We start from the raw sequence: 215,155 nt of genomic DNA, 5'->3' as shown, positions 1-215,155 counted from the left end.
CAGGCATCCTGGTAATGCAGAGTTCTGCCAACAGGCCTGGAGCCAGCTCCCCGTAGAGCACGTCCATGGGGATCCTGCCATCTTCGATCCTGTGGATATCTACGGCACAGTCAGAAAATGGTGTGCTTGTATGTGTGGAATTATCCCAACAGGAGAATCACAGAATCCTAGAGTTGGAAGAGACCACAAGGGCCATCCAGTCCAACCCCCTGCCAAGCAGGAAACACCATCAAAGCATTCCTGTCAAGCCTCTGCTTAAAGACCTCCAAAGAAGGAGACTCCACCACACTCCTTGGCAACAATTGCCACTGCCGAACAGCTCTCACTGTCAGGAAGTTCTTCCTAAAGTTTAGGTGGAATCTTCTTTCTTGTAGTTTGAATCCATTGCCCCGTGTCCGCTTCTCTGGAGCAGCAGAAAACAACCTTTCTCCCTCCTCCATATGACATCCTTTTATATATTTGAGCATGGCTATCGTATCACCCCTTAACCTTCTCTTCTCCAGGCTAAGCATACCCAGCTCCCTAAGCCGTTCCTCATAAGGCATCGTTTGCAGGCCTTGGACCATTTTGGTTGCCCTCCTCTGAACTGCAAAGTCCTGTTCTGATAATGCCGATTGCAGTCTCAAGTGCAGCTCTCGCTGAGCCATGCCGGCTCCTGCACCCCCTGCCACATGGGAAATCAACACTTAAGACCTGTTGCCCCTGCCCAGTGAATTGCAGAGGTTAATCAGGCGCCCCAGGGACCAGACTCTCCAGCTGCTGTGCATCAAATCCTTCCCTTCCCCACATCAACTCTTCCCATGCTGCGGGCAAACTGGAGGATGGTGACGGAGCTAGGTGTCACTGGGCACAGCTGGCGTGCCAAGAGTGAGAGAGAGAGAGGCCACTACTGCCAGCTCGGGGTTTCCTCGAGAGCTGAGTGACACATGCAGACTCAACAGTTGTCACACTTGATATGACCATGAAGCCTGACGGGGCTGAAGAAGAAGAGTAGAAGAAGAGTTTGGATTTGATATCCCACTTTGTCACTACCCGAAGGAGTCTCCAAGCGGCTAACATTCTCCTTTCCCTTCCTCCCCCACAACAAACACTCTGTGAGGTGAGTGGGGCTGAGAGACTTCAGAGAAGTGCGACTAGCCTAAGGTCACCCAACAGCTGCATGTGGAGGAGCGGAGACACAAACCCGGTTCACCAGATTACAAGTCTACCGCTCTTAACCACTACACCACACTGCAACTAACTCTCCAACTAAACTAAACTAAATGTAAAATGCAGGAGCAGTCAAACACAACATTGGAAGAAGAAGAAGAAGAAGAAGAAGAAGAAGAGGAGGAGGAGTTGGAGGAGTTTGGATTTGATATCCCGCTTTATCACTACCCGAAGGAGTCTCCAAGCGGCTCACATTCTCCTTTCCCTTCCTCCCCCACAACAAACACTCTGTGAGGTGAGTGGGGCTGAGAGACTTCAGAGAAGTGTGACTAGCCCAAGGTCACCCAGCAGCTGCATGTGGAAGAGGGGAGACGCGAACCCGGTTCACCAGATTACGAGTCTACCGCTCTTAACCTCTACACTACACTGGCTTTCGAAGACGCATCAGAGGCACCTGACGCAGAATTACAATTCATTAGACAGAGAGATAGAAATCACACAGGCAATGGGCAAATTGCTCCCCAGTGAAGGCAAAGAAGCACCTCCCGATTCATTAAAAACTCGTTTTCTTGGTTCCAGCTATATATCTGTACTGGGTCTCCCACGCTTCTGGCCATTTGCTCTTGATGTGGAGAGCAGGAGTCTGTAGCTTCTGAAGTTCACACCAGATCCTTTGCCCAGTTCTCGTTTGCGGCTTAAACCTCCGCTATTTTTGCATTAAAACAAACAAACGAAAGCCCTTGAAAGGCATGGGCGGAAGGAGGTCTTAGGGTGCTATCCTGTATTCAAAATATGCTGGCTAAGGTGCTATTGCAAACTTCCCCAAAGCTACAAACTTTTTGTGGCACAGTTCCCACCTGCTCAGGACCTTTGCTGTTGAGCTTTTTCCCACCTGAGCGATAGCTTTAAAAAAAGATTAGACAAATTCATGAAGGAAAAAGGCTATTGATGGCTACCAGGGTGGATTAGATTTGCATCACAATTTAAATCACTAGTCAGTAAGACTTGATTTAAATCATTTTTTTTAAACAGAAAGTCATTCCTGCTGGTATAATCTTAATATTTACAACCAGATGAAGGTTTCAATTTTGGAATAATAAATTTTCAGAGTATTTTTTACAGTTATAACAATAATTTCTGATTTAGTTATACTATAAGAAATGCATAGACAGATGATTATGAAATTATTGTGAGGTTTAATAAATTAACTGTTTATGTTTGGACAACTTTCTGCTGTACTTTATTGGAAGGAGAAAAATAATAATTTCCTTAATAACAATTTAAACAATTTATTTAACTAAAACAATAACATTATAGCATATGTATCCATATTTGTTAACTGATGTGGTTAAACATTTTTTTAAAAAAACAGACTGATTTTCAGCACACATGAAAAACATAAAACAAATCCTTATTTCCTGATGGCCTTTGGACTATAATGTAACTTAAATAGAAAACTATATTTAGAAAGATATTTTCCTCCAAAATAATTTTGTTTTAAAAATCCAAATTAAACAAAAAAGATCGATTTAAATCAAAAGATCAATTTAAATCAAAAAAATTTTTAAAAATTATTTAAAAATAATAATCCAATTTTTAAAATATTTTTTTAAAAAGATCACTGATTTTTATCCACCCTGATGGCTACTAGCCAGGATGGCTGTGCTCTGCCTCCACAGCAGGAGACAGAAATGCCTCCGGGTATCAGTTAGAGAGCCAGAGAGCCAGTGTGGTGTAGTGGTTAAGAGCGGGAAAACTCGTAATCTGGTGAACCGGGTTCGCGTCCCCACTCCTCCACATGCAGCTGCTGGGTGACCTTGGGCTAGTCACACTTCTCTGAAGTCTCTCAGCCCCACTCACCTCACAGAGTGTTTGTTGTGGAGGAGGAAGGGAAAGGAGAATGTTAGCCGCTTGGAGACTCCTTCGGGTAGTGATAAAGCGGGATAGCAAATCCAAACTCTTCTTAGAATCCTAGAGTTGGAAGAGACCACAAGGGCCATCCAGTCCAACCCCCTGCCAAGCAGGAAACACCATCAAAGCATTCCTGACAGATGGCTGTCAAGCCTCCGCTTAAAGATCTCCAAAGAAGGAGACTCCACCACACTCCTTGGCAGCAAATTCCACTGTCCAACAGCTCTTACTGTCAGGAAGTTCTTCCTAATGTTTAGGTGGAATCTTCTTTCTTGGAGTTTGAATCCATTGCCCCGTGTCCGCTTCTCTGGAGCAGCAGAAAATAACCTTTCTCCCTCCTCTATATGACATCCTTTGATATATTTCAGCATGGCTATCATATCACCCCTCAACCTTCTCTTCTCCAGGCTAAACATACCCAGCTCCATAAGCCATTCCTCATAAGGCATCGTTTCCAGGCCTTTGACCATTTTGGTTGCCCTCCTCTGGACATGTTCCAGCTTGTCAGTATCCTTCTTGAACTGGGGTGCCCAGAACTGGACACAGTGTTCCAGGTGAGGTCTGACCAGAGCGGAATACAGTGGTACTATTACTTCCCTTGATTACTTCTTCAGTTGCTGGAAATCACAGGAGGGTAGGTTGCTCTCGTGCTCAGATCCTGCTTGCGAGTTTCTCATTGGAGCATCTGGTTAGCCAGTGTGAGAACAGGATGCTGGACTAGGTGGGCCATTGGCCTGATCCAGCCAGCTCTCCTTATGTCCTTACGGCCAATGGCCACACTAGCTGTGGATGATGGGAGTTGGAGTCCAACAGTCCATGGTTGTCGGTAACTTTACCATCCCTGACTCGCAGCTTTGCACCTGCTCAGTAGTAGAACAAGAACAGAGTAGAACTCTCCCCTGGAAGTTCTGTCTTCCAGGTCTTCTGCAGGCATAGCAAATGTCATTTCATAATCATGGTGAGAGCTAGGGACTCCCCTCTTCCCCAAATTAAAGCTAAGACTCCCCAGATGTATTTCCTTGTGCCATATTCCAAATTTAGGTGTTATCCCCCTGTTCTGAGAACTTGCAGAATACATTCACAAGCTGCTGGAAGAGGGGCAGAGACTGGAACCTATGCTTATGAGAAGATATCAGTGGTGTATCCTTTTGCAATATGACAATATCTTTACCAAAACCCTTGATAAAAGCTTCTGGGAAAGATGGGGGGGGGGGAGAGAGAATATGCCCATCCCTTCCTTTGTCCACCCTAGCCCCCTCCTCAAGCAACAGCATTGGAGATTATCTGAGCTCATTAGGAATAGATTCCATTGAGGCCAGATTGAACCATCTTTAATAACACTTAATCTGAGATTAAAGTATTGGGGGAGGAAGAATCAGGGTGGGGAGGTAGGGGGCTTAAGAGGTCTCAAGGCTTTTTCTCCAGTGGGAATTCCACAAAGAAAAGCAAGAGCTACGGAACCTTCCGAAATTAATACTTCAAAAGGCTTCTCTCCTGCTCCCCATCTCTAGATAAGAAATGGAGTCAACCATTGTTGCTGCCAGTAATGGGATTTTCGGATTTTCGCCCCTTCCTCTTGGCAGAAAACTGGGCCGTGCGCATGGAGAGAACACGATCGCCAGCGGTAGCAAGATGTGAGAAATTCCTGGGAAGTCATTTGAGACAAGTCATTCCTTCGGACGCTCTTCCCCTGTACACAAGCAACCAATGGTTAGAGGTTCAGGGGTTTAACCCTTTGAAGCCACAAACCATCTCTTTTGAAAGCCGAACCCCCAATTGCTGTCATTAAGGGTCCTGGCCCTATAAGCTCTGCCCTGGAAAATATAAGCTCCACTGTGCACATGTTCTCCCTCTGAAGTGGCAATGGGGGTGGTCTCAGGACTGGATGGTCTGCCATTAATAATAATAATAATTTATTTATTTATTTATTTATTTATTTATTTATTTATTATTTATACCCCGCCCATCTGGATGGGTTTCCCCAGCCACTCTTGCTGGCTTCCAACAATTCCCTCCAAAAGATTCAGAACAGACAAAAGAAAGCACTTGTTTGCACAGTTCATCGTTAAACCGTGGAACTCCCTGCCACAGGAGGCAGTGGTGGCCACCAACCTGGATTGCTTTAAAAGATGATTGGACAAATTCATGGAGGAGGAGAGGGCTATCGATGGCTGTTAGCCACCACAATGGCTATGCTGTGCTTCCACGGTCAGGGGCAGAAATGTTTCTAAATACTAGTTGTTGGAGACCGCCGGAGTGGAGAGGGCTCTTGTGTTCGATTCCCACTTGAGGGTTTCCCACAGGCATCTGGTTGGCCACTGTGAGAACATGATGCTGCAGCTGGACAAGATGGGCCATTGGCCTGACCCTGCATGGCTTATCGGGTGTTCCGACTTGCTAACTTCCACTTCTTGCTAAGTTCCACAGTGGCAGGCGGGTTCACAAACACCTGTGGATATCATAGTTGCCGAGTGCCCCGGGAAAGAAAGGACATCCTGTTTTTTCACGTGGTCATTTTGTTGTCGTTGTTTAGTCATTTAGTTGTGTCCGACTCTTCGTGACCTCATGGACCAGAGCACGCTAGGCACTCCTGTCTTTCACTGCCTCCCGCAGTTTGGTCAAACTCATGTTGGTAGCTTCAAAAACACTGTCCAACCATCTCATCCTCTGTCGTCCCCTTCTCCTTGTGCCCTCCATCTTTCTCAACATCAGGGTCTGTTCCAGGGAGTCTTCTCTTCTCATGAGGTGGTCAAAGTCTTGGAGCCTCAGCTTCAGGATCTGTCCTTCCAGTGAACACTCAGGGCTGATTTCCTTAAGAATGGATAGGTTGGATCTTCTTGCACTCCATGGGACTTCCATGGACAGCACCCAAAATGATCCATGGTCATTTTGGGTGCTGCGATTTTGCTCTCTCTCCCAGCCCCAAAAAAGCCTTTTCTGGGGGTGAGTGAGGTCACGTGAGGTCATGTGACTCAATAAGGAGTGCGTCCCGGAAGACATGCGTCCCGCTTTTGGTTCTGAAAAAGTTGGACAGTATTAGAGCTGGATGATGATCCAACTGCAGCTGCTCTCTTGCGTATCGACCTGCGTAACACTGCTTCCCACTGTGGAAGCTGACAGCCACCAAGAGCCCTTTCCACACTCTCACAGACCCTTCCTGATTCCCTCCATTTCGGTCAGTCTTGTCTGACCCAAACAAACTCTGCATGGAGCCTTGGACACTCCTTGCTTGGGTTTTCCCCTGCTCCAGAGGGAAGGCACAAACCGATGGCTTCAAGTTGCAAGAAAGGAGATTCTGACTAAACATCAGGAAGAGCTTTCTCACAGTAAGAGCTGCTTGACAGTGGAACAGTCTCCCTCGAGCCAGTGTGGTGTAGTGGTTAAGAGTGGTATACTCGTAATCTGGGGAACCGGGTTCGTGTCTCCGCTCCTCCACATGCAGCTGCTGGGTGACTTTGGGCTAGTCACACTTCTCTGAAGTCTCTCAGCCCCACTCACCTCTCAGAGCGTTTGTTGTGGGGGAGGAAGGGAAAGGAGAATGTGAGCCGCTTGGAGACTCCTTCGGGTAGTGATAAAGCGGGATATCAAATCCAAACCCTTCTTCTTCTTCTTCTTCTTCTTCTTCTTCTTCTTCTTCTTGGGAAGTGGTGGACTCTCCTTCCTTGGAGGTTTTTAAGCAGAGGTCGGATGGCCATGTGTCCTGGATGCTCTAGCTGAGATTCCTGCATTGCAGGGGGACAGACTACATGACTTTTGGGGGTCCCTCTCCAATTCTATGAGTTCCACCTGTTATGTGGTCTGTGTTTGCCTGAGCTTGAGTCTGGACTAAGGATTCTGAGTTCCTGATTCGATACACGATGTCCAATCAAAGAACATTTCAGGACTGCCATTGGCCCTTGAACTCTGAGTTGTGATTCGCAGCTTGGAAGTTTAGACAGCCAATCACGCTGGGAGTGGGAGTGGCCCAGGCTTTCAGGAACGTATATAAGCAGTTGCTTTGCCCCTGTTGTCCAGTTACGTCATTCAAGAAAGGTTCTTGCTGTTATTGCTGTGTCTTGCCTCGTCCACCCCCCCCCTTGCTTTTTTTGCCCCAGACTTCTGGAGCTCCCCACTTCCTGGGCTTCCTGTTTTGGGGACTCTTGTCCAGGCTGGCAAGGCCCTCCTGCCCGCTTTTCACTGGCTGTCTGTGACGGAGGTGCTGAGGAATTCGGGTGAGCCCTGGGACAGGAGGGGGCGGGCGGCTGAAGCCACCTCCTCACCCTCCTCCTGGCACACACCAGCTGTCTTTGTGGCGGCAAGAATGGCTCCTTTGACAGACGGGCGGGCTCTCTCTGGGCTCCATTGTGCAGAGCTAATAAGATGCGCCTCCCAGCTTATCGGGCAGCACAGAGAGCTGGCTTGGCCAAAACATGCTGCCCTGTGCCCTGACATTTCCAGTCGGAATAATGTCCTCCTTGAAGAGAAGAGAAAAGGCCTTTTCTCCCGGCGGCTGGGCAAAGGTCAAGACCCTTAGCTGGCATCAGTGGACTCCTTTGAGGAACGCCCCCCTCTCCAAGAAAATCAGGTGTTTCGGACAAAGTTTGGCAGGGTGACAGGAAAGCAAGGTGACTCCTGCCTGCATTCCCACAGCCGGCACTTGATCCTAAGAGCTGGATTTTGTTGCATTATATTCCCCACTTTGCAGAGACGTTCCAGGGGCAGACTGTGTGGTTCAGTGGTTAGGGAAGCCATCCGTCCCCAACCTGGTACAACTGGTGTCAATGGAAACATCAGCGGCAAAGTCTTTTGGAAGCTCAAAGACTGACATATGTATTACGGCCTGAGCTTTTATGGACTCCAGACTATTTCATCGGCTGCAGGAAATGTGATTCTGAATTTACAGGTGCACAAATGTATACATGGTTCTGTAAACAGTAAGGTCAGAAGGAAATGGAAATGGAAATGCCAGGAAATCCCTCTTGCCCGCTCATCAGGCAATCTCGGCAGATCAACCTGCTCAGTTATTTGATGAGGAAGGAGTTAATATCGGCATCTGTTTGCCTAGTGTGACCCTCCCCTGGGCAGGAGTCCTGGACAGCCTGAGCTGCTCCAACTGAGTAAATTACCTGCAGTGAAGGCCTGTCAATACACTTTGTGCTGCCCAGTCAGCTTTAAACACTCGTCCAGGGGGTGAAGTCCCCTGTGCTGTGCCGAGTGCGAATCACAGCAAGTGAGAAGGCCCACATCTTGGATCTGGCATGTTGGGGGTGGGTTCGGGGAAGAAATCGGTGGTCGCTGGAATTGTAGGACAGGGAAGAATAGAAAATGCGTTTTCACGCATCCCATAGTTTTTTTTTTTAAAATTATTTTTATTAAGGATTTTCAAAGGTAGTACAATGTCTCTCTCAAGTTTTTCCATATAACATTTTTATAAGTCAGTGTTGGTGAGACATTAGAAGAGAAAGGGGGGGAAGGGGGAAAGAGGTGGGTGGGGCAGGAGGTAGGTGGGGTGGGGTGACTGTGTTTCTTTTTTACTTGATATGAGTAGGGTTTGGTGTCAGCATTGTTTATGTAGGTTCTCTGTTGTTTGCTTGTGCTCGTTTGGCGGTGAGAGAGGTCGGAGTTGGCTTGGGATGTGGTTGTTCGTTTGTGGTTGGCTGTGGTGATCTTCGGTTTCCTGTGCGAGTGGGGTTGGTGGGTATTTTGGGTCAGGTTAGCCATATTGATTTGTATGCTGCACGCATCCCATAGTTAAACTGTGGAACTCGCTGCCACAAGAGGCAGTGGTGGCCACCAACATAGATGTCTTTAAAAGAAGATTAGACAAATTCATGGAGGACAGGGGGTATCCACAGCTACTAGTCATGATGGCTCTGCTCTTCCTCCACAGCTGGAGGCAGCAATGCTTCTGAATATCATTTGTTGGAAACCACAGGAGCGGAGAGGGCCCTTGTGTTCGAATCCTGCTTGCTGGTTTCTCATAATGGGCATCTGGTTGGCCACTGTGCAAACAGGTTTTCTGGACTAGATAGGCTATTGGCATGATTCAGCAGGCTATTCTTATGAACTACAATAAAATGTAGCAGTTCAGCATCACAGCAGTGCTCCTGTTCAGAGTTCTAGCCGGCCAGTCGGCTGGCTATACCCTCTTCCATAATCCTCCATCCTACGTTTTCCCCCATTCATTTCATTTCTTACTGACACTCAATATTCCATGCCGACAAAGCATTATTAGTGCTAAAAACACTTTTTGTGGGGCTCAACCCAGGCTATGAGCAATGGAGGGGCACAGCTGGGGACTCAAGTGGCATGGTGGTTGCCTCACTCTGCCTAATGGTAGAGCCGGCCCTGCCCCAACAGCAGCATTGGGCAGAGAGTTGGGGGTTGGACTAGATGGCCACCGGGGGTCCCTTCCGACTCCACAATTCTACGATTCTATGACCCAAGAATTACACACACCGACTCCAGGATTGTCCTGCATGATGGGGTTAAGCAGACTTCCTGTTCTCTCTTGTCTCCAAAGTCTGTCTTGAATTAAAACACACACACACACACAGAGAGAGAGAGAGAGAGAGAGAGAGAGAAGTGCTTTAGATGCATTAAATAATCCCGAAAAGGCTTCCTCGGTGCTCCAGACAAGAGGAAATAATTGGAGATTGATTGACAGCCCAGAGAGGGAAGAAAGGAAGCGGTGAGATGCTTCTGGTCTGCCAGACGTTGTTTTCGCAGAAGGACCAGACGGCTGGATGTCTGCCTTGGCTGATGTTGCTCACCCCGTCTTTCCCAGCTGAAGAAACACAAGTTTGAAACCACGTACCGGTAGATCTGCAACAGGACTTCCTCTGTAATTACAGCGCCTCGTAATGGCCACGTGCCTACAAGACTTCCACAGCACCATGCAATCACGGCCATTAGGCCTAAGAAGATTAGGGTGCTCCCAGACTGCTGCTTTCGCCCCGTCATGTTGTCGCTTTTCTCCAAGTAACAGAAGTGCTGACACAGCAGTCACATCACAAGGGAGTTGCGCCGATCTCTGCGCCGAAGGCCCCCCCTCAGCCAGCCTTGCAAGATCAGCAAATAATGCAGCACTCTTATTAATTTCAATTATCGTTAATTGCATTTGTAGCCCACTTTTTTTTAACCTCCAAGGTTAAAAAACAACCCTGCAAGGAAGGCCGAGAGGCAGTAACGGGCCCAAGGTCAGCCAGTGAGCTTCATGGCCAAGTGGGGATTCGAAACCTGGTCTCCTGGGTCTTGGTCCGACACTCTAACTCCTAGGCCACGCTGCCAGGGTGAGACCATCTACTGTGCATGCCAAACCAGGGGTCCCCTCTTCTTTGAGGTTCCTCCTCAAAGGTGGCGAAGGGCAATATCTGGCCTTCAATTTTGCGATATATCACCAGTTAAACATTGCGATATACTGAGAAACAGTTTCTATCCAAAAGCGATTTTGGTTTTAAACGCAGTGTAAGGCAGTCTCTGTTTGTATTTAGTTGAGAAGCATCAGAGTTTTTAGGGGGCTAACCAGGTAGGCTAACCAGTTTAGGAGGGACAGGAGGCGGGCAGGTGTGGAGGACTCCCAGGTCCTGAATGGGTTAACTGTGCCCCTAAAGGAGCAGGTGTGCAGCCTGGGAGTCATTTTGGACTCACAGCTGTCCATGGAGGCGCAGGTTAATTCTGTGTCTAGGGCGGCTGTCTACCAGCTCCATCTGGTACGCAGGATGAGACCCTACCTGCCCGCGGACTGTCTCGCCAGAGTGGTGCATGCTCTGGTTATCTCTCACTTGGACTACTGCAATGCGCTCTCCGTGGGGCTACCTTTGAAGGTGAGCCGGAAACTACAACTAATCCAGAATGCAGCAGCTAGACTGGTGACTGGGAGCAGCCACCAAGACCACATAACACCGGTCTTGAAAGACCTACATTGGCTCCCAGTACGTTTCCGAGCACAATTCAAAGTGTTGGTGCTGCCCTTTAAAGCCCTAAACAGCCTTGGTCCAGTATACCTGAAGGAGCGTCTCCACCCCCATCAATCTACCCGGACACTGAGGTCCAGCTCCAAGGGCCTTCTGGCGGTTCCCTCGCTGCGAGAAGCAAAGCTACAGGGAACCAGGCAGAGGGCCTTCTCGGTAGTGGCGCCCGCCCTGTGGAACGCCCTCCCATCAGATGTCAAAGAGGAAACAAACTACCAGACTTTTAGGACACATCTGAAAGCAGCCCTGTTTAGGGAAGCTTTTAATGTTTAATAGATTATTGTATTTTAACATTCTGTTGGAAGCCGCCCAGAGTGGCTGGGGAAACCCAGCCAGATGGGCAGGGTATAAATAAATTATTATTATTATTATTATTATTATTATTATTATTATTATTATTAGGCATAGGCGGGATGGGGAATGAGTCGACAGGCATTTTCAGGATAGTATTGTTGCTTTTTGCAGGTCTGATGTACATTTTTCAGTTTCGTTGTTCTGTATGGGACAATGACAATAATTATTATTCATATGACTGCGTTGCCTCAGCCACTCGGGGCATTTCCAACTGCAAACGTTAAAAAGTCAGCAATATGTTTACTACCTTGATATCTGATGGGAGGACGTTCCACAGGGTGGGTGCGACTACCGAGAAGGCCCTCTGCCTGGTTCCCTGCAACCTTACTTCTCACAGTGAGGGAACTGCCAGAAGGCCCCTATAGATAAAGATTATCGTATTGTATATATCATGATGTTTGAAATAAGAATGGAGCCATGTCGAGTCACTGGCTGGCTTCACAGTTTTCCCCGCATCGTGATTTCCGCATAACACACACACACACAAACATCATGAATTGCAATATATTGCCAGGTCAAAAACTATGAAACTGATATCACAATATGCACATCAAACAGGTTTTGGACGATATATGGATATATTGGCCAGCCCTAGTCCCTGCTTCCTTGCGTCTCTGCAACCACTAAAGATTCAGGAGCTCTGATCTCTTTGCCATCTGGCAACCCCATGAATGGATCACGCTCCCCCTTTCATGCCATAACGCTTAAGATCTCTTTGAAATCCCTCGTCCTTCTTGGAGCATGAGCTCAGGCGCCGGATGTCCGCCTTAGCATCTGTGCGCAGTTAAGTGGAAGAGTCTTTTCCTGCTTCTGTGCAATATAAAACTATCATCGCCTTCTCTTTGATTTCGTTCTCTCACCCACCCGGGGATGCTTCAAGATCCTCTTGCAGGGGAATGGTCTGGGACGCAGGTGAGGGAAATGGAAAAGTCTCTGGTCTCCGCTCTCTGGGACTTTCGGTGCAACATTTATTATGAAGGGTAGAGAACCCCTTGAAAGATACTCGGAGTCGAGTGTGAATTTCATGCTCTTTATTCAGCTCATAGTAGTGAGGAATGCAGTTCCCCCAAAACGTTTGCTTTATATACACTATTTACACAATGGGCCCCACGTGATTGGCTAATTCCGGGATACTCCTGTATGCCAATCGGAATGCGGATTCACTTCCACCTGGAGCTGGATTGGGTGGCTTCTGCAGACCAATCAGACTGCTGCAATCTCAATCCTATTGTTCTGGGACCAGTCAGACTGCTGCCGTTTGGATCCTATTCAACTCAGTACATAACACCCCTTGACGGACAGCTGGAGCCCCGATTCCCAGGGAAAGCTTTTGCACATTTGGGATCAGGTGCCTTTGGGAGCTTGTGTAACTCCAGAAATGCCTCCTCCCTCCTATGGATCTGTCATTTTCAGTTTCTCAATCTCCACCTCCAAGTTGGAAGAAAGGAGATTCAGACTATACATCAGGAAGCGCCTTCTGAGAGTTTCTACTTTGGTGATCCCTCGTAGCCGAGTAAGATTGTCTTCCATGAACACGGTCTTAACAGTGAGTCCGTAAGTGACTGTGGAGGCCAATTCTGGATCCACAGTGAGGACATAGGTTCCCGGGCGGGAGTTGATCACGTGAGGGTTTGCAAAGCGTGCCTTCCTCTTAGCACATTTCTCCCTTTCTTCCTGAGTTTGAGCGTCTTCAAAGTCCAAGACACCTTTGGTGAAGGCTGTTCTCCAACTGGAGCGCTCACAGGCAAGTGTTTCCCATTTGTTGGTGTTTATACTACATTTTTTTTTTTATATTTGCCTTGAGAGAGACTTTGAACCTCTTTTGCTGACCCCCAGAATTACGCTTTCAATTTTTAAGTTTGGAATAGAGTAGTTGCTTTGGAAAACGATAATCAGGCATCCGCACAACATGACCAGTCCAACGAAGTTGATGTTGAAGAATCATTGCTTTGACACGGGTGATCTTTGCTTCTTCCAGTACACTGGCATTAGTTTGCCTGTCTTCCTGAGTAACGTGTTAAATAAGAGCAACTGGTGGTGGACTCTCCTTCTTGGAGGTTTCCAAGCAGAGATTGGATGGCCGTCTGCCATGGATGCACTAGCTGAGATTCCTGCATAGCAGGGGGTTGGACTAGATGACTTTTGGGGGTCCCTTTCAACTCTACGATTCTATGACCCAATTTGCTGCCTGAGATAAAGGCCAAGGTGACGCCATCCTTTCCCATGTGCAGAATCTGACCGGATGGGCTGTTATTCCAGCGCTGTTGACGGACAGTGGGCTGTAGTGGTTAAGAGCGGTAGACTCGTAATCTGGGGAACCGGGTTCGCGTCTCCGCTCCTCCACATGCAGCTGCTGGGTGACCTTGGGCTAGTCACACTTTCATGAAGTCTCTCAGCCCCACTCACCTCCCAGAGTGTTTGTTGTGGGGGAGGAAGGGAAAGGAGATTGTTAGCCGCTTTGAGACTCCTTCGGGTAGTGAAAAGCGGGATATCAAATCCAAACGCTGCTGCTGCTTCTATCTTAGGAAGGGCAGAGCAGGCTAAGCTTATGGGACTCCGAAGCAATGCCACCCCACAGCACCTGCCGTCTGATGCATCTGCCTCAGTCTGCCTTATGACAGGGCCGGCCTTGTCCCTCTCCAACCATTCCCATCAGGAGGCTTTTATTTGTGGGCGTCTCTTTCCGTGACTTGGGATCCTTCTCCCGAGATGCCGTCTCTCAGCCATATCATTAGACGTAGGTGGTGAGCCAGATTCTTTCCATTCCGTCAGGACCTTCGATCCAAACACGGTTTTGATTGATTCCCCCCCCCCCTGATGTCGAAGTTATGATACTTTCCTTCACTGCTGTTTTATGGTTGTTTTTATCACTAACAGCGCTTTTATATCTGTCTGCCGTTTTTTATTTTATTTTTATGGCCCGGTTCTGCTGAGCACTTAATGCGCCCGATTGTTGGAAATGTGGCCTATAAATTGATTTCGCCCAACGAACCTCGTAAATAACGACTGCCTCCCCTCCCGCATGGGCCCTGTTCCTCCCTGCAGAAGACACCCTCTTACTGACATCATCTGTCAGCCAGGCTTAGACAGCAGCGACAAGAAGAGAGTTTTCTCAAATGCTGCCTTAAGGAATCCTCTCCAACAGAAGATCCTCCAGAGTCCAAGCCTGAGCATCTTCAGGAGAAGCAATTCTTTAAAAAAATCTTTTAAAATTATTTCAACACATAACCAGCATCGTACAGATAAATAATTAAATGTCCCATCTCACCCAGGAGCTGGTGTTTAGGCAATGCGTGCAAAATAGCAACTAAATAACATAAAGCAATGAGAGCCCTTAACCTCAGTTTCGTGGGTTCGAGCTCCACGTTGGGCAAAAGATTCCTGCCTTGCAGCGGGTTGGACTAGATGACCCTTGGGTCCCTTTCCAATTCTACAGTGCTATGATTGACTGTATCGGGGTGTGGAATAGAGGCAAAAGCATAATAATAAAAAATATATTTCATAAGATTTATTCACTGCTTGATTGTAAAAAAAGAAACCTCAAAGCAGTGTACCAAAAAAAAAAAAGGTTTTTCGAAAACCAATAAGAAAAAGTAGCAACAGCAATTTGAAACTTAAAAAAAAATTAAAATAACATTAGACTAAAAGCAGATTAAAAGCAGATATTCTTCAGGTCTGGGTAGGCTTGTCCAAACAAAAATGTAAATCAAGAATAAATCAAAGGCGCCTGCTTGATATCATGAGGCAGGGAGTTCCAGAGACCAATTTCTTACAAGTGCATAACGGGTAATATGTGGCACTGGTAACAGTGCTAGTTCTGCTGCTCAAAGTGGTTGAGTACACATGGGGAAAGGTGATCTCACAGATAAACTGGTCCCAAGTTGTTAATATTAACCTTGAACTTGGCCCTGTGGCAAATCGGCAACCAGTGCGGATCTCGGCACACAGGCATTGTAATGTCTCAACGCCTCACCCCTTTCAGCAATTGTGTTGCAGTGTTACACACACACACACACACACACACACACATACACACACACACACTCGTCACCCGAAGCGCCTCGGAAGCTCTGCATGTTTGACAACAGAATCTAAGCTCATGTTTTTTTATAGGAGAAAGAAGTCGCAGAGATGCTGTCCAGAGAGCCCGGCTCCTTCCTTCTATAAATCACCCTGCTGCAGCTCCTGCTCTGCGAAGAACAGGATGACATGCCCACTACACAGTATAATAATACTTTTGCTGTACAGTGGGAAGCTCAGAAAATGCTGGGCGCAGACTCAAGTAACTTCGGCTGGGATGCACCAGATCGGAAGCTCAGAGCACCCCTCTCTTCCCATGACGGCCCCAACCATAGCAATGTGTTACTTATTGTCACAGAAACAAATCAAGGTTATAGGGGACCCCCTGCACCCCAAAGAATTAGAGCAATGGTTCCCAAAGTGGGGGGGGTACTGTCCCTGGTGGTGATGGTGCTGGAGATGTAAATGACTCTCTGACTTTGAGAAGCTGGTATCACAGGAACAATATTTGTTGAATCAATTAAACTAAATAATTTTAATTGGATTGGGGTTTTTTTTAAAGGCACAATTAATTGTGACTGTTTTGAATTTCATTGCTTTATTACCTTTTTCTAGGGTGTTGAAAAGGTTCGGGAAGTGTGGTCTTAGAAAAAGGGAGAGGCTGAATATCTTGGTGCAATTGACTGCCAAAGCTAAAGGTGTATTCAAAGAAAATGAGCAGAGGTTTGCAACCACAGGTGTCACCTCTCCTTCTTTTGTCCTATGGTGATGCTTTTGAATTTTTGTGTGTGAATTGCACCCCCCTTCACGTTGCAAAGACCCCCAAGGGCAGGGACTGCAAGTTAAGTTTCTTAAGAGAGGAGTAGCAGGTGGCACTGTGGGTTAAACCACAGAGCCTAGGGCTTGCTGATCAGAAGGTCGGCAGCTGATTAGAAGGTCGGCGGTTCAAATCCCTGCGACGGGGTGAGCTCCCGTTGCTCGGTCCCTGCTCCTGCCCACCTAGCAGTTCGAAAGCACAAAGTGCAAGTAGATAAATAGGAATTGCTCTGGCAGGAAGGTAAACGGTGTTTCCATGCGCTGCTCTGGTTCACCAGAAGCGCCTTAGTCATGCCAGCCACATGACCCGGAAGCTGTACGCCGGCTCCCTCGGCCAGTAACACGAGATGAGCGCCGCAACCCCAGAGTTGGACACGACTGGACCTAATGGTCAGGGGTCCCTTTACCTTTACCAAGCTACACGATGGATGCATTGCAGGAGGCTGGACTAGATAATACTTGAGGGTCCTTTCCTACACTACAATCCTTTGATATTTATTCCAGGGCACAGGAATGTTGTTGTTGTTGTTGTTCAGTCGTTCATTCGTGTCCGACTCTTCGTGACCCCATGGACCAGAGCACGCCAGGCACGCCTATCCTTCACTGCCTCTCGCAGTTTGGCCAAACTCATGTTAGCAGCTTCGAGAACACTGTCCAACCATCTCATCCTCTGTCGTCCCCTTCTCCTTGTGCCCTCCATCTTTCCCAACATCAGGGTCTTTTCCAGGGAGTCTTTCCTTCTCATGAGGTGGCCAAAGTACTGGAGCCTCAACTTCAGGATCTGTTGAGGCTCCAGTACTTGAACAGTACAGGAATGTAAATTGGCACAATTTCAGTTAAGGCCAGTGCTCAAACTGGGGTGTGATGGCATGCCTTCCTACTTCTTCCTTGGATGTTTCAGAGGCGAGGTTAGATAGCCATCTGTCAGGGATGCTGTAGCTGCGATTCCTGCATTGTAGGGGGGTTGGAATAAATGACCCTCAGGGTCCCTTCCAACTCTGTGATTCTTTTTTTAGTATGGTGCAGTGGCTAGAGTGTTGGTCTAGGACCAGGGAGACCAGGGTTTGATTCCCCACTTGGCCATGAAACTCACTGGATGACCTTGGGCCAGTCTCAACCTAGCCTACTTCACAGGGTTGTTGTGAGGATAAAGTGGGGGGGGGGAAGGAGAGGTATGTCAACCACCTTGAGCTCCTTGGAGGAAAGGTGGGATACAAATATAATCATAATCATAACAGGTTTGCTTCCTGCCACTCCAGGGAGAAAAATTGGATCTAGGGTGGCTTCACTTAAGAGAGCAGATTTCTGTTCAACAAGAGAAGAAGCTCCTTGATGGCACAAGAGCTGTTTGGCAGCAGGAACCATTGCTTACCCTCCAACATTTTTTTTTTTATGAAAATAGGGACGTCCTATTCAACAACAACAACAGCAACAACATTTATACCCTTCCCATCTGACTGGGTTGCCCCAGCACAATACAACATTAAACATTAAAAAAAAACTTCCCTATACAGGGCTGCCTTCAGATGTCTTCTAAAGGTTGTAGAGTTACAGGTGAAAATCTAAAAATTAGAATATCGTGGAAAGGTTCATTTCTTTCAGTAATTCAACTTAAAAGGTGAAACTAATATATGAGATAGACTCATGACATACAAAGCGAGATATGTCAAGCCTTTTACAGGTGGGTAGCCGTGTTGGTCTGCCATAGTCAAAACAAAATCAAAAATTCTTTCCAGTAGCACCTTAGAGACCAACTGAGTTTGTTCCTGGTATGAGCTTTCGTGTGCATGCACACTTCTTCAGATACAAGCCTTTATTTGTTATAACTGTGATGGTTATGGCGTACAGCTGATGAGAACCCCAAATTAACCACCTCAACTTTGGGGTTTTCATCAGCTGAACACCAAAATCATCACAATTATAACAAACAAAGGCTTGACATATCTCGCTTTGCATGTCATGAGTCTATCTCATATATTAAACTCCAGTAGCTAATGAAAACAATTGCTTGCATAAATGGACTTTTCCACGATATTCTAATTTTTCGAGTTTCACCTGTATATCCTTGGCTTGGGGGGTTGGGTAACTCCATACCCTCCAACATTTCTCCGATGAAAATAGGGACATCCTAAGGAAAAGCGGGACATTTCGAGATCAAATCAGAAACTGAACTGGCTTCTGTAAATCTGGGACTGTCCCTGGAAAATAGGGACACTTGGAGGGTCTGCCGTTGTCTGGAAAAATGGTGGGCTCCCCCTGGCTGGGGGTTTTCATGCAGAGGCGGGACAAGCCATCTCTTGGGAGTACTCAAGCTCTGGAGATCTTGCGTGTTTGCACCTGACGGCGAAAAACGCAATCTCTGCTTCCGACATCATGATTAAGTTCCCACCCTGCTCAGTGTTTTTCTCGCCTCCTTCGTTTGTAGACCGAGCCTGGCTTTCTGCGTCTGGCATGGCACCTTATCATTACCCACTCAGCGAGGCTTCCGGAGGGATGTTTACTCGGAAGTAGGTGGCCCCACTGATTTTAGCGAGACCCGCCTTTCTCCCTTAAGTGTGCTTGTTGCTCCTTCCTTCTACTTTTAGATGCATTTTAAGCTAGGGCCTGGCTGCATCCCCCAGACTTGCCCTCTGGTAACTCTGATGCAGATCTGTGACTAATGTGAGATGCCAGCATCGCTTTTTGCCTACAGACACCGGGGTGTCACTGTTGCTATGGAAACAGGCTCTTGCATGGGGGGGGGCTGGGGAGGGGGGAGCTTGGTTAGCGTGTCTCCTCCTCACCCCTTTTTAGTTGCTGAATAAAGGTTTGATCACCTTTTGAGGAGAAAGGACAGGGCCTTCTCTCTGGGTAGGTGGCGGGACCACAAGAAGCATCCTGTGTGTAAAACTTATATGCTGAGTGCTCCCCTTTGGACATCTTGCAGCATCCAAGCATCGTCATCACGGCCTCTGCCTCTCGTCTATTTATTAATTAAATGTGTACACACCATCCTTCATCTGTAGATCTCGTAAACACAAGGTAAAAACACAAAATGCATAATAAAACAACAACACAGGCGTAAATGAAACTGGCCTACCCTACAGGGTTCTTGTAGGGATCAAGCTAATAATGTTGTGAGGATAAAATGGGGCGTCGAGGGACATGAGATGCATGCATGGCAGAGAGAAATAATGTACTAAATCAATACATAAAGCTGACGTCTGCTAGGAGATACAGAAGAGTTTGGATTCCAGAGTTTAGTATTGCCTGTCTACACTACCTGCTCCTTTTCGGTGCTTGTGGGTCCCATTGCCTTCAGCCTTTGGCCGAGGTGCCATTTCTGCATATCCTATTTATGAAGGACGCCTTATTTCTTCCTCACAGGTTAGAGAAAGATGAAAGCGACTCATAATTCCTTCTCTGCAGGCACCTGAGGAAAGGCAGCACGGGCCCAGAGAGTTTCGGTGAGAAAATATTATTTGTATAAAATTGCGATAATTTATCTTCTGTACGTCACCTTGAGCCATCTTTCTGTTTCTCTCTCTCTCTCTCTCTCTCTTAATTGGAAAAGCGGCTAGCAAGACTTCTGCATAAATAAGATATTATAAATACTTCAAGAGGCCGTTTTCAGAGGGAAAGCTGCATGCACAAAGCACAGAAGATTTGGGAACAGAGCTGCTGCAGGAAGGCTTTCAGCCGGCTTCAGCAACGTTATATCTATGCGCACACACAGATATATATATATATAAACGGCTGTTTGCAACCTTCAGAATCCATGTCAGGAGACTGTGAAGGTGCAAAACTGGAGGGGGGGGCAGTGAAGGTTAGGAGAAGGCGGAGGCTCCATACACTTGCAGGGAAATAACAGGACTGAAAGAAAGCCCCACAAACCAGCCCACACAATAGTGGCGCCTATGCGCTTCCCTCATGCCTCTGGGAAAAGGAGAGTACGAGGAGTCATGACAGAAGCAGTGCTATTTTTCCCAGAAAAAGAGGTGCTGAAATTCACCATGAACACCTCCCTTGCTCTCCTGTAATGGTGATGGTGTCCACCTGCGAGGTGACGGATCTCAGGTCCGGGGAGTTCCGGCTGGGGAAAAAGCCCTGGATAGAAGTTTATAAAATGATACCTGGGATGGAGAAAGTGGATACAGAAAATAATTATGCTTCTCTCAAAGCACTAGAACGCAGGACCACACATCGAGAAGCTGAATGCATACCCTCCGTTTCTCTAGTGAATTCAGGGGCATCCTAAGGAAAAGCAGGGCATTTTGGGTTCAAATCAGAAACTGGGACGGCTTCTGTAAATCCAGGAGTGTCCCTGGAAAATAGGGACACTTGGAGTTGTTGGAAGATTCAGGACGGAAAAATGGGACTTCTTCACACAGCACATAGATAAACTGTGGAACTCACTGCCACAGGATAATAATAATAATAATAATAATAATAATAATTTGTATCCCACCCACCTGACTGGGTTGCCCCAGCCACTCTGGGCAGCTTCCAGCATATATAAAAACATAGCAAAACCTGATCAAAACAGAAACTGGGACGACTTCTCTAAATCAGGGACATCCGAGAAAATAGGGACACTTGGGGGGTCTGAGAATGTGGTGCAGATAACGCCAAGGTCGCAGGTTCAATCCCCGTATGGGAGAGCAGCATATTACTGCATTGCAGGTGGTTGTGTTGCATCACTGCTACAGTTGGATTAGATGATCCTCAGGGTCCCTCCCTACTCTTTGACTCTATGATTCTAGGACATGGCACCCTTGAACATGTGCAGAGTGCTTCCCCCCCCTTCTCACTGCCTTTTCCCCTTTCCCGTGGCTGAACAGAGAGAGAGAGAGAGAGGCATTTCATAACAGCGTTTTTTTTTTTTTTTTTTAAGCGGGAACATTTTCTCCAACATTGCCAAGGGCCGACTGGATGCCCTTGAGAGGCTTTCTCTCTTAGGCCCAAACATGGCTGCCGCCGCCTCAGGTGAGAGGACGGCAAAAACTACATTTCCCGTGAGCCCTTGAGGCGGAAGGCGGGGCTGGAGGGCTGGGCGGAGCCGAGGCCGCCTTGGCCCCTCCCTTCGGCGAGCGCGATTGGCCGAGGGCCGTTGTCGGTGGTGACGGCGGGACGCGGCGGCGGCGGCATCGTCTCCTCCTGGCCGGCGCTGGCAGCCCGTCCGTCCGTCCGTCGCTCCGTCGCTCGCTCCGTCAGCGGCCAGGAGGAGGAGGCGGCGGCGGGCGAGGAGCCGCAGCGCTGCCGGGGCCATGGGCTGCCGGGCGGGGGCCGCCGCCGCCCCTCGCCGCGCCCGGTGACGACCCCGCCGGCTCGGGGGAGAAGATGGCGGAGAGGTAGGAGGGGGAGCGGGAGACCCCCCCCCCACGCACGACCCCCAAATCCTTGGGGGGAGGGGAGAGGAGGAAGAGGAGAGACCTCTCCACTGGGCGGTGGGGAGGCAGGAAGAGACCCCCCTCCCCATGCACGACCCCGCTCCTGACCCACGGCACGAACTGGGGGGGGCGGTGGAGCCCCAAAGCCCCCCAACCCACTGGGGGTGAGGAGGAGACCCCGCCCCCACAGCAAAAAAGCGCACCCTTCCTTCACCAGACGGGAGCCCCCCCCCCAACCCAATTCCAGGTCCCCATCCCCAAAATCTGACATCCTGGGGTTTTTTTGCGGGGTGTTTTCTCCGCACCCAAATCAGCTGTTTTACAGCGCAAGGATAGGCGCACCCCCCACCCGCCAAGCCCCCTCCCCAAAATCTGTCCCTCCACCTCCACCCCAGGTGGAGATTCTCGCATCTGTAGCGTGCCCACCTCCCCCTAAAACCTTTCCCTCACGAATCCTCTGTATTTTTATTTCCTCCTTCAGCCAAGCCGGCGCCCCCCCCCCCCTGCACAAAATCCCCCATCTGGTCGAATCAACCCCACCCATCTCCTTGCAGAGCCCCCTTTATTTTTCCCTTTGGAAAATATCGAGGAAGGGGCACTTTCTCTCTCCCACACTCCCCTCAACCCACTTTCAGACCCCTTTTGCTCAACCTGACCCTCGCCCATTTCATCCATTTGGGGCTACCCCCCCCCATATTTCCTGCAGCTCCCCTCCTCCTCCCTCTACCTTGATTTACGGACACCCCCCCCCTTGCAACAGTACTGTCTCCTTACAATCCGCCTCTCTTTCTTTTCCCTTCCTGGAGGGGGTGGTGGCATTCATACCCCTTCCTCAGTGTAGGAAGACCCCTCCATAGATCCTGCACCCCTCCCTGTTTTCCCTAATTCACCTTCTTCCTTGCTGGAGAGCTCGTCTCTGTAGGGGAACCCCCCCCCTTGTGAACACCTCCACAGTAGCAGCATGCCCCACCTGCTATAGGGAGGGCACCTTGGTACATCCAGTGCACTCAGGGGGTCACCCCCACCCCAAATTCTCCTCTCCTTACACAGTGCTTGGGTAGTAGATCACCCTCTTTTCTGACCCCTGGAAGGCTCTGTGTGTTGCCTTCCTCCACTTCCTGGGAGGCCTTTCCCTCTCCAGCCTGGGACAGACCCCCTTCCCCCCCACCCCCCTCCTTCCCAGTAAGCCTGGACCGCTCCAGGGACACCCCCCCCCTCCATTCACCTTGACATATTTCCCCCCACCCCTGATCCTGTGGCTCTTTTTAAAGACTGCCTCCCTCCCTAACACCCACCCCGTTTTCTCCAGTCTCTCCCCCCCCCCTAGCTGTGCAGTGATGGGACCTTACTGAGGAAGGAAGCCTGAGTTGCCCCTTCAAACTGATCCGACCCCGACCCCCCCCCCCAACCTCCTCACATATTGCAGGGATTGGTTGAGAGGGGATCAGTGCCATCCATCGGCCCCGGAGCCTTCCCACTCCTGGGGGAGGAATATGCCATTCCAGACAGACCTTAAAGCTGGGGGTCCTGCTTTCTTTCCCCACGTGGTGGTGGGGTTTAGGTGGACGTCCAGTCCGCTCCCCCCCCCCCCCCGCTGCATGGCACCTGCCCATGCTCTTCCCTCTGCAGGCAGGTGACTTTCTGTCTTTCCTCCTGCTGCGATTTTGAGTCCCGGTTGTGGATAATTTGGTGCCACCGCCGCTTCACCAGTTGCCCCAACCTGCCCTGTGCCTCTGGGTTTAAGGCTGCCCCAATGCCCCATTCCTCTCTGCTGGGGTCAACGGCCTCCCCCTTCCTTACCCCGAGCTGGGGTGTGTGTGTGCGTGTATGCACATGAGATCGAAATCTCTTCCCACCCTGAATAACATCTATTTTATATTATTTTTCCCCTGCCTCTCGTGCATAGGGGTACGTTAGCTTGGATTGGGGTGGGGTGGGGGGCAGGAGGGCAGGCGGGAGCCGTTGGTGCAGAATGTGGCTTGGTGTTGGGGGGGGGCAAGGGCTTTATTCTTTTTTATTGGAGGGATGGGCTCTTTAAGTTGGAGGCGAGCCAAGTGAACCGGGCTAAGGGGCGTGTTTGGTGGGCGATCGCCGCCTCCGGCACCGGAGCATGTTGCAAGCATGGAGGACTGCAGGTTTGGCCGAGTGCATGTGGCGGGGGGGGGGGGGGAGAGGCTTCGGGGGGGGTGGAAATGGCTTGGGTGCTTATTTACATCAACACGAGGCATACCGACGGACGAGGGGTCGCGCCGTCTCAGGCCGTGAAGCGGAGCTGGGTGGGTGGGAGAAATGCTGCGTGGTTCCCCCCCCCCCGTTTGAACTGAGTGCGGAGAGAGATGCAGCTTGAGGTTTGGAAGTGGCGCTTGCAGCTGTGGGTGCATCTGTGCCCAGCTGGGTGTTGCAATGATTGGGATGCTCTGCTGGGGCCCCCCACTGGTGCAGTGGGAGGGGTTGGGGGCTGGGGGGGGGAAGATCGGCTTTTGGGTGGAGCGCAGCCGGGATGCAGCGGCAGGCGCTGGCTCAGAGCATCCAGAGCTTGAGGACTGGCAGTATGCGGTCGAGGGTGGATGCCTGCTTCTCCCACCACTGCGATAGCTTCCGGGGCTGCATGCCGCCAGCTGCTTGCTAACCTACTGCAAGCAAGGCGGGGAAATTATTAATTCCCTCCCCCCACCCCCCGCTGTGCGTGCAATACCGTTTGAATTAACCCTTGGATGGTGACCTTGGTTGGCGGTCTTTTCTACAAATGGGTGTGAGAATTATGGCTGCGTGGACAGGCAGCAGGCGACTCCGGCTGAGTCCTGTGCGTGGCTGTGTTTGTCCCCTGACCATTAGGAGACGATGTGAGGCTGTGGTTTGGTCCACCCCGCCAGCGATGGACCCTGCCAGGCGGACGGTTGTGCCCCCCCTGAATTGGTGGCTTCGATATTTTGCATGCGTGGTGGGTCCTTGGGCTGGATGCTGATGAAAGTGTCACGGTTGAGTTTGGTGCGGACGCAGAAGGGAGGGAAGCTGCCTTCTTCGTTTTTGCATCTCAGCTGCCAAGCGCCGATTGTGTGGGTCTGGTGGTGGAATAAACCAGCGTGCCTGCATTTTGCGTAACACGGCATGAAAGCAGCAAGAGTGAGCTGATTTCAGTTTCTACAGAGTGGCAGGGACCACAATGCAACGTTCTCTTGCTTAAGGCATGGGAGGCGGCCGAGTGAGTCTGCTCCCCGAATCCTAGAGAAGTCTGGTTTTAAGCTAAAGTTAAAGGTAGGCATCAGAAGAAAAATAATAACGCAGAGGCCTTATTAAGGCAGAACATTCACCAGGCCAGCCAAAACGTTGCAAAATAGTGTGTGACCTCTTGAGTTCCCCAGAGCTCTTCATCTGGCAAATGTTAAAAATAATTATTTAAGGGGAGGAAGGGATTCTGTGGGTGTTCAAGCCATCCATCCATGTCTGATTCTGCTAACAGTCTTAAGATGGAGTATGAGAGGAGTTTGAAGACATTCAGAGAACACCCTGTTTTTAAACTATCTGTATGTTACTCACATTACTGCACATTGTGTTGGAATTTTAAGGCCAGAATTTTGTTAGGTACCCAGGGGAAGGGTCTGTCCAATGAGAGGTATGAACCTAATACGGATTTCTGTTGAGAAAAGAGTGCTTTTTTGGGGTGGGGGGGTGGCACTGATGCTAGGTTTTAGCATCTCACAGATTGTTGGAAGGTGGCAAACCGTGTCTTGCTATTGTTGCAGCTTCCAGGTGGTGATGGAGAAGGGAATTCTGGAACCACTTGACCAAGAAGAACCCAGGGTTTCTTAGCTTCGGGTCAAGTGAATGTCATAGTAGGTAGATGATCTTACGGGTTCAAGAGCTTTTCCGCAGGGACCCTGAGTGAGAACAGACAGCGAGGTTTTAAGGAACTGCCTAACAAACAACTGCCTTGTGTGGAATTAGATTCTTGGCCTGCTTGGGGATCTGCAAGGTCTTGAGGCTTCGGAGGTCTTAGGATTGCCAGTTTTCCCTGGAATATCTTGCATGCAAAGTGTGAACTCCACCACTAAGTGTGGTTGAGTTAATTCCTTTGGGTTGGGTTAATTTGGTGATAACATCAAACACTGTGGAAGATGATCCTCCAAACCACAGTTTAGGTAATCCACATCAAACTGTGGACTTACATGAACCCCCCCACCCCCCTTGTGTCTCCAGTGCTCTGTTTGCACTGTTTTAAGACCAGCCATAGTTGGCCATGTTTCCTGAACTGGCAAGGTATGGTTAGTGGTTGCCCCTCCAAATCAGAATGTGAAGAAACTATGGCTTGGAGGGCTGATGCTAAACATAGTTAGTAGTTTAGCACCAGCCGTGGTTCGACATACATGTGGGGCGGAGAAAGAATATTGTCCCCATCAGTCCTTCAAGTCGTAGTTTGGAGGCTCCTCTGAAGTTGACACTCTTGATTTACACAGGGTTATGTTACGGGACAGCACGAGCCAAAATTGCGTATAGTCAAAAAACGTTGGGTTCAATGGCTGGTGGGATCTCCAGAGTTTTAACCCCCGCCCAGACACCCACCCCCTTTGATTTATTTATATTTTCCTTTGCCAAGCTCATAAAGCTGAATGTGCTCAAGTTAAATAGGGCTGCCATATTCCATAAAGTGAATATCTGGACACTAGTGTTGAGGCTCTTTTTTTTTTTTTTGCAAAGTTGCTGAGCTGCTGCTGCTTCTTTTTTGCAAAATCTAACAAAAAAGTAGTTTTTGAACTATTTTTAACGAAATTCATCAAAAATCTACACTTCTGACACGGGTCACCATACACCCAGATTTTCCCGGGCATTGCAACAATTTTCGGACATATGGCAAGCCCTAAGTTAAATGTGCATAAGTTGCTAGTTACCAGTATTAAAAATGGGCAATTGTGGCTTTAATGTGGAAGAATGACAAGGTTGAGGAATCGAGAGTTCATCTCTTATACTTTGGAAGGTTAAAACAAAATAAAAAATAAAAAAATTCCTTCCATAGCACCTTAGAGACTAACTAAGTTTGTTCTTGGTATGAGCTTTTGTGTGCATGCACACTTCTTCAGATACCATTCTTGAGTAAGACTTCACGTTTTGATTCCCACTGGGTAGCCAACCTGTGGACCCTTGCGCCAAGGCACTGTTGGAGGTTGGTTTGCCTTAATTTTGCAGAACAGCCTGTGATTCGCATTTTGGAATCCCCGGGTTCAATACTTGGCATTTCCAGTGAAGGGATCCCCCAGCGGGTGACGAGAAAGACCTCTTTCTGCCTGAGATTCTGGAAATGGGCTGCCTGTTGGCAGAAACATGGCTAAGTTACACGGACAAATAGCCTTTTCTGTTCACGTAGCTTCCTCTGTTGCTGGCTATATTTTTAATTATGAGGGCAGAGGGAGGCTGATGGTGTGCCGTTAAGCAATTTGTGTCCGAGTAACTATGAAGTCAGTGCCCGTTGTACTAAGTTCACAACAGCGCTCCGGTTAAATTTGTTGCCATCTGAGAGACTTGAAATGTAAAACCTTGAGGTTTGCTTCTTCTTCAAGTAGACTTAACACAGGAAGGGGCCAGTAATAATAAGACCCTGCACAGTGGAAGCTCATGAGCTGAGCCTTAGTCTTTACCATGTGGTACAGCTGAAAACAAGACACAGTGACTCTGATTTCTCCATTGCTATTTTGTTGTTGTTGTTCTCAGGAATATTCTGTCTCCTTCCAGCTTTCATCTCCTCGCCCTTCCACTTTTTTTTGGGCGCTGACAGTTCTCTGCCTGCCTCGATGTGCTTCCATCAACCCATTTAGCACTGAGCTCTGCCTGAATGTAAATTACTTCTGTGGGCGCTGGGTATGGAAATCCACCTTCCCTGCCACTGGCTAAAAGCACTACTAACCCCCTGAGCCAAAGACCCATTATCATAGATGCATTGATTTTACTCTGCTGCCTCCTACGGGCCTAACTCTTTCAGGGCTTACAGCCGGGTTGGGTTCGTAGGCATGCCAGCAACCCAAATGCAGCCACCTCTGGGGTGGGATGTGCTAGACAGGACTATAGGTGTGAGTCTTCCGCCTTTTCATTTTTTCCATACTTTACGACCATTAAAGGTTAGTCCTTTGGGGATCGTAACTCCCTTGTCTACTTCATTTGCGGTGTACAGTGGCTGCTTACAGCCCTGAGTAGACAGTAGAAGAATACACACACACACTTCTTGCAAAAGTGGAACAGCAGCACTGCAAATAATTTACCAGACCTCAGATTATTTTAGACTGGTAAGTTACTGGCCAACAGCTTATTTGAGACTTATGTTTAGCCTGGAGAAGAGAAGGTGAAGGGGTGATATGATAGCCATGCTCAAATATATAAAAGGATGTCATCTAGAGGAGGGAGAAAGGTTGTTTTCTGCTGCTCCAGAGAAGCGGACACGGGGCAATGGATTCAAACTACAAGAAAGAAGATTCCACCTAAACATTAGGAAGAACTTCCTGACAGTAAGAGCTGTTGGACAGTGGAATTTGCTGCCAAGGAGTGTGGTGGAGTCTCCTTCTTTGGAGGTCTTTAAGCGGAGGCTTGACAGCCATCTGTCAGGAATGCTTTGATGGTGTTTCCTGCTTGTCAGGGGGTTGGACTGGATGGCCCTTGTGGTCTCCTCCAACTCTAGGATTCTGTGATTCTATGAGACCATCTGCTCACCCCCATACAGTATATCCATGCTGATCATGGTGGGAGTAAAGGAACGCATATTCCTGATTTGCAGATGCTTCCACCTGCATGCCAACCGTGAACATAAAGACCCACAACACTCTAGGTAGGGTCGAAAGATGTGTATCTTTCTAGAGTCCATGCCTAGAAGCCATTTTTAATCATGCTGGTGATGAACGAGACCCAACTGGCTCAACATTCGCCTTGTAGTGCCTTATAAGGATTGGCCAGGGGCTGCTCATGGGCTAAATGTACCCATGGATGGCTGACAACTGGTGACTGGGAGTGGCCGCCGAGACCACATAACACAGGTCCTGAAAGACCTACATTGGCTCCCAGTACGTTTCCGAGCACAATTCAAAGTGTTGGTGCTGACCTTTAAAGCCCTAAACAGCCTTGGCCCAGTATACCTGAAGGGGCGTCTCCATCCCCATTGTTCAGTCCAGACACTGAAATCCAGCTCCAAGGGCCTTCTGGTGGTTCCCTCCCTGCAAGAAGTGAGGTTACAGGGAAGCAGGCAGGGGGCCTTCTCGGTGGTGGCGCCTGCCCTGTGGAATGTCCTCTTATCAGATGTCAAGGAAATAAACAACTATCTGACTTTTAGAAGACATCTGAAGGCAGCCCTGTTTAGGGAAGTTTTTAATGTTTGATGTTTTATTGTATTTTTAGTATTTTGTTGGAAGCCACCCAGAGTGGCTGAGGAAACCCAGCCAGATTGGGCTGTGTATAAATAAATTATTATTATTATTATTATTATTATTATTATTATTATTATTAATTGACTTTATGGGTTCTGTGTCATGTATTGCTCCTACCATTGCATTAGCAGCCTCTGTTAGCAGCCTCATCTAGGGAGGATAAAAATAGCAGAACCACATGGGTGGTTGGCTGGTCACCTGGAATGGGAATGCAAAGAAGGATCGGGGCACGAAAACCGCCATTTCTGCGTGCATTCTTTTAATCTTTTCTTCCCGCATCGTAAAGTGCGAGTTCATATGAAGAGACTGTAGGAATGTGCACATCTTTCCTTGTCACAGCAGAGTGACGTAGGTTTTTGTGGTCCTCAAAATCCAATGGGGCCTTGGCACTTAGGATCATAGGGATGGAAGGGCTCTCAAAAGTTTCCCTACCCAAACCAGGAACCCTGCAGCAACATCAGGAAATCTCGGGACGTCTGCGCAAATGTTTTCTCTAAGTCCCCCTGGCAATCTGAACCATTCGGTTTGCCATCTATAAGTTTTATGCAGCTCTCCCCATCCTCGCCCCCTCACCCCAACTGGTTGGAGTCCTGTCCTGCAGCACCTTGGGGCCCAATCTTGCACGTGTTTGCACGGAAGCGAGCCCCACTAAATTCGATGGGGCTTATTCCCAAGTAAGTGGGCCGGGGATTGCAGCTTTTGTGGACTGAAACCTGCCTTCTGCGATCAATGAAATGCTACACCTCCTTACCAAACCCAGATGGCCAGTTCAGGGTAAAAGCCTCTGAAGTTCTAATCCATTTGATTACCACTTTGGTCATAATTTCTAGGCACAATGGAAGCTGAGAAAGGTTTCAGTACGAGAGAAACACCAGGCAGAAAATCAATATGTGATGCATCCGACCCTGCAGAGGGACTTGTAGCCGGCCTGTGTAAATATGCTTTTCTGCTCTTCTCCGTCAGAACTTTATGGGTTTTGAGGTGCCGTGTGTACGGAGGGGGTGCACTTTAGCTGTAATAACCAGGGGGGGTGGGATTCCTTGCTGTTGTCTCTGATGGAATTAGGCTGCCTCTGAATTTTTTCCTGCTGCCCTAGCTTCATGTTCTCTTGCGAGCTGAGCGGCTTGGGCGTTTGGTGTCTGAACTAAGGAGGAATTCTGGCAGGTTGTCCAAATTCCTTGACCCCGAGCCACGTACGGTCACCTTTCCATAAAGCCACGAGGCACTGGACACAACATTAGTTCTGTTTCGAGGCCTCCGGCTTGCTTCTTTGTGCTTGCAAAATTTCGCCCCTTGTTATGTAAAAGCCATAATGTCAGGAGAGGCGGCCACATATATCATTCGTAGGAAAGGTTAGGCTGTGGGGGAGTGCCAAAAAAGTTAAGAATGTGGTTTTAGGTGCAGAGTTTCGTCTCAAATTGCTTTTGGTTCCTTAAAGCAGGTTCTCCTAGAACTCGGTGCAAATATATGTTTCAGTGTTTGGCACCCATGTCTGCTGAGGACACACAAAAAAATTTGTGTTTCTGATTTCCTGTAGTTGTTCCACTTTCGAGTGTAATAATAATAATAATAGGAATAGGAATAATTTATTATTGGCCATGTACATTTTCCAACATACTTGGAATTTGTTTCGGCTACATTGCAATGTAAACATACAGACACTGTTCCTCTCACAATACAAAGAAGCAAAGAAACCCCACCCATATTTTACCTCCCCTTCAGCTATACAACTATGAATTTAACAATTTAATGGCACAAGGGAAAAAACTATTCTTGTGCCTGGCCGATTTTGTATATGAAGTCCTGTAGCGACGTCCATATGGAAGTAAATCAAGCAGATGATGACCGGGATGTAAAGGATCTGCTACAATTCTCTCTGCTCTCTTCCTAACTCGGGTAGCATAAATTGTCTCTATTGAAGGCAAGCTAACACCAATTACCCTTTCTGCAATTCTTACAGCTCGTTGGAGCCTTTTAATAATAATTAATAATTTTAATTAATTAATAATGTTGATCTTCCTGCTCCTTCTGACGGCTGCATCATTCCTCCCTTGCAGCCCCTTCTGATTGTAACTGGCTTTCAGGACATGTGCATGTGATGCGCCTGTCTTACTTTCTCCAAATCCCACCTTAAAAATCTACCTTTACTGTGAAGACTTTGATTCAAGCCAGTGACTCAAGCCAGTGTGATGCAGTGGTTAAGCGTGTTAGTCCTGTAATCTGGTGAACCGGGTTCACTTCCCTGCTCCTCCACATGCAGCTGCTGGGTGACCTTGGGCTATTCACACTTTTCTGAAGTCTCTGAGCCCCACTCACCTCCTAGAGTTTTTGTTGTGGGGGAGGAAGGGAAAGGAGATTGTGAGGTGCTTTGAGACTCCTTCGAGTAGTGAAAAACGGGATATAAAATCCAAACTTTTCTTCTTCCAAACTCTTCTTCTTTCCATGGCCTACAGCAGCTTTCACCAACCTGGTGCCCTCCAAAATTAATGCAGAAATAAAACAAGAATAGAGTGGTACCAATCTGTTAGGGCAATGAAGCTTCTAATTGTGGCAGTATGTGTTGTAGCAAAGCCAACCGCTGTGACTTTGTGGTGACTCTGGTTTGATTCAGACATGTATATTTTTCATGGACCCAGGCCCAGTGGTATCTGTAATTTGTTTTTGAGTAGGTGCGGATGGAAGGGAAAAAATAACATATTTATCTTCTGTTATCATTTATCTTCTAAGGTATAATTGGTGCCCATTTCACGGAAATTGCGGGTGTCCAATCTGGCCATGTCTCACGGTCAACAGAACAAAAAGTGATTTTGGTGGAGGGGTGGGAGGGAGGGAATTTGGTGGATTGTTGTTTCCTCTTTGTTGTTGTTAAAATAATGGTCATACCTGCTGTGCTAATAATGTCTTTCCCCTTCACCTGCTCCAGAGAAACTTGTTGAAGGCGACTGCGACTGTTGTTTTGCCAATGGTTCACCTGATTTATGGTCCGGTGTCCTTGGGGCTGTGTTCAAATGGTGGCCGGGGCATGTAAAAAGCTTGCGCACGCTCTTCAGAGAGCAGGGAAAGGAAAAGCAATTCCGCTTAGCTGAGAAATGGGAGGCTTTAAAACAAATTGAATGAAGTGGCTTTTGAGCAGTGCAATGGGGAGCTCGATACTCCGACCAACAGCAGGCTCAGTTTGCCGGCCTTCTCCATATTCAGGGCCCACATCCTTGGCCTCAGCTCTCCCAGGAAAATCCCGAATTCTACATATTGGAGACAGTGGATAGAGGAAAGTTCTCCTCCCTCTGTCAAACAGGCTCCCTGCCACAGACACAGGGCCCTTCTCTAGGTCCCAAACATTCGTGTTTCCTGATGAACATTTCGCTCCATACCCAACACTTATTTACTGAGATCCAGCGTGGCGACGTGTGATAGCATTTGGACCAGGACTTGAGAGAGCTGAGTTCCAATCCCCACTCAGCCATGAAGCTGAGCAGAGCGCCCTTGGGAAAACAGATTGATAGATGGTGGCTGGCAAGGATAAAAAGTTATAGTGGATGCTCGGGTTGCAAACGCGATCCGTGCGGGAGGCATGTTTGCAACCCACAGCGCCGCTTCTGCGCACGCGCGGGTCACGATTCGGCGCTTGTGTGCATGCACAAAATGCGATTTAGTGTTTCTGTGTATGCGCGAGCGCTGAAACCTGGAAGTAACCTGTTCCGGTACTTCTGGGTTCGGCGCGGTGCGCAACCTGAAGCAGCCGTAACCCGAGGTATGGCTGTACTGTGTTTTGCTGCTTGTGAACGCCTCAAAGGAGAGACACAATGCAAATGGAAGAGATTTAACAACACCATACGTTTACAGCAGTTGAGATTGTAGATCTGGGTAGTGCAGCCTTGTAAAATAAATCCCACTTGCCTACAAATATATACTGTATATTAGCCTACTGGGGACTGGCCGAGAATGGATGGGGGATTCTATCCCTCTTGGATAAGCCCTTTGGATGTGGAGGAGAGGTCCATGTGTCTATTCTAGGCATAGGGGATTGATGGAGTGGCCTGTGCCCCCTCATCCAACCCACGCTAACTTGCGAGGAATTCTGCCCCCTTGTTGCATGCGCTTCCTTGTCACCTGCTAGTACTTCAATGGGATAGTGTTGGCAACAGGAAGCTGCGGCAATCATGTTTGTGTAGAATGGGCAAAATGCATGCAAACAGGGTAATATACTTTATTGTTTCTCTGCTGGAGACGGCTGCCTTGTAAGACATGAGAATATATTTAGGAACGGGATGCATTGTATTAAAAGTTGTTCTCACGTCAACCCAGCCACACGCTATTTGTCGGGCTGTGATTCTCCCACACCCCTAGAAACCACAAGTGAATTAAGTTAGCTCTGTTGGTATGTATGAACTTAATACTCTGCCAATAAGCCTGCAGCTTGCAGCTCTCTTGTACTTCTGTTTGCAAAGGGTTCGACAAGCTGCTTGCCCAGAAGCAATTGTTCCTTGTTCCAAGGATGTGGGCAGTTTGCCCTTCCAAATGCTGCTTTCACTTGGGGAAGGGCTGTGGTTCAGTGCTTTTCATTTTTATTTATTACATTCCTCCATGGAGCTCAAGGTGGCTTGCAGGGTCCCCCCCCCCCACATTTTATCCCCAAATAAACCTTGTGATATAGGTTTGGCTGAGAGTCAGCGGCTGGCCCAAGGTCGCCCAGTGAGCTTTACGGCCGAGCGGAGATTCGAACCCTGGCCCCCCAGGTCCGAGTCAGGAACTGGTCAGTGTTCGAAACTAACCAGGCACGTTTTGCGACAGGCAACCAGCCTTTGGTGTGCAAGTCACCACGATTGGCGACTAACATCTCCGGCTAGCTGGCTGGCTGGCACTGCTGCCATGCTGTGCCAGTCAGCTGGTTTGTGGGGCGGCACAGCACCCAAAGATGTGCGTCTTTTGGTGCCGCATCGCAGTGCCGATCGGCTGATCTACGGGGCGCCTGGGCATTCCATTGTGGTGAGGTTTATGGGGCCTTTTGGTTCCTAGGTTTTATATCTCGGTTTCTATCACTGACCCTGGTGGAGCGAAGCCTCTGCTTTGCATGCCATGGCCCTCAGTTCAATCCCTGGCATCTCCTGGTAAGGCTTGCATAATAATAATAATAATAATAATAATAATAATAATAATAATAATGATAATACTGTATTTTCCGGTGTATAAGACGACGGGGTGTATAAGACGACCCCCAACTTTCCCAGTTAAAATATAGAGTCTGAGATATACTCGACCGCAGATTCTCCACCCGGCGTATAAGACGACCCCCGACTTTTGAGAAGATTTTCCTGGATTAAAAAGTAGTCTTATATGCCAGAATATACAACAACAACAACAACAACAACAACAACAACAACAACAACATATATTTATTTATTTATACCCCGCCCATGTATAAACAGGACTGCCTTCAGATGTCTTCTAAAAGCAAGATAGTTGTTTATTTCCTTGACATCTGATGGGAGGGCGTTCCACAGGGCGGGCGCCACCACTGAGAAGGCCCTCTGCTTGGTTCCCTGTAACCTCACTTCTCGCAGGGAGGGAAGAAGAAGACGACTTTGGATTTGATATCCCACTTTACCACTACCCGAAGGAGTTTCAAAGCGGCTCACATTCTCCTTTCCCTTCCTCCCCCACAACAAACACTCTGTGAGGTGAGTGGGACTGAGAGACTTCAGAGAAGTGTGATTAGCCCAAGGTCACCCAGCAGCTGCATGTGGAGGAGTGGAGACGCGAACCCAGTTCCCCAGATTACAAGTCTACTGTTCTTAACCACTACACCACACTGGGAACTGCCAGAAGGCCCTTGGAGCTGGACCTCAGTGTCCGGGCTGAACAATGCGGGTGGAGATTCTCCTTCAGGTCTACTGGGCCAAGGATGTTAAGGCTTTCAAGGTCAGCACCAACACTTTGAATTGTGCTCAGAAACGTACTGGGAGCCAATGAAGGCCTTTCAAGACCGGTGTTATGTGGTCTCGGCGGCCGCTCCCAGTCCCCAGTCTAGCTGCCGCATTCTGGATTAGTTGTAGTTTCCGGCTCACCTTCAAAGGTAGCCCCACGTAGAGCGCGTTGCCTGAAGTCCTGGAGAGCTCCTGTCGAGCTGGTCTGGCCCTGCATAAGGCAATGTGTCCTGTCTTCCTAACTACCCTTCCGCAAGTATTTTGTGGAGATGGGAAAACCCTTGGGGAACTTAGGCAGCCCCTCGCTTGCCCGATGGCACCCACCTGGTCTCCTCTCAGGTGTTTTGGCCTTGCGGGCACCATAACATGAGAGCCATTACTGCAGCTGAGCTCGTGCCACCTGTCCGTGGGCCAGCCCATGTTTTTCCCCATGCGCTGATTCCACCCTGCCGTCCCGCAGTTCTTTCACCGACAAATGTTTGCCTTCTGCAAGGCCCTGGCTGCTTTGCATTCTGTAGTAAGAAGGCAGAAAAATGCTACCTTAGCTCCCTCTGCCCCTCTGGGCTTGCAGGAGTGCTCTCGGTGTGGGCGTTCTAATGGCATCAGTGACATATTTTAAGAAGTGTAAGATTGCCCTGGAATGCATGCATTTCTCCAGCGGCTGAAGGTAATTGGTTTTTAAGCCTTGTACCTCAGATGGCAGAAAGGCACGGTTTGTCATCTCTTACTGCTTATTGGCGTGTTTTTTAATGGGGGTGAATCTCTGGCAAAAACTTCTCGAAATGAAAGCAGGCCTCATTGGCGGCATCGCGTATGCGTGCAGCGTTGCTGAAGCCATGCAGTCAGTGGCACATAAGTATATTTTTTTTTAGCGTGTTCCAAAAATATAGTGGTAAAGTTAAAACAAATGCCGAATCCCAGGGTCCTGCTATTAGCGCCTTTAGTTAGCTGTGAATCTGGTGTCAGTAAACATAGGATTTCTAACCCCTGTTGTTGTTGTTCAGTCGTTCAGTCGTGTCCGACTCTTCGTGACCCCATGGACCAGAGCACGCCAGGCACGCCTATCCTTCACTGCCTCTCGCAGTTTGGCCAAAGTCATGTTAGTAGCTTCGAGAACACTGTCCAACCATCTCATCCTCTGTCGTCCCCTTCTCCTTGTGCCCTCCATCTTTCCCAACATCAGGGTCTTTTCCAGGGAGTCTTGTTCAACCCCCCCCAACAATGCAGGAATCTTTTGCCCAACGTGAGGCTTGAACCCACAACCCTGACATTAAGAGGCTTGCCGTTTCCTTGCAAGAGCAGAGTCCCGGGGGGTGGGTGGGTAGTGCATGTTACTTTCTACAGAACCAGGATGAGGATTCCCCAGTGCATGTCCAGGTATTCTAAGGACAGGTGTCTGCATTTCCCATTTGTGCTGCAGAGGGCAGGGATTGACTGTTGAACCACTCTGGGAATTGTAGCTCTGGGAGGGGGATCAGGGGTCTCCTAACAACACTCAGCACCCTTAACAAACCACAGCTACCAGAACTCTTTGGGGGGAGCCATAACCCTTTAAAGTGGTATAAAAAGGTAAAGGACCCCTGACAGCTAAGTCCAGTCGCTGACGACTTTGGGGTTGCAGCGCTCATTTCGCTTTACTGGCCAAGGGAGCCGGCGTTTGTCTGCAGACAGCTTCCGGGTCATGTGGCCAGCATGACTGAGCCGCTTCTGGCGAACCAGAGCAGCGCACGGAAACGCTGTTTACCTTCCCGCCAGAGCGGTACCTATTTATCTACTTGCACTTTTTGGCATGCTTTCGAACTGCTAGGTTGGCAGGAGCTGGGACCGAGCAACGAGAGCTCACCCCATCACGGGGATTTGAACCGCCGACCTTCTGATCGGCAAGCCCAAGATGCTCAGTGCTTTAGACCACAGCGGCACCCGTATCCCTTTAAAGTGGTATGCTAGTATTTTAAATGTATGGTAATGGAAGCGGCTTTTCTATATTGGATGGAACGAGTATTTTGAAGACAGCAGTTGATAGGGAGATGCAGGAATCTTAATAGCCATATAATCAGCTGAATTTGTGCTGCTGCTTTAACCCATCGGACCTGAGACTCGCATGAGCAATGCGCAGAACAAGATGGCTACTCCATCGCTCCCTGAATCTTTTGCCCCACCAGCCCTGAGCAGCAATGAAGCTGCAGTCCGACAAGCAGCAAATCTTGATTCCGTTGGCATTCCTGGCGTGTTTGTTTGTATCTGGATTTTGCCCTGTGAAAAGCACAAACGCCATCCCCCTGCCTTCGTCCCACGGGGTGCTCATAGCTATTACGGCTTGTTGGAAGACTCCCCGTGCCGACTTTTGTCACCCGAAGTTCCTGGCGGGCAGCGACAGCGAGAAAACATTGGGAGGAGTAATGTTGGAAACATTAAATGTTTCATGAGCCTCCGTCTGGGGAAATTTTTCTTCTGTTCCTGTAATATGGCTGTTCGCCCCCAAAGCTCTCCCTTATTGATTTGTCATTATGAGCTCTTGTGTTTGCTGTCCGTTTGTGGAAGGGGGAGAAGCAGGCAGATGTTCGGAAGCCATCCGAATAACGGCAAGTTGCCTATCTGCTGCTATGCAGCTGTAGGGTAGATGCAAAAACAGCTGCTAACTCCACCCTCTTCATCTGAAGGAAGAGAAGTGGTCGGGGTGGACTAGAATTCAGAGTTCTCTGCCTAGCTAATCCAAATTCCGTGGCCTGTATAAATCATTCAAAATGAGGACATTTTGCATAATTTCCCTTATTTTGGGACCACTTCATTTTACGACACTTGCTGCTTTGCATAATTCATCTTGCTAGTCATAATGAGAGAAGGGAAAGGACACCGAAGAACTCTCCCTGGCTGCTAGGATTCATAGTCAGCCCCACCACCTCGTTGCTGAGATTTTGGAAAGGATTGCCTCAATGCTTCGAACCATATCTTTGCAGCCATAAGGGATAGGAGTGTGTGTGTGTGTGTGTGTGTGTGTGTGTGTGTTTTATAGGGCCCACCCCAGTTGGAGGATGGATGGCGGATAACAGATTGAGGTTGAATCCTGACAAGACAGAAGTACTGTTTTTGGGGGACAGGAGGTTGGCGGGTGTAGAGGACTCCTTGGTCCTGAATGGGATAACTGTGCCCCTGAAGGACCAGGTGCACAGCCTGGGAGTCATTTTGGACTCGCGGCTGTCCATGGAGGCGCAGGTTAATTCTGTGTCCAGGGCGGCTGTCTACCAGCTCCATCTGGTACGCAGGCTGAGACCCTCCCTGCCCGCAGACTGTCTCGCCAGAGTGCATGCTCTAGTTATCTCCTGCTTGGACTACTGCAATGCGCTCTACATGGGGCTAGCTTTGAAGGTGAGCTGGAAACTACAACTAATCCAGAATGCGGCAGCTAGACTGGTGTCTGGGAGCAGCCGCCAAGACCACATAACACCGGTCTTGAAAGATCAACATTGGCTCCGAGCACAATTCAACGTGTTGGTGCTGACCTTTAAAGCCCTAAACGGCCTCGGTCCAGTATATCTGAAGGAGCGTCTCCACCCCCATCAATCTACCTGGACACTGAGGTCCAGCGCCGAGGGCCTTCTGGCGGTTCCCTCACTGCAAGAAGCAAAGCTACAGGGAACCAGGCAGAGGGTCTTCTTGGTAGTGGCGCCTGCCTTGTGGAACGCCCTCCCACCAGATGTCAAAGAGAACAACAACTACCAGACTTTTAGAAGACATCTGAAGGCAGCTCTGTTTAGGGAAGCTTTTAATGTCTGATGAATTATTGTATTTTAATATTCTGCTGGAAGCCGCCCAGAGTGGCTGGGGTGGCCCAGCCAGATGGGCGGGGTATAAATAAATTATTATTATTATTATTATTATTATTATTATTATTATTATTATTATTATTATTATTATTTTATTATTATTATTACTACTGTTGATGCTGCTTCAAAAGTGTTCCCGCAATTGCAGCATGCTGGCAGACCAGAATACTTTGAGCTTTGTGCTGTGAATGCATGGGGCTGCATCACTTCCTGGACCTAGAGGAGGTCTGCTGGAGATAGTGCTGGATTAAGGGACATTTGGGCTGCCTCCAAACAAGTCAGCAGTGTGATATAGCAGCAAAAAAGGCTAACGCTATTCTAGGCTGCATCAACAGAAGTGTAGTGTCCAGATCAAGGGAAGTAGGAAGTAGTAGTACCATTCTGTTCTGCCTTGGTCAGACCACACCTGGAATACTGTGTCCAATTCTGGGCACCACAATTTAAGAAGGGTGTTGACAAGGTGGAACTTGTGCCGAGGAGTGCAACCAAGGGTCTGGAAACCAAGCCTGATGAGGAACGGAGCTGGGTATGTTCAGCCTGGGAAAGAGGAGACTGAGAGGAGATATGATAGCCATCTTCAAATATCTCAAGGGATGTCCCATGGAAGAGGGAGCAAGCTTGTTTTCTCCTGTTCTGGAGGGTTGGGCGCGAACCAGTGGATCCAAGTTAACAAGAAAGGAGATTCCAAATAAACATCAGGAAGAGCTGTTTGACCGTGGGGTGGAAGGTTGTGGACTTTCCTTCCTTGGAGGTTTATAAGCAGAGGTTGGATGACCACCTGTCATGGATGCTTTAGTTGAGATTCCTGCATTGCAGGGGGTTGGACTAGATGACCCCTGGGGTCCTTTCCAACTCTGTGGTTCTAAGCTTCCATAAGATCTGTTGCAGAAGTTCCCTTTCTCAAGAAGGCGTTGAAGCAGGGCTCAGCCCTAGATGTTGGGAGGCTCCTCTTGCTCAAGGCCTTGTGTGATGCTCTCTCCTTAAGATCAGCACGATGGACTTTGTGCTTTGAATGCCTCCAAGATTTCTTCAGCACCTTAACCTCCCTCTATGCTTGGCCTCGCTGTCTCTCTTGAGGTCACGGTCTGGTCTCCTCTGATTTCACAGACAGTAAGTGCATGGCAAATCGGTGGGCACATGGTTCTTTAGCCAGAAGCCCTGGTGTCCCAGAGAGACAGATCGATACAGGGCTGGTGAGATAAGCCCCAAAGGGTACATGGGAGGAAATTTTGTGCCCTAGTTGGGTTAAGTATATTCACTTCACCTTGGATTTTTGAGTGGTGCTTTGTCAAGCAGGCCGATTGGTTTTGCATCCTGAAAGTGAAAATAGTTGGTTTTCTAGGTGGGTGCTTGCCATCTCATTTTCTCATGTTCAGCTGCAAACTTGTGTGGGCTGTAAGTTGTCTCTGTGTACTTAATCAAAATAAGCTTTGCCATTTAAAAAAGATTGCTTTAGTGTTCCAAGTACTTCCTAGCAACTCTACTCGTTTGCTACATTCATAACCCACCTTTCCTCCAAGGCGTATGTAGTTCTGCTCCTCTCCATTTTACCCCCACAACAACATCATGAGGTAGGTTAGAGCTTCACGGCCGAGTGGGGATTTGAACCCTGCTCTCCCAGATCCTGGTCCGACACTCACAAACACTGAACCACACGGACTCTCTTAATCTTTACCTGCCCACTCTCCCTTAAGAGGGACAGTACTATTCCTAATTCACAGGAGATGGGGAGCCTGTGGCTGTCCAGATGTGGTTGGACTCTCCCAACTGCTATGAGCTCCAGTCAGCATGGCTGGGTCCCATCAGGGATGATGGGATTTGTAGTCCAGTAAAATTTGGAGGCCCACAGGTTCCCTATCTTTGGCACATGGTGGGTTTGATTGTCAGTTAGGGGGGGCAGACTTGTCTACAGTCACCTGATGAGATAGGCCAACATTTGACTGGTATGTTGATCAATATTTACTTTTATTGACTAATAATAATAATAATAATAATAATAATAATAATAATTTTATTATTTATACCCCACCCATTTGGCTTGGTTTCCCCAACCACTCTAGGGGACTCCCAACACCACCATCACCACCATCAAGTGATAAAACACCAAACATTAAAAACTTCGCTAAACAGGGCTGCCTTCAGATGTCTTCCAAAAGTCAGATAGTTGTTTATTTCCTTGACATCTGATGGGAGGGCGTTCCACAGGGAGGGCACCACCACCGAGAAGGCCCTCTGCCTCACTTTCAAGGTCAGCACCAACACTTTTAGTGTGCCACTTTTAACCATTTTTTTTTTTTAAAAAGTGCATGCTTTTGAGTACAGCTTCTGTGTCAGAGCTTAGTAAACTGCTGGAAGCTTGCCATGGATAAGAAACCTGCCATTTTGGAGTTTTATCTCCAATCTGAATTAGTGAGAAGTCAACCCATCAGCCTTATTTTCCTGTCAGTTGTGTGGCTTATAGGGAAGCCTCGATTACGCTCGAGAAAGCAAGAGTCGCTGAGGGTTTCTTTCTGTACAGTGCAACACTTGAGCAGGATCGATATGGCCTTGCAGCAGAGACAGCATTGTTATAACGCCAAGCTGCTCTCCGACAGAAACATAACGGAGACTTTTTTAAAAAATAATAATAATCCCCAGTGTCTTTGCATAATCTTGTGGGGCTAAATTAATCTCCCTTTCTAATGTTGGTGTAAACAAAAGTTAGTGCAGGCTTTATTTAATGACTTGGATGGAGAAACGGAGCGTGCTCTCAGCATCCTGCCTGCATGGTGGGGAAGGGATTTCAGACACTCCGGAGGCGAGGATTAGGGGGACAAAATGATGGCAATACACTGGCAAAACTGGACTATAAATAGCAGAATAATTCAACAAAGACAAATGGAAAAGAATTGTTCTTCAAAGGAGGAGAAAAACTAGATGCCCATGTCCCCAAAACCCTGTAAGCGTTTCTAGTTTGGGCTGGTTTCTGGTGGCTGGAAGTTCTGGGCAAGGAGAAAGGGTGGGCTGGGTTTGTTAAATATCTGTGGTTATGTTGGGACAGGGAGTTGAGGCATTTGGATTTCTAGTGTGGTGTTGACCACCATAAAATCATTGTTGTCAAGAGTTCATAGAATCGTAGGGTTGGAAGGGACCCGAGGGTCATCTAGTCCAACCCCCTGCAATGCAGGAATCTCAGCTAAAGCGACCATGACAGATGCTTAAAAAACCTCCAGGGAAGGAGGGTCCACCACTTCTTTTGTGAGTCCGTTCCACTGCCATAAACAGCTCTTACTGTCAGAAAGTTCTTCCTGATATTGAGTCAGAATCTCCTCTGTTGTCATTCGAATCCATTGGTTTGGGACTTACCCTCTGAAGGGTAAGCTTGATCCATCTTCCATTTGAGAGCCCATCAGGTATTGGACAATCACTCTCATATCTTAGTCTTCTCTCCTCCAGGCTGAACATTCCCAACTCCCTCCATTGTTCCTCACAGGACTTGTTTTCCAGACCCTTGATCATCTTGGTCACCTCCTCTGTGCACGTTCTAGCTTGTCAATATCCTGTGATGTTCATGGGCACAGCATTCCAGGTGGGGTCTGACCAAGACAGATTAACCCCCTTTCCACCAGGGTCCTGATCCAACCAACCAGGAACAGAGGAACGTCCTCCCCCACACCTCCCCCCCCAAAAAAATGCCATGCATGCTATTGCTGCTTGTTTGAATGGTGCTCCGTCTCGCTTGTTCCTTAGTTACCCAGTTTTCCCGGTTTGATTAAATCTGCCTGAATTTGCATATGAATAAGACAACGTTTTTTGGAGAAAGAAAGAAAATCAAGGTTTTGTTTAGATGCTCCCTTGCGTCAAGAGTACGTCTCATCCTAGAAGAGATTCAGGATGGTATCTATTCTATGGAGCACTTGTATGTTCTTTGGACGATCGTAGTTGATTGAACCTGTAAGCTAGCTGAACATTTCACCCCTAAGCCTTAGCATTTCCTTATTTCTTTGTTCTAATGATGTTTCAATCCAGTCCTTTGGAATGCCGCATGCCGTACGCCTAACACGAGGAGCTGGCAGGATAATAGCGCTTCTTCAGAAGAAGCTGAAGGTTGTAGTTTATATGAAATGGGAGAGGTATTAGGATGGAATTGAAATGCACTGGAGATGGGAACACAGATTGAAAATGTTCTCCCTGTAATAGCCTGGCTGTAGTAGATGGGAATTGTGGTGCTGGAGGAGACTCTTGAGAGTCCCATGGACTGCAAGAAGATCAAACCTTTCCATCCGTAAAGAAATCAGCCCTGAGTGCTCACTGGAAGGACAGATCCTGAAGCTGAGGCTCCAGTACTTTGGCCACCTCATGAGAAGAGAAGACTCCCTGGGAAAGACCCCGATGTTGGGAAAGATGGAGGGCACAAGGAGAAGGGGACGACAGAGGATGAGATGGATGGACAGTGTTCTCGAAGCTACCAACTTGAGTCTGACCAAACTGCGGGAGGCAGTGGGAGACAGGAGTGCCTGGCGTGCTCTGGTCCATGGGGTCACGAAGAGCCGGACACAACTAAATGACTAAACAACAACAACAACAACAACAACAACAACAACAACAAGGCTATCAATGACTGTTAGCTATGATGGCTCTGCCCTGCCTCCACCGATGGAGGCAGCAATGCTTCTGAAGACCAGTCGCTAGAGACCGCAGGAGAGGAGAGGGCTCTTGTGTTCGAATCCTGCTTGCTGGTTTTCCATTGGGGCACCTGGCTGGCCAATGTGAGAACAGGATGCTGGACTGAATGGGTCCCCTTTTACCTGATCCTGCAGTCCTTAAAGGTTGCATAGGTTGATCCAGCATATCTGGGAACATGAGCTGTGTCGGGTTTTTTATTTTGGTTATTCCTTGTTTGTCCCGGACTTGCCTTTCAGATATACAGTATTGTCCTTTCATTGCTGGCTGGTGGCAGAGATATCTTTCATTGTGCTATTGTCTATTCCTAGCAGCTTTTTTTTTTTAAAGGTGTGCTTGAGAGAGGGAAGGGACTGTGATACACCCAGAAATAAGACAAGAGTTCTCTGTTTCCGTGCCATCGCTTGCCGAGCTAAATATGCATGAACAACTGTGACAAGGGGGGGGGGGGGGAGAGTGAGAACAAAATTGTCCCTTAATCTCTTTAGCAAAAGGACAACTTCTGGCTTCCATTCCGCAGCTTTCTGAAAAGATTTACTGCAGAACAAGAGCATGTGAAGTTGCATGTGGGTGTATGCTTTTAATTTTCAATTTTCGGTGGGGTGGTGGTGCTCCAGCTGGTGTCTTTGTGTGTGTGTGGGGGGGGGGGTGTGCATGTCAGGATAGCATATGGCCTGCACACTGCATGCATTTCCCCAAAGCTCAGGGCCTAGAAACTCAAAAGCAGGTTCTCTTCAACCCTGCCTTGCTATCTCCTCTCTCCCACCCGGACGGTTTCATTGGTATAAATCTGATCAGATCTGCCTTATATTATAACCGAGTGTTGCCTAGTTGTGCCTGACGGCGTGTTAGTGCAAACGTGCAGCCACTTCCTTGCAGCTGGGCAACACACCCACCTGCGCCCTCACGTTTTAATTAAGAGGATTGACTTGTGATGCTGCACCTTAGCGGTTTAACATTTATGATTATGGCACAAAAGCCGATGAACTGGTTCCCTCTCGCTTGGATGCAAGTTTCCCTCGTCCCCCTTGGCCGGTGTGGGAAAGGGTGGCGAAGGCTTTCATTGCCAGTATGGGCACGGGGTGCCCAAATTTCTCCTGCCCACATAGCGGTTTATGCGTTGTGGCTCTGACGGACGGGCCCCGCAGCAGGAACCATTTGTGAGCAGAGAGTCCCTTTCATGCCTTCTTCTTCTGGCTGATGCTGCCGCTGGCCCATCAAAGGAGATTCGGAGCTGAGATGTGCCTTCTCAGAGAGGGTAGCTGCAGGGTTTTCGAGCCTCGCCTTAGGAATACGCAGGAGGAAAGATCTTGGCCCCGACATCAGTCGAGTCTTGCTCCTTGCCGCAGCACGGTTGCCATAGAAACGCTACCAAATCAAGTGGGCAACCGAAATTGAGCTGTAATCAATTTAAATTTTGTGTCTGTGATATGAGAGGCTGCTACAGAGCTGCTCCCCCCCCCCACGCTTTACTTGCTGAGGGACCACCTAACCTGACTGTAAACAGGTCTGTCTTGACGCTGACGCACGTTGAGCGTACCTGAGATGACCTTTGTCGTGCAACGAACACGCCTTGCTTGTGATCCAGTGTGTTCTTACTGATCGGGTGCTTTGATTTGGAAGCGGTTCAAAAGGCACCATTCTTTTGTCCGAGGCTGATGACAACCAGGCAGGCGGATTCGCTCAAGAACCCCTTTAGGTCAAGATGTAAGTGGGTTAGTGTTAGCGGATAAATCATGTGATCCTGCCTTCAGTAGCTGCTTACGGTTCCCTCCATCTCCTAGTTCCAGACTTGGTGGTTAAAATCCTGTTTTGATATCGGAACAGAGCAGACATCTGAGTCCTTAAACCAGGGTTACAGTCGCCAAAACGGAATGCCTGGTTGCCATTTTGGGGGCCAGGCGGCTCAAAACTAGCTTTTTTCAACAGGCCTTTTGGGTTCCTGAAATTCATTGTGATCGTGCAGATGAAATATAATGGATGGAGTTCCACAGGATGCGTTGCTAGTGTGTGAAAACAGGCAAGATCCACGGATCCCCAGGCATGCACCTCCAGGTGGTGGAGGTGTCAGGCACCACCCTGGCACCCGGGGATCTTTGCATGTGGCTGATACACAGCTGCAGAATGTGCCTGGCACCAGGGGCGTAGCAAGGGGGGGGGCGAGGGGGCGGGGCAACCTGGGTTCCATAATGAAGGGGGTGACAAATTATCAAGGAACAATTTTTTTTTGAAAAAAAAAATTGAATTTTTTTAAAATGCCTGCTCCAAAGGTCTTATCTTACTATACTAGGGATTATATAGCTATATATGAAATTTCATGCATATCGGTTAATATCTTGACCCTCCTCCAACAAAATAGCTGTTCACTTGGCTGTTTTCCTATGTCGCGAAGGCTGAAATTTCAGTTCAGTGGAGCACTTCCTGTTCCCAACCCTAACCCTGTGGAAAGCCATCTAATTAGACTTTAATTTGATTTTGAGATGTTTTTAGGAGGTAATTTAACTATTGTTTGATTTTATACCAATGTTATGTATCTGATGTTAGCCACCGTGAGCCCGACTTTGGCCGGGGAGGGCGGGATATAAATAAAAGTTTTTATTATTATTACTTGTTATTATTCCTTTGTAAGAAAATATGAAATAACGTAAAACAATTTTTGTGTGGGGGGGAAATCAATGGGGGGGTTGACAATAAATTTTCTGCACCGGGTACCACCTGACCTTCCCATGCCTGGGGGTGTGTGTGACAAAAAATGTTTTGCCCCCGGCTACCAATTTACCTTGCTACGCACCTGCCTGGCACCTGGCGAATTATGAACGCTGCAACATATGTGGCTGCCATATACCAAGTCAGACCCTTGGTCTAACCAGCTCAATATTGTCTACAATTCAGGGGTCAGCAAACTTTTTCTGCAGGGGGCCGGACTATATTTTGAAAAAAAAATATGAACGAATTCCTACACCGCACAAATAACCCAGAGATGCATTTTAAATAAAAGGACACATTCTACTCATGTAAAAGCACGCTGATTCCTGGACCGTTCGTGGGCTGGATTTAGAAGGCGATTGGGCCGGATCCAGCCTCCAGGCCTTAGTTTGCCTGCCCATGGTCTACGTGGACCAGCAACAAAAGAGGGCATTCGCAGCCCTGCCTGGAGGTGCCATCGGGGATTGAACTGGGGATCTTCTGCATGGAGATGGGTTGCCGTGCCACTGAGCTGTGACTCTTCCATCGCATTTATGATGTTCACATCTTGAACATAAATATACAACATCAGCCACGGGATGCCAGTGGGGACCGCTGTTGCCAAATCGAAGCAATAAGAGGAGAAGAGGCCAGAAGGACTTCTTGCTTTTCCGGCTACAGGAAGAAATTGGGGTGAAGCTCCTGCCTCTTACCCTCCTCTCATAGAGCTAACTGCTGGATCTCTTCCATGAGCACCGAAAGCCACCTTGGCCTGAGCTCCAAGCCGGATGCCTTCCCCCTTTTTCAAAGGCTCGAGTTACCTTGACATTGTGTTGATTCTAGACGGGGCTATGGTATTGGTTAGCTCGGCTTAATTTTCTGCTCTGATGAGCCGTGTGGGGACCGTGCCATGACCTCTCTGAAATCTATTTTGAGCTCCAAAGAGATGAAGCACTATTTACATACCCCAATTGGAGTGGCTGCTGCTGCTGCTGCTGCCTCTGCGAGTCTCCGGGTGACCCAAAGCGCTGTCGTGACGCTGCGGTGGCCATCACAGCTGGCTGCCTCTGCTTGCTGGCGACGTGACTCCATCCTTTTCCCCTGCCCTTGTTCCAAGAACTCGCCTCCCACTTGGCTTGCCACTTTTTGCGCTGTGGGAGGTCTTCTGTTCAACATGGGGAGGGCGGGGGACGGGATACACGGATGGCTCAGGAAGGAGTGCATATCGCCATTGCTCTGCAGTTGAGCCGGCAAGAGTTGATGGCCACAGTGGCACCCAGAACCCTGTCTCAGTCTGATCAAGCAAATACCTGCCCCCATCATTCGGCCCAGACACCGAGGTCCATCTCCGAGGACCTTCTGGCGGTTCCCTCACTGCTCAAAAGGCTGGACACTGGTCTGGCGGAAGGCTGTTCTAGGACGTATGCAGCAGCTGAGCTTTTTGCAGTATGTGCATATGCAAAAGGCCGCTTTACCAGGAAGCAGATCATTGATTCATCTTGTTTAATGTTGTCTGGCAGTAACTCTCCAAGGTCTTGGGTGATGCTGAAGATTCAGCCTGGGACTTTGTGTAAACTGAGCCTGTGCTATGCCACCGAGATTTGGGCTTTCCCCATGGTTCTCTGGCCTCTCGTTGCCTTTTCTTTCTCTGGGCCCTTATGCCAGCCAGTTTCAGGTTTGAAGTGAAGGGCCTTTCCGGTGGTGGCTCCCCACCTGCGGAACTCTTGCCGCAGAGAGCCTTGCCTTCTGCCACGCCTTAAGTGAATACAACACATTATTGTGAAGCTTCAGTGTAATATTTTTAAACTAAGGAACAGAATCCTATTTTTAAATTAATATTTTTAAATCTAGGACACATCCGTGAATCCGTGTCCTAGAAGCGGACACGGAGCAATGGATTCAAACTACAAGAAAGAAGATTCCACCTAAACATTAGGAAGAACTTCCTGACAGTAAGAGCTGTTTGGCAGTGGAATTTGCTGCCAAGGAGTGTGGTGGAGTCTCCTTCTTTGGAGGTCTTGAAGCGGAGGCTTGACAGCCATCTGTCAGGAATGCTTTGATGGTGTTTCCTGCTTGGCAGGGGGTTGGACTGGATGGCCCTTGTGGTCTTTTCCAACTCTAGGATTCTAGGATTCAGACAAAGAAGAAATTACATGGACTGAAGCTGTATTGCAGTGCTAACTAACACGATGCCCTTGAGATGTTCCTTCACATTTTCCATCATCTCTGACCATTGGCCATGTTGGTTGGGGCTTGACTGTCAAATTCAGGGTGGTTTTTTGTGGGGAGTAGTGTTGTTCGGGTCCCCTTGTTGTTGTATCTTACAGTCTTAAAAGGGTCACGTCAACCCCCCCCCGGTTTCCCAGAGTCTGGAATTGAAAAACAGAAATGCTTGTGGGTAATGAATGTCGCTTCTGGCAGACTCTTAGCCATTCCAGTTTGAAGGAGGGATTAATAAAGGGGCCTTTAGCATTTGGCCTTGCCCTGGCAGAGCCCAGATTTCTCATGATCCATTGCGGCAACATCTGACCCCATGCCCCTGGTCCACAGGCACTTAAGTGGAATTAAGAACGGGCGCTGAGCTACATTTGGCAGGCTGCCATTAAACACCCTGCTAACGATGATGAAATTTCTCGTTATTTTAATAGCAATTGCAGGGGGACGGTTCTGCAGCACCCCTTCAGACCCGAGCTGTTTTACGAGCTTTCTTCAAATAGAGTTTTTATATTTTATATTTTTAAACAGCTGCGTATCTAGAGCCGAGACAGATTTTCTTCCGGCTTCATCTGCTTGATCAGTCTGATGGGGACCCACGTCCATGTTGTTATGTGGTACGTTTAATTTGATTCTTTTTTGTTGTCGTTGTTCCTCCTGCCATTTTAGCCTCCGCTGCGAGGATGCGCTGTAGTGAATATCGTTTCAGTTAGATGCGTCTTAACGCCACCCAAAGCAAGCAGTGTTTGCAAAGGCGCTGCAGGAGTGCGTAGTGTCGTTGGGAAGTAAAATTTCAAAAGGCGAGCCGTGCGGTGCGTGAAGTCCTTCCTGTCTTGGGATCTGGGAGGCGTGTCCCGCCAAGGAATGCTTTCAATTTAAAACACTATTCCCCAATCACACCTGTTCCCGTAGCCCAGCAAGCCCTTGCCTCCTAGACGTAAGGATGGAGACGCACTGTGTAAGAAAAGCTGTGGCCTTTTGCCCCGTGGCTTAAGACAAGAAGCCATGATGGCCTGCCAACTTGGATGGTTTAAAAGAGGATGAGGCCAATGGGGGGGGGGAGAGGGCTGGGAATGGCTCCTAGCCAGGATGGCAGAGTTGTCCCTCCGTTGTCAGAAGCTGTGTATGGCTGGTTTCAATGGCAGTTACTTGGAATTGCAAGCAGCGACAGGGGCTGTTGTTTTAGACCAGGGGTGGCCAACTCCCCAGAGACTGGGATCTACTCAGAGAGTTAAAAACTGGCAGTGATCTATTTTTGAGCTTTTTTAAGGGAGCAGGAAAGCCCATTTGGGGGGGGGTGCAGGGCTTTTTTTAGGGGAGCCAAAGTTGTTTAGCTTCTTTGGGGGAGCCAGTGATCTACCACAGACGCCCAGTGATCTACTGGTAGATCCCGATCTACCTGTTGGACGTGCCTGTTTTAGACCATGGCTTCAGGTTGTTGGTACTGTTATTATTTATTGAATTTACCATATTTTTCTGTGTATAAGACTAGGTTCCCCCCTAAAAAATAATGTCCAAAATTTGGGGGTATTTTATACATGGATAGATCTTCCCCCATTTTCTTAAATCAGAGGCACCAAAAATAGGGGGCGTCTTATACACGGAAAAATACGGTATATACCGCCCTATACCTGGAGCTCTCGGGGCGGTTCACAGAATAAAGTCAAGATATAAAACCACAAAATATGTAATCAAAATAAAAAGAACAACCCGATAACCGCCCCCCCAAAACGCCACATTTTAAAAGGGCACAGGATGTCAATCAAATCAACCCAAGGCCTGATTAAAAAGGGATGTTTTTGCCTGGTGCCTAAAGGTGTATAATGAAGGCGCCACGCAAACTTCCCCGGGGAGAGCATTCCACAGACAGGGAGCCACTGCAGAGAAGGCCCTGTTCTCATGTTGCCACCCTCCTGACCTCTCAAGGAGGAGGCACATGAAGAAAGGCCTCAGAAGATGATTTCAGGGTCTGGGTCAGTTCATACAGAAAGAGGCGGTCCTTGAGGTGTTACGGTTCTGAGCCATTTAAGGCTTTGTATGTCAAAACCAGCACTTTGAATTGGGCCGGGAAACTAATTGGCAGCCAGTGCAGTCGGACCAGGATCGGTGAGAGATGCTCAAGCCGTCTTCCTCCGGTGAGCAACCTGGCCGTTGAATTCTGCACCAGCTGAGGTTTCTGAACCGTCTTCAGAGGCAGCCCTGTGCATTGCAGTAATATTGTATTTTAAAATTTTGTTGGAAGCCGCCAAGAGTGGCTGGGGAAACCCAGCCAGATGGGCGGGGTATAAATAATAAATTATTATTATTATTATTATTATATAATTCCAGTTACAGGTGGGTAGCCGTGTTGGTCTGCCATAGTCAAAACAAAATAAAAAATTCTTTCCAGTAGCACCTTAGAGACCAACTAAGTTTGTTCTTGGTATGAGCTTTCGTGTGCATGCACACATCTTCAGATACACAGTGGGGAGGGAGTCCCACAGTTTAACTATGCGCCGCATGGAGAACGACCTCCTTTTATCTATCCTGATTTTTCCAACCTTCAGCTTTAGGGCAAAGTGGACCCAGGGGTGCTGGAGAATTTCAAACAAAGTACTGTATCTGAAGAAGTGTGCATGCACACGAAAGCTCATACCAAGAACAAACTTAGTTGGTCTCTAAGGTGCTACTGGAAAGAATTTTTTATTTTAGTATTATATAATTTAACCTTGTGGTTACCAGAGCACAGACAACAGTAGCTAGGCTATCCCTGTCCAGATAGGGGCATAGCTGGGCCACCAGCAAAAGCTGATGGAAGGCACTCCGGGCCACAGACTCTTATTGCATGTCAATAAGAACATAAGAAGCTCCTGCTAGATCAGGCCAATGTTAGAACCACCCCCCCCCCCCAAAAAAAACCAGCAGGCACGTTTTGCGACTGGTGTGATTCCAATTGCGACCACTTGGAGATCTCTGGGTGCCAGGTTGGCGACTGAGATCTCTACCTGGCTAGCCCATTTCAGCTTTCTTAAACAGGTGAGCAGAAGAGCTTATTCGCTGCATTTATCTCTCACTGCATTTTTCTCCAAGAAGCACATGTTCACCCTCCTCCTCAGTTAATCCCTACAACGACCCTGCGAGGTAGGTGAAGAGGGTGTGACTGACTCCAAGGTCCCCCAGTGAGCTTCATGGCTGGCTGAGTGGGGATTTGAAACCTGATCTCCCAGGGCCTCGTCCGGCCCTCTAACCACTACACCCCACTGGCTTCTTAGAGTGCTTCTGCTATGGGGTAGCTCTATAAATTAAGTAGGCAGATGAAAAGGGGGAGAGCCAAGTGTCCATTAGAGAGTTCTAGTTACAGGTAGGTAGCCGTGTTGGTCTGCCATAGTCGAAACAAAATTTAAAAATTCCTTCCAGTAGCACCTTAGAGACCAACTAAGTTTGTTATTGGTATGAGCTTTCGTGTGCGAGACAAGCGGAAATATGGGAAGAACATGGGGAGCTGCGTTTAATATAGAGTCGGACTATTTGGTCCATCTAGTAGTGCCTACACTGATTGGCAGCACCGTTCCAGGATTTCAGATGGGAATAGTCCCAGCTCTAGACCTTGGCCTTTCTGCATGCAAACAGAGTGTTCTGTCTGTGAGCTACCGACTCTTCCCTAACAGAGAATTTCCCCCTCTCTGATTACAGGCAGGTAGCTGTGTTGGTCTTCCGTAGTCGAAACAAAATAAAAAATAAAAAAAATTCCTTCCAGTACTAAGGTGCTACTGGAAGGAATTTTTTTAAAATTTTGTCCCTTAGAGAAGGACTTGAAATATTTTCCTTGAAGCTTGAGTTTTGTTTTATTCTGGATTCCTTTATTTAACGCTCTCTTTCTGCCATTTGCAGCATCCCAGAGCAAAGCCATTATGTCTCGTAGCCATGGATCTCCCTGAATTTGTCTAATCCTCTCTCAAACCCATCAAGATTGGCAGCCATTCCTGCCTCCCGTGGGGAGGGAGTCCCACAGTTTAACTATGCGCCGCATGGAGAATGACTTCCTTTTATCTATCCTGATTCTTCCAACCTTCAGCTTTAGGGCAAAGTGGACCCAGGGGTGCTGGAGAATTTCAAACGAAGATGACGATGATGAGAGCACTCACATTTTTAACACCCGGTACACGTGGAATTGTTGTTGTTGTTGTTCAGTCGTTCAGTCGTGTCCGACTCTTCGTGACCCCATGGACCAGAGCACACCAGGCACGCCTATCCTCCACTGCCTCTCGCAGTTTGGCCAGACTCACGCCAGTCACTTCGAGAACACTGTCCAACCATCTCATCCTCTGTCGTCCCCTTCTCCTTGTGCCCTCCATCTTTCCCAACACCAGGGTCTTTTCCAGGGAGTCTTCTCTTCTCATGAGGTGGCCGAAGTACTGGAGCCTCAGCTTCAGGATCTGTCCTTCCAGTGAGCACTCAGGGCTGATTTCTTTAAGGATGGATAGGTTTGATCTTCTTGCAGTCCATGGGACTCTCAAGAGTCTCCTCCAGCACCAGAATTCAAAAGCATCAATTCTTTGGCGATCAGCCTTCTTGATGGTTCAGCTCTCACTTCCGTACATTACTACTGGGAAAACCATAGCTTTAACTATACGGACCTTTGTCGGCAAGGTGATGTCTTTGCTTTTTAAGATGCTGTCTAGGTGTGTCATTGCTTGGAATTGCAAAGTATAAATTCCTCTCCCGGAGAGGGGCCCACCCTTGAGACAAGCACACCCGCTATTCTGCGTGGGGAGTGCTTTAGCAAAGCAGGTATTCAGATCTCTGCTGTCAGTTTTGCAAACAGGGCTCAGCGAGGGGGGTTTTCTGGCTGCCATAGCGACCAGGAGACAGCCAACGTTTGAAGACCTGGCGTTCAGTTTCATGCCAGTCGCCTGTAGAGCATGAGGCTCTCAATCCTCAAGGTCGTGGGTTCAGGCCTCACATTGGGCAACAGATTCTTGCAATGCAAGGGGTTGGGCCTGGATGACCCTCGAGGTCCCTTCCACCCCTATGATTCTAAGAGTTGTTTGCCTTTGCAGTACACTGGGGCAGCACACCAGGCAAGCCTCGTGTGTGCCATGGCATAAATTTTGTGTACAGGCTGTCTGCTAGGATTGTGCGATCTGTGCACCTCATTTAAATGGAGCTGGTACTATGGACACAGCAGGTGACGCTGTGGGTTAAACCACAGAGCCTAGGGCTTGCCGATCTGAAGGTTGGCGGTTCGAATCCCCGTGACTGGGTGAGCTCCCGTTGCTCGGTCCTTGCTGCTGCCCACCTAGCAGTTTGAAAGCACGTCAAAGTGCAAGTAGCTAAATAGGTACCGCTCCGGCGGGAAGGTAAATGGCATTTCCGTGCGCTGCTCTGGTTCGCCAGAAGCGGCTTAGTCATGCTGGCCACATGACCGGGAAGCTGTACGCCAGCTCCCTCGGCCAGTAAAGCGAGATGAGCGCCGCAACCCCAGAGTCGTTTGAGACTGGACCTAACGGTCAGGGGTCCCTTTACCTTTACCTTTTAGTACTATGAATGGTCACCCAGGCCTTCAGAATGGGCTCGGGGAGCCTGGTTTCTCCCTCCCACCCCATGTTTACCAGTAATGTGCATTTATTTATTTAATTTATTTATATATTGCATTTATATGCCGCTTTTTTCCCTGCCAAGGAGCTCAAGATAGTATACATGGCCCTCTCCTCTTTATTTAATCACCACAACAACACATACTGAGCTTCATGATGGTCAAATGGGGATTTGAACCCAGGCCTGCCAGGTCCTAGTCTGCCACCTTAAGCACTAGGCCCCACCAGATCCTGACTTGGGCGAGGGCCGGGTCCCATCCCCACTCGGCCCTCTCCCGAACACCCAATAGCACAGCTAAGCAGAGTTTTAGGCATGACATTCTCTAGGCGTTCCTCCTCCTGGGATGCCTGGGGCTTACGAAGAAAGGAAGCTGGGCGGTTTCTTGCACAGGGCAGGGAACCGCATGGGAGGGAAGGAGCAGGAAACATTGGAAGAGCTTGGCTGGTGGGTCAGGCCAAAGAGGGCCCAGCTGTTAGGGCGCCAACAAGTTGGTGTGCTGAAGCATAGCAGTCAGAGTCAGGTAAGCCGAGGTCAAACTGTCCAGGTCTGGAAGCCAGACGAAGTCAGGTATCAGATCCGTGGTCAAGAGAAGCCGAAGTCAGGAACAGTCCAAGTCAGGAACAAGCCAAGTCAGGAACAAGCCAGGAGTCAGGAACACAGGAACAGGACGAGCAAGAACAACCATGCACTCCGCACAGCAGTTGCAGGTGCTAGGGAAGGGAGCAGCTGGCCTTCCTTAAGTAGCTGGCCCGTAATCACGTCTCTTACGACCTGCAGCTGCCTCTAATTGTTCCCTGTGTCTATGCTCTACAGTTGAGAAGGGAGGAGGGGAGGGGCACCGCTGCTTTCTCTCCTAACAAGGGCCTGATTCTGGCTCGACTTCTTCCTCCTCCTGTTCTGGTCTTTCCCCCTCTCCATCTGATTCTTCCTCTTCCGAGGAGTGCTGCCACCAGTCTTCTCCAGGTATGAACTCCTCCATTTCCCCAGATTCTTCCGTGGGTGCAGCCTCGCCAAGGGGGAGCTTGCCACCACTCCTCCTCCTCGTTTAGCTCAACCCTGACACCAGCATCCTTGTCTCACTGGGGCCAACCAGATGCCTCTGGGAAGCCCACAAAGCAGAACCTGAGTGCAACAGCAACACCCTCCCCACCTAGGAGTTTTATTATCACATTTTTTTTTGTATTGCATTAGATTGTACATTCTTTGTTAATTCAGTTTGTAAACCGCCTTGAATATTGTAACATAGAAAGGCGGAATGCAAATTAAAAGTGATGATGATGATGGTTCTTCCCAGCAAGTGGTGTTCAGAGGCATTCAGCTCTTGACGGCGGAGGTACAACATAGGCATCATGACTAGTAGCCAGCGGCACATATGCAGGGGGGCCAGCGGAGCTGTAGGGCTCTAGGAGCGATTCTGGGATTGGGAGGAATCCAGTCTGCGATGCTCATTTTCTGCCTTTAAACAGCTGGATGTTCCCTCGGCGCGGTGTTTGGGGTGTTGGACTGAGACCTGGGAGACCAGGGTTCGAATCCTCCACTCGGCCGTGAAGCTCATGGGGTGTGACCTTTGGGGCCAGCTCCTGCCTCCCAGCCTAACCTACCTGTCAGCATTGCTGTGGTGGTTCAATGAGGAAAGGGAGGCAGTGCATGAAACCTTTGAGCTTCTTGTAGAACAGGTGGGACATAAATGCGATAAGCAGAAATTGCATAGGGATTTGGCCGTCTGCCATGGATGCTTTAGCTGAGATTCCTGCACGGCGGGGGGTTGGACTAGATGACCCACAGGGTCCCTTCCAATTCTGCAGTTCTGTGAATTGTGCAGCCTTCCCCCAGCCTGGTGCCCTACAGTTTTTTTCGGACTCCAGTTCCCATCATCCAGCGCAGCTGTGCCGATGGAAATTGTCGTCCAAGGCATTTGGAGGGCATGAGGTTGATGGAGGGCTGGGAGAGAGCGTTGCGCAGGGCTCACGGCTTCTCGTCCAATCCTTGCAGCCCCTGTGAAGGCTGGTTCTTTCCAGGACATCCATCTCGCCAAATACTTCTCTCCTGTCCCCCTTCAGCAAAACTGGTTTCCCTTTTATTTCTCTCCAAGAGTAACGCGTACGTCGCTGGAGACGGCACCAGTCTCCTCCCTGCCGCCCAAAATAGAGATCTTTTTCTCTCCTGCAATCCATCAAAGCCGAGGGCTTCTTCCGAGTCTGCTGGCGTCTCTTGCAGTTTGCGTGCGTGTGTCAAGACTCTGTAAAAAGTCCACGTTCCCCAGTGTGTTCTTGGAGATTTCAGAATGGGGCTGCATGCTTCGCGTAGCTGTCGGCCGGCAAAGTCTCGCTATCAAATTGCCTATTCCAGGGGGAGAAGAGAGAGTAATTTAATTCAGTCGAGTCCGGGAAGTGGGCAATGAATTTTAAAAAGCTGCGTGATAAGATAGCAATGTGTTTGCAGATCTAGCCGCTCTCTGCTGTGCTTTTGAATCGAATGCAATCTCTCTTGTCTTCTTGGGGCCCTCTGAGACAAAAGAGAGGGAGAAAGAGGGGGGGAGCTTTTATGGGGGAGCATTTGCTTCAGTTTGGCCTCCCGTAAGTTTATTTACTTTCTTCGGGATTTATATCCCACCTTTCGGGATACGAATCCATCCTAAGTGGCTTGCAAGCCACATTTAATCAAGTATTTCAGAACAGGCCTTGTCTGTAGTGGCTCCAGGGCTATGCAATTCTCTCCCCAGGAAGACCCGCCTGTTGCCCATTTTGTCACGGTTTTGGCACTAATCAAAGGTCCATATAGTTAAAGCCATGGTTTTCCCAGTAGTAATGTACGGAAGTGAGATCTGAACCATCAAGAAGGCTTTTGAATTATGGTGCTGCAGGAGACTCTTGAGAGTCCCATGGACTGCAAGAAGATCAAACCTATCCATTCTCAAAGAAATCAGCCCTGAGTGCTCACTAGAAGGACAGATCCTGAAGTTGAGGCTCCAGTACTTTGGCCACCTCATGAGAAGAGAGGACTCCCTAGGAAAGACCCTGATGTTGGGAAAGATGGAGGGCACAAGGAGAAGGGGACGACAGAGGATGAGATGGTTGGACAGTGTTCTTGAAGCTACTAACATGAGTCTGGCCAAACTGCGAGAGGCAGTGAAGGATAGGCATGCCTGGCGTGCTCTGGTGCATGGGGTCACGAAGAGTCGGACACGACTGAACGACTGAACAACAACAACAAAGTTAAGGCCTGTCTTTAGGGGAATGACAGGAGATTCTGAAGGGCGGTGGAGTCCCCGATCTTGAGAATGGGTAACTGCTGCGTCTGCAGGCTGTTTGCTGCTGTCAAGTGCACCAAGAATGGCCATCGAAATAGTGAAAGCTTAAGTTCTTTGGATGCTGGGTCCTGAGCCACAAAACCACATGATATAAACATGTGGAATTTTGGTTGTGCCTAAAGTTGTTTGCTGCCTGCTGGGTAAAGTGCATTTCTGCAGGGAAATAGCCTCCCTGAAAAACTTCATTGGAATAAATATTGCACCAGGTGCTCCCAGTCTGCCTCGACTTCAGAAAATTTCCTCCTAACTTTCGTCTTGGTCAGTTCCTTAAGTATTATCATTGTTATGCTCCCGTCGCTCGGTCCCAGCTCCTGCCAACCTAGCAGTTCGAAAGCACACCAGTGCAAGTAGATAAATAGGTACTGCTGTGGCAGGAAGGTAAACGGTGTTTCCAGGCGATCTGGTTTCCGTCACAGTGTTCTGTTGCACCAGAAGTGGTTTAGTTATTAGTTATGCTGACCACATGACCTGGAAAGTTGTCTGTGGACAAACGCCGGCTCCCTTGGCCTGAAAACGAGAAGAGCGCCGCAACCCCATAGTCGCCTTTGACTGGACTTAACAGTCCAAGGGTCTTTTACCCCCTTTTTTTTAAACCTTTGTGCATGGTGTTTTGTGGAGTGTAAGAGAAAAGGTTGCTGCCCCAAGAAGCATACAGTAAATAAGAAGAAGCACAAAAACTGAGCACAGGAGGAATGGAGGAAGGGGGGTGGGACAATGTTGGCAGGGAAGCAATATAAAGTACAGCAGTACCTCGGTTTTCGAACGTGCCTCGGAAGTCGAACATGTTACACGGCTTCTGCTGGGTGCAAGATCCGGTGGCCTAGCTGTCAGCTATTGAGTTTTTGGTTTTTGAACGTTTCGGAACTCGAACGGTCTTCCGGAACGGATTACGTTTGAAAACCGAGGTACCACTGTAGTTCCAATTGTGGGTGTCTAGGCTTAGTTAGGCACTTGGAGAGTTTCATCCGGGGAATTTGCCCTGTTTGAGCAAGGACTTTTGCTTGTGCAATGGAAGATGCCTTACTCTCCTCTCCCTCCGTGCCCCCTTACATTGACTCTAGGCCAGGTGTAGGCAAACTCGGCCCTCCAGCTGTTTTGGGACTACAACTCCCATCATCCCTAGCTAACAGGTCAAGGATGATGGGAATTGTAGTCCCAAAACAGCTGGAGGGCCAAGTTTGCCTACGCCTGCTCTAGGCAGATTTGCGGTGTGCACTGGGAGAGGAGCACAAGCAGAAATCCTCGTGCAAGCAGGACCATTTCAGTGAATGCAACCCCAAGTTTCAGTGGGGCACGGGGACCCGTGTCTTAAAGGAGAACTCTGTGTTCTCCTGCTGAGTCTTAGCAGGCCACACCTGATGACGACTGATCAGAGGCATTTTGCTTTGCAAATCTCCAGCTCCCTGACTCAATGGGAGGCACAGTTCTGCAGTAATTACACGAGGCAAAGCATAAACTGCTTTGGGGCGGCGTATAGAATCATAGAATCATAGAGTTGGAAGAGACCACAAGGGCCATCCAGTCCAACCCCTGCCAAGCAGGAAACACCATCAAAGGATTCCTGACAGATGGCTGTCAAGCCTCTGCTTAAAGACCTCCAAAGAAGGAGACTCCACCACACTCCTTGGCAGCAAATTCCACTGTCGGACAGCTCTTATTGTCAGGAAGTTCTTCCTAATGTTTAGGTGGAATCTTCTTTCTTGTAGTTTGAATCCATTGCCCCGTGTCCGCTTCTCTGGAGCAGCAGAAAACAACCTTTCTCCCTCCTCTATATGACATCCTTTTATATATTTGAACATGGCTATCATATCCCCCCTTAACCTCCTCTTCTCCAGGCTAAACATACCCAGCTCCCTAAGCCGTTCCTCATAAGGCATCGTTTCCAGGCCTTGGACCATTTTGGTTGCCCTCTTCTGGACACGTTCCAGCTTGTCAGTATCCTTCTTGAACTGTGGTGCCCAGAACTGGACACAGTATTCCAGGTGAGGTCTGACCAGAGCAGAATACAGTGGTACTATTATTACTTCCCTTGAAGTAATAGTACCACTGTATTCTGTTCTATATATAGAACTGACAGGTGGCGTGGGACCCAAATGGGAATTGGAAACCGTTCTGGAGCTCGCTGCTTCTGCTTCTTCCTCTTCTTCAGGTTGGAAGGTTAGGATCTGCAGCTCAGGTGCTTAGCTTCAAATCACTGATGCGCCCTTGCAAATTGCACTCCCCCAGAGGAGCATGGACAGACCACGGTCATTTTTTTTAAACATTTCATGTCCTTGGTGCCCTGCTTCTCAATATACAGTGCTGCCACAGCGCGGAGCGTCCTGGAAGCAGAGACCTCCAGACCCCAGGGCCTTGGCATCGCTTGGGTGTAATTGCATCTCAACCAGCTTCTTTGGGGCTCATTCAAGCACCCTGCGACGAGCAGAACAAGGAGATAATTGAAAGGAGCTACAGGCTGGGCCAGATGTTTTTTGGAGCCTTGCAGATTAAAAGGCCCATTGATGGGAGTACTTACTGCGCTACTGTTTCGGAGAAATGCTTGATAAATGCGCTGGGAATGGGAAGGCGTGGGGTGGGTTGAAAGGCGTTTTCCACTGCAGCTTGCGAGTGTCTCAAGAGCCCAGAGTTCTTTCCTCTGCCTGTGGGAGTTGTGCTTTTATTTCAATTTCCAACCTGCCCCATCCCCAGTGCCTTAGGGGCGGGTCCCAGTTGAAAATTCCTTCCTTCGGATCTCTCCTCAAAGCTGCCTCATTGTGAAATCTCTGGCTCCAGCCCCTTAATCCTCATCTCTAATTGTGACCCAAATGAAAGGAGGCTTATCTGCATTTGTTCCTTCTCGTCTCCCCCCCACTTTTTGAGGATGCTGTTTTTTGGGGGTGGGATTCAATTGCATACTGGCAATTACAGGCTGCACTGTTACGGTTTGCTGGAAGGTCTTATTTCGTTCTTTCTTTTATCTCTTCTAACATTTATACACGGCTCGATTGTAGAAGGCGCCCTCAAAAGCGGTTTACCAAAAGAGAGAGACAACAATAAAAAAACCCATTAGGAAAAAGTAACGAAAGCTTTTTTGAAAAGTTTAAATTCCAACAGACTAAAAACAGTCGCATCAACTTTCTAAGCCTCTGGGTCGGCTTGTCTCAACAGAAGCCTTTTTAGCAGGTGCTGAAAAGAGTCCAGTACCATGAAGATGCCTGCCTGATATCAATAGGCAGGGAGTTCCAAAGGGCAGGTGCTGTCACACTGAAATTTTGAGTTTTCACAAATTCAGAAACAGGTGTTATGAGCTGCTTTGTGGCCATGCCAGTTCTGCTGATTGAAGTGGGCAGGTTGGTGCATAAGGGGTAAAGGCGACGTTGCAGGGGAATAATAATAATAATAATAATTAATAATAATAATAATAATAATTTATTTATACCCCGCCCATCTGACTGGGTTTCCCCAGCCACTCTGGGCGGCTTCCAACAAAATATTAAAAATACATTAAAACATCAGTCATTAAAAACTTCCCTAAACAGGACTGCCTTCAGATGTCTTCTAAAAGTCAGGTAGTTGTTTATTTCTCTGACATTTGATGGGAGGGCGTTCCACAGGGAGGGTGCCACCACTGAAAAGGCCCTCTGCCTGGTTCCCTGTAACTTCGCTTCTCTTAGTGAGGGAACCGCCAGAAGGCCCTCGGCGCTGGACCTCAGTGTCTGGGCTGAACGATGGGGGTGGAGACGCTCCTTCAGGTATACGGGACCGAGGCCGTTTAGGGCTTTCAAGGTCAGCACCAACACTTTGAATTGTGCTCAGAAACGTACTGGGAGCCAATGAAGGCCGGAATGTAAAGCACCGGATAATTTCCCATACCCAAACCACGGTGGGCAATCCAGCTCTGTTTCAACAGTCTCCCCTCAATTCTGCCGTTCTGATCCAGCTATCCATGGCTTCTCAAAAAGAGGAAAATACCGGTACTTCTGGATATCTAATGAATGCCCCCTCCCACTGCAAAACATGTAGTTTGTACATCATCTTGTAAGCTCCTTGAAGGCAGGGACCTTTTCCCTCTAAAGGGCTTTGTGCACCCACGACAATGTCTGTGCAGTAATAAAACCTTAACACAGGCTTCCTCAAACTCGGCCCTCCAGATGTTTTGAGGCTACAATTCCCACCATCCCTGACCACTGGTCCTGCTGGCTAGGGATCATGGGAGTTGTAGGCTAAAAACATCTGGAGGGCAAAATTTGAGGAAGCCTGCCTTAACACATCCAGCAGAGTTGGGCCAAACGGCATGGAGCTTCCGGGGAAGGCAGGGATTTCCTTCCTCTTCCCTCTGGTTCGTGCTGAGATGTGTCTCAACAGCTGAAAAGGTGTGAGCTGCCAGAGAGACTCTGTACTTGGGGCTGTGTGGGCACCTGGGGATCCTGCACAAGGTGGCCTTGATGGCGGAATGCAAAGCCATGAGAATCTCAGCTTGTCTTAATTCCGAAACAAGGAAAGCCCCTTCTGGCTGTGAGGTCAGCAGTGTTGGAAACTCAGATGTATACGTATATCGCCAAATGGAACCTTAACCTACAGCATATTTATTTACTTATTTAATGGAGTTGCCCAATAGCAGAAGTACTCTAGGAAGCCATTGTGGTGTAGCGGTTAGAGCAGGGGTAGGCAACCTAAGGCCCATGGGGTGGATGCGGCCCAATCGCCTTCTAAATCCGGCCCGCGAATGGTCCGGGAATCAGTGTGTTTTTACATTAGTAGAATGTGTCCTTTTATGTAAAATGGATCTCTGGGTTATTTGTGGGGCTTGCCTGGTGTTTTTACATGAGTAGAATGTGTGCTTTTATTTAAAATGCATCTCTGGGTTATTTGTGGGGCATAGGAAATTGTTCATTTTTTTTTTCTTTTCAAAATATAGTCCGGCCCCCGACAAGGTCTGAGGGACAGTGGACCGGCCCCCTGCTGAAAAAGGTTGCTGACCCCTGGGTTAGAGTGTCGGACCAGGACCTGGAAGATCAGGGTTCAAATCCCCACTCAGCCAGCCATGAAGCTCACTGGGGGACCTTGGAGTCAGTCACACCCTCTTCACCTACCTCGCAGGGTCGTTGTAGGGATTAACTGAGGAGGAGGGTGAACATGTGCTTCTTGGAGAAAAATGCAGTGAGAGATAAATGCAGCGAATAAGCTCTTCTGCTCACCTGTTTAAGAAAGCTGAAATGGGCTAGCCAGGTAGAGATCTCAGTCGCCAACCTGGCACCCAGAGATCTCCAAGTGGTTGCAATTGGACCTGTGCCAGTCGCAAAACGTGCCTGGGGAATTTTGAACGCTGGACGTCAGTAATGGTGAAATCTTAGAATCTGGGGGAAGTTGCTGGTTTAAAACTTTGGGCATAAGAGGTGGGATTTTATTTGCTGCTGGATCCTCCTTTTAACTGGAACAGTAGGAGAATAAATTATGCAGATGTTTCATTCGTGTGATTTGTCATCCAACATTTTGATTTTCCTTTACATAATCTTTTGCTTTACTCATTTCATAAAGTTGATACGCTGCTTTGATTGTGTGAAAAAAAGGGGGGGGGGAAGAAACACCCTCAAAGCAGGTTACAAAAAGAATAAAATTATTACTAAAAATAATGTAAGCATTCAAATATATTTAAACCACCAATGAACTAAAAACACATCAGCATTCTGGATATCTGGGTGGTAATGGTAATGGGACCCCTGACCATTAGGTCCAGTCGTGTCCGACTTTGTGGTTGCGGTGCTCATCTCGCGTTACTGGCCGAGGGAGCCGGTGTACAGCTTCCGGGTCATGTGGCCAGCAAGACTAAGCCATTTCTGGTGAACCAGAGCAGCGCACGAAAATGCCATTTACCTTCCCACTGGAGCAGTACCTATTTATCTATTTGCACTTTGACGTGCTTTCGAACTGCTAGGTTGGCAGGAGCAGGGACCAGGCAATGGGAGCTCACCCCGTCACGGGGATTCAAACCACCGACTTTCTGATCAGCAAGCCCTAGGCTCTGTTGTTTAACCCACAGCACCACCCGTATCCTGGATATCTGGGTAGACTTGTCTTAAAAAATGGTTTTCAGCAGGTGCCGCAAAGTGTACAGTGAAAACCCTTTCCTGATCATCTTGATTTGTGGTTCTTCTCTAAGCTGCTACCAGCTCTTCCTTCGGTACCAACAAATGGTTGACGGCAGACAACTTGTATGTGGCCAGGGGGCATTGTCAAGTATTCCCTAGAATGGAGTGAGCATCAAAGTTTTGATCCCGGTGGCATGGCTTCCTTTGATTTCTGAGTGTTCAAAGTGCTTTGAGAAATTCCTTAGCCCTTCCTAGGAAAGTCTCTGTTGCCTCCATATTGCAGATTTCTTGGGTGGGGGTGGAGGAGAAGGTGACGGCAAAGACTGAGACGAGTGGCTTCTCTCAGGCTCCCCATGTGTGTTCATGGCTGCGGTGAGGATGGGTGATTTCTCTGCTCATGCTCTGAGAAAATAAGAAGAGCCTCCAGGATCAGGCCAGTGGCCCATCTTGTGCAACATCCTGTTCTCCCAGTGGCCCAGATGCCTCTGTTGGAAAACCTGAAAGCAGGATTCAAGCACAAGGAGCCCTCTGCCCTCCCGTGGTTTTGAGCCACTGGCATTCAGAACCGTTGCTGCCTGCAACCATGGAGGGAGACCTGAGTCATCCTGGCTAGTGGCCACTGATAGACCTCTCCTCTGTGAATGTGTTGAATCCTGTTTTCAAAGTCATCCAAGTTGACTGTTTGGTTCTCTTCCCACTCTACGGTCCTGTGTTTCTCTGATTCTTATGGAGCTTCCTGGATAATCCTTTAAAAAAGTTTAGAATTCCCTGGAAAAACACGCCCTGCAAATCACTTCTCTTGCAGCCCAGGGGGTTTATTTGTGCGCAGCGTAAGCCTGACCAAAGCATTGGCTTAGCTTCCCTGGGAATAGGGCTCCGAGCTCCAGGAATGTGAGTTGCACAATAGCCCTGTCCTGGGGAGGTGACCTCTTGGTCATTCCGGGCCACTGCTTGCCTTTCTCCTTCTGTTCACCAGGTCAGTTGAAATGGCCCCCTGACACTTGCTTTTCCAATTAACCTCTTGTTGAAGTGAGGGGTGGGGGGTGGCCACAACAGAATGCAAAAAGTCCTGCTTCTCCTTCTGTCTTTGCTGAACCTCTGAAGACAAGGAAGATGGAGCAAGCTTGTTTTCTGCTGCTCCAGAGGGTTGTTGTTGTTGTTTAGTCGTGTCCGACTCTTTGTGACCCCATGGACCAGAGCACGCCAGGCACTCCTGTCTTCCACTGCCTCCTGCAGTTTGGTCAGACTCATGTTAGTAGCTTCGAGAACCCTGTCCAACCATCTCGTCCTCTGTCGTCCCCTTCTGCTTGTGCCCTCCATCTTTCCCAACATCAGGGTCTTTTCCAGGGAGTCTTCTCTTCTCATGAAGTGGCCAAAGTACTGGAGCCTCAACTTCAGGATCTGCCCTTCCAGTGAGCACTCAGGGCTGATTTCCTTCAGAAGGAAACAAAACAAAACAAAACAAAACAAAACAAAACAAAACAAAACAAAACAAAACAAAACAAAACAAAACAAAACAACCAAGGGTCTTTCCTTGGAGCTGGTGGCAAGGCTGGGCATTTGCCAGAGATCCATAGACTGGCATGCGGCCCACTGCCCAATCAGTGCTGTCACTTCTGCTTTGCACAACATACGGAAGAAGGTTATTCCTTCATTACAGGGGGTTGGACTAGATGACCCTTGGGTCCCTCCCAGCTCTACAGCTCTACGACTCAATGGCTGCTACTAAGCATTGTGCACAATTCAAAGCGGTTACCTCCTGAATACCATTTGCTTGAATTCACCAGTAGGAAGACGGAGCTGTTGTGCTCAGGTCCTCTCCCTGGTTTCCCACAGGCAGCTGGTTATCATAGAAACATAGAATTGTAGAGTTGGAAAGGAACCCAAGCGTCATCTAGTCCAACCCCTGCAGTGCAGGAATTTGCAGGATACTGGACTTGATCAGCCCTTGGCCTGATCCAGCAGGACTCTTCATGGCTCTTGTGTTCTCTTAACTTTGTGAAGAACTGCTTCCTCCGAATGCACTTGAAGCCAAGAAAACCCACTTTTCCAGGCCTGCTCTTTTTGAGAAACCTTCACTGCAACCAGTGATAAATGGCGGGTCGTTATCATCCTAATTCTCATTCGCTTTGATAATGCTCCTTCGATGCTATCTGGCTAAAAGCAGCGTGAATATAGTTTGCTCTTATTTTACATTGAAGTAAGCAGCACACTAGCAAAAGCCGACTTCCATGAAGCTCAAAAGTGAAATAATTCTTGTAAGCTGGGTGAAAGCATTTCGCAGGCTGCCCATGAGAATTCAGTGCTGCAGTATGCAGAGTGGGCCATGCTTATAATATTTCCACCCACGTCTCAAAAGATCAACGTGATTCCTTTGTCCTCTCAACGCACCAGTAAACTCTTGAGTTGCTTACAGAGTTCCACATGGGAGGTTTCTGTTAACCGTTTGGGTTTGCCAAAGCTGGCAAAGATGATTTGGATTCAGGCGGGGACTTACTGATGGGGTTGAAAGTTTGGCTTGCGGGAAGCTTGAAATATGAATTCCCTCACTTGACCGTTTGAATCACAGAATCGTAGAGTTGGAAGGGACACCAAGGGTCATCTAGTCCAACCCCTGCAATGCAGGAAGCACAGCTAAAGAATCTTGACAGATGACCATCAAATCTCTGAAACCCTCCCAATGAGGGAGAGTCTACCACCTACCGAAGGAGGCTGTTCCGCTGTTGAACAGCTTTTACCCCCAGAAAGCTCTTTTCTAATTAGGGTTGCCATACGTCTGGAATTTCCTGGACATAGCCAGGATTTGTCCGTTAGGATTTTGCGCCTGGGCGGAAATCACTGAAATGTCCAGGAAAATCTGGACGTACAGCAACACATGTTGGAAGTGTAGATTAAGATTTTGCAAAAGCTCAACAACTTTTGTGTCCGGGTTTGTTTCCACTTTTCAAAATATGGCAACTCTATTCCTAACGTTTAGCAGGAATCTCCTTTCTTGCAATCTGAATCCATCGGCTCAAGTCTTGCCCTCTGGAGCAGGAGAAAACAAGCTTGTGCCCTTTAGATGGGTGAAGATGGCTCTCAGATCGCCTCTCAGTCTTTTCTTCTCCCGGATAAAGATACCCAATTCCCTCAACCATCCCTCATAAGGCTTGGTTCCCAGACCCTCGATCATCTCGTTCGCCCTCCTCTGCATATGTTCCAGCTTGTCCATATCCTCCTTAAATCGTGCTGCCCAGAACTGGACACAGTATTCCAGCTGGGATCTGACTGGTTTGCCTCATGTTGGGTTTGCATCCCCTTACTGCTGCTATCAAAGCCCTTCTTCCCTCCACACTTCTTCTCCCAAAGTTATTTGGAGGTGAGGTAGTAACCTATTTGAAGCTTGAATTTTTTATTTTTATTTTCCTTGAGGCTTGAATCTGCTATCACTGTTGTCAGTTTGAGCTGTGTGTGTAACAAAAGGGAACCATACCAGGGTGAAGGTATCCTCATGTCAGTTCTAGTTTGTTGGTTAACTTTTCTAACAAGACCGTTTCCCAATATAGTTTGTTCCCAGTGGTCCATGCTCACTCCGGACAAGTCTCTCCAGTGTCTAACTATGATGTTTCTGGCCGCTGAGAGTAGGTGGGTTATAAACTCTTTATGGTGCAAGTGAGCATTATTGTCTAGGAAAATATTTAATAGGGCCAACTCTGGAGTAGGTTCCAATACCTGCTTAGTTATGCTGCAAATCTTTTGTAGGACTGCTGCCTCAAAGGGTTGGATTTGAGGACATTCCCACTACATGTGGAGGTATGTGCCTGTAGAGGTACAGCCTATCCAGCATTTTGGTCAGGTTCCTGGATGCATTAACGCCAATTTCCTCTGTGTCAGATGCCATTGCTTGAATTTGTTTTATTCTGGATTGTTTTACTTGATGTTTCAATGCGTTGTGAGCCACTTTCAGGTTTCCCCCCCTTTAAAATATAAAATGGTAGAGAAATGAAATGAATAACAACAAATTCCTTTTTAAAGATGCCTAGACATTTTGTTGTGGTGACCACCGCCTAGGTTTAAGGCAGGCAGGGGGGTCCAAACTTTTTTCAAAGAGGGCCAGATTTGATGAAGTTAACATGCATGAGGGCCTTTTTTTAGGATTGAAGTTGTTCGACTTTCTTTTAGGATTTTACCCCAGGAAATATTCTGCCACGGGGGCTGGATTAAACCAAATAATAATAATAATAATAATAATAATAATTTATTTATTTATTTATACCCCGCCCATCTAGCAGGGTTTCCTCAGCCACTCTAGGCGGCTTCCAACAGAATATTAAAACCAACTGGCGGGCCAGATTAGGCTCCTGGGCCGGACTTTGGACGTGCCTGGTTTAAGGTGTCATTTGGCAATGAGCTTATACAGTGGACGCTCGGGTTGTGAATGCGTTCTGTGCAGGAGGCGTGTTCGCAACTTGCGCCATTGCGTCTGCGCATGGGCGTGACGCAATTCGGCGCTTCTGTGCATGCGCAAAGCACAAATTAGTGTCTCTGCGCGAGCGCCGAAACCCGGAAGTAACCCGTTCTGGTACTTCTGGGATTGGCGTGTTCGTATCCTGAAAACGTGTAACCTGCAGCAAAGCGCAACCCAAGGTATGACTGTATATCTGAGTTTGCGTCCCTGCTGGGGTCAGTAGCAGGCTGTTTGGAGGCCGTAGCCAGTTTGCATGTGTGCTCCTTCCGTGAAGCACATGCTTCCGTTTGCGAACTGTTTGCTCGCCCGGTAGTGCTGCAGACATCCATTGGACGCTTTCTTAGAAAACCCTAACACGGCTGGTCAATATATGTTTGGCAGCAGTGCCCAGATATGTGGCATGGTGCCTGCATTGATGCCTCGCATTATGACCCAAATCGGCTGACACACATTTGTGATGGATCTCCTGACAAGCTAAACAGGACCTGTCTGCACCCAATCAAGATATGGGGCAGGGGAGTGAGTGAGTGGTTTTTGGCCAAAGTTGGGGGGGGGCAGGCGGGAGAGAAGACAAAAGGGATGAAACCATCTTCGGATGCCAAATTTAAACCAGGAGTTCCAGTTACAGGTGGGTAGCCGTGTTGGTCTGCCATACTCGAAACAAAATAGAAAAATCTTTCCAGTAGCACCTTAGAGACCAACTGAGTTTGTTCTTGGTATGAGCTTTCGTGTGCATGTTGGTCTCTAAGGTGCTACTGGAAAGAATTTTCTATTTTGTTTAAACCAGGAGGTTTATGAGGGAAAGAGATGGGCACAGGGTTTTTATTCATTTAATTTTTTTTTTAATTTAAGGGACTGGTCTCTCTCTCTCTCTCTATGGCTGCAGATGTTAGCAAGCCCCATGCAATTCCTACAGTGTTTTTATATTTGACACTTTCCCTGCTTCGCTTTGCTAGTTGGGGAGACCTGTGATTTTAAATTAATTTTGAAGTGTACAGTTTAACCCAAACTCTGCAATGAATGAAGATGGTGATCAGCCTTAAAAGTAAATCTGATTTTATGCACCATTTCACGTTTTTATTGAAAGGAAGGCGTGACCTTCTTGCACGCAGAAGCGAGATGTGAGTGTGCAAAAATCCACGGCTCTCCTTGTCGTTCCCGCATAGACCTCCGCAGGCTGGGGGGAAGAAACCTCTGAACTCTGAGGAGCCTCATGTAGTAACGGAAGTGCCCTATACATTTTTGTTGTTGTTTAGTCGTGTCTGACTCTTTGTGACCCCATGGACCAGAGCACCGTGGCTGGGGAGACCCGGCCAGATGGGCGGGGTATAAATAATAAATTGTTATTATTATTATTATAGCACACATTTTTGGAGTTGTCTAAATTGCACATGACACCTCTATAAAACAGGGTGCTGCTTGCAGTAAATGATTCCTACCCTACTTTTGATGTTATTTTTGTTCCCATGCACCCAAAGATATTCAGTTTTCCTTCAGTCTTTGCCTGTGGGGTGAAGAGGATAAGGAGCACTGATGGGACAGAGTCTGAATTTATATAGGAAACATGATCCAAAACCCAGCTTTCTAGGTGGAAGAGAGAAAAACTTCTCTAATGTCTGGTTCGATGCAAAACACTGAATTATTGGATGCTGAAGAATCTCCCTTGCACACACTGGACCTTTCCGAAACAGCAGTGCCACCCTTTGCGTTGCAGCGTACAATTTCGCAGCGCTGGAAAGAGATTTCAGATTCCTGGGTGTGAGCGTCAGCTTTTTAAGTGCCTTCTGGCTAAGTGCCTGGGACTTTTCTGCCCCACGATGCTGCTATTCCACGCCCCCCCCCCCCCCGGCCCCGCGACCTCTTGCAGTAGGTTAGGGTGGGCTATAAATCAAAAAAGAAGAACCACCTAATTGTTCTGTGCCTGGCGGTTGATTAATCGGGGCAAAGTTAAGAGGTTTACAGTGCGCTAAACGACAGATTGGAGTGAAATGTGTCTCAGAACGCGCCCATCCGTCGATCCGTCCTGCGCTCTCAAGACAGCTGAAAGAGCCTCCGTTATTGGCATGCTCCATCAAACGGCAAACTTATGGGTGCTTGGACGGCACGCAGCCCCAGGGTCAAGGATAGTTCATTTCCAAGAGAATAATGCTAAATAGTGATGCGTCATGCATGCTACAGTTCCGGGTAAATTTAGCCCTCCTTGTCAAAGCCTGTAAATCAGCCCTCTCGGCCTATTAAACAGATTCTGTTCTATTTAGGACTGGTTATCTGAGGAAAATCTCCTTCCCATGTGTTCGGGCAAACTCCCCTCTGCAATGCAAGATGATGATTCTTGGATGTTTCTCAGTAGCAAGTGAGGCAAGGGGCAGGAACGAAAATTTGAAATGGAAGGGTGGTGGGGCCTTCTATTATTATTATTATTATTATTATTATTATTATTATTATTATTATTATTATTATTATTATTATTATTATTATATTTGTATACTTCCCTATCCCAATTAATAATAATAATAATAATAATAATAATAATAATAATAATAACAACAGAATATTAAAATACAACAATGTATTAAACATTAAAAGCTTCCCTAAACAGGGCTGCCTTCAGATGTCTCCTAAAAGTCTGGTAGTTGTTTTTCTCTTTGACATCTGGTGGGAGGGTGTTCCACAGGGCGGGTGCCACTACCGAGAAGGCCCTCTGCCTGGTTCCCTGTAACTTGGCTTCTCGCAGGGGGGGAACTACCAGAATCATAGAATCATAGAATCCTAGAGTTGGAAGAGACCACAAGGGCCATCCAGTCCAACCCCCTGCCAAGCAGGAAACACCATCAAAGCATTCCTGACAGATGGCTGTCAAGCCTCCGCTTAAAGACCTCCAAAGAAGGAGACTCCACCACACTCCTTGGCAGCAAATTCCTCTGTCCAACAGCTCTTACTGTCAGGAAGTTCTTCCTAATGTTTAGGTGGAATCTTCTTTCTTGTAGTTTGAATCCATTGCCCTGTGTCCGCTTCTCTGGAGCAGCAGAAACCAACCTTTCTCCCTCCACTATATGACATCCTTTGATATATTTGAACATGGCTATCATATCACCCCTTAACCTTCTCTTCTCCAGGCTAAACATACCCAGCTCTCTAAGCCGTTCCTCCTAAGGCATCGTTTCCAGGCCTTTGACCATTTTGGTTGCCCTCCTCTGGACACGTTCCAGCTTGTCAGTATCCTTCTTGAACTGTGGTGCCCAGAACTGGACACAGTATTCCAGGTGAGGTCTGACCAGAGCGGAATACAGTGGTACTATTACTTCCCTTGATCTAGATGCTATACTCCTATTGATGCAGCCCAGAATTGCATTGGCTTTTTTAGCTGCTGCATCACACTGTTGACTCATGTCAAGTTTGTGGTCTACCAAGACTCCTAGATCCTTTTCACATGCACTGCTCTCAAGCCAGGTGTCACCCATCCTGTATTTGTCCCTTTCATTTCTTTTGCCCAAGTGTAGTACTCTGCATTTCTCCCTGTTGAAATTCATCTTGTTTGCTTTGGCCCAGTTCTCTAATCTGTTAAGGTCATTTTGAAGTGTGATCCTGTCCTCTGGGGTATTAGCCACCCCTCCCAATTTGGTGTCATCTGCAAACTTGATCAGGATGCCCTCAAGCCCATCATCCAACTGGCTGAGAAGAATCTCTGCAAGGACGATCCTGACTCAAAAGAACATCCCGGCTTCAAAAGCCTGTTGCGGAAGGATCTTGGCTGTCGCTTTTGCTCTCCGGAGCCATTCCTGTCGGTATTTTGCACGCGTTCGATATGCCTCTGTCCGACACTCTGCTGTCAAATTCGCTTACGCCTCTTGCCATTCAGACCATGCGACACTCTTCCGTTCCTAATCCACATTCAGCAAGAACCTCTTTGGGTATGGAGGAAGCTGTCTTATGCAGAATCAGACCCTGGCTGCATCCGTCTGTCTCAGGAGACAATGCAGGAGTGCGCCTTCGGGAGTGAAGTTGGAGAGTTACAGCGCCCTGCTGTGGCTGTAGAGACCGATACGGGAGAGACAGGTCTTCTTGCAGCTGGGGAAGATGACGGTGTCTGGTTTTGCTGATGCAGGTGTACCTTGCTGCCATACATGGTTCTTCCCATTTAATCCTCACAATAACCCTGTGAGGAAGGTTCCTCCAAGAGGCAGTGACTGTTGTGAACCCCCCTCCCACAGTGAGCTTCAAGGCCGAGTGGGGATGTGAACTTCGGTCTCCCAGGTCCTAGTCCGCCACTAACCCAGGCTTTTCCAAACTTAGGTCTCCCACTGTTTTTGGACTTCAGTTCCCATCATGCCTGATCATTGACCCTGCTCGCTAGGGATGATGGGAGTTGTAGTCCAAAAAAAACCCCAGCTAGAGACCCAAGTTAGGGAAACCCTGCTCTGATAACTCCACCACACTGACTCTTTTAGATGAGTTCTGCCTGAAACCTGGGTCTCCGGCGGTTGTCGGATTTAGAATCCTAGCATTGGAAGGGACCCTGAAGATCAAACTACAAGAAAGAAGATTCCACCTAAACATTAGGAAGAACTTCATGACAGTGAGAGCTGTTGGACAGTGGAATTTGCTGCCAAGGAGTGTGGTGGAGTCTCCTTCTTTGGAGGTCTTTAAGCAGAGGCATGACAGCCATCTGTCAGGAATGCTTTGATGGTGTTTCCTGCTTGGCAGGGGGTTGGACTGGATGGCCCTTGGGGTCTCTTCCAACTCTAGGATTCTACCAACATAGTCCTGGACTACGCAGCTTCCCGTTACGGGGACCAAACCTGCAACCTTGGCATTATCAGCACCATGCTGTAACCAACTGAGCTATCCAGCTTCTCAGGACAACTCCCATCATCCCTAGCAAGTGGGACCAGCGGTCGGGGATGATGGGAATTGTAGTCCAACGACCGCTGGAGACCAAAGTTTGAGAAACACTGTCCCAGAGGTTACCAGGTGGGTGAAGGCTGGTCTCTACACTGACAAGCAGTGGGCTCTCCAGCTTAGGGGACGTTCCCCTTCCTACCTGTAGAGGCTGGGTTTTCTGGTTGCTGGACACGTGCTCTGCCACAGATCTTAGGCTTTTCTCCTTTATCTCTTTTTAGCCCCCGAACCTCTTTGCTCCACCCTTCTCCTCTCATATCCCAGGGGGCTCTTCCTGCAACCACCACCCAAAGACTCCCCCCCTCACTGCCTGCTCATGCCCTCTTGGGAACGCTCTGCGTGGAAGAGGGTGGGGTGTGGTTTTTTTAAAGGGTGGGGGAGGAGGGAAAGAGAGGTAGCCCACCCAAGGGTCCTGGGTGGGAATCAGGGGCAGAAGCGCCAGAGATAACTGCAGGAAATCAGAGCAAGTTGGGCAGCGGAAATACAGGGCGCGGTTGCCCGGCGTTGGCGAATCTGCCGCCAGAGCTAATTGTGCAGAATGCGGCCGGTCGGACGGCCTTCCTAAAGAGGGCCGTTTTCAAAAGCCGGCCATTAATACCGGGAGGCATTATGGTAACAGTGTGCCATTAGGAAAAATTAGTTCTATCATTGCACGCAGCTCGCTTTTAGAGCCTGATGATGAGAAATTCCGTAGCTAATGGCTTTTGAGAGGGCCAAATGCCCGCAGCGGGCATCGTGCCATATTGCCATGAATACAAGCAGCCCTCAAACAGCCCCTCCTTCCCTGCGATAGAAAGATGAAACCTGTGCTGCCCGATAACACAAACAATACAAACAATTATAACCTAGATGATGTACATTGTTTATCAAATTTATAAGACAAAGACAAAACCTGACACAGTGCCTCAGAAATTAACGAATTGCCCCTACTAAGGAGATCAATTTTTTTTTACGCTTAAGCCAAGTATTTAGATCTTCAAGGTAATAGATCATCAATACAGGCAACAAGAATATATCACTGAAGAAGCCCGAAATTGCCAAGGGGGTGCCCTGTCCACAAGCCCCAATAAACGGGCCCCAGTGTGAGAACAGGATTCTGGACTAGATGGGCCTGATCCAGCAGGCTCTTCTTCTGCTCATTAAAATGCCATATGTATGTATCTCCAAATAGCTTCCTTGGTAATTATTGCTGCTTCAATAATCTGAATTCTGTACCAGGAAAAGTAAAAATGCATGGGTCAAACAAGCCCACAGGTTACTAGTCCACAGATATGATAGTAGTTTATCACTGCACTTTCTCTCTCTCTCTCTTTTTCTCTCTCTATCTCTCTGTGTGTGTTTGTTTGTTTGTGCATGCTCGCAGTATCCATAGGGAGAGGCTTGAGCAGGGGTCGGCAAACTAAGTCCCGTGGGCCGGATCAGGCCCAATTGCCTTCAGGATCCGGCCCACGGACTGTCCATGGATCGGCTTGGGGATTCTGTTTGTTCGGGCTGCGCCATTTCCCCCGCACCATTCCATTCCCCCCCCTCTCTCAAACACACCGTGGTGGCGCCTCCTCCTCCCTCCCTCCTCCTGGCTTCTCCCCGCCCTGCCTAGAGGAGGAAGGGGGCTGGGCTGAGCTGGCTGAGCACCATTTTAAGCAGCCCCTCTCCGGAGACAGCCCTTTCGTGCCGCTCATCTTCCCTCCGCCGCCCCTGCCCTGTTGCTCCTGTGGGACAGAGAGCAGAGCGGACAAGCTCCCTCTGCCTACCCACGAGAAGCAGCAGTGGCGGCGGCAGCGGTGGCAGCCCCTGGGAAGGCAAGCCCAGCGGCTGGGGCTGGGGGGTGGGGAGGAGGACTACTTGCCCCTCTTACCTCTTCTTCCAGCTCCCCCCCTCCCATGCTGCTTCTCCGGCCCGCCACAACGTCTGAGGGACAGTGGACCGGCCCGCGGCTAATTTTTTTTTGCCAACCCTTGAGGTTCCTTGCCCTACGAAAATCCCGAGAATGTTGTCTTATTGTCCTGCTCCACCTCCTCCGTTCTTGCATCTGCTGTAGCATGGAGAGTTGGCAACAGACCCTGTTCCTTGGCCACGGTTACGTGGCACTAACATTCTCAGCAGCGCTGGATCCGATCAGCACTCGTTGGAGGGGGCGGGAAGCTGGAGACCCTGAATAGCATCAGTCCTGACGCGCAGAGGCTCTGCTCTTTTTTGTTTTAGCAGCGGATGAGCAACGGGCATCTTTGTTTCTTTCCCGAGCTTATAGAATTGGGGTGGGAGGGGGAGAGGGGGAAAAAAACCCACCCCAGAGGCATATCATTTGGAGAGCAGCGTGCGGCCATTGACAAGCGCGCGCATGCAATGCTCAGGTAATTGCACAGCCCACCTTTGGATGCCGGGAAGGTCTTAATTGCAGACTAGGACTTGGCACGTCGAGGAAAATAGCAGTGCAGGTTTTCCAGGGAAAGAAGGGCGGGCGCCGTTCTGCTGTCAGGATTGTCAGAATGGTGGAGGAGAGCTTCTCTGTGGATTCACGGCCCGCCCAGGAGGGGCGTAGCAAGGGGGGGTGTATGGGGCGGACCACCCCAGGTTCCATAATGGAGGGGGTGACAAATTATCAAGGAACAATTATTGCCCTACTAGGGCAGTTCATAAAAAAACTTTTTTTTAATGCCTGCTCCAAAGGTCTTATTTTACTATACCAAGGATCATATAGCTATATATGAAATTTCATGCATATCGGTTAATATCTTGACCCTCCTCCACCAAAATAGCTGTTCACTTGGCTGTTTTCCTATGTCGCGAAGGCTGAAATTTCAGTTCAATGGAGCACTTACTGTTCCCAACCCTAACCCTGTGGAAAGCCATCTAATTAGACTTTAATTTGATTTTGAGATGTTTTCAGGAGGTAATTTAATTATTGTTTGATTTTATACCAACGTTATGTATCTGATGTTAGCCACCCTGAGCCCGACTTTGGCCAGGGAGGGCGGGATATAAATAAAAGTTTTTAAATTATTATTACTTGTTATTATTCCTTTGTAAGAAAATATGAAATAACGTAAAACCATTTTTGCGGGGGGGGGGGGAATCAATGGGGGGGGACAAGAAATTTTCCGCACCAGGTACCACCTGACCTTCTTATGCCTCTGCTGCCCAGGTGCTCGGATGCAAGAACAGCAAAATCCAGGACTGGCAAGGGAAAGCAGGCCAGGTGACCCTCCCGGCTTTGCGCTTCTTGCCAGGCAAAGAACTCTTGACGAGGAAAGTTTCGTTTCGTTTGGATGCACGGATGCAAGCAGCGTGGTCTGCTGCCTGCAGATTTGTGCATGCTGCACGCTCCGCGATCTGGTATTTTGTGATGAATTTAGTTGGTTTGCTCTTTAAGGAAAACCCACCCCAAGATCCTGAGAGGTCGGGGCAGGGGACCGTGCCAAGGTTGGCCCAATACATTTTCCTGCCTGCGATGGGTGAGGAGACATTTGGGACTCCCCACCCAACTGGGCTGCCATTTGAATCTTGCTTCAATTGGCGACCCCCCTACCAACCTCCATGGGGCAGCAGGCTAGCTTAGGGGCCACAGGTCTGGGCCCAATCTTCATGCTTGCCGCACTTTCCAGTCTTAAGGTTCGTAGCTAAAGAGGAAAGAAGACCGCTCTGCTTTCAGAGTTGGAGAGATGATGCACAGTAATTGGATAAATGCAAATGTATGGAATTTGCATAATTCTGAGAGCGGAATCCCTATGCACACACACACACACACACAGCCACATTGAGAGGATTTTAGAGGGACGCTTTTAAGTGTGGAAAAGGGTTACGAGTGCCGAAGCAAAATCCCGGAGCTGCGCGGCGCAATCTGCTTTCTCCCATTTTAATCAAGCTGACAGATTGAGTGACAGACTCTGCTCCCAACTGTCCCCTGCTATTGGGTTCTTTGCCCGGGCAAGAGGCACGCGCATGGAAGTGTTTTTTTGCAATCACAGAGCATATGGGCAGCCTGGGCTGTGGAGTGCAGGTGCTCCCAGCAGCAGAGCCCAGTCTTCTGCTGAAATCCGCAGCAGAGGAGGAGAGGTTTTTTTCCTTTTTTGCTTCCTTTACATCCAGCCACCTGTTCCGGCGGACGAGGGCTGCCAATCTCCCTCCAGCAGAGACCGAGCTGCAATCTGTAACAAGATCCCTCCCGCAATCCTAAAAAGCCGGAAGTCCTCTCTGCGGTGGTTTCTGGACCCTTTACCTTCCGAGTTCGAGTTCCGGGCGTGTCTCGCAATGTCATTGAGGGGCCATCTCTCCCTCCCAAAATTGCTTTCGCACTTCAAACAAAAAAACCCAATTTGGAAATGCAATGCATGAATAGAAATAGGCAGCACTTGAAAATATAAAATAAACCTCAAGCCGCCTGCCCTGAAGCACGAAGGCGGAGTCAGGTTCACAACTGTGTGTGTCTTGACAATCCGCTTGCAAATCCAGCGGGAAATTGGGCTCTCTCAAGGCTGAGCTACTTTGCGGACGTTCTACTTTAACGTCGTGCCTTTGTTTGCTTTGAATCTGCCCCAGGCCAGATGGCTGAGGCAATGCACAGTTGCAGGCCGTGGAAACTTATTATTTTTATTTTATTTATTTGTTAAATTTATATTCCGCCCTTCACCTGAGCACCACAGGGTGGTATACAGTATAAAAACACAAAAATACATAACAGAATAACAAAGAAAGCAACACACACACACACACACACACACACACACACACACACACCAGTTTAAAAGGCCATAGGTGGTTTATTTAGCCCAGGGGTGTCCAACTACCAAGAGACTACGATCTATTCGCAGAGTTAAAAACTGGCAGTGATCTACCCCCCTTTTTTGGACTCAGGTCAAAGTTTTTAGGAAGGAGGAAGGCCCATTTTTTGGGGGGGGGGGTCACCGTTTTTTCAGGGAGGAGGTAAATCGTTGAGCTTTTTTTAGAGGGAGCCACAGTTGTTCAGCTTCTTTGGGGGGAGCCAATGATCTGGCAGTGATCTACCGCAGACGTCCACTGATCTACCTGTTGGACATGCCTGATTTAGCCAAAGGCCTGGGAGAAGAGGAATGCTTTTGCTTGCCACAGAAAAGTCTCGTTCTCGTGTTGCCACCCTTTGGACGTCTCGTGGAGGAAGCACATGAAGAAGGGCCTCAGATGAGGGTTGCAGGGGCTGGGGAAAAGCAGTCCTTGGGGTGTTGTGGTCCTGAGCTTTCCTCTTTGTGTGTGACAGATAGCCCTCTCCTTTTTCAAATGCACATCAGTGGGAGCCCGTCTTATTTCCTGATCTCAGAGGCTCACAAGTTTTTTGAAGACGGAAGCCATGGCTTAAACCCGATTGTCCCAGCCTAGTGTGCTGTGCGCATGCTTTGAACCACAACTCCCATCAGTCCCAGCCAGCACTGCAGTGTAGTCCAAAACATATTGATGGCCACCCCTTTGGGGAAGTCATGGTGTCCATATGTGTGTGACCTTCATCACTGGCACAATACAGGGATGTTGGGTGTGACTCTGTCTATCGGGGTACTTGGGTATCTGCATCAGGGCTCGAAACCATGTACAGGTGAAACTCAAAAAATTTGAATATCGTGGAAAGGTTCATTTCTTTCAGTAATTCAACATAAAAGGTGAAACTAATATATGCGACAGACTCATGACATGCAAAGCGAGATATGTCAAGCCTTTATTTGTTTATAATTGTGATGATTATGGCGTACAGCTGATGAGAACCCCAAATTAACAATTTCAACTTTGGGGTTTTCATCAGCTGTGTGCCATAATCATCACAATTATAACAAGCAAAGGCTTGACATATCTCGCTTTGCATGTCTATCTCATATATTAAACTCCATTGGCTAATGAAAACAATTGCTTACCTAAATGGACTTTCCCACGATATTCTGATTTTTCGAGTTTCACCTGTATTAGAAGCAGCTCTCTACGATGCAGCTGTTTCCGAATCTAGTTTCGGCCAAGGTTTTCCAACTCAAAATAAGAGAGAGAAAGAAAGAAAGAGAGCGCCTTTTTGTGGAGTCAGGGTAAATGGATTTGACTTCACACTCGGGGTTTAACTGATCCAACATGTCACTTGAGTTGGAGCTGCTCTGTGATCTATTTCTCCCTGCATTGTGGCTGGTTCCTGCAGGGGTTGAACAGCACAGAAAGTGTCGTCCTGTGTTACCTTCAAGACCCAGCCCCTTCCAAATGCCTGCTTTGCGGCAGAGCACTCTGCAAAAGACCTGGCTCGTTTAATGCTGGGATGCCGGCTGTCCGGTGAGTTGTTGAACAGACAGGTGACGTGCTCCTTGCCTGCCGTGTACCAGGGTGCATGTGTCTTCCCCTGCCCCCCAAAAAATTCTGTGGACAATAAATACCCACATATGGATGAATTATTATATATATGGAACGCCTCTTAGTTCCTCTTTTTCGCATCTCAGTCTTGCCCACGTCTACTTGGAAATAAGCCCTATTGAGTCCGGCTAAGTGGGCATGGCACTGCAGCCTCTGTGACTAGGACACTGCCGTCGTTTGTCGTGGGTTTGATTCCTGCCGAGATTTGGATTCCGGCCTGGCCCATCGAGGTTTAGTCGGGGGTCACAAATTCCAACAAGAAACGCCATTCCTCTCGCTTGAGTGCTCCAGGACAATTGCGGCAGGTGGATGAACAGCCTCTGAGCCCCATACATCCAGATCCCAGCCCCAACCCTCTCTGGAGGCAGGGCTGCGGGCACGGGAGGAGGACACACGGGGTCAGAGCAGCTGCCGGAAGCCCCCGGAAGGCGGCAGGACCAGGCTGCCCCTCTCGTGACAGGTGCTAGAGACCTCACTGGGTGGATTGTGCAAGTCTGGTCACCCAGCCTGAGCCTTTGGGATGGGGGGGGGGTCGACCAGATGCCAGACCAAAGCTGCCTCTACGTTCTCTTGTGATCAAACACGTGTAAATAACAACGACAACGATATATGCACAGAGCCAGTGTGGTGTAGTGGTTAAGAGCGGTAGTCTCGTAATCTGGGGAACCGGGTTCGCGTCTCCCCTCCTCCACATGCAGCTGCTGGGTGACCTTGGGCTAGTCACACTTCTTTGAAGTCTCTCAGCCCCACTCACCTCACAGAGTGTTTGTTGTGGGGGAGGAAGGGAAAGGAGAATGTTAGCCGCTTTGAGACTCCTTCAGGTAGTGATAAAGCGGGATATCAAATCCAAACTCTTCTTCTTCTTCTCTTCTTCTTCTCCATCTGACTGGGTTGCCCCAGCCACTCTGGGCAGCTTCCAACAAAACATTAAAAACACAATAGAACCTCAGACATTAAAAACTTCCCAGTACAGGGCTGCCTTCAGACATCTACAGAAGGTCATATAATTATTTATCTCCTTGACGTCTGCCGGGAGGGCGTTTCACACGGAGGGTGCCACCACCGAGAAGTCCCTCTGCCTGGTTCCCTGTAACTTTGCTTCTCGCAATGAGGGAACCGCCAGAAGGCCCTTGAAGGTGGACCTCGGCGTCCAGTCTTATATTAGTTTTATAAATGACTGCTTGCCCCTGAAGGAGAGGGAAATCAATGACCACTAGCTGTTGAGGGCTATCCTCTGCCTTCACAGTTGGAGGCAGCGATGGTTCCAAATGCCAGTTTCTGGAAACCACAGGATTGGAGTGTTGCTCTTGTGCTCGGATCCTGCTTACAGGATTCCCACAGGCACCTGGTTGGCCACTGTGAGAAGAGGATGATGGACTAGACGGACCGTTGGCCTGATCCAGCAAGACTCTTATGTTTATATGCCCTCAGGAGAACAGAGAAGGGAATCTCTTAAATGAGAAGGCAGTTTTTGCTCTTTCCAGATGGTCAATGTACCAAAAAAAAAAAAAAAAAAAAAAAATTGGCACTGAGGTAACGCAGCGGAAGTCCGCGAAATGAAATGGCCAGAAAGGACGGCAAGCTGAGAAGGTCAGCTTGCCTGTCTCTTGCACAACTTCAGGAAGGACTCTGCAGATACCCCTCCCTTGGATTTGCCAGTGGATATTGATCTGTTTCATGACAGCCTGGGCTCCTCATTTGTCCAATTCCCCAGCCTGTGCGGAAGTCCTGGCAGCCCTGTATCTCCTTCCCCGCCCCGCCCCGTGTTCGAGCAGCTTGTTAGTTTGCCTTTGGACTCGGCTTGTCACTTCCCTTCTGCTCACGCTGATTTTCTGGGTCACAGCCTGTTCAGAGGAGATTGGCACGAGGCTCCGAGTTCGGAACATTCCACGCTAGATTGATGGCTGCTGCCTGGGAGTCTTCACCCCTCTGTACTGCAAACGAGATCCGGGTTCGGGTCAACCGCGGAGGCTGTTCCGGCCGTGCCTGCGGCTTGTGCGGCAAGCAATCCTCCACCTTGCCGCATTTGAAACTAACATTTGAAAGCTTTGTGTGCAGGGAGTCAGCCTTGCCTGCTTAGGGTTCTGCCATATCCTCAAAGGTTTGGGGGCAAGGAATGAAAACGGAATGAGACTTCAGTGCAGGGTTCTGGAGAATAAAAAGCCGGCACTTTAGGAACCCTGTTCTTATGCCCCTTTGGTGAATAGAGAAGAAGAAGAAGAAGAGTTTGGATTTGATATCCCACTTTTCACTACCCGAAGGAGTCTCAAAGCGGCTCACATTCTCCTTTCCCTTCCTCCCCCACAACAAACACTCTGTGAGGTGAGTGAGGCTGAGAAACTTCAGAGAAGTGTGACTAGCCCAAGGTCACCCAGCAGCTGCATGTGGAGGAGCGGAGGTGCGAACCCGGTTCACCAGATTACGAGTCTACCACTCTTAACCACTACACCACACTGGCTCTTTGCCGCTTTTATATGAATAGCTGGTGGTAAGCCACCTCAAGGGAGCCAATGGTAGCATAGTGGTTAGAGTGCTGGGTTGGGGCCGGGGAGACCAGGGTTCGAATCCCCACTCAGTCATGAAACTTGGTTGGTTATCTTGGGCCAGTCACTCACTCTCAGCCTAGCCTACCTCACAGGGTTGTTGCGAGGATAAAACGGGGAGGAGGAGAACTATCTGCCCCACCTTGAGCTCCTTGGAGAAAAGGTGGGAAGCAAATTCAATTAGTAGTAGTAATAGTAGTAGTAGTAGTAATGGTGGCTCCTTTGGCACCAAGAAGCAGGTTAGAAACTTTCATAGCCTAATGGAAGCTTGCGCTTTGGAGAAAACGGTTTGCAAGTTCCGGAGGAGCCACCAAGAAGACCTGCCAGCATCCCTCTTGCTGCCCTGACTTAGCATCATGGACTTGTAGCAATGGCAGGGACCCCCCAGTGTCATCTAGTCCAACCCCCTGCAATGTAGGAATCATCCATGGCAGATGACCATCCAACCTCTGCTTAAAAAAAGGATTTGAGGCCTTTCTTACCCCAAAGTGATACTGGTGTCGGGGAAGGGGGAACTCTGCATCAGGTTTTGCAAAGCACCCCTTTCCCTGGGGAGTTGTCTCCCCTTCTCCTTCCCAGGCCATGGGTGGGTTCCAGATTCCTAATTCACTTTCTCAGGTGGATGATAGTCGTGGTGGCGACGGCCAAATCTCTTTTGCAGACTGCTTTTTCCAGGTTGCCACTGGTTGTCGTGGCCGAGCATTGCAGGAGATCCCTATTTTTGTTTTGTTTTTTTGGCCATGCTGACACCTGTCTGAGAGCCACAGCGCACACAGCTGCTCCCCAACACGTGTGAAATCGGGGGCAGCCGTGACAGCTAAACCAGTCTTCAGATCATCTTTAAAGTGCCTGCTGGTTGCTGCCAAGTCCTTTTTGCTGCGTTAAATTAGCTGGGAAGACTTGCTGCCTAGCCCAGAATTTGTCTAGCTAATTAGTTTGGCAGAGAAGTAGGTTTGAAGAGCGAAACATTCTTGCTCAGACTCTCCCTCTTCCTCCTCAAACCCCCATTGAAGCCCTTTTATTTTCCAGGATTGAAATGTTCTCTCTCTCTCTCTCTCAATCTCACTTTTTAAAATTTATTTATAAAGACTGCCTATGAAGCCTTACAGAGATAAATGAACCTACTTTAAAATCTGAAATCGGATTAAGAAGCAGCGGCCAGATAGGTGCCTCTCCTAACTTATTTCTCGACGGGCAGAAACGGGCACCACCCTTTTTGGAAAGATGTGCATGTATATATTTTGCTGTTCCCTGCTTCTGGAGTTGGCTATGCAGAGCTTATTGCTAGGAATCCATCTCTCAGCCCACCTCCAGCGCAGGCCAGGAGGTCGCCCTTGCAAATTACAGCTGTGAAATTCCACTTCAACTTGCCTGTTTGTGCATTATCAGCCTTGTGGTGCTCTCTTGAGTGTGAAGGAGATAAACCCGCAGTTTGAAAGGGGTGGCCTGCGACGATTTGGGTTTTGGCCATGCTAGGCCCCTTTCCCAAAAGGCAACTGCAATCAAGGAAGCCCTGATAAGGGGCAGGAAATTGGATATGCTCCTTCCTCTTGCCGGGGGGGGGGGGCTGTTCCTTTTTGAAGTGTGCCTCCCCCCCCTTTCTGAAGTCGCAAAGTGACTGATCCGAGTGTGCTTCTGCGGTGGCGCAAGGAGTGAGTGAGCGGCAAACGCAGCTGCGGTTTGAGGAACAGTTGTTCGAAATCCTCAGCAAACAGCTTTGCCAATTGACCTCTCTGCAGAGAATTTGGGCGTGCATTTTTGCAAGAGGCTTGAACTTCAAGGTTGGAAGGATAAACCCCCGCCTTCCATTGCTCAGCGGTCTGAAGGTCTTGCTGCCCTTTCTGCATTTGCATACACCTCTTAACACAGTGGGGACGTGGGTGGCGCTGTGGGTTAAACCACAGAGCCTAGGGCTTGCCGATCAGAAGGTCGGCGGTTCGAATCCCCGCGACGGGGTGAGCTCCCGTTGCTCGGTCCCTGCTCCTGCCAACCTAGCAGTTTGAAAGCATGTCAAAGTGCAAGTAGATAAATAGGTACCACTCCGGCGGGAAGGTAAACGGCGTTTCCATGCACTGCTCTGGTTCACCAGAAGCGGCTTAGTCATGCTGGCCACATGACCCAGAAGCTGTACGCCGGCTCCCTCGGCCAATAAAGCGAGATGAGCGCCGCAGCCCTAGAGTCGTCCACAACTGGACCTAATGTTCAGGGGTCCCTTTACCCTTTACCTTAACGCAGTGCTAGAAACTCAGATATGTGAGCTAGGCTCCAAATGGCAACTTAAACAGAGGTTATGGTCGCCACAATGGAATATCTGTTCGCCAGGGGGGTCCCTTCCAACGCTACAATTCCAGCTACATTGCTTCCCTGTACTTGTACCAGAATGCAAGGCAGAGAAACACACACAGTGGAAATGGATGTGGTATTAACTGTGAACCAAGGCGGAGGTTTTTAAGCTGTGGTCTGAGAGTTCCATTTGGGTGACCCGTGGGAAAGGCCGCCGCACAGTCAGATATCTCTGTACTCAGCCCTGCACTTACTTTCCTGATGCTGGAGGACTAAGATGCCCAGCAAGGGCTCCAGGATTCGTGCGGCTGCATAATATGTGTGTCTTTTGCTGCACGCAAGTCAGCTGGCTCGATGGAGATGTCACTTGCCAGCCTGGCGCCCAGAAATCCCCACGTAGTGGCAAGTGGACCCGTGCTAGTAGCAAAACACACCTGGGGGATTTCGAACAGTCTTACAATCCCCAATCTTGTTTGGATAGCTGTTTGGACACAGGGACTGCTTCTGGAAATTAGGATGGATGGATTCTTTTTCATTGCTAATGGCAGTGGATGATGTTTCTTTGTTCTTCCCTTTTTCTTCGCTATAGTTGCATTAAAATAATTTCAAGACAATGAATCACACAGGATTCGGGGGCACCTTCTTTTACTTTTGCTTCCTGTAAAATGGGAATGTTGGCAATGGTCTGCCTTGCAGGGTTGTTGTGAAAACGAAAGGATTGCAGAATTTCGTAACAAAATTTGCTCAGCATGTTGACTTACACACGATGGATTGTTTGAAAAGCGATAACTTGACGAGAGAGAACAAAATATTACACAGTATTTATAAAGCTTAACTGACAAATATTTCTCTCTCCCTCCCCCCACACTTCCTCTGTGCTGTCCTTTGTCCCGTTTTTCAAGGCTGAGGCTTGTTTTTAATACCCTGCGATGCTCTGATCCGCATCTTCACCTCTGCTAACTGTTGAAGCTTTGGGGCCTGAACGAAACTCTGTGTGGTGTAGTGCTTAAGAGCGGTAGACTCGTAATCTGGGGAACCGGGTTCGTGTCTGCACTCCTCCACATGCAGCTGCTGGGTGACCTTGGGCTTGTCACCCTTCTCTGAAGTCTCTCAGCCCCACTCACCTCACAGAGTGTTTGTTGTGGGGGAGGAAGGGAAAGGAGAATGTGAGCCGCTTTGAGACTCCTTTGGGTAGTGAAAAGCGGGATATCAAATCCAAACTCTTCTGCTTCTTCTTCTTCTTCTTCTTCTTCTTCTTCTTCTTCTTCTTCTTCTTCTTCTTCTTCTTCGCTTGGCCCCAGACGGGAGCCCGAAGGGGGCAAGTGGTCAAGTGTGCAGCAGCCCATAGGAGCTGTTTGAGGATGTGGTGACTAAGCGTGGGTGTGTGACCCCCGTAATGGGAATGAAATCTCCTTCTCCAGATCCTGCTGGCTGGCTTTATTGTCTCTTGAAGTGTCTGGAAACAATCAACCGGGAGCTCTTTGGCTCTCTGTTCCCCTGTGATGGATACTGCTGGCTCTAAGCCTCAGTCTGCATGGGAAATGTGCACTGAGACAGCCTCATAAAATGCTCTCTCTCTCTGTGAGTGTCGGTTGGGTTGGACCAGCCTTCTCCAAGCAGGTGCGCTCCAGGTGTTTAGGATTGCAACTCCCATCACCAACCAGAACATCCCAGGGGCCATAAGCCGTTTCATTGATTCTCTTGGAAGTATTCGGGTAACCCAGGCGAAGAATGCTTACTGTACCCTAAGCTTAAGGTTAAGGGGTGATATGATAGCCATGTTCAAATATATCAAATGATGTCATATAGAGGAGGGAGAAAGGTTGTTTTCTGCTGCTCCAGAGAAGCGGACATGGGGCAATGGATTCAAACTACAAGAAAGAAGATTCCACCTAAACATTAGGAAGAACTTCCTGACAGTGAGAGCTGTTCGGCAGTGGAATTTGCTACCAAGGAGTGTGGTGGAGTCTCCTTCTTTGGAGGTCTTTAAGCAGAGGCTTGACAGCCATCTGTCAGGAATGCTTTGATGGTGTTTCCTGCTTGGCAGGGGGTTGGACTGGATGGCCCTTGGGGTCTCTTCCAACTCTAGGATTCTAGGATTCTATGCTCTAAGAGCTGTGTGCAAACATCAGGCAACTTGGGTTCAAGATCCAAATGACATGACACAAAAGGAAAGGGGCTCGGAAAGTGCCGTACACAGTAAACACAATCTATTCTACCTTGGTCAGACACCACCTGGATTCCGGGGTCCAGTTCTGGCCATCACAGTTTGAGAAGGATATGGAGAAGCTGGAAGCTATGCAGAGGAGGGCAACCAAGATGATCCAGAAACCAGGCCTGATGAGGAATGGTTGAGGGAGCTGGGTATGTTTAGCCTGGAAAAGAGGAGACTGAGAGGAGATATGATAGCCATCTTGAAATGTCTCCAGAGCTGTCCCATGGAAGAGGGAACAACCTTGTTTTCTCCTGCTCTGGAGTGTAGGACTCAAACCATTGGCTTCAAGTTATAAAAAAGGAGATTCCAAATAAACATCAGGAAGTGCTGTTTGACTGTGGGAATGTGGGATGGAAGGTTGTGGACTCTCCTTCCTTGGAGGTTCTCAAGCAGAGGTTGGATGACCACCTGTCATGGATGCTTTAGTTGAGATTCCTGCATTGCAGGGGGTTGGACTAGATGACCCTTGGGGTCCTTTCCAACTCTGTAATTCTAAGGTTCCATAAGATCTGTTGCAGAACTTCCCTTTCTCAAGAAGACCTTGAAGCAGGGCTCAGCCCTAGATGCTGGGAGGTTCTTCTTGCTCTCTCCTTGCCTTGGCTGGCCTCCATCCCCTTGAGATCAGCACGATGGACTTTGTGCTTTGAATGCCTCCAAGATTTCTTCAGCCTCTGACCTCTTCCTGCTTGGCCTCGCTGTCTGTCTTGAGGTGACGGTCTGGTCTCCTCTTCAAATAGCTAAAGGGTGGTCACATGGAGGATGGAGCAAGCTTGTTCTCTGGAACGGGGGACCCAAAGCAGTGCATTCAAGTTACAAGAACATGACTAGGCATCAGGGAGAACTTTCTGAGGGTAAAAGCTGTTTGGCAGCGGCACGGACTCCCTCGGAACATGGTGGACTCTCCCTCCTTGGAGGTTTTTGAGCAGTGGTTGGCTGGCCATCTGTCAGAGACACTTTGGCTGTGCTTCCTGAACTGTAGAGGGGTTGGACTAGAGGACCTTCAGGATTCCTTCCAACTACAGTTTTGTGATTCTGTGGGAGCAGGTGGCACTGGTACTGCTGCCAGGAGTGGGAGATGGGGTCTCTGGCTAGACAAGCGATTGACATGAAAGGGGCAAGAACTAACTCTCTCTCTCTCTCTCTCTCTCTCTCTCTCTCTCTCTTTCTGCACATCTTGCTGGTTGGAGAGGTTTCTCCACTTGCATTTCCTCCTGTTCCAGCTGCACCGTGGGTTTTCCGCCTGGGCTGCTTGGATGTTAGCTTATTAGCTCTGCTGTTTCCCCCCCTTGAATTAACTCTTGTTCTTGGCAGGTGTCTTTAACAAAGCTTTTTTTTTTTTTTTAAATGCTTCTTTTTTTCTTTTAGAAAATGAAAAATGTTGCCACCCAAGTTGAGGGCTGGCCAAACCGTGATCCTCTGCAATTAGCACAATATTAAATAAAAACATGACAGAAACAAGGAGGGGGGAGGAACTGGGTGGCATTGTTATTGCTATTCATTGAACTTCAGGGTTGGAAGGGAACCCAAGAGTCATCTAGTCCAATCCCCTACTACAATACAGAAATCACAGCTTCTCCCCCCACCCCACCCCTGGTTACCATAAGGTTCCAGGACAAGTTATGTCTAAAAAACCACAATGCAATAATTCAACCCCACCCCAGAATACCATACAAACATATCAGCAAACCAAATGGTATATAAGGTAACACTAATTACAATTATTTTATTATTTGTGCCCCCGCCCATCTGACCGGGTTGCCCCAGCCACTCTGGACGGCTTCTACAGGTCCCCCACCTCTGCTTAAGCTTAACCTCTTTGCCCAGGCCTCATCCTGCTCTCTTCCCAGTTGCACCCAGCCCTTGCTCTCCTGGGCTCTTCCTCGTGATTTTTATCCATCGCACCCACTGCCCATGCAGACGGAAGCCTCCCTGTTCAGCCTTCCTTAGAAATTCATTTCACCTTGGGAACAAAAATGGGAAGAAAAGAAGGGTCGGGAAGATTGAATGATTGATTGATTGATTGCATATATATATATATATATATATATATATATATATATCCCACCTGTTTTCTCCAGGGAGCTCAATGTATGGTACATGGCTCCCCCGTTCCTCATTTAATAACCCCCATAACAACCCTGTGAGGTAGGCTACGCTGAGAGAGACTCCCCCAGTGAGCTTTGTGGCCGAATGGGATCTTGAACCCTGGTCTCTCTAAGTCCCAGTCTGGCACTCCAACCACTAGACCAGGGGTCTGCAACCTTTTTCAGCCGTGGGCCAGTCCACCGTCCCTCAGACCATGTGGTGGGCCGGACTATATTTGGGGGGGGGGAATGAACGAATTCCTATGCCCCACAAATAACCCAGAGATGCATTTTAAATAAAAGCACACATTCTACTCATGTAAAAACACAATGATTCCCAGACCGTCTGCGGGCCAGATTTAGAAGGGGATTGGGCAGGATCCGGCCCCTGGGCCTTAGGTTGCCGACCCCTGCACTAGACCATGCTACCAAACCACTACACTACCAATGCACCAAAGGATGAATCTCGTCTTCTAACTTTAAGGGGGAGAGGGAGGGGCGACATTTAATTAATTGGCAATTCCCCCCCCCCCGCTTCATTTATTTACTCTCTAAAAATACCTGCGGATGGTTGAGGGCTTTCCCCAACATCTTCTAGCAATTTTCCTGCTTATGTCACTTAATCCTCTTGTTGCTCTCAGACCTTGTAAACTACTGTAATTGGCCGTAATTCAAAGCAGCAGGATGAGCCCTGCCGATGGGTACGTTAGTGGGAAGCCACCTTTTCGTTGGGGAGAAGAGGAGAGCCCATGAATATTGGCACTCGGTGGGGGCAGGCCTTTCTGTCCCTGGACTTTGCAGAAAGCTTTTTCTAGAGGTGTCTCCCCTCCCCCCACCTTCCTATAATTTATTTCCCTTTGTTTGTTTGGCTTTATGAAATGGCTGTTCCTGGACACCCACCTCCGAAAAGGACAGTGCAAGTTTCAAAGTGTGAGTGCAAGTTTCAGTGTGTGGCTAGGGTGGATCAAGGGTCGGTCGGTTGAATAAAAGAGCTGTAGAGCTGGAAGGGTTCCCTAAAGGTCATCCAGTCCAACCCCCCTGCAATGCAGGATCAGGAGTACGAATGGCAGGAGCATAGCGCAGGTCATTTCTGTAGGGCCTTCTGTGCCCTCTCTGATAGCCCTCAGCATTGGGAACATGTGATGGTGCTTTGGCCTGAGTCAGAACATTAACCCACTGATCTCTGAGTTGTCGACACTGACTGTTAGCAGCTCTCCATGGTAGGGGGTTGAACCCAACCCTACCTGCCGGGTGTCGAACCCGAGACCTTCTGTATGCAAGCAGAGACTTTACCACTGAGCTGTGGCAGAGGATGCTAGCCCTGTTTCCTGCAGTGGCCAGCCAATGAAATCAAACCGTCCAGAAACCAGAGCAAAGGAATTGATTGGCCAGTTCCCAGGAAGTCACACACCCAGGAAACATGGAGATCATGGCTCCATAGTGTTTGAGCTTATGGAGAAAGCTTCTTTTCTGCTGCTCCAGAGAGCAGGACCCAGACCAATGGATGACAGGAAAGGAGATTCCAGCAAAACATCAGGAAGAACTTTGTGAATGGACTCCTTCGGAAGGTGGTGGACTCAATCAGAGGTGGGTTGGCCGTCAGTCAGGGATTCCTTAGCTGTAGTTCCTGTGGACCAGATAACCCTTGGGATCCCTCCCGGCTCTACAATTCTATGATTCAGTGACGTCTGTCTCCTCCTCTCTTTGGAGACCAACCATCAGGAGCTGCATCTCTCCCTTATCGCCAGCCAACGCCTTCCTGGGCTGTGTTAATTCTGCACAGAGGCGCGCACCCCCCCCCCCGCCCTTTGATGGTGACAGGATTTGACGGGCTGCCTTGCAATGTCAGCTGAAGGTTGCTAGGGCTTGTGCTGCCGAGGAAGATTACGAGTTATGCAATGATCTCGGCTCAAGACGACTCGGCTACGTCTCGGGTTAAGGGCCTAGAAGGTGCCTATAATCCGAACGGGACACTGCGTGTTGCGGAGTCATCGAAACGCCTTCTGTGTGGTGTTGTGGCTTCAACAGGAGTGAAGGGCCTGCCATGGTCTGAGGGGGGTCATTCCAGAGAAGCGGACACGGGGCAAAGGATTCAAACTACAAGAAAGAAGATTCCACCTAAACATTAGGAAGAACTTCCTGACAGTAAGAGCTGTTGGACAGTGGAATTTGCTGCCAAGGAGTGTGGTGGAGTCTCCTTCTTTGAAGGTCTTTAAGCGGAGGCTTGACAGCCATCTGTCAGGAATGCTTTGATGGTGTTTCCTGCTTGGCAGGGGGTTGGACTGGATGGCCCTTGGGGTCTCTTCCAACTCTATGATTCTATGATTGAAAGCAGTGTTAGAAACTGGGATAGGAAAGCTAGGAGCCAAATGGTTGCGGGCACCAAAACAGAACGTCTAGTCGCCAATGGGGGGGGGGGGGGTCAGCAACACTTTTTATTTCTTAATTGATAAGCATGAATTAATACGCAATTCACATCAGTGACACATTGTTAATATCACATTTTTAGCAGAAATTGTCAATGCGTTTCTTATTTTGCATTGACAATAAAAATATTAGTACCTTACTTCAGTTTTCAAAACTACTCTTTTTGTGAGTAGAATAATTTTGTGGCTACTGAACATTCTCCGTCTTCATCGAGCTGTGTGTTTTGTTTTGCTTCGCTCCCCCCCCTTTGGATTTTCTTTCCTAAAGAAAATGGGGAAGGGGCATTAGCTCAGTGGCAGAACATCTGCTTTGCCTGCGTGTTTTACATGTTATTAAAATGACACGGAAGCCATTCCCATTGCAAGTGAATTTGCATTGAACTCTCCACACCATAAACAGGCGGCCATTCTGACTTTGGAATGGCTTTTTAACTTTTGGTTCCACCAGTATTTTGCTTGCAGCCCGTGGCTTAGGTTTCGATTTCCTTCCGTGGCGCAGCTCCTTGGCTTTTGGAGTCCAGATCTTGGGATAACCCTAACTCAGGAGGTCCCAGGTTGAGCTGGGAGAAAAACTGTTCTTGAAATCCCGGAGAGCTTCTGCCAGCCAGAGTGGGCAATACTGAGCCAACTGCTCCAACTAAGGCAGCTTTCTGAATTCCTATGTTGTCTTGGGCAATTTCATTTTTTGGAAAGGTGGTGATGTATAAAACCAAGGCTCAGTGGAGGAGACTGGCCCAGCAGTACAGGAATTTATAAGTAAAAACTGGCTGTTGGAGTCCCCAACCGTCAGTGTTTACACCACCACGTTCTCCCTACTTGCCGCTGTAAGAGATAAATGCATGTGAAGGTGTATATATATATATATTTGTGTGGGGGAAGATTGAAGGGCTTCTTGAGATGATAGGGGATCAGCAGCAAAGAGGGTTGTTTCCAGGGAGACGCATCCCTGCCTGGCAACCGATGCCGTGACAATTAAATCGGGCGCAGGGAGTTTGCTTTTGGCTGCGGTGACTCGAGATGTGGCTCTGCAGGGCCTCTGATGCTGAGAGCCCTCCCGGATCCCAGAGGCACGCCTGCCTGCCACAAGGCTGTTTCTACAGCAACGAAACAGAGCCGGCCCTCATGTTCCTCCTGATGTATTCCTAGGACTGTCTTATTCTGTGCAGAGGAAGCGGGAACAGATCACATTCCCATGGAATAGCTTATTGTTGCCGACAGCCCGGCCGGTGAATTATGCGATCCGTTTCTGGCTTGTTCCTTTATGCATTGCTTTTCTCCTCAAGTTCAAAATATGAATGATGCAGAAGCAGTTTGAAGGGTTGTCTCACCCCCCCCCCCACAGTTTCTTTGCATGATGGCTTCTGAATGCCAGGTGCTGGAAACAACAAGAGAGGAGAGGCTTGAATCCTGCTTGCAGGTTTCCCCACAGAGGCATCTGCTTGGCCCCTGTGAAAACAGGATGCTGGACTAGATGGGCCATTGGCCTGATCCTGCAGGCGCTGCTTATCTTTTTCATGAGCAATGCTTAAAATAGAAGAGAGGTTTTGATTTGGGGGTATCCGGCTGGGGCACAGTGGGGCTTGCCCTTTTATTTCCTTCCAACAAGGCTAGCAAGCACTGAAGGCCTTGAGGGTTTTGCTCTTGACCAGGGCTGGCCGATAACTGGTTTTCCACATCGTGATATATCGCTGGCTAAACATCGCGATATATCATGACATCTGAAATAAGGAAGGAACTACGCAGAGGCGAACAGGACAATGTCCTGGCAACTGCTACTACTTAAGGCAGAGGTCTCCTAACTACGGCCCAAGGGACTCATTTATCTGGCCCCCGGCGACCCCTGCCACCTGCTGCCGCCGCCCGCTCATACTGGTGCAGCGCGGCGCAGCTGCCAACTTCCGAGTTGGAGGAGCACCGAAAATAGCTTGTACACATGCGCAAGCGTTGTTTCCGGTGCACATCCGGGTCGGAGGAGGCCCGTGCACATGCGCACAAACGATTTCCGGTGCTCCTCCGACACAGAAGTGCGCCGGAAATAGCGTGTGCGCACGTGTATGGGTGTGCGCTCCCCTGCCCTCCGGCCCGTCGCACGATCGGCGCTGGAGACACTTGCCCGAGTCGCAGTAAGTTTGCTGACCCCTGACTTAAGGGTCTAAAACGGAGGCAGCGGCGGCAGCAGCCTGGCGGTGGCAGAATAAACAACGGTGGGGGGGGGGTGAGAACAGAAGCAGTGGCAGTCTGGCAGCAGTGGCACAATAATCAGCAGCCTGCGAAACCTCGCCACGGCAGTGGGCGCTGGGGATAGAAGCGGTGGCAGCCTGAGAGGCCTTGTCACGGCGGTGGCAGTAGTGGCGGCCTGAGAGGCCTTGCAGGGCAGCAGGAGACGGCGGCAGAAGCAGAGGTGGCCTGCAAGGCCTTGCTGAGTCAGGCTGCTACAGCTTCTGCCACCACCTCCCATTACCAATAGGAGGACTTGCAGGCCGCTGCCACAGTGAGGCCTCGCAAGACCCACAGCTTGTGTCACCACAAGGCCTTGTAGGCTACCACTACTGTGCAGGAAACCTAGCCAGATAGGCGGGGTACTAATAATAAATTATTATTGTTATTATTATTACTATGGCTGCCGTCTCCCATCGCCACCACAAGGCCTTACAGTCTGCTGCCACTGCCGTCAGTCCCTGTCACCAACGCGAAGCCTTGCAGGCTGCCACTGCTACTGCCGCCAGATCCCGTCACCGCCATGAGGCCTCACAAGTTGCCACTGCTTGTTCTACCGCTACAAGGCCTTGCAGGTTGTCGCCGCTAGTGCTGCCACGTACCGCAGTCTTGGCAAGCTGTTTCTGCCACTGCTGCTTCTGCCTCCTAGCATACCTGCTGGCAGTCTGGAAGTCCCAGAAGGTTTGTATTGTTTGTATTCACAATGACTCATCGCCGTACTTTGGTTTGTCCTGAACACCACCATTTGGTAGTCGAGCCCAAAACCAAAAATCCTGTTGGGATGCGTTTTGGCTTGCCTGCTAATGAAACTGAGTGTGTGATGATTGATAATATTGCCATTTATTCATTTTAGACCCCTAAGTAGTAGCAGTTGCCAGGACATTGTCCCGTTCGCCTCTGTATTGTTCCATCCATATTTCAGACATTGTGGCAGATTGCAATGTTTAGCTGGTGATATTGTGAGTTTTTGCTGGTGATGTTGCAACGTTTAGCTGGTGATATTGTGTGCTTTAGCTGGTGATAACATTGCAGTGTTCAGCTGGTGAGTTATTGCGATGTTTAGCTGGTGAGTTATCTCGATGTTGAAAACCAGATATCTCCTAGCCCTTACACACATTGTGATTTGTGATATATCGCCAGCTCAGATATTATGAAACCATTATCACAATGTGGTTTTGGGTGATATATCAGTATATCACCCTGCCGTGCTCTTTACATCTCCCTTTGAGGAAGAGCTCTTTTGTCATGCCCCCAGCCTAGGACACCTTGGAGGCATTGTCTTCTGAGATGAAGATGGAGCTACTCCCTGGTCCATCCTTTGTGGAGCTATGGGCAGCAGACTCCCTCTCCTTAGCCCCTGAAGAGATGCCTGAGCCACTGGCTGGCCAGTCCACAGACACAAGAGGGTCCTGAGCAGAGATTCCTGCAGCTAGAGCCCCCATTACACCAAAATGCCCTTCAACTGGCAGCACTCAGGCTGGTGGGACCTCCAGCAAGTGGCTCACTGTCCTTCCTGCAAAACTCACCTGGTCGCTCTGGTGCTTTGCTGAGACAACATGGATGTGTGGCCTCTGCTGCAGGAGTGCTGTCCATGGTCCTGAATCCAGCACCTTGATTCCCCTCCAAGGTGCTGACTTTCGCCTCACTGTCCTGCCTTCCTCTCTGCTTAGGGAATTGGGAACTTCTGATCTCCACTTTCTCAGGCCACCACCTCTTCTTGGTGGTGGGCATCCCTGCGGACCCTGGACACCCTTGTCATCTAGACCTTCTTGTCGGCCTTCCGGATGCATCTAGCAGGCTACTGTGTGGAAACACGATCCAGCCTGCGAGAAGCTCAGTGGCAGAGGACACATTTTGTATCCAGAGGGTTCTTGGAGTGTGGAGTTTGCCCAGCTGTTGTAGAGCCACATTCGGCCTCTTCCACCCTAAACATTAAGGCGCCACCAGCCCTCACTTCACCCCGACTCTTGAGCAAGTGGAACTATTAAGAGTTGTGGGTCCACTTTCAGCCTGGGAGGGGGCAGCTAGCAGCTCCCTGCCTCTGGAGTCAGGTCAAAATGTGCGTAGCATGGAAGCCTAGGTTGGCACATGGGGGAGGGTGCACGTTTGCGCGGAACAGATGGTTTTAATTTTTCAAAAGCAGTGTGTTTGCTTTTAAATCATTATAATTGTTTTTACATATGTAGCTGCAGTGGCTTCTATTGCTTAAATGCTTTTATTACAAAATTGCTTTGAGATGTTTTATGGGAAGTGATTCACTAATGGAAGTAAACAAACAAACAAACAAACAGGTAGGTAGGTAGGTAGCATTAAAAAAGGGAGGAGAATGTGCTCTTGTGCCCTAATCCTGCTTGTGGGTTTCTCTTTAGGGCATCTGGCCGGTCACTGCGAGAACAGGATGCTTTGGCTAGATGGGCCATTGGCCTGATCCAGCGGCCTCTTCTTTTGCTCTTAGATGGACAAATACTCCGACAGCTTCCTTTGTTGTTCTAGAAAGACCCTCATTCAGCAGGGCGTTGCTTTACGTTAATGCAGAAAGCTCTGGAATTTGCCAGCCTGGCACCCTCTGGTCTGCTGCTCCCTGCAGCTCCGGCCAGCACAGCCGTAGGGGATTGCAGCCTCAAACACCTGCAGGGTGGCAGCTTACTGAAGCCTGCCGTAGGGCCCTCTAGATCTGCACCAGCAGCACCCTGAGGCAGCTGGCGGACCAGTGCAGCTGCCACAGCAGAAGCTGCATGCATGCTCTGCGCGATGCTGCGTGGCCCAGTGTCATGTGGCTCCCTCCGTAGCAGCTGTGACTCCCCGCTGACCTTGGCAAGCGGATCTGTGTGGAGTTTATTGGAATGGCCTAATCAGACATGGTTGGGGAAGGGAGATGGGTTCACCTGTTTCCCCCCTCCTTTGCCCACTTCATCTTTGGTCCCTGGTGCTGCTCCCTAAGCCTTGAATAACACTCCTCTTCTATTTGAATCAAGCGCAGCGAGGCTTCCTCTTAGTCCCCTTCCTGGAAAACCCTTCCCCAGACCATCTTCCTTCTGCCCTCCTCAGTGATCTGCCATTTGGTACCCCTCCCAGCATCGCTTGCAAACCCTTGGCTGTTCCCACATGTAGACCGTGTTAGAAACTCAAGATATATAAGCTAATCACCAAATTGCACATTAAACCTAGGCTATGGTCCCCACAATGGAATAATAATAATAATAATAATAATAATAATAATAATAATAATAATGATAATAATAATAAGTATACCACCCTATACCTTCTGGTCTCAGGGCAGTTCACAAGATATAAACCACAAGATAAAAACACAAAATGCATAATCAAAACAAAAGCAGAAACAACCCAATAATCCCCAGTAATTCAATTTACGTTGAGTTTCTCCAACATGTGCAGCTGTTGGGAGAACTTAGAATCATAGAATCATAGAGTTGGAAGAGACCCCAAGGGCCATCCAGTCCAACCCCCTGCCAAGCAGGAAACACCATCAAAGCATTCCTGACAGATGGCTGTCATGCCCCCACTTAAAGACCTCCAAAGAAGGAGACTCCACCACACTCCTTGGCAGCAAATTCCACTGTCGAACAGCTCTTACTGTCAGGATGTTCTTCCTAGTGTTCAGGTGGAATCTTCTTTCTTGTACTTTGAATCCATTGCCCCGTGTCCGCTTCTCTGGAGCAGCAGAAAACAACCTTTCTCCCTCCTCTAGATGACATCCTTTGATATATTTGAACATGGCTATCATATCACCCCTTAACCTTCTCTTCTCCAGGCTAAACATACCCAGCTCCCTAAGCCGTTCCTCATAAGGCATTGTTTCCAGGCCAAGTGTAGTACTTTACATTTCTCCCTGTTAAAATTCATCTTGTTTGCTTTGGCCCAGTTGTCTAATCTGTTAAGGTCATTTTGAAGTGTGATCCTGTCCTCTGGGGTATTAGCCACCCCTCCCAATTTGGTGTCATCTGCAAACTTGATCAGGATGCCCTCAAGCCCATCATCCAAGTCATTGATGAAGATGTTGAATAAGACTGGGCCCAAGACAGAACCCTGTGGCACCCCACTAGTCTTCTTCCCCCTACAGAGAATATAGCAGTTTGCTTGCACCTTGCTGGTTGAAAGCACATTAATTTTGGGGGGGGGGGGTTTCTTGTGTTGAGGTGGGGGGGCGTATACAGGCACTGATGTCGCTGGTGGTTGTGAATGCCTTCATACTAAGATCCCTGCTTGCGGAAAGCTAGCAGTAGTGATGGGGGGGGGTGTAATTTGGACATGGCTTAAATGCCTGCTGTCTTGCCCTTGATCCATCATAGAAGTAAGACACTGCCTCCCCTGAGCAGCAGTGCGCAGCATTTTTTCAGAGTGTTTTCTGAGCAAGCATCCAAAAGAGAACTGCCCCCCTCCCCAAGACAACCTGGCTGCTTTCCCTGCTTCTTAGTTTTCACCATCAAAGGCAATCAGCTCAGCATGCTGTCCATAATCGATAGAAGGACAAAGAAGGAAAGGGGGGGGGGGTAAAAGCCATTCGGGTTTAAGGCTTTCATTTTCCTCCTTCCCTGTTGCTCTAAACACTTGACAGAATTCCCGAAGCAAAAGCTTGCCTTCGTAGGAAGGTTCATTCCTCCACCGCTGTCCCGCTGCACCCCCAGTGAAAAGCAGGGGGGGTGTCTCTGTGTCCTCCAGGAACTGCCTTGCCCTTACTTGGCTTCACAGCCATGGAAATATTTGACCCCCTTGAAGCTGGCGGCTGGAGTCAGATGCTCGCTGGGCTTTGATATGCCGCTGGGTGGGGTTTCCCCCTTCCTCCTTGTCACAACCGGTTACGCTAAAGCAAACAGCCAGAGCGAATGCACCTTGCCCATTGACCGGGTTGCGTTCCCGGAGCAAGCCATCTGAGCTGTACGGAGACCCACCAATAATGTTTGGTAAATTGAAAGGAGTCGTGGAAAGTGGGCGATGCACTTCCCATCTAAGTTGTTGTCAGAACGGGCACGGTGAAGGGTCTCCTTACTGCAGAATATATGTTGGAATAGAGCGGGTCATGACAAATGCTCTCGGTCGCCTGAGCATCACAAATGCAAGACCATTGATCAAAAAGGATCTTCTCACGCTGTCCCTGAAGATAGGCAGTTTGGCAGCTCGGTGCAAAAAAGGGCAAAATATGCTTGATTGTGAAAGTATCTCTTCCGAATGTGCTTTGGATTTTCTTTCTTTCTTTTTGGATGAAACAAAGATGTGGGTTTTCGCTTCGAATAGTGGTTTAGCCTGGCATAAGCCTCTGGTTTTCTTTTGATTTTTGAGGATGGAGAGCCTTCTGTTGGGGGACCAATTGTGGCCCTCCAAACCACTCTGTGTGGCCAGTGGGTCTCCCGTCGTCCCTTCCCTCCTGTGGCCACACCCCTTTCCACCCTCAGGTGCTTTTGTTTGGCTAGAAGGTGCCCTTGAAGCTGTCATAATCCATCTTGCTAACTGGATGTTTGTGTGTGTTACACCTCTAACCGTTGCATGGCCGTGTCAGAAACTGACATATAAAATCTAGGAGCCAAATGGCACCTTAAATCTAGGTCATGGTTGCCATAATGATATGTGTGTTGTTGTTTACTCGTTCAGTCGTGTCCTACTCTTCGTGACCCCATGGACCAGAGCATGCCAGGCACTCCTGTCTTCCACTGCCTCCCGCAGTTTGGTCAGACTCATGTTGGTAGCTTCGAGAACACTGTCCAACCATCTCGTCCTCTGTCATCCCCTTCTCCTTGTGCCCTCCATCTTTCCCAACATCAGGGTCTTTTCCAGGGAGTCTTCTCTTCTCATGAGGTGGCCCAAGTCTTGGAGCCTCAGCTTCAGGATCTGTCCTTCCAGTGAAAACTCAGGGCTGATTTCCTTCAGAATGGATAGGTTTGATCTTCTTGCAGTCCATGGGACTCTCAAGAGTCTCCTCCAGCACCATAATTCAAAGGCATCAATTCTTTGGCGATCAGCCTTCTTTATGGTCCAGCTCTCACTTCCATACATCACTACTGATATGTCTAGGTACATTAAAAAAAAACAAAAACAAGATTACAAAGCATGTGTGTCTTTTGTTCCCAGGCTGCTGTGTGAATTACCTGCTGCGCTGCCCTGCAGGCCAGCTGAGTGGCGTGGCACCACAGGCATGCCAGCCAGCCAGATGGAGATGTTAGGTGCCAAACCTTGCGACCAGACATCTTCACTTCCTCGCAAAAGTCCGATTGCCGGTTGCAAAACGCACCTGGCACCCAGCTAATTTCGAACATGCTCCCCCTGCCCCAACTGGTAGGTTGCCTCTGATAGGATGTGGTCTTTGGACTGAAGAGGGTCCCCACTAACCCACTTGCTGAGCTCGATGGTCCGACTTGTTCTGAGCCATTTTCAGTCTAAATTTTGACCGAGACCAAGCGTTGAGGTTGAGAAGGAAGCATGGATGCAAAAGTCACGGGGACAGAATGTGTCTGGATGGAATTGACATTGGCATCCGGAGCTCTAATGCATTAGCCGGAAGCTCAAGCTGTGCATTACAATTCCCGCTTGGAGGAGCACGTTTTGCCCTTGGATGCAATCGCACTGAGACTTTTGAGTATGGAAAACGAGAAAGCTAAGTTTATTATAGGACATAGATGTTGGATACGAAAGATCCCAGTTCTGGGCAGCTTGAGGTGGAGAAGCAACGAGCCATTCTTGCTCTTTCATCTCTGCAGGAGAGAGGCAAAGGAGAGATGTCTCACTTCCCAAGGTGGGATGAAGAAGGAAATAATTAGTGACGTCATCAACCCTCAGAGCATCAGTCTAGCTCGCACTTGAGGGAAGGTCAACACAAAGGCAGACTAGGGATTTTGGATCGCTGTATTCTGGGGTTTAGCAGATTGCTCTTATTGAAGCGGGTGGCGCTGTGGGTTAAACCACAGAGCCTAGGGCTTGCCGATCAGAAGGTCGGCGGTTCAAATCCCCGCAACGGGGTGAGCTCCCGTTGCTTGGTCCCTGCTCCTGCCAACCTAGCAGTTCGAAAGCACGTCTAAGTGCAAGTAGATAAATAGGTACCACTCTGGCGGGAAGGTAAATGGCGTTTCCGTGCTCTGATCTGGTTCGCCAGAAGCGGCTTAGTCATGCTGGCCACATGACCCAGAAGCTGTATGCTGTCTCCCTCGGCCAGTAATGCGAGATGAGCACCACAACCCCAGAATCGGACACGACTGGACCTAACGGTCAGGGGTCCCTTTACCTTATTGAAACATTACCTTATAAATCAAAAGAGCTCAAATAACCAGGTCCCCCCCCCGGCATGAATTTATTTCTTATACAAATATTGAGGTACGTGGTTGCTGAGTGCCACAAGTATATGCAGGTGTCAGCCCATCTAAGACTTCATAGAACCATTATCCTCAATAATGATGAAACTCACAGGTGGAGAATACTTCTATTTTTACACATCTTTGTTAGTCACAAATGGAATCTTTGTATGAGTCAATGCTTTATTATCCTTTTGGAACCGTGCCGTACTTTTGTCTTTCCAGGCTGTGACGCTCTGTGGTCTACACTTTTGAATCTTCCTTTCATTTCTTTTTGCGGGGTTTGCACTTTTAAACAAAATGAATAATCATGAGAAAACAACGAAGGAAGAAAGATGGTCCAGGAAGTATGGAGGTTCACCTCTCTTGTCTGCTTTCTCCCTGTGCGAACTCTCAGTCTTTCATACAAGCTGACTTGCATCCCAAGTCTTCCAGCAGTTTATGGATTGTTTATTTAAAAAAAATACCTGTATACCACAATTTCAACATATATACAGACAGTAAAAATGGCATGAAAATTTCAGACAGGTCATCTGCTGAATATTGCTGAAAATGAAGTTATGCACACACTTAGTTTCACTATACATTTAAAGCATATTAAACCCATAATTAAAGCACACAACTTTTTCCCCAAAGAACCCTGGGAACTGTAGTTTGTTAATGTGCTGGAAATGGTAGCTGTGAGTGGAAACTACAGTTCCCGCGATTCTTTGGCGGGGGGAGTCTCGTGCTTTAAATGTGCACTGGATATGCTTTAAACATATAGTGCAGATCTGCCCTCATGTGGATTTGGGCTTTTAGCCCCACACTTTGCAGAGGAGCTTTGAGGTTGTGAGAAGGGACTTGAAGGGAACAGGGAGCAAGAGGTGCCACCGCACCCTCTTTCTGGACGGGGGTCTCAGTCCTTTTCCAGTGGTTCCACCCTTCTGAGTAATACCCCTCCCCACTCCCTCACTATATTTAAGGATCTGGTGACTTCTGTTTCAGTGTATCTGAAGAAGTGGGCATGCACACGAAAGCTCATACCAAGAACAAACTCAGTTGGTCTCTAAGGTGCTACTGGAAAGAATTTTCTATTTTGTTCTTCCAGTGGTGGCGCTCAGGTCTTCCGAACCTTTGGGCTAGAGCTGGAGCCAGATTCCACTTCTTGGTCCTTGCTCCGTATCTGGTTGTGGTCAGGGGCCAAGCTGAACTGGCCTTGTGGCTTCCTTGGGGCAGAGAGCAGGAGATGTGCATATGCCACAGATGTGTATCTCACCCTGCTATAGATTCAGGACTGGCAAGGGTCCCACAGCCTGAAAACCCATAACTGTATTTTACTGCAGTGTGTGTGTATGTAATTCTATAATGTACAGTGGTACCTTGGTTCTCAAACGCCTTGGTACTCAAACAACTTGGAACCCAAACACTGCAAACCCGGAAGTAAGTGTTCCGGTTTGCAAACTTTTTTCCAGAAGCCGAATGTGCCCCATTTTGAGTGTTACGCTGAGGTCTGTCTGTTTTTGCTATTTATTTTGCGTTTTTGCAGCTCTTTTTGTTTTGATTTTGTAACTGTGTGGAACCCAGTTCAGCTACTGATTGATTGATTGATTGACTGACTGTGTGACTGCAGTACATTGTTCATTGCTTTCATTTTATGGATCAATGGTCTTGTTAGATAGTAAAATTCATACCAAGCTCATACCAAGAACAAACTTAGTTGGTCTCTAAGGTGCTACTGGAAGGAATTTTTTATTTTTTTATTTTGTAGTAAAATTCATGTTAAACTGCTGTTTTAGGGGTTGCGTTTAAAAGTCTGGAACTGATTAATCTGTTTTGCATTACTTTCTATGGGAAAGCGTGCCTTGGTTTTGGAACGCTTTGGTTTTGGAAGGGACTTCCGGAACGGATTAAGTTTGAGAACAAAGGGACCACTGTACATAGCCCTGGCAATCAACCCGAGTGGGTAAAAGCTCATGCCCTTTTAAAAAGAAATTTGTGATGTAATGTCTGGCTAAAACATATGGAGAGCACCAGGTTGGGGAACACAGATCTAGACTGTGTGTGAATTTCCTTTCCATGCAATGTGTGTGTTTAGGAAGGGAACCTGTTCCACCCAATAAATACCAACCTCTGCGTCTTGCAAATTCTGGGCACTTGGTGTATATTATTGAGGGAACGGGAGAGAAACTCTTCCCTTTGCACTTGCTTATCTAAACAGATGCAAACTCTGTGGTGCAGAAGGGAAGGGTGCTGCATTAGCCAAAGGCACGAGATTGTGCTCCCGGGTAGCATAAAGTCTCTGTTTAGCTGCAAACAAAGGTTTTTGTTATAGCAACCACCAGCGAGTCCGCATGCTCCTTTGAAAGCAAAACAAAACACGAATTGCAAACTTGGACGGTTCATTTCAACAAATGGCTCAAACCAAACCCTGTGCGATATTTAAATCATGGTTTCATAATCGCCTCGATTTCAGATCAAGCAGCTCTTGATTCCGTAGGCAGCCAAGTCAGTCGAGACGGAGTTCGAGAGCAGTGCCTCCTTCGCCTTGCGAGCGATCCAGAGGGGCATTGGCCGAGCTAAGCTTTCTCTTCCAGAACCTGCAGCTGCTGTTGCCCAACAGTGTTGCATGGAGGCTGGAGTGGCATCGTAGCCACACACACACACACACCGGCTTGCAAATGTCAAGCGTGGTCGATCTGGCATGGCGGTCGCTGGCTGGCGGTGCGTGCTGGAATCAAACCTTGTTTTGAGAGCGCAGGTGGGAGAGCTTGGACTGGCAAAACCCTGAACTAGAGCGGAACGGTGGGGGGGACGGACGGACGGACGGACAGATTGCAATGCATGAATTGTTGGGGGGAGAGAGATGTGGAGCCGGATGTGGCAGGGCTCAGAAGAAGGGATTATCCTGAGAAGCTGAATGCAAAATGTGCCCCTGGCAGAGCAGCAGCTTCAGGAGATGCCACCTGGACACATGTAAAAGGAACATGCAATGAAGTACGCTAAGAGAAATACCAAGTAAACTACAAAATGTGAGTGCTGTCTCTGAGATTCCTGTCTCTGAGACTTGGTTTCCTGCCTATGCAGTTTCAGATACTGTAGTACCGTTTTGGCCCCAATATGAGCCGCACCTGAATATAAGCCACACCTTTAAAATTAAGGGGGGGGGAGAGAGAATACCTGAATATAAGCCGCTCCCTTAAAATTCCAGGGCACTCACACCCGTTCCATTTTTCCGCATGTCTGTTTCAGCAGCAATATCGTAAAAGCCAATTTTTGTAAGGTAGCGAATTTAAGCCGCACTTTGACTTTTCACGGTCGGAATTTGGGGAAAAAAGCGAGGCTTATATTCAGGCCAATACGGTAATATTGACGCAACTCATAGAATTTTTGACATGTGGATCAATTGGCGCATCTCGCAGGCTTTAACACACACACAGCCCCGGAACACAAGAGTCTAAGAATGAGGTCATTACGCTTTCAGAGGGCAGGGTGCGAAGAAAGCCGAAGGAAGGACGATCTAGGCTTAAATAGGAACTTTGCCTCTTCCCTAGGAAAAGTTGCCTGCTCTTAAGTTCTCCTCGGAAGCTAGATGGAGATTATGAAACCAGCATTGTATGGGCATACAGGATAAACTCAAGACATGCAAAAAAAAAAAAGAGAGATAGAAAGAACAAGTTGGATAAATATGTTTGTAATAAATTTTTAAGTGTTTGAGTAAAGGATGCATGAGCTGCATGGCTAGGGCAGACGCGTTTTGAAAAGTAAATTAATTAAACATTTCTTATTGATTGATTGATTTATTTTATTTTTGCTTATAATATTCAGTTATATACATTTCAATAAACCACTTCCGTTCTTTTATAAAAAGAAAGTTTGTTATCTTGATTTCTCATTATTGCGGTAAGTTTCGCCATATCCGCGTATTCCGTAAATTTTTGTATCCATTCTTATTTTGCGGGGACTCCTGCTTCTTTCCATTTTGGGGCAAATCACATTCTTGCCGCCGTAGTCGCATACACGAATAAATTTCTGTACAGTTTGGGTAGTTCTGCACCTATAATTCCCAAAAGGAATCCCTTTTGGAAATTAATTAAACATTTCGACCCCCGCAGCTGAAGCCTGGGCAAGCCGAGAGCACTGATTGAGGAGCGCCGCGGCGCACGCTCTAGATATGCGCAGAACTTGCGCCTCTCCGGTGCTGAACGTTCAGAAAGCTCCCCGGGTAAAGAAATAGAAAAATCCACGTTTCACCCATTCATTTTTAAAGCACTGCCCTATATATGGTGAAGGCAGTTAAATGATTCAAACGAGGCTGTTCAGATGGGCCAGCTCTGCCATAATGAATAATGGAGAATATTTTGCAATTAGATAGCACTCTCAAATGTTCAAAGCGATTCTGGAGCGTTATCTTAGGAAACTACACAAGCAGAGCCCTCTGAGGCGAGGCGTTAAATTTAAATTTAAATCTGAGCAAAATACAGTATAGGGCACCCTCCCTGCTCCCTAGGAGAACGTCCCACCTGCAGATGCTGCTCTTGCTGTCTTCCCCACAATGGCAGCCCTCGTCACAATTCTTTCCCCCTCCTTGGCCCCAATTCTTTTTGTGTGTGTGTGTGTGTGTATTTTACATAACAAATTTAAATTCAAACACATCATTCCCCTCTTCATTTAGGATTCTCTGAATCCTTTGACTTCCCTCCACCCTTCCATGGTTACCATAATCAATCCTCCACCCCACCCCCAGTTTATCTTATTTTCTCTGTAATTTGTTTTTTTAAAAAAATAATCAATTTTCCCATAGTTTTTCATACATTACAAGCATTAGTCAATTCCTGCCAAAGTTTTTAGATGTTTACAGTGTTCTCTTAAATACTGTATTTTTTCCGTGTATAAGACACACCCTTGTATACGACGCCCCCTACTTTTGCGGACCCCAAAGCTGTGCTGTCGCAAGGGCAGTCCGGGGGACGATAACTCAGTGTTATCCCCATATTGCAGGTGGAAGGAGTGAGGTGGACTGGTGGCAGGGGGGGTGCTTGATCTCAGCACCTCCCAGCTCAAATTTCAGTCTTTTAGCTGCTACCCTAATTCTGCGTAGTGTCTCGCAAGTGAGTGTTATGCTTCCGATTTGAGTGCCACACTGAGTGTTTTGAGTGTTATGCTGAGGTCTGTCCATTTTGTGATTTTTGTTTTTTGCGGATCTTTTTGTTTGTTTTTGTGACTGTGTGGAACCCAGCTCAGCCACTGATGGGCTGATTGTGTGACTGCAGTACATTGTTTATTGCAGTGGTTTCGTTTGATATTAAAATTCATGTTAAATTGCTGTTTTAGGTACAGGTGGGTAGCCGTGTTGGTCTGCCATAGTCGAAACAAAATAGAAAATTCCTTCCAGTAGCACCTTAGAAACCAACTGAGTTTGTTCTTGGTATGAGCTTTCGTGTGCATGCACACTTCTTCAGATACACTGAAACGGAAGTCATTAGACCCATATATATTGTGAGGGAGTGGGGAGGGGTATTACTCAGAAGGGTGGTGGGAATGGGGGATCAGCTGATAGGTGTGGAAATCATGTAGACTACTGTTAACGACTGGTGACTTCCATTTCAGTGTATCTGAAGAAGTGTGCATGCACACGAAAGCTCATACCAAGAACAAACTCAGTTGGTCTCTAAGGTGCTACTGGAACGAATTTTCTATTTTGCTGTTTTAGGGGTTGCTTTTAAAAGTCTGGAACGGATTAATCCACTTTCTGTGGGAAAGCGGGCCTTGGTTTTGGAACGCTTTGGTTTTGGAACGGACTTCCGGAACGGATTAAGTTTGAGAACCAAGGTGCCACTGTATCTGTTTCCTGAGCACCTCGCTGGGGTGTGAGATGCTGTCATTTGGACTGTGTAGACTGGTCACAGGGTGTGTGTGACCTGCCTTGTTTTGGGGCGCCTGGTGAGTTGGGTGCTGGTTTCCTACCCTTCCATTTCTGTGATCCGAGCTTCTCCAGCCCTGAGCCAAAGAGCAGAACCCACGCCAAGCTTCTGAAAGTCCCTTTGCAGCGTTCGTCCCCATCTGCATAGCAGCTGTCCTGGATGAAGGCTTTATTTCCTGCTTCTGTTCAGCGACGGCATACCATGCTGATGAGCACTATACTTTTGGGAAAAGTTTAGGTTTTCATTTTTAAATGTGTCTTCTGCAATTTCCTGAGTCCCCTTTTCACCACATTGGGAGAGCAGCTTCTATTTCTTTGTAAGGGGGTGGGGAATCCTATATATATCTATATATATTTAATGGAAAAACCCAGGGCAATAGGGATTGCTTATGTCTTAGACTGCATTAGTTCACAGGGTCAGGATAATGTGGTTGTGGCAACTTGACGTTCCTGTTTTCTGAAACCGGGGCATTAAAAGAACCCAAGGAGCACCGTAGAATGGAAACCCTATATACAGGCGAAACTTGAAAAATTAGAATATCGTGGGAAAGTCCATTTATGTAAGCAATTGTTTTCATTAGCTACTGGAGTTTAATATATGAGATAGACTCATGACATGCAAAGCGAGATAGGTCAAGCCTTTGTTTGTTATAATAGTGATGATTATGGCGTACAGCTGATGAGAACCCCAAAGTTGAGATTGTTAATTTGGGGTTCTCGTCAGCTGTACGCCATAATCATCACAATTATAACAAATAAAGGCTTGACGTATCTCGCTTTGCATGTCATGAGTCTGTCGCATATATTAGTTTCACCTTTTAAGTTGAATTACTGAAAGAAATGAACCTTTCCACAATATTCTAATTTTTCGAGTTTCACCTGTAGTTTTTGTAAAATATACAGGGATTTTATGATTCGCAAAATGAACCATGGAAAGAGAAGAAGGGAAGCCATTGATATCTTAAGGATGTAACAATGAGTACTTTAAATTGTAAAACAGAAAATTTAATAAAATAACACGCATCTCCGGGTCTGGGCCAATGCCTAGACAAGAGGTCACCTGGGGACGCCCAGGGCTGCAATCACAACACTGATCGCAACCAGCTTCTAAATGCCTTCCTGTGATTCTTTTTCTCTTCCCCAGGCTGGAATGGGTGGAAATCATAGAGCCTCGGACGCGGGAGCGCATGTACGCCAACCTGATCACGGGGGAGTGCGTCTGGGACCCCCCCGCCGGCGTCCGCATCAAGCGCACCAACGAGAACCAGTGGTGGGAGCTCTTTGACCCCAACACCTCACGCTTCTACTACTACAATGCCTCCACCCAGCGGACCGTGTGGCACCGGCCCCAGAACTGCGACATCATCCCCCTGGCCAAGCTCCAGACCTTGAAGCAGAACACCGAGTCCCCCCGGGCATCCACCGAGAACAGCCCCGGGCGCAGCAGCAATGTCAGCCGCGAGGGCAGCACCAGCTCCTCCCAGGAGCAGGAGCCGGAGGGCGGCGGGGAGAAAGTGCAGGAGCAGAGCCGGACCCACCGGCAGCCCTCCCAGTTCGCCACCGTCAAGGAAGAAACGGAAAGGTAACCTTGTGCGGCGGGGCTTTTGAAACCTGTGGCGTCATGTGACATCACAGGTCTCTGGTTTCCGGGGCTTGGCTGTTAGAGATTTCAGAGTTGCCTACGTGCAGAAATGCAGCTGTCTATCTCCAAGCAATTAACTAGTTGGCAGAAAGCCCAGATCTGCTCTCTCTCAGACCCTTAGCAACAACCTGTGATTGGTCAATGAGTTCCTAAAGACTGAGCTCTGTGTGAGAGCTTGGTGGTTAGTGTGGTTAGTGTGTGGTGCAGGTGTTGGTGTGAGAAAGTGGTCAGGAGAGAGAGAGAGAGACAGAGAGGAAAAGATTTTATGTTTTGTTTCTTTTATTTTGTAAAGTCTGTAAATAGTAACTTATGGATACTAGTTGCTTCAACAAATACTGTATATAGTTATCCAGTGAGTTGCTGAGTTCCTGCGTTGTGCTGTCCAGTCAATTACACAACAGCCAGAAGCTTCCAGAAAAGTCTGCGTCTAACTCTGCGGTGTCCAGGAATACGTTATACTCCTGACACTAAATCTTAAAATTGGCAGCGCGGCCTAGTGGTCGGAGCTGTCTGAGCAGAGGCCGGCCTTGCTCTGAGCTCTGCCTAAGGACCCTGTGGAGCAGGGAGGGATATGAGCTTTGGCTGGTGGCATTAGGTGTTTTAAAATTTCCTTTTCTTGTTTTTGCACACTCCTCCACGAAGGGCGGTTTGCTTGTGGCCGCTCTGCAGTTTGTTTGCGGGGGCAAGATGCTGCGATTGCCCTGCCAGCCTCAGGATGGCACAGATGGGGAATTTGTGTCTTGGCGGAAGTTGTTGGACTGCAACTGCCACCAGCCTCAGCCAGCAGGGCCAGCAGTCGGGGTGATGGCAGTTGTGGTCCAGCAAATGTCTGGATCAGGCATAGGCAAACTCGGCCCTCCAGATGTTTTGGGACTACAACTCCCATGTTCCCCAGCTAACAGGACCAGTGGTCAGGGGTGATGGGAATTGTAGTCCCAAAACATCTGGAGGGCAGAGTTTGCCTATGCCTGGTCTGGATGGTCCTTGCCTTAGAGACTGCTAGCTAGCCACAATGAACCAAGAGGGTCTGACTCTGTATCCATAGGCTTCAGCCTGCCTTGCCTGTTTCTCTTGCTCCCTTTCTTTGTATCTTCCTTCCCTTGTGAGCTTTTGAGCCTCCCCAAAACTTTCCTAGTCTTTGCTACTCCCCCCGCCCCCCATCCTGTCCTTCCTGGAATCTCCATCCTGCGAGGATTTTCACCTGCATCTCTCTAGTGGGATAGTACCGAATCGGTGGCACATGCCCTTCTGACTTGCACTCTTTATAAAGACTTGAGGAATGAGGTTATCACCCCTATTTTTATTGTCCATTCGTGGTCACCCAACCACTGCCACGGTGTCCTTTCTCTTGGCAGATGAAGATGAGCAGGTGACAGCAAAGTTTGCAAGGTTTTTTAGCAGGGGCAATCACAGTAAGATCCACTTTGTGGATCTTATTGATTCAAAACTCTAAAACGTGTTTTATAAAATTGACTTTTTATTTCTATTATTTGTATATTGTATTGTTGTTTTATTGCTATGGCCGATGGCTGGCGCAAATAAAGATTCATTCATTTATTCATTCATTCATTCCTTCATTCATTCATTCATTCTCTAGTGGGATGCAAGATGCCAGGGTCCCCTGCTTTGCAAAAGCAGGCCGTTTCTCTGGGGCAGTGCAAAGCTAACTGGAATGCAAGCAGAAGACTCTAATCTGCTGCGCAGGTGGACCTAGTCCCTCCCCGCATTGCCCCCCACCCCCTTTTGCAGGCTGCAGCAGTTTCCTGAAATGCACAAGGAAGAGTTGCTGGTTGTTTCCCTGTTCTCAGTTGATGCCCATCATGGCTGGTGTATCACAGCTCTGCCTGCTTCAGGTACCCGCCTTGTTTGCAGATGGCTTGTGAGCCAATAATCCTGCCCAGGCAAGGAGAGCCTCCTCTGAGCAGGCTGCGGTGAGGGAGAAAAGCTGGAGTGGGTTTCTGGAGGTGACTCCCTCCCTCTTGAGAAAGAATGGCTGGCAAAAACTCTGGTCGCTGCAGCCTCAGAGCCACAGCGATCCGGATACGGAAGGAGGACTTCCTTGTCGCTAATTTGAGCCGGAGTTCGGCATCTGAGCCCCGCAATCCACTTGAGAACGGCGCACAGTGATCATTAATATAATTAATAATAGCAATTAGCCCGATCAGTGTCAGTAGTAATTAAAGATCAGCTGGGAGGCGGCAACAGGTGGCTTTCCGCGGGGGTCTTCCCCTGTGCCCGGCGGGGTTGCCGTGTTTGCTTAATTACATCTGAAGAAGTGTGTATTGCGCCCCAGGCGGGAGCAAAGTTGATCTTGCAGGGCAGGGGGAAAGGGGTGCACTCGGGTGCAAGCACAGCGCTGGCAGAGAATCGGGTCTAACTGTGTGCCAAATGGTTGGGATGTGAAGGAGCAGAGGACACCAGCCTGGGGGCAGCTGCAGGGTGCTGCTGGTCAGGCCAACCCACAAAAAACCAGGAAGCAGCAAAGGAGGAGGGGTTTGCGGGAGTGCAGCCCCTCTGTAAAATCCCCACTGCGTAATAGTTCCTGCTGAGTTGCCTCTGAAATGGCCTCCTTTCTCTTTCTAAGGCGCATCTTGGGATTTGACTGGGAGGATCCCACTTCATGCGATGGGTGGTACTTGATTCATTTCATAAAATTTCTACGCTGCTTGGTTGTAGAAAAAAAAACCCTCAAAGTACTTTACAAAGAAACAAAAACAAAGCAACAGTAATAAGAAAAATGACAACAATAATTTGACGAAGGGTTGAAATAGCAAGGGGATAAAAACAGGTTGGACATGGGACATGGGTGGCCTTGTGGTCTAAACCACAGAGCCTAGGGCTTGCCGATCAGAAGGTCGGCGGTTCGAATCCCTGCGACAGGGTGAGCTGTTGCTCGGTCCCTGCTCCTGCAGTTCGAAAGCACGTCAAAGTGCAAGTAGATAAATAGGTACCACTCCGGCGGGAAGGTAAATGGTGTTTCTGTGCGCTGCTCTGGTTCTCCAGAAGTGGCTTAGTCATGCTGGCCACATGACCCAGAAGCTGTACGTCGGCTCCTTCGGCCAGTAAAGCGAGATGAGCGCCACAACCCCAAAGTCGTCTGCGACTGGACCTAACGGTCAGGGGTTCCTTTACCTTTACCTAAAAACAGATTGAAATTCACCCCAATATTCTAAAAACCTGGGTAGGCTTGCCTGAACAAAAAAATCGCTTTTAGCAGGGGCTGAGAAGAATACAGTGAAGGAACCTGCGTGATCTCCATAGGCAGGGAGTTCCAAAGTGTAGGGACTGCCACACTAAAAGATGAATCTCCTATAAATGCGGAACGGATATTATGAGGCACGTGTAACGCTGCCAGTTCCCCTTCTCATAGCTTCTGTGGGGTCAGACCATCTCCTAAATAGTTTTCTTATAGGGCTTTTCCTCCAGACTGCCTCTTTGTGCTGCATTCACAACCGAATTGTTTCCAGAAAACTTAAGGAGGAGGTTAGACTATGTCTGGTCTTCATTGCACATTTGTTCCGTTTTGCTTGCTGGGTGGTTATATGACCGTGACTTGTTTGCTATATGTTCACAGGTCTTTCCAGTGACCCACTCTTTCACCCCGCACTTGGCAATACATGTCCCCATCTCCTTCCTCACTGCAAAAACACATTCCCACCCCCCCCCAAGGAAGTTGGATGTGTTGGGGCAACAAAGCATTTTAATTATTTCTGATGGGCTCTTGAATCACTTCCACAAATCGTGATGGTTCGGAGGGACAAGGTGCTCTTGGTGGAGGAAATGCCCTCAGCTGCTGGCCGTCCTGTGGAGCCGGGGGGGGGGGGATAAGCCAAAGGATGTGGCAGCTGCAAATTGAAAATTGATTTTTGATAGCCATGATAGTGTCTTGATGAGCGGATCGGCCGCAGAGACCTTCTCTTTTGATGCCTCCCCTTCCAGTTCCAGGAGGTGTGTTTGCAGCGCTGGTCTGCCTTTTAATTTGGCTGTCGGATTATTACGTTTATGAGAGTGTTTAGCGCAGCCTGCAGCTGCACCTGCACCTACTCAACGCGGAGGAAAATAAGCATTATAATTTCATCACGTATCATTTGTCTGCCTAAGCTTTTGTTTCTGAGTGCCAGAGAACATTCTCCGTGGTTTCTGGAACGCCAGACAGTATAATTTTTTTTTCTAGCTTGGAAATTCTAAGAAGCATAGCCTTTGGTGTTTAGAGGACCGAAAAACTCCAAAATAAACCACCCCACCTCCGATCACGCTCCATGAATCCCAAGCCCCACTTTTGGTGCAAGATGCCAGCCAGGCAGCCTTGCCTCTTGGCTCAGCAAGTTTCAGCGGAGAGCTCTCTCTCCTAATTGCTCCTTAGCCAAGTTCAGAACTAAGGTCAGCGTCTCTCTCTCTCTCTCTCTGCGACATGGCTGGAAGCAAATTAAACCCGGGGGAAATTACGAGTAAAAAAAGAAGAAGAAACACGCAAAAGGCTCCCCGCTCTCCCCCCTTTCCCCGTCTCTGCTTATGGCTGGGGTTGATGGGAGATGGAGTCCAAAACAGCCATAGGGAGCACCAAGTTGGAAGGAAAGCCTCGTTATTTCCTGATGCCCCTTTCAGCTCACGTTTGCGGTTATAATTTAATTTGTCCCTCCTCGCCACAGCAGCCTCGCAGATAGATGAGGCTGGGGCACAGTTGACGCGTCGAAGGCTGCGTGCCGAGTTTCGGGAGCAGGGGATATACGAAGCTGGAACATCTCATAAGCAACGTCAGCGCTTGCTTGTGGCGCTGGGCTGCGAGAGCCTCATTTCGGTGCTCTCCCTCTTTAACTTTCTCGCTTTGGTTTCCTCCAGCTTCTGTATTGTCGAGAAGAGCACAGGAATGCCCTTGGTGTGGTTTTGTGGAACTCCCTGCAGCAGGAGGCAGGGATGGCCCCAACCTAAAGGTAAAGGGACCCCTGCCCGTTAGGCCCAGTCGTGGACGACTCTGGGGTTGCGGCGCTCATCTTGCTTTATTGGCCGAGGGAGCCGGCGTACAGCTTCCGGGTCATGTGGGCAGCATGACTAAGCCGCTTCTGGCGAACCAGAGCAGCGCATGGAAACGTTGTTTACCTTCCCACCAGAGTGGTACCTATTTATCTACTTGCACTTTGCTTTCGAACTGCTAGGTGGGCAGGAGCTGGGACTGAGCAACGGGAGCTCACCCTGTTGCAGGGATTCAAACCGCCGACCTTCTGATCGGCAAGCCCTAGGCTCTGTGGTTTAACCCACAGCACCACCCGCATCCCTAGGAGGCTTTAGAAGAGGAGGAGAGGGCTGTGATGCTGACTAGCCAAGACGGTTATGCTCTGCCTCCACAGTTGGAGGCAGCAATCTGTGAATCCCAGTTGCTGGAAACCTCGGGAGGGGAGAATTGCTCTTGTGTTCGAATCCTGCTTGCTGGTTTCCCATTGGGGCATCTGTTTGGTCACTGTGAGAACAGGATGCTGGCTCTCCATACCCTCTGGCGTTTTGTTTTCCTATCCCCGCCCCAACTGAGCTGCAAAGTGGAGGAGGTATGGAAGGCAGACCCTGGAGACGAATCCCAGGAGGCTTCTCTAATCATCACTTGATGTAGAGAGAAATAAAAGAGAAGATGATGAAAAGGAGACCGGTCAATTATTCAGATGCAAAAATAAAAGGATTAAGGCTGCGCTGAAGGATTTGCGGCATGCGAGAGGCCACCGTCTCGCTCTGACGCTGACTGAGCAATGAACCACCAGGAAGTCTCAGGTTCGGATTCTGCCTTGTCAAGGAGTTTGCAAACCTCGGTGCAGTGCACCCTCTGCCATGGTCTGCTGGGTCAGGCCAGTGGCCCATCTGGTCCAGCCTCGTGTTCTCACAGCGGCCGAACAGATGCCTTTATTTGGGAAACCCGGAAGCAGGATTCAAACACGAAGACCCGTGGTTTCCAGCAACTGGCATTCAGAAACATTTCTGCCTCCAGCTGTGGAGGTAGAGCATACCCGTTGTGGCTAGTGGCCATCAACAGCCCTCTCCTCCTCCATGAATTCGACCAATCCCCTTTTAAAGCAACCTGGGTTGTTGGCCATCACTGCTTCCTGCAGGGGTGAGTTCCACAGTTTATTTTTTTTTTTTTAAAACAGAATTTATTAGCATTTTCATAATATAACACAAACCCAACCCCACACCTACAAATACAAAAACAAATACAAATACACATAATGTCAGGATTCTTCTTCTTATCTATATACCTTGCAAAAAAAAAATTTCTAGTTCTGAATCTTGACTTTTGACTTCCCCCGCCTATACACCTTCGGTTTTAAATCAATATACTATTTCCTTAACAACTTTTCTCTGTAAAAAATTTAACTTTACTTAAAAAGAAAAAACACAATTGTCTTAATCTTTGCATTATAACCTAGATCTTAACCAAGTATTCTTATAGCTAAACTTATTTCTTCTATCCTTTATCATGCTGCTTTTGACTTAAGATTCAATATCTCCTTACTTATTTAAAATAAACTTGTAATTAACAGACTTCACACTCCGATTTCGGATACCATGGCAGACCATTTGGATTATACATTTAATATTTCAACCCACTCCCCCTCTGTCCATTGTCTTTTTCTGTCTTTCACCAGAACCAAATCTCCCATTGTCTTCCTCTAAATGTCCACAGGTCCAGGCTGCATCCACAACAAACCCCGCATCGAGCCTCAGGGTGTTCCTCCCCTCCATTCTGGGTTTCTCCGTTTCTTTTTCTTCTTCTTCTTCTTCTTGTAAAAATCTTAATTCCTTGTCCCTTGCCCCCGAGCTGCCACCTCGGAGTCTGGATATTGTAAATTTTCCCGTTCCAGGGCTGCCACCCCCAGAAACCGGCCCCCCTTCCTTTCGGAGTTGCCCAGCCATCTCGAACCATCCTTCAAGCGCCCCTCCCAGCTCTTTGCCAAAGTTTGTTTCCATTGTGTAAAACTTTTGAAAAGCCTCTTCTGTGGAAAGTAAGTTCTTTTCATTTATAATTCCACTCAAAATTTGTAGTTTTCGATTAAGCAGTTCCAGTTGCAAGACAGTAAGCATTTCCTCATCCTCCAAACCAGAGCTCGATACCAGTGCAAGCGCAAAGTCCAACATTTTAGGAGGGAGGGTGAGTATCAAGTTTCAGTTCCTGTCTCTTCCTTTCTTTGTTTCAGTTTTTTCCCACGAAAGTCCAAGTCGTCGCCATTTCTCCGATGCCGGAGTATAAAGACCAAAACTTCAAATGGAGATATTTTTTCCCCAGTTAACCCCCGAAGGGAAATCTCAACAGTCTCAGTTTTCAAATTCCAGATACTTTCTATCGATTGTTGTAGCAGCAGTCACTTAAAGAGTTAATTCCTTTCATCTCCCGAAGGGAGGGAGGCGGGCTGCCTTTCTTCTTTCCCCCAGATCGTTCCAGGAATACAAAGAGTCAATCAATTACTCACCGCCTCTGGGTTCTTAACAGCTCATTAAGGACAGGTAGAACTTAGACGCTCATCACAGGCTTTGTCGCCGCATTTACATCCCGGTTGGGGCATGTCCCCTATAGCCCGGCTCCGTCGTCCCTTCACCCCCACTCCCCCTTTACAGGGGGAGCGGGGGAAGGGTTCGGAGCCACAACGGGCACAGCCGGGGAGCCCAGGGTGCGGGACGCTCTTCCCGCACCCCAACCGGAGCCCCGCTTTGCGGTAGCAGGGCTCCTAACCCCCGGGATGGACTGGGTGCTTCGCAGCCGAAGCAGCCCACGACCACCCGCAATGGCGTCAGCCGCCGGAAGCCAAGTTCCACAGTTTATGAGATGCGCAAAGAAGTAAATTCTTGGCAGTTGCTTCTTTCCCCCCACCTGCTTCGAGACGTTGCCTGGTTTATAAAAAGAGGTGCTGTAGTGTGTGTGTGTGGGGGGGGGGGACACCGTCATGCTTAGCTGTAAATTACAGAAAAGCCATTCCTGGTGGGAGCTTGTGCATGCCTAGGGTGCTGGTGGGCAAACTGTATTCATTTGGTTTATGGGGGACAGATGCTCTGCTTATGTCCAGAGACAATCTGTTAATTTAGCAAAGACTTCATCGGTGAGCAGAGTTTGGGGCTGAGCCCTGACACGAGGGACGCGGGTGGCGCTGTGGGTAAAACCACAGAGCCTAGGGCTTGCCGATCAGAAGGTCGGCGGTTCAAATCCCCGCAAGATGGGGTGAGCTCCCGTTGCTCAGTCCCAGCTCCTGCCAACCTAGCAGTTTGAAAGCACCTCAAGTGCAAGTAGATAAATAGTACCGCTCTGGTGGGAAGGTAAACGGCGTTTCCATGTGCTGCTCTGGTTCGCCAGAAGCATAAAATCATAGAATCCTAGAATCCTAGAGTTGGAAGAGACCCCAAGGGCCATCCAGTCCAACCCCCTGCCAAGCAGGAAACACCATCAAAGCATTCCTGACAGATGGCTGTCAAGCCTTCGCTTAAAGACCTCCAAAGAAGGAGACTCCAGCACACTCCTTGGCAGCAAATTCCACTGTCCAACAGCTCTTACTGTCAGGAAGTTCTTCCTAATGTTTAGGTGGAATATTCTTTCTTGTAGTTTGAATCCATTGCTCCGTGTCCACTTCTCTGGAGCAGCAGAAAACAACCTTTCTCCCTCCTCTATGACATCCTTTGATATATTTAAACATGGCTATCATATCACCCCTTCACCTTCTCTTCTGCAGGCTAAACATACCCAGCTCCCTAAGCCGTTCCTCATAAGGCATCGTTTCCAAGCCTTGGACCATTTTGGTTGCCCTCTGAAGTGGCTTAGTCATGCTGGCCACATGACCCGGAAGATGTCTGCGGACAAATGCCAGCTCCCTCGGCCTATAGAGCGAGATGAGCGCCGCAACCCCAGAGTCGTCCACGACTGGACCTAATGGTCAGGGGTCCCTTTACCTTTACCTTTCATAAATGTGCCGATTTATGACCCGGCTTGCTTCCTGGAGGCATTTGGAGGGTTTGCCCTGCGAGCTGTTTTTGATGTGCACCTGATCCCTCCTTCAGATGCATCTCCATGTGTGTTGCATGGATGGATTTCTGAGCATGGGGTTTGCACCCCTTTCTGTGAACAAAAGGAACGGATCGGGTGATTTACCAGCTCCTTTCAACTACGTTCTACTGCATTTCTTGCTCATATTTTGCTTCAAGACCCAGGACCCTTAGGGGAATCGTAGAGCATCCTTCACCCATTTAGTGCCCTCCAGGTGTTTTGAACCACAACTCCCATAATCCACCATTATGGCCACAGGGGCTGATGGGAGTTGTAGTCCTGGAGGGCACCAGGTTGGCGCCAAGGACTCCCCAGGCAGCCTCACTTGCGTCTTCAGCTCTCCTCCTCCTCCTCCAACTCCCAACAGCTCTTCATTCCTCCTCTTCTTCCCTCCCGCCTCACCGATCTCCCCTGGATGGCTTTTCATTCTCTGACACCCATCAGCGGTGACATAACTGTTTTCTCCCTCCTGCAGGTGCCAACAAAGAGGCCCTTGCAATCCCACAACGCTGGGAGTTAATTGCTTCCTCCCTTTCTCACAAAAGGCCCATTTTGTCACTTCTTTTGACATGATGGAGGTCCTTGACTTTTTCCAGGGTGGTTTTTTCCCCCTCCTGATTTCTTGCAGGTTTTCTTGCTGCAAGATTTCCCTTATTGGCAAGTTTGCCCCAAATTTCACTCTTGGCTCCAAGAGCTTCAGTGCTTTTTGTCTCTCTAGAATCCTGAAAGAGGATAGTGAGGGTTGCGTGGTGAGCCTTTCGGCAGGGAGACAGGAAAGAGGAGACCCATCTGCTTAGCTACTGGCTGCATGCTGTTTACCACCCAGCCAGATTATCTGTTTTTGTAGAGCCTGTCAATGGCGGCGGAGGGTCTCTGCTACCTTGCAGCGAAACATTTTGGTTCTGATAGCTGGCTTGGAAAGGAAGGCAAAGCACAACATCGCAAGAAGGCCAGATAGATTATGATCCAATTTGTGGTTCTCCGCTTGGAGAGTGCCTTCCCCAGCAAAATCCATGATGGCCTCTGTTCTATTTTGCGGCTGGAGACGGGATACTTCTGAATGGCAGTTGCTGGGAATCGCAAGTGGGCAGAGTGCCCTTGCTCTCAGGTCCTCCGTGCAGGTTTTCCATTCTGGCTGGCCAGTGTGAGAACAGGATGCCGGAGGAGATGGGCCATTTAATTTACTTACTTCATTCCGTAAAATTTATATACCGCTTGTTTGCAGGGAGGGAACCCTCAAAGCGGTTTACAAAAAGGCTAAAACAATAAAACGATCACTGAAATTTCACCACCGTGATTTCATAGAATCCTAGAGTTGGAAGAGACCTCAAAGGCCATCCAGTCCAACGCCCTGCCAAGCAGGAAACACCATCAAAGCATTCCTGACAGATAGCTGTCAAGCCTCCGCCTAAAGACCTCCAAAGAAGGAGACTCCACCACACTCCTTGGTAGCAAATTCCATTGCAGAACAGCTCTTACTGTCAGGAAGTTCTTCCTAATGTTTAGGTGGAATCTTCTTTCCTGTAGTTTGAATCCATTGCCCTGTGTCCGCTCCTCTGGAGCAGCAGAAAACAACCTTTCTCCCTCCTCTATATGACATCCTTTTATATATTTGAACATGGCTATCATATCACCCCTTCACCTTCTCTTTAAAACATCGCCGGCACCCCGTGTGGCTCAGGAGACGGTGAAAGTGTGAGCTTTCAGGGGTGAAGTCAAACCTCCGATAGGAGACCTCTGGACCAAGTAGACCAAGTGTTCAGATTCAGTATAAACTAAATTCAGTTTGCTGTAAGAGTGTGCCTTGGCCATGTCCATCGTACCTGAGTCCCTACCTTTGAGGCGAGGTCTATAACTCCATGGAAGATCATTGCTGTGCATTCAGAAGGTCCAATCTCCAAAATGTACAGGCAGGGCCTGGAGAGGCTGCTGTGCAAAACCCAGACAGACTGCGTCAACAATGCCGGAAGGGATGGATGGAAAAGGATTCCTTTCTGATTAAACATTAGCAAGAACTTTCTGAGAGCAAGAGTTGTTTGACAGCAGAATGGACGACTTCGGAAGGTGGTGAATCGCTTTCCTTGGAGGCTTTTAAACAGAGCTTGGATGGTCACCTGCCAGAGATTCTTTAGCTGTGATTGTTGGGCTAGATGACCCTCGGGGGTCCCTTCCACCTCTACAATTCTTTGATCCTGTAATGGTCTGGCTCGGGATTCGGCAGCTTCATATACAGTCATACCTCGTGTTACAGCCGCTGCAGGTTGCGTTCGACGCGGGTTAAGAACGTGCCGAACCCAGAAGTACTGGAATGGGTTACTTCCGTGTTAGCACATGCGCAGACGCACGAAATGACGTCACGCGCATGCGCAGAAGCGCCAATCGCTTCGCACACATGCGCGGATGTGACGCTTCATGATGCGATCTGGGCTCCGGAATGGATCCCGTTCACATCCAGAAGTACCACTGTATATCCCTGTCTCCGCTTGTCGCCGACCCCCCCCCCCATTTCTTCCAGGAGCAGAAGGCGGCAGATTAGCGGGGCTGTGCCGAACCTCCTGTCCCTCGCTGAGCTTTTCATCCTACTGTAGTCCCGCCGCCCCAGGTGGGGTCTTGCATCCTGTGTTTCGGGGAGGGGGTTGAGAGCGCGCCTGCCCTCTGTTTTGATCTTCGGGTCTCTAAAGCTCCACAGTGGGAAGAAATCATTGTTCCTGCGATGAACTGGAGGCTAATGGCGGAGGTCTTTTTTGTGGCTTTGCCTTGCCATCTCACCACGGCTGAAGCAATTTGACATCAAAGAGACAAAACCAGGAACAGTTTGTAACTGAGGCTGATTGTGCTGCTGCTGCTGCTGCTGCTGCTGTTCCGGGGATCCTTCCAGCTTACCCCCAGAGCTTTGATTTCACGCTGGCAAATCCGTCAGGCTTCTGGGGGTGCAGGAGGGGAATAATGACAATTTTTGAAAGTGCTGCCGCATAAGGAACCTTTCCGTCCCCGCGTTCTCAGCCCTACTGGGGTTGCTGTTGACAGCAGATGCTGTTCCTCCGCTTTCCCAAGGCTGCCTGCCGAGCAAACGTGCTCCGTACCAGTTGCTCAAACATGTCGAGCTGTTTTCCTTCTTCTGGGCGAGCTGCCAAGCGGTGTCTGGAAAGCCAATTGACAAGTCTCTTTCCAGCAAAGATCTTGGAGATCAGCTGCTGTGGCTGGGGTGGGGGGGTGAGGGAAGGCAGGGATGTGGCTGAGCGGTTCGTGGGTGAGGGCAGGGGGGGGTCAAGGGCATTCTGCTGAAGGTTAGTAACACCTGCAGGAATATGGCACATTTGGAGCTGTGCAGAACGCGGAAATCATGCTGTCTCTGCTCAGAGGGAGCCTTGTGGGATCAGGCCGCAGGCAGACATGCAAAACCTTCATTCCCATAATCACTGAATTTTGTCGAGTTGGAAGGGACCCCGGGGTCATCTAGTCCAACCCCTGCAATGCAGAAATGACAGCTGAAGACTTCCCAACAGATGGCATTCCAAGCTCTGTTTGAAGACCTCCAATGAAGCAGAACACACCACCTGGTCCTGACTGGGGTAACTGTGCCCCTGAAGGACCAGGAGTGCAGCCTGGGAGTCATTTTGGGCTCACAGCTGTCCATGGAGGCACAGGTCAGTTCTGTGTCCAGGGCAGCTGTCTACCAGCTCCATCTGGTACGCAAGCTGACACCCTACCTGCCTGCAGACTGTCTTGCCAGAGTGGTGCATGCTCTAGTTATCTCTCGCTTGGATTACTACAATGCACTCTATGTGGGGCTACCTTTGAAGGTGACCCGGAAACTACAACCAATCCAAAATGCAGCAGCCAGCCTGGTAACTGGGAGCGGCCACATAACACCGGTCTTGAAAGGCCTTCATTTGCTCCCAGTACATTTCTGGGCACAATTCAAAGTGTTGGTGCTGACCTTGAAAGCCCTAAACGGCCTCTGCCCAGTAGACCTGAAGGAGTGCCTCCACCCCCATCATTCAGCCCGGACACTGAGGTCCAGCTCTGAGGGTCTTCTGGCAGTTCCCTCACTGTGAGAAGTGAATTTACAGGGAACCAGGCAGAGGGCCTTCTCGGTGGTGGCACCCTCCCTGTGTAACACCCTCCCATCGGATGTCAAAGAGATAAACAACTGTCGGACTTTTAGAAGACATCTGAAGGCCACCCTGATTAGGGAAGCTTTTAATATTTGATTAATCATTGTATTTAATATTCTGATGGAAGCTGCCCAGAGTGGCTGAGGAAACCCAGCCAGATGGGCGTGGTATAAATTATTATTATTATTATTATTATTATTATTATTATTATTATTATTATTAAGTCCTTTCCACTGTCAAACAGCTCTTAATGTTGCAAAGTTCTTTCTAATGTTTCATTGGAATCTCCATCCTTGCAATTGGTTGGGGTCCTCCCCTCCGGTGCAACAGGAAACAAGTTTGCTCCGTCTTCCATGCGACAGCCCTTGAGATATTTGAAGATGACTATTGTATTGCCATAATTCATAATTCATAATTATGGTGCTGGAGAAGACTCTTGAGAGTCCCATGGACTGCAAAAAGATCAAACTTATCCATCCTTAAAGAAATCAGCCCTGAGTGTTCACTGGAAGGACAGATCCTGAAGTTGAGACTCCAGTACTTTGGCCACTTCATGAGAAGAGAAGACTCCCTGGAAAAGACCCTGATGTTGGGAAAGATGGAGGGCACAAGGAGAAGGGGACGACAGAGGATGAGATGGTTGGACAGTGTTCTCGAAGTGACTAGCATGAGTTTGGCCAATCTGTGGGAAGCAATGAAAGATAGGTGTGCCTGGCGTGCTCTGGTCCTTGGGGTCACGAAGAGTCGGACACGACTGAACAACAACAACAACAACAACAACAACAACAGCAACAACAACAACAAATCGTATCGCCTCCCAGTCTCCTCTTTACCAGAAGAAGGAGCCATAAGAGAGACAGAACCCTGCTATGGGAGACACCCACCCAAGACGTCCACCCTCCAGCCAATTCATTCCACTTCCTTCATTCAAGGGGCTCAGAGCTGCCCATGGATGTTCCCTGTCCAGACCCTGACCAGACTAATGTTCCAGGCGTCCTCTTCTTCCAGTGCCCGTGGGACACCCACAAGCAGGACCTGAGCACCAGAGGCCTCTCCCCTCCTTTGGCTCCCAGAACCTGGGATTTGGAAGCTTGGCTGCCTTCAACTGTGGTGGCCGAGCAGAGCCACTGTGGCTAGGAGCCAGGATGGAGCTGGTCCAGTGTTTCGAAAACAGGGAAGGGGAAGAGTGGATTTATGAGCCAGAAAGTTCACTCGGGCACCAAATCCCAGGAAGTGGCCCATAAATGTGGCCCATCACAAGAAGAAAAAAACTATGTGCAAGCAAGACCTAGAAGAAGCTAGACCTAGAAGTTAGGTGCCTCTTCTGAAGGAGCCGTCTACAAAGGACCACCCGCCCTCCCTCTTTGACCCAGGAACAGGGCCAGCCCAGTGCCTTGTGGCATCCCCTTTGGGGCCAGCTGCTCCCCTACCCTGGGACACATAGCCTGGTCCAAGGAAGTTCTGGGTGTTTAAACTGCCCCTGTCACATAGAAAAATGGGTGGCCCACTCCTGGTGGTCTCCCCATGCCCCTGAGGTTGGGCCAGGCTTTGCCAGGGACCGAGTCTTCATTATGGCAGGGCCTTGCCCTCTGGAACGCCCTGCCAGCGGAGAACCGGTTGGAGTCATCCCTGCTTTCCTTTAGATGTCATCTAAACAACTGTACTGTACTGCCGCAATGTGATTATTTTTTTTTACCAACCAGTTTTTATCTATCTGCAATTATCTTTGACTGAAGCCCCCACCCACACCCTGCTGTATATCGCCCTGTTATATTTGGGTGAATATTCCAAACAAACAGGCTCATAAACAAATAAAGGGGCTGAGGGGGTCATTCTCCCCCAAACAGCTCAGACTGAGCATCCTCAGTAGTCACATAATGTTTAATCAAAACAGAAGAGAAAAACAGAGGGGAGGGTTCGCTCTGCAGAATAACCTGCATTGAGGTTCCTGTGTTAGGGGGCGAGGAGTGCGCTGCAACATTTTATTGCAACTCCACCTCCTTGTGTCTACACTGACTGCAGCATCTGCCCCGGTGCCCAAGAAAACTGGATTTTTGGCCCTGTGGTGGTATCAGTGACAATTTTGTCAAAGCTTTAGCAGAGAGAGAGAGAAAAAAAAACAGGGCGCTCAGCCTCAGCTAAAACCACCTTCCCTTGATTTCTCAATATCCTTAATTGTTGCTGATTTTAATTATTTTCTTAATGGCTTTTAACTGTTTTTATTTTACTGATAACTTTGTTGTTTTGTTTTGTGCATAAACCGCTTTGAGGTTTCACTGCAGCCAAGTAAACCTTGTGAGCTATAACTCCCTGTTTGGGCTACTGCCCCAATTGGGAGTTGTAGTTCCGAACATCTGGAGGGTGCCTGCCTGGGAAAGGCTGATTTAAAAGGTCAAGTATTAGCAGCCACCAGAGCTTCAGGGCCTTGCGTCCCGTTGAGGAGGCTGACATTTATATCTACCCACCCCCCAGGAGAAGAACCAGCGGCTTCCCTCCGGCGGGATGAAGGCAGCCTCTCGGGCTGAGTGATCACTTTGTGTTTTTACAGGTCCCTGTCACTGCGAGGTTTTTTTGTGCTTTCCTACTTCTGCCTCCATCCATCCCTGTCCAAACCTCTTTAGCTTGTTTGCTTTCGGAAGCACAATACCTGTCAAAGCTCAGCACCGAAGGTGACAAGCAGTGTTGCCGGAGAATCTGGGGGGGGGGAGCATCCAGTGGGGAAGGCAGCACCTGGGCAGCATCTCTCGGGAAGCGGTAGATTTCCTCGTGCCGAAGAACAAACGTGCAGCATTTCTAGATCGAGGGAAGTAATATTCTGCCTTGGTCAGACCCCAACCGGAGTCCTGTGTCCAGTTCTGGGCACCACAGTTAAAGAAGGATATCGACAAGCTGGAAGGTGAGCAGAGGAGGGAGACCAGGATGATCAAGGGTCTGGAAACCAAGCCTGATGAGGAATGGTTGAAGGAATTGGGTAGGTTTAGCTTGGGAAAAAGGAGACTGAGAAGTGATAGGATGTTGTTGTTGTTTAGTCGATTAGTCATAGAATCATAGAATCCTAGAGTTGGAAGAGACCCCAAGGGCCATCCAGTCCAACCCCCTGCCAAGCAGGAAACACCATCAAAGCATTCCTGACAGATGGCTGTCAAGCCTCTGCTTAAAGACCTCCAAAGAAGGAGACTCCACCACACTCCTTGGTAGCAAATTCCACTGCCGAACAGCTCTCACTGTCAGGAAGTTCTTCCTAATGTTTAGGTGGAATCTTCTTTCTTTTAGTTTGAATCCATTGCTCCGTGTCTGCTTCTCTGGAGCAGCAGAAAACAACCTTTCTCCCTCCTCTAGATGACATCCTTTGATATATTTGAACATGGCTATCATATCACCCCTTAACCTTCTCTTCTCCAAGCTAAACATACCCAGCTCCCTAAGCTGTTCCTCATAAGGCATCGTTTCCAGGCCTTGGACCATTTTGGTTGCCCTCAAAAGCATTTCTGCCTCTAACATTGAGTAAACTGGCAAAAATGTATAAATCAAAATCAAAAATGTGTTGGAGATGTAAAGAGAAAGAAGGTTCTTTTTATCATATGTGGTGGTCTTGCCGTAAGGTTAAGGCTTACTGGGAAATCTATATATATAAAATGCAAGTGTCTCTGCGTCCAGTCCCTGTGTCTCTGGGTTTGCAGTTGAAGCGGGGCGGTTGGATCAGAACGCCGGCGCTCCAGAGGCAGAGGAGAGGCCGAGAAGAGAGGGCACGCTGCTGCTCCCGCCGCTACAACGAGAGCCCCGAGGCCTTGCAAAGAGCAGGGGGGGGGGCTCACCGCGGCACCTTACCCGGGAGAGTTCCAAAAGCCCCGCTGCCTCTTGATCTCCCTCCGCTTCTCTTCCTGCTGCTCCGGCTACTATTGCCGCTGTGCTCTCCACTGGCCCGCCACCTCCCGGCACTGCTGCTGCCGCCGCCGCCCACAGCCTGCCCAGCAGCAGCAACCTCCTCCGACTTCACCTCTTGCACGCCATTGCAGGCGGCGGTGGCGCCCGAGACGCTGCGCGGGGTGGGCGGGGGAGGAAGGTGCCCGCGCTCGGCTCCACCACCAGCCGGGCTTCCCGCCGCCCGCTCGGCCTCCAGGGGACGCCCAGGCAGGCAGGCAGGTAGGTCCCGGGCAGAAGGTCTCCAAACTCCCCACCACCACCATCGCGCCGCGCCACACTGTTGACCCGCAGACACCTTTGGAAGTTTCTGCCTTAGTAAATCAGGCCACCTCCCTCCCACGCTGGCCGCCCCTCGGGAGGGGGGGGGGGCGAGCAGGGGATGAGGGGCATGGCGCTGGAGCGGCAAGGGCTCTGCGCGCCCTTCCAGTGCTCCAGCTGGGGCCCCTGCGCGGGATGGAAGGCGAGGGCGGCCAGCTCCGGGCGGCATTCCCTTCTCCTGCCTTCTGCCCCCTTCCATGAACAGGGGATGAGGGGCGTGGCGCTGGAGCGGCACGGGCTCTGCGCGCCCTTCCAGTGCTCCAGCTGGGGCCCCTGCGCGGGAAGGAAGGCGAGGGCGGCCAGCTCCGGGCGGCATTCCCTTCTCCTGCCTTCTGCCCCCTTCCATGAACAGGGGATGAGGGGCGTGGCGCTGGAGCGGCACGGGCTCTGCGCGCCCTTCCAGTGCTCCAGCTGGGGCCCCTGCGCGGGAAGGAAGGCGAGGGCGGCCAGCTCCGGGCGGCATTCCCTTCTCCTGCCTTCTGCCCCCTTCCATGAACAGGGGATGAGGGGCGTGGCGCTGGAGCGGCACGGGCTCTGTGCGCCCTTCCAGTGCTCCAGCTGGGGCCCCTGCGCGGGATGGAAGGCGAGGGCGGGCGGCATTCCCTTCTCCTGCCTTCTGCCCCCTTCCACTTCTGGCTGGGAGTCCGCTGAGGCGCCGCAACTCAGGTTGGCCCAGGCGAGGCGCGGGCGGCGGGCGGAGGCTGCTTCATATGTTCTAGCGCCCGTTATTTTAACGGACTTAAACCACTAGTGATATATAAAATGAATTGAAAAAGATGTTTAAAATAACATTTGGGGGGAAAAAACCCACAGAAGCTTTCATTTTGGGAATTATAGGGGCAGAACTACCTAAAATGTACAGGACCTTATTCCTGTACAGTGGCAAGAATGTTATTTGCTCAAAAATGGAAAGAAGCAGGAGTCCCAGAAAAGGAAGAATGGATACAAAAACTTACGGAATATGCAGAAATGGCGAAACTTACCGGAAGAATAAGAAATCAAGATAACAAACTTTTAATCAAAGAATGGAAATGGTTTATTGAATATTTACAGATAAATTGGAAACAGATAAAATCACTGGCAGGGTTATTGTAATAACCTGCAGTTACATAAGAAGATAAATATAATAATAATAATAATAATAATAATAATAATAATAATAATAATAATAATAATAATAATAATAATAATAACTTTAATTGGTATCCCGCCCTCTCCAGCCAAAACCGGATTCAGGGTGGCTAACATCAAATATATAACATTAATATAAAATCAAATAATAATTAAATTACCTCCTGAAAACAAGTCTGGATCAAATTAAAATCTAATTAGTTGGCTTTCCGTAGGATTAGGGTTGGGAACAGTAAGTGCTCATCAGGCCCAATTGTAAATGAGTAAGTTAAGTGAATTTGGATACGCAGAAGATATTAAAAATAAATTTATGGAACCGCAGATAGAAGGGGGAGGAAGTCAAGTTTTAAAATGTCAAAATGATTGTAAAATCAGTGAATGGAATATATCTGACTGTGTGTGTGTGTGTGTGTGTAAGCATTTTTGCCTCAACCTTGCACAACCTTGGAGGTTAGTAGGCACCGGTGGGCTTATACTCTACAAATGTTTCCCTCTTAAAACTCTACAAACAATTGAGGATTGGCAGATTAAATTAGTAGAATATATGAATTTAGCAAAGATGACAGCAGCGATTAGAAATGTCCCAAAACAAAAAATCAAAAGCGAGTGGAAATATGTGGAGGATTACTTGATTAAAGAAGGTATAAAAACAGAATTGGTGATTTGTCTAGAATGAGACACATAAGGGAATATATAGATGGATAGTATATTATATGACAGATTGATGCATTTGCTAGATGGTGGTATTGTATGGTGAGGAAAAGTAAGAAATGTTAAAACGAAGAGGGAAACGATATACAAATGAGGGGAGTCATTGTTTTTATTTTTTATTTTTTTGTTGTTTTTTGGGGGGGTTATCTTTTTTTATTGTGTTTGTATTGCATGATTTGCATTTTTCTTTGTTGAATATTTGTGTGTGAATGTGTTCTTTTAAAATATTTTGAAATAAAAATTATTTTAAAAAAAACAAAACTCTACAAATGTTTCCCTCTTAAAGCCAACCAAATTGGTGGCTTGTCGCTACACCTTGTGGCAGAATAACAGAACCATAGGTGCATAGGGAATTCCAGAGTTTTAACCGCATGCATAATTCAATTTACTCCTTTTCTCTGTCCTGTATCTCTGAAATTTCAGATTTGTTAGATGACCCCCGTCAGGTCCTAGCATTGCGAGGGAAAGAGCCCCCCCAATTCATTTTCTCTGCACCATGAATGGTTTTAAATGCCTCCATCATGTCCCCCTCCCATTCTCTCCCCTTTTTCTTGTGCTGTACAATGGGTAGAAGCTGCAGGAATCTAATATCCGGTTCTGCGATAAAATCTGCGTAGCTGAGTTTCCGACATGGTGTCCCCCCCCCCCCAAATAATTTCAGATCTGCTTCTGCGGAGGAAGATATTGTTTGGCGGGGAGCCTGCCCACAGGTTGCGAGGATGTGCTCGAAAACATGGAAAATATTATTAATAACCCCCCCCCCCACCCAAAGCCTGCTCAGCTCCCGTGGATAAGGCTGAGTGAGTAGTGATCTGATTTAAAAGCCATAAAAAGCTAATAAAATGTCTGAATGGATGCAGAGCATAAAACCCTGTCCGTCGCTACAATCCATCGGGGTTTATAGTACGCGCAGCTGGCTTTTAAAAATGATTAATAAAAATATTTTTGTATCGTGCAACCAATTTGCTGCTGCTGCTGCTGCTTCTCTCTCTCTCTCTCTCTCTCTCTCTCTCTCTCTCTCTCTCTCTCTCTCTCTCTCCCCCCCCCCCCCCACGATCCAGCTTAGCATTTTTACCTGCAGGAATATGCCCTCAAACACTAGACGTTACCTCTTGGCTGGTTGGGCGGCCGAAGGATAGAGAAAGGAGTGTAAATGTGTGGAGAAACTAGGCCACGTAAAAAAAAATTCATTCGTTTTTTCCACCCACTTCTGCCTCTGGCCCTGAGCATCACTGGCCCATGGCCCTCAGAAGGTTTCCTGGAAGGAAATGTGGCCCTCGAGCTGAAACACACAGGTTCCCCACCTGACAGGAGCAAGCCGGCAGTAAATCACACTGTGCGGAGTTAACTCTTCATTAGCCTGCACAGACTTGTTGGAGTACCAGGCCTAATGAGCACAGCAGCTCATCCTGGTAGGTCTTGCTCAGGGGTCAGCAAATGTTTTTTAGCAGGGGGCCGGTTCACTGTCCCTCAGACCTTGCGGGGGGCCAGACTATATTTTTTTGGGGGGGGATGAATGAATTTCTATGCCCCACGAATAACCCAGAGATGCATTTTAAATAAAAGGACACATTCTACTCATGTAAAACACGCTGATTCCCAGACCGTCCGCGGGCCGGATTTAGAAGGCGATTGGGACGCATCCGGCCCCCGGGCCTTAGTTTGGGGACCCCTACCTTAGTCCTTATTTGGTCTATGCCAGGGGTCAGCAACCTTTTTTTAGCAGGGGCCGGTCCACCGTCCCTCAGACCATGTGGTGGGCGAGACTATATTTTTTGGGGGTGGTTGAACGAATTCCTATGGCCCACAAATAACCCAGAGATGCATTTTAAATAAAAGGACACATTCTACTCATGTAAAACACGCTGATTCCCAGACCGTCCGCGGGCCGGATTTAGAAGGCGATTGGGCCAAATCTGGCCCCCAGGCCTTAGTTTTCCTCCCCATGGTGTTGCTGCATGGATCAGAAAGTACCATACTTTTCTGTGTATGGGACAAGGTTTTTTACTCTAAAATAATGTTAAAAAACAGGGGTCATCCTATACACGGATGGTGCATTGGGTGGACGGGACGGGTGTTTGGTTGCAGCCATGAGCAGGAGCTTGTCAGCGTCGATTTTGTGGGTGATTGCTGGCTGCGTCAAGTTCTGCTTTGGATTTGCTGGTGCTGCGGTAATTGGGTGGGTGATTGGTTGCTGCGGCAAAGGTTGCTGTGGATTGGCTGCCGCTTTGGCAGTTGGGCGTGCGATTGCCGTCTGCTGTTGGTGAGCGGGCAGGCGCATGTTGATGACGCGAGCGAATTCCAGCATTTGTCAGTCGTTTGGCAATCCTCCCCCCCCCCAAAAAATCTCAACAACTTTGGGCAACCCTCCCCCCATTTTCTTAAATTTGAGCCCCCCAAAATCAGGATCGTCTTATACACAGGGGCGTGTTCTACGCGGAAAACTACTGTAAATGTCCCTTCCTCCCCACAGCCGTCTTAAGTCCCGTCCTCTCCAGGCCTCTTCCCGAGCAATCAGAGACTGCACCTGCATGACATCAACCTCTCCTCCACCCTTTTCTTGCCTCTTCTGGTTCTGGGAGACCAGGGGAGAGGGGAGATATCCGTGACTCTGTATCAGCCTGACTTATAGAATCCTAAAGTTGCAAGGGACCCCACAGGTCATCTAATCCGAACCCCCTGCAATGCAAGAATCTCAACTAAAGCATACAAAACTCATCTCCTCCTCTCTTTTTTGGAAATATTTTTTATTTGTTTTTACAGATATAAAATTATAACAATACAAAATGCATATCCATATTTAGAGATTTCTTCCGAATCTCTAGACTTCCCAACTTCCTATTACAATGGTACCCCGGGTTACGTACTTAATCCATTCCGGGTAACAGTAAATAACCTGAAAAGGATGTAACCTGAACAATTCGTTCTGCGCAGACCGAAAAAAACCCAAAACCCCGCAAAAAACGCTCTGCGCATGCGCAAATCGTGCGCACGTCGGGTTGTGCTTCTGAGTTAGCGGAGTTCATAAACCGAAAAGTACGCAACCCGAGGTACGACTGTATAAACCTTTACAACTGCATATTATTTCATCATCCAAATCATATGTCTCTACATTTTGTTGTCCATAATATCTTTTACATTACAAGTGTTATTGCAATCCTTCTAATGTTTCCATCTGCTTACAGTGGTCTCTCAAGTAAATTGTGAATTTCCCCCATTCTTTATTGAAGTTTTGGCCTTCCTGGTTCCTGAGCATTCCAGTCAGTTATGCCGTTTCGGCATAAGCCAACAGCTTAAGTTTGCCCCTCCTCTCTGGGAGGGACTTTATCTTCTTTCCTTTTCTGGGCTAGTAGCATCCGTGCGGCTGTCGTAGCGTACATAAAGAGTCTCTTCTGCTCCTTTGGGATTTCGGTACCTCTCATCTCTTCCTCTTGAGCTCCCTCCTCCGACTCTCCTGCTTCATCTTCTGTCTCTGATTCTGCACTTCTCTCTGCCTCCGAATCTCCCAGCTCACCAAGTCAGAGGTCTCCAAACTAAGGCCCGTGGGCTGGATACGGCCCGAGGGACTCAATTATCCGGCCAGTTGTGACTCCTGCTGCCTACTTCTGGGTCGGAGGAGCACCGGAAATAGCTTGTGCACATGCACAAGCGTCATTTCCAGTGCACATCTGGGTCTGAGGAGGACCATGTGCATGCGCACAAGCTATTTCCGATGCTCCTCCGACCCAGAAGTGCACCGGAAATAGCGTGTGGGCACACATATGGGCGCACGCTCCCGATTGGCGTTGGAGGCACCGGCCGGAGGCCCGGTAAGTTTGCCGACCCATGCACCAGGTCCTGTTACTTCTTCAACTTCCAACACCTCCTCTCTCCACTCTTCTCCCTCTGACCACTCATGGTCGTCCCACCACCACTCCTCTGGCTCTGAGCCTTCTTCCCTTGGGGGTTCCCCCGCTGGCTCCTGCCACTGTTCCTCAGCGTTCAGCCGGGGCATGACACCACCCCTGCTTTCACTGCCACTGTTGCTGGCCATGGAAGCCACACGTGTGCCTTCATGTAAGAAACTCCATGGAGGCACAGGGACCCAGGATTTGCATGCGCGCAGGAGAGAGAAAGGAAAGGGGGCTAAGTGATTTCCTTTGCAGCGCCCTTGCGAGTTGTAAATCTCAAGCTCGGGAGCCTCATTAAAATTAAGCTTCTGTCAGAGCTAATTTTTATTGCCACTTCTTTTTTCTTCCCTTTTAAAAATATCCATCCCATTAGGACAACTCTGTTTCTCTCTCTTTGTTCTGGGAGCGTCCCCTAATCTCCCTCATTAACGCAAACACCTCCGTTGGCCGATCTCTATCTTAGCCTGTGCAGTTTCTAGCTTTGTACTTTTTAATGCATTAATGTGTTTTGAAGCTCTGCAAAACCGCTACACTAATTATTTGATTGGGGCTAACGAAGCGATTTCGCTGGCGGTCACATGAGAAACGAGACAGATTCACACGGTGGGTTTTTTGGGTTGTTGTTTTTTATAAACCATAGGTAAGCCTTGAAGCCCAATTCACTCATCCACCCACTGGGTATAGCTCGCTTTGCTCAACCCGGTTATGCACCCAGACCTTTGCAGGAGCTTCACATCAAATCAGATTCCTTATGTATTGGTGTTTATTTATAACTTAACTCCTTTCAATTTCGCTTTATACTGAGCTTTTTAAATGTATGGAGTGTGTTGTGATTTTAACCTGCTCTGAATTTGCTTTCTGCGATGAAGAGTAGCCTTATAATGTTTTAAATAGATCAATAAATCAACAAATCTATAACATTTCTCCCATGCGTCAGGCTAACATATAATTGATGCGTTTTTATGTATTGTGTGTTTTCATTTTGTATTTTTATGTTGCGAACTGCCCTGTGATCTTTCAGAATAATAATAATAATAATAATGACACATAAGCAGAGATCCTTTCCAGATAAAGTACCAGGCGAGGGATTGTGGCTTTTATGTTTCTATATTTCTGATATGTGATTTTGCTTCTTTTGCTGGCTGCCTTTGGTGGGACCTTAGCAGATAACATCCCCAGCAGAGCAGCTAGCTTTGTGAAAGGCACACCTTGGTTCTGCTGGGCAAATAGTCTATCTGTGTCTGGGCATAGCTTATTCCAGGGGTGGGCAGCCAAAGGCCTAGGCTGTGCAGAGCTCTCTTTCTGACCCTTGGGGCTTTGCCCATATCGCTCCCTTCATACCTTCCTTGAGTGTTTTGACCTGGCGGGAACCTGTCCTTGAACTCTTGCTTGACTGGAAGGAGCATAGAGAAGAGTTGAGTGTACCGCCTAGTCTGCTATAACACTTCTTCTCCTTCTCCTCCTCCTCCTCCTCCTCCTCCTCCTCCTCCAATCCCTCATAGCCGAGTAAGATTCTGCAACATGCTATTGATGAAATCAATAATGGTGAATTTCTTCTTCTTCTTCTTCTTCTTCTTCTTCTTCTTCCTCTTCCTCTTCCTCTTCCTCTTCTTCTTCTTTTCTTCTTCTTTTCGTCCTCTTCTTCTTCCTCCTCCTCCTCCTCCTCCTCTCCTCCTCCTTCTTCTGTGATCCCTCGTAGCTGAGTAAGATTCTGCAACATGCTATTGATGAAATCAATAATGGTGAATTTCTTCTTCTTCTTCTTCTTCTTCTTCTTCTTCTTCTTCTTCTTCTTCTTCGTCTTCGTCTTCCTCCTCCTCCTCCGCCTCCTCCTTCTGTGATCCCTCGTAGCCGAGTAAGATTCTGCAACATGCTATTGATGAAATCAATAATGGTGAATTTCTTCTTCTTCTTCTTCTTCTTCTTCTTCTTCTTCTTCTTCTTCTTCTTCTTCTTCTTCTTCTTCTTCTTCTTCTTCCTCTTCCTCCTCCTCTTCTTCTTCTTCTTCTTCTTCTTCTTCTTCTTCTTCTTCCTCTTCTTCCTCCTCCTCTTCTTCTTCTTCTTCCTCCTCCTCTTCTTCTTCTTCTTCCTCCTCCTCTTCTTCTTCCTCCTCTTCTTCTTCCTCTTCCTCCTCCTCCTCTTCTTCTTCTTCTTCGTCTTCCTCCTCCTCCTCCTCCGCCTCCTCCTTCTGTGATCCCTCGTAGCCGAGTAAGATTCTGCAACATGCTATTGATGAAATCATTCATGGTGAATTTCTTCCTCCTCCTCCTCCTCCTCTTCTTCTTCTTCTTCTTCTTCTTCTTCTTCTTCTTCTTCTTCTGCAATCACTCGTAGCCAAGTAAGATTGTCTTCCATAAACTTGGTTTTAACAATGAGTCCGTAAGTGACTGTGGATGCCAATTCTGGATCCACATGTCCTTCCACAGTGGGGACATTCGTTTCCGGGCGGGAGTTGATCACGGTGTGGATTTGCCAAGCGTGCCTTCCTCTTAGCTTGTGTCTCCTTTGCGTCCTGAGTTTGAGCATCTTCAAAGTCCATTACACCTTGGGTAAAGGCTGTCCTCCAATTGGAGTGCTTGCAGGCAGCTGTTTCCCAGTTTTCCATACTTATACTGCAGTTTTTTTTAGATTTGCCTTGAGAGCATCTTTAAACCTTTTTTGTTGTGTATTTCACTTTCCATTCTTAAGTTGGGAATAGAGTAGTTGCTTTGGAAGATGATCATCAGGCATCCGCACAACATGACCAGTCCAACAAAGTTGATGTTGAAGAATCATCGCTTCGACACTGGTGATTTTTGCTTCTTCCAGTTACACTGGCATTAGTTCGCCTGTCTTCCCAAGTGATGTGTAAAAAATTTCCAGAGACACCGTTGACGGAATCTTTCGAGGAGTTGGAGATGGCGTTTATAAGTGGCCCACATTTCGCAAGCATATTCATTGCTTTATATTCATTGCTGCACTAGCTTTTGAATCTGTCCATAGCTGCTGCTGGCTTGCAACCCCCAGAAGGTCTGGTTCTTGGTCTAGAAAAGGTTTCCCACCCCCAGTTTGCTAGATGGGGCTTCCATTGCTACACAATCCTGACTTGCAAGCTTCCAAGTGGAGGGTTTTTCTTTTGAGGGGTGTGTGTGTCTGTGTCTGTCCCCACCCGCTTTGTTCCTCATAGCCTCGTTTCTTCTTGTGTCCTCTTGCAGTTCCTCGCCTCCCGGAGTTTTCGAGAAGGAATACGAGATCTATCGGGATTACGGCTCCGACGGGCAGCGGCTGCAATACAGGTGAGTTGCCCTGACGCTAAAGAGAGTTTAGAAAGTGGGGTGGCAGGAGAATATCTCCGTTTCGGTGTGGAATTATGGAAACTCAGTGTTGGAGGAGGCTTGGGGGGGGGGAGTTGTTTCATTTAGGACAGGAGTCAGCAAACTTTTTCAGCAGGGTGCCAGTCCACTGTCCCTCAGACCTTGTAGGGGGCCAGACTATTTTTTTTGGGGGGGGGGGGAGAATGAATTCCTATGGTTGGCCTTGGTGAAGATTTGACATTTACTTCCCCAAACAGTTTTTGATTTGAGTTTCTGCTGAAATGAGGCTGCATTTTAATGTTGTATTTTAATCTTGTTTGTAAGTTGTATTTTAATCAATTGTTTTTACACCCGGTGTTAGCCGCCCTGAGCCCGGTCTTGGCTGGGGAGGGTGGGGTATAAAGAAATATTATTATTATTATTATTATTATTATTATTATTATTATTATTATTATTATGCCTCATATATAACCCAGAGGTACATTTTTAATAAAAACACACATTTTGCTTATGTAAAAACACCAGGCAGGCCCCACAAATAACCCAGAGATGCATTTTAAATAAAAGCACACATTCTACTCATGTAAAAACAGGCTGATTCCTGAACTGTCCGCGGGCTGCATTTAGAAGGCGATTGGGCCGGATCCGGCCCCCTGGTCTTAGTTTGCCTACCCATGATTTAGGACAGGCACATCCAACAGGTAGATTGTTATCTATCAGTAGATCACTGGACATCTGTGGTAGATCACTGGTACATCACTGGCTTCCTCCAAAGAAGCCAAACAACCTTGCCCCCCCTAAAAAAGCTCAACATTGTTGCCCTGCACCCCCCAAAATGGGGCTTTCCTTCCTAAAAAAAAAGATTAACAACTTTGACCTGAACCCCCAAAAAGCGGGTAGATCACTGTCAGTTTTTAACTCTGTGAGTAGATCACAGTCCCTTGGGAGTTGGCCACCCCTGATTTAGGAGATCTTGGGGAAGTGCATATAGCTTTATGGCAGAGGAGCTGCTTTGCAACCAAAAGGAAGCACCTGAAATTTCTTCACTGTTGCTCTTACCTTTTGTGGGGCAGAACACCTGGCTGCCATAGCTCTGGGGCGGAGCAGGTGCATTGCATGGAGAAGGTCTCTGGTTCAATCCGTGACATTTCCTGGTAGGGCAGGAGTGTGGGGTTCCTGTCGGAAACCCTTGCCACTCATCGTGGGCAGTGCTGAGCCTAGATGGGCCTATGCTCCTATCTGTAGAAGTCCGTTTCCTACAATCCTATATTGAGGATCTGCGTTGGAGTCCAGCACTCCGTGCACGCTCCATAGGATCATAGAATTGCAGCGTTGGAGGACAGATGGCCACCCCCACCTCTGCTTCAAAACCTCCAATGAAGGAGAGGCCACCACCTTCTGAGGGAGACCGTTCCACTGTCGAACAGCTCTTACCGTCAGAAAGTTCTTCCTGATTTTTAGTCGGAATCTCCTTTCTTGTAACTTTCTGTTGTCGCTCTAGACATGAGGAAATTATTATTATTATTATTATTATTATTATTATTATTACAGTGCATTCAGATGTCTTCTAAAAGTCAGATAGTTGTTTATTTCCTTGACATCTGATGGGAGGGCATTCCATAGGGCGGGTGCCACCACCGAGAAGGCCCTCTGCCTGGTTCCCTGTAACCTCACTTCTCGCAGTGAGGGAACCGCCAGAAGGCCCTCGGAGCTGGACCTCAGTGTCCAGGCTGAACGATGGAGGTGGAGACGCTCCTTCAGGTATACAGGACCAAGGCTGTTTAGGGCTTTAAAGGTCAGCACCAACACTTTGAATTGTACTCTGCAACGTACTGGGAGCCAATGTAGGTCTTTCAGGACCGTTGTTGTGTGGTCTCAGCGGCTACTCCCAGTCACCAGTAGACAGCTGCCCTGGACACAGAATTGACCTGTGCCTCCATGGACAGCTGTGAGTCCAAAATGACTCTCAGGCTGCACACCTGGTCCTTCAGGGGCACAGTTACCCCATTCAGGACCAGGGAGTCCTCCACACCTGCCCGCCCCCTATCCCCCCAAAACAGTACTTCTGTTTTGTCAGGATTCAGCCGCCATCCGTCCTCCAACTGCCTCCAGACACTCACCATGGTGAGACCTCAGCTTTGCATCTAGAAGGTCCCAGGTTCGATCCTCTGCACCTCCAGCTAGGGCTGGGAGACAAAGCCCTGCCTGAAACCCTGGAGAGTAGCTGCCAGTCAGTGTTGACAATACAGTGGTACCTTGGGTTACAAACACTTCGGGTTACAGACTCTGCTAACCCGGAAGTAGTACCTAGGGTTAAGAACTTTGCCCCAGGATGAGAAGGGAAATCGCACGGCGGCAGTGGGAGGCCCCATTAGCTTAAGTGGTACCTCAGGTTAAGAACGGTTTCAGGTTAAAAACGGACCTCCGGAACGAATTAAGTTTGTAACCAGAGGTACCACTTTACAGTGCTAGACGGACCCAACAGTCTGTGTAAGGGGGCTTTCTGTGTTGCTAAGTGGTAACTGGAGAGCAGAGCGCATGGTGCGCAAACATGTGGAACAAAACCTGTGTGCCGTGATCTCCGCAGCAAAGTGCCCAAACCCTTGTTACCTGTCCCTACTCACTTGGGAAGCGTCGGGGTAAAAATGCATCAAGATTAAATAAGGCACATCCCAGCTGCTTCCTGCAGGGCCAGGTGCTTGGCAATTGGGAGCGGCCGTCCTGCTCTCTCCGAGAAAAGCAGCACCCGCCACAGACCTGGAAGCAAGGCGTCCTGCACAGGGCAATGATTATTCCAAGCTTGCTCCAGGGGTTATGAAGCCTGCATTTCAAACAGGAGGCTGCCGGCATCTCCTGAGCACTTGCAGTCAGTGGCGGAGTAAGGCTCCGCGGTACCCGGGGCGGCAAAGGAAACGCCCCGGGGGCGGGGCGTCGTGACATCACATTGTGACGTCATGACGCTCCGCCCCCAGGGCGTTTCCGGGGGTGCCGGCGCCGCTTCTGCAGCCCTCTTTTAAGCCGAAGAGCTCGCTTTTAAGCTCTCCGGCTCAAAAGGAGGCTGTGGAAGCGGCGATCCGATGACAGAGTGCGCCTGCGCGTGCAGGCGCACTCCGTCGTCGGGCCGTGCGCTGCCGCTCCCAGGGTGACGGAGGGAGCGGCAGCGCATGGGAATGGTGGGAGGGGCTGCCTCTTGTCAGCCCCACGTGCCGCCGTTCGCTCCGTTACCCCAGGAGCAGCAGCACCGCACACACCGTGCGCTGCTGCTCCCGGGGGGACGGAGCCAGCGGCAGCGCGTGGGGCTGACAAGCGCCGGCCCCTCCTACCACTCCCCACGCTGCCGGTCACCCCGGGAGCAGCAGCGCTGCACGGACGGGGTGCTCCCTCGGCCGTGCGCTGTTGCTCCTGGGGTGACAGAGGGAGCGGCAGCGCTTGGGAATGGCGGGAGGGGCTGCCGCTTGTCACCCCCATGCGCCACCGCTCCCTCCGGTCGCCCCGGGAGCAACAGCGCACGGCCGAGGGAGCACCCCGTCCGTGCAGCGCTGCTGCTCCCGGGGTGACCGGCGTTGCCTGGGGAGTGGCGGGAGGGGCGCCGCTTGTCGCCCCCACCCGCCGCTTGTCGCCCCCACCCGCCGCTTCTCGCCCCTGTCACCCGGGGGCGTACCGCCCCCACCGCACCCCCCTAGCGACGCCCCTGCTTGCAGTCTTGCCGTGCGAGTTGCGCCCGGCTGTTTGCACAGGGGGAGGCGGCTGGGTTTAGCTAACGGTCAATATTTGCTTTCATTTCTCATTAATAGCAACCCTCGGTCTTTAAAAAAAAGCACCCAGGTAGATAAGGAGAGGCTGTTGCATCCGTATTTTCTGGGCTCAGCTTTGCACAGCAGCGACAAAACATTCCTTGTACCAACGGTTCACCTGGCTCAGTGTTGTCTGCCTTGCCTGCCGCCAGGGCTTCCCAGTGGGTTCCTTTCTCAGCCCTGCTTGGAGATGCCCGGGATCGAACCCGGGATCTTCTGCGTGAAAAGAAGGTGATCTACCACTGGCCTACGACACGCACACACCCCAATGTTCCTGCTTGCCCCATACAGGGCAAGCCAGACCACAAGGAAGTTGCAATACCTGGAGGGGTGTGTGAGAACAGGATGCCATGGGCCTGATCTAGCACGCACTTCTTTCGTTCTTACGTTGTTACAAGGTGTGCGTCTGATCTCAAACGTGGGATTTAAAGAATTCATGAGTTGTGCGGGGGGTCCTCTTATATCAGATAGTGCCACCTTTTACTCATGGCATGATCTGCAGAGGTAAGCCATGGATGCTTTGGTTGAGATTCCTGCATCTCAGGGGCTTGGACTAGATCAGGGGTGGCCAACTCCCAAGAGACTTTGATCTACTCTCAGAGTTAAAAACAGGCAGTGATCTACCCCCTTTGGGGGGGTTCAGGTCAAAGTTGTTAATCTTTTTTTAGGAAAGAAAGCCGTTTTTTGGGGTTCAGGTCAAAGTTGTTAAGAGGAGGAAAGCCCTGTTTTTTGGGGGTGCAGGGCAACAATGTTGAGCTTTTTTGGGGGGCAAGGTTGTTCAGCTTCTTTGGGGGAAGCCAGTGATGTACCAGTGATCTACCACAGATGTCCAGTGATCTTCTGGTAGATCACGATCTACCTGTTGGACGTGCCTGGACTAGATGACTCCTACGTTGCCTCCCAACTCTGCAATTCCACAGTTAGAATCTTGTGCTAAAAGTTGACTTGAGATGCTTCTGCACTTGGCATAATAATACGCAACCAGACATAAACATCTCCTTCCCGGAGATGGTTGTTCGATCCCTATAATTTGGTTTTTGGGCAGACGGGTCCCACCAGACAAATTCATTTACGTTGGCCGCCTGGCTTGTCAAACTTAATCTCCACTTTGGGCAGAAGGATGGGAGAGCAAAGCTCTTTTTCTGAGCAAGAGCTTTGCCTACTTGAAAGGGCCTGGCAACTTCTGCTCAACCCCCAAAAACCTCGGTGCCTTTCTGCCACTAATGGCTCCTTACCTCTTAGAGTGGGAAGCACCAGCCATTGCAAATGGCGCCACGGGGGGGAGGGGGGGAGTTTCCAGGAGAGTTGAAATTCATCTAAGGGAAGCTTCAGTGCTTGAGGATGCATTCAGTGCTTTTAGCCCCCACCTCCAAGTCTTCCCTAGTTGAAGAGTTATTTAGATGTTCAATAAAACACCAGGAACATAGACAGCTGCCTCGAGCCAGACCAGACTTCTGGCCCATCTAGTGCAGGATTGTCTCTTTTTTTAAAATATATATATTTTTTCATTGTACTGTTTATTGGTTGTTTTAGATTGTATGCCCTTCGGGGTACATCTTTTAATTGTGTGCAGAGCCACATACACCGATGGCAATGGATAAGGGCAAACAACAGAAATCACACCCACTCCAGGATTGTCTCTGATGAAGTCAAAATGCTTCATGCAAAGACTCATCCTCGGACCACAAAGGGAATAAAAAGAGGAAAGAAACACACAGAGAGAAAGACGACAAACAAAGGAGTATTATTATTATTATTATTATTATTATTATTATTAAAATTTCTATACCGCCCTATACCCACAGGTCTCAGGGCAGTTCACAGGATAAAGTCACACTATAAAAACACAAACTACATAATCAAAACAAAAACAATAACAACTTAATAACCCCCCACAAATAACCAGAGAGAGAAAATAGAACTTAAAACACACATATACAATATTTGTAACAAAACATATAAAAATAAGCATCCACCGGGTATCATGAAGGAGTAGATTAAAAGGTCAATTTAACTGTCTTTCAAATCAAAACGTTTTAGCCATTGGTTTTTTTCCCCAATTGCGACCATTCATAGAAGCTGTTTGATCCAGTGAAGGCTTTCATGAAGGGGCACCGGGAGGCAATTTTTAAACCAGTAATGAACTGGTGTTAAAAAATAGAGTTGTAGAGTTGGAAGGGACCCCCAAGGGTCATCCAAACCAACCCCCTGCAACGCAGGAATTGAAGCCAAAGAATCCCTGGCGGATGGCCACCCAACCTGTTCAAAAACCTTCCGTGAAGGAGAGTCCACCAGCTTCCAAGGTAGTGCATTCCGCTGTCAAGGGGCTCTTGCCCTCGGAAAGTTAGTTTGAATCTCCTTTCTTGTAATTTGAATCCGTTGGTTTGGTTCCTGCATTCCGGAGGATCAGAAAGCAGACGTGCTCGCTCTTCCATGGGGCAGCCCTTGAGATATTTGAAGATGGCTATCCTATCTCCTCTCAGTCTCCTCTTTCCCAGGCTGAACATATCCAGCTCCTTCAAACGTTCCTCATCAGGCTTGTTTTCCAGACGCTTGATCCTCTGGGTCGCCCTCCTCCGCCTACATTCCAGCTTGAAAATGTCCTTCTTAAACTGCGGCACCCAGAACTAGACACGGTATTCCAGGTGTGGTCTGACCAAGGCAGAATAGGGCAGTACTATTACTTCCCTTGATCTGGACATTAGACTTCTCTTGATGCAGCCTAGAAGAGCATCAACAGGCATTCAGTAATATGTGGAAGAGCTCTAAACTGTCTGCACCTACATCAGAAAAATAACCAGGAGTCATCATAGGAAATTCGCTTTAAAACATCCTCTTGAGGCATTGGAAAAAGGCACATTAAATGTTAGGGGTTATTAGAAGATAAAATGGCAAATGTCATTATATAAACTTTTGCTGCAGTGACCTTTTGAATTTTGCGCAGGTTCCTTTGCCAATCTTGGAGGGGATATTGTAGAATTGGAGAGAGCACAGCAAAGGGTAGCTGCAGCGACTGAGGACAGATTTGGAATCGTTTCCCTATGAGCAGTGATGCGTGTGTGTGTTGGAAAGGGGGGGACACGATTAAAGAGGGGAGATTAGTATTATTAGAGGGTTATGAATCATGACCGACGGAGGGGATGTGAATAAAGAGCAATTCTACGCGCGGCCTCCAAACACGGCAGCTCGGAGTCATCCGGCGAAATTGATTTTCTGGCGTTCACAAAAGGAAATGTTTCATTATACGAAGCATATAATTAAACGGGGGGATTTGAAGACCCGCGGTTGGAGGACTTTACAAAAAGGGGTTGGGTGCACTCTCAAGGGAATAAAGCCATGGGTAGGGTGGCCAAGGGGACTTTCCCCTAATGTGGAGGCAGCGAATCAGTGCCCGGGAAGCTTGCGTGGAACTGGGGAGCTGGGAAGCATTAGGAAACGCACATGGTTGGAGCAGCAGCAGCAGCTAAATAGTCGAGCATCTGCTTGCGTATGAAAGGCCTCAGGTTCCAGGTTCAATCCCCACCAGCGTCTCTCCCACCTGAAACCCTGGAGAAGTGCTGCCAGGTGGGGAACAGAAGGCCAGAACACCACCGTCTCCACCTACAGGCCAAGTTTCAACAGGTGGGCAAATTTGCCCACCTCTCCATCACCTGACATTGCATCTTTGCCTACCCACAAAGCGGTTTGCATGCCCCTCCAGTGTCCATTGTCTCCGAGGATCCGCTCAGCCTGTGTTTCTGCCCTTGCCGCTTGACGTTTAGCCCCCATCCTGAGCTGCATTGCCATTCCCAGCCACGCCTGGTGTCAGCTGCCTGCCAGCCTCCAGAGGCCCCTTCATGGACCACTGCTTTGCTGCCGCCATTTTCACTGCTTTGGCGAGCGTGCCAGGACTTGACTTTGAGAAAGAGGAAAGGAGGGAAGCAAGCGAGGGGAGAAGGCAGGACTGTCCCCTGGCGCCTGCACCCGGGCACCCCTTTGCCATGGTGCTCTCTGCAGGCTTGCCAGCAGCCCCCTCCGCCCCCAGCTCATGTCAGAATCGGAGTTTGCGGGTGGGAAAGGCAACACTTTTCCTTGGCTGAGATCTCCGATCGGGAGGGAGAGACAGGCCTTTCAGTGGGACTCGGGGCCAAAGCAAAGGGTGCTCAGAGTCTGTTTCAGGGAGGAGGCCAAGCAGCGTCCCAGGAACATAGGATCCTGCGTTATACAGAGTCAGCCCATTGGTCCATCCAGCTCAGTATTGCCCGCACTGACTGGCAGGGGCTCATCGTGCGGGGTTTCAGACTGGGGATATGCCCTGCCCAGCCCTGCCCCGAGATGCCAGGGATCAAACTCGTGTCCTTCTGCATGCAAGAGGCTCTACCACTGAGATATAGACCTTCCCCTGAAAATAAAGCAAGATTCTAGTCCTTAGTGAAGTAGGCAGCCTCCTATGCAGCTACTTCATGCAGAAGGTCCCACATTCAATGCCTGCCATGTTCCAGCAGTCCACTTAATACAGAATTGCCAACATAGGGGCCAACTCCTATGGGCTGAGGTCTCTTCGGCCCCCTCTATGTTGCTTAACAGGGGACTCAGCCCCCGAACAGGGTCCCTTCCAACTCTACAATCCTATGAATTCTATGATTCCTGCAAGCTTCTCACACTGCAAACAAGAACCAGAGAGTTCTTGCCCCTGTTGCTCATCTTAGCTTCCTGTCCCTGGCACGAGGAGCAGAGAAATGAAACTCGTCTCTCGTAAAGTAAATGTTTCAGTTCAGATTTTAAAAAAACAAAATAAAAAAGCAACCCATAATGTATTCCTTTTCTTCTGCACGCCGTGAGGAGAACGGGGATCCCCGAAGGAGACAGCACCCCGCCACGAAAGTGGAAATATTTCTCTCTCTCGAGAGAGAGCACGCCCCACGCCCAAGCTGAGCTGTGCGTTCCTGACGATCGGAAAAATTGTTTTTAAAGGATGAGATCTTCACTCTGCAGAGCTCAGTAGTTTCGGGGGGGGGGGGGGAGTGAGTCATACACAGAAACACCCTTTGCCCCCTACCCATAGTTTGATGGTGTTAAAATGCGAGCATGCAAGGGCCCTGATTGTTGGAGGTCTCTCCCCCCCCCCATTGCGTTTCCAACGCACAGCCCACTGTTCTCTGAAGATGTCTCTGAGCACTCGGGTTGAAGGTCAGGGGAGGGAGGGCCTCGTGAAATCAGACCAAAGTCGGGAAGAGCCGCTCCGAAAGCCGCTCTCGGAGCCGAAGGCCAAGTTGTAAACAAATTAATATGGACGAGCCGCGAGCAAGCGCTTGTTCCCGAATGCTGATTTAGTCATTTCCACGAAGCAGCAAAGGGATCACGCCGTAAGAGACATGGCGTGTGTGTGTGTGTGTGAGTTCGGGGGGTGATGCTGAGGCACCGAGTCTAAACAGGGCCAGTTTTACGCCAAGGACTCCCTGCCAACGCCGCATGCATCTCCCCGCTAACCCACGCAACAAACCGCAAAACTGGGTCAGTTTGTTTTTCACGTCGGCATTCGTTTAGACAGCATTGCTGCGTGCATGCTAAAGAGAAGACTCTTTGCAGCACTTTATATACTGCAAGCAGCAATTTGTATGTCTCCAGTCAAAGTCTCCAAGGCTGTTTGGTGTCATAGAATCATAGAATCATAGAGTTAGAAGAGACCCCAAGGGCCATCCAGTCCAACCCCCTGCCAAGCAGGAAACACCATCAAAGCATTCCTGACAGATGGCTGTCAAGCCTCCGCTTAAAGACCTCCAAAGAAGAAGACTCCACCACACTCCTTGGTAGCAAATTCCACTGTCAAACAGCTCTCACTGTCAGGAAGTTCTTCCTAATGTTCTTCCTAATGTGTCGTCCCAAAAGAAGAAGAAGAAGAAGAAGAAGAAGAAGGAGAAGAAGAAGAAGAAGAAGAAGAAGACAACAACAACAACAACAACAACAACAACAACAACAACAACAACATATGCTGCCTATCTGGCGGGGTTTCCCCAGCCACTCTGGGCAGCTCCCAACAAAATATTAAAAACACAGCAAAACATCCTACATTAAAATCTTCCCATTGAGTTTAGGCATTTATTTAATTTGGTTTCATTTTTAAAAAAGTATTTTTATTGAATTTCCAACACAACATTATTATTATTATTATTATTATTATTATTATTATTATTATTATTAATATCCCACCCTTTCCCCAGACTGGAACTCAAGGCTGCTTGCAAAAATTAAATACAAACAAAATGCACATAGCTAAAAACACATAGAAGATCATTGCTAAAACGTAATTGAACTCAAAATTAAAATACTGTATATATTGAAAAATCAGTTCTATTACAATGCCCTTTCCTTAAAAAAACAGCCTGTCCCCAAAGGCCTGTTGGAACAAGGAGGTCTCCACCTGCCAGCAGAAGAATAGCTAGGCTGGAGCCAGTCTAGCTTCTCTAGGGAGCAGCCACCAAGAAGGCCCTCTCCTGCCTCCCCACCAAGCATGCCTGTGAGGGTGCGGGGGACAGAGCGAAGGGCCTCCCCAGAACATCTCAGAGCCTGCTAGAGGTTCATATGGGAGAATATGGTCTTACAGATAGTCTGTGCCAAACCAAATAGATGGCATTTCTTCCATAGTGAATACAGTTGCAAGGAGTTGCAGAGAAGTCCTTAGGTGAATAGCACACACAATTTTATCAATTTCACTCCCATATGTCTCTTCGGAAGTTGCATGTGTTTTTGGTGGTCTTTGGGTTTGATCATCCCTACACAGATGAGAGATGAAGGGTTGCCAAGCTGCATGGTCTTGAGGCTAGACATGTGCTTCGGTTTGTCTCTCTCAGTGTGGTGTAGTGGTTAAGAGAGGTGGACTCGTAATCTGGTGAACCGGGTTCGCTTCCCCACTCTTCCACATGCAACTCCTGGGTGACCTTGGGCTAGTCAAATTTCTCTGAAGTCTCTCAGCCCCACTCACCTCACAGAGTGTTTGTTGTCGGGGAGGAAGGGGAAGGAGAACCTTAGCCGCTTTGAGACTCCTTTGGGTAGTGATAAAGCGGGATGTCAAATCCAAACTCTTCTTCACTCACTGGAAGGAATAACGTTGAACGGATAAGAAATGAAACTCTGGTGGCAGCATTTCCATTTTGGGCAAAACTGGCCCAAACCAGATGCTGGAAAGTTGGCATACAAATTAACAACTTGTGGACACCATAGCCCAGTGGGGGAGAGTGCTGGATTTGGGTTTGAAAGAGCCCATAACTGGTGATCGCCCTGTTAGAAAGCAGTGGGGCAGCAGGCGGGGAGAGTTTTGCTTCACTTCAAAGAATGCTCAGGTTGAAACTTTGACATGGATGGAATGGAAGAACCACTGTTCCCCAACCTGATGCCCCCCTGATGCTTTGAACTGCCATTCCCATCAGCTCCAGACTGGGGAAGGCTGGGCGCAGAAAGGTAGACCTCGCCTTAATCACAGCAGTTGCTTTTGGCCTCCGGCTCTCGTCCTCTCTGCAAAACCCAGCCCACGTTTAAATCAGAGGGGGCTGCTTAGCTCTGTGAATCGCCGGTGTCTTATCTGAAATGCAGGTCAGCGGCAGCCAGCCGACATCTCAGGTTAGCACCGACCTTTGCCACCTTTGCTGTTCATTACATTGGTGCCTGGGACGTGAGTGATGCTGTGGTCTAAACCACAGAGCCCCTTGGACTTGCTGATTGGAAGGTCGGCGGTTCGAATCCCCGTGACGGGGTGAGCTCCCGTTGCTCTGTCCTAGTTTCTGCCAACCTAGCAGTTCAAAAGTACACCAGTGCAAGTAGATAAATAGGTACCACTGCGATGGGATGGTAAACGTCGTTTCCGTGCACTCTGGTTTCCAGCACGGTGTCCCATTGCGCCAGAAGCAGTTTAGTCATTCTGGCCAGATAACCCAGAAATCTGTCTGTGGACAAACGCCGGCTCCCTCTGCCTGAAAGTGAGATGAGCGCCGCAACCCCATAGTCGCCTTTGACTGGACTTAACCATCCAGGGGTCCTTTACGTTACCTTTTACATTAGTCTCTCGGGGGTTTCTGTTCTTTCCAATCCAAGGAGTCCATTTCAGGCCTAACAAAATAGAAAATTCTTTCCAGTAGCACCTTAGAGACCAACTGAGTTTGTTCTTGGTATGAGCTTTCGTGTGCATGCACACTTCTTCAGATACACTGAAACAGAAGTCACCAGATCCTTAAATATTTACACTGAAACAGAAATCACCAGATCCTTAAACATTTCAGGCCTGACGCTGATGTCCCTCGCCTCCTAGTTGGTGATGACGTCCAGCATGTGCCAGGGGATGGGAGAAGGCCCTGCATCTCCCCCCCCCCTTTGCTTGTCCTCCTTATAAATATTCTTCCCACCGTCAACAGTTTTTACAATGGCCCTCCCGCACAACAGGGAGCAATTAAAGTCTGCCTGCAGCCCTGCTTTCTGTTGTTGTCTCTGATCTGGGACTGTTGCAGCTGAACTTGGTTCACGTTCCTTAATATTCTGATCCAGTACTTTCCCCGTGGCTGGCTCACGTCGGGAGCGGATCTGCCGGCTTAGTGTGGCTGAGCTGCCTATCTCCCTTCCTCCTTGCAGCTGAGAGAGAGAAAGAGGCCGCATAGAATATCAACACTGGTTCCTCATCCAAGGTTGAGAATGGCAGGTTTGCTGGGAGTCCATTGCAACCTGCATCTGCCCTATACTGGAGTTGGCTTGTTGGTCAGTTAGGCAGCTATGATGACCATCCATTACGGGTTTTCAATGTTGTTGTTCAGTTGTGTCCGACTCTTCGTGACCCCATGGACCAGAGCACACCAGGCACGCCTATCTTTCACTGCCTCCCGCAGTTTGGCCAAACTCATGCTAGTCGCTTCAAGAACACTGTCCCACCATCTCGTCCTCTGTCGTCCCCTTCTCCTTGTGCCCTCCATCTTTCCCAACATCAGGGTCTTTTCTAGGGAGTCTTCTCTTCTCATGAGGTGGCCAAAGTACTGGAGCCTCAACTTCAGGATCTGTCCTTCCAGTGAGCACTCAGGGCTGATTTCTTTAAGGATGGATAAGTTTGATCTTTTTGCAGTCCATGGGACTCTCAAGAGTCTCCTCCTTTTTCAATATCTAGGTGGAAATTTGCCTCCCTCTCCTACATTGCCAGTGAAAGTTGCCTAGAGGCCACACTTGCATGGTGAAGATCTGTGTCTTAGACCAAACAGTTCCAACAGGTAGATCGTGATCTACCAGTAGATCACTGGACGTCTGTGGTAGATCACTGGTAGATCACTGGCTCCCCCAAATAAGCTCAACAACTTTGGCTCCCCTTAAAACAAGCTCATTTTTTTTGCCCTGCACCCCCCAAAACCAGGGCTTTCCTTCTCCCTAAAAAAAAGCTCAACAACAACTTTGACCTGAATGCCTAAAAAATAGGGTTTTCCTCCTCCCCCAAAAAACTCAACAACTTTGACCTGAAGCCCAAAAAAGGGGGTAGATCATTGCCAGTTTTAAATTCTATAAGTAGATCACAGCTCTTGGGAGTTGGCCACCCCTGTGTCTTAGACGATGTAATTCTGCATGCAAAGCAGATGCTCTGCTGCTGAGCTGTGACCCATCCCCTTAGTGTGGTACATAGCACACAGGGCTTAAATAATCTCACAGTTCCTGGCTCCCTTCCCTACCCCAGTTCCCTTCTAGGAAAGGAACAAGGAACAATGGAACCCAAGCCAGGCATTCATATGCCTTTGTAGATTTTAAAGAGGCTTACAGGTGCCCGCCTGGGACACAAAATTCCAGCGTTCTCCATCACTTCCTAGCAGTCAGTAACTCTTCAAATGCTTCTCTTTTTCACACTTGATTTTTTATGACTTATCTAGCATTTCTGAGATTTGTTCTATCAGCAAATAGGCGATTGCGTCACAGACTGCTCTCCTTTGTTTTGCTGATTTTGGAGTATTCCTGTTTGCATTGCAATCATGGGGATGATAATGATGATGAAGAAGATGATTATGTTGTGATTAAATCCCAAGTTGAGTGGATGGACAATTCTGTCAGAAACGGAAGTGGGTTGCTTGTCCATCAGAGGTCCGGAATGGAAATTGCGGAGGCGAAAAATGAGTAGTATTCACCCTTGGTTTTTTTTGGGTTTTTTTTGTAGCCTGCAACAGTTACATAAACCATTGTGTTATTTACTGCATAGCTTTGACATTTCCCTTCTGTTGAAGTACACTGACATTAATCCCATAATTACGTAAGTTTCAGCCATAGCAGAAAAGTGAGATGAATAACATAGGAGGTTTTTAGTGGAAGCTGAACTGTGGTGGAACATAAACAGGACTGATTGCAATGAACTCAGGACAGGGCAGAAACTGCTTCCTTTGCACATCCTTAACTCCAAGTTCTGCTAACTTTCTTCTGGCTGACAGGAGAAAGGGGCATTAAACCAACAGCTTTTACTGACCAAAGGCCTGAACAGCCAGGTTTTTCACCTAGCGTTTGAAGGCCAGCAATGCGGGTTCCAGGTTCAGTGGAAAGGGAGTTCAGGCCCAAGGCTCCACCATAGAAAAATCCTTCCTGCGTGTCCCTCCAAATGAAGTGTTCCCAGCAGAGGAACGGTAAGAAGTGCCTTCCTGGGCAGCCTAAATTTGTGGGTGGCCTCATCCAGGGGGGAGGCGCTCCATCAAGTATTTAGGCCCCCAAGTCATTCAGGGATTGAACCCTTTTAGTTTCCTTGCCAACAACCCTGAGCGATGAAGCCGAGAGATTGCCTCGATCTGTCACTAAGGCGTCCGCACCCACCCATTCCGTTCCCTGGAGCACGTGAACTTCCCATCAAAAACAACAACGGAGCAACGCTTTCCCGCTGAGATCAAGGTCATCCTTTTCACGTCTTTGAAAATGGGAGAGGCGAGCAGTACTGGCTCTGCTCCTTTTTGGCCCCGCATTTCCTCCCGCAGGTTTAATTTTGTTCGCTATGGATTCCCTGAGCACGTGCTGGGGTGGGAAGCCGAAGCAGTTGCCCTTCCTTTCAGCAGCATTCAGAGGTTGCTGCTTCCCTCCTTTGATGCGACCTTCCTTCTGCTGCGAGCAGGGCCCTATCGCATAGCCAGCCCCAGGCACATATCATGCCACAGCCGTGGGGAGGGTCATCCCTGGCAACTGCCGCGTGGAGTAGAAAAGCCGGCTGGCGTGGCCGGTCCGGGGCTGCCGGGGAGCGCTCTGCTTGGGGCTCTGCCCCCTCCTCTGGTTTTGCAGCCTGCGCAGCAAATCTCAGGGCAAAATCCACAGGGGCAGCAGAGCATTGCTGGGAGCAGACAAGCCACCGCATGCCTGCCTTCCGAAGGCTGACGGATGCCTTCCCCGCCTGACCTTGAGGCTCGTCCTCTTAGAAATCCCGTGAGCAATCTTGTGCGCCTTTCTGTGGTTCTTCGCCATCCATTTTCATCCAGCCTTTCCTAATCTGTTGGTGTACAGCTGGGTCACACCGCGACCCAAAGTGGATTGAATCTCTGGTGCCATTGTTAGTTGCCCCTTTGCTGCACGCCGCCTCAGTCTCCCAAGCGTTGCGAGGCCCGTTTTATTTTTTGTTTTTGTTTCGTTTTTAGACTTCGATACTGCCCTTCATCATAAGATTTCAGGGTGATTCACAAGGTAAAAATATAAGGTAAAAGCACAAATAAGTAGTTCAAACAAAAACAACAAAACAATAGCAATAATCCCCCCTCCCGCAAACACTATGAAAAGGCTGCAAAATATTAATCAGCTGACTGATTCCAGGTGCTTACCTAGGTTCGGTTTCCCTGGAAAGAAGGTTAGCGGAGACTGTGGTGTCTTTAGGATATATGGTTTCATTTACACATAAATACAACCTGAGTGTAAGATGGAGAGGCTCGTGGCATTAACACCCCAACATCTTGCTGCTTCATTCATCACAGCTTTGCATCCAGCACAGAACAAGCATGTCTGTGTGTCTCCTGCTTCCAGCCTGCTTCCAGCTTAGCTCACACACAGCTATTGCTCTCCTAGCCAGCATCTAGGTGAGGGGTGGAAAAAAGGCCCATCCATTAGCCAGGAGAGCGCCATCACTTAGCTGTAGCGTTTGCAACCATGCTAAATTTTTTGGGATGCTGATGAGGACACGCAAGCAGCCAGCTACGGTCATTGTCTTACAAAGAAACTTGTAGAATCATAGACTCAACTTGCCTTACCGGTTCATCAATCTCCTCTGCTAAATTTTAACGCTCATTGGGTACAGGACACCAAGAATTGGAAGGGACCTGGGGCATAATCCAGACTGACACCCCTAAGCTGACAACACCTTTCTCCTGCTTAAGGAAAGGAGGTTCAATTCAGCCAATCACACCAACCTGTGGTTTGAGTTTCCAGGTGTAAGGTGAAATATGGATGGGAGCTCCTTCCCTGTCTTCCAATTTCCAATCCACTCAGCACTCCAGGTCTCTAAATTCAGCAATATCTGGAGGTAAACTAACAATGGTTTCTCATTTTGAACATTACGCCAAACCATGGTCGGCACAAACCAGCTTGTAAACATTCTTCAAACTGTAGATTTGCAGTACTGGTTTTGCAGCTGGTTGTTAATGATAGTTTATCAGTTAAGTTACACTAAGTTGTTTAGCTGATGTCTCAGGGCCAAGCTAGACAAGAACTTACATCCTTAACAGATAGTTAGATGTCTTGTTTTCCCCTAACTAATCATGGGTGTGCAGAGTGCCCCATTGTCTTCAAAGGAGACACCCACCCCACCCCAAGACTCCTAGCTTGGGGAGGGAGGGGGGAGGGTCATAATTTCACTCTTGGTAGGGGAAGCGAATAGAAAACCCTCCCCTCCCTGCATGTTTAAAAATCTTAGCTTCTGCAGCTATTTCTTTGTTTTCTGAGGCTACCTTCGTCCAAAGAGATCTCAGGGGCAGTGCACAAACTGGCATCAAACCACGCGTAAAATCAAAATAGCGAAACCATCCAAGGATTTAAAACAATTCAGCAACGGTTTAATATGAATGCATTTCACATGCAGTCCTCACCTGAATGCCTGCTTCGTCAGGCGCATTTTCAGACGGCTTCTGAAAGCCACCAGTGTGTGGGTGGACCATCACATATATCGTTCAAAGGGGAGCTCCATGTAACCACCGTCAGAGGTACCTCAAGAAGGGCTGTCCCCTGCAGATTGCGGAGCCCGAGAAGGCAGGAATAGGAGTAGGCAGCCCCTTAAGTATTTGGGTCCGAAATCATTTAGGGCTTTGTTTGCTGATGCAAACACCTTGAATTGGGCCCGGCAGCAAACGGGCTGTCAGTGCAACTCCCAAAGGAAAGGTGTGATGGGATTAAGGATGGTCAAGTGTTAGTTTCTGTTCTCTCAATTGTTTTTTCTATCTTAAATCCAGCCTTCCACATTTCCTCGGTAATTGGCGATTTTTCGAAAGAAATTCTCGTGAAAATTAATCAGCGTTTAAGTGTACCTTTGTCCTAAATAACCCTTTTTTTGCATGCAGTTTGACCAACATGCACATCTTTTGTGATCAACTTTCCCTAATATTGTTGTTGTTGTTTAGTTGTTCAGTCGTGTCCGACTCTTTGTGACCCCATGGACCAGAGCACGCCAGGCACTCCTGTCTTCCACTGCCTCCCGCAGTTTGGTCAGACTCATGTTGGTAGCTTCGAGAACACTGTCCAACCATCTCGTCCTCTGTTGTCCCCTTCTCCTTGTGCCCTCCATCTTTCCCAACATCAGGGTCTTTTCCAGGGAGTCTTCTCATGAGGTGGCCAAAGTCTTGAAGCCTCAGCTTCAGGATCTGTCCTTCCAGTGAGCACTAAGGGCTGATTTCCTTAAGAATGGATAGGTTTGATCTTCTTGCAGTCCATGGGACTCTCAAGAGTCTCCTCCAGCACTAGTATAGAATGCATTTTAAGTAATTTTCACTTACTTAGGCATTTTCGTATACATTGGTTGGCTGGAGAACTGCATCGCAAAATTCAGAGGAGTGTGATTTTGAGTGATAGCTGCGCTTCAGTCTGCGTACTGATTTAAGAAGTGTGAATTGGTTAGTTTCCTATCAAAGGCGAATGAAAATGTGTGCCCCCCCCAATATGATCCTGCCTTGCCGTACCACTCAGTAGCTTAGTAATGGCATTCTGTGCTAACTGCAGCTTCCAGACTGCCTCCAAGGGTAGCACCACACAGAACAGATTACAGCAGTCTAGACTGGAAGTCACCGCAGCATTGACCACTGTGGCTGAGTGATCCCAAACCAGGAAGTGGTGTAGCTGGCAGAGCAGCTGAAGCTGGAGGTGACTATTCCACCTATTCCCCCTGACTGTTCCACCCAGAACAGATTTATTCCCCAGGCCCTGAACATGGGAATTACCCATCACCTAGTTAAACTATGGAACTCACTGCCACAGGAGGCAGTGATGACCACCAACTTGAATGGCTTTAAAAGTGGATTAGAGAAATTCATGGAGGGCAGGGATATGGAGGGTTTCTGGGCAAGATAGCTGTGCTCTTGCTCCACAGCTGGAGGCAGCAGTGCTTCTGAATACCAGCTGCTGGAAACCACAGGTGGGGAGAGGGCTCCTGTGTTCGAATCCTGCTTGCCGGATTCCCATTGGGCATCTGGTTGTTCCCCCGTGAGAACAAGATGCTGGAAAGGATGGGCTACTGGCCTGATCTGGTGGGCTCTCAGAGCACCTCCATCCTCAACTTCAGTTTATTAGCCCTCATCCAACCCTTTGCCAGCATGGTGTAGTGGTTAAGAGCGGTGGACTCGTAATCTGGTGAACCAGGTTCGCTTCCCCGCTCCTCCACATGCAGCTGCTGGGTGACCTTGGGACTAATAATAATAAATATAATTTTTTTATTTCTACCCCGCCCTTCCCGGTTCAGAAACCCGGGCTCAGGGCAGCTAACAACAAATTTAGAACACTTAATTGTAATACAACATAAAAGCAGCATAAAATACAGTATAAAAGCACGAATAACAATGAAATTCAAAGTTCAAAATCAATTTGGGGGAAATCCATCCATTAAACGTTAGATGGTCACCAGGGCTAGCTGGTTAAATTAGTCCTTCTTGGGCCAGCGAGGAGGCCAGGGGGGAATTAGCTGTGGGGTCCCAGAGCGGGTAATCTTCATTAAAAGGGGAGGGGGAAAGAGAAGGGAAATAAAAGATCAAGCTGAGTTTAAATTAAAGGCCAGGCGGAATAGCTCTGTCTTACAGGCCTGGCGGAAGGAGGTTAAGTCCTGTAGGGCCTTAGTTTCGTAGGACAGAGCATTCCACCAGGGTGGAGCCATCACTGAAAAGGCCCTGGCCCTGGTGGAGGATAGTTAGTCTGACTTCCTTAGGACCCGGGACTTCTAAACTATGGTTATTCATGGACCTTAAGGCCCTCTGCAGGGCATACCAGGAGAGGCGGTCCCGTAAGTACGAGGCCCCTAGGCTAGTCACACTTCTCTGAAGTCTCTCAGCCCCACTCGCCTCACAGAGTGTTTGTTGTGGGGGAGGAAGGGAAAGGAGATTGTGAGCCACTTGGAGACTCCTTCGGGTAGTGATAAAGCGGGATATCAAATCCAAACTCCTCCTCCTCCTCCTCCTCCTCCTCCTCCTCCTCCTCCTCCTCTTCTTCTTCTTCTTCTTCTTCTTCTTCAACAAGATCTGCAGCTGCCTCTTGTGTATTTAATGTTATAGTGTGGCAGGGGACAGAGAGTCATGTACGGGTGGCCAAAATTGAAAGGAGGCCCTGGGCCCCTTGGGAATGGATGCATGAATGCCTTGTTGCTGTTTGGAATTAAAAAAAAGCAGGGGAAAAGCGGGGAGGTGGTGGGCGCCCACAATCTTCCCGCTCCACCTGGAATAATGTTCCGAGGAAAAGGTTTGTTTTGCGCCCCAATTATCACACCTAATGCATTTTGTGCATAAGCGCTCTTAAGTGGAGGCAGTGAAGGAACGGCCTCAACGTTGCAATTTAACCGTTAAATCACCACATTTATTATACCTTTAATATGGCATTCACTGCCGCAAGAAGAGGGCCCGCGGGAGCTGCAATTCAAGGATTCGATTAGCGCTGGCAGTTGCCAAGTGTAACCCAAACGGCACACTTAGGATTTTGCTTAACATTTGACAGCCGTAAGCACTTGGAGGCCGCTGTGGTTCGGCGTTTCCTTAAACAGTGGCTGCAAACTAAGTCGCCCAAGCACTCTTTCTTACGTGAACGCATATGCCTTTTAACAAGGCGTTCTGCACGTTGCATCAACATTTACACGTTTTGTGGTGCAACGGTTCTGTTGTGTCTTTGGACTAAATCATCGGTTTTGGAAGGGGAGGGCTGTAGCTCAGGGGCACTTCCAACCAGACCATGCCCTCCACAGCCTCTGGCCGCAGCAGGTTCTGCGCCCCATCTATTGGACTAGTGCAATGGGCTCTAGGTGGGGCTACCTTTGAAGGTGACCCGGAAACTGCAATTAATCCAGAATGCGGCAGCGAGACTGATGACTGGGAGTGGCCGCCGGGACCACATAACACCGGTCCTGAGAGATCTACATTGGCTCACAGTACGTTTCCGAGCACAATTCAAAGTGTTGGTGCTGACCTTTAAAGCCCTAAACGGCCTCAGTCCTGTATACCTGAAGGAGCATCTCTACTCCCATCCTTCAGCCCGGACACTGAGATCCAGCGCCGGGGGCCTTCTGGCAATTCTCTCCCCGCGAGAAGTGAGGTTACAGGGAACCAGGCAGAGGGCCTTCTTGGTAGTGGCGCCTGCCCTGTGGAATGCCCTCCCTTCACATGTCAAGGAAATAAGCAGCTACCCTATTTTTAAAAGACATCTGAAGGCAGCCCTTTTTAGGGAATTTTTTAATATTTAATGCTGCATTGTTTTTAACACTCAATTGGGAGCTGCCCAGAGTGGCTGGGGAAACTCAGCCAGATGGGCGGGGTATAAATAATATATTATTATTATTATTATTATTATTATTATTATTATTATTATTATTATTACTGCTGCTTGCCACCATCCAGCATCTGTTGCCCAAGGCAACCACCTCACTCTGCCTAACGGCAGGGACAGGCACGGAAGAGCAGGAGGGCCTGTGGTTCCAGGCCAGAGCTTCTCCTTTGCGTGCTGGAGACCCCTGGTTCAATCCCTGGCACGTTTCCACCGAAAACAGTGCATGGCGTGAGCCACCTGTGAGCTCTAGAAGAGCCCCGGAGTTCTCTTGCCATGCGCAGAGGCTCCTCAGCAGACACGCAGGGGCTTGCCTGCAGGCAGGTCGAAGGAAGGAAGCGTCTCGTCCCAAGACGGAGAGTCCGAAAGCCGCTGTTCCCAGAAGGGCCATCCGAGCGAGTTAATGCCGTGGCGCGAAGATCACGAGATTGTAATTATTTCTGCGCATGAAATATTAATCGGGGGTGGGGAGGAAAATCTCTGGTTCCACAGCAAACTCCAATGAAGAGTCAGAGTTCCTCACTTGAGGAGATGCCACTGGAATAGCAATGGTGAGGAGCTGATAGGAACCAGGGGCCAGAGTGTCAAGGTTGATTTCCCTCTGTTCTTCCTTTTAATATTATTTTCATTCCTGCTGAATGTGAGTTTCGCTGAACCTAAAAGTGCACATCTCTTAAGTTGTGGACCATATGATGTGAAACCAGCAAGCCATTGCTTGTTTCTGTACCTCTCAGGCGTTTGCATTGTTATAGGTAATGATTTTTTTTAAAAAATAAAACAATAATGCAAAAATAGAAAGGTGCTTCTTGCATTGTTCCTGCTTCTAACGACTGCCTTGTGTTCTCCCCCCCCTCCTTGTCCCAGGGCATCGTCACTCCGGTGGAACACGGGGACCAAGGAGCGGATGCTCATCAAGGTGACGGACCGTGAGCCCAGCTTCCTCATGCACCAGGGCAACGGCTACACTCCCGACAACCAGCAGGGCACGCGGTCTCGCCGGCCCTCGGGCGGCCAGCCGTCCCCCAACCTCCAGACTTTTGCCCCCGACTCAGACAACTCTGTCTTCTTCCCAGAGAGGAAGCAGTCGCCCTTCCTGAAGCGGGCCGAGCACGTTGGCAGCTGCTCCCCGCTGCTGGGGCGCGGCGACTCCTTCTGCTCCCCGCTGCAGGCCCAGCACCGCAAGCACTCCAGCGAGTCGCAGCCGTCGTCTCCCCGCTATGCCTACGAGCCGCCCCTGTACGAGGAGCCGCCCATGGAGTACCAGGCTCCTATCTATGATGAGCCGCCCGTGGACATGCAGTTCGAGGCCAGCGGAAGCTACAAGGCTGGCTCGCCGCAGAAGTCCCCGATCCGCAAGCCGCACCCTTTCCTGCAGTCGCCCAAGCAGGGCTCCAATTCCCCCTACCAGCAGCTTGTCCTGACCAAGCAGAAGGGGCCCGACCGCTTCATGAGCTTGGAGTACAGCCCCGCCGGGAAGGAGTACGTCCGTCAGCTGGTCTACGTTGAGCAGTCGGGCTCCAGCCCCAAGATGAAGACCGGCTTGCGGCACAAATACTCACCGAACCCCATCGGCGGCTCCTACTCACTCCAACACAGCCCTTGCCTGGTGAGGGACCAGCGGCTGGAGGTCAAGTCCGGGGACTACAGCAGCATGGAAGGGGCGGACTTCCGGCACAGCCCGCCCGTCTCGCAGGGGGATGACTCCATGTCGTGGTCCAGCCAACACAACACCATGTCCTCCACCGGCTACTCGCCCGGCACGCGCAAGAGAAAAAGCCGGAAGCCGTCGCTCTCGTACGACCCCAACGCCTCCTCCACCGACGGCTCGGGCGAGCGGGAGGAGGGGCTGGCGGAGGAGAGGGCGCCCTCGGGCTGCAGCCGGCCCCAGATGAACCGCATGGAGAGCCGGTCGGTGGAGGCCGAGTCGACCCGGGGCTTCCCTGAGCCCTTCCTGGCCCAGGCCCGGCTGGCGTGGGAAGCCCAGCAAGCCCACTACCACATGCGGCAGAGGAGCAGTTGGGACTCGCAGAAGGACGGCTCGGGCTACGAGAGCGATGGAGCGGTGCCCCTCCCCATGCCGGGGCCCGTGGTGCGGGCCTTCAGCGAGGATGAGGCACTGGCCCAGCAGGAGAACAAGCACTGGAAGCGCAACACCTTCGAGAAGCTCGGCTTCCCCCAGATCCTGCTGGAGAAGAGCGTGTCGGTACAGACCAACCTGGCGTCGCCCGAGCCGTACCTGCATCCGTCCCAGGTAAGGCACTGGTGCTTCAGGTGCCCCTTTCAGGAAGGGTCCCTCCGATGACGAGGGAGAGTAAGAAACATTTAAGAAGGACCTCTTTGGGGATCGGACTTGGGCTGTGGAACACAGGAAGTGGTCTTTTACAGAGTCAGACCATTGGTCCATTAGCTCAGTATTGTCTACACTGACCGGCAGTGGCTGCCTCCGGGGTTTCGGGTAGGGGACGTTCCCGGCTGTACCTGGAGATGCCGGCAGGGATTGCCCTTGTGCTCTAATCCTGATTTTGAAACCACTATATTTGGCATCCTTGAACTGACTCTATAGAAGAGTTGTTGCCTCCAGCCTGAGTTGTACTGGTATTGCTCGGTGTCCTTTGGGGGACGGGACATAGCTCAGTGATAGGGCCTCTGCTTTGCATGCAGAGCGTCCTGGGTTCAATTCCTGTTGTCTCCAGGGATGGGTGGGAGAGGACTATGCCTGAAACCCTGGAGAGCCACTGCGAATCGGTCTCAACAATGCTGAATTAGATGCATTGCACGGGGGTTGATGTCCCTTGGGGTCCCTTCCATCTATTCTGTGGTTCTTTTGCATCACCAGTCATCTGATTCAGCACCAGGCAGCTTCCTATGTTCAGCTCCTTTGGCTCCTGCCGCTTCTGTGCATCATTTGTCGTCCCTCACTTGCCTACAGTTGCAGCTTAATCCATTTCCTGTGCTGGCCCATGTCAGTTTATCCGTGATACCCATAAACCAAACTGTTTCTCCAGGCAATCGCATTCAGCAGCGGCCAGAGCAATGAGAGCCGAGGGCCTGATCCACCAGGCTGTTCTTACGCCCTTACGTTCTTCGCTAAAAAACTGGAGACCTGCTTTCATTGATGCCTCTGGTTTACATTTCACGGGCAAGATAACCCTCGGGGTCCCGTCCAAACTCTACAGTTCTAGGATTCTGAGATGTTTGCTTTATTAAACCACCAAACCAACCAGTGTCTCTACTTCCCCTCCCCTTGAAGCCTCTTGGCCTTCCAGGAATCAAGAGATGACGCTGAGCTAAAGGCAAGGCTGGTGGAGCCAGCTGGTCTGTCCAGTCACCGCAGATGCTTTAAGACAGGTTGGAGATCCTGTGGTCCCCCCATATGTTGTTCAACAGCTGCACCCATCATTGCTGACCATGGGCAATCCCCGTACCTGGGGGAGGTTGGGAGTTGGGGGTCCAGCAATAGGTGAGGTGCCACACAGTGCTCAGTCTGGCTTCACGGACATCTCTTAGGGTTTCATGCGGCTCAATGTGGTGCCTTCCATTGTAGTTCTAGTTACAGGTAGGTAGCCATGTTCGTCTGCTGTAGTCGAAACAAAATAAAAAAATTCCTTCCAGTAGCACCTTAGAGACCAACTAAGTTTGTTATTGGTATGAGCTTTCATGTGCATGCACACTTCTTCAGATACACACATGTGCATGCACACGAAAGATCATACCAATAACAAACTTTGTTGTTGTTCAGTCGTTCAGTCGTGTCCGACTCTTCGTGACCCCATGGACCAGAGCACGCCAGGCACGCCTATCCTCCACTGCCTCTCGCAGTTTGGCCAAACTCATGCTAGTCACTTCGAGAACACTGTCCAACCATCTTGTCCTCTGTCGTCCCCTTCTCCTTGTGCCCTCCATCTTTCCCAACATCAGGGTCTTTTCTAGGGAGTCTTCTCTTCTCGTGAGGTGGCCAAAGTACTGGAGCCTCAACTTCAGGATCTGTCCTTCTAGTGAGCACTCAGGGCTGATTTCTTTAAGGATGGATAGGTTTGATCTTCTTGCAGTCCATGGGACTCTCAAGAGTCTCCTCCAGCACCATAATTCAAAAGCATCAATTCTACGGCGATCAGCCTTCTTGATGGTCCAGCTCTCACTTCCGTACATTACTACTGGGAAAACCATAGCTTTAACTATACAGACCTTTGTCGGCAAGGTGATGTCTCTGCTTTTTAAGATGCTGTCTAGGTTTGTCATTGCTTTTCTCCCAAGAAGCAGGCATCTTCTTGTTTCGTGACTGCTGTCACCATCTGCAAGAAGACATGGTCTCTAAGGTGCTACTGGAAGGATTTTTTTTTATTTTTTTTTATCTCTTGGGGTTGTTATTAAGCAAGTCAAAAGTCTACCAATTGATGGATTGACTTGAGCCCCATAGCAGATTCTCCTGTGAGCTTGGAGATACACCAAGTTCATGTGCCCAAACCCCAGCCAGTGTTTATCTGACATTGCGCTGGTATAAAGCTTTCTTAGCTGACATGAAGTGTAACAACAATTCAAATTGTGGAAGGACAGGGCTCTCCATGTTCTTTCCTCTACAAAGAATGCCGCTTTTGAATGCACGCCTCTCTCTCTTTCCTCCCCCCCTCCCTTTGATTTTCTTTTATTTCATTCTATAATAAGAGAGAGCAGCTATGGCAACAGATAAGAATCAAAAGATGAGAAGCAAGACTATGAGACGGGGCTGCAGGATGATTTACCGAGCCAAGTGCAGTTCTTAAGCGAAGCTTGCCAGGGTATCCAAACCTTAGGTTTTGGGCTACGTCCTGGGGTTTTCCACTTCTGATCTCGCAAGCGCTGAGCAGCTGACATTCACACACACACACACACACACACACACACGAAAAAATAGCTCGAAAGTATTTTGATTCTGGGAAATGAAAGGCTTTGTGTGAATAACATAGTGGGGAGAGGATTTCAAAGAAACTCGGATGAGTCATATTTTGAGCAGGCTGGTGCTCTGTGTAGCATCAAGGGGCCTGGTCTGATCTCCCTCTCTCTCTCTAATTCATAAAGGCACCCTGGAAGGGGCTTCCGAAACAAATTTTAATCTCTGTTTGTTTAATTGCATCTGCTCTTTCTAAAGGGAGAGCATTCTCCTCTTCCTCTCTACGCCAAACAATCCAAACCCTTGGTGGGAAACGGTTCTCTGCTTAGCAGTCTGGTGTTGCTGGGAGATGCATATTCCGCAGAAGAAAGCCAAGCTGCAGAAATGGAGGGCTTGAAGCCCCCCTCCCCTCAACCTGCCCCCCCCTCCAGGCCTGTTTAACATGGGCTGTCAAATGCCATCCCAAGCAGGGAAGCTTCCTTCCTTGGCTCAGACTTCAAGGGGAAAGGGGGCAGGGTTCGTAGCTAGCTCGGTGGTTTGCATGCAGAAATGTCCCAGGTTCTGTTCTTGCCACCTGGGAGGAAGTCATTCGACAGATTCACTTTGGCTCAGGTTCTCGGAAGAGCTGCTGCCGGTCAGAGCAGGCAGCATTGGGATAGGCGGACCAATTCTCTGATCTGGGGTAAGGCAGCTTCCCGTGTTCCTAGGAAGGGAGCTCCGTCAGCATTCAGCAGCCACCAGCAGAATAAAAGAATCATAGAGTTCGAAGGGGCTCCCAAGTGTCATCTAGCCCACCCCCACCCCCGCCGCTTAACAGCCAGACCCACTGCCCCCACTGCCGCCAGGGCATGAGATCAACCCCATCTACCTGCATGCCAGATCGCCGATCAAAGTCGACGAATGGATGGGACGTTCAAGAGAGCGTTCTTGGCTGACTGGGGGGCAGGGAGAAAGGAAGATGATTGTGATTCCTGCACTGCAGGGGGTTGGGCTAGATGAGCCTTGGGGGTCCCTTCCAACTCTTAAGATTCTGTGAGAGCCATGGCAGATACGGTGAGCCTCAGCTGAGCGGCTGATGACCCCACTTTTTTTGCTTTTTTCCTTGCCCATGTATCCAGGCAGCTTCCAAGGCACACATGCCATTTCCAGTTGCCTTGAAGGAGCCATAAGTGAGGGAGCATGACCCAGAGCCCCTGCCCTTTTTGGGACCCAAGGTGTCCCGGGGGGAGGACCTTCACCTCAACGTCCCTCTGCTTCCTCCTTGGCCCATGGCTCTTGGGAAACTCTGCAAAGTCCTTCCACCCAAGGGGTCCGTGCATTTGTTACTTCATGTGTAGATTGCTGCAGTGCACTCTGTGTGGGTCTTCCCTTGCGCTGCAACTGGAAGCTGCAGCGCAAGGGCTGACAGGAGTGAGACCTTGGGCATAGAACAGAGATCTGCCCTGGTTGCCAATTACCAGTGGGGCCAAGTCCAAGGTGTTACTATTAGAATTTGAAGCCCTTAACAACTTGAGACCTGCAAGATCGATTGACAGAACTGGCACCATTGCGGGTGTTGCATAACACTCGTTCCACATTTGTAAGAATTCGATCTTTTAGTGTGGCACCACCTGTGCTTTGGAACTCCCTGCCGACTGATACCAGGCAGGCACCTTCCCTGTACAGTCGTACCTTGGATCTCAAACGCCTTGGCTCCCGAACAAACCGGCTCCTGAACGATCAAAACCCGGAAGTGAGTGTTCCAGTTTTCGAACATTCTTTTGGAAGCCGAACATCCGGCAGGGCTTCCGCGGCTTCTGATTGCCTGCAGGAGCTTCCTGCAGCCAATCAGAAGCCGTGCTTTGGTTTCCGAAAGTTTCGGAAATCGAATGGACTCTCGGAACAGATTCCATTCGACTTCCAAAGTACGGCTGTGCTCTTTTCAGTGCCTGCTAAAAACAGCCTCATGTGGGCAGGCTTACCTATACAGGTGAAACTCTAAAAATTAGAATATCATGGAGAGGTTCATTTCTTTCAGTAATTCAACTTAAAAGGTGAAACTAATATATGAGATAGACTCATGACATGCAACGCGAGATATGTCAAGCCTTTATTTGTTATAATTGTGATGATTATGGTGTGCAGCTCATGAGAACCCCAAATTAACAATTTCGACTTTGCTGTTTTCATCAGCTGTGCGCCATAATCATCACAGTTATTTCAAACAAAGGCTTGACATATCTCGCTTTGCATGTCATGAGTCTATCTCATATATTAAACTCCAGTAGCCATTGCAAACAATTGCTTACATAAATTGACTTTTCCATGATATTCTAATTTTTCGAGTTTCACCTGTATACTTAAGAAAGCTGACGTGACTTTTGATTTTTCTTGGTCTGTTCCTATTTTAACTTTTCATATGTCTTAAATCTATTTTTCCTAGAGATGGTTTCATTGCTCTATCTTTTTTTCTGTTAATCGCTTTGAGGTTTCTTGACAATCGAGCAGAGTATAAATTTGATAAAAGTTAAGGGGTGTCCTCCCCCACCCCCGGAATCTCTGCTTCCCTCTTCCTTCTCCTCGCTCTCCATGGAGTTTGGGCTTCTCAGCTCACCACCCATCGCTCAGCATTTTTGCACAGCTATTTATGTCCCTCCAGGCCGATCCCAGCACACGCTTAGATGTGTGTGATTTATTATAAGCCCATCCCTGGTCTCTTTGCTCCCTTGCTTGGAGTCCAAGGCTGTTCTCAGCTTTAGGAGTGGGTATATCTGTGTGTCTTTGCTCCCAAGCCCCCAGAGGCTTCCCGGTGTTTGGAAATGATTTGTTACCCCCCCCCCCCCAGATTCTTTGGGGCCTAAGCGGGAGCTTAGATGGCGACTTTAAAAGCCGCAAAACCCTTCAAATCTGGGTAATTAAAAATACCCTTAGCAAGGATTTGATTGCAATGATAATATAACAATATGCACATGTGTCTTAGTGTCGCAGTCAGTGACCCAGCAAGAGATTCTTGTCTCCTACGGAGAAGTTCACCTTTAGTCAAGCTTCCTGTGACCTAGGGAAGGGGAGAGTTTATTTAGGCCCTTGAAACTACAAGCTGCCCACACCAGCCTTTGGTGCCCTCCAGATGTTTTGGATGACGACATACGGTGGCCTGAAACATCCGGAGGTTTTGCCAGGTTGGCAGAAGCAAAGTCTGGGCTGAACGAATTAACAGAGGAGCGGAGCCGCTGCAAAACGCGGCGGTTTGCTCTGCCACCCGTGAGCCGTTGCGAGGAATATCTCCACGACAGCTACCATTGTTCAGAAAGGTGTCATTGGAGAAATGAGCATCTTGTTCACTGAGGTTATCAATGGGGGGGGGGGGAGGAAGTGTTTAACTCTCTCCATCCTGGCTGAGAAATGAATGTTAGTGGAGCAGAATGGCAGGGAAGACCAATAGAAGGTATTTACTGTATATACTTGAGTATAAGCCTAGTTTTTCAGCACATTTTTTGTGCTGAAAAAGCTGCCCTCGGCTTATACTCGAGTGAGGCGGGTGGTGGGGGCGGCGAGAAAGAAGCCCTTTCTCTCCGCTCATGCCGCCGCCCGCTCTCCCCAGTCAACCATTCTTTAAGAAGCGTACAAGAACGGCGGTTCTTTACTCTCCCCAGGCAGCTTGTTCCATTCCTGAACTGCTCGCATAAATGCAAACTTTAGACCCCAGAAGGCAGAAAGCCTATCAGTTAAGGAAGTATTAAAACCCCACAGGTGCTCACTTTCCCTGGCTCCTGCTTAAACAGGACAGGATCCCAGCTTTCTCTGTATAACACAAGGGAACATTGCGCTGTGGGTTAAATCACAGAGCCCTAGGGCTTGCCGATCAGAAGAATGGTGGTTCGAAACCCCGCGATGGGGTGAGCTCCACAGCAGCAAAGGAGGAAGAGGAAGGAGCAGCCCAAAGGGCTGCTTTGGGCTGCTCGTTCCTCCTCCTCCTCCACAGCGGCAAAGGTGAACCGGCTTATACTCAAGTCAATAAGTTTCCCCAGGTTTTTGTAGGAAAATTGGGTGCCTCGGCTTATATTTGGGTCAGCTTATACTCGAGTATATAGGTAGATTTCCTCGGGGGTGTCGTACACACTTAGCGGCAGGCAGAAAGGTTCAGCCTCAGTTTCCCCGGGTGGGGAGGGGGGAATCTTAGTCAGGCATCTATCCCCAACCTGTACTCTTCCCTGCCGCCCCACCCCCCGAATTGCTATCAATTAACCAGCTCTGACTATGGTTCTGGACCACGAAATATGGTTAATAAGTAGAGGGGGAGATGATTCCAATGCCAGCCAAATTTGTGGGAAAGTGACGTCATTGGTGGGACAATTGTAACTGGCCAAGTGGGGTAGGAAGTTGGGAAGGTTTCAGCTCCAGGGCAGATATTATTATTATTAATAATAATAATAATAATAATAATAATAATAATAATAATAATAATATATTCCCCAGCCACTCTGGGCGGCTCCCAACATAATATTAAAAACACGATAAAACATCAAACATCAAATTTCCCTAAACAGGGCTGCCTTCAGGTATTTTCTGAATGTCAGGTTGTTGTTTATCTCCTTGACATCTGATGGGAGTGCGTTCCACAGGGCGGGCGCCACCACCGAGAAGGCCCTCTGCCTGGTTCCTTGTAACTTCGCTTCTCGTAGGGAGGGAACCGCCAGAAGGCCCTCGGAGCTGGACCTTAGTGTCTGGGCTGAACGATGGGTGCTGGTCACTTATTTATTCACTTCATTTCATAAAATTTATACACCACTCGGTGGTAAACAACAGCAACAACCTCAAAGTGGTTTGTGGAAAAGATAAAACAATCAAGTCACCCAAAAGGAAAATGCTATTGAAAAGTTAAAACAACAGACTAAAAACAGCTTAAAACTCGCAACAGCTTTCTTAATATCTGGGGAGGCCTTTATGAACAAAACCATTTTTAGCAGACACCAGAAAGAATATAGTGATATCATAGAATTGTAGAGCTGGAACGGAACCTGAGGGTCATCTAGTCCAACCCCGGCAATGCAGGAATCTCAGCTAAAGCATCCATGACAGATGGCCATCTGACCTCTGCTTAAAGCCTCCAAGGAAGGAGAGGCCACCCCCTCCTGAGGGAGAATGTTCCACTGTGGGAACAGCTCTTACTATTATCAATCGGCAGGGAGTTCCTAAGTGTAGGTGCTGCCACACTAAGAGATCAAATTATTAAAAACTGCTCGCATAAATGCAAACTTTAGACCCCAGAAGGCAGAAAGCCTATCAGTTAAGGAAGTATTAAAACCCCACAGGTGCTCACTTTCCCTGGCTCCTGCTTAAACAGGACAGGATCCCAGCCTTCTCTGTATAACACAAGGGAACATTGCGCTGTGGCTTAAACCACAGAGCCCTAGGGCTTACCGATCAGAAGAATGGCGGTTCGAAACCCTGCGACGGGGTGAGCTCCACAGCAGCAAAGGAGGAAGAGGAAGGAGCAGCCCAAAGGGCTGCTTTCGGGCTGCTCGTTCTCCTCCTCCACCCCAGCGGCAAAGGTGAACCGGCTTATACTTGAGTCAATAAGCTTTCCCAGGTTTTTGTAGGGAAATTAGGTGCCTCGGCTTATATTTGGGACGACTTATACTCGCGTATATACGGTAGATAAATAGGGACCGCTCCAGCGGGAAGGTAAACGGCGTTTCCGTGCGCTGCTCTGGTTCGCCAGAAGTGGCTTTGTCATGCTGGCCACATGAACCGGAAGCTGTCTGCAGACAAACGCCGGCTCCCTCGGCCTATAGAGCGAGATGAGCGCCGCAACCCCAGAGTCGGACACGACTGGACCTGGTGGTCAGGGGTCCCTTTACCTTTACCTTTACCAGTAATGCCCAGTAAGAAGGCTTCTGTTTTTTTTAAGCAAATGTATATTTCAACATTTTCTTCATTTCATTATAAATCATATCCCAGAAGCCTTTCACCTTCTCATATTCCCACCACATATGATAAAAGGTACCTTCTTTCCCCTTACATTTCCAACTATATATCATTGATTTTTTTATCCACCCTGGACTATAGAGGCAGGTGGTCCTGCCGGCCTTGTCACTCTCGCCTTGTCTCTCTGTCCCCCTTCCAGTCGGAGGACCTGGGCGCCTGCGCGCAGTTTGAGAGCAGCCGCCAGAACCGGAACATGATGCCTAGCACCAGCTGTGTCTTCCCCACCTTCAACCTGCGAAAGCCTTCCTCGGAGACGGACATCGAGAACTGGGCCTCCAAGCACTTCAACAAGCACACGCAGGGCCTCTTCCGCCGCAAGGTCTCCATCGCCAACATGCTGGCCTGGAGCAGCGAGTCCATCAAGAAGCCCATGATCATGACCACCGACCGCAACGTCAAGAAGGAAGCGTGCGAGATCTTCAAGCTCATCCAGATGTACATGGGCGACCGGAGGGCCAAAGCGGACCAGCTCAACGTGGCCCTGGAGATCGCCACCAAGGGCTGGAGCATGCAGGGCCTCCGGGACGAACTCTACATCCAGCTCTGCCGGCAGACCACCGAGAACTTCCGCTACGAGAGCCTGGCGCGGGGCTGGGAGCTCATGTCCATCTGCCTGGGTTTCTTCCCCCCCACGCCCAAGTTCCACTCCTACCTGGAAGGGTACATCTACAGGCACATGGATCCGGTGAACGACACGAAAGGTAAGGCAGCGAGGAAGGGGAAGGGCACACCTGGTCAGCACTGCCCAAAGCGGGCAGCTCAGGGTGTTAGGAAACGTTGGCTGCCCGGTTCTCAATGTCAGTTTTATTACGGCAAAAGCCAGCAGTACAGAAAATCATAAATCCAGACAGAGAAAAATCGGCAACGACATCACCAGAGATAAAGCAATTACACAAAGGAACTTTACAATGTGTTATTCAATAAAAGAGATTTACGCTCTCAATAGCTAAAGTCCAGAATTTAGCCACGTCATATGATACTAGACTTGAAGAATCCTCCAGAAGATATTTTCGTAAAATTTCGGGGGAGGATTCTAAATAGTGTTGTAAGGGTGTAAACTTTGTTAAAAGGGGTAAAATATATCGAGCACGTTCTTCACTATAGAATTCGCAAAATAAAAGGATGTGAGTAACGGATTCTACCTTGTTAGACATGCAGGGGCAGAGACGCGCATGCATTGGAACCTTCATAAATTTGCCATACAGTACTGCTGAAGGCATTGTCTCGAAACGGGCTCTAGAGAAGGCCCATCTATAGGCTTCATTAGTGATATTAGTTAAATAAGGGGCCGCTGCAAAGTTAGGCCAAGATTTTAAACATCTATACTTCTCCGGGAGTAAGGCAGTTTCTTGTTGTAATTCTGAGGCTCAGCAAAATCCAGCGTGAGATCCGGCATGGAACGAGTTTGGTGGCTCTGAGCTAGACATTGCATGCACACGGAGAACACACAAAGCATGAGGGTTTTTCCCCCCCCTTTCTTTTTAGCTTCCCCCCGATAATATCGACCAAGTAAAATAAACCAAAAGCTGGAATAATTCCTGGAATAGTTGCTTCGTTTCTGTAAAACAGCCTCCCTCTATGAAACACGCCCTCCCATCAGAGGTCAAAGAGATCAACAACTACCTGACATTTAGAAAATACCTGAAGGCAGCCCTGTTTAGGGAAGTTTTTAATCTGTGACATTTTAATGTATTTTAATATTTGTTGGAAGCTGCCCAGAGTGGCTGGGGAAACCCAGCCAGATGGGCGGGGTACAAATAAATTATTATTATTATTAATGACAAAAAATAGGCCCAGCTGCACAACTGCAAGAAAAGTCATATTATGAAATTTCACAAAGCGATACAACACTCATACATAGCTGTCCACCCTCCCTGCTGTTTCCCAATGCTATAATAAGAGAATTTCCCACAAAAAACCTGGAAAGGTTGATAGCTATGCACTCATAATCCGCCAAACAATATTAGCAACATTAACAAATTCAACAACGAAAAACAAGCCGAGCAATGTTGAATTTTGATGGTGCCCGTGTGCTTTGGGGGGTGGGTGGTTTGGGGTTTCCGGATGGGTTTTGTCCTGAAGAAATGACACCACTGCCCTGAGTGGGCATTTGGGAGCCCCTGAGTCAAAAGGGAAGACCAAGGAGGGTGGGGCTCCCCCCTCCCCGCCACCTTCTCTCGGAAACGTCAGCCACCGCCTCTTTTGCAAAGTTGCGTTTCTCCTTCATCCTGCTCAACTGCGTCATTTCCCTATAAATGTCAGCTGCAATATGGCAGCCCTTGAATCATCAGCCCCCCACTTTTGCAACAGTTGAAGCTGGCTCTGTTAACCCACGGCTGTTATTCTAAATCATTAAGCAGCAAACCCCACCGAAGGCCCTCCCTCTGCTAATGTTCTCCGCCTGATGAGCAGCAGGAGGGAAATGATTCGGTTAACGAGATGTAGGAATGCATCGCTCCCTCCTTGCCTTTTGCCGCGTATCCCTCGGAGACAGTCTCCTTTCGGACCGAACAGGATGCAAGACCTCCACACGGCCCCTTTCTGCAGTTCAACGTGCAGGAAGCAAGTCCAGCTTGAAACTCGCTTTCTTTACGCTGCTGCCTTCGGCTCCACTTGAGGACAGCAAGTCCCTAGTCCTCATTGTCTTGCAGAAGGTGGGCTTTGTAAAAAAAAAAAAGCAGGAAGTGGGGAAAGCAGCGTGGCTCAGTCCGTTTTGCATGCAGGAGGTCTAGAAATGCAATTATTGGCCTGGCCAGTTGGAAGGAATCTTGGTTAGCAAGGCTGGTCTGCGAAGCATCAGGGCTGGAGAGCTGCCATCAGTCTGGACTGTTTGCAAAAAGGCCTTTGAGCTGAAAGCAGTGTGGCAAGGGAGACAGCTGACATCAGAGCAACTGGTGGCCGTCAGAGGCTGGGTGGCCATCTGTCAGGGATTATTCAGCTGAGATTCCTGCATTGCAGGGGGTTGGACTAGATGACCCTTGGATCCCTCCCAACTCTACAATTCCACGATTCTTTGAATGGTTGGCTGGGAAAGGGCAGCCCAAATGATCAAGGGTTTGGAGCAGCTCCCCATTTGACTCAAATGATTTGAGGAAACATCTAAAACAGGGGTCAGCAAACTTTTTCAGCAGGGGGCCGGTCCACTGAACCTCAGACCTTGTGGGGGGCCGGACTATATTTTGAAAAAAAGAATGAATGAATTCCTGTGACCCACAAATAACCCAGAGATGCATTTTAAATAAAAGGACACATTCTACTCATGTAAAAACACGCTGATTCCCAGGCCGCATATAGAAGGCGATTGGGCCGCATCCGGACCCCAGGCCTTAGTTTGGGGACCCCTGATCTAAAACATTTGGGGGCTTTATAGTTTAGAATGATGGCTCCCAAATAGCCTTGCCCCCCCCCCCGCCCAACTTATAAATCACTGAGGGTCTTAATGACCACTTAATATATTTTTTCTGCTGGTTGTAGCAACCCTAAAAGCAGTGTGCAAGAGGCTGTATGATTTTTTTAATTTGATTTCTGTTGCTTATTCTATATTGCATTTCACCGCATCCCAGTTTAAATGCTGTAGGACTCAAAATGCAACGCAATGAAATGCAACGCAAGAAACAGGAGGAGCAATAAAAATACAGTTGAAAACCAATAGGTTTATCTAATGGACTCAGTGAACTTTGGGCCTACCTTCACTCTGTATTTGTTATGGCTAGTTGTGGTTAAAATGGGGGGGGGGAGAGAGAAGAGAGATCTTGAGGGAGGGAATTACCATCACACAGCCCCCCCCCCAAGCTGGCCGCTCAATCATTTCTTAAACCATTTGGGTTGATTTTCATTTGAACGTCCCCTTTTCCTCTGCTGTGCCTACGAGATCCCACACCTCGCTATCCATATTTCCGCATCTGCTTAGCTTTTCTATAGTTTATCATTTGCATTTCAACCCCGCCCATTGCCAACCCTGTTCCTGGCATGTAGTGGCATTCAAAAACAGGCCTTCTTTAAAACAAAAAGCGAAACCTGACCAGTTCACAAAACTTCATTACCGTATTTTTTCGCTCCATAAGACGCACTTTTCTCCTCCTAAAAAGTAAGGGGAAATATCTGTGCGTCTTATGGAGTGAATGGTGGTCCCTGGAGCTGAATTGCCCAGGGGCCAAAAGAGGATCATGCTTTTTATTTTACAAAGAGAAAAGGGGGTGTTGAAAGGACCCTGCTCAGCAAGAGATCGAGAGAGAGATAAGAGTCCCCGGCTCCCTTTCAGCCCCATCCTCCTTTGTGCTGCAGAGGGAGGTTGTTTGTTTCCCCAGCTACATGTGACTGGTTGATTAGATTATCTGTCTGGAAACTGTAGAAGAGGCTCCCTTTCCTTTAGAAGCTGCAGAAATGTGAGTTGAAACCCATAAAAACAGAGCCTACCTTGCTGGCTTTTAAAATTGTCACACCTAATTACTGCTCTTCTGACATGGAAACAGAAGAGCAGTAATTAGGCGTGATAATTGAATAGAACCTCCAGCTTCAGAGGCAGTGTACCTTGGGCTGCCAGCAGCTGGAGAGCAAACAACAGGGGAAGGCCATTGTCTCCTTGCCTCGCTTATGGGACACCCAGAGGCATCTGTTTTGCTCCTCTGGGAAATGAGGTGTCGGACTTGCATTTCTGACGTTGTTGAAGTGACAGCGATTCCCGCCAGCAAAATCCCGTTTCTCCTGGCTGGTTCTTAGGAGTACAACTCCTTTATTTCTTTCCGCCCACACACGACCCGGATTTTAAAGCCGGTTGCCGTGCCGATAATTACCATTGAGAATTTGCTACGCATGCAACAGCCCCCCCCCTCTGGTTTGCAAATTAGCCCGGAGCAGGAAGAGTGCTGATTGGTCAAGCAACCGCAATGCCGGCAGCACACAGTCATGTCATCCTCGTGCAATGGGGGGGGGGTTAACAGTGGGGTTCTCTGTCTTTTCCTCTCTCTCAAATATGACTCTGGGGGCAGAGAGTGAATAATGGGGGCGGCGGCTCTTTGCTCGCTTTATCCAGGGGTTTCAGAATGGGAACACTCATCTGTTGGTGACCAACAGGCACACACAAACACAGCCACGCCGGTTTGAGCCACATCGTGAGCACATCAAACTCGTTTCTTGCACACTGTTGTGATCCATGCCGGGTTTTTCTCTCTGTAAGCCTCACAGTTCAGGAGTGCCAGTAGTGATCAGCAGCACTCTTTCCTGTTCCAACCACTGGGGAAGAGCCTGCACCCATCTGCACCTGACGTGTGCCAGTCGAGTCCTCGATTCATTTGTATCTGTGCTCCACCCTGTGCCATTTTATGTTAGCAGGAGCCATGCTTTCCCTGCCGCTGGAGTCGTGTCACTTGGAAGAGCTCCTGCACAGTGCCAGCCCAAGGATTCATTCATTCTGTCCCCTTCCACCCTTGAGTAGGATGGATCTGGCCCTGGAGAGAATAGGGGTTCAGGGCTAGCGGTGCCCATCCTTAGCTGAGATTCTTGCATTGCATGGGGGTTGGACTGGATGACCCTTGGGGGTCCCTTCCAGCTCTATGATTCTTTGATTCCCTTTTTATCTCTACCATCACGGAGTATCATTTACCTTCAGCGCGATCCTAGATGTCGCCAGGACAGTTATAAAGAGGTTGGGGTGTTCTATTAAAATCCCAGTGGCTGTTGGGGTGTAGGTAGGCTGAAACTCACCTAGGCAACCTTCCCAAACCTTCTGCCTCCAGGTGTTTGGGGCTACGACTCCATGGGGCTGGTGGGAGGTTGTAGCCCCAGACACCTGGAGAGTCCTAGGATAGGGAAGGCTGCACTAAAGGTATTTCTGGAAGGGCAGAAACTCCCCTCCAGCTGGCCAGCGCAGTAAAAAATAGAATCAAATGGCAAAGTGGTTGCAATTATCTTATGACAGAACGCTCTGGAGATACCTTTCGATGCGCCGGCAACCCCAAAGTGTTTGCTGTGTGCTCGTTTATTTAAGGAACCGTATTATTATAAAACCCCAGCCAGTTTTAACAGAAATGCCCCAGGAATTTTGAATTTATAAGCTGCTCTGGCTGTCGCCTCGAAGGATAGGTAGAATAAAAAGAAAACAAGTCGGCAGATAATATTAAGATGGCAGTTGCGGGTAGCCAGAGGTGATCGACCTACAGACAGGCTGAAATCCTGCTGGGATCAAAAAATGTCTTCCAATAAAGGTGACATTTTGTCAGGGAGGGGGTGAGACAGATCACCTGGGGTGGGGTGGGCCGCTGGCCTGATCCGGAAGCCTCTTCTTACATTCCTGCATGTATCTCGCTTCCACCTGAGGTGCTTGGAAAAGCATCCTTCTCCTGGCCCTGACACCGCGATCCCTGGCTCAGCATTTCGCCTGAACCAAGGGGGGTGGTTTGTTTTGCTCCAAGCAAACCTGCAGCCAGGATTTGTCCTCAGCTTACAGGTCGTGGCTTCTCTGAGCAAGACGCGCCAAGGTTCTTGTTCTGGTTGCAACGCATCCTGGCCCCAAACCGTTATTCACCTTCCTGGTTCTCGGTTGCTCTCGCTTGCAGTCATTGCGGAGTCAAATATCAATTACTGCGTTGATTATGACACCATCCTCGTTTCACTGTGTGACCCTCGATTGGATGGGCTCATCCATGGGAATAATCCAGGAAAGGGGAAGAACCTGCAGCGAGTGGACAGAACGGCGCTAAATAGGTTTGGGAGGTAGCAAATTGGGCTATTGGGTTGTTGTTTTTTTATTTTGGTTACAGTATATTCTGGCGTATAAGACTACTTTTTAATCCAGGAAAATCTTCTCAAAAGTCTGGGGTCGTCTTATACGCCGGGTGGAGAATCTGCGGTCGAGTATATCTCAAACTCTATATTTTAACTGGAAAAGTTGGGGGTCGTCTTATATGCCCAGTCGTCTTATACGCCGGAAAATACGGTATATATTTTGTGGTTTCATTTTTTCATTTTGTTCTGTGAACCGCCCTGGGTATAGGGTGGTATATAAATTCAATATAATAATAATAATAATAATAATAATAATAATAATAATAATAATAATAATAATAATAATAATAATAATAATAATATATTTACAAGATTAAAACATAGGAGTTTAGGGGTGTGAGGCTCCCGCCCCACCAGAATCACTAGTTTCTACCCCACCAAACTGAAACTCGTAAGACCTTTGGCAGGTCCTTAATGCAGACCCACTGTGCCTGTGGAGATGGTTGGCTGCAATTGCAGCGGGTTGGACTACATGGCCTTTGGGCTCCCCTCCCTCCCAGCATTTATTCAGTACCACTGGTGCATTCTAGCTCCTCTCCAGTGACACCCAGGTAAGGCACAGGGGGAAAAGACCTGCCTAAGCCGGCCGGCATTGAAAGCAGAGCTCTCTCGTTCATTTTATATATATATATTTAATTTCCTTTATTTTGTTCTTCCTGTGTTTGAGATCCGTACCCCCCCCCCAAAAAAACCCAATCCCCCTCTTTCTTTCCCTCTCTCTCTCTTGCTGTCTTTGTGTTCCATTCCGTGGTCCTCATCGTTCTGTTTGTTCCCCAGTGACTCAGCACATTAAAGAACTCCTGGAAAGGAACAATAAGAAGTCGTCCAAATTGAGAAAGAAACCCAAGCCCTATATGGAGGAACGCCATGGTAGGGTGCGTGTGCTCGTGGAGCACCTCCCTCTGTCCTTTAGACGTAGACGCCAACTCCGCCGCGTTCTCTCTCCTGCAGCTTCCTCTCGCCTCCACTCGGCTTCCCCCCTTGTAACATCGCCTTCACGCTTATCCCCTCTGACACCCTCTCTAACCGCTGGCGTTCCTGGGAGCCCCTCTCTCTCTTTCTCTCTTAGCAGCTCTGCGGGCCGAGATCGGGGCCGACCGCCGCCAGCCGCGCTTCTCTTCCAGCAGGTGCCGACTTTGGTTCGACCACCTGAGTCGGGCGGCCGCCGCTTGAGGGGTCGGCGCTTGGGGTGGGCGCAGTGGGTCTGCATCACGCCGGCGCGGAGGGGACCCCAAAAAGGGGTCGCACGCTGGCTTTGTAGCTCATCTCCGGAGGGTCACTCAGGCAGGGCTTGTTTGCATGTGACACGGCGGCGTTGCACTCGGATACCGAGCCATATCTGACCACAAAACCCAGGTGGCTGTTGTGCACAAGTTCTGCGGGTTCTGTGGACTTGAATGGTTGCAGCTGCGAGAAATATTTTTATCCCCGATGATGACGACGACAACAATGACAATTATCTTAGCCTGTCCAGGGCGTTAGACTTGATGACCCCCTTTTTTTTTGCTGCGGGGGGGGGGGTTCCCTCCAACTCTACAGTTTTACAGTGGTACCTCGTGTTACAGATGGGATCCATTCCGGAGGCCCGTCCGTAACGTAAAAAGCCCGCAACTCGAAGCGCCACGTCTGCGTAGGCACATGGCGCGATTTGGTGCTTCTGCACATGTGCGAAGTGTGATTTAGCACTTCTGTGCGAGTGGTGAGACCCAGAAGTAACCCATTCCGGTACTTGCTGCGGGATGCAAGACGAAAACACGCAGCCTGAAGCGGACGTAACATGAGCTACGACTGTATGATTCTATGACCTTTGGTGCCCAAAGCGCTTTGTGTGTTTTAGCCCAGCGATCCTTACAACGTCCCTGTAAGGTAGTGCAGCGGCGACACCCGTCCATTGGGGATGGGGGCAGAGACCTTGGCACGTTAATGCCGGCTGATGGATCCATGGCAGAGGCGAGATTTTTAGGAGAGAACGTCTACCTTACCTCTTGGTGATGGAGCTAATTCTGCTCGCAGAATTTCCCTAGGTTCATTCTGGCTTACCGAAAGACCCGGGAAATTCAAAAGCAGCTGATGATGTCGGAATCCACCCCATTGCTGGTCCTGGATAGCTCAGTTGTTGAGAACATGGTGCTGATAATGCCAAGGTTGCAGGTTCAGTCCCCATATGGGGCAGCTGCATAGCCCTGCATTGCAAGGGGGGGTTGAGATAGATAATCCTCAGGGTCCCTTCCAACTCTACAGTCCTATGATTCAGCCGCTGAATGTGGAAGATGGTGTTCTCTGCTTCTCACGGCTAGCAGTCCTGCTCATCCATCCATCCATCGGTTGGTTGGTGTGTGTTTCTCTTGAACTTTCTCGGGTGGGATCCGTCTGAGCATCCTGTGATGGTGAGTTCCACAGGTAGATAACACAGTAAAGGGCTGTAGCTGAACATCGGCGGGAGAGTGGGGGCATAGCTCAGCGTTGGAGCACCTGCTTTGCATGCGGAAGGTCCCCAGTTGCAATCCCTGGCCTCTCCTGGTTGGAATGGGAAAGACCCCTCCCCTCCCGCCTGAAACCCTGGAGAGAGCTGCTGCCAGTCAGAGTCGGCAGTGCTGAGCTAGATAGGCGGCTCCCTGTGTTACCATAATGTGGTGCGGCTTCCCCCACTTCAGTCATGCGGCGGCCCAGCTGCACACCACGGTAAGAGCTGTTTGGCGGTGGAACGGACTCCTTTGGAAGGCAGTGGACTCTCCTTCCTTGGAGGTTTTTAGGCAGAGGTTGGGTGGCCACTTGCCAGAGATGCTTTATCCGTGATTCCTGCACCGCAGAGGGTTGGACTGGATGACCCACGGGGTCCCTTCCAACTCTGCGATTGCCATAGACTAGAACACTAGACTAGAATTCAGCAGCCTTAGCCGGTGAATTCCAGCCGCGTCTCCTGGCCTCTAATCTCGCTCCCCTCCCCTCTCTCCCCCCCTGCACCTGTTTGAACAAGCCTTCCTAATTTATTTAAAGCGTGCGCATTAACCGAAAGAGATTGTGCCGTAATTAACTGGAGCTGGTTAACGGGGAGGCCTGGATCTTCCTTGCAGGTGTGCATAACCTCATTTAGAGCCGAATCTGTGTTTAAAAATATCCGTGTGCTGAATGTCGTGCAGTCGTGGACCGAAGGCTACCTCCGGGGATTCTTCTTTTTTTTATTTTTTAAAAAAACGACCTTTCTTCGCAGCCCTAGTAAGGAGCATTTTCGGGGTTGTTTTCTCGGTGTTGCTTTTTGCCTCTCGATCCCTAGAGTTCAGAACCAAGGCTGGATGTCGGCGGCGCAAAGAAGAGTGACAGTCGTTTCACATTTTACCGAACAAAGCGAATGGTCTGTGAAGAGATGCAGCTGAAGGGGGCTTGTCCCAAGAGCTCTTTATAGGGCCGGAGTACCAATCCTAAAACCGTTCCATCGGAACACGGGGAGCTGCCTTGTCCTGGATGCTTTAGTTGAGATTCCTGCATTCCAGGGGGTTGGTCTCGATGGTCCTTGGGGGTCCCATCTAGGTCAGCGTTGCCCACCCACTATGGGAACCACTGAACTAGATGGATCTTCGTCCTGATTCAGCAGAACTTTTCTTAGAGGGTGCACAGGGGTCTGCTGAAAGCGTTCCAAAGTAGTGCTGACAGCAGGATTCTCATCCCCCCGTTTCCCCCTCTGTTCCGCTCCGATGTCATAACCGTTAGGCAGAAACGTGACCTGCTGTCGTTCCTGGCTATTTTTGGACCTCTCCCCCCTCAACAGTATTCAGCAGATATTGCCGACCACGTTGTCTTGGAGTTGGAGGGGGGGGGAGAAGCATTGCTGTTGCTTGTCACCCCATTAAAAGTCGGATGGTTTTATTGCCAGCAGGATTGCAGCCGCCGCCTCGTTCGGTTTGCTGCCCGGAGAGACCACCTCTCGGGGAATCGGTTGCACCATCCGCAGGAACATAAAAGCCTGCTCCCCAGAGACCATGAAAGGAGAAACTCTCCGCTCTCTGGCTTGATCAAAGAGGGCTGGAAAGGAGTTATTGTTTGGGTTTCCAGACCTGGTTTTGCCTGTGGGTGGAAGCTTGGAACAGGAGACGTTCCCACTCTTTCTTTTTTTAAAAAGAAAAAGGCGAGCCTGTTGGAGATCAGTAACCTTACCCTTCATTTTTCACGTGGGCAGGCATTCCGGAGAAATAGTTTCATGTGCAAAGACCCAAAAGCTGCAGCGTAAACAAAGGCAGAAGTGAGTCGTGAGCACAGGAACTTCTGATCCAAGTCGGCTTCCTTCTCCTGCTCCCATAAGCCTCGCCCCCTGTCCCCCAACAAGCGTATCCCTGCTCCCCATAAGTCATAACATTTTGGGCAGTGGTCATGGTTTAAGCCTGTGGTTCCCAAATCTTTTGGGGCCACTGTCTCCTTGGTTTCATAAACACATTCCCAGTGCCCCCTGCTCTCTAAAGAGGAGAACAGGAGGCGCTGTGGTCTAAATCAGTGTTTTTCAACCACTGTTCCGCGGCACACTAGTGTGCCGTGAGATGTTGCCTGGTGTGCCGTGGGGAAAATTGAAAAATTCAAGAGAATTACTTTATATATAGTCAATATAGGCACAGAGTTAATTTTTTTAACATTTTCCAATGGTGGTGTGCCTCGTGATTTTTTTCATGAAACAAGTGTGCCTTTGCCCAAAAAAGGTTGAAAAACACTGGTCTAAATCACTGAGCCTCTTGGGCAGGGGTAAGCAAACTAAGGCCCGTGGGCTGGATGCGGCCCAATCGCCTTCTAAATCCAGCCCATGAACGGTCCGGGAATCAGCGTGTTTCTTACATAAGTAGAATGTGCCCTTTTATTTAAAATGCACCTCTGGGTTATTTGTGGGGCATAGGAATTCGTTCAACCCCCCCCCCAAAAAAAATAGTCCGGGCACCACATGGTCTGAGGGATGGTGGACCGGCCCACAGCTGAAAAAGGTTGCAGACCCCTGCTCTTGGGCTTGCCGATCAGAAGGCTGGCGGTTCGAATCCCCGCGACGGGGTGAGCTCCCGTTGCTCAGTCCCTGCTCCTGCCAACCTAGCAGTTCAAAAGTACACCAGCGCAAGTAGATAAATGGGTACTGCTGCGGCAGGAAGGTAAAAGGCGTTTCCGTGCACTCTGGTTTCCGTCACAGTGTCCCGCTGTGCCAGAAGCGGTTTAGTCCTGCTGGCCACATGACCCGGAAAGCTGTCTGTGGACAAACACCGGCTCCCTCGGCCAGAAAGCGAGATGAGCGCTGCAACTCCATAGTCGCCTTTGACTGGACTGAACCGTCCAGTGGTCCTTTTACCTTACCCTCTAAAAAACAGTTTGCATGACCCAGTAAGGAAGATAATAAACACAGTAAAATCCACACCGGTAATAATTAATTATACATTTATTCAAAATCTAGTTAAAACGTTTATTGCAATCAATTTGACAACGTGTGAACTTGATCTAGTGATACGAGCTTCTCAAAGTCTGATATTCATGCCTCCAGCGCCGCCCTCTTAGTGCCCCCCCCTCAGGGTTCACTCTGGGAACCACTGGGTTAAGCCCTAACCTGGGGTGGGGGAACCTCAGGGCCAGGTGTGGCCCTCCAAACCTCTCTACCCGGCCCTTGAGACCCTCCTCAGGCCACACCTTCTCAAGCTACATGTCCCCAAGCCACAGCCCTCCCTTGCCAGACTCTGCACCCTCTTCAGGTGCTTTTACCTGGCTGCGATGGGGCCTCTTGTTCGCCTGGATGGAGAGGGAAGTGTTTGTGTTTGCAAAGCTCCAGTGTAGCTCACTGTAGAAACTGCAGAATAAGAATCACATCCGCCCAACCCATGCTTCACCTCTTGCCCTGCTCGCCTCCACTGGCATGCGGCCCTCTGAGACCTGCCCACAAGGGAATGTGGCCCTCAGCGTAGCAAAGGTTCCCCACTTCTTGCATAAGCCTTCGTTTACCGTGCACAAGCAAGCTGTGCAGATTTTCAGGACAGGTGGAAGGAAGTCCCTCTTTTTTGTTTTTGATTTTAAATTTATTAATTTTATAATAACAAAAAAAAACCAAAACACATCACAATCAAAATTTTAAATCATGCATCTTAATTGACTTCCCTCCACTCCCCCTTCTGGTTCCATTATTTTATACTTATTCATGCATGTCCATAAAATCTTAACTATCCAATTTTAAAACCTTATTCATGTTGTTACAAGCGACCTTTAAAAGTTCAGCTAATGTAAAAGCCTATACACAAAGCTTTCAAAATATGCCTCAAACATTTCCCTTTTTAGAAAGAGAGAGAGAGAGAAAAAAAACAATGTCCTTTTTCTTTCTAGGGTTTCAAACTATCTAATACGTCCTGCATAGTTCATTATAGTGGTGCCCTGCTAGACGAATGCCTCGCAAGACGAAAAACTCGCTAGACGAAGGCATTCGTCTAGCGGAAGGCTGCCCCGCAAGACAAATTTGTCTATGGGGCTGCCTCGTAAGACGAAAATTTTTCGTCTTTTTTTTTTCGTCTAGCGAAAGCGCGGCTGTCATTGCTGCTTCGCTAGACGAAAAACCCGCTAGATGAAAATTTTCGCAGAACGAATTATTTTCGTCTAGCGGGGCACCACTGTAGTTTGTTTTGCCAATCTCCTTTATTTCCTTGGCGGCAGCTTCTTCCTTCTATAGGGATGAGCTGGTCTTGGCCTGCCGTCCACTCTCAGATGCGGGGACAAAGTCTTTTGCATGGTAAATCCTTTAAGTCCTGTACCTTTCAAAATCATACCTTCTGTTTTGTTTTGTTTTTTTAAACAAAAGTAATTTTCAACATTCTCATCAAATCTTTATCTACCGCTTCCCAGGCGGAAGAAAGTCCCTCTTTGTGCAATTGCAGAGTGACTGTGGAACTCCCTGCCCCAGGAAGTAGTGATGGCCATCAAGCCTGGGCAAAATCGTGGGGGGGGGGGAGGAGGAGTCCTCTCAATGGCCGGTGGCCCTGACGGCTGTGCTCTGCCCCCGCGGTTGGAGGCGGCAATGCTTCTGAATACCAGGAGCGGGTGACTTGCTCCTGCGTTCGAATCCTGCTTCTGCGTTGCCCTTTGGTCGGCCACTGTGAGAACAGGATGCTGGACTCGATGGGCCCCTGGCCTGATCCAGCAGTCCCTCCTTATGTCCTTACTGATTTTGCATCTTGACATTCCAAGGTGCCTCCTCCTGGCACCTTTCCGAAGCCACTGGAAATATCCCTGTTGCGCTCCTGGTGCTGTTAGTCGCCATGCATTGCTCCCGAGGCCCTTTGATGGAGATCCTAGCTAGGCTGAGCACCAGGGACCCTTGTCCTCTTCCTTTTCCCGAGCTTGGCAGATCTGGATCTTAACTCCCCCCAGCCCCCAGCCCCTGGACACATCGATGTGTCAGCATCACCCGGAGATCCCAAGAAGCAGAGGAAGACAAGCGGAACAAACAAGCCTTTGCCAAGACAGCTGGCACTGGGGGAGCTGACCCCTTCTGACCCTGCTCACAGAGAGGACCTCCCTGGCGAGCCCCAGATTTGTTTTTTCTGTGGGGAAGATGTCTGGAGAAAGAACTGTCCCGAATTGTCAAACGCCCAAGGAATTTAATGTGGTTCAGACCAGGCGAGGTCTCTTTGCGCATTGCTTTTCCAGAGCGATGGGAGATCTGGGGCTAGGGATGGACAGAATCTGTATTCTCTACTGCATGGGACGGACGTCCTGATGAGAGCACAGGGTCCGGGGTATGGGGTGAGGTGGCCTTTACGTATCCTGGTCCGAAGGTGCACGGGGCTTAATGCCCCTTAAACTTAGCCAGGGCCGTCTTAAAGGGATCGGCCGCCGTGGCGCAACGACCCCTCGGCGCCCCTGGCGTGCCGCCTCTCCGCCCGCCTCCCTCCCGCGCTGGCCGCCCCTCGGGAGGGGGGGTGGGCGAGCAGGGGATGAGGGGCATGGCGCTGGAGCGGCGCGGGGCTTTGTGCGCCCTTCCCAGCACTGCAGCTGGGGCTCAGGAGGGTGGGCGGCTTGTAGCTCGCCCACTGGCGTGCGAGCGCCCGCCTGTGGGGGCGGGTTGGGGAGGGGGCGCCCGGTATGCCGGAGGGCTCGCGGGGCGCCCCTGGGGGGCCCAGCGCCCTGGTGCACCGCGCCACCCAGCATCTATGAAGAGACGGCCATGAACTTAGCCCAGTAGCTAATACGGCAGCTGCTGAGAGTCTTCAGAACTGGCAGTAGTGATAATCTGCCCCGGTGAGCAGTTGAGCCACTGTGTTGTTAAACTGTGAAGAAGAAGAGAAGAGTTTTGGATTTGACATCCCGCTTTTCACTACCCGAAGGAGTCTCCAAGTGGCTAACATTCTCCTTTCCCTTCCTCCCCCACAACAAACCCTCTGTGGGGTGAGTGGGGCTGAGAGACTTCAGAGAAGTGTGACCAGCCCAAGGTCACCCAGCAGCTGCATGTGGAGGAGCGGGGAAGCGAACCCGGTTCACCAGATTACAAGTCCACCGCTCTTAACCACTACACCACACTGGCTCTCTGTGGAACTCCCTCCCCTCTTGCTTAGCTTTAAAAGAGGACTGGACAAATTCACAGAGATGGAGGAGAGGACTATCGATGGCACCTGTAGCAATGCCAGTGGCCGCCGATCGAAGCGGAAATCAAGAGCCCCGGCCTCGCCCAAGGCTTCCCTCGCCCTTTGTCATCTCACTTCAGATCTCAACCGTGCCTTCGGCCCACATGAGAAAATTGATGTGCGGTTGAACATTCGCTTCTCTGGCTATTTTCTCTTTCTGCCCTTGCCTTTACAGCTCTCCTAGTTGCATCCTAAAGGGAAGGATACATGGTCTTCGCTGTCGAGGTAGCGGAAAGACACACAGAGGGCTGTGCTGATTGGATTTGACTATCCCGAAAGATCCGCTGTCTGTCTGCATTTTCCCGCACCCCAGGAAATCCACAGAGATCGCTTTGCACAGATGCCCTGCTGAGGAAACTAATCCTCCGGGTGGAGGAGTTTGGATTTGATATCCCGCTTTATCACTACCTGAAGGAGTCTCAAAGCGGCTAACATTCTCCTTTCCCTTCCTCCCCCACAACAAACACTCTGTGAGGTGAGTGGGGCTGAGAGACTTCAGAGAAGTGTGACTAGCCCAAGGTCACCCAGCAGCTGCATGTGGAGGAGCGGAGAAGTGAACCCGGTTCACCAGATTACGAGTCTACTGTTCTTAACCACTACACCACACTGGCTCTTAACTGGAGCCCCAAAGCTTTCATGGTAGCTTTCCCCTTTGTTTTTAAAAGGACCTACCCCATCAAGCAGTGTTCTTGAAGTGACTAGCATGAGTTTGGCCAAACTGCAGGAGGCAGTGGAATATAGGCGTGCCTGGCATGCTCTGGTCCATGGGGTCACGAAGAGCCAGACACGACTGAACGAGTGAACAACAACAACCCCGTCAAGTTTAAATATTCACTTAAACAACCTTAAAGTATCAATGACTTCCCTTCCTCTCTTTCCATGGTTCACTTTGCACAACATAAATCTCTGCATATTTTATATAAACTGTACCATTCAGTATTCCATTAATACATCCATCAAAACTTATTTACACTGTTGAATTTATCTTAATGCTGCCAGCGTTTTCAAATAAACACAGTTTCCCTCCATATATTCAATAAACATTTTCCAATCTTCTTTAAACGCATGTTCTTCTTGTTCTCTTATTCTGTATGTTAGGTCCACAAGCTGCGCATATTCCATCAGTTTAAGTTGCCAATCTTCTTTAGTCGGGACTTTGCTTGTTTTCCATTTGGGGGCTAAGAAAACATGGGCTGCAGTAGTGCTGTACATAAATAACCTTTTCCGACACCTGGGAATTTCCATCTGAGTTATCCCCAACGAAAAGGACTCTGGTTTTTTTTTGGGAAAGTACTTTTAAACATTTTTTTCAGTTCATTATGTCTCGTTTCCCAATACTCTTTTACCCTTTTACAAGTCCACCACATATGAAATAACTTTCCCTCCACCTCAATGCATCTCCAGCACTTATCTGATTCAGTCTTAGACATCTTAGCAAGTCTACTCAGAGTTAGGTACCACCTGTAAATCATTTCCAGGTCGTTCTCCTTCAAGGAATAACATGCTGTAAATTTCCCCTCTTGCATTCTTAAAATGTCAATTTTCTGCACGGCTCTTGGAGAGCTGCAAAGAGCAGGAGAAGTTAACATGAGGATGAGCCCCTGCTCCGACTCAGCCAAAGGCAGCTTCATATGTTCAGGAACGTTGTCATGATAGGGAGGCATAACAGCCTCTGCCTTCCAGAGATTTCAGTGTGGCTGACCTCATTGCTTTGTGTGCAGGGGGGTCCCAGCTCTATCAGGGCTGGGAATATCCCCTTCCCTGTAGACCAGAGGTCGGCAAGCTCCAGCCCATGGGCCAGATGTGGCCCACATAGGCCATTTTACTGGCCCATGAACCGCCCGCCAACCAAGCCACCCACTTGGCAAGCTCCCCCTGCGCTGCGCTAAACCAGCGTGGCACAGGGGACTTGCCGAGCAGTGCCGGAAATTGCATCTGCGCACGTACAGATACTGAAAATCGTGTCTGTGCATGTCCAGATGCCAAAAGTCGCTTCTGCGCAGGCGCAATTTTTGGTGTCTGGGCATGCGCAGAAGCGATTTCCGGTATCGCGCTGCACATGTCAAGCCCACGGACACTCTCCGTGGGCTTGATCCGGCCCATGGCCGGATAACCTTGCTGACGCCTGCCGTAGACCTTAGAGAGCAGGCGCCAGTCACAGGAACCCAGCCTTGACCCATTTCCCTGGTCTATAGTTGGTACTGAGGGGCGTTGGGCTCAAAAACTTTCAGAAGAGCACCAAGTCGGCTGGGGATATCTTAGCAAATAGGTGAGTCAGATGGGTGAATTGGCCTGACTTGGTCCAACACAGATTTGCGTTTCTTGTTTAGGGTGGCTAGCAGGTTAGGTGACGGGGCCGGCGCACTTGGCCATGTGACTTCTGGGAGTCAAAGGGTCCGTGCCTGGTAGCTGCTGCCGCCACACGGCATTTCTGCTGCCCAAGATGCTCCTCCATGAGCAAGGCTGTTTCTTTAATTGGATTACCAGTCCCAGGGGGACTGTGCGGCCAGCCTATTAATAGCCACCCTTTCAGGAAGATCAGAGCTCTGGTCACAGCCCTCCAGGGTGAGTTGAAGGTCACTTTATGGATGGTTTTTCTCTCGTGCGGGATTTGGCTGTCCGAAATCCACACGGGAATCTAGCCACAGTACTTTCTGCATGCTGGGTTCATGAGCTTCCAGGAAACGACATTCCCAAGGCAGCTTCTGGGCCTCATTGCTTGGTTTGTAATAATTTGGATAGCCCCTTCCGATGATTGCATAGCTAGGTACCAGAGAATACAGAGCCCCTGTTGCATTATTTAATGGTTCTCCACCATGAACTTAAACCAATGTGTTTAATATTCCCAAAGGTTCTTGGGAATGATAAGGAGCTGGCGTTTTGCAGTGAAGGCACAAATCTGCCTTTTTTGTGGAGGGGTATAAATTTACCGTATTTTCCGCTCCTTAAGACACACTTTTTTCCTCCTAAAAAGTAAGGGGAAATGTCTGTGCTTCTTATGGAGCGAATGCATGGTCCCTGGAGCTGAATTGCCCAGGGGCCAAAACCAGATCATGCTGGGGTTTTTTTTTACAAAGAGAGAAGGGGGTGTTGAAAGGAAGCCGGTGAACAGCTGATCAACAAGCAATCGGGAAAGAGATAAGGCTCCTTTCCACCCCACCCTGTTGCCCAGGCCTCCATTGTTACATGTTCTGCAGATGGAGCCTGTTTGCTTCCCCAGCGACGTGTGACAGCATGATTAGATTATCTGGTTGAAAACTGTAGAAACATCTCCCTTTCCTTTCCTAAAGAAGCTGCAGAACTGTGAGTTGAACCCCCCCCCCAAACGAGGCTTTTCCCCCTTTGCAAAAGAAGCTGCACAACTTTGAGCTGATCCTCAAAAAACAGGACTTTCCCCTTTGCAAAAGAAGCTGCAAACTGTGAGCTGATCCTCAAAAAAACAGGACTTTCCCCTTTGCAAAAGAAGCTGCACAACTTTGAGCTGATCCTAAAAAAACAACGGGCTTTCCCCCTTTCCTCCTCTAATAACTAGGTGCGTCTTATGTTTTTTTTTATATAATAATCTTTATTAGTTTAAAAACAAACAAACAAATATACATACATTGAATCAGAAAAGAAAAAAGATAGCTATACAAAGAAAAATAAGAAAGGTAAAAATATGAAGAAATTTAGACAAGACAAAAAGGACATAAACGAAAAATTTTCATCATACAAAATATTTTACAATTGTAAGAAAAAACAACTTCCAATTCCAAGGTGCGCCTTATGGAGCGAAAAATGCGGTACTGTTTTATTGAATTTTCATAGCAGGTAGTACAAAAAACCCCCAAAGAAATATGTAGCAAAAAACCCATGTTCCCTCCCTGGTTGCTCACTTGTATTTTGGTTAAATTAGCATTAAGAACGGAAATCCGTCTCATACTATTGAGGCAGTCAACTCACTCACACAATGACAATCACGCAACACTTGCGATTCACAGCAGCTGTCATTCAGGCGCATACTGCCTCCAGCAGTTCCCTCCTGTAGGTGCCTTGATTGATTTCCGCTTTTGCACGATCAGTAATTGGGCAGTTGTTTAGCAAATCACTTCATCATAATTGGGGCCAAATTCCATAGTGTTAACACTTCAAATAAAACCCCTTTGCATTTTTCACAAAAAACAAGCAGGTTGCGGGATCTTTTCCAACCCTTTCCTGACATTTGCATTGCTGCTACCCCACCCCCCCACCCCCACCCCCAATTTGGTCATATATATCATCTTATTATCACACCATTTCTTCAGTAATACCCGGTATATCTGCAGAACTACTCCTCTGTTCGCTGGGGGAGCCTCTCAAAACAAGCAACCAAGTGAGGTTATTGGCCTAGGACCTTGTTATCACAACACACTATTTTTTCTTCATTAGGCATTGTGTTTGCAAGTGTTCCAGCTGTGGTCGAGGGGCTTCAGGCGAGGGTTGCTGTAGCCGTGTGGCCTGGGGGTGATGGGAGTCTAGAACATCTGGAGAACACCTGGAAGGGTAGCCTGTCCAGTGGTAGCTAATTATGGTTATAGGTTTATAAAGTTTTTATAAAGATCTCTCTTAATCCATGGCAGAGATTGGTTGAAAGGAAAGTTAAGTGTGCACTGAAAGGTTGAGTGCAATAAGAGCCAGAATAGTACAGTCATACCTCGGGTTGCGAACGCTGCAAGTTACATTCTTTCGGGTTACGCTCCGCACCGAACCTGGAAGTACCAGAATGGGTCACTTCCGGGTTTTGCTGCTCGCGCATGTGCAGAAGCACTAAATCGCAACCCGTGTGTACGCAGACGCAGTACTGCAGGTTGCGAATACTGCAGGTTGCAAACGTGCCTCCCGCACGGATCACGTTCGCAACCTGAGCGTCCACTCTAGTGATTTTCCTAGTGAGGTTTGCTTATAATCTCAGGGTCATGGGTTTGAGCCCCACGTTGGGCATTGCAGGGGGTTGGACTGGATGACCCTTGTGCTCCCTCCCAACTCTACAACTGCAATTCTACGATTTTACTCTCTCCCTTAAGTGTAGTGGCTTTTTGTGAAGATGCAGAGGGCGATCTGCAACGGATGCTTTAATTGTGATACCTGCATTGCAGGGGGTTGGACTAGATGATCCTTGGTGTCCCTACAAACCCTTCAATTCTAGGATACTAGGATTCTAAATTAAAGTATCAGGGGAGGCCAGATGTTCCTCCGTCTGACTTCAGTATAGGATACAGCTGTTGCTGTGAGCTGGCATGATAGCAAAGACATTTTCGCGCTGCTTCTCTCCCATGTTTTGTTTTTCTATAATAATCATTTTAGACCTTGTATGTAGTGCCCTTTCCCCATTCCAGCTCTGAGTGTAGAACAGTGGTTCCCCAGAGGGGGGTGGAACCACCTCCTGGGGGGGGGGCGGTGGGTTTACTTGGGGGGGCGCTAAGAGGCAGGGGGCGACAGCGCAGCATTGGAGGTGTAAATGACTATCAAATTTTGTAAAGCTGGCTTCACTGAATCGAGTTCATGCATTTTGTTGAACTAATTAAGCTAAATAGTTTTAATTGGGTTTTGGAATAAACCTGCAATTAATTGTTACTGTTTTGAAATTTACCCTGTTATCGTCTTCCTTGGCTGGCTGTGCAAACCGCTATTCTGAACAGGTAAGGGAGATGAGTTTAGGGAGCCGAGGAGGAGGTGGCCCGAAAAGAGTTTGGGAATAATTCTGCCATATCACAAGTTCTGGAATATATATAGGGAGTTTTCAAACAAATACAGTGGTACCATTCGACTTCCAAAACATTCGGAAGCCAAGGCGTGACTTCAACCGGAAGCCACGGAAGTCGCGTCGGACGTTCAGGTTCCAAAGAACGTTTGCAAACCGGAGCACTCACTTCCGGGTTTGCGCCGTTTGGGAGCCAAAATGTTTGACTCGCAAGGTGTCCAGGATCCAAAGTATGGCTGTACTAAAAACATGGCCCAACCATCCTCTGAAGCATTGCTGTTCTTATGAGCTCCACGGGGCCAGCCAGGATGGGGCAGGATCTGTCAGAGGAGGTGGAGGACCCCAAGATTGGAGCTGGGAAGAGTTCAGACAGTGGTACGGGAGAGGGTCCTGCCCCACTCTCGCCGGACGTCCCAGCAAGGGAGGAGGAGGGGTTGGTTCCCAGGGTAGCTGGGATTCAACGCTCTGAAGAAGGTAGCTGGAGGGGAGGCTGGTCAATGGACGGACTGGATAGCAACAGAGAATGTCTGGAATGTAATTGAGAAACTTTTTGTTAATGCAAAAACTCAGGAGCAGATGGGTCCCCTGCTGAGCCCTACAATCATGTTAGTGAAAATTTCTCGCACCTATGCTGGAAATCTTCCCGTGATGCTTTCAGCTGGGCAAACCCCATCAGTAGTGCAGAATCACAAGCCACTTTAAAAAAAAAAAAAAGATTTTCTTGATTTACACTGTTAAAAAAGAAGGCAATGATTTAAAGCCCACCGCAATTGCCCTGGCCAAGATGAACCAAGATGCATAATGCACAGGTTGCCAATTGGTGGTCCGTGGAACCCACCCAGGGGGTCCGTGGCACCATTCACGTAACAAACAGCACCATATAGATTTCGAATTTTTCAAAAGTAGGGGGTCCATATGGCTTGGCTTTTGAAAAACAGGCGATCCGCAGTACTTAGCTAATGGAGAACCAGTGGCCGAATGGTTTCCTTTCACAGAGGTGGGGGGCCAATGGCGCATGGCAGCCAAGGACCTAGATCAGTGATCCCCCCCCCCACTGCTCCCTGGGGTGGGGGGATTACCTAGAGAGGCACTAAGAGGCTGGAGGTGTGTATGCTGGAGGTGTAAATAACTATGACGCTTTGAAAAACTGCATCACTGGATCAAGTTCATACGTTTTGTTGAATTAATTCAACTAAATAGCTCTGGATTTCGAATGAATGTGCAATTAATTGTTACTCTTTTTGAATTTCATTGCGTCACTACTTTCCTTAATGGGTCATGTAAACTGCTCATAATGCTTTCTCTAGGGGAGGGGGCCACTGGGGGTGAGTTTATGGAACCACTGCTCTAGGGGTTTAAAGGACCCCCCTCTAAAATGCCCTCTTGTGTGACCTTGGGGTATCGCAGCCAGCAGTTCCGTGTACCCCCAGTCCTTAGTCCCTTGTCCCCTGCTGGGATGGTCCAAGATGCATTGTATAGGCAGAGGGACCCCTGACCGTTAGATCCAGTCGTGTCCGACTCTGGGGTTAGGGCACTCATCTCGCTTTATTGGCCGAGGGAGCCGGCGTACAGCTTCCGGGTCATGTGGCCAGCATGACTAAGCCGCTTCTGGCGAACCAGAGCAGCGCACGGAAACACCGTTTACCTTCCTGCCGGAGCGGTACCTATTTATCCACTTGCACTTTTTGCCGTGCTTTTGAACTGCTAGGTTGGCAGGAGCAGGAACCGAGCAACGGGAGCTCACCCCGTCGCGGGGATTCGAACCGCCGACCTTCTGATCGGCAAGCCCTAGGCTCTGTGGTTTAACCCACAGTGCCACCCGCATTGTATAGCGCCTTGAAAATCTGCAGCGTTGTTCTGTGGGGTGACCCATTGTTCGCATCAGCGGGGAGGCCTTACAGAGGCTGAACAGCTGGTATTAATTTCTGGATCAGCGCCACCGTATGATGTCCGCACCCCTAGAATGGGACCGTGAGAGTCTGGCCTCGACAAGTTTAGAATGAGCTATTGTCGGGGCGGGTTTCGTAGCGGTGCTGGAGGGACGGGAGGGTGGCAAGGGGCTTCAAGGGAGACAGCAAGTCCTCCAGGTGTCCGGTTGCCGTTGCATGTTGCTCGCACGCGGTTCCTGCCGAGCCCACGGCCGGAGCAAGGGGTTCGTCGGAGGACTTGCTCTGCCAAGGTCCATCTCGGGTAGCCGTCGCCGGAAATGAGCTTCTCGAAGGAAGGCTGATTGGGGCTGGTTGTGCAGACCCAGCTTGGAAAAGGCTGCTCTGATTGCTTCTGTTGAGGATACTTCTGGGGTTTCTCCTGTCTGGGTCTCTTTCTTGTTGGGGTGGCCTTGTGGCTTGTCCTGGCTCTGACTTGCTGCTTTCCTTCTTTCTCTCTCCTCTCTTCTAGGGGTGGCAATAAGCACTTACGCCAAGTACTGTTACAGCAAGCTCCAGAAAGCAGCGTTGACCGGCGCCAAAAAGGTACCTCCGTCCTCTCCTTTTTTTGCCAATTTTTTTGGGTGTGGATTTGATCTCTCGAGCTATGGAATTTTATTAGAGTACACTATAAAGAAGAATACAAAGCTTATTATCAAACCAGGGGTCAGCAAACTTTTTCAGCAGACCTTGTGTGGGGCCAGACTATATTTTGGAAAATAAAATATGAATGAATTCCTATGCCCCACAAATTAATAATAATAATAATAATAATAATATAATTCAGGTAGGTAGCTGTGTTGGTCTGACGCATTGGAAATAAATTAAAAAATTAAAAAATTGTCCAGTAGCACCTTAGAGACCAACTAAGTTTGTTCTGGGTATAAGCTTTCGTGTGCATGTACACTTCTTCAGAAGATGATGATGATGATGACATAAGACGAGTCTGCTGAAGTAGAAGCTGCAGAACTGTGAGTTGAACCCCATAAAAACAGGGCTTTTCCTCTTTGCAAAAAAAGCTGCACCCCTTTCAGCTGATCCTCAAAAAAGCCGGGCTTTTCCCTTTACAAAAAAAGCTGCACCACTTTCAGCTGATCCTCAAAAAACCAGGGCTTTCCCCCTTTCCTCCTCTAAAAACTAGGTGTGTCTTATGTTCAGGTGCGTCTTATGGAGCAAAAAATACGGTAAGTTTGTTCTGGGTATAAGCTCTCGTGTGCATGTACACTTCTTCAGATGATGATGATGATGACGATGATGATGGCATAGGATGAGCCTGCTGAATCAGGCCAGGGGCCCATCTAGTCCAGCCTCCTGTTCTCACAGTTGCCGACCAGGTGCTCCAGTGGGAAATCCACGAGCAGGATCCAAGCACAAGAGCAACTCTCTCCTCTCCTGCGGTTTCCAGCAACTGGGATTTAAAACTAGGGAGGCAGAGCACGGCCATTGTGGCTCGCAGCCATCCGTAGCGCTGTCCTCCTCTTGGAGAGGACGGAGAAGCAGCTCCCTGAGCTCCTGTCCCATCACATCTAGAGATGGGAGGAAGGGCTTGAAGGTCTTCCTCCTGCAGACCAGGCAGGGTTCTCCCCCCCCCCCCGCCCCGCCCCGGAATAGGAATAGGAAGAAGTGCTGAGACGTTGGCATCCTAGCTTCCTGCATCCGGCCATTTTAAGAAAGGACTCCTTTCATAGCAGGAGAATACCCAGATCTAGCCAGCCTGAGGCTCCTTTGTGGGGGAGAGACCCACAAAGAGGGGGAACCACAAAGAGAGCCTTTCACGGGAAGCTCCCCCCGTCCCCGCTGACCTTTCGGCTTGAGCCTGAGTCAAGGAAGAAGAGAAGCCGCTTAAAGGGCAAGGCAGGGGCAGCGGGTGAGGAGGAGACACCGGAAGGTAGGCCCAGCCTTGAAGAGCTGGGGCAGCATTGTGGGGCTACATCCGGACTGGCCTTGTTTTCCTGGAGTGGTTCTAGATCAAGCAGGCTCTTCTCATGTTCTTACAGGTAGTGCTCTTGCTCAGCCCCCGTTTGTAGCTCTAGAGAACGCCGTGCTTGATTACTCCCTAAGTTAATGAGTGGAAAGGACAATTGCCCCCACATGTTCTTCTGCAGGGGTTCAACACAGGGATATGTGTGGGTTTGTACATGCACACATACACACTAGAGTTGAGCCATATCTGGTTTTCAACATTGTGATATATCACCCGCTAAACATTGTGGGTGGTGCTGTGGGTTAAGCCACAGAGCCTAGGGCTTGCCGATCAGAAGGTCGGCAGTTTGAATCCCCGCAAGATGGGGTGAGCTCCCGTTGCTCGGTCCCTGCTCCTCCTTATCCATCCTTAAAGAAATCAGCCCTGAGTGCTCACTGGAAGGGCAGATCCTGAAGTTGAGGCTCCAGTACTTTGGCCGCCTCATGAGAGGAGAAGACTCCCTGGAAAAGACCCTGATGTTGGGAAAGATGGAGGGCACAAGCTCATCCCAAGAACAAACTTAGTTGGTCTCTAAGGTGCTACTGGAAGGATTTTTTTATTTTTTATTTTGTTTTGATGATGAACAAGACAGACACAGTGGCAGGACAGACACCAACCTTTTCTGTCATTATTACTAGATGATACATCGGTTTTGGACCGCCCTTTGCTGCCCTGCTGAGCTCGTTGTTTTGGACAAGAGCTCCTCTCAGCCCCGGCCAGGTTGCTAGTGGTTGAGCCTTACTTAATTTGCACAGCATTGCAGAATCCAGGATTCTTGATCGCAGAATATTTAGGCTACAACCCCCTGCTCCCTTCTGAGTCACAGAAATAACTCGTAGGATCGCTCTGATGATATTTCTAAAGTGGACAAGGCGTTGTACACCCCAAGCATCCTCAGAGCTTGCCGCCCAAATAAGTGCAACAGAAACAAGTTGCATCTGCTTCTGGAGGGGGGGGCAACTCACATAGCGACCCACCCACCCCACACCACGCAGGCAATGTCGAAAATTCCAGGGGCAAGGTGGGTGTTTGCATGGCCATGGGGGGGTGCAAGTCAGTTGCTGTGCCATATTTTGTGTGTATGTGTGTGTTTGGGGGGAGGGGGAGAGAGAGCAATTCAAGACCAGCATGAAATAATAATAATAATAATAATAATAATAATAATAATAATAATAATAATAATTTTTTTATTTATACCCCACCCTTCCCCGCCAAACCGGGCTCAGGGCGGCTAACACCAATAAAATCACAACAAATACATAAAACAATTCAATTAAAATACAGATTAAAATACAATTTAAAATTAAATCTAAACTGCAGCCTCATTTTTAAGTAGCCCACCAATCACACCAAAAGAACGAAACATCAGGGTTCAACTGAAACCAACCCAAAGGCCAGGTGGAACAGCTCCGTCTTGCAGGCCCTGCGGAAAGATGCCAAATCCCGCAGGGCCCTGGTCTCTTGTGCCAGACTGTTCCACCAAGTTGGGGCCAGTACTGAGAAGGCCCTGGCCCTAGTTGAAGCCAACCTAGCATCCTTGTGGCTTGGGACCTCCAAAAGATTATTATTTGAGGACCTTAAGGTCCTACTCGGGACATACCAGGAGAGGCGGTCCCTTAGGTATGAGGGTCCTAAGCCGCATAGGGCTTTAAAGGTCAAAACCAGCACCTTAAACCTGACCCTGTACTCCACCGGGAGCTAGTGCAGCTGGTAAAGCACTGGATGAATGTGGTCCCGCGGCAAAGACCCCGTGAGGAGCCTCGCCGCGGCATTCTGCACCCGCTGGAGTTTCTGGGTCTGCTTCAGAGGCAGCCCCACGTAGAGCGAGTTACAATAATCAAGTCTGGAGGTGACCGTCGCATCGATCACTGTGGCCCGATCAGGGCGAGAGAGGTAGCACCCTGTGGAGCTGAAAACAGGTCAGAGGTGTTGTTGCAGCATGCAAAGGGTTAAAGCAATGCGTGCTCTCTCTCGAAATGCCAGGGAAGCCTTTCTTTCCCCGTCAATAATGGAAGAGGATGAAAGTTTAACTAGAGCCGAATGTTGGCACGTGGGCCTGGCCGGGTGGGCGCATGAGAGGAGCGGTGTGAGAGCAGGAGGGGTCCTCCTTTTGAGCAGCCCCACCTGCTCCCCCCAGGAGCTTGCTCTCGCTCAGCGGTTCCGAAACCTTTCCGGACCCTTTCTTGCTTTGCTCGCTCATCCCCAATGCCCCCCCTATAGAAAGCATTATTCAGGAGAGCGTTTTCTCCGGCCCACTAAGGAAGGCGATAACACAGTTAAATTCAGGGCAGTGGCAATGATTTGGACAAAACCCAATTAAAACTATTAGGTTTAATTCTGAAAAATCCCTTTACCTTTGGGCACGTCCACCACATGTGATAGAAGGTACCTTCTACTTGTTTACACTTCCAGCATTCATTGCTCATACCATGATACATCATTATGGAGGTCCTTCTGAACATGATTAATTCTGAAAAATCGATGAACTGGCAATGCTAGCTTTTCAAAGTCTAATAGTCATTTGCTCCTCCAGCGCCCCCTGCTGCCCCCATGCCTCTTAGCAGCCCCCCTCCTCGGTATTCCCACTGCCTGGCGGGTGTTGCCACCCCCTTTGGGGGAACCGTCAGTCTAGGTCTTTGGCCAGCGTCTGCAGTCATGGCACCACCCCCTAAAACCTCCCAACCCTGAAGGTGAGAAAGGCTATTCCTGTTCGCATCAGGACAACATCCCTCTTTCAACATCCGCGTGGGCGTGAGGCTCACATTTCCCTCCTCCCTAACCTGGAGGAGAAGTGCTCAGGTGAGGAATGCCGGCGGGAATGCTGCTGGCGCAGCTGCTGGGATCTTCTCCTGCACCTGGGCTGGAGGGGCAGCCTGTGGGTGCCAGTCCATGAGGGTCCAGTGGGGCACTGTCGCTCCAACAGTCCAGTACCCACCTGCTGCCTACCAGCCCAGGGGGTCACCCTACCTGTCGGCTTCCTCCTCCTCCTCCTCCGTGAGCTTAACATTGAGGAGCACGAGGCAGACAAAGTTGGAAGGAGCTAACACCAGCGGTCTTTTCTGGTGCCCCCTACTGTTGGCCTCCCTGTGCTCTGCCCTACCAGTCTGTCTCCCAAGGGCACCAACCAGTGGCAGCCTCTCCTCCGAATGATTAATTTCTCTCTCTGCGGTGTAAACTGTAGTAGTGAAATGAAGAACATTCAGGAGGAGTCTTTCTGACTGCGAGAGCTGCTTGACGGTGGAGCGGACTCTCTCAGAAGGTGATGGCTCTCCTTCCTTAGAGGTTTTGAAACAGAAGTTTGGGGGGGGGGTCGTACTTGCTAGGTGTTACCGGTATTTAGAAATGATTCCTGCACTGCTTGGGGTTGGGCTAGATGACCTGGGGTCCCTTCCAACTCTACAAAATTATTTTTTAAATAATAATAATTTTATTTATACCCTGCCCATCTGGCTGGGTTTCTCCAGCGACTCTGGGTGGCATACAGCATACAGGACACAGGTGGCGCTGTGGGACATGGGTGGCGCTGTGGTCTAAACCACAGAGCGTAGGGTTGCCGATCAGAAGGTCGGCAGTTCGAATCCCCATGATGGGGTGAGCTCCCGTTGCTCAGTCCCAGTTCGTGCCAACCTAGCAGTTCGAAAGCACGTGAAAGTGCAAGTAGATAAATAGGTACCGCTCCGGCGGGAAGGTAAACGGCGTTTCCGTGATCTGCTCTGGTTTCACCAGAAGCGGCTTAGTCATGCTGGCCACATGACCCGGAAGCTGTACGCCGGCTCCCTCGGCCAGTAACGCGAGATGAACGCCACAACCCCAGAGTCGGACACGACTGGACCTAATGGTCAGGGGTCCCTTTACCTTTACCATCTGGCTGGGTTTCTCCAGCGACTCTGGGTGGCATACAGCATATATAAAAACACAATAACATTATATCCTCCATTGATGGTCTCACACACCCTTATAAGCAGCCAGTTTTCCACTCCTTGAACTCGCTTTCCGTCCTTGCCCCCTTCTGTTCACGTGGACTGTGTTGACCCCTCCCTGCATGAGAGCGGTGCCCTCGCTCCGTCACCCTGGAGGTTTTGCATCGATGCGAAAGATGCCCTTGTTGTTTATTCCCTCCACCTGCAGCACTCTCTCCTCCCCACCCTTCTGCAGAGCGGCCCTTTCGCCTCTTCTGAACCAGCCTTCCCATCTCCCTCTTCCTCCTTCCCTCCCGGAGCACTGCTGCCCCTCTGTGGCCGAAGGTTGGATGGCTGCGGAGAGAAGGCTTTTCTCACACGCCTCAATTTGGCGTGTGCTCACGGAGCAAATAATTGCAGAATCGTAGAGTTGGAAGTGTCCCCAAGGGACATCAACCCCCATTCACTGCCCGAGGTGGAACTTGAACCCATGACCCTCAGATTAAGATTCTCGTGCTCTACAGAGTGAGCTATCCCAGGTCCATCGCAGATTCTCAAATAGCTTTTTTTTAAGGGATGGGTGAAGACGCTGGGTTGACCGTTGGCTTCCCTCTTTGAACCCCTCGCCAAGACCTGATCCTGCAAAGCCTCCAGCAACCCCCAACAGCTTACTAAGGTGTTAAACAGGCTCCTGGCATCTCCAGCTGTTTCCTGAGTCTCTTTGAGTTGGGGGGGGAAAAACCCCAACCCCAAAACCACTAACGACTTCAATAAATAAAACAAAGGTATCATACTTCCCCCCTTCTCATTTTATCCTCACAACAACCCTGTGAGGTAGGCTAGGCCGAGAGACAATGTCTGCCCAAGGCCACATGCAGTGAGCTTCCTGGCCAAGCAGGGATTCGAACCCCAGCCTCCCAGGTCCTTGTCCGACACTAGCCGCCAAGCCATCGCTGGCTTGCAGATTCCTTGAGTGTTTCCGCCTGGCTGAAATGTGTCCTTGAACTTTGAAAAAGGTTCCCCACACCTGGCTAGCGCTGTTCCCTCCTTGTCCTTTCCTATTCCTCTCTGACCCTTTCCTGGCTCCCTCGGTGTCAGGATTCTAGTTTGCAGCCGGGTAGGCAGATTCACGTATGCTACTAACAGCGGCAAGAATGTTTATTGCCCCAAAATGGAAAGAAGCAGAACTTATGGAATATGCAGAAATGGCGAAACTTACCGGAAGAATAAGAAATCAAGATAATAAACTGTTTATCAAAGAATGGAAATGGTTTATTGAATATTTACGGATAAATTGTAAACAGATAAAAACACTGGCAGGATTATTGCAACAACCTGCAGCTATACAAGAGTATATATATGAGAAATAAATGAGCAAGTTAAGTTAATTTGGATGTGTAGAAGATATTAAAAATAAATTTAAGGAACTGCAGAAAGAGGGGGAAGTGAAATGTATGTATCTGAAAGGTATAAATAAAATTTAAAAAGAAGAAGAAGAAGAGAAGCGTCATGTTTAGGAAGTATCCTGCGCTCCAGTGCCCAGGGGCACCTCTCCGAGCTGGATCTTGTGCCTCTGCTCACACCAGCCACCTTCCCTTTCAGGGCCTGAAGAAGCCAAACATCGAAGAGATCCGGCACGCCAAGAACGCCGTCTTCAGCCCTTCCATGTTCGGCAGCTCCCTGCAAGAGATCATGAACATGCAGAAGGAGAGGTACCCCGACCGCCAGCTCCCATGGGTGCAGACGAGGCTGTCGGAGGAGGTGCTGGCCTTAAACGGAGACCAGACCGAGGGCATCTTCAGGTAAGGCCCACCTTGCTCTGGGGCAGCACCCTTGGGGCAAACAGTTGAGCCGGGTTCCAGTCTGCTGGCTCTTTTAGCATTTATTTTAGGGCAAACTCCATGCCCGGTATTCTGCAAGAACCTTTGTCCTGTGAACTTTGCCCAGAAGGCATAAAATCCACATTAGACCAAGCTAGATGTGGCACACTTTCTCTGTTACGTAAGTAGCAGCCGGGGGGGGGGGCATGAGACAGGGAAGGAGGAGAGTTGAGTTGAGCTGCAGGAGTCAGGCCCTGAAATGCAAATAGCAGCTTCAGAGAGGTGATGGAAATCGAACAGGTCATCATGCCTGGTTTGGCCCTGAGGCTGTGAGCCACTTTGCACGCAGCCCTAAGCCAAACACAGCCACTGCCCGTGGTCTTTCGCTGGGTAGATTAAAGAAACAAATATTAACACATTTTCGCTGGCTATTGTTAGCATCGCGGTGAATCCTGAAATGGCAACATGACCAGATTGGAATTTCTTACCTGCATCTCGTCTCTTGTTTTATTTAATTATATATGTGTTTTACGTTGTTTCCGTGTTGTTGAAAATAAGGAAACAGATTAAAAAAGCAACGCTATGGCTTAGCACGAGCGTGCGGACCTCCCTGAGAGGAGATTTTGGCCAGTTTGCTCCTCTTCCTGTCTGGCTGTTAACTAAGCCACGGTTTTGCTTAGCACGCTGTCTGAAGATGGGGTTGTGATTTCTCTCTCTCCAGACAAACCACAGGCTCTAACCAAGGTTTGCTGCAACCCATGGTTCATATGGCATTCTGACGCACCCCATGGCTTAGCTCACAGCAGTACAGCAGCGGGAGACATGGGAGAGGAGTGATGAGGCCATAACCTTGGCTCTGGGAATCCTCACACTCGTGCATTCAGTCTAAACAATGGTCTGGCTTTGCGTTACATGCAAAGCAGCTCAGGGTGTGCAAAGCAGCTCTTGAGGCATAAGAGACCTGGATCTGGCCAAAGACCCTTCCAGTCCATCATCCACTGTTCTTATAAGACATTTCTGCTTGTTGGGGAAAGGGGGGAACCCTTAGTGCCTGGAAGTGGCCCAGGATCAACTTCTTAACATTGTGAGTCGCTCTATTTCTTTGGTGTGTCCCTCTCTTCCCTTCTGCAGAGTCCCCGGAGACATCGATGAGGTCAACGCCCTCAAGCTGCAGGTCGACCAGTGGAAAATCCCCACCGGCTTGGAAGATCCTCACGTCCCCGGTGAGGAGGAAGGACTCCCCACTCTCCTTCCCTCCAGCCTCAAAGCCCTTGGGTAGCCTAGCCATGGGACAGGGGCTGGGGGGGGCCCAGTTCTGCCTTTAAGAGCTGACATGGCATAGTGGTTAGGGTGCCGAGCTGAGAGACCAGGGTTCAAATCCCCACTCGGCCATGAAGCTCACCAGTTGGCCTTGGGCCAGTCTCTGCCTCTCAGCCTAGCCTACCTCACAGGGTTGTGATGAGGATAAAATGGGGAGAAGGAGAACCATGTACTCTCTCAGTCTGCTTGGGGAAGAGGGTGGGATATACCGGTAAATGCAACCAATCATTTTCCTGGGGCATGTCCTGTTCTTCTTGCTCATCAGCTAGGAAGCTAAAACAGGTGGAAAATATTTTGCAGGAGATCAAGTAGGGCATGCATTACAAAACATTGGTACCCCCCCCCCCCCGCAACCTCTCATTAATCTCACAATAGAGGGGTAGGAGAGTGATAATAATGCCAATGTATTTCACATCGGCAACCAATGTGTCCCATTGGTTTCAGGTGGTACATGTTTAGACAAGTCCAAAAAGCCTGGGACACAAATTTTCACGACCCACTAGTGGTTGTGGTGGCTCGTTTACCAGAAGTAATGCATTTAGCATTATCTCTGAAAGTGTATACTTTATTCTGACCCAACTAAACTTCCTGATGTGTACTGTCCTCTAGGAGGCTTAGTTTGGTCAGAAATGGGCCTGTGTGTGTCTTTGAAATTCTACTCAATATGATCCAGATTCCAACGTATAGTTAGCAGAGTAACAACTTAAACACGTTGCAGGATTCCCCCAAAATAGACCAGAGGCAATTGTATTTCATCCAGCAGAGCTTTACTGCATAATGGGCACAAATCCAATACATTCAGGATTGGCACTGTTCATAAGAAATCCAGTTTCAGCAGAATTAACTCAAACTTACAATAACTTGTAATAAGACTAAACCTTAACACTGTATACAGAACACCACACCAGAAGGAAAAGAGATAGAAAGGGAAAGAGTGAAACCCAGGCTCCTTCTGGCCTCTTATTATAGTCAGCATGACCTTGAAGAAGAGATAACAGGAGGACCAGCTTCTCTGAAGGAATAACCCAAACAACAAGAACCTTCTGCTTGCTTCTTTCACACAGAGAAGCTTCCAGAACCCTCTTGAATGAAGCAGAATAGGAACGATCTCTACACATCAGATCAATACTTTCTGCACTAAGAAATGCAAACTGACAGTGTGGCTCGACCTCTTTTCTTCCCTGACCGATGCGCCCCCCCCCCCCCGTTCCCTTCCCCTGCAGCCTCCTTGCTGAAACTCTGGTATCGAGAGCTGGAGGAGCCCCTCATCCCCCACGACTTCTACGAACAGTGCATCACCCACTACGAGGACCCCGAAGCCGCGATTGCTGTTGTCCACTCCATGCCCAGGATCAACAAGATGGTGCTCTGCTACCTCATCCGCTTCCTCCAGGTAAGGAGGATCCAGCCCAGAACGGGATCGTGGGCCCTGGAAGAGGGTGGCCCACGGAGAGTTACCTTGGTTGAGAACACAGGATCTTGTCCCGAGTCTTCTGCCAACCTTGGGGCTTTTTTAGACCTGTGGTTCCCAAAGTGGGCACGGCTGACCCTCGGGGGTGGGGTGGGAATCCCCAGGGGGGTGCCAGACATGGTGATTTAAGACCCCTGCTCAGTGACTTTAAACCCTACATTGGGGAAATGGCATCACTTCATCAAGGCCATCCATCGCATTGCGAGTTTGCTGAGCCGTGAAAGAGTTACTGAATGTCGTGCTTGACAGCCGTCTGTCAGGAATGCTTTGATGGTGTTTCCTGCTTGGCAAGGGGTTGGACTGGATGGCCCTTGGGGTCTCTTCCAACTCTATGATTCTATGATTCTAAGACTAAATGGCTATCAGAATTTGAGAAGCAGATATCATTGCGTCAAGTTTATCCGTTTTGCTGAATTCATTAAACTGAATCATTTTAATTGGGTTTTGGATAAACGCGCAATGAACTGTTACTCTTTTGAATCAGATTGTGTTATCTTCCTTAGCGGGTTGTGCAAATTGCTCTTCTGAATAAAGCTTTTGATAGGATAGAGTAGGATAGGATGGGGTAGGGAGCACTGGGGACAAGATTATGGTCTCAAGAAGGAGGAGGCTGGCCAAGAAAGATTGGGAACAGCTGGGTTGGATCAACCTTTGCCAACCAGGTGCTCTCCAGCTCCTTCGCTCTGCGTTTTCTCATGCACATTCCTGGCAGATAGCCAATGTGATAAGTAGCCACTGATGGACTTGCCCTCAGTAAACCTCTCTTTTAAAGACATCGGAGCCACTGGCCAGCGTTAGGGCTGGCTGATATATCAATATATCGTCCAAAACTGGATTGAAGCCCATATCGTGATAATGGTTTCATAATTTCTGACCTGGCAATATATTGCTAATTATGATGTGCGTTAAGGCTGGGTGATATATCGTGCAAAACTGGTTTGAAGCCCATATCCTGGTAGAGTCAAACGAAATCTCTTCTCAAACGTAATCTGTTCCGGAAGCCCATTCGGCTTCCAAAATGTTCGACGACCAAGGTGCGGCTTCTGATTGGTTGCTGGAGCTTCCTACACTCAAGCGGAAGCTGCATCAGACATCCGGCTTCCGAAAAATGTCAAAAAACCAGAGCATTTACTTCCAGGTTTGTGGCGTTCGGGAGATGAAACGTTCCAAAACGGAGGTGTTTGGGACCCGAGGTTTGACTGTATTGGTTTCACAATTTTTGACCTGACGATATATATCACGAATTGTGTGTGTGCCATGCAAAAATCACAATGCGGGAAACAATGTGGGAAGCCACCCAATGCCTAGCTCCATTCTTATTTCAGACATTGTGATATACAGAGGTACCTCGACATACGAATTTAATCCGTTCCGAATGCACATTCATAGGTCGAAAAATTCGTAAGTCGAAAAAAGCGATTTCCCCCATAGGAATGCATTGGAAACGAACAATTCGGAAAAATTCGAGTAAACCGGATCTAAAATTCGTAAGTTGAGTAAACCCCATCTAAAACCGCCAACGGATGTCCTTCGGATGGCGAAAAATTCGTAGGCGTGCGGGCACTTTTTTCATTCGTAAGTCGAAAAATTCGTATGTCGAGTAATTCGTAAGTCGAGGCACCACTGTATCAGTATGTCGCGATGTTTAGCTGGTGATATATACCGCAGTGTTGAAGACCAGGTTGTCACCCAGCCCTAATCACCATGACACCTTCCTTAGATTACGAACAGGATGGGTTTGTGGCTGCCTACCGTAACGCCTCTCCTTTCTCCTCCCCCCCCCGGCCAGGTGTTTGTGCAGCCGGCCAACGTGGCGGTCACCAAAATGGACGTCAACAACTTGGCCATGGTGATGGCCCCCAACTGCCTACGCTGCCAGTCGGATGACCCGCGCATCATTTTCGAGAACACCCGCAAGGAAATGTCCTTTATGCGGGTGCTGATCCAGCACTTGGACACGAGCTTCATGGAAGGGGTCCTATAGCGCTGGTGCCCGCGGAGCCCAAACAGAACTGGGCGTATCGCCGACCCGTCAAAAGCCCTACCACCACCACCACCCCAAACCTCCACCCCAAAGCCAGCCGGTCCGCCGGAACTGTTCTTGACGCAGCAAAGGAAACGTCCTCGGTCGGCACCCGGGCAGAGAGAGAGGGAGGGAGGTCGCTCCGGGTTTTGCCCACACGGCCTGCCTCTCCGGCTGAGCCGCTGATGTGCACGGCATTCCCCTGCTGCTTCTGCTGTGGACAAAAAGACCCACACTGCCCCACAGCAGCCCCCTGCCTGGAGACGGAGCAGCCCAGTCGTCGGGAGGAACAGCAGGATAGTTCTGATCCGGAGAGTCTGCATTAATGGGCATCCTGGCAAGATTCAGGTGAACTGTGGGGTTGAGCGGGGAGAGGCAGGGGACTGCCTTCCTCCTCCCCAACCTGCACTTTTCGGGGGGAGGAAGGGGTCAGGACAGGAGTTGGGGGGGTGGCTTGGAGCATAAAGACAGCTGAGGGGGTGTTTGGGTCCAGGTGGCCCTTTGGAGACCAGAGGGCAGGCACCCAGAGGGCGAGGGCATCACACAGAAGGTGGAAGGAGAGTGCCCCCCACCCACAGGTCAAATCCCCCATTAGTCCAGACCCTCTTGAGGTGAAGGAGGTTGGCTGCCAGGTAAGACAGGTACATAGCTGCTATGTCAACCGGAGACCCTTGGCCCCATCTTCGCAGGCCGTCTCCCATACTGGACGGTCCTGGCGGGAGTTGTAGTTCAGGCTGGCCACCTCCGACCTGAGGCGCCGTGTTGAATGAACGCGAGGGACGGAACCACGCAGACCCGGGCGCCCTTTTTGGCGCAGTCCTCCGACCCCGTTTCCCTTCCCTGTTCCAGCACAGTCACTGCCAAAAGGGGCCAAAGCCATGGTCTCCCCAACACTTTCTCCCCCCCCCTCCCAACGCCCCAGAGAATGGGCCGGTTATGCTGTCAGGCCCCCGCAGTGGGATTTCGGAGCTGGCCATTGAGGAACATTCTGCTGTGTTGGTGCGCCCCCCTGTCCACAACCCTCAGCCTCCTTTAGCCTATCCGTGCAGCCTGCACCCAATTTCTGCGTGGGGCAGCCAAGGTCCACGGACTCTCCTTTCTCCGCCTCTCCTGGAATGGCTGGTTAAATTTGGGTTGCATCTCTGTGGGTTGTGTTGGGACAGGGGGTGCAGCCCTGCTGGGTCCCAGGCTGCGTCTGTGCTCTCCCCCCCCCCCCCCAGCAGAAGGCCTGGTGTTTCCCCTCCGTTGCATGCAAACTTCGGTTTCGGGAGCCGTCTCAGCATTAAATAAGCATTGAATCGCGATGCGGGAGGCATTTCCACACGGGTCGACATTGGAGGCCGGCCAGGCTGCCCATTGCACTTTGAACCCTGGGTTTATGTCCTGCGTAAGACTCCTTCCGCCTAAATTCTTGCTTTCTGATGGCCGTTCCCAATGAAGGCCCCCGGAACCCTTGTTTCAAAAGGAGGCTTAAAAACTTCTTTCTTTCCATTTGGGGTGAGGGGTGGACTTAGCTCCCCCTTTCCAAAATGTTACCACCTAAGGGGGAGAAACAAAAGCACATTTTTGGGAAATGACTTACCGGCACTGAGAATCTGGGCATATTTTGGCTTGCTACCCTACATAACAATTTGGAGCTGCACTGTGGCATCTTGGCAGGAGTCTTATTCTCATATTATTCCAATGGAGGCAAGGCAAATAACACCTCCCAAAATTTCAGGGCGATAAAGTGACCCCGTCTCCTCGAAATGTCTGAGGACGCCTCGGACTCGAGCTGCGTGGAAAGGCCTCCTGTCCACTCTAACACTGCCAAGAACAGACGTTTTCTTTTATGGATGCTATAGAGCCCCTGGGATGTGGGGTGGGGATTTGGGGGGAGGTGTGTGCGTGTGTGTGTGTGTCAGAAGTCTGTATGACAGCTGCCGAAAGGAGACACTTGTCACCCCCTTGCCCTGCCTGCAGAGCGGTTCCACGGCCATCCCTAACAGGCTTGGATTATTATAACAAAAACGTGTGTGCGTGTGTGTGATCTTGTGTCCCACAAGGGGGCACACGCACAGGGGGTTGGACTAGATGGGGCGCAGAGCGGAAACATCCCCTCCCGAGGCCAGTGCTCCCACTTAATGCCCACTTAAGTTTCTTCCACACCACTGGCCTTTGTCACTCAGAGGGGGGGTCCTCCGCCGTCTGCAGAAACCCCCTCGTTGCTTCCAGAGAACTGGCGCGCCAATTCTCAAACAGAGCTTCCCCATCTTCCGATGGCTGGTCTGGGCAAGGCTTCTTCCTGGCTTCAGTGGGGCGTCCGAGCAGCCACTGCCACTGCCAAGAGGGTTTCCTCTCGCGCTTAGATGCCAGGCACGCTCAGGAGTAGAGAAAGTGCCTTTATCCAACACAGAGAATCGGCCAGGCCTCCCACCAACCCCCGGGCGTACAGAGTCGCTTCTTAAAACACACCTGAGCGTCTCAGAAGAGACTTCCTTGCCTTCGGTAGCTCCTTCGCTTTCTCCCCTCTTTCTTTGCCTGTTCTGGCATGTCAGAATTTGGGTGCAAGACGTGTTTCTATTTCAGCGTCGGGCTGCTGCGGTCTGTGTAACTCATTGCCACAGGATGGTGCAGTTGCGCAAGCCTAAAGGGTTTTTGCAGAAGGCCTCGGTGAGAGGGCCCATGAATGGCGGCAGCGGGGGGGTGTGGGCAAACGGCACCCCTGTAGCCTGGGGAAGTTGAAGGTGCGTTCCCCCTCTGGAAGCATAAACTTTGTAGGTAAAAGTGAGTGGTAGCCATATTTGGAGAATTGGAAGGAGAGTCGGCGGGGACTTTTCGTAGGGGTTGGGGGAGAAGGAAGGTCTCTTGCCAGAGCAGCTCGCTGCATCGATTCCCTGTGCCGCCCCAAATTGGAGCAGGAGCCTTCCAGCCAAATCACGCGGGGAGTATCTTCCTCTCCTGCCCTAGGACCGCAGCACCCCCACCCTTCCCCCAGGGACCCATTGCTGTAGACCCATCTCTTTGCTCGGAGAGCTGGCCCCAAGAAACTGAGCGAGACTCTGGAATCAGAGCTCACAGAGAGAAGCGATGACATCTATGGTGGCACAACAGTGCCCTGGGGTACTCAGGGCAGTCGGGATGGGCGTGGAAGCAGCATTTACCTTCCCGGTGACCTTTTTTGTTGTCAAAAGAGACCGACCCATTGGCTTTTTCCATTTGGGGAACCCTAAGGAACTTCCTTGATGAGAAGATTGATAGCGGCCAGCAAACTGGCTCCGAAGACAGCGGTTGCCTTCTCCCCGTGTGGATGCAGGCAGGGCGGTGATTCGGAGGACGGCACTGAATTCTCTGTAACTCCAGAGACTGGTTTAGGAAAGGGGGTCTTGGAGAGTTAAATGTGGGGCTGCAGATCCGCTCGTTGCTGAACTGCATCTCCCATCATCACTGACTGTTGGCACCGTGCAACTGGGCCTGATGGGAGTTGAAGTTCAGCCACAACTGGATGTCCCGTCCCCCACTGCCGCCAATGTGTCTGTTCTCCAGGAGGAACTGTGCAATGCCACCATCTTCCAGGGCCAGAGGTTTCCTGCCTCCCCTCCGCTCAGCCAGTAAGAATTTATTATATAGAGGTTTAAAGGGTTAAAAAAAATCCATTATAAATTTGCTAACAACATAGTTTTAATCCAGAGGTGTATATATATCTTATTACCCATCACTGGGGCTCTTTATTTGTAGGGGGGGGGAGAATGCTCTAAAAAAATCTATCTTTGCTATTTATTTTATTGCTGTTCGGGGGGGGGGGAGGGGAAATGGCTTCCTTGAGTTTGACCAAAAATATATTTATTCCCACACCCACCCTTTTCTGGTGACAAGAGCTTTCTAATTAAGATTAAAGGATTAAATAGCGCCCATCTATGGTCTGCATTGGGCATTTCACTGTAGCTGCAGAAACTTTCTAGTCCTTTTTAAAGCATAACGCAACAGCAAGGTGGTTGAGAGAAGGTAACCAGCAGGAGAAAAAGATGGAATTTGGGGAAGAGTCTCAAACCCCCCCCCCCACTTCATTCCCTTTCCTGGAATGGCTGGACCGCAGCTCCATGCCCAACCCTGCTTTCCCCTTGCCTCCGACTCCTGCTTCTTCAGTTAACTTCCAAGCCTATTTTCCATTAAGTTATTTCGGTGAATGAAGGTAACTTGGCTGCCATTCCAGGAAACCGGCCAACGGTTCTTATGGAGTGCCCCTGTCCTCTCTGTGGGTAGTTCTGCCTGTGTGTTTCGCACCCCTCGCTTTGACAATCCATCCACACTTAAAACTGCAAAGGCACCCGGCTGCAATTTGCGTCTTGCTTTTCACGTTAAGAGTCACTGTGGACTAGCACCTTGGTGTTGGGCCCAAACTGCTGCCACCCACCTGTCCCAAACTGGTCTTTTGAAAGTAGCTAGCAACACTCCCTCTCCCTCTCTGCTCTCCAGGAAAGTCAGGGCAGCTTACTGAGGCTTATTGCAACTACCTACCGCTGTCCAAATTTGACAAACCCCCGTTTCTTGTTCTTCAGACACAGTGAAGAAAAGAAGGGGTTAATTGAAACAGGAATCCTGACTTGGTTTTGGACACCTCTTGAGCAAAGAACCTAATCGGAATCAAGTGCCTTAACACCTTAATGGGCCATTACCTGTCACTGACAAAGCTGTAGCCTGAGCCATTTACATTTGCAAATTCCAGTTTGTTTGAAATCCTAACTGCTTGGGACATTTTGGGGGGGGGGGCTGTTCAGCTTGGTCTCTCCTTTTTCCTCCTGGGAACTGGCATTGCAATTCACCCAGGTCTGCATCATTTTAACACTTTTGGGCAGCTGTTTCAAGAGACACCACTGTAAATAAATAGCTTGGATCCCTTTATTTTATTTTATTTTTAAACGGAGAAATGCAGTGCATGGCATGCATTTAACAGGAGGAACAGATGGGCAAATGAGACACATCCGCCGCCATCAAGAGAGTCTAGGGATTGCAAGCTCGTCTGTTTTGAAGAGGCCATGTATCTAAGAGGTCTTAGCTAAACGGCTCCAAACCATGCATGATGCCCTTGGGTGAAGCACTCCAAGGTCTATAGGTGGCAGGGGTGGGGTGGGGGGAATATCCACCAGAGTTGAGCTGGCACCAGAGAAGACCCAAAGAACAAGTGGGCAGCAGGTGGCGGGAGCAATTCCTCATCTTTGCTGAAGCATCAGGGAAGGTCCAGGTGAGTTAGAAGTTTCAGAGAGGTGGAAGCTCAAAGCAGGCCTCTCAACAACAGTGGCAGAGGACTCCTCTCCTCCTGTCCTCCTTGAGGGCTTCCTGAAGGCATCTCTGATGCGCCACTGTGGGATTCAGGATCCCGGATTTTCGTCTTGTCCTGGTGGGGGTTTCTTTCCTCTCTTAGGCTGAGCCACAAGAGTGCTTTGCCAGAGGAAACAGTTGTTCAGGATGCTGGAGATGTTGCAAGGAACCCTAGGTGCAGTCATTCAGTTTATTAAAAAGGCACAACGGCTCACTTCCCCCCACTATTCCCTGTAGTTGAGTCGGGCAGTGTTTTTCCCACGCGAATTTAACATGACATAAAGTGGTCACATACGGGTAGCAGCTATAACTTAGAATGGGTTAACCCCTGCCCCAATTCCTGATGCAAACAAATTTATTTAGAAAACTAGCGTTGGAAAATTTAAAAAGCAGACTGAAACAAACTGTGCTACAGCACAAAGGTCCTGTACCCATTGCACTGAGCTCAATGAGGTTTACTTGCAGTCATGTTTAGTATAGGATTGCCGCTTCAAATGATTCCAGCAGGGTCCCGCCTCTCCTGGTGGCTGCCTCATTTTCATGACTTTTCGCAAATGCCACTTTAGCCAAAGCGGACACAAAACTGGTTCTTCGGTTCTTGAGCTCCTTCCACTCAGCAACTGGGTTGCTTTCTCCTTAGGAGTGCCCGAATGTGTCCTTTGGACCCTGCCATGCACTCGCCAGCCCACCAGCAGCAACCCAAGTCAATTATCTAAAATTAATTTGCTCCTTCAGCAAAACACAGACACAAGCATAAACTTCAACTTCTTTGTAACGTCTCTGGGATTACCAGTAACCACTAATAAGTTCTGTAGGATCAGGAAGGGGAGAGAGAAGACCCTGGAATTGGTGAGGAAGGGGATTTGGGCAATGAGCTCTGTGCTTTGCCCCCTTAATCCCAAACAGCTGGACTCCCCTTGGCAACTGCTCTCATTCTGGGCTGCACAGACTTTCTGTTTGACCTACTTAGCATAGGCAGAGAAGGAGTGTAGGATTCGCCTTGTGCTAGCAAGTCTTTTACCAGTAGAATTCTCTGCAAGCAAGGAAATGGATTCTCTCTCTCTTGTGGCGAACTGTTCATTAATCACCCTTATAAACTGTGGGGGTCTTAGTCCAAACCTCCCTCCACAAAAGAGCACTCTCTGCCGGTGGCAGTACCAGAAGTGATTCATTCACGTCGCATCTCTTCACCCGGAGAGACCAGCTTAGCGTTTCGAAAGGGCAAATTGTCTCCGTGTCGTTTCAGCACCAGAAACTGTTGCCATAATTAAATAATCTTAAGATGTCACTGGTCCTGTGAGATATTGTAATATTTGCAGTATACAGTAGGATTTAAAACAAAAACAAAACACATCCACACTGAACGGCAGGCCTAATTCTTGTCTGGTTTCTAAGGATGGGCACGTATAAATGTTTTAATGCCCTGGCGATGGGGTGTTGTCTGTGCTGACAAGGTGCAAGGTGAGTGGCTTGTTGTCTTGGGGTTCCAAAAGGGAGTCTAACCACTTGGTTGTGAAAAAGTCTTTGCAAGTTGGCCACATGCACAGTATTTATTGCCACCTGGGACTCAACTCTCGCCAAATCACCGGCAACTCGGCAGCTCTTGGGTCCTAACACATGCCGGTGTTCCCTGCAGCCCACCATGTCATAATGATTTATAATAATTTATTACTTGTACCCCACCCATCTGACTGGGTTGCCCCAGCCTCTCTGGGTGGCCGTGTCACTAACTCCCACATTGAGACGGGCAGAGCAAGACTTGAGAGTGTGAAATGCCAATGCAGAGAAGAAACCAAGTACCGCTAAATCAAGAAGAGGAGCTGGGGTAGAGAGACATATTTGGCCTGGCCTCCTTTCCCAAGTTGGTTTTATTTCAAACTTGATTCCTACATTGCAGGGGTTGTGCTAGACTCTTACGATTCTATGAAGTGTCTAGGTGCAAAACTGGAAACTCTTGCAGACGGAGGTTCGATATAAGGGTTTTTTCCCTCTCTCCCTATTGGGTGGTTTATCGTTTTGATTTGCCGGGCGTGTTTGCCCATGCAGAAAACCAGGACAGGTTTGACTTACTGGACTGAGGTTGCTTGAACCCCGTTTGGCCTTACAGTCGAGAGACGCAAGCGATTCCATGCTAACCTTTCCCTTCCTTCCCACCTCTTAGCAAACTGATCCCTCTCCCCCCCAAAAAAAAATACTTTCCTCGGACAATCACCTCAGGCGCTGGGCAAGGGGCAAGCAAGGAAGGCCGTTTGGTCCCTTGTAGTGATGGCTGAATGGAGACAGGACGTTTCCTGGGGCCTCCCATGGCAATTTAGAGGGGCAACCTACTGTGTAACGTTGTCTGACTAACTCTTGTAATTAAGAAGCATGGAAATGTAGAGGCAACTCCATGTTGTGTGAATAAAAGATGAATATGGACATCCTTTTGGGGACCCTCGTGTTGGATTCTTTTTTTCCCCCCTTAAAAAACAAAACAAAACAGAAAGCACTACGTATTCTCATTTTTAGAAAGCACATCAAGATTAAGCAATTGTGCAAAAGCAACGAAGAACTCAGCCAGAAACAACAGCGTGGTGGTGTTGGCCAACTCACGACTTGCATAATGCCCCCCCCTTTAGATTCTTGAAGTTGTGTTGCCAAAACAAAATGAAGCTGCTTCTTGGATCAAATCGGACAGCAATATCCATCTACCCTTCTGCTGGCTGATGAGGTCTAGCTGGGGTTGTTGTTGTTTAGTCGTTTAGTCGTGTCCAACTCTTCGTGACCCCATGGACCAGAGCATGCCAGGCACTCCTGTCTCCCACTGCCTCCCAACTTTCCTCAGCTCCACTACTTGAAATGTTTCTTTAGCCAGAGATCCACCTTTCACGTGCAGAGGGCACACCCTCCTCCTCAGCTGTTGACTCCTCCTTTGGAGCGAGACCCCCAAGCCCATACCCACCGAGCCACATCCCTGGGGCACAAGTATCCATCTCAGAAGGTGGTGGGTAGTTGGAGGGCTTTCAAAAGAACATTAAGAGTTTGGATTTGATATCCTGCTTTATCACTAGTCTCAAAGCGGCTCACATTCTCCTTTCCCTTCCTCCCCCACAACAAGCACTCTGTGAGGTGAGTGGGGCTGAGAGACTTCAGAGAAGTGTGACTAGCCCAAGGTCATCCAGCAGCTGCATGTGGAAGAGCGGAGACGTGAACCTGATTCACCAGATTACGAGTCTACCACTCTTAACCACTACAGCACACTGACTTCTCAGTAAAGGTAAAGGACCCCTGGATGGTTAAGTCCAGTCAAAGGCAACTATGGGGTTGCGGCGCTCACCTTGCTTTCAGGCCGAGGGAGCCAGCGTTTGTCCACAGCTTTCTGGGTCATGTGGCCAGAACTACTAAACCACTTCTGGCGCAACGGGACACCGTGACGCAAACCAGAGTACACGGAAATGCCATTTACCTTCCCGCTGCAGCGGTAACTATTTATCTACTTGCACTGGTGTGCTTTTGAACTGGTAGGTTGGCAGGACCTGGGACTGAGCAACGGGAGCTCACCCCATAGCGGGGATTTGAACCGCTGACCTAATCAGCAAGCCCAAGAGGCTCAGTGGTTTACACTACAGTGCCACCTGCTCCCTATACAGAGGTTAAATAGCCAAAATGCTTTTAGTAGTGATTCCTGCACTGCAGGGGGTTGGACTAGATGACCCCTGGGGTCCCTTCCAACTAAAGTTTCATAGCCAAAGGAGCAAACAGAACAGATCTCTCTCTCTCTCTCTCTCTGGTACCCAACTCTTGGAGCCCAGTACATTGTCTATCCCACACATTGACACAAGAATGTGCCCAGCCTCGAGTCTTCCTGGAAGAATGTGCCGCAAGTTGCACGCGTGGGTTCCTCTCTCCCAGTCCCAAATCTCCCACCTCTGTCTCCCACAGGCAACCTGCCTTAGGTTGATTTGTAGTCCTCTGGCCAGGGCTTAATCTGCACACCAGGATGTAGAACAGGAATGGGGTCCCTTGCAGAAACTCCAGGTATCAGTGAACGTCAACTACCAGCCAGCATGGCTCCTGATCAGGTCGGGTGGGGCGTGCATCGCCAACAACCCCCGGGGGGTCTCAAGCTTCCCAATTTCTTCCAGCTGGGCCACGCTCCACCTTCCAACAGTGCTTGGGTGCTTGAAGACTGGCTGTAGTTACTTGGCAGGGAGGGAATACAAAGACAACCGCAGCTCAGAGGCACTCTTTTTATTGCTATCATCACATTTTCCAAGGCTGAAATTGGATACAAAGTAGGTCATGGGGTTGAGCCCACGCTCAAATTAACACTGTCAACATTAAAGGTGGGCAGGGAAACAGGGGTGTCCAAGCCCCTCTTCATTTGCAAATACACCCCTTCTCAATTTCCAAATCCAAGTTTACACATTTCTACATATCTGCGGTGTTTGCCCCCTCTCTCTTGCACCAGAAACTCAAGAATCCACATTAAGAAAACATGAGAATCGCCAGGAGCCAGCAAGCCACGGCGAGAAAAACACAAATCGAGCCCTATGTTGCTAATGCAACACTTCGGCTCAAATTAAATTATTTCTCGCGGGTTCAGGAGTCCCAATCATGAGAAAAGCAAAACATTCACCAAGGAAAACATCAGGACTCCTGTTCTTTAAATGGACAACATCAGCCAGGAATTTCTGCTACAAAAGAGCCACAGTGATACACAAGAGCTAACTTACAAGTGGCCTCTGCTAAGCTGGCACCTTCCAGATGTTTTGTGCTACAACTCCCATCAGTCTATAACTGTCAAGTTTCGGATTTGAAAATAAGGGATCAGCAGTCTCACCTATCCCGGGGACAGTCACATGTCAGTGGTGGGCGGAGTCAGAAGCAAAAGTGGGCGGAGCAGCAATGTAAAATCCAAGCGGGCTCAGGCTTGGAGCGGAGCAAAGAGGAGGGCAACCATGTGCTCCGCGCAATGGAGCCCCATCGTCTTCTTGTCTGATCCCATCAAAACAGGACAGGAAGCAGCAGCTGCTCAAAGGCAGCCAGGCTCCGCCCGCCAGCTAACCCTATTGGCCGGCTGAGGGGCTCGGCGGCAACGGATAGGGGCTGATGCAGGGGGAGGAATACACCCCCCTGTAAGCACGGGAAACGGCTCCCACTTGCTTTGAGGGCTGAGGCTTTTCTCTCCAAGTAGGCGAGGTCTTCCCACCCAGTCCGTGGCCAGCAGGGGAGGAGCTGCTTCCATTAAAAATGGGAAATTTAAGGGAAATAAAAAATAAGGGAGAGCAGCGGGAAACTGCTTGAAATAAGGGAGAATCCCGGGGAAAATGGGATACTTGACAGCACTGCATCAGTCCCAGTCAGTGCAGGCTGATGGGAGATGTAGTCCAAAAATTCTGGTGGTCACGAAATGGACCAAGGCTGATTTAAAGCAACAGGGCTTTGCACTTTAATGCAGGGGTCCCCAAACTAAGGCCCGGGGGCCGGATGCAGCCCAATTGCCTTCTAAATGCGGCCCGCGGACAGTCTAGCAATCAGTGTGTTTTTACATGAGTAGAATGTGCTTTTATTTAAAATGCATCTCTGGGTTATTTTGGGGGCATAGGAATTTGTTCATATTTTTTTTTCAAAATATAGTCTGCCCCCCCCAAGGTCTGAGGGACAGTGGACAGGCCCCCTGCTGAAAAAGTTTGCTGACCCCTGGTTTAATGCATTAGGCTGCCAAGGTTTCAGTTTGCAGTTAGCAAATCGGACCCTTCATTTCCATGCTCAGAAAGGCTTAAACCTTACCTCCACTTCCAGCTGCAACCCCTCTTGGGTGGCCACAAAAATGGGCGATCCCATCTGTTTTGGAATATGCTCTTTGTGAAAGGGTTAAAAGAACAATGAAAAGTATTTCCACCTACCCAAAAAACGAACCGCTGCGTTGCAGAGGGTGTGTGCATGTGTTTCTAAACCAGGAGCTAATGTGGAAAATATCTGCCTTAAATAAATAAAAAGGTTTGGTTCATTATTAAGTTAGATCAAGCTATAAATTATTTCCACGTTTGACCAGCTAACAAAACAAAACGAACCCACCTGCAGCTTCTACAGATACTGAAAATGACATTGGCTGCAGATTTTGGTCTCCAAAAGGGCAGATAAAGGGAACCAACAGGAAAATGGGACAAAACAAACCCAGATGTGATGCTCGATGCTTGTATATCTTGCCCACTGTGGCATCTGGGCTGCCTTGTAGTTTTGGCTTCCTTACTTGAGCTGCCTGCAGCCATTCGGTCAGCTGGAAATATCACGTGTTTTCTTGGGGAAAAAATGCTCTCTGTGAAATGCTGTGGGACAGATGTTTGGGTTGGGGTGGGCCTGCCTGGTGGCAGAAGGGGAGCCCTAACCTAGGGCCTGTTTTATGGGCCCAAAGCATCCTCTGATTTGGAGAACCAACCAGTATGCCCTGTTGGAGATTCATTCCCTGTGTGCAGTCATGTTATTGTCCTCTATCACGTGACGGTGTGTGTTTTGATTCCACAGAATGGGAAGTGACGAAAGACAGGATGTTTGTCTTACTGTGTTTCCTGAAGTGGGACTGTTGTCCTTTCTCTTTGCTGTCTGATGCTAGAGAGAGAGGGAGCCATGCTTCAGAGCTCCGTGTGTGTTTATATGTAAATGAAGTAGATTAGCCAAGATGCTGAGCTGCTGAGTTCTGTTACGCAACTGCGCAAACCTCTGCCGATCCCTAAGTGTGCTGATGTCTTCTGCCATCAGTTGCTGTGATGTTCGGGCTGAGGAATGCTTATGAAGCTCCCGAGCGATCACCCAGGAGGAAGGGAACATACCAGTCGGACATGTGTCTCTGCCAAGGTCCTACTCATGTGTAGAACAATCCTGACATGCCCTCCCAATCTTTCTCAATTCAATTCCTTGCATTTGCAGCGAAGTAGGATTGGGAAGGTTTCGAGCACAGACTGCCCTTGAAAATGGAGCAGAGCACTTTGGAGAGCCTTAGCATCAAATCTCCTACCTTAACCTGAGTCATCTAACTCAGCATTCTCTACACTGACTGGCAACAGCTCTCCAGGTTTTCAGGCACGGAGTCTCTCCCAACCCTTCCTGGGGATGTCAGGATTAAAGCTGTGCCACTGAGCTGTGCCCCTTCCCCAAGGCCAGGGGGTCAGCTGCCCTCATTCAGTTCCTCCTTGGCCTGAAGCTGCCTGCTTTGCTAGGAAGCGGCCTTGCAGCACCCAGTTGGCTTATTTGTTCCTCTGGTCCAGGAGTGCCGACTCTGACTGGCAGTGGCTCACAGCTCTTCAGCCATCACCCACTACTCAAGGCCCTTTTTACCTAGTGATGCTGGGGATTGAATTCGAATCCTCATGCACTCCAGCCGCACTTCTCTTGCCAGTAATAACCGCAGAGGAGGCAGGCACACAAAAACATGCAGGTTCTCCTCCCCCTCGTGCAACCGAAGAGAGTGGGCAAGCCTACTAGGAACAGCGAGTTTTCTCCAAATATTTTGTCAATTGCAGATGGCAAGTCTATTGGCCAGAGATTCTTATTCCTATTAACTGCAAACGCCCGGTTCATTTTGGTGAGATGAGCACAATGGCTTCCCCTCACTGCAAAAGAAAATAGAATCGACCAACCAGGATATTTTGCGCTTGCAAACTTCAGAGAAAAAGAGGAGCCTGCTTGCTGGATCAGGCCAGCGGCCTCTCTCGTCCAGCATCTTGCTCTTGCTGTGTGGCCAATGAGATACCCATGGAAGCCCTCGGGCAGAAGCTGAGCGCAACAGTCTCTGCCTACTTGCCAGTTGCTGCACACAGACGGGCACCGGACGAAACAGGCTGGTCCCATGGCTCCTGGCAGAAGAGCTGCATTTATTTCTAGCTTGCCGTATTTTTCGCTCCATAAGACGCACTTTTTTCCTCCTAAAAAGTAAGAGGAAATGTCTGTGCGTCTTATGGAGCGAATGCATGGTCCCTGGAGCCAAATTGCCTAGGGGCCAAAAGCAGATCATGCTGGTTTTTTTACAAAGAGATAAGGGGGTGTTGAAAGAAAGCCGCTGAACAGCTGTTCAGCAAGTGATCGGGAAGAGTGATAAGGCTCCCTTTCCATGCCCGCCCCTTGCCCAGGCCTCCATTGTTGAATGCAGAGGGAGGCTGTTTGTTTCCCCAGCGACATGTGACTGGTTGATTAGATTATCTGTCTGGAAACTGTAGAAATGGCTGTAGGACTAGAAGCTGCAGAACTGTGAGTTGAACCCCATAAAAACGGGGCTTTTCCTCTTTGAAAATGAAGCTGCACCACTTTCAGCTGATCCTCAAAAAAAGCAGGGCTTTTCCCTTTGCAAAAGAAGCTGCACCACTTTGAGCTGATCCTCAAAAAAACAGGGCTTTCCCCCTTTCCTCCTCTAAAAACTAGGTGCATCTTATGGAGCGAAAAATACGGTAATTATTTCCTCCCACCAGATTTGGGTGCTGCAGGTTGATGTTTTTCATTTGTTTTAAAAAGGACACACACACCCCGACAGGTGTGGTAATGGTGCCCTGGAAGGGGGGGAAGGGGCACTAAGAGGCAAGGGGTAAGCGAGGCAGCACTGGAGGTGTAAATAGCTATCAAACTTTGACACCACCAGCTCAAGCCCATCAATCTTCTTGAACCAATCAAACAAAACGGTTTTAATTGGATTTTGATTCATCAATACCGTTTTGAATTTTATTGTTGTGTGTTATTTATTACCTTCCTCGGTGCAAACTGTTATTCTGAATAATGCTTTTTATAAGGTAGGGGGTGAGTTTATAGAATGAAGGTGGCGGTGGCCTTCCCCC

At 49.0% G+C, this 215,155-nt stretch overlaps 1 protein-coding gene across 1 annotated transcript; it reads left to right on the top strand.

Annotated features, from left to right (window-relative positions):
- Positions 1-21,368: 21,368 nt before the first annotated feature.
- Positions 21,369-201,495, top strand: ARHGAP39 (Rho GTPase activating protein 39). The gene is made up of 11 exons (XM_033155940.1): positions 21,369-21,532; positions 107,042-107,479; positions 133,836-133,916; positions 155,540-156,926; positions 165,649-166,210; positions 173,070-173,162; positions 189,030-189,103; positions 196,022-196,221; positions 197,371-197,462; positions 198,783-198,952; positions 200,820-201,495. The coding sequence occupies exons 1-11, from the start codon at positions 21,522-21,524 to the stop codon at positions 201,012-201,014; spliced, it is 3,303 nt and encodes a 1,100-aa protein (XP_033011831.1). The 5' UTR covers positions 21,369-21,521; the 3' UTR covers positions 201,015-201,495.
- Positions 201,496-215,155: the final 13,660 nt, after the last annotated feature.

The sequence above is a fragment of the Lacerta agilis genome, chromosome 7 (genome assembly GCF_009819535.1).
Source record: "Lacerta agilis isolate rLacAgi1 chromosome 7, rLacAgi1.pri, whole genome shotgun sequence".
In the NCBI taxonomy this organism is placed as follows: Eukaryota; Metazoa; Chordata; class Lepidosauria; order Squamata; family Lacertidae; genus Lacerta; species Lacerta agilis.
This window is presented reverse-complemented; position numbering and strand designations above follow the sequence as displayed.

Coding starts and splice junctions, on each gene's coding strand:
- ARHGAP39 (XM_033155940.1), top strand. Junction 156,927..165,648: donor CGTACCTGCATCCGTCCCAG/GTAAGGCACTGG, acceptor TCCCCCTTCCAG/TCGGAGGACCTGGGCGCCTG. Junction 198,953..200,819: donor ACCTCATCCGCTTCCTCCAG/GTAAGGAGGATC, acceptor CCCCCCGGCCAG/GTGTTTGTGCAGCCGGCCAA.